Consider the following 252797-nt stretch of genomic DNA (forward strand, 5'->3'; position numbering starts at 1 on the left):
ATCAGTCTATTTATTTTGAGGCAGCTTTGGTCTAAGGGAAACAGAGCGGAGAGTTATGAAATGTATGACAGTCGACACAGTTAGGGCCGAGTTGTGAAATGAGAGCAGGCGAGGGGGGATGGGAAATCTACAGCTGAGCCTCTATAGGAAAAATTATCTGATCACGAGATAGCCAGACGAGGGTCACCTCACCTTGACCGGCCTATCCACTGAGCTGCACGCTAGTTACGTAACAGACATACTTAACCACTCCTGTTTGTGACACAGAGGCTACAAATCAACAGCCATGACCGCAGCTGAGGAAGACCGTGGGAGATGGGTGAGGAGGGCAGAGGAAGAGAGAGAGATGTAAGGAAAGATATAGGGGGAGGCTATTGTACAGGAAACAACATAATGGATTTTTATGGACAGCTTTGTGTGCCAATAACCTTGCTAGATTTAGCTCCATTTCCGCTCAAAGACACAAAGGTACAGTCATAGTCCTGTAGGCTGTCTGACATGAGCCTGTGCATTTTTTTAGGGTTTAAATTTGCTTTTTCTACATCAAATAAGACAAAGAGGCAGCTCAATTTCAGCAGTAAAGACAGCATAAATCCCAAGCTGTTACCGAACCTGAGCATATGCAACAGCATGACAGCAAGCATGTGACCACAGAGAAATCAGAGGAGCAGTGGACGAGTTGCAACCTGAAACAGATCCAAGGACCAATAAAGATTAAAGTATCCATTCAACATTCTTTGAATTTGCTGTCTTGCAAAGACTTAGATGAGAAAATGGATGCCACTCAGACTTAATATGAAAAATCTGTATTTTCTATTAATTTACTGCATACACAAACCCGGCAACTGCTTTGTGTGTTCTGCCATCTTGCAGCAGCACCATTATTACTGTGACTGCTGCTGTCTGCTGACATTGGCAGCAGCAGAGGTTGTTGATTTTATAAATTAGCTCAGCTAACTGATGACAAATTTTGGCTTAAAATGTAGACATTATGTTGTCTGCCAAATACCAGTTAAGTTTTCCATGGTAAAAAAAAAAGACCCACTCCTACTAAACAGAGCAGCTGGTGTTTGGTTTAATGAGTGACTATGTTAACTGGTGACTTTCAGCTGAACATGCCCGTAGTTGCTCCTACTACCCTTTATAAATGGTTGACGCAGATAATGCGAGATAATGAACAGATGAGTGTGTCTTTTGCAAGGACACCTACAAGTTCTGCTCCTGTTTTCACCAGCTGCCGTCACTGGGAACGACGACTTTTTGCTGAGTCACCAGGTAACACTCACTCAGTAAACCGAAACACAGCATTGAACTTGTTCTGTTTGTGATGCAGACGAAATGTTTACTTTGTAGTCACTGCCCTAGTTTGAGCAATAACAGTATTATTATTTCACAATAACATCAGTTCATCAGTTAGTTTTTGAGTAAACAAATGTGTGTAACCACCACAGCCCTTACACAATGTTGTTAGCCCACTGACGTTAGCTAAGCAGCGTTAGCTTATCTGACATTTCTTGTTCTACAATCATTTTCTCCCCCCAAAGTTGCAGTTTAACACACGTGAACTGCACATTCCTCCTAATGCTGTCAAAAGTAGCGCTACATATAAAGTAATTATAATAGTATTAAACTGGACAATTCTTAGAGTAGCTTGCATTCAAACATGCATTGTTGTAAGGAGACATCACAGCAGTCACTTTACTTCCTGTCCTTGCATGTTTTCATCTGTAAAAAGGACCACTCCAGCAATTATCATATTACACTTACAGAAAGTTAGGAGACTTGTGGGGGACAAATTAAAATATGAAGTTCTGGCTTTCAGTCCCTGGTATGGAGCAAAATCCTAAAACACTGAATCCTACATTTCCCATAATGCAACTGGATAGGATCTTTCACTAGAACCGTTGCTGGTGCCCAAGTCTTTAAAACTGCACACCAACAGATTTCAGGCATTTAGTCAAAAAAATATGAATTCACAAAATAGCCCTAATGACATCATCAGGGTCATTTTTTTTTCTAATTTTGGAACTCTCGCTTCAAGACAACATCATACAGCTGTCTCCACAGGTAAAGTAGTACTTCCCTGATGAGTGAGGTGTGAGAATAAAGGGCACGGCACCAGTTCGACAATTCTTCATGTGGAAAATTGGTAAAATGCCCCCCTTTAGTAATAAGGCTTAAATCTGATTACTATGGGCTACACTGTTGCTCCCACTTAAGCAATTCAATCATTAAAAACAACCACTCCTCTGATGATCAATGACAAAGTGACCCATCCACAACAGCACAGATATTGCTTTATATTTTATTTTATGTACAGTACATGTAAAAAAGAAAACAAAAAAAGTAGCCAATAACATTGACCAACGTGGGCAACAGTAGATAGCCATGTTGCTCACACATGGGAAAATTCTGATGACCCTCTCAGGCATACAGAACATTTAGACTCTCCCACTCCTCCTCGTCTTGTAAGGCTGCCTGGAAACTAGCCGAGCTTGACGGCAAACAGTCAAACCGCTGATTATCAGAATGGGAGAAGTGCATTATACCTGCTCCCCTAACAAACGCACTTCTCTCACTGACAACCAGGGAGCTAGTTTTCAGCCATGATCTGGACAAAGTGTTCCCAGACAGGCGGAAGGGAGACGGGCTGGTTGGCTGAGCGTGACTGTGTGCAATCTTCGGTATGTTTTTCATATGGACCGAGCTGTGCTCGACAGCCGTGGTCTCTTGCCTTAGCTGCCCCTGCCCTCCCCCCCAAATCCAACAGTGCCGCTTTCAACATAAAGGTCACTAAAGGTCAGTGTTGCAGTCTGCTTTAGCCTGATGACTCAATAACTGCAGGCTCTGACTAGTAACAAGCTTTTCTTCAGCACGCTCAGCAGTTGAATTCACAGTATTCTTACAGCATGTTATTTTTTTTTCTCTCCCAAAGTCACTCGTAAAGCTTTAACTGATAATGCATAGGGGGCTTTGACACATTTGTTCACCCATGTTTCTCCAGTGGAAATGTTTGGATTTTTGTAGTGTGTGTGTGTGTGTGTGTGTGTGTGTGTGTGTGTGTGAGTGTGTGTGTGGCAGATAAGCTGAGAGAGAAACGCACCTAAGTCAAATGCGAGAATACAGTGTACACAACCATCCGTGTCTGGTGTCCCCAAAAATCATACAATAAAATAAAATAAAAAAAGATTTTTTTTTTGTATCTCCAAGGCCATGGATAGTCAACCACAAAGACTTCTGAACTCCCCTGCTGCCTATCAGGGCTGTATCTCGCCATAGTGTTTCAGACAGTGAGCATACAGCAGGCCACCAAGGTACAGATAAAGTGCTTTTTTTTCTTAAACGTGACGCTTTAAATAATTAAAGTGATGTAAAAATGGTTCTCAAGAAAAAGAAGAGTTGGAGGGAAGGAGGGAAAGTTCGCTGACATGACACTCCTAAAAGTTAAAAATGAAATGGAAGAGAGACACAACATGATTCTGGAGAGGAATAGAGTTCAGTATAAATACATCCACAAATCCAACTAATGTCGCAGAAGGCTACGAGGATGGAACACTGATCGCTAGAAGAGCTGGAACACTCACTACTGTCTCTGGATGGAGCCGTTCACATTTTCAGAAGAGGATTCAGGGGTAAGACTTTTTAAACCGTGGTCAAACGGCTCGTGTCCGGGAGGATGAGGGGTGTGGGGGTGCCTTTGAAGATGCCACCGGCTTCCTCCGACTGAACCTCGCAGCAAACACATCAGCGGCGAGGACCACGATAATGACAGCAGCAGACTGGGAGGTTTCCTTTTTGCAAGATTGTAGTAGAAGGGTGGATCATAATAAACCGTTACAGATAATAAATACATTTGTATCCTTGTAGTGTTGTTATTCGGCTCTATTGAAATATGATTAAATCTAGAAAATAAAAAAAGGAGGAATAGTTTAGTTCATAGTAGACCATGAGATGCCTGGCCTTTTTTTTTGCTCCCTTATCCAGTCTCAACGACACTCCACCTTGGCGGCCATTTTTCAACCAGCCATGTGAAAAAGAAAAAAAAAACCCCAAAATAAAACAAAACAAAAAAAAAACGGCATATAAATAGTAGCCGTGGCAACCGCACGTACTCCCTCCTGGGTCTTGATGACACAGTCTGAGAATTCAGAAAAACCTCGGAGACCTCTCTTCAGTCCTCAGCCTCTACACAAGAGAAAAAGGAGGGGGGGGGGGAGAGCACAAAGTAAAGACGATGAGCAAACAAGGCAGGTCATATATCCGGTGCTGGGAATTCTTAACACAGTGTACAAGGCTCAGCACTAAGGGAGATGTGGTTCCTCCTCAATGTGTCATGTTAGTCATCTAAAGATTATGGAACACTCTGAAGTGAATGTCAGCTACTTTCCAGCCTGCTGAAAACCTCGGTGTAGCTGACAGAGCAAGAAAAACGCTTCCTTTATGAGCTCTGGAAAAAGCACCAAATATAGGCTCATCTTAACTCCTTAGTTTGTAGATTCTCAACCAAGCTCTTCTTGGCTACTGAGCCCATAACGGAGTAAACATAAGGGTTGGGAGCAGCCTGTCTGTCTCTCCTATCACTCAAAAGACAATATTTAATCTTTGAGTGTGTGTTAAGGACAGGCTGTTTGGCTACACAGGGAAAATGTAGTAGGAAACCAGTCTGGCATAGTCACTGTATGACAGTGTGCTTTTAAGGCATGAACCAAACCCTATTTTTATGCACTTGCAGTATTTAACAGTAGAATTATAATTATACCGTGTTTCCACTGCATGGTATGGCATGGCTCTACTCATCTCTGCTTTTTTTTTTTTGGTTTTCCACTTGCAAAAGTCGTGGATAGTACCTTGTACTTTTTTTAGTACCGCCTGGGTCGAGGTTGCAAGTAGGGATGTCCCAATCCCATCCTTGGATCGGGTATCAGCACCAATCACGTTATTTTTACAAAATTGGAATCGGTAATAAAAGATCAGAACAAAAATGGCCAGGTTTTTCATCTATGTTGTTCATTCTTGCCTCCGCTTTCCAGTGTATTGTAACTGAGCGTCCTGAGTTCGCCTAACTGAGTGCAGCTAATGAGCAATAAATGGACAGGAGTCGAGACAACAGGTTCAGCAGCCACCGCTTCTCTCTTTATTCCGAGCAACACAGCCACACCTAAGGCGGAACCTCGCCTACCACAGCCCTACGGCAACTCTGGAGGGACAATTTGTTTACAATTCAGAATATGTTTACATTTTGTGCTGCTGAACCACCGATAAGCTTTTTGGATACTGTTTATATAAAAAACAAACCTTATGGGACAACTTGGATGTATTCTTTTTCTTTCTTTCTTAATTCTTTGCAAAGTATTGGATCGGACTCGGTATCGGACTCGGTTTCAAAATAAAGGACTCGGTATCGGATCGGATGCAAAAAAAAAATGTGATCAGGACATCCCTAGTTGCAAGCAAGCTGAGCCGCTACAAGAGTTGAAACACTGAGCAACATTGCTTGGTCAGTGATAATTGTTACTTGCGAACACATCCGGGACGAACGTTCCATTTCTAAATAGCCAAGATACCATCAATCGTGACAGCTATTTTGTATTAGCTTGACCCAGATTTTTTAAAAAAACTATGCTGTACACTGTGCCATAGGACTCAACGATGCTTGAAGATGATGGAAGGGCAGTTTCATGTGGCATCACTATGGCGATCAGCTGAGAATCCCATCTAAACTGAGAGGGTAATATATGCTAAGGCTGCAACCAACAATTATTTTCTGTCAATTAATCTGTTGAGTATTTTCTCTATTAATCAATTCATCATTTGATCTTTAGTCAGAAAATGAAAAATGGGTTTCCCAAAGTCCAACATGACATTGTCAAATGTCTTGTTTTGTCCACAACCCAAAGATATATTTAGTTTACTGTGACAAAGGAGTAAAGAAACAAGAGCATATCGCACTCAAGAAAAATGAATCAATTATCAAATCAGTTGGCTATTAATTTAATAATTGACAACTAATCGATTCATCTTTGTAGCTCTACTATCCACAGTGGGAAACAAAACAGAAAAAGAACCTGGTACCAAAAGTGAGTTGAGTTGAATCATGCAGTGGAAATGAGGTATTAGTTTCATTGTGCTACTGTAGCTGTTGGGACTCACCAGCCATCTCACTAAGCTATTCCTGTTGACAGTAAGCAGTACAGCCTGTGCCAGCATTAAAGCTGGTATTAATGTTTGTTCTGCAGCTTTGTACACAGCAACTCCTTCATGACATAAATGTAGCTGATGCTCCAAAGGCTGGCATGGCAGTATTTTATGCAGACTCATGTTCACACAGCTCACATTTCCCCAAACTTTAACATGTACATCATCAAATTAGCTATTTTAAAAGACACATAAGGACAGGGCTGGGCAATGTGACCTGAAATGTAATCACAATTCACAGTAATGATGATGACACCTTCACACATACACACCTTTGTTCTAGTACTGAACGTCTTAGTAATTATGTGCGCTGAGGATTATGACTCTGCGTCGTTTAAATAGATGTGAATAACACCCAACCAATCTGCAGGATATTTTAGGGTGTAGAATGCTGTCAGGATATCTGGGCTCTACAGTGTGAACATTTCAAGTAAACATAGCTCTGACTTCTGACACTTCAGTGGCAAAATACAGATGTGCTTAACTCAAAACTTTTTTTTTTTTTTTTGTTTTCTTAGGTAGCAGCCTCAGATTTTTAGCCCACACTGACCCTCACTTTCACCAGTTAAGATGACAGACAGTGATAGCAACCGCTCACATCAGCTGTCGCTAATTAATGTTAATTCAGTGAGTAACATGATAAGAGGCCCAAATTAAACTCGTCTAATGTCTGGTTAGAGGGCTCTCTGCGAGCCGCTGTCAGTGTTAAGCCAAAGATTATTTGTGACGGAAGAGACTTTCAACAACACTGGCACATCTCCTGCAGTAAAACGATCTGACTAATGGCGTCCAATCAGTTTCAGGAGTCTCCCTGTTAAACTTTAATTCATCAATGTCAATAATTACAACTGCTCAGCTTCATAGTTATGAATCAGTTGCTTCATATTTGAATCAAGTAGACTGTTAAAGGTGTCAGCTGTTATTTCAATATGTCAGATAAATATTTAATCAAAAAGTCATATCCTCTGCTGACATTCATTTTTACTTATGTATACTGAGCTTATTTGGCAAAGTTTATTTTGGAATAAATTAATAAGACTGCCACTCAAAAACTGATATGACATATCAACTGAAACTCGTGAGTCATGACACTTTTGAATGCTAAATCTAAAAAAACACTCAATATGAGATATGAATGGAGTCAGATTCAAAAACTGAATGTGATCGGATAACATGCTATCAGATCTGAGCTCTAACTGCAAAGCCTCAACAAAATAAGCAGTACATCCTTAGTTTCATGACGCCTTAGTTACCTCTGTTAAGCCAATGTGACACCGTGTATGCATACTGTATGTATGAGATATTTTAATGTTATTTTCTTTTATAAAAATTACAACTTTGGGGCACGACTGCCCTTTAAAATAAACTGTAGAACCCTGCGAACACCTTTGTAGACTGCTGTATCTTCTTTTTCTTGGCCATACACTTTTCATATTGTATATCTATCATGTGATGGAACAAATTACTAGTGTTTCCTTTTGAAACCGCAGCTATTTTCCAACAGTATTTGCATTTCGCTTTGTTTTGCTCTGTGTCGTGTATGCTGAAGCCTAAGTGTGCTCACACCACTGACTTGGCATGTACATGTTGTGCCAGCTCATCAGTATCAGCCCTGTTGCTCCATTTTCTCTGAGTTAATGAATCAAACACACTGACATAATTAAATCAGGCGAGTGAGAGATAAATAATGTTGGTTTTGGCCAATTTTAATGTATTGCCCAGCCCTATTTTAAGTCTTGGAAAGCACAGGGACATGTTTATTTTAAACTGAAGATGTGAAGCAACCACATGTAAGATCCAACTGTTGTGAACTAACCTACGTGTCACAGTGGGTAAGCAGCGATGTAATCTCTGGGCCCATGTGGCCCACAGCCTTGGCTGCCTCCAGGATGGCTCTCCGGTACATCCCTTTCTTCTTGCGGTTGAAGCGGGACCTGAAGAGCTCCCTGAAGGGCGACAATTTGGCAACGGAGAGCTGGGAGGTGGTGGGCGAACCGAACCACGCCACCTTTGCCTGGGGCCACTGGGCCTCGCAACTGGCCGTCTCCTGTTTGCGGGTGCCGCTGATGCTGAGCACGCGCGCCGGCCACCAAGGGAAGCCATGAATCTTCCCCCACACAATGTCACCCACCGCCACAGCGTGACCCTCTTCTGTAACGCACTTTGTCATGCTGCGGGTGTGAAGCCGAACCGTGAGCGGCGGCACTGTCTTGCAGTCTTCCCGCGAGGGTACAGAAGATGAGGTTACGGACAGGTCTTCACCTGGGGCCAGATCGCACAGCTCTGGTGAGGTGCCATCAGAGCTGAAGGACTTGGACTCATCTAGACTATCGCTGCTGCAGACAGACAGGCTAGAAGAATCTGCTTTGCGCTTACGGAAATTGATGAGAAGCGTAAGGTCGCTGTGGCTGCGCTCTGCCTCCTCTCCCGAACTCCCCGACCACAACTCCAGAGAGTTTTTACCTTCCCCTGAGTCTTCAGAGTGCGGGAGGCAGGGACCAGGCACCCTGGGGCTTCGTCTCCTGGTGCCTCCTACAAGTTCTGCCTCATACTCGACCATACTCTCCTCACTCTCCCTCTGAGGGGGTCTCAAATGGATCTTTGGAGAAGGCAAGTCCTGACCCACTGTTGTAAAAGGCCTGGTGAGTTTGAGTTTGGGAATGGACACGGTGAGGCCAGACCTTGTGGCATCTAAAATGTGCCGTTGCTCCTTGGTGGGATCAGAAGGTGTCTTGCCATTTTCTCCCACACCATTCTGCACCAGCTGTTTGGGGCAGAATGGCTTGACTGAACCGTGGACTCTGGCAGGGATCTTCATGACCTCGCCCTTGCCCTGTGGAGTGCTGTAGGAGATCTTTATAACAGGACTGTGGGGGATAACGTCGCCCATGGGGAACTTCTCCCCTTCAGCGTCTCCCCTTTTGTCCTTCCTGAGGCGCTTGCTGTCAAGGCTGGTGCCATTTTCACGTCTTTTAGTGTCCTTGGTTGCAACTACATCCTCTTTTCTCGACAGCTTAGAGGGGATATCCTTGTCATCACCATCATCATCGCTGTGTAGTGCATTCTCTTTTCTAGAAGTCTTAGTGTTGCTCATGCCATCTTTGCTGTCCTCGTCACTATTCAGTGTGTTCTTGCACTTTTCACACAGTACCTGCCGTGGCCGAAGACGGATAGTGCTCATGGTCATGCGGCCAGGCTCTCGCGTCCGCCTCTTCTTTCTCTTGATTGGTCGCGGAGGGGGCTGAGGTACCCATTGGCTGTAGCTGTGGCGCACCCATAAGGGCTGAGGGAAGGGGGCTCCTTCAAAATAAGGAGGGTAAGGAGTCTGTCCAGCTGGCACTGGTGTGGGTACAGGGCAGGGGAGAGGTGCAGTAGGTATGCTGCTTTCTGGGAGGGTGTTTTCATCCTTTGGTCTGTGTGAAGCCTGGCTGGGAGATTTGGAAACCGGCTCCTCACTTAGAACTTCTGGGATTTCACAAGCCGGTGTAGGTATTGGGCACTCCCCGGGTTTTGCTGTGAATTCTGGTAGACAGAATAGCCCAGTCCTAAGATGAAGAGAAGAGAAGAAAAAAAGAAACAGTAAATGAATAACTGTGCGTCTCATTGAGATTCATCAGAGTGCAGTGACGTTCATGCAAGCCAACACAAACATTCTTGTTACACATGACAAGCATTTCTTGAATTTTTTAGTTAAGCAATTTCATCCACAAGAACAACATTGTAATGCCATGCTTGTATTTCACCATGTCAGATGACTAAAAGGGATAGTTTGGATTTTTTGAAGTGGGGTGGTATGATGTACTGATCCATAGGCAGTACATACAGTAGACCCCCCCAGGAGAAGTGGCAGGAGTACCACCACAGAAGCTAAGCAATGTACTGCTGTGAACTGGGGGGCAGCAGCAAACAAATTTAAGCCATCTAAAAAAACAAACAAAAAAAAAAAACAATATAAGATTAAGTGACCACTATATTTAGAAAATGTTCCTTTACCTTGTCAGACAGCCTTTTCCGACAGGGAACTAAAGCTGTTATCTATGCTGTCTTCAAAGCCACCAGACCCCTTTAACAAAAACAGTAATTTTACCTTTTATAACACACGAGGTGCTACTGCTGCCTTGCTCAGTTACTGTTATGTGTGGTTTGTGCTCACTGTAATGTCCCCAGAGCGTGCTTCATGTGTCAAAAGGACATATTCACACCTTTAGCATTGAGCGCAAAGGCTTCGAAAATTGTCATGGCGCTTAGTTGTACACCTCAGAATTTTTGGAACAAGGCACCCACTGTGTGTGCTGCGCTTTTCAGTTCAACAGGGACGCCTGTGAGGCAAGACTGGCTGAGCAGGTTCACCGGTAGAGACATCTGACTCTTCATTGTGAGACCACAGGGATATTTAAATGGCATTAAATTATTGGAAAGAAAGTGGCTTTTTGCTGCAGGGTGTGGGAGAACATGAGGGATGGCTGTAAAAGCTAAAAAATGCCATAATGGAAACAGTGGCAACCCAGGAGGTACAAAGCAGTATAATATAATTTTGACTTTGTCATAAGCAGCAGTTAGTTACAGTACACAAATGTGATGACTGGCGGTACGTCTGGGTTTACTACTGTTGCCAGGCAGCCTGCTTTTCCATTATATTCTTCTTTTTCATTCTTCTGATAACACTAGTTGACTTTTGTGGCTAAAACACATTTTGCCTCTGCCACTGTCCACAGCAGTGCATTGCTTAGCTTCCTTGGATTTAGTCCTGCCTGCTTCTCCAAACTGGGAAATTGGCAATGACCATCTACTGAAAATAATACACTAAATATGGATAAGTACCTCAAACAACCCCACGTAAAAGAATTCAAACTATCCCTTTAAGGCTAGTGGGAGAGCACAAATCAAATACCTTGCTGTTTCAATTAAGCCAAAAGAAAAAAAAAAGAGCACCCAAAGCTGCTCAAAGCTTTCCAACGAAGTGGCCTACAAAAAGCTATAAATAAGAAAACCTATTTCACCATTTTGTCTTACTTTGACTGGACACACTGACAAAACTCTCCATATCACCTGTATGCTGAAAATCCTTTACGTGTGGGGGTTGGGGTTCACAAGCAGCCAGGCGCTTATCCGTCCTACTGCCTTTAGGCCACAAAAATGAAGCAATAGTATCACTGACTCTCTCAGTGAATTCATGTGGTCTTTTCGGGGCTCTAGGACCAGCGAACATGTCCAAAGAAGGCCCAACTGCCAAGGAGTCTTTGAGAGGTGGCTGGCAGGCAACAGTAACATGGCTGTGCTGCTTTAGTCAGGAGACAGCAGACAAAGAGACTACAGGATGCCCAGGAACCCCCCCTCCCCAACATCTGACTGAACAAAAACAATCCCATGAATCACTCGGGATTCAGAGATGTAGGGAAGGAGCCAGGAGATTTCAGTTTGTTTTTGCATCCGTGTCTATATGGGGGCTTATGTGTGGTGAGATTATTAATTAGTGCACATTTGGGGAGCCCATTTTCCTCCCCAGGAGAAGCAACTGGCAGGCACCTCCGAATAATAGTCTCTCGTTGTGGTTTGTTCCTCTCACCTTTTTATATGTGCCCTAAAGCAGCTGAATATTAGCCTTCACAGTGATTGACACGGCACAAACAGGGCTGCCGGTGACAGGGAACAGGCAGTGCTAGCAGTTAAGCACAGTACAAGGACGCAGCATATGACCAGCCATGATTCACAGCACTGTTGCCATTTCACGTTGTGTACAGTGAAACTAGATGCAGAGATCTGGCTGAATGATAGGCCTAGACGATGACATTTAAAAAAAAAAAAAAATGTGGGAAACAATGACAGGAAATGTAATTCCATGAGCTGAAAAGGAAGAAGAAGTCAAATTTTGTCAGTGACAAGGCCTGAAATATAGGCCTATTTTAAGTTATTCCAAGGCCTGCCTTTTCCCATTTGGGTGGGTTATTTTCAGGACAGCTTGAGCTCTCACATGAAAAACCATCTAAGCATACTAAGGGGCAAAGCTAGTCAGATTGTGATTCTACTGCTCTATAAATAGTCTAAAGCCAGTGGCTTTTAAGGTGCACAGCACCAGGAGCAACACAAGGCTAATACATGTGACACGGGCAGATAAGACATGACACTGATACATGTCAAATTCTACCTTTGAGATTGTCTCATTTGAACAGGACTGTGTTGTTAACTGGCAACAGTGGGCCTTCTCTTGTCAAACACAAAACCTAAGATGGTCACTGGATCTTATCAGAACCAGGTTTGAAGAAAAAGCATTACAGTTGTGATTCATCAAACCCCACATGTATCTTTATTGCCATTTTCCATTGTTTATGCAGATCAAAAGTCACTGCTTATGAAGTGCCATCCCTCAAAACAGCAACTGTATTCCAGATTATTTGAATTGAAACATCACTCCAGAAAACTAGTACACAATACAGTGCTATCTGTATGTAGAATCACATTAACACATAAGTGATATACACAATATTGCTCAGCCAGGGCCTACCCCATTACTGAATACGTTTTAGCAGCTCTGTATTAGATTAGGCTAACAATAAGCTATAGATGAACCCACTGACATTACTTATTGTTTAAGAGAAGTCATCAACAATATCTGTAGACAGGGGCATTATCTTGCCATATAGTATTTCACCGTAGTTAAAAAAAGTATCTCACCACCTCATTATAGAGCTAAAATTAAATCAGTTTGGCATTAGCCGACAAGCTAGCAGATAGCAACCCTGTCAGCTACAATAACCTACGAGTCTTTTGTATGGGGGCCCAGTTAGCTCACAGCTAGCTAACAGCTAACTAGCTAGCTTTGACTCGTTAGCATCAAAGGTAGATTAGCCGTTACCTGAGTTTAGCAAATTAATTCCAAAGACAAATGTATAAAGATAATAGACGAAATAACACTCACTTTTTGTTGCAATCAAGTAATATCCCCGTGTAACTCCTTTCTCGGTAGGTCAGCGTCACCACCAGTGTATCGTTAACTATTTGATCGATAGTGACAGGTACCCGAGAGCCGGCCCGCAGCTCCTCGGCCACAGCCTCCATGTTTCCCGGCGTGAAGTGTCCGGCTCGGCGGTGCTCGATCCCGGCCAAGGGAGCCACGGTCGCGTCGGCTAAAGATCCGTCTCCCTTTCGCTATTGGAGCAGGAGGCTACACCAGGGCATAAAATGACGCCATCACCCCCACCAAGTCAATTACAACAGTACTGCCACCGCTGACATCACGCTCCCTGTGCTAGAGGAGCAAAAATCTCTCAAGACAAGGCCTACCCTCCCTCTGTCTTACTTTGACTTGTTTGATGCCATTCCTGAGTACGGACTTAAAGCTCAGGGATGCCCCCGTTTTCATTCCGGACTTACTCTACCATTATGCTGGAAAACGGATAAAGCATGGATGCATTTCTCATGTGTTTTAAACGTGAAACCTGACAAATGTTAGATAAATATGACCTCTACGTAACAGCCATCAATCTCAGATACAATTACTTACACTTTCACAACAGCATTAAAAGTGCTATTTGCTAAAACACCATTTAAATCCTTCAATCTGGCACAATACAAGAAATGTACTTCACTACAAATCCACCCACTATTAATTTGAATTCTATAATTTATGTCAGCCTAAAAAGGTGGGTCAATACTAATTTAAAAATAAATAATTTTAGTTCAGGTTCACCTTTATTTACTATTTCTAATTCATCCTGCTTATATTTTAAGCCTCATTTGATGGAAATTAAGTGATGGTAATTCAGGTTTTTATATATGATGCTATTATGTCTGGTGAGTCAGTGTAACATTTAACAACTGAATAGTTCATTTCACACAGTAAAAGCATGACATTACCAGAGAGACTTTGCGTATTTGATAAACTAAATGATGATAAGGTAAGTAAATGGGAAATATGAGTCATTTCTGTACTGGGTAAATGTCTTGTGTGGAGAGGTTGTCTCATGTAAGTCTAAGAACATTTCAAAACACTCACTTGCCCCGAAACAGCACTGTGATTTTTATTTTTATGACATGAGCATTACAATGGCCATCCATTGAAGTATTAGTCTTCACAGTGGATTCTGAGTATGAATTCAAAACCACACAACTCAAAGAGACGTCACAATCCCCGTCACTTGTCAAAGAAACTCGGCCAGGTGTCTGCAGAGAAGAGAGTAAAGCAATTTCCGATATCCCTTCCCCGATTTCTCGTCCTCTCTAAAAGCCGAGCCTGAAGCTTCCTTATCTGTCATTCAGAGTTGGGAGAAACACAGCCAAACAAAAAACAAATTCAGATCAATGACCAATAAAGTTTCATACAGATGAGTTGTGTGAATAATGAAGTAAAGGCCTGACCTCCTCCACATCTTGTTCTGCCGCTGCCATATGCTCACCAGTCGTGCCACTGGGATTCCTGCGATTCTCATGTATCTTTTCAACACGGGCACGAATCTTCCGCTCCAGCTCCCGGGCTGATCTGTACAGCCACACAGGTCAAAGGTCAAAATTTCATTTGGAAATACTGAATATTGAGATGCCTAACTATAGCCAGAGGTTTTACAGCCTTTATGTCTGGTCACCAGCTAATTAAAAATGCAAGCCTGTGTGTGTGTGTGTGTGTGTGTGTGTGTGTGTGTGTGGCTGTTTTTCCTCATTTAGGATTTAGTCTAACAATGAAAACAGAAAAGTCTAAGATGTATTATCTAATCTGGTGTTTATGATTTTGGGAATTATCTTGCTCAAGGAGAACAAAAGAAACTGCTGATGCTCTAAGGTGGCTGTGCAGTCTTTCTTTGTCCACTAGGTGTCTGTAGCTTTCCATCTGCACTGCTCACTGTTGGAGATAATGCAAAATGCCATTTGGTGGCTACTTGTTGTCTCTGTACTCCTATGGCTCAACATGTTCTGTATCTCTGTTTAAATTGTACACACCAAATGCCCAAAAATATAAGTACAAACCATTATGCCTTATTTATTTTCTTTTTTAAATCTGCATGCAGCACGAAGGAGGTAATGGAGACAAACAGAAGCATTTATGTTTAAGGGAGGGGTTTTTAAACTCTGATATGTTTGTTCAATCAAGGCTGCGACTGAATAGCAGGAAGATGTCCCAATTTTTTTGTACACACAGTGTCATTCAACAAAGAAAATAAAACATTCCTGGCAATGTAGTAGGTCTGATTCTGTTTATAACATTGGTTCATGTCTCAAGTTGTTGTGTTCTACCTATGTCGTCTTTGGTGGTCAGTATTTTGTTCAACCAGATTTACCTGGACGCCTCACAATCTGTGATGGACAAGCTGGACGTCTGACTCTGACGAGTGTCACTGCTGTCCTCCACACTAGGTTTTGAATCTGTTTCAGCTTCCTGTAACAGAGGGCAGGTTGTGTTGAGTATCTTGTTCTAGAGTGCAGAGCTTGTGTATATATAGGATGATACAGCTGCTGCAACACACCCTACAACCACAGCCCACAGCTGCAGCTGTACAGCAGCCTCATTGTGTCAAAGTACCCCAAATTTTACTGTATATTTCAGTAAATATTTGCCCTGATGTTGCGGCTTAAATGTAAATATTATAAGCTACAGTTCAGCTGTATGCGTGGAAATGCTGCTGAATTACTCAAAACCATCCATCTGCATCGTGCTTGCCTGCATGTATACATCTGCTTTGATGGTTATATGTTGCTGCTGCGCGATCATTGATGTGGCACACTCCATCTCCATCAGAAGCACTGCCATCTGTTGCTGCCTTCAACCGCACTGTCCCCCATAACATTATAAAGAATCACTAACTCTATTGATGCTACCACCTGAAAACTCATAAACTACCCTGAAAATGTTATATCATATTTATTGTTACAGTCCGCCACCCATTATGACAAAGGTGGTGCTCTACTGCCCCCTTGTGGTTGACAGGTTTTCAGGTGGTAATTTCAGTGATGTACTCCAACACATACCTGTTTTTTTTTTCTTTGTTCTGCACGCTTCTTCTGCTCAGACATCTTCTTCCCTTGTTTGATCATGGCTTGTGCGCGCCACTTCCGAAGAGCCTCTTGGTTTCTGTGGGAGAGCCGGATAACTATGTAATGATCTGTGTCAAGGAAAATAGTCCTTGGGCTATTGTTTTTAAATGGTTGCAAAGAGGGTTGTAAACATGGACTACTCTTTAAATCTTTACATGGTGGACATAGTATGGATTCCCTACTGTTGGTCACTTGGGCAAATGGCATGAAATAAAATTCCATCTTATCTGTGCTATTACCTGGCCTCAATATTCTATACAAGCCATCGAATATAATTTCATGCTCAAAATGTGGTGCAAATGGATAATAAACAGGGCATTTTTTAACACTGAACTCAAACTCTTATACTAGAAATTAACTTACATCTGTCTCTTCTCTTCTGGCATCTTCCAGTGCTGTGTCTCAAACAGGGGGAGCTCAGGAATTATGCCGGCCTTGGTAGTTGCCTTTTTTCTGACAAGTAAATTGAAACAAAATGCTTTAGTTTTATTGCTCTCCCGAGCTCTGAGTCCCAGTGGAGACAGCCTGGGAGATTTTTATCACTTGGTCTCCTCTGCAGAGAATGTCATTAAAAAGTGTTTTGCTATCCTTTTCCAAGGCACCATGCCATACACAACTCCAAACCTCAGCACAAAAGTTATCTATTGAAACAAAACAAATTCACCTTCTCTGTCCTCCCATTAGATAGCAAACAACACTTTCAAACTTCATAGCACAGTATACCTGAGCAGGTGAAAATGATTTATGCCCAATGGATATTTTCTGCCTGGATATATTGTATCACAACAATGGCAGGAGTTATTATGCTTATGCATATTTGCTTTCTGGCAGAGAGATGTGAGGATCAATACCAAACTCATTTCTGTCCGTTCAATATTAAACTAAAGCCTGCAGCCAGTTAGCTTAGCATGAAGACTGGATACAGCTAACCAAGCAATTTTCACAAGTAACAAAATCCCAATCACAGCACCTCTGAAGCTCACATGTTAAAGGAATTCTTCCCACACAAAATGACCCTTTGTACATCAATTACTTACTATGTGTTGCCTTGAATTTGTGGGGAGAACTTAGTTTTTCTGGCATGCCTTAACGGTGAACAAAGAATCCAAAAACAGCAAATATTCTTCATGAATAAAAGTGAACGGGGACCAGGATTAACGACAGAAAAACTACATCAAAACGTGCATTTACAAACCCTCACACAACTAGCGCAGAATAATCCAAGTCTCATTTATCCAGTCATGTGCTGTGTACTTCCAAAACACATGCATTTTCGCCAAAACGTTGCGAGTTAAAACATGTCAGTATAAAGTGTCATGCACGGCTGAGTAGCGTGCCTGGACACACGTGCGTTTAAACTCTCCTGCGGGGCTCATACATGTGTGTGTGCATGTTCAGGCACGTTACTCATAGGCAGAAGTGTTTGATATTGTAATGTTGTAGCAAAAATGCATGTGACTGGGAAGAACTGAGCATACGACTGGATAAATGAGACTTGGATATTACTGCGGAGGGGTATTCCAGAAAGCGGGTTTAGTGAAAACTCTGAGTATGTTAACCCTGAAATGAGGGAAACTCTGGGTTTTCAGTTCCAGAAAGAGAGGTAAATCAAACTTTGAGTCAATCACCATGGCAACTGAGTCTGTGAACCTAACCTGCTCGCTGGCAGGTTTTCTTCAATAAACCCTGAGTTTTTCTCTGTCTCCTCCCTCTTACACGCTGTTTCATTTCCTCATTCTTTCACTCCGTGTCAAAGCTTGTATCGAAACGCATTAATTAGCGGAGATTTACCGTCTGTCACAGTCTAAATCCTGCTGGATATTAGTTTGTTACTCAGGTCTGTCTTAAGTTACTGAATTTATGCACATCAATCATTTCTTTGGACCTCAGCTTTTGTCTTTAGAATTAAACCTCTGTCCTTTATATATTTATTATTTTTTATAACACTGTGCACAAGATCAGACTGTCAGTCTGTTAGAGCAGCTCCGAACACGTAGTATCAATGACTAATGATCTCTATCACTGATGTCATTGGTCGCACTGATGGAACATAATTCCTATAGCCTAATATTGGGGATTATATGTTAATATTTCTGAGTGAGCAATGGTGCAGCATTTCAGTGTCTTTAAATTTACTACATTTGTAGCTGAAATAAAGTCACTGAATGCTGTTGAGTCAAGATACAAATAGATGTCCAACATTTTAAAATCTACTGTATTTTAACCTCAACGTTTTTTCAAGTGCAAATCACCAAACATATTATTACTGGGTCAGACTGTGAGTTTACAGTCATGTCTTTATGTCTTTGATCTATAGCCTAGCCTATATGTTTTAAATCTTACTATTTTTCAGTTGCTGCCTTCTGTGTTTTTCCCCATCAGTCAGATTCCACCACTTTATCTTCATTAAGGAAATGTAAGTCTGATAAATGATGAATAAACAGACAACACTGAATAAAACTTTTTTATTAACTTTATGGTTAACTTATTTACACTTTCCTCGCTCTGACTCAGGCTCTTCTTTTAAAGATAAACGTGCACCGTCTGCTACACATGCATTAATATCTCTACATCCACTGGATTAAAATGGAGGCGCTGTCATTAATTACCTGTTGCCATGGTGAATCGTGGAGTCGGAACTCCATTGATGATGGCTTTTTATTGTCGGCTTAACTCAGAGTGAACATACTCAGAGTTGACTGAACTAACTCAGATCAGCTGTTCTGGAACCGGTAACTCAGAGTTTCCCATCTCAGGGTAAATCAACTCAGAGTTCAGGGTTAGACTCAGAGTTTGTTTAACCTCCTACCTGGAATACCCCTCAGGAGTTGTGTGAGAGTTTGTAAACAGATGTTTTGAAGTAGTTTTGCTGTAGTTAAACATGGACGCCTATGACTTCAATTCATGACGAATGTTCCCCTTTTTTGGATTCTCCGTTCACTATGGAGCCATGCAAGAAAATTCAAGGTAACATCCATGCATAAGTAATTGATATACAAATGGTCATTTTGCAGGTGAGGTATTCCTTTAACTTGTCATATCTCATTTGTCCAATCTGTCTATAAACAAAAGTGTAAAAATGACAATTTGTTGTCTTACAGGAGTGATATGTGACTATATCTCAGCCAGGACCAGTTGTCAGGCCACCAGCATGGACTCCAGATAGTTACTGGTCGCAGCCAAGAAATTGTCTGGCACATAAGATAAGAAATAAATAAATAAAACAAAATTGTGGATTGCCATTTTTACACTTATGTTTTTGTATGAAATAAACAAACAAGATATAATTAATTAATCAGTGAGCTTTAGAGGTGCTAGTACATCATGTTTCCAGTCTGTATGCTAAGCTAAGCTAACCATATCCTGGCTGTTGCTTTATATTTAATGCACACATACAAGACTGGCATCAATCTTCTCTGCTAACTCTTGGAAAAAAGCCAATAAGCATACATCCCAAAATGTCGAACTGTAACAGAGGAAAAGCAATGTCACTTAAAAAACATCTTATTCCTTTCACCCACACACAAAAGACTTACCTTTTAGTAACAGAAGGAAGACGTGACTTCGTGTTTCTGTCACCCTGCCCTGTGGAGCCCAGCTCAGCTTTGTCCAGCAGGCTCATCTTGTGTTTGAGTTCCCTAAACTTCTGCAGCTCGTCCTCATCCACCGACTCATCCTCCACACTGGACCCCATCAGCTCTGACAGCTGGAGCTTCTCCACCGCTGGCAACTCTACCAACAAAACAACCATGGCAGCTACAAGTATAATGTGGGGGCAGCCAGTGCTGGCAACAATCATTGTTGGCTACAGCTACGGTGGCTGATAAAAAGCACATGATGAATCAAGAATTAGTGATAGAATACGGAGTACTTTTCAAACTGCAGCAAAGATGTGCCAACATTTTACCAACAAATTCACATTACTAATAATACAAGGTGAAACGTTCACCTCTTACTGCAGAGCTGAAAATATGGCAAGTTTTTCAGAGTTATAAAAATAAGGAGCTGAATGTAACTTTTACCCACATGTAGGATAATAAGACTCAGGCTAAATATTCCATGTTATCGCAGCTGAAAAGGGCAGGTGACAATGCAGTATGTAAATGAATGGTGTATATCCAAATCTGCTAAACTTATACACTGCGCCAGTTAAAAGAAAGGAGATTTCCCCCTGGAGACTTGGAGCCCTGTCTTCATTATAACCTTGTAGGCAGGGAGATAAATGGTTTGATTGAGGGGTTTGGCTCTGCTCATTGTGCAGCAGCAGCCTCTCCTGTGGAGGGCTGTCTTGGGCTTCTCACAGTGATTACCTCCAGACAGTGCTTAGTGACAGAGAGCTCCTGTTTAGAGCCCACAGGTTATCGATCATTTTCATCCGGCTAAAAATATTACAGCGCTGGAACAGGGGGAGGAAAAGAGTCAGCCGAGTGGCACGTGCTGTCTCCAAGGGAACAGAAGTCACACCAGTGAAGTGGTACCAGGGCAAGGAGCTATTTTTGTGGCCAGCCGTCCTATCTTTGACAAAAAGAGCAGATGGCTGGAATGCACGTGCATACTGAACACCTTGCTGCTGCACTGTTCAAAGTTAAGGTGCCTTTGATTCACCTGGGGGGCTCTTTCCCATGCTAACTGGCCGCTTAGCCATCGCAGTCCTGAGGTACTGGAGGATGCTCTGCAGCCCCTGGCTCACAATGTCTTGTGGAGGGAAAATGATGGGGCAGTTCCTCAGGTTTAGGCCTTTGAGGGTAATTACATTTCCTGGGGAAAAAAAGACAAATAAAGAATCCCTTAGAACTATATTTACAGGCTATACTTTTTGCGTTTAGCAGACACTCACTGAAATTGATTTACAATAAGTGCATCCTACACACTGTACACTTCCTTAGTTACCAACGTAATTTACTGAGCAGGGAAGCAACAGTCTATGAGCAACAGTATGAGTGACAACAGCTAAAAGGAATGCAAAATATGCGACACCCTTTTGTGTGTTTTTTCTATTAATACCTTAGTTATTCAGTGCAAGTAATCCCATTCTAAATTGCTGCAAGTGAGGCTTAGTGAAACTGATGAAACAGGAAGACAGCTTGTTATCTGAAAGAACAGAGACATTGATCGTTGGTAAAGGTGACTGAGCTCAACTCACCCAACTCTGGTGGAAGTTCTGAGATTGGATTTCCTTCCAGAAGTACTGTTCTCAGAGATCTATATTAAAGAAAATCACAGATACATGATTGCAAGGGCTGTGTAGCAACACATGTTTAGTCCTGAAGTGTACACGAGGATATTGAACAAAAAGTGAGAAAGAATCTTTTTTTTTGACACACGTTGGAATCCTAAATTTAGTTTTTGGACCATATGCTACTAAACAAAACTCTAAAATAGAAAAATTCCTATCTAAAGCTGTTCTGAAATGTGACAAAGAGGAAACTACTCCCATGGTGGCCGAAAGGATTGGAATCATTCAGAATATATTTCAAAGAACAGTTGCATAAGTAACCTACCTGTGCAAGCCAATTTGGGCGGGTAGTGATGTAATTTGGTTATTTCTGAGGTCCAGCCACAGAAGGTTTGGCAAGCTGATGAACACTGAATCTGGGATACTGGATATCTGGTTGCCTTCAAGATATAAATACTGGAAACGATACAATGAGCAGTCAGAATTAATAGAACAAATGCAAAAGAACAAATTGTACTAAGATATAAAATTGTTGGAATAAAGTTTGTGATTTTTGTTGTTGTTGTTGCTTGAAAACCACAGCCGCATTAAGAAACTAGGTGGATAGAGGCTGACAAATGCACGTTGAGTCCAAACTGACCTTTAGTGAGCTATTTTTCAAAATACTTTCTGGAACACGTTTCAGCTGAGTTCTGCTCAGATATAATGTCTCTGCTGAATAAGATTCAGGGAGCTCCTGAGGCTCAGCATCTTCAGGCAGAATGTGGGGGGTCTGTGGTTTGTCAGCACTGTCCCCTAACACAAAACTCAGCTGCAGGTCAGGAACCTCCTCCCCCTCCTCTAGGGATGACATGGTAGAAGTGATGATGCTGAGATGTTTGGTGTCCACAGACCACTGCTCATGGTGTTCAAGTCCTTGTGTCTGAAAATGAGAAAGTGTGTATCACATTCAATGGGCAGGTTTCGTCGAAACATCAGAAGAGTATTTTTACTTGCTAGCTATTCATTCATTCATTGCTGCTGCCTAACTTTAGCTAGCATTAGCAAACAGTTCAATTATTGTACAACTTCCGTATTAACGTTACCTGGAATATGAATAAACATACTCGTAGTCTGTGAACTCGTCTCGGTGTCCTCTTCAAGTTAACACTTTATTTAAACGGTAAAAATATACCCTGGGAAAATGTCATGCTAACTTCTATATATCGCCTCACGAGTTATACGTCGTTACCATGGCAACGAGGTCAACACAAACTACGGCAACTGTCCACGTGCAAACAAGGCGAACTGCATCCATAATGTATCAACCAGGGATTTTTTTTAAAATACTGTGTAAATGTGAGCAGGTCACATGCCACATTCAACGCCTTTATATATTTTACACTTTTTAACATGCAGTGTTGTAACAGAGCTGATAAACCCAGTGAGCATGTGTATTGCAGACAAAGTGTTAAATCCTTTTTCCCTCTCAGTGGTTCGGCACCACCCATCCATCTCCTAATGAGATTGTAGAATAATTCACTGAGGTTCATGACTGACGGAAAGCAGCATCAGTTTCCTGCTGGTAACAAGCGACGAAAGCCCCCCCAGTTTCTCCCGAGCTATCCTGGCTTCACCTACAGAGGCTGGTCTTTATGTGTTGATATGCATGACAGTCTGTGATACAGGGCTACGTCGACTACAGTCACTGGCCAGCAACTGTCACACTACTCTCACAACTATCAAGGTAGTCAGAATACCAGCGGGCAACTTCCGGTTAAAAAGTTCACCATAAAAGTCCCCTGGGCAATAGTTGGAAGTAAAGGAACGCGGATTAGATGCACTGTAGAAATTGTGAAATATATAAAACCTTTTTTTTTTGTTCGACTAAAGGCTTTTATTTACACGCTTTATATGCTAGAGTCCATAGAGGAAAACAGTTATTTATTCTGAATCATAATCATTCACTTGCATGTATTGTTTGTAGGGCTGCAACTAATGATTATTTTCATTGTCTATTAATCAATCTGTGGATTATTTGCTTGATTAATCGATTAGTTGTTTGGTTGATAAAATGTCAGAAAATGGTGAAATGAAATGAAATGAAATGGTGAAAAAGGTCTATCAGTGTTTCCCAAAGCCCAAGAGGACGTCTGCAAGTGTCTTTTTTTTTGGTCCACATCCTGAAGATATTAAATTTACTGTCATAGAGGAGTTAAAAACAGAAAAAAAATGACATTTAAGAGGCTAAAATGAGAGAATTTTCCCCTTTAAAAGTTACTCACACCGATTAATTGATTATTAAATTAGTTGGAAATTGATTAAATAGATGACAACTAATCAAATAATTGTTGCAGCTCTAACAGTTTGTCAAACTGCTTATAATCACAGATACATTCATTTTTGTACATTAGATTGCTTGGTTATCGATATGAAGGAAATTGACTCAACTGGACTTAACTGTTTTAATGTAAATTAATGTAACAAATAAATTAATATATAATCACACTGTACCATTGAATTCATACGTAATGAATGTAAATTCTCCGACTGGGGCGATTTTAAGCGACTGCAGTGCCTCTGCAATATTTATAGGCTTTTATTTTTAAGGCACCGTTGCATGACTTCCTGTTTCCGTTCAGCTAACTATGGCTAACTCGACGCAGCATTTACTCTCAGCCCCGACAAAACAGAAGTCTCTCGGTTTGGCTGGCAGGCTACGGAAGACAACTGAACACTACCAGTACCGAGTGATTATATTAACCTCCAACTGTAACAAACCGACTAGTCTTTGTTTGAAAAATATTTCACAGTCCGTCGGGACTTGATACACTCGCTCCCGCCTGGTTTAGACAGACAAGTCGCGGCGCTCAAATTTCGGCTGAATAAATATCGGATAAAAAAAGCGAAATAACGGACACGGTTTGGGTGAGATGTACGGTTAGTATTACTGTGTTTTGAGGAGGGTGTCCAACACAGAGCTGTAGTTTCTCCTCAAGAGGCGAGGAATGCAATCTGAGCATCAATGTTTCACTGGGGCAAGTGGAAGAAGAGGATGGGAGCCAATAGTTCTTCAAAGAGACCAGTGTTCGATGAAAAGGAAGATGGTAAGTGGTGGAAAAGTAAAGCAAGGGTTCCCTTTAAACCCTGTCAAAAATAACACTACTTTGGAAGTACAGGTTTGTTTGTTAATAATCAATGTATAGTGTCAATTTAGTACTATTTCTCCAGTTAGCACTAGCCTGTAATGTTGCCAAAGAGTTGTGCTGTGATAGTGAAGCTAAGTTGTCAAAGTTTCTGACAGGAATTTAAATGTTGTCAGAAGAAAACTGTTGCTGTTGAGACTGCTGGGGTTGATCCTAAGCGACGAGGAAGAGTGTGTTGCCTACATTTAACAAAGGCTGCTTTTGTGCTTTGGGAAATGTTGGAGGCGATGATAACAGAAGCTAAGTAACCTTAAATTTGTATATTCATCACACACAATAACGCCCACACAACGTGCACTGACAGCACACAAAGTTTCCACTTCACATTAGCCCATGTACAGATCAAATGAGAGACACAAAGTGCAGCATTCCCACTCAGTCACAGCAGGAATATCTGCTGCTCACTGTGAGAAAATACGTTAATGCCTGAATGAACTCTTTGAAATGAGGACTATTTGAAGACAGATAGTTAATTGCATAATTAAGTCAAGATTAGTGTCATGCATGGAAGTAATGTTAATTCATGATATCTTGTCAGTGTATGGGAAATAAGCTTCTTGGAAGTGCACCCCAGTAAGCCCAGCACTGAATCACTGAATCTCAGAAATCCAGTGTTGGTACAGAGCTCTCATCAATGTGCTGGCCAAGTTACAAGCAAACTTGAGTAAATTAGGTCGTTTCACTGCAGGGATGTGGTCATATGGCCTCCGTGTGTGTGTGTATGTGTGTTTCTACATACAAAGAATAGCCTTGAGGAAAAGTGTCTAGCTCTAATTCAGATTGCTATCAAAGTGAGTAACTGTTGAAAAGAATAGGAGTGGCTCTACAGCCTTAAGTGGTATGGTCTCACCCTTACAGCACTTGATCAAAGCCCATATTGGTTAGAGAGATGTTCTTGGCCAAGCTGTACAAATTTCTGTTTTTATAGCTGCTCTGTGTAATTAAAGGAGAAGCCTTGAAGCACAGGGCTGAACCTCTCAAGGCTGAGATGGTGTGTTTCCCCGCTCTGTGCTGAATCTGAAGAGAGACGGCCTGTACCATGCTTATAATCAGACAGAAGTCAATTTCCATACGCTCCTATCATCAATATGAAGCAGGTGCCACTTATGCATGACCTACAAAAACTAATATCAGCTTCAATTTCAATTTCCATCCACTGTCAAGAGCCAGTGCAGTTGCATTATCAGCATGGCCTTCAGACCTGCCTCTATCATGCTGCATAGATGCATAGATTGACTGTTCCTTGGTGCAAAGGTGTGTTTGATGTATTTATGCAATGATGTTATTACAAGGATGTATTATTAAGCGTGTCCCTTTCTGCAGCAATGAAACTCTTTATTTCCTGCACACAGTGAACAGTAGGCATGGAGTAAAGCGAGTGGAGGGCACATGTATTCAAAAGAGACAACTGTTAATGTCAGGTGGATCACCTTGAACACTTGTGAAGCGCCGATTCTGCATAGTTTAAAGTCTTTGTAAAGCAGCTGCTTCTCTGTTACATTGTTCCATCTTTCAAAGCGCTGCCTACCGCTGATAACAGTCTGAGCAAACCACGGTGCTCTGCATAGTGGATGCTGACTTCGACTCTAGATATCTCTTGCTGCCTGTCAGGTCTCTTAGAAACAGTATCTGTTGGCTTCTTGGAAAACAGCATATGGCCTACATTAGGCAGTAATATTAGAGCAGCGTTTGGCTCAAAAGGCTGCAAACATAATCAAGTGGTCAGGTTGATGTCCAAGCGTAGCTGCCAAAAGGGCTTTTTTGGCAGATAGTTTGATTAGCAAAGGAAAGCTGTGGAATTGATTGAGGTGCACATCCTGCTAGTTTCTGCATTGCTTTTCTCACTGAAACTCTTTGACAACAGCATTCACGCCAGTCTGGTCTATTAGACACTTTAGCATGGCTGCTATCATCATTTGTGAGAAGTCTCTTCTTTTTCTCTTTTGGCTGCTAAATGGCTGCTGAGCAGAGCTTGTTAAATTTCAGAAGTGCTGGACTGTTTCTAAGCCAGACAGGCAACCAACGAAGACTGTATGAAGTCACTGCATCCAGCCAAGACATAGATCAACACAACATGGTCTTTTTATAATTCAGTTTTTGTATGGATCAAACAAATAAAATATATTGAGATATCTGTGAGCTTTAGAGGTACATGCAGGTCGATTTTGTTACCTTCGGACAGAGCCAGGTTAGTTGTTTCTCCCCGTTTGAGTGTTTGCTCTAAGTTTTGCTTACTCGACAATTTGAGGGGGAACGTAATCTTTCATGTCAGCAATATGACCATAATGCTTTCCCCTTGTTGACCTGCCATCCCTCTCCTACCCCTCAGTCAGCACCCAGATGCCTACTAAAACCCCGACCTATGACTAAAAAATTATTGAAAATGTATAACTGGTTTAGCAGACCAGAAAAATCACACACCAAGTGCATTTGTTAAATCATCTCACATAACGTTACTCAGCTAATCAAATCTGTGCATTACAATAAGCATTGGGACTTAAGTGTGTGAGAGACACACACAGGGTAGAGACAACAGTCGGGAAAATAGGAGAATCAAAGAAAAGTCATTTAACATGGCTTGTTCTAAAGAGCAAAACATAGAGCTTTGAATTGAGAATGGACAGACTCTTAAATGTTCATTTTTTCTCAAAGACAGTTCAAAACCAGTGTGTCTCATCACATGTTCTGGCTGTTATTAAAAGCGGCACTGTACAGAGCCACTTGGAGACAAAGCACAGAGCATTCTCTGAGCAAACACGCCCACTCAGATCCTAACTGAGGGCACAGAAAATGAAATCTGTTATCAATCAATCAATTTATTTGTCACTTGAAATTATTCGAGGTACAACTTCAGTTAAATGGCACTGAATCATAATGCAAGCTAGACAGTAGACAGGGGCTGGGGGTCCGTCCTCCCTTGTAGAAATTCACGAATAACCTGCTGGATTTCCTTATCGGCAGTTGCTGGTAGCTATACCACACAGACACGAGAATGAGATTGATTAAAATGAAGATATAAAGCAATGGATAGTTGGGCCCTTTTGCCAGTGGTTGCACTGTATAATGAACTAAAAAAAGTCTTAAAAGCAAAGAGTCAGATTGGTTAATTCGTATAATTCTTGTAGAAAAAATAAGGAAAAAATAAATGTAATCTTGTGCAACAATTTTTTTCTTTTCTTATGATTCATCATATGACCCCCTTGCTACCCACAATGGGGGTCCTGACAACTATTTTGGAAAGCACTGTTCTGTGCCATGTCCTTATTGACCAGTGATGAACTGTAAGCAGCTGTGTGTCAAGAATGCAACTGCAGCAGAATCAGCTGTGTGAATGATTAGTAAATTTAGCTAACAAAGAAACTAGTTATTAATTGCAGCCCTAATGTAAATGAGGTTTGTGCCAGTGGCTGTTGAGTTTAACTATTAACCAGGCTCCAGACAAAGGAGCGCTTCACTCTCTCCAAATCCTCATCTGAACTTGGAACAGCGCTAGTTTGTCGTTTTTTGAAAGAGGGCACTTGTTGTGAATGTGCCTCAGTGTTCAGGAGTGAGTGCAGAATTGACTAATGCCTGCTTTAATTGAGCATGGGCACAGATTTAGTGTACTTGTTATTTTTGCTCCGAAGGATTTACAAAGTATTGGAAGTGTGGGAGTGATTGTGTATGCAGAGGGTGCTGTTAATTGTGTTGTCTGTTTATGGTATTGTTACATTGTTGTGTGCATTTGATCATCCTTGTTAAGCCAAAGGCAAATTTCCACTTCTGTGGACGATAAACTTCTATCCTCCGTGTAGGCGTGTATGTGTGTGCCTGAATGTCTGAGTGTGTGCGTGACTGCTCTTCCCGTCAAGGATAAGTGTATGAGGCAATGAAAGCAGATTTGGTTGAGGATAAAGATAGACACAGAGAGAGATGGCTGATTACTTGCACTGAATACAGAGGCGCTCACTGTCTTTCATCTCTGTTACAGACTCTCACTTTCTTTCACTCTCTTTATTCAACTCAACTTCATGGCTGCCTGCAGCTACTGGCCACAGCGGAGGGCCGCCATAATTGGTCATAGCAGTAAAGTGCAAGAGGTGGGGAATACTGTCCTGGTCATATATAGCAGTATCATCTGATTGCAGAGGATAGCCACGGTTCAGACTGTTGAGCATTTCTCTTGTGGGAACTTGCTTGTGATGTCACTCTCAAAATAAACATGTAATGTAAAGCTCAATGATCTGAGGACAATATGTAAATGCAATTTTTTAGACCAATTTTCAGTCCATGCTTTGATTTATGTTGCGGTGATTTACTATAAATTAAACTACAGGTCTTTCTTTGTAGTCTGCATAGCAAAATTTTGTTTTTTTATGTTTGTTAAATCAGATAAAACTCTAAAAGGCAAAATTTTCAGAAGCAACTTTCCAGCTGAACAGTTGGAAATAGCTAAAATATGAAGTGGTATTTAAAATACCGTTACAGAACGAAGTTGAAAGGACACTGAAAAGAATAAAAACTGAAGTTTAAGTGTAATGACTGTATGAAGTTGAAGTGTCAGTTCAAATGTAAGCCCAAAGTTGAAACATCCGTTGAAGCTTAAATTTCTTTAGGCACACAAAACTGAAAGGAATTGAAGAGTGCTGTTCAAGCCTTGAAAGGAGCTGAAATGTCTGTCGAGGTGTAGTTGATAAAGTGATCTGAATGTGGCAGTTGAAGTGGAAAAACTGAAAAATATTCATTTCAGTTCAAGTGTGAAAACTGAAAGCAGATGTTAGTTTAAGTGGAAGCATAAATGTAAGCACTGAAAGTGGTTAGGGTGAATTTTGTGTGAACTGTGGAAGTTTTTTTAATTCAAAAGTGAAGACATGGGCCCTAAAAGGGTTTGAAGTGTCATTTTAAGTGCACGAAGTGGAATCGTTGAAAGCAGAGAAACTGTTAGTTGTTGATTTATAAATGAAAGCAGGTGAAGTATCAGCTGATGTGCTAATTACAGGGCGTTCACTTGATTCACTTAAGTATCACATTTTCTAAAGTGTTTTTTGATTTAAGTTTTTGATGCTTGAATTGGTAACATTCAAATGCGGAGGTGCAAAGAAGTTGCCGCTTTTATTTTGGAAATCTCTGAGTAATGTGACATCATATCTGTTTCAAGAAAACCAAAGCTGAAGCGAGAAAGCAGAAAATGGCAGAGGGTCTGAGGACACAGACCTTCAGTAGCGGCTGTAGCAGCTCAAACTCAGTTAGAGAAAACTCCCTACCAACTTGGCAAACTTTCTGTTGCTGCTGTTACACAGATTAGACCCAGCCTGCTGTGAATCCCAGTGCTGGGGCGCTGCTACAGCCACTACTGAGGGTCCGTCTCTGGAGCATCTGCTCTCTCTCCTCCTGGTGAATAGTCTCCTAGTGACGGGGAGGCAGAGAGGTTGCAGGGTGCACCAATTTGACCCATTTTAAATACAAAAAAAAAAATGTTGATATTGTGGTGGCTGCCACAAATAAATCAGTGTTTGGGAAACACTGGATAACTAGCTTGATGAGCAGGCCAGGTAAATGTAGCAGTTTAAGTTTAACTCAAAAAGTATTTTTTATTGAGTCTATTGTACATTTTAGCACCTTTTACAGAGCAAGGTCATAAAGAGCTGAACTGGACAAAAATGTTACAGAATAAGACCATAAAAACAGTCACTAGATTATTAAACACTTTTCTATACAGTATATGATGCTGCTGAACAGGGAGGTAAATCACAAGTTTCATCACAATACGGTGTCAAATCAGTTTTTTGGACAACGATATGATATTTTCTGATATCACATTGTCTGCCGCAATACGGTTTCGATTCAGTTTATTCAAGGGCCTGCGATCAATGTGAGACGATATGTGTAAATATCCTCATCGTCTTCTTCCTCCCTTCTTACCATTGTCTGCCTGGCACTAGGCCACCGTCACTGTTTAAATTAATTTAGGAAAAAGTTGTGCTTAGATGGAAATGGTGACACATACGTGCCATGGGAATTTCAAAAGAAAGGTGTATCTTGAAGATGGCGATATGTATTGGTGTTTTCCATTTGCATTTATAATATTTGATTGTTGATTATTACATATCGATCGAGATCAATGTATTGTTACGCCCCGACTGCTAAAATAGAAGGCAGAAAGACTGAATGATGTGTGATGTGCATTGTTTTTGGAAATATGTCTCACAGTATACAGTATTTAGAAGTGTATGATGCAACTTTTTCCCATTGTCTGGTGTTAAGAAAGTAAATACAATTTCAATACATATTGAATTGGCAACCAGGTAGTTTATTTTTGTAGAAACATTGATCACTTCAACTCACATTTATTAAGATATTACATCAGAGACATTCTAGACATTTTTCAATAATATTCCTAAATATTCATTACACTTAAAATTGGTGCTATATTTATATTGAACAGTTACATACTTGGCTACTTATGAGAAGAATGACAAACTGCTAGGCAGGTCTGACAGTGTTTTCACATCTGACTGACAGCACCTTCTGCTGCAGACAGCTTTGCGTAGGCTCTATTTCACAGCAGGCATTTTGACTTGTGATAGGAAAAACACAGGTGTTACTAATAACATTAATGATGGCTTCTATTCAGTTGTCCATCTGTAAGCCATTACAGTGTGACAACGAGCCAGCATGCACAAATTTTAGGACCCTGACACTGAAGCAGCTACAATGAATTCAACTATTATTCATTTTATTATTTACACCTGTGTTGTTTCTTCTGTGACATGACAGAGTGGCTTCTGTGAAGAAGGCCTTCGGTGCTATCGATCATATTTCAAGGGTAGATATCACTTTTTCCCAACATTTTTCCCCAGATACAACACTTCCTAAAAGCAGCTGACAGTGCCTCTCCGTTACTTTTTGTCCATCTCTCCAGTCTTATGTAACCTTGTTTGCTTCGGGTGATGTGCAGGTAATGACAGTTGTAACAGCTCTAGTGCCAGAGCGTCTTCAAAGAGATGAGCTCAGCTTGATGCTGTGGTGACAACAGAGGGAAGAAAGGTCGCCCTTCCTTGTAGAGGTGTGTGTGTGTCAGGGAGGAATGGATTAGGACAAGGGGAGTGCAGATGAAGTGGGCTTGGAGGAGCGTGTGTGGATTCTCTCACACTTGCTGATTGTGTTGTCTTCATTGTCTTCTGTTTTTGTTTCTGCATTTGCACTTTCCTGACCTTTAAAGAGGTTTATTGTTGACCATAAATCCCCTCATCTTTGTAATGGGAAATTAAAGACTGGAATTGATAAGAAGGGCATCTAATAAAGCAAACAAAGCTGTAACCTGTAGGCAGCCTCGCAGCAGTAGTCAGGTTAGTTCAATATTTGGCTCTCGGGTTGCACAGTTCTTTTATGGAGAAATATATGACTGCTTTCAGCCCACATTCAGTTAATTCCCCCTGCTTCGATTACTGAACTAGATTCATGACAGAGGGAAGAGAAGCAGCACTCTCACCTTGCCAGTTCCTGCAGGAAACGTGAATGCAACTGTAAGTACTTTTTCACTGTGCCCATGCTCAGGCAACCTCGTAGCAAATGAGGAGGATCGGAGAGGATAAAGACTCGGGTCGCAAATCACAAAGTCAACACAAGTTGCTGACAGACTGACAATTGTAAACTCTCAGTAGTTTGTAATCCCATTCATTACACAGGATGTGTGTGTGTGTGTGTGTAGTGTCTGACAGTGTTTGTGGTGAGACCTCTGTGCAGTGTAGTGAGACAAACTCAGGGCTCTTACTTTGCATGTAGCAGCCAGCCCAAACATTCTATCCCATGGAAACCAATTAAAACCAGTGTTCAGATAATCTCAGCATCCCTGCATTGTTTCCATGTCAAAACTGTTTTAATATTCAATGTTCTGTGGGTCCTCGATTTCAGAGGGAGGTAGACAATTTACCGGCTCACATGACAACTACCGATTTCACTAGCTGTGTCTCACTAACTAAGTAAGCTACGGTTAGCTACATGAATCTGGTGAATATGCTGCCTCTGATTGACTTTTTAATGTTTCAATCTAACTTGTTTTTAAATATTTTTAAAGGTCTTGTGGCCTTGATGACTATACATACATGATATTCTAAAAGACTGAGGTTGAAGCTGTATGTCCCAGGCAAATACTCAGAATAATCCTCAGTAAATGATCCATGTAAAAGACACTGAAATAAAGAAACACAGTTTAATCAGTTCCTTACACTGCTACTTTAGCTAGTTTGATTTTTTTTTGTTTTGTTTGATAAAGTCTAAAAAAAAACACAGCCCTCCAAACTCTTAATATATTAGGGAGGAATATTTTGGACCGGTTATGCATGTTAGACTATAACTTAATTTGCATACACAGAGAAACCCGCTTCCGGGTTACATTGGCAGCGACATAATGCAACTTCTGAAAGTGGACAACCCGGCACATCTCAGCCACTTGCCCTTTACTTTCCCCTAAGCCATCATCAACAGCTAGTGGTTATGGCTAACAACAGCAGTAACTGTTTTCAACACTGAAAAATTGATAAATAATCACAGAAGAAATTCAGTGCCAGATTCATCATTAAGGATTTATTTGACAAACTCTCCAAAAAGACACTAGGTTGTATTACAAAGCTTCTGAAAGAGATATGGTCACAGCAGTGCCCTCTTTGGAACAGCGCGGTATTTAGCATTAGATTCTGTGCTAAAAAAGTAGGTCTCTCTTGCATGTCGCAGATATTTAATGTTGTATATGATATTGTTGAAGACAGATTTAACTTCCATAGTGTCCAGTATGTCAGATTTTTCATCAGTCCTGTTCAGTCCGTGGTGAGACAAACTTGCACTTGAAGCTCAGTGATACATTAAGCCTATGCCTTTTTTCTTTTCTAGATAGCATTAACATTACATTTGACATCATGTTTATTTTTCACTTGTGCTATCAGACAACTGCATAAGGCATTACACTCAAATACAGAGTTACTTGTCGTGGGCAAGCATTCATTTCAAGTCCTGGTGCCTCCTCTAGGCCTTTTTCATATCATTTAATGTTTTTTCTTAAAACAAGTGGTTAGTTAAAAGTTAATGGGTGTCAGGCTGTTGAAAGCAAAATTGACAGAAACTAACATCCCTATCATATGCGGAGTTTCCTTACTCCAGCCCCCCATGCACTCTGCTTTAATATGTGGAGAAATCTTCATAGACCTGACGTGCCTAGTTACAGTTGCTAAGCTATGATTGGACGATCACTGTATGGGGTAGGCATTAAGCCAATAGTCAATTCTAAAGATTTATGATCTCTATGGTGATGTGGTGTAGCAGTATTTCCTTTCAGTCAATAAAATCCATAATAATGGATATAGATTCTTAACCTTAGAACAACAGTGTAATGTACTGTGACAAGATCTTAAATTTCTGTCTGTATGATTGCAAAAGTAGGCCAACTGTTAAACTTCTAATGAAAATATTGCTTTTTTAATAGCTGTGCGTCTGAGATATGATTTTTCCGGAGGCTATTTGTAACTGATAGAATAAGGTCAGAGGAAGGTGACTCTGCTCTTCTCAGTACTGCATGAGGACAGGGCAGAACTGCCGGCCTGTTGCCCAGCCTTTCTTATGTCAGAAAACCGCATCATCCACCACCACTGTACTTCTTTATGTAGAGCTCTGAGCTCACTTGTATTGCCTGAGGGTTTGTCACACTCATTATGTTTACATGCACACAAGAAACAAGGTTATTGGGAGAAATCAGGTTACGGCAGGATATCGGAGCGTTAACATCCGTGTTACTGTAAAACCCATGTTTACATGCAGTTGGTCAGTAATCTGATTTCTCCCCTACCCCCAACCATACTTTTTAACCACGGGCTTTGGATTTAATTATTTTGGACACTAGGATGCACCACTGCAAGTTATAATCTTCCTTTTCATCCAGCCGCATAAAGCAATACTTCCCCTCTCTGAAGTCTTTGTCATGCCTAAGTGCTTTTGTAAGTAGGAAACCAGTTACAGTTAAGTGTACACATGGCTTAATCCCTTACCCCAATTAAGGAAAGTGAATTTCTCATTTGTGTGACATTTAAAATTGCAGATTACTGCAGACAGACAACAGTAACCAGGTTACTTACGCACATGCAAACACACTGGCTCACTGGTGGCACACAAACACACACACACACACACACACACACACACACACGCATCCATATTCTCACTCTTGAAATGCTGTACAGTGAATGGCCACTGAAATGTGACACTATTAAATCTGACAGTTGCTCCTCCTTTCCAGCTGCCAGTTACCACCCCAGGGGGAGTGTGTATGCAAACAAACCTCTTTCACTTCGAAGATCAGAGGTTTATAAAAACAGTCACACAGCTCCTTACAGGTGTCGAAGGAGACGTGCCTCAGACGATTTCAAAGAGTCAGAAAAGAGTATTGTGTAACAATGTAGGGGTTTTGAAAAGTGGGTTTGGGCTAAGGCATCATGTGAGCGCACACCTGACTGGTGAACTGAATATACAGCTCTGGTGCTTGTCCTAAATACCTGTGAGGACTAACAGAAGTCAGGTGTATCTGGGCCAGAACACAATGTGTCCTGCCTTTGCTTCAAATTGGAGCTGCTAAGGAGAAAGAACTAGGCTGAAGTGCCCATTTCCTTTCACCTTAAACGCACTCTTAAAGGCCATGTCATACTTGCTATGCATCATCTTAAGCACAGTTCTATCTATTCTATCTCTTTCTTAAGGTTCAAAAACAAAGTCTTGCATCGCACTGTGATGTTCTGATAATAAAAGTCTTCTTTCCTCTGGTTTATAGATGCATACAACATTAAAAATTTCCCTGGAAATTATCTTAAATCGGGATGTTATAGTGAATAATTTGTGTTACATCAGCACCGTCCTGCTGAAGCACGTACTGCACTTCTGTGTTCTGTGTTCATTTGAGGACAGCTGGTGTTGGAAGTGAAGATGCATTATTTAGCCTTCAGTGTACTTTTCACCTCTCAGGGGCTGAAAATAAAGAGTTTCAGACCCTCAGTTTTTTTCCCAGACTTAATACCTGAGCAGTATAGAGCTGGACATTATGGAACTCTATTTACAGTATACCATCACAACCTGTCTTCTCTCTAAAATACTCTTTGTGACTGCTACTCCTCCTCCTCCTATCCCTCTACCGCATTCCCTCCCACCACCTCCCACTAGGCTCTAAATAGATCCCTAATGTATCTCCCTGTGAACAGTCGAAAGGTTACTATGGCATTTTAACCCCGTAGCGTGGTCTATTTCTCCACTGCAGTGTGTCACAGCCCAGTGGTTTGAGAAACCAGGTCCTACTGAAGATGCAAAAGAATGGTGGGGGTCAGAGAGTGTTGGGTGTTGAGATACAGTTCTTAATTGGAAGAACAGGGTTGAAACATTGGAAGCAGGAAGTCTGGACCCTCTGAACAGCTGTCTACATACAGTACAGGCCAAAAGTTTGGACACACCTTCTCATTCAATGCGTTTTCTTTATTTTCATGACTATTTACATTGTAGATTCTCACTGAAGGCATCAAAACTATGAATGAACACATGTGGAGTTATGTACTTAACAAAAAAAGGTGAAATAACTGAAAACATGTTTTATATTCTAGTTTCTTCAAAATAGCCACCCTTTGCTCTGATTACTGCTTTGCACACTCTTGGCATTCTCTCCATGAGCTTCAAGAGGTAGTCACCTGAAATGGTTTTCCAACAGTCTTGAAGGAGTTCCCAGAGGTGTTCAGCACTTGTTGGCCCCTTTGCCTTCACTCTGCGGTCCAGCTCACCCCAAACCATCTCGATTGGGTTCAGGTCCGGTGACTGTGGAGGCCAGGTCATCTGCCGCAGCACTCCATCACTCTCCTTCTTGGTCAAATAGCCCTTACACAGCCTGGAGGTGTGTTTGGGGTCATTGTCCTGTTGAAAAATAAATGATCGTCCAACTAAACGCAAACCGGATGGGATGGCATGTCGCTGCAGGATGCTGTGGTAGCCATGCTGGTTCAGTGTGCCTTCAATTTTGAATAAATCCCCAACAGTGTCACCAGCAAAACACCCCCACACCATCACACCTCCTCCTCCATGCTTCACAGTGGGAACCAGGCATGTGGAATCCATCCGTTCACCTTTTCTGCGTCTCACAAAGACACGGCGGTTGGAACCAAAGATCTCAAATTTGGACTCATCAGACCAAAGCACAGATTTCCACTGGTCTAATGTCCATTCCTTGTGTTTCTTGGCCCAAACAAATCTCTTCTGCTTGTTGCCTCTCCTTAGCAGTGGTTTCCTAGCAGCTATTTGACCATGAAGGCCTGATTGGCGCAGTCTCCTCTTAACAGTTGTTCTAGAGATGGGTCTGCTGCTAGAACTCTGTGTGGCATTCATCTGGTCTCTGATCTGAGCTGCTGTTAACTTGCGATTTCTGAGGCTGGTGACTCGGATGAACTTATCCTCAGAAGCAGAGGTGACTCTTGGTCTTCCTTTCCTGGGTCGGTCCTCATGTGTGCCAGTTTGGTTGTAGCGCTTGATGGTTTTTGCGACTCCACTTGGGGACACATTTAAAGTTTTTGCAATTTTCCGGACTGACTGACCTTCATTTCTTAAAGTAATGATGGCCACTCATTTTTCTTTAGTTAGCTGATTGGTTCTTGCCATAATATGAATTTTAACAGTTGTCCAATAGGGCTGTCGGCTGTGTATTAACCTGACTTCTGCACAACACAACTGATGGTCCCAACCCCATTGATAAAGCAAGAAATTCCACTAATTAACCCTGATAAGGCACACCTGTGAAGTGGAAACCATTTCAGGTGACTACCTCTTGAAGCTCATGGAGAGAATGCCAAGAGTGTGCAAAGCAGTAATCAGAGCAAAGGGTGGCTATTTTGAAGAAACTAGAATATAAAACATGTTTTCAGTTATTTCACCTTTTTTTGTTAAGTACATAACTCCACATGTGTTCATTCATAGTTTTGATGCCTTCAGTGAGAATCTACAATGTAAATAGTCATGAAAATAAAGAAAACGCATTGAATGAGAAGGTGTGTCCAAACTTTTGGCCTGTACTGTATGTAGGTGGATATGCATGAGTCATTGCATGTGTATAGTGTTAACAATATGGTGGAAGGTGCAGCACCGAATAAGAATCTGATGTCGATGAATGTCCCAGAATGAAGCTAGTGCGAGCATGTCTGACTTAATTAAAAACAAGCATCAAACAGGGAACATTCAACTTTTGCATGGTCATATAGAGACTTCTGATATTAACATATTTAAAAAGATGCAAAATACCCTATCAATAATGACAAGTGACAGGTTTATTTCTCCTTAAATCTGCTGGTCTCTTTGAATCCCAACCAGGATTTGATACAAACCAGGAACCAGCTTTGGCTGTCTACCTTCAGCGTTCATGATTATGTAGTGACTGACCTGGTTTCAAGGTGCTTGTTTGGGATGATGACCTTTGAGGAGTCAGGCGGGCTGTGCAATAAATCCACTGCTCACAGGAGGAACTTGCACCAACACTTGCTTGCAGTGTAGACAGACTCCATATATTGAATGACCTCAGATATGAGAATGAGCCATAGATAGTTCAAGTCCAGCACAATGCTTTCCCTATGTTTTATTAATGAGCCAAAACATGATGAATACACAATGTGTCGATGCTTGCCCAGGAGTTGTGAATCACAGTGAATTAATTATGCCAATGCAGGGACTGGGAGATGATGTGGCAGCACTGCAACGCAACATAGACAGAGAGAAACACACACACAAAGGGACACATTGCTATGGTAACCTCAGAAGTTTTCACACGGTCCAGATGATGTTTCTTTGTGGCAGTGCTGTGCATGCGAGAGTCCCCATGCTGCAGTGCAGAATTATCCTCTGAAGTGCTCTCGTCTTGCTCCCTCCTCATCTTGACAGCCTTTAGATGTACGATGCAGCCTCCCGTAGTGATTTCTCTGTGTGTAGAGGTCCAATTTCACATCTCCTCTTTCATTCTCAGCGACATGGCTCCCTGTTTGTGAAGATTTACTTGACATCTGGGCAGCTTTTTCATAACTCATTCAACTTTACAACTACACAATGCTGTGCATACTCACACATACTGTAGAAAAGTTTATGATTGATTTTACATTGTATTGCCCCAGCGTTACCACTGTGTATGTGTGTGTGTTTATCTAAATGCAGGGGAAGTACATTTGCAGGTGGGTGTCTTTTGTGAAACTGTAGGCCAGCCATTGGATGTAACTCTTCCCTCAGACAGTTAATTGGAAACATACAAAACACTCAATAATCCTTTACGCCCAGTTAAGACCAAAGAGTCATGATGAGAGGAGTTGAAACCTGCAACTAATAGCAATGCATCAGTCTGCCATATGATGAAAACCTGCCAGTTTACACCAATGCGATGAGACAAAACACTATCACAGCAAAGACTCTCTGTACTTTCGTTCTAACTTTCAACCTCTCAGGCTTTTTTGTAGCTAGATAAAATTTGTGGCAAAAACCAGTGGCGATTAATCAGTTAATGCTTATTTATTCAATTCTTTTCTTGTTTCAGTGAATTTTAAGGCTTGTGTCATACAGACACAGCTGCTCCACAACTTGAAGGGATGCTCCCTTAAAGTCGGAGATGCCTCAGTCAACTGAGATTCTTAAAGTCAAGCAGTCATTGTTTTGTTTTTGACAGTCAGTGCGCAGTTTACTTCTGGGAATGTTTCGGTCCCCAGAAGTAGCTGCCGAGTTAGTACTCCTTGTTTTCATGCTGCCCTCCAGTACAGGAAGCTTTGCGAACCCAGACCAGAGTGAGTCTGTGTGAGTTGGAGGTAGCTGCCCAGAAGAACAGAGGTTTTGCCTGGTCAGGTCAGATAACGTTCTCCTTTGCCTTCTGTTTATACATAAACAGACATAAACAACTGTTTATACATTTTCAGCTCACAACAGCTAAACATGATACATTTTCTGGCTGACATCTAGGGTTCTAGTTTCCTGGAGCAGCGCAGGGTGGCGCAGGGTGGCGAACCCCGCGCAGAGCTAGTTTCGAGCAGCGCAACCTGAGGCGCGCTCAGTTTAGTAGTTTGGCAGACCGAGGTGCGCTGAGATGGGTGTGTTGGCGCAGCAGGGGGAGGTGTCGACAGATCCAGCTTGGCACAGTGACAGTTTCGTGCCAAAAGGCTTCGCCAAAGGTGCGCTAAAAGCTCGCCAACTGAAACCACGTCTACTGTCAGCGCAGGTGGAGCGCAGCCGGTGTAAGCCGGAGTTTGGCTGACCGGCGGACAGTGCGCACACGTCACCAAAACCTCACAGGCAGGTTTCCAGAATGTCAGGCACATTAACGATGCAATAAATAGCCACAAAAACCACTATTCAATGCAACTATCTACAATCAGCACATAAATGTATCTCTATATCGACTGTCCCGTCACATCTGATGTCAGATCAAAGGGGATTGGCGCCGTTTGGCACGTTTGGCACGCGTAATGGAAACCCAACCTGATTTGATTAACACAGCTGCAAACTAATGTGTTCACATCCCTCTCAGCCAACCACAAGCAGCCACAGCATCAGATAGGGAGTATATATTCATCATCTGTCATCTTAGAAAAGTCAAAAGAAAAGAAACAGAGTGAGACTGTGAGAGAGAAAGAGAGAGTGCGCGCGCACGAGAGAAACGCAACATTGATTTACAATTGTGGTGACCTCCTCCCAGGCTACCTTTGCATCATCAGCCCGTGGAGGTCTGCTTGCAGTTCCGTATATTCGGACACTGCGAGTTTGGACCTCCCGGACCAAAACATCAGTTTCCTCCTGGGAGAAGTTTGGCCGTCTGACACTGCTGCTCTCTTCTGCCATGGCAAATTAATTAGTAAACTCTCATTACGCCTTCGCGCGGCGCATTTAAGCTTTGTCTCATCCCGAATCTTTGGTCTGAACCAGAGACCATAATAAAGATGGATGATATGGCAGCTCCCCAAAAGTGAAGCCAAAACATGTTGTCGCCCCCTGGTGGCTGACTGCAGTACATGTCATAAAGCCCGCCCCCTCCATGTTAGCGGAAGGGACATGAGCAAGGCTGAAAACTCAAAGTACACATCAAGTAAATTTTTCCCAAATATGGCTCTTGTCATTTTAGGCAGTTATGCTGCTGTTTGTTCAAGTGTTTGCTTTTCTGGTAAGTTTGGTTTTAATTAGTTATTTGGTACTATAGAAAGGGGGTTTGATGTCATGATTGACAGCCACGTGTGCCAATTGGTGTGCTTGCGGTGCTTCGTGTGATTGGTTGGACGGTTGTTCGGATGAGAACTCGACAGTGCTGGAGATTGCTACTATGCAGACTCCGTCTCCAAATGATGACACCAGTGCAAGATGGCAGTGGCTGAGAAATTTTGGCTTAATTTTTTTTACAGTGGGGGTAAGTGGAGCAGCGTTATCCATCCTTATATACAGTCTGTGGTCCGAACTGGGCTAAAGATCTCAGTCCTGCTTGATTCGGTGACACCTGTGATTATTTGATAACAGCAGTTGCGGTTTGAATGGCTACGTTAAAAGACTGTTGTTTAAAAATTGTAGTGTCAAAACAATGTTGTTTTCTATCATACATGCACAGATTTTTGAAGAAACACATTACCCAAGGGCCTTATGAGCAACACCTTCACAAAAGAATGAAAAGGTAAACTCTGAGAGCAGCTAAACAGGGAAAAGCAAGGAAAAGAGATATGGATAATCTAAAGAGACATGGCAAACAAGATTACTGGCCAGTGTTGCCATCCACCCAGGTCTGGGGAGAAGGGCCAGGTGAATGATGGATGTAGAAATAAACAGGCATGACTGTTCAGGGAAAAAATCAGTAGTTTCTTTCTGCTGGCAATGAAACATCCAATAAAATTTTGATAGCTGATGTGTGCATCCTTGATCTATACCCTCTATTGATCTTCTAGCACCAGCAGATCAAGTTCATTATAATTTAGAGAGTAACCTTAGCAACAAGGTACAGCGTATGAATCACACGCGCCACTAGTTGTTTATGAATAGAGGTTCATCACATTAGTGAAGCACACAAACACAACCAGGGGAGGAAAAAAAATGCCAGATCAAGCCCTAATGGCTGTTTTAATTTTCCAGCAGTATGACTCTTTTGTGTCATCATAAAAGCCATCCAGCAGATGAAGATCAAAAAAACAGTCTCAGGGTAATTAATGCACATGCAAGGAGACTCAAAGACAATATAAGCACATGACAGTCTGCCCGCAGGGATTGTGGACTCACCACTGGAATGGAATACGGAATTGTGCAGGCACACCCTCTCTGTGCATCTCCCTGTCCTTGTCCAACTATCAGTTGAGATCCATAGCTGAAATGGTCACGCCTGTAAAGACAATGAGCTCTGTAGCCTTCATGAATATTCATGAAATGCTGTGTTTAGAGAGACCGCAATTAGGCTGTATTAGCACTCTAGTGTACAAGGAGAAAATGATGATGATGGCTGCTCAGTGATAATAGTGATTTAAGTAAACAGATTCATCAAATGTGGCCTTCAGCGCGCTGCAGAGGCACGATGGTGATGGATTGAAACTGAAGACAGGGAGCATTTGCCCTTTGTCCCTCAGTTACCTTAGCTACAGACAAATCTCTTAGCTAAACAGGGAAGCACCTTGTTAAAATGGGTCAGTGGTTCTGTATTGTCATAAACAAGCAATGCATTACTGGAAGTTGAGCATTATAGTGTTGACTTTTTCACCTGATCCTCATTTTTTACACTCTTCAGCAAATACCCTCTGATATGTGCAAGAAGCACCTCCAAAAGCATGGTCTTAAAACTTCAAGTACTTGAAATGAGGCGTGCTGCTAACATGAGATAATTTAAGCTATCGTATTCTCATTATCACCATCCGTGGCACATGCAGCCCTCCCTGTGCTGATCAAAAGAACATGTGAGTCTTTTTCCCCTATATCTTGTACTGAAAGGCCCATCAATAAAGATCAAAGAAGATCAGTGCAAGGTCAAGATCAAGATAGCCCATAACCAGCGCTCGATCTCTGAGATAGCTTGAGGAATGGGGAATGCCAATAGAAGAATGTCTTGGATTTACAATGAGCTGAATTGTACAGTAAGTCTCCCTGCATCTGCATTTCAATTCTTTCGATTGGATGCTCAATATCAAAGACTCTGGTGTGCAGCAGCATGACTACTACAAACCGTGAAATATGGCTTACTACTGCAATAAAATATTCAGTAATCACGTGGGGGAAGAATCTGCTGTAAAGCAAACAGTTTTTTTTAGAGCAGTTCTTACTATGATCCTTGTGGCACTGTGTAGTGTCACATGCTCATTGAAGTGTCACATGCACGCTGACTCTGATCCTTCTGCCAGTGTCTGTGTAGAGATACTAAACTACCGCCACGAGAACTTGAGCAAAGTACATCGCTCTCATCATATCCAACATTGCCTGATGCTGATGCTATAAAGCTGCCAAGCACACAGCATAGTGGTTATTTGCACTGTGTATGCAAATGGAAACCTGTCAGCAAAATCTGAGAAATAGCTTGTACACAGGCTGATAATACAGTACAGAGGCAGACAGCATCGGATTGGATTAGAAGCAGAGGCGTATTCTCCAAAGACAGAACAGGAAGAGATCGATGCTAGGAGGTTTTTTGATCCCAGTCCAATGGGCTTATCCACACAGGGTGCATTCACTCAGTGTGATTTGATGGTTGGGTCCGACTCTAAATGTACTCTGCATTTTAGGGTTCAATTTCTGTGTCAAACTACTTTACATTTAGAGAGGATTGTGCCTTACTTAAATATTGATAAATGATTTACACTCTACCAATATTTCAATATTCACAAAGTCATTGTACCATCATTGAAATAATGATTCATTTGGTGCCAATAATGGTATCCATCTACCACATCGTAGGTTAAAAAAAAAAAAAAAAAAAAAAAGGAAAAAAGCACTGTTACAAAGCACACAGTCAATAATCATACCATGGGGCACCTAAATATTACCCCTGTTTATGTTTCTGGCCTTGTATACATTGTTTTCTGCCCCTTATTGATAACCTTTTTTGTTTATATTTTGTTTATTTGCACTCTATTTGCCCTCTTTCTCACTATCTACTGCAACTGCAAAACATGTTGCCTCATGATGATGAATACAGTTTTTTAAATTAATCTTATCTTAATCAGCTCTGTGTTGTTTGTCAGCTCTGTTACAAACTTTTAGTTAGTGGTTCATTGATGGTGATAAAGTTAATGAAAGCAGAAGTTGCCGAACAAAGTGATATCCACCATCTGCATGCACTGAAATAATTGTAGTCAGTCATAGCCATGGTCAACATTTACTCCTGAAATACAGCACTGTATCAACTCAACAAGCTCAATCCAGTAACATGTTAGCAAATATGTTACTCATGCATTAAGTATAAACAGAGCATTACATGACAAATGCATGTTTTCGCCCTGACTTGCTCCAAATTATCTTGAGAATATTGCGCTCTCCTTGCTTCATGCATTGTTCAGAGTTTCTTCACAGGCCTCCAGGAACAGTGCTGGGCTTTGAAGCCAATTTTGCATAGCGGTCAGACCTTGTAACCACAGTTTTTTAGGTCTGTCACGTGATGTCATTGAGCCCAAAGAGTTTTTCCCATGGACTTAGATTGTTCAAGAGATGTTTGTAAATCGGTGGGTACATTTTGTTGAGTGTCCAAAACTCTGTGAGATGACTCATCTCACTATCAGGAAACATTTGGTCCAGTAACATTTCAAAAGTCTAGAAGAGCCAAAAAATTGAATCACTTTATCCCCATTCAGGTTTGCAGAGGGCTGAACTGGAAGTTAGCCACTCAGCCGGCAGCGTCCTCCCAGAGGATCCAGGTTCTGTAGTAGAAGTTCAGCTTTTTTAGCTTCATGCTGTATCCACTTCTCTTTATACATCTATGGTTGAATTTTGCTTTCTGTCATTTCCCATTGACAGGAAGCTTTTGTGAACAACTGCATCAAGAGCAGTTTTTAAAGGGAGGGATGGTGAGAGAACTATTTGTGACTCCTGCATCTGTAGAGATTCTTTTACAAGTGTAAAATGTTCTGCTCATGTGCCTCAAAAAAATGGCTCTTTATATTAAAAAACAAATGTAGGCAGATATAGTATTATCAGATTTTTCATTCCTCAAATAGCAGTATTAATTAGTAGGGCTGTACTGCATGTCATTTTTTTCTTTACATTTGAAGCTTCTATCAAGGTTTTCGAATGAAGCTTCAAATACATCTTTTTTTATGACGTTGACACCCTAAAAGAAAATAACAAATCCTTGAACAAACTCCTCAGTTTCAACAAAGTGATTCATCAGATTAAATGAGTAAGTCTTTCTTTTGTTAAATCAGCTTTCTTTTATGAATAAAAGTAATTCATGGTGCTGTTAGATTGCTGCTAGACCATCCCGTGAATACATTTGCATGCCTCCCTTTGTGTATGGCGAGCAGAGGAGAAAACTTTTTGACAGCAGTGAAAACGTTGCTGTTGAAAGGCTAAATGCCAGCAGAGTGATTCAGTTGAGATTGAAGTAGAATATTTGTTGGATAAAAACATGTGAATTTTGGAAATTGTTACATCTATTGGTTTTTTTTTCAGTAACTTTTGACTTTTGGACTTTACAACACTCTGGAGTTGTTAGAAATGTTTGGATCACATGAGTTGGAAACAATCCTACGCAGCCACCACTGGAATCTAAGGGGGTGATCACACAGAAATGAGACGCTAGAGACGCTGGAAGCGCTTATTCAATGCATGCTAGCTACTGGCGTCTGACGCTCAAAAAGTTGAAAATATTTTAACTTTTCAGCATCTACGCGTGTCTAAAAACAAGTCTACAAAAACGCATGTCTAAAAAGACGCTGGAAAAACGCCCGTCTAAAAAGATGCTTGAATGCCGGTCAGACGCGTCATATCATAGGAAAACAATGGTTTTACTGGCGTCGCGTTTCTAGCGTTTCATCTCGGTGTGATCGCTCCCTAAGTCCCCCCCCATACAAAACTGCAGAGCTGACATCTACATTACAACCAACTCTTTTACATTATAACCCAAAAACGACGGCGTTTGGCCCTCTGACGCATCTGGGACTTCCAGAGGAGGTAAACAACAAAGCAGCGATGGTGGTTATCTTGCCATGGTCGTCAGTGACATCTTGACGCCCCGATGTCCAGTTGTTGATGCCGAGATGAAGGAGAAAATTATTATTGCGGTGTGCGGCTACCCGGAGCTATATGATACTACGTGTCTACTCTGCAGAGACCGCAACAAAAAGGAGCAGGCTTTGGTGAAAGTTGCCGAGGAGACTGGTCTACTTGGTAAGTTCTGTAAATATGTGTGTTTAATTAGTTTGCAGAATGGTTGTACTATGAACGTTAGCACTAGCTTAGCTCCGGTTAGCACAGCCGGCTTCCCCGCTACTCGTGCGAATGATGCGATGACGCGAATGAACAAAATGGTTAGGCGTCCAAACTCGGGCGTTACGGGTGGCGCGTTACTCGCATCACACGCATGCAATTCGCTTCACTCACGTCCGGTGTGAACGCACGGTAAGAGCTAAATAAAAAACGATGTAAAAAAATTTATGCGTAAATATTTTTTATGAAGCCTTAATCATATGAAGAAAGCCATTTATATTGGCACTCAAAATAAGAATTTATAGTATTTTAAATTATTAAAATATGCATTTTCAGTTTTCTACTTATGCTTGAGCATAAACATGTTAACCCAGCACAGGTGTGAGCGGGTCAGACAGTCAGGTTTTTAAAGGGGAGCATATTTACATGTAAAAGTGACAGGCCATCAATCTCTGGCTTCCCCAATTCAGCCCTCTCAGCACAAACCACGAGTCGAGTGTGGAATGAGCACGGTGAACCATGGCTCCATTGTATTAAGTGGTATCTCAAAGATCAATGTGCTCTGGCTCTACTGACATCAAAGGTATTAGGTTGCCCCCCCCCCCCCCCCGCCCATTAAGATAGTGTTTGCCTCCTTCTCGTGCCTTGGTAGCATCCTAGCTCAGCTCGATGCATCAGTTTCAGGTGGCAGTGGAACAGGATCATTGGCCCAGTTTATTGATCACGTGGTGATTCTCTTCCAGTTAGGTGTAGCCTCTTTGGGGAACCCAGGGTGAAATTGGAGGTGGCATAGTGGAGAATGTGATGTTGTGGGTGGTGTTTTGATTATGTGAGGAATGCATCAATACTTAATCTTCTGCTCTCCGAGTGGTTTTAAATTAAACCCAATTGAAGTTCAGATATTTTCTCTACTAGATAAGTGCGGTGTGTTCGCGAAGGTCAACGTTTTTGGGGAAAAATGATGTATCTCAGTACTCTAAAGATTTCCGAATAAAAATGAGGACACTACATCTGATGTTCAGTCATCCATTAAAATGACACCGATCAGCTCAAGATGGAGCTACAGTAAAAACTGAAAACACAAGGTGACATATGAGTGCACCTCTTTGGGAAATGTGTTTGCTTGCCCACATTGCAGCTGCTCTGTTGTATCATCATGTTGTGCAACGCCATAAAACAGTGAGTCCATCTAACTTTTCTCAGGCAAGTGACATTGCATAGATAACATAAACTCTCAACCTTGAAGCGCAGAGCATCTGTTTGTAGTGAATCATACCACAGCTTTCTAAACCGCAGGTACTTCTATGAGTTCAACTCATAATTCATCAGCATCTGCGCTCTTGATGAATTGCCACCCCTCCTCCCCTCACACGACCCTCTTTGTGCCGCGAGCAGCGACTGTGATGGTGATTAATAAAGAACGTCTCATGAAAATTACATTATCTTAGGATTTATAATTAATGCCTAAATATGACTATAGAAACTCTGCGCCACATACTAAATTCATATTAATTTTCAGACAGTTATTGTGTGTGTGTGTGTGTGTGTGTTTGTGTTTGTGTGTGTGTGCCAACATGTTCTGCCTCTTTGTTTGTGGTCCCAGCTGTTTGTTCCAATAATGACTCTGGCTTGTTATGCAGCAATTTCTTTTCATCTTTGAAGGATTGATAACACCCATTTGTTGACTGCTGTTGTGCGAGATGCAGATTTGTCTTACTCTCCAAAAGTTACCATGTTGAGGAGAATTGCTTTGAAAGGTTTTCTCTTCAGACCCCTCTGCAATTCAGTATTTCCCAGAGTGCAATTAGCAAGGTTAATGATCTCGATGCATAATGTATTCTCCATGGTCTTGAAGGTGTCCTCTAAGTGGTTCACCTCTTCTGCTCTCCTTTATTATCCACATCACGATTAATTGTATTTTTACCTTATACTTAGGGCAGGGCACAATATCAATATTACATTGATATTGTCGTAGATTTTGGATATCGTGATAATGTAAGTGTTGCCTTTTTCCTGGTTTAAAAGGCTGCTTTACTAGACTGTTCTAGCTCTACTATTATTTGCCTTTACCCATTAGCCATTATTTCCACATCACTGATGATTATTGATCAAAAATCTCATTGTGTAAATCATTACAGTATTGTTGCAATATCAATATCGAGATATTTGGTCAAAAATATTGTGATATTTGATTTTCTCCATATTGGCCAGCCCTACTTATACTATAGCTTATATTCCATACTACAATATGGTACTATATTATACTTAATTGCATTGTGTATTAGTCTTATATTAAAACATATATTAATGTTATCTTAATCTTATCTTATTAAATGAAGTCATTATAGAAAGGCTGTGCTTTTCATCAGTTATACAACTACCAAGGTTACTGGCTTGCTGTTGCTGTAGTTGTTAGGCCGCACCTGAGCTTACAGGTCCAGCTCCCTTTGTATCACCACTAGCGTTGGTAATTAACTTTTTGTCCACCTGCCACTTTGGATGGTGAAATCTAAAATCCACCAGCCACTCAATAGATTTCCATTATTTTTGTGGCTGGTGGGTGAAGCAAATCTAGCAGCCTGCATATTTTTACTAGCATTTGGCTGGTGGCCGGTGTTAATTTCCAATCCTGATCACCACACACTCATAGGCCCAAGTAATGCTGTGACTAGAGGTCGATTTGTAAATGATAGTACATTAATCAACAATTTTGATGTTCAATAGACAATAATATATATATAATTAATTAATTTAGCAGGAAAAATGCCAAACATTTGTAGACTAAGGATATTTTTTGATGAAAATGACAGTTAATTGCAGCTCTGTCCCTCTAGAAGATTGTGCAGCAGAGCTGTCTCTCATGCTTGTGACATCCAAAGCAGCCCTCACATTTGTTGTTATAATGCAGTTTGTCATAGGGAGGTGCTATCAACTCTGCCAGTAGTCAGAGGGAGCTGAGAGCAAGCTGATGCATGATTAGACGACGTAACTTGATGGAAATATAGACATTGTGAAGTGAGCAGTTGGAGTATTTTCACAGCTACGATGGTAGAAGCTTGTATACATTAAAACATAAGATAAGACATTACCAACGACTCTCAAGGTACATTTTGGCAAGAAACATCCATTAACAGAACTTTAAATAATTTTATGTGCAGCACTGAAGGTGGAAGCTAAAGTTTATGGTTTTGTGAAAAATGAAGCAGTTTAAATCCATTTGCCTTTGAATTCTGGGTAATTTTGGATGTATTCATAAACCATGGCACTGGGGCAGCTACAATCTCTCACAACTTGAGAATGTATTTATATAAATTTAGTTTCAGCCCTTAAAGTCCTCATCACTGCCTGGTTGTATACAGATGCACATCAAAACAACGTTTAGTCAGTCAGGGATTTCTCAGAAACAAAGTTGAAATGTTTAAAAACTGGATGGTATAGCATACCACTATAGCATATAGCACCATAACATTTGGAATGGGAATACAAAATGGGCTAAAAACTGTTCCCACTTTGCAACTCTACATTACAATCAGCTGACAGGAGTGTTTTGACTTCTTTTAGTGAGAGCTGAATTGTGACTTTGGCTCAGTTAGAGAGTTTAAGTGCATGAACACACTCACTCTCAGACCCTCTTAGACTCATACTCTCCATGCCCCTTGACATGGGCTTTGTGCCAGTATCAGCTCCTCCACTGAAGCCAATCACCCATCGAGGACCCCTGTGGAGCCTACTCAGCATATCATCCTGGTGTGTCAGCAGCTTCCAGACCCTAGAGGGAAAGATGTGGTCGTTCTCCCACTGTCTCCGTGGTATATCAGATTCACTCACACTACACGCTGCACTTGTCTGAAGGGTTCGGCCGTAGTCTTTTGTGCAGCATCCACTGAAACCTGAGAGCAGCTGATGGAGCCAGTGACTGCACAATAGACACTTTCCTTTCTATCCAACCTCCCTCACCATCATTGTGCTGGTTTTCATGAGAACCACTTGAAAGTGAAACGACACAAATTAGAAACACCATCAGCAGGGTTTGTTGACTGTAGTTTATAGAATGGGTGCCCCTTGTCCTTTAATCATCTGTCTCAACAACTACTGCAGCAACTGTGGAGAAAGCAACCACTTGAGGCTGGGAAAGAAAAGTGCTCATTGACAGCACTAGAAAAACATCTATTGAAATGCTCTAAGGCACACAGGATGTGTTAGTCCACAGGTAAAGGGACAGAGCTTGAGCTCTCACATGATAACCGTCAAGGTGGTACTGAACAATAAACCATTTGTGCTGCTGTTAACCCATTAATCGACTGAACTCCAGCACTTTACCTCTGCTTGACTTCACTGGTCAGCCAGTCCAGGGATGCTCGGCGTTGTGATTTAAGTCAGTGTAAAGCATGACATGAAAAACCTACACCGCCTCCCACATAATTCTTCCTTCCAGCATGTGGGAGCCAGCCTGGCACATCGGGGAGAGCCTCTGATGCTGAAGTCATGGTTACAGGAAATGTGTCTGCTTTAATTATCCCTTTAGAATGGAACAAGGCCCAAATCTCTTTAGCCCCTGAATCTTAAGAGCAGCATTTTTCACCAGGCCAGTTAAATGGAGGGGGCTTTTGTTTTGCTTCCCATTACCTGATGACTCATACTTCGAGGAAACACTGTGATACTGGGGACATCGATCGATGGGTTAAAAAAAAAAAAAAAAAGTGAAGATGGATGCTTAATTGTGCTAGAGTCATCCAAGTCTTTGATAGTCCATTTACATTTCTTTGGTTTCCTTTTTTAATTTACAAGTAGGCCTAGCTTTACACCATCTGACACATACCTACAGTGTAACTCAGCGCTGTGTGAAGATTGTCATATTGAAGTCAGCGGCAGGGTTTATTTAAGTCTCTGTAAAAAGTATTGACCCACCTTTGGAGAAACTGCCTGCAAGGTACTAAACCCAATCAGATATGTAACCATTGGGATATTTTATGAATATTATATACAGCCTGTTTATGTACTTGTTGATACTGCTTTAATTTTTTATGCAGCCTTACTGAATAATAAAAGATATTGCTGCTTACCTTGTGATATATATCAGGCTGAATCTATAACAAATTTCACTTTGGCTTGATATTGCAATGCACACAGCGGTGGTTAAATAAGAGGCTTACCAGAGTGTAGTGATAAGTGAGTACACATTTATCTGTGTCTGTGTCTGTATCTGTTGAACCATCTGGACTATTTGTGTCTGTATCTGTATTTGGAAAGGGCAGAGTTTAAACAGGATGTGGGTCGATTTTAAACAGAAAATGTTTGGGACCTAACAGGAAGTTGTCATTCATACCCAAAGTTGATTTGTGTTGAAGTTGCTATATTTATTATAAATTAGAAAACTATTTACTGAACAGCCTCAGAATTGAGCTTCAAATTATTTTTCATCACAGGAGTAAGAGATTGAACCCAGCCCAAATGAGGATTTTTCTTCATCACAAGTAGGATAATGACACATTTTACTCAGATGATACAAAAAAACGTGCATTATCTTTACTGGAGACTTGTTTCATCCGAGTATTCAGCTCAACCCCAATAAAATGGTGTGGGAATGAATCCTAAAATGTGGAAATGAATTATCATTTTGGCGCTCCCAGTCTCCTTGTCTTGAAGTCAGTTGGGTTTTTTTTTTTGACTGGGTTTTTGGTTAGATGCCTGAAATAAGGTCTGTAGTTAACACAAGCTTAAGAGATTTTCGTGTTTTTTCTATGACATGGAGGGTTCCCACGGTCATGTTACATTTTCCAGGCCTGGAAAAGGTTTTGGAAAAGTTATTAAATTTGTTGCTTGTAATAAAATTTTAAAGTACGGATAACCTTTAATGTAATGTAACATAACAGCAATTTTTTTTTTCTTAAACTGATGACATAACATAGCTCAAATATGTGTGGATGTGTGTCTTGTTTACCATCACGTACGTTCATTTTATTCCCCCCACGTTCCATCTCCCTTCATGTATGTGAGATATCTTAAATTATGCTTGAGTAGAGTTTGTATATGATATGTTTGAAAAATTCAGGACAAGTGGGGTATAATGGGTTCTTGAAAAGTCATGGAAAAGTTTTGAAGTCTTAAAAATGCGGTTGCTAACGAGTGAAACTACAGAACATCATCACGCCAAACAGCTATATAGTATCGTGGTGGCGATGTTTATGTCATGTGACTGTGTAGTTTGTTTATAGCCTAACATTAGCTTTTTACTGCTGGTGATTGCATTTATGCTTCAAACAGTGATGTACACTTGTGGAGATTTGCTTGCTTTACAAAACCTGTAATTATCTTAAACTTTTTTATTTTTCAGTTGGAACCACGATGATAATAGCTTCAGGGTTGGCCTACAAAACGAAACGTCATCCCTGTAGCATTCTGTGATGTGAGACACCATAGTGTACATATTTGCTTGTTTTTTACATAATGGATTTCTCAGATATCTGTCAGGAGTTGCAAATCATATTTGTATGTCCGGAGGATGTTGGGTAAACTGAGATTGACCAGATAAAGGTCTGTGAGCTCATCAGATTTATGACATCAGCGGCTGATTTGGCAGGAATGCAACACCTCACGCAGCTCATTGGTTTTATTATTAGCTCTAACTTTTCAGTCTTGTTAATGCTGACATTGCACACACTGCTGCTGGTCTTTCTGCCAGCACATACTGCCATCTCATCTGAAAGATGAACCACTGAATCTATGAACCCACTATTCCGTAGATACAATTTTCTTCACATTTTACTTTATCCTTCTTAATACCTTATGGATAGCAGTGTTCATGGTACAGTGCCTCTTTGTGTCGGCACCAGGGTGCAGTCAGAGCCATGCCATATGAGAGGATTAGCCATGTACAAAAGACTGAGCAGGGAGAATCCACACTGGATTAGTCTGTCTTCTAGACAAAACATGCAAACCACACCTTGTGTCTTTTGTATGGAGGCAAGAAGTAATGTGGGGTTTACCTCCTCATTCAGCCGGGGTGCATAGGTCAGCTGGCAGCGGGTCTGCCTGGAGGAGCCCAGCATGTGCTGTCATCTCTCATGATCGCTCCTTGTCTACACGGACAGGGGGCTGAGCAGATCAGGATGTGAGCTTCAGAAGCTGACTGACTTTTAAGGAGGAGCTGCATGAGTTAGCCTCGTGCCTGCTGTGCTCACATCTGCCTGCGGCACTGCCACAAACACACAGAGCAGAGGCAAGTCTCAATCAGTAACACAGATGACCAGGAGGAGGTCGGTCCAGTGGTAACCCACCAGCTCACAAGCCCACATTTGTACGTGCAGTACATAATAACATAGGGACTGATGTTTTTGGCTTAAATCAGTACCAAGGCACAAAAAAACATTTGGAGCATAAGTCGAAACCTTAGAAAATAACAGAAAACACCAACCACTGCAATTTTGATTGTAAATTATGTAATTGACAGTGTCTTAATAAGCTGTAGCAAGTGGAAGTTTAAACCAGCAACTGTTGATTTCACCAACTTTATTCAACTGAAGCTATAGTGTCTCTATGACTTTTTGTTGTTCGTTAAAGACCAGGTGTTTTTACAGAAACAATCTAGGTGTCCAAAACCATTCACTCATTCACTGCCTTCAAACTACAAACTCTGTTGAGTCGATATTAAAAAGCATGTTAAGATTTACTAAAGACTTAATAATCATCATCATTTTGCGTCATCATTGACAGTTGAGTCAGTCAAGTGTCATTTTTTGCACTGCCTTCTGGAATTGTTAGCAGACAGTAGTGCACATGCCATGGACACTGCATTTTCTTCCCATTAAGAAATTTTTAAGCACATCATAGTGGATGATTTTACACACACATTTAGAGTTTGGACCAAGACCCCAAGAACAGCACAGAGCTTAGAAGCCAAATTAACATAGTGGGGAAAATGTGTAATTACAATTTCTATGTGATGCCGTTGGGCCCAAAAAGACCTTCCCCAATAGACTTACATTGTGAAAGAGATGTCTAGTGGATACATTATTTTGAGTGACACAACCCTCACAGAATGAGTGTTTCAGTATCGGGATTCGATCCATTTGGTCCAGTAACATTTTGAAAGTCTAGAAGAGCTGCACAATTAAATCATCTTATGCATATTCGTGTTAATGGAGGGCTAAGTTGTAATTTAGCTGCACCACCAGCGAAGTTGCTAGTGCGTCTGCTCTATGGGCTCAAGTATAAGGAAGATGGGGGTAATTTAATACCCAGGAAGTCAAACTTTTTTGGCTTCATGCAGTACTGAGCAGCTTTCATAGGAAGCACCTCCAAAGCTGTATTCAATTCTCTTTATACATCCGTGGTTATTACGCAGATAAAATGGCGAAGAGTAAGTATGATGTAATAACAAGGGAGTGATTTCAGACTGGTAGCTAGCTGCTTATTAGCTCATTTAGCGTCTGTCAGAATGTTGCAGTTAAACTCTTACACACATCATTAACATAATTTTAGGTTTATAACCCCAAAATCTTTGACCCTGAGCATTCAGAGTTACCAAGCAGTCTGTCCTGTTAGTCTGTAAAGCTAATATTAATCTTAGCTTTAGCAGAATGGATCAAATCCAGATGTCTCTTTCACAATGTAGGAGGACTATGGGAAAAAGTTATTTTGGGCCCAGTGGCAGTTGTAGTTGCACAGTTTGGCCACTATGTCAAATTGACTTCAAAGTCTGGTGCACTTCCTGGGGGCCTGGTTAGGTGTTGTCAGTCTGACTTACCAGCTGTTATTAATACCATAACTGCCCATCAATGTAGCTGCTATCAATTTTGAATATAATGATTATAGTTACATATTATTTAGTAATATCAAGTATACAATTGGTTATACATGCAAAAATGAAATATAATGCAAAAGCATTATTTTATGTGAATATACAAGATAATAATGCAAAGTGAAATTAAACCTTGTTTAGTATTGTGCACAGCACAAAATACAGGTTTGTGTTTTTACTTTTTTATCTTTTAATATAAAAAAAATAATAGCACTTTATAGCAAGTGTAATTGCAGTATTAGTCATGGAAATCCCAGTTCGATATTTTCCTGAAATTGTTCAGCCCTAGCTCTCTGAGAATGTCTCAACAGAAATAAAAGATTATATAATCTGTTGCATTACATTATACAGGAGTTTGTGTTTCCCCTTTACAAGGCATTTCTCCTCCCATCCAACCACCCTTCCTCTCAGGACTGTGTTAAAACTCTGTACCATACACAGGACAACTCTATCAATCAGCAGAGCACACATCCATTGAAGAAGGCAATGAGCCAAAACATCTAACTGTGCCATTACACATATTGATATAACAAAATAAGATGAATGATTGCAGTGCTGTGAGCTGGGTGTTTTACTGAAATGAGACTCCTCTGTATTTGCCTCTGATGTTCCCACTAGATAAACTGAAAATCCAAAGTAAAGGCTTTCATTTAGAGATCATGGGCCTTTTTTTTTTTTATTTCTTCTCGTACATTTGCACAAATTAAAGCATGCAGTCGCTCATCTTGGTAACAATTTTCACGGCTTTGTTTAAAAGTGCCCAATTTTCTGTCACATGGGTATAACAAATTCTCATCATTTTCAATGCGCTGAATTATTTATGTGTTTTGTGTTTTAAGTTCTGGTGTTATGAAGAGACATCCTATAGAAAGTTTAAAAAAAATATCTTTATGAATGTAATTGGTTCAACAAAGCCTTTGTAAAGTTATGAGATGACAGAATCATGCAGCAGCTATGATCAGGGAAAATGTTTGCAGGATGTCATTATTTTGCAATTCCCTTGCTGATTCATGGTACTATTTTGAAGCTAAACTGTTTAGACCTTGTAAAGACATACATATTTCATGTTGTAATGGCTGTGCTCTGATTCAGAGTGTCATTGCTTTTCAATTTTCTAGACCTTTCATTGTTCAAATAACAGTTTTTCTCTCTCCCTCAGTGTTCGGATAAGCGGTTTTCATTCTGATGTAAAATGTCTTTTCCGTTCTTGTGATTGCAAAGCTACGACTTGACAGTACCAATCCAATGTACAGTACAGCCAGATTGTGTTAGGACAACAATATATTTTTATTGTTTTGGCTCTGTATTCCAGCCCGCTGGATTTGACATTAAGCAGTTAACATTAAGGCTGACTTTCAGATCCATTGTGGGTGAGCAGTGTAGCACACAGACAGCTTTTTAACCATGTTAGCAGTCCAAACTGAAACATCTGGATTGCCATGACATTTGTGCAGACATTCAAGGTCTTTGCTGATCTCCTGACTTTTCCTCTTGCCACCATGAGGTTCACATTTTGAGTTTTAAGCAAAATGTGTCGACTTTCAGATCCATTGTGGGTGAGCAGCGAGCGCTCGGACCGCTTTTTAACCATGTTAGCGGCAATGTCAGTCAGTCCAACACATAGGTCCAAAATGAAACATCTGGATTGCCATGAAATTTGTACAGACATTCGAGGTCTTTGTTGATCTCTTGACTTTTCCTCATGCCACCATGAGGTTCACATTTTGAGTTTTAAGCAAAATGTGTGGACATCTATTGGATGATTTGCCATGAAATTTGGTTCAGACATTCATGTTCCCCTGAGGATGAATCGTAATAACTTTGGTGATCCTTTTACTTTGCTTGATCTGGAGTCGCCAAATTTTAATGTTTGTCTGTTACTTGATGTTCATGACCAAAAGACTGGCTAAATTAATACCCTTCCAAACAGCTACAGCTAATTAGCAAATGTTAGCATTGCTAGTAAACAAACCATTACAATTGCATGTCTTCTTTGTCACCCTGAGCATTTCTGCATGCTAATGCTAGCATTTGTGTCTAATTACATGACTATTGTCTCTTAGGCTCAATCCCAATACACCCCCTCGCATGTACCACATCTCACCCCTCCATTTTATGTGTTCCCCTCTAGAGGTAGGGTCTTGTTGTGATATAGAAGTAGGGTGAAGTGTTATGGCTACATAATGTCAATATTGTGATATTTGACTAGATATCAACCTACAGACAAGACAACCAAGGACTTTGAGGCCACACAGAATGTTTTTTACTGGCCATGTTAGTCAGCCCTTGAAGCAAGCAGGAAGTGAAGATGCTTGCAATACAGTCTTGGCAGCACACCACCAAGGAATAGTCTGCTGATGTGTGTGGGTTGCAGACTTCAGACAGATATTGATTGCAAAGGATTTGCAAGTAACCATTAAATGTGATGATGACTTTGTGTTAACTTGTCCAATTACGATTCTGTCCCATAAAAGTGCGGGACTGTGTAAATAACAGAATGCAGTTCATCCTTTGTTCATCCTGTGTAGATGCAAACATCCTCTAATTCATGTCTTAAGTTAGAACTTTAACCTCATAGTCATTTTAAATCAAATGTGCTGGACTACAGAGACAAAACAACAGCAAAGGTTTCACTGTGCTATAGTTTATGATTACACTATATGTCCTGGCCTGTTTTGTAGCTGAACTCATGCTGACGGATTCTTTCTCTCTCTTCCTCTCTTTTTCTTCACAGTAAACTTTGACCACTTCCAGATATTGCGGGCCATTGGGAAAGGGAGCTTTGGAAAGGTAATGTAACCTCCATTTTTCACTCAGTGGAAATGTGTGTTCTCTATCTTCACTTACCCCGTACAGTCATTATCTCCACAGAAGAATCAGAGAAGGCCAGGCAGAGCGGGCTGTGAGAGATTACACCTTAGCTCTCACGATATTATGGTGCTTAAAAGAAAAATAATGTTTCTGTTTTAATAATAGTTATAAATATGACCTATGTAATTCTTTCTATAAAGTCACTTAGAGGAGAGCCAATTTACTTTTCCTCTCATGCCAGCCAAGGTGTTAGGAGTTTTGACCCCAAGTCTCCATTTAATTACAGAGCAGCACAATGATGTAGCTGTATTTGTCATCATGCTCAATGGTTGGGTAGAAGACTGCATTGTAGTCTGCAGTGAGTGTGTGAGTGTGTGTGTGTGTGTGAGTGTGTGTGTGTGTGTGTGTGTGCTGCATATTGTCAAACCAAATTACAGCAGTTCTTTTTTTAACTTTGTCTCAGGTGCCAATATCATCCTTGGTGGCCATTGTTGATAAAACAGACATTTTGGATTAACTTTGGGCCATTTGTTAGTTGAAGAACTCCTTTGTGTTCGTATTGAATGCCTGCATGAGACTTCAGTAATGAATTCAGGGCGTAGCGTGTGTGTCGACGCACAGTTAGGCTCCAGAGATTGGAATAGTTTATCTTCGTTTTGAATCCCAAATATCACAGCTAATATTTGTTCATTATACTCATGTCTGTGCACGCCTTTGCAAATTCTTTCTGCTTTGCTCCTCTCAAAACACAATCTTTTTTTCAAAAACATGTCCCTCTGTTATATGGGAAGTCATTGCCCAATGCTGAATACATTTCCATGTGAATTTATGTTAATTTTTACTTATTGCTTTGTTCCCTCAAGCTGCTGCCACTTCCCTCATGATACTGAAGGGAATCTGCAGTAAGCCAGGAAATACGCTGCATGCAGGCCTAGCTTTAGAGACAGAAGCAGGGCAACCCAGTTTTTTTTAGCACATTAGATTATTTACACTACATTTAACTTTTTTTTTTTGGAATGAATGTCACATTGAAATAAATGTTCATTCATGATTTGGGTTTTAATATTCAAACATAAAGAGCTTGAAATAAGCTGCTCTCCTGGTTGAGATAGATGTCACAAAAACTCCACAGATGTGACAACAGAGTTTCAATAGAAAGGTGTTATTTCTTTTTTGAGGCACGGTTCTTGTCTGAGAGCTGGCTTCCACACTTATGCAATATCTATAACACAGTCATGTTTGTGCACACTTTTATGGAGACACGTGCGTGCACACACAGACAGATTACACTCACACAGTCAGACAGACGCTCTCAGAGACATTCAGATAAAGTTTGTCCTTGTTGGAGGTCATCCTGTCTGTGTTTTTTGTATGCCCACTGTGGCCACACTCTGTGTTCCTGCTGTTTCTGAATATTTAACAGCATGAGTCTTAAGCTCTCCACTGAACACAGTGAGGCCTGTGTTGGTGTGTGTCAGTGGGCATGTAGTAAAGAAGATGGGTAAACCATGACCTTTGATTGGCATGAAGATAAGACAAAACTATCATTTGAAAGCAAAACACATAATATTTGAAGAATTTCTACACCAAGAAGTGTAGCATGAACTTGATACTATGCTATTTTTTACTGAGTGAAATTTGGCTATAGTAATTTACATTACACTAAAATGGTAAATTAATCATTATATGAAACAAAACCATAAACATAAAGACATTGGCGTGTGTGTTTGAGATAATAGTGTGAAAAGAGTGAAGGAAGTGTTTACTTCACATTGTCGCACTGTGAAATATGATCTGTATATTCTGGCTTGTGTAGGTGCACTAAGAAAATGGGCTCTGGTGTGCTGCACTGTAGATTTGTATGTGTGTGTGCGTGTCTGTGTGAATTTGTGAAGGTGAGAGAATGAGTGTAGCGGGGCTCGTTCTTGCACAGTGGGGACTAGTGAGGTAGGTTGGAGCTGAGAAAGAAGAAGCTGTCAGAAGGGAAGCGGAGGAAACCTCCTCTAAAAGCCATCTGCAAACATGGCTGACACTGATTTTACTCTGCTTTTCATCTCTCGCTTCTTTTTTCTCTTCATATCTCTCCTTTTTGATATATGTGCAGTATTAGGGTATGTATCTTTCTCTACCTCTCCTCTGGCTCTCGCTCTTTCAACACAAGAGCTTCCCACTATGTCCCCTGTCTGCAAGACTTTTAAAACCTCACCATCGCTGCACAGCTCAGAGTAGAAGACATTGTTTGTCCCAGGCTGTTATCATATTAACATGGGGATGCACTAAGTATACAGCTGATCTCAAGGTGCCTTATTACATTGTGCCATTTCAGGCTGTACCAAACAAAAGTTAATGGTTGTGTGGGATGTTTGTGAAACCTGAAAGTCGAACTGAAAAATGCCTTTTTAACCGTTTCAGTTCACATCCTCAGCCATATAATGTACCTATTTAACAATATTTGCCCCCAAAATACAAAAAATATTTTTTTCTGATTCTTTTATAAAAGTCCAATCGTGTTTTCTTCCTGTAAAACAAAATATGACATGTGCTTACGTAAGCTAGTACCTACCAATGTCGACCAATAATATCATGACATGACCCATCAATAAGTTTGCAACTTTTAGACACACAGAACTCAGATCAATTGCGTTAGCTAGCAACAGCATGCTACATTGTTGTGTTTTTGTATCCCTAAAATACCATGGTTACTGGCCTGCTGGCTAGAATTTTCTTTGTCACTTTAAGGAAAGTGGTACCTGTGACACCTCCAGATTAAGTTCAAGGCATTTTACAGTGGACTGCTTTAGCAACTACATTTTGTCTCTCTCCCTGACAGATACTGCTATTCTGTCGGCTAATGAGGCCTCACTTTTATGACACGCCCACTTTTCAATGATCAAATCAAATTGCTCTTAACGTTATATCCTGCCTGCTTATCCTGTTTCACTTGGAAATAGGTCACAATACTGAAGCTAGATACTCTTGAAATGCCATTGTATCTTGACTTGGTCAGTTTACACCAGTTACATTTCCAGGTCTTATTTCCAGATTACACTCTGTGCTTCTGCTATGATGTAGCACCATGTGAAAATCCGTGGCATTGTCTATCAGCCCAACACAAATGGATTGCAACCAACACTTCTTAGGCCTGTCTCATAGTGTGACATACAATAAACTTGTGAGATTGTTGTTATTACACAGTGTACAGGTGCATTAGAAAAATTATACTCATTACAGGATTATTCCAGTTGAAGGGTTGCCCCCAGTTTCCACTCCCATTACAGACAGCTCATCCCCTGTATCGGACTGCATCTTGTTTTTAGGGGTTATGAAATCAAACATGTCTGAAAACTGCAGTAGTGTCCGAGACAGCTCATGTCAAGGTCCGGACATGTCTTGTAACCACTTGAGCTGGATAGTCGGTCGACTAGCAGGGGCACAGATTTCATTTCAACTCAAGGATTTATATCTGAGAAATCAAAACTCTGTCTGCAAATCATGGTGAAAGTGGTGTATTCTGCACTAGGCTTTACACACTTTCTTTTGCCTAGAATCTCACTCTCTTTTGCCCTTGTCTTGGGGCAAATCTTTCCCACTGTTCATTTTCCCATGATATATCAGCACAGGTAACCCCCCCCCCTTGTCCTTCTCCTTTTAATATATCAGGCCTAGTTTCTCTCTCTATCCCCCACTGTTCTCTCGCAATTCATTTCAAGGGTGTAAAGAAATCTGTGTTGGACACATATTGCAAAGCAATATAGTATTATTAAGAATAAAATATGGCATTCATATTGTTTGAATTCGCACTCTAAGCTCAGCCTCACTTTACTTCTCCCTATAATGTTTTGGAGCATCTGTCCTCTGCCAGGTGGGGGTGAAAAGTGATGGTAGCTGGGTGTGATTATTTCCACAGCAGTGGAGGATATAGCTCATTTGTACCGTGCCTGCTAGAGGGCTGGATGGCCATATACAGCACCAGAGTCGGGATAATTGCTCGCTCCCCTGTTGCTCTCTCTCTCCTTTGCTACCTTTTTCCCCAGGAGCATCACACTTTTGCTCCCCCCTTGTCACTCTATCTTGTCGTTTCCGCCGCGGGGCTCATTAATGCCTGTGCCGAGAGAGCTTGGAGGGGGGGTTGACACTCGAGGGAGGCATGACAGTCATCGGCACTGACAGCAGTTTAGTGACAGCACCTTAATGCCAACAGTCAGATGGACAGGTAAACATCTAAACAGAGGGAGGAGAGAGACGATGGAGGTGGATAGAGAGAGACAAGAAAGGTCAGAGGTAGCACTGGAGCTCAGCTGGTGGTTTCTACATCCTCATACCCTGCACCACGCACACACTTCAGTGGAAATAAACCCTCATTAGGAGTATGATGGAAGAAGAAGGACAGACGAACAGAGACAGGCGCTGGAAGTAAGTGGGAGTGGAGGAGAGAAGGAAATAATAGAGCGAGGAGAAAGGACAGTAAGAGAGGATGTGACACCCTCATCATATCGTGGACGATACCAGTGTCTGCAGAAAGGTCAGAAGATGATGAAGCCTTTGTTACCTTTTTCTCTGTTAGCCCCGCAGGGCTCCCAGGCAGCATACTGAGAGTCCTCCTGCCTATAAATACTGACAGTTGAGCCTCATCCTGCTCATAAGGGCTTCTCCCCCCTCTTTACCTTCTAGCTGTAGGTGTAAAGAGCTCAGATGATAGTCAGCTTTGCAGCACAGCCCAGCTGCAGTGTAGCCCTCAGGCAACCTTTTAGCCTAGAAATGTATGCTCTTCCTTTATACTAAACCTCTATATGCATCACAATACAAAGCCCCACTGCATAGCCACTAAAAGAAAGGGCCATATGGATTAAATAGCTGCAGGACCTGAAAAGCTGTTTAAACACAACATCAGGTCGGAAAATCTTGAAATGCAACATGTTCATGTGGTTTGTCTTAATAATTTTACCCATCTCTCTTTGTAGATAAAATGCCTGGGCAAATTTAGAATCCAGAAACAAATAGGGCATTTGAAGGCGTTAATATTAACATTCCTGCCAACAAAAATGAAATGTACATGGAAGAAAATGAGAATGGCAGAAATGCTGTCAGCCAGAAAGCTGTCATGACCTCTCAAACTTTTCACCACAGTCTGCATCTTGTTTCATCATCGTCCAAGTATGCCAAAGCGTGTCTTTGTGCATAGACACAATGAGCTATGCACCATGAGTATTGTAGCTTTTCCACTAATAATAAGGTTAAATTCTTGCTTGTATTCATTATCAATCCAACCATTCTGCCCCAGAGAATACCACAGAATTTCAGTATTCACATGTACTGTATTATTATTTAACTTCACTGTCTGTGTTAGCCAGAAACAGGACAGAGAGTTTTGTTCCACCTCCACATTTTGATATGTGCTCAGCTCCATGGAGAATGAATTGCAAAAGTGTGACAGTATCCAGCATTTTTCTTAGGATATGGTTACATTTTTTGATGAAATCTGATACAGAATGATGATAAAATGACTCTCATTTAGCTTTTAAAGTTCAGATAAGACCCGCAAAGCCAGTGTCTTTTCTACATCAATGCAGCTGTCCTCAGCTGGATATCAGGATATATCAGAGACTTTAAGATTTTTTAAAGCCTTTGAACATACTGTGAATTAATAAGTTATGAATAAATTATATATATATTTTCCAAGGTACAAGTGGCTGTTTTTGGCCAGCATTAATTAACATAACAGCTCTTGAACAGAAAGGAGTCAGTTGTCTGTTGGCAACCTTCCCCAAACTGCGATTGTCCAACGACAGCTTACCTCACCTAAAACAACTTGCATGGGGTTGTAGTGAGAGCAGAACTCTTTTCAAGGGTAGTGTGTTTTCTTTTAGCTTTTCTAAAACCAATTCACAAGAGCAAAATGGTAAAGAATTGATTAAAAAGTGTGTTTCTCTAACCTAAACAACTTTTGCAATTGCATGTCTAGCTACCTACCTATAGCAGTGTAGTGTCCCTTTCAAGGCCAAGTAGCAGCATATCATAACAACTAACTACATTAGTTTTTGGATTATAGGTTACGTTACATGACTTTCACCAAAAACAACAGTCAGTCCTTATTCTTAGGGCCTGTTCTCTTGTAAAGTTAACAGGGAAACATATCATTTAAAAAAATACAAACAAGTATGTAAGCAGAGACATGCTAGATCAAAGTATTGAAGTCTTGAAGACCTTTCTCTGTTTTTCATCATAATTGGGTTAGATGGCTAAGGCAACTTGTTGTCCTTTGGGGTTGCAACTTTTAGTTCCTCTACTCTGTTTACGGGCGAATTACAGCCATTCATACAGTGTATCCTATACTGCCAACTTCTGACAGAACTCTGCTTTGCATAGCCTTTTTATGCACTCCAAACCAGTTGATGGAAACCAACTATATTGCATTTCTTTTTGTGACATTTAAAATGTTTGCTTAGAATTCACTTGGCAATTTAATGGAAACATGGCGACTGTGATCTCACATTTAACCTTATCATACTTATACTAATAATAATAATAATACTAAGACTAACTATCTCTACAATATAAGAATGATGCTGTCTCTGTAGCCCTTTTTAGATAGGAATTGTGCAAATTTGCAGGAAAGCCCAATCAGTCTTCTTTCAGCATTGGCGGTATAAAAACAAAATCGGGGAATGCGGCAAAATGCCGCCTACCTACTTTTGTTTATACAGAATGCGCCTTTTTTGGGGCAATGGGGGGCGTGAGCAAGTAACAAAACGTGTAGCTCAGCGTGTGACGTAAACAGTGATGTGGGAGGGAAGCTGCGGCTAGTCAGTCCTTAGGTGATTCTCTCGTAAGTCGGCCCGTTCTTTGCCGTCCCCGTCATCTGACGGTTAATGGTCTTTTCGTTTGCGAGGACAAGGAGGGTGCGCAGTTCCTTGTCTCCTCAGTTGCTCATCTTTACAGTGTCTGTCAGGTTTGCGTTTCCCTCTTGCTACCATGTGCTTGCTAATTCCTGCTATCAGCTGTTTCCTGTTTATCCACCACCAGTGGGTCGCACGTGCAGCATCATAAACAGCTCCTCCCACAAGTTTTCAACAGCCCCTCCCATTGCGGAAGGCCGCCTCGGTCTTTTTACACTAAAAGGGTTCCGCCAATATGACTACTACTACTACGCTAACTTTTTGCCTGCATGTAGCTTTAGCCTTGGTCCTTTAGCACAAGTTCAATAATGTACCCATCAGGTGCACATCTTAAGATATTTCTCATTTTTACATTTGAAACATTAAAATCAAGTTTGCTGATTGGTTTTTGATCAGCTCATGTAGCTAACCTTAGCTTAATTGCGTTGAGAGGTAGCTGATAAAATCTGCTAGTTACAGATGTCATGTCAAATGGCAAAACTGACAGTCGCCAACTAGAAATGATAGGCTGTTTTTGTCGACCTCTGTCTGAAGTCTAGGACCAAGGTTTAAAACGTGACTAAAATTTTGAATGGTAAATCTCCCTGCCTTAGTAAACTGCATACTGTGCGAGAACAGAAAGCTCAGCAGCAACTAACGGGTGCAGGGCTTAGCCAATCAGTCAATCAACTGTGAGAGCTTAAGTGCTCATACATTTAACTGAGCAAATATTTGCATGCCAGTGTTGTGGTCTGTCTCATGAGTACATAAACGGTGAGCTGATTGACATTTCTTCTAACAGAGAGCTCAGGGAATGGAACGACCAAACAGGAAAAGGAGCAAGCTGTCAGACACATGAACTTAAACACCATGTCAAATTCCTGTAGATAACAAGACCAAGGACCAAGGTAACAGACAGGGTGTCAATCATTTTAATGGTCAGTTTTATTCCTCAATGATTTCTACTGTGCTCTAATTTTAAAAGAGGACATGCTACATTATGCAGTATGAGTATCTCACCATCATGGTGATATAGAAAAAGGTATCTATCACGTCTGTCATGTTGAGTATGTATGAGACATCCCACCTTTGATGAATCATGCAGTTACACATCTAAGACCTTCAGTAAACCTAAAGAGAAAATGCTTGAGATAAGTCTTCAGGCTCTTTTTGTGAATCTTAAGTGTCCTTTACATTCTGTGATGCATGTAATCCTCATTATGCCGTCCTTATATTTTCCTACCTTCATACACGAGTGACTTCAAAGACTTTTTCTGCATTTTACGTAAACTGGAGGTAAGCACACACTCGAGGTAAGCTTGAACACTCTCCTGCAGTATGTGTCTTTTCCCAAGTGAGCATTTAAGGATTTTTATATCAATTAAATCATGTGTAAGTTTTTCTTAGGTTGTAGACTGCATCACAATATCGGCAAGTCTGCTTTACTTTCTTTTCACACCAATTTCTGACAGTTTTATGTAACTAGAACAAACAATAGTTACAACTGAAAGTCGGTTACTCATGTGAGGTTTTGCTGCAGTTTTTTGTCAAATATCACAGTTAACTGAATATCGCCAGGTTTTTGACTGTTGGTGTGACAAAACAAGACATTTGAAGACGTCATCTTGTTCTATGGGAAATAGCAATAGGCATTTAAATTATTTTCTGACTTTTTGTTGACAGTAAGATAAACTATTTTTTTAGAAAATGATTGGAAAATTAATAAATGATGAAAATCCAGTCACAGCAATACCTGGCCTCTTACATTATATGATGCCAATAAGTTCCATTCAGTGAGAATTCCAGATTATAATTTTAGTTAAGGTATTGGAACAGAAAAATTGCAATTGCTCCATCTTTACCATTATTTTTTTAATTTAAAATATTTGCTCAGGTTATTTTGGCTTTTCCATTAGTGACACCAATTCCCTGTATAATGTTCAGTGATTTTCGGTGGATGCTGCTTCAAACACTGAAGCACTCTCAGGCTTTTAGAGAAATGTCTTTGTGAGGTCCTGATGTGCTCGTATTGTGTGTCGGCATATAATGTAATGTAATTTGTATTTATCGCTACATGAGATTATTCTCACTCTTTTTCTAATGCGCTGCAAAGCTTCACTTTGCTCAGTCTCATAAGTCTGATCCATGGTGCTTATCAATGGTCATGCCTGCTGTAATAGTGCATCCTGAAGCTGTGCAAAGGGATGGCCAAGCTCAGCAAAACCCTTTCATTTCCTGCGGGCTGAGAGCAGCCGCTGTGGAGCAGAAGACATCCAGTGGAATGAACCAAATGAAAGAGCAAATTATTCCTTCTTCTCCCTGGATGACATGTTCATCAGACCCTGAAAGTGTGTTTGCTTCGCTTTGCCTCTCCCAAAGCACTCTTGCCCAAATGCAGCGTTGGCAAGAGTGTGTATGTGTGTGCGTGAACAAGTGTCAGTGTTGCATGTTTTTAGGTTATCCTTTACTTAAGCCTAGTCCACACGTACAAGGGTATTTTTGAAAGCAGGATTTTTCCTTTATCATTCTCCAAAAAAATAAAATAAAAAATCTTGTCCACACAAGCACTGTTATAGAAAAATCTCAGTCCAAATGAAAATGCAAAACACGATTTAAGTGCCATCATAATAGCTTTGATCAGGACCACAAAAATAAGGCCCAACCATACATGAAACCACATAGTTTCTATCCAATTCTGACCTGAGCCTGGACCGCAGCAGCAGTTTCGATCCAGAGTCTGATTAAAACCTGAATTTCCCTCCCTCTCCCTGCCTTTCTCTTGTTTTCCCTTCAGTCCAATGGATGAGAAGTGCCAGTTTCATGGGTCTCCTGTTCGTTACATTGGAGTTTGTGTTTTGGTATATGAGCAAGTGATGCTTTATGTCTAATGTTTTATTAGTTTAAATCTAATTTTTAATGTCAACATTATTATTAGTTTTCATGGGTTGATGGAAACACAACTCATACATTATTCATGACATTACACAGACTATGAGAAAACACCTCCAAGTTGATATGAACCCGACCTAATTCAAACCCAGGGTAATTTTTAGAAGTTACAGCCTGGTCCGAACCCGGTGGGTCAGGGTCAGGCCCAATCAGGTCTGGGCAGAGAATCAAAGCACTATGTCAAACCAACAGGCTGCAATATAACGCCACCCCCCTTTTAGCCATGTTGGCCACTCATGCAAAGGAGAAGATGTTGGCCAGTCAGAAGCCTTAAAAAAATAGCCATTACCAGAAGGATACCTGGAGCAGTGATCCCTTAATATAATGGAAGGGTAACTTTACATTTATGTGTTAACATGTAAAAAGTCCTGATAACAAGGTTAGAACCAGAACTGTTTTGTCTTCCTCTGCCATTGCACCAAATGTCGCCTCAATTGTGACACCTTACCAAGGAGATAAGGGAGCACACTTTGACATCACAAGCCAAAAATTCAGTTTTCCCTGTCTACAGGTTAATATTGAAAACAGAGTTTATGAACTTCTTCATACCGAAAGGAGTTTTGCAAAAGGTCAGTTTTCAGTGACCTAAAACACAGTTTGCATACCAGAGAGAGACACTATTTTTAGCCCAGAAGCTAACATTAACCATCCTGCCACTCCAACAAGGGCTCCGGTGTGATCGTATCCCTTTCAGAAGCTTTATAATCCATCCTTGTGTTGCAGTGTCTTTTTGGAGACTTCGTAAAATAAATCCATAGTGATAAAATCCGATACTTCTTATGTGATTATTTATCCATTTTTTCGATTAAAAATGAGTTTTGAAAAATGTTAAACTTAGGGTAAAACGCTGCACTCATCACTGTCACCAGCCATCCATTCACAGTGTAGAAGTGGTGGAACAAATTCCACAAAGACCAACTGTCACATTGGACATCTTCGAGTGCTAAATGGCAACAACTGCCGATTTCAGCTGGGAAAAGAAGTGCTGTAGTGGACACACGACCTTATTCAAGTAACACCAGAGATTGTCCGATCACTGAGAATTTGACCTGAGCAAGAGCATATCGACCAGCTGACCAGAGGATGACAGCCCATAATGTGGACAATGGACAAATTGCATAAAAAAAGCTACGTTTTCAAAAAAATATTTGCATACTTGTTGACTAGGCCTTATACAAGTCTTTTTCAGTCACTGCTGGCTGAGTGTTACCATCGTACCAAAAAGAAACACAAGCTGAAAGTTAATCTGAGGGAATTATTGATGTCTGCAATTGATGTACAGTATATTTGCGCTGAACTTAACAGGAGAGACACAAGCTGCCGTCCCTCTCTCCCTCTCTCTCCTCCCCTCAGGCAGTGGTCTTCTATCTGTTCGTGTTTCCCCATGTGTCTCAGTCAGAGGCTTCTGGCCGACTTGGCACTTACCTGACCTAGAAAACAGAAAATCTGCAGCTTCCTGACTGAGTCCACTAAATTTAACACCCCAACCCCTTTTCTCCTCTCTGCAAGCCTTGTTGTCCCAGGAGATTTAGACCTTCTGACAACAATTGATAGGACTGCTAACTATAGCAAAACAGTGGTGGGGACGAGGAGTAAGAAAGAAGGGGGTTGTAAAGGTAAACAACATGCAGCCATCTCTGGGATTTTAACAGTTATGCTCCACTTTGAGACACAATGTGAGAGAGCTTTTGTAGTGACCGGGTGATATGTTGAGCTAATAAGCATTTAAAACATGCATGTGTTCAAGGAGCGCGTAACATTGAGATTAACCAGAGGGTGGTCTGGGTAGATAGAGAAAAGCTGGAGGCTGAGGCAGTGGTCTGGGGCGCAGCCTAGATCTCTATGTCTAAACTTATGAAAGATTTAGAGCAGCAGAAAGGGAATTTGGGCTTTTATTTTTATTTGTTGAGATTCACCCACCGAGGGTCAGGGCACACAAAGACAGGATAGGAGTATGATTCCCAGAGAGATATATCAACATACTACCTGACACCACATGAAGGTGGCCGAGTGGTAAGAGAGTCTGACCCAAGATCTTGTGTCAACCTTTTCATTTCACAATTATTGTCTGATTGTGATGACTGATGCTTTGGTACTATAGTACTGTACGTAGGTGACTAAATTATGACTTTATAACAGGGATTATCTGAAGAACATTAGAGTTTGTGACTAATTGAGGTGTTTGGATAGAAGGCCTTTTTCACAGCAGACATTCTGACTTATAATGGTAGGAAAAACATAAGTGTTGCTAATAACATTAATATTGGCTCCCTTCTATTCAAGTGTCCCAGTAAGCCATGACAGAATGACAGCAAACCAGCATGCACAATAATAGGACCCTGATACTGAAGCAGTTAATGCCTACCCATACACCGGCAGACTTTATAAAACTCAGACTCATAAAAGACCGAAGTGCAACAGCCTGTTACATCTAAAGACAGTGTGAATTTTTAGTCACGCACTATGAGATTTTGCAAAGACTAGGAATCTTGCAGGGTCTTTGTGTGCAAGACTACAGCTAGATTCCTTCTGGGATTATTTCCCATCTTGCTCCTGGTGTAAAATATTATGCCAAACCCCCTTTAAGAAATATGGCATATTAATGATTTCCTGCAAAAACACATAATTCGAGAAACCCAAGATGGCCGTCATATGTTGACAGTATTCTTGTTGATTTGGCATCAGTATAATCCATAAAGATAAACTGTATTTGTGTACAACTTTACATTTTGGATTTTGCTATTTGTAACCAGCCTATGTTGTTTAGAAGTGCTGTTTTAGTGGGAGGACACTGTGGGAATGAGGAGAACTGTTTCATAAATTCAGATTTCTCAGTAAAATAAGTGCCTGTTGGTGGATCAGATGCAAGTCGAATTAAATGCGGACGTTTCGCTGCTTCCGTACCTGTTGGGCACTGTAGAGAGTGCAGCTATTGCTTGTTGATAATGTTCATGTCATTAACCTTAAGTATTTGCATGAGCCAAGACATAAATCTCAAGACAATATGAAAAATGTTTGATTTTGTGGGACATCAAGATGAGAAAAAGACTGACCTAAGACAGCTTGGATTGAGTTCTGTGGCCACCCCACACCAAACAATTGAGATCACGGGAGTACACACCAACTGAGCTAAAACTCTCATGATTTTATTCAGATGTTGGAAATTTGTCTTCTCCAGCGAAATTGTTAGAAAAGTTGTTTGGTGTGAGGCTGGCATAAGTGGAATCATGTGCAACTTTGCTTTTGCTACTGTGACATTTCAAACTGCCTTATTTGAAATTGGTCTACTTGACTTCAACAAAGTTTCAGACACTGAGGATGTTAACAAGAGCAGTCTCCAATAGATTTTCAGTTTAGTTTTATCTCTATAAGGATCTTCTTATAAACCAAGGTAATTAATTCATTCATTTAGGAGGAAGAGTTTCTTATTTGCATTTTGCACTGTCATCTTTAACAAATGGGGAAGCTTACAAACATAATCAGAAGGATAAATAAGGAATGTTCTCAAATTAAGTTTCAGTCCAACTTTCTCAAATTATCATATTTGTATAATGCAGATATATTTTTGGGTAGACTTGTGATAATTTCAGAGGATACAGTATTTAAACACAATAACACTTTGTGAAAATCATGAATAATGCCAGTATTAAAAAACAAAAAGGTTACAGTCAGGTAAACTAAACCAGTTAAAGAAGAGTCAGTCACCATTGTTTTTACTCTTATCTTTAATGCAGCTTTTCAGAATAGGAAACATAACTATATAATATGACAACCAAACCCATCCAAACTCTAGTCTCACATAACAATAATGTATTAGTATGTCACCAGGCTATGTTATTAGATAATATAAATGATCTAGTAATGCCCCTGAAATCATCATGAGCCCCTGAAGGTGCTGGTGCCATATGTTGGGTTCACGTGTCAAAGTGTCCTTCAACATGCACTGACCTGTTGCCTCATCATAGGATAAATGTCTACAATATATATATTGTAAAAGCCATCAGTGAGATCGTAGTGGTTGGTAGGATATAATGCCTTTTCTGTGATGGATTTAACACATTATTTAAGGCTTGTAATGAACTTCCTGGTTTCCTATTATGTGTGTAGTTTGAGGCTCTTTCTTGCCTATAGGCCTGTCAGTCTTACTCTGCTCCAATATTTTCTACACCTCTTCTTTCATAACCGTGGCAGCACAATACTCAGTTGTAATCCCTCAGTTAATAAAAGGGTACTGGAGGAGCTGTTTGTCTTTTTAATACCACAGAAGTTATTTTTGTATTAGGACTATTGGTGCCTCGAGTCCAGATAAAGTTTTAATGAAATTGAAGGAGGAAGCACCTCTTGGGTTTAATTAAGCCGAGCTAAAGAATTACCTGCGTGACCTAATAGACTTTTTTTTTAATCTGTACGCTTCAATTGTACTGGTGACCTTCACAAACAGCTTCTCTTACCCAGACTAAATAGGATTCTCCAATGTCTTCTGGAATCATTATCCAATGTTAACCTCATCCACCTATCCAGCAACAGGCTAAAAAGGCTAGAGCCTCTCAGAGAACGTCTCAGTGGAATATATAATTAGTCTCGTGATCTTCAGTAGATACTGTAGGTCATACTAGAGGGTCACATTGAGCCTTAACGGAATTTTCCAGCAAATTTAGGAAGACTCATGCTTTAAAACAGTTGTTTGAGATGTTAAATTATATACATAGACAGTATAAAATAATGGATGTAGCCACTGTGACTGACGTCAGCCATTGATTTGCGAAATCCAGTTATGAAGCTTCGAGTTTGGCATTTTGCACATCGCCATCGTGGATTTTTGAAGCCAAATGTGACCATATTTGGATGAGAGGTTGGAGATAGCTCTTATCTTGGTTAGGAAGGTGCATTTACAGCTTTGGTTAATTGTGATAATACTAATGCTAATTTGCGCTAGCAAAAACAGGCTTGAAACCATGAAAACGAAATGTACTTACTTGAAAAACTGAACCTCTGACTAGTTAGAGGGTCTTTTAGTACAAGCAAATGTTAAACAAGACTTTTTAGGCAACCAAAACAATTACATTTCATGGCCTGAAAACACACTACAACAGTGACAGCTACGGCTACTCTGAAACTGGGGTTACGCCATGGTTACCTTACATACACAACATGTTCGCTGTAGTAGCAACTTGTTAACCAGCAGCACCCACCTCTCACTCAAATTGGCTATGCCCTTAATTATGTACACCTTTTTGCCTTAATAACATTTAAAGTGGGGAGTTACATAAACCCCCATTCAGTTGTCATGAACGGGAAGTTTAGAGACTGTTTTTTTGCACCAGGCTGTAAACATGTTTATTTCTGCTTTAAAGTTCGGCAAAGTTAAAAGTTTAAAGTTTAAAGTTCGGGTCTATTGGGATTGACTCACCTTTAGAGCCAGCCTCAAATGGCCATTGGAGGAACTGCACTTTTTGGCAGTTCCACATTGGCTTCATTTTCTAGCCCCGGAGCTCACTGGTTGATTTTATATCTTTGTTTTATTTTCATTTCAAAACATTTGTACACTAATATAGCTCCTGTATTGCTCCTTTTTGCACCAAAATCAGTTACAGCATCTTTGAATAACTTTGAATCACATTTATTTAACTGACGCATTTATCCAAAGGAACTTATAATTAGCGCATTCAGCCAACCCCAATATGCAGAAATCATTCAAGTACATCAGCTTTATCAAATGCTCAACTACTTTGAGTGCTACAATTATAATCTTTACCCTTTCATTGCTGTATGCAACCTGCATGGTTTACCATGCAGTCTCTGATGGTCCGTTGAATATGAAATACTGAATTATTAATGGATTAGTGCTGCTTTTTATAAATGGGTTACTGTGTATTTCAAACCTGAGTTTACAAGTAGCTGCTCTCATCACGAGCCATGGAGGACCAGCCATTGTTATTCTGTAACTGCTGCTCGTGCTGCCTCATTAGAGATCTTCAAAAGTTTTTAGAACATATGGTTGAATAACTGTGGCAGCTTTATTTAGAATGGTGGATCTTTTAATGTGTTGTTCAATCGCGGGAACGTGTTTCTCTGGCTGCCAGGCGCCCCCAGCTGACCCTATAGAGATTAACTCCAGGAAATAGCCTGCCGAGCTCCTCGTTATTAGTGCCGTTCTCCTCTCTTAGCACTGATTAAATAATGATTGTGCTGCAGAAAACAAAGTTAGTTTCATGCTTCAGAGCTCAAAACTATTAAAAGTGAGCATCGGATGCAAAGGATGTGATTCAAAGGAGGTTTTCTTTGGGCGGCCTGTCTTTGAGGATGAGACGGACAGGTGCTCTCATCTGTAGCGTTCCTTCACGTGCGTTGTCGTCATCTTTGAATTCCTCCACATCAAATGACTCCACACTTCGCTGTCCACAGAGAAATCGATAGGTCCCGCCTATGTGTTTATTCTGTGTCTGTGCCTGGCCACCTCTAAAAAGCTCTCTTTAGGAGAGATAAACAGGTGCTATGTGCAGCTGGTGGTCAGAGATTACAGCCAACGTTGTGACAGCATCTCACTCGGGGCCAGCGCTGTCGTCTTTCCCGCTGCTTGGAGACGTGGAATCTGGAGCCAAGTATAAACTGGACATAGCCCGTGTGAATGGCCTGTTTTTTCTCCTTCAATTGTATTTGCTCATTAACCGCAGCACCATTCAACTTCCCTGTTGCATGGGACCAGAGCAGTGTGACAGCTGCAGTGCTGAATTCACTGTCACCTGGACCGTGACAGCAAGTTTAACTCACATGCTGAATGTAGAGCTGGTCAAAACATTGGTGTACATTCATTGTTTCTCCTCAGACAATGACCCCATTTAAATTCAAATGGTAAACAAGTGAATACAAGCAAAAGCAGCACAGTAAAAGGATAAATCTGGTAATGTGTTTTTCTCGTTGTCAACAAATCCCATGAAAATCTAAAACCAGTGAAAAAGTATTCTACTAACAAATATTTTCTGTGTATCCAAAAAAAATTTAACAAAGCGTTAAAGACCCACACAGTTATAGTGGGTGACATGTTGCTTCATTAAGATAAACACAGGCACAGAACTGTGTTTTGAGGCAGTACCACATACACTGTGTTGTTGCTGCAAATACTCACTTGCACATTGAATTAGCAGCTGAAAATAGTCCCCAACAAATGCACTATTTACTCCCATCTGGATGAAGCAGATTAGAGGGCTTTTTTGAGTGATAAACTCTTAATAAATAATACAAAAGATGTTTTGATTGCTGCTTATTTAGTCAGTGTTTTATGGTATAAAGAAATAGTTTATTTCACCATGAGTTCCTTTTGTTGGATGACTGGTGCTGGCTTGAGGCTTGAGGCTGGTCTGGTGAATGTGCCAATTTTTTTGCCAGCTCTTTCCCCAGATGCACAGTCAGCCAGCCAGCAGAGAAATTTGGCACCATCCTCGGTCTCGGCCTAGCTTCCACCCCTCCTGTTCGAAAACAAAATGACCTTTATCTGTGACAAATATTCAAAGGCAATCTAAATAGCAGGTGTTCCCAAATTAGAATTTCACAATGAAAACCTTGCCTGCAGTGAAATAGTAGGTTGGCTCATGCTGACCATTAGCATTTTGGAGATAATGTTACAGAATTAATTAGAAACAGTTTAGTGTCCATTAGTGCTGGGAGAGAATTGGTCTCACAAGCCATCACTCTGCCGGTGCCTCAGCCCTCAGCCTGCACGTCACAGAGAAAGCCGGAATCTTCCATCTCAACGGATTTCAGTCTAGGTGAAAATGTCTCCATTCATATGCAAATAGATTGCAAAACATTCTGCCTCGCACCTCTGGCCTCAAAATTGTTACTTTCTTCTGCTCCATACTAAACTGCTCTAATGCATTGAATTGCTAATATGCCCAATGAATATATGAATAAATCCTTTTTAAAAGTCATCATTTCACTCTGCTGACCGGCTCCTGAGGATTCCAGATAAGATGGGGCCGGTGGGAGATGACTGACAGTGGGATATCTGATTGGTTGAGAAACTGTGGGTTTTACATTCTACAGCTGCCACAATCATCGGTCTCCTTAATAAAGAAAATCTAGCAATAGCTGCACATAATGCAATGTCCTGAACTTAGAATAGCAACACAGAATATGAAAGGTTTAGGAAAACATGAATCCATTCAAAATAAACAGGAGTTTTAACGTATAAAGTTTTACAGTATACAGGAAACAACTTATTGAAGTGAACTCCAACTACCAGACCTGCACAGAGTTTTGAGAGGTAGTGGCAGTAATTCAAAACAGATTAATGCAATGTTTCAGTCATAAATATTCACATTATGGCTAGCCACCGGTTCATGTATAAAGCTATATTCATGTGTGTGGGACTATATTTTCACTGAGGGGTGCTGCACAGTATAACTGAGTGTGCATGATGTATGTGCACACACACGTGAGACAGCTGCCAGCTGCAGACCTCTGTTCAGGACCAACAACAACACTGGTTGTTTTTTAGACATCATTGGCATTCTCAGTGGTGATTTTGCCACCCAAAGCAGGTGTTTTAAGTTAAAATATGATCTTTTTTTACCCATAACCAAATGGTTTTATGCCTAAACATAACCACACCTTAGCTACAGCATTGTTGAAATGTAAAGAAATGTAAATTTTCAACTTTTAATTTTACATAATAACACACAAATATATATATCTGTGCTTTTGAGAAACAATTAGAAATTGCTTATAAACACACTGTAGTTGGTGGTTCCATTAATCTGACAGTGAAAGCTCCCTCGCCTTAGACACAATTTCTCTCTGGACTATATATGCCAAAATTTCTAATATTTCCTTTGGAATGGTGGCAGACACCCAGTTGTCTGTTCGCTGAGGCCACTCAAATTCCCCGGGCAGATCATAGCGCTACATTCACTCCTCTGCTTCTCCATCATTAGCTGCCATGAAACTTCATCTCGACTGTTTTGACCCCACAGTGGAAGTCCCTTGTGTCCAGCATATTTTATGGCTCTATAAAGCAGTTCCAAATCTGTCATGGTAATTTCCTGGTCTTTCTCAGCCTGTTCAGTCTGGCCACGCTACTAATTAGCTCCTTCTATCACAAATCTCTCCCCAAGTTCAGCTGCACCATGAGTTGACCCTGACCCTTGCATTTGACCTCTTTTTTCATTTATTTTGTGACATGCACCTTAAAATATGTAAAGAAATGGTCAGATAGCCCAAATAGGCAACTATGTCATTGCACACCATTGCTTACATTCATCTTGGGTAAACATAGTCAACAGTTAGCCTTTTACAGTGCTAAACAACAGGCTTGAAATCCAAAAATATCTAATGCTGCACCATCAAGTCAGAAACATGCAGCCTCCCTAGCATGGGCACCTGCAATAATCAAAATCTAAACTGAAAATGTCCTTTTAGCTCTTTCTTTCAGACAAACATGTAAACTAACAATAACTGCTGAGCAAACCACCTACATGAAGATCAAGAACTCAGTGGTCATTCACAAAGAATGAAAAAGAAAGATGTGGATTTCCCTCTCAATTTAATCTTCAAGAGAAAGTAAAGCAGAAAACAGTGAAGATGGTGACTTGTTGAATGAGATCTTGGGAGGCTCTCTCACAACAGTAAATATAAGAGTATCACCAGCAATAGAAGTTTAAAAGTTATTCTTTATTTGGTCCAGAGGGGCACATCAGACCAAAAAAAGGGCAACGGGGCAGCAGCCTGTATTTGAATGAAGCCACATAAATAATTCAAAGGATAAGAATGAAGGAAGCTGAAGGATGATGCTTAATGAATACTGCTGCATGCATATACTTTACATTATTATTAACTATGTCTAAATTAGACTACAAGATTTTAGATTTACTTGCTACCATTCATCTCAGTATGCTATGACTCGATGCTTGCTTTAAATAGATAATAGACCACAGTGAACATTTGGCTTCCTATATGCCATTGGTCATGAAGTAATGAAGTTTTAAGCAGGGACCAATTTTTGAGACACTCTTCATAGTGCTCTCAACCTCACGAATTATATCTCATAGAAAACTGTGTTCTGTCCCAATAATAGAAAATAAATGTAATGTCTAGGGAGTTCTGTACTGCATCTGTCACTCAAGGGCCTCATATAGAAAACCTCAGGTTCCCACACATCATGGCTGTTTCTCACGTACACAAGGTATTTTGATATTACATGTAATGCACACAGCAGAGGTCTCTTGTGATTGGCTCGCTGATTGTATGTAAGAGACCTTTGGCATGCTCTATCAGAGATTGTTACTGCTTTTGCTCCCAAAAGAGCCATAAATAAGATTTCCAAAATAGGTCTTTCTTGAGCCTGCGAGTGTCTCTAAAAATCGACTGTTTCTTGTTCCCAGATGATGCAGACATGGCAAATTGCTTCAACATAAATGGGATGAGGTGCATATGGGAGAGAGGCTTATTTGCCTTAACAGTAGGAGGATGAAAATGTGGAGATAACCTTTTGGGTTCCTGTTTGTAGGATTTAAAGAGAGTTCATTTAGTCTACCTTCTAGCACAGTGCAGATGGTACAGACTGGCCTGGCTAAGAGCAAAGAGAAACTGGGTCTGTGCTGAGCTCAACGAGGGAGATGGAAAAAGGGAGGGCCTGGAGCTGCGTGTTATCATGCTGAAGGCTAAAAAAAAAAAAGTCTAAAAAGGAGGTACGGGGTATGGTTGAATTGATAGGGAGACTTGAAATCCAATAGCAGGATTTTAAATTTAAAAAAAGCAATAAGCAATATTTTTTGCTGATATCCCACATTTTTAAATTGAAAAATGTGTGGTTTTTCCTCAAGTGCCCTGTCTTTTCATTATAGGGATATGGAAAGTCCTATCAGTATTTCAACCATCAGATATTAAAAATCTGCAGCGTCTGCTAATGACAATAATATTGATAACAATACCAATTCAGATTTATTGATACAAATACTTAAACAAGCAAAACTGTAAGGAAAAGATGAAAGAGTGTTTTTCTGCTCTAATGTAAGCAGCAATCGATTACTGAAGTCAGTGTGATGTATCCTTTCTGGTTTCTTTCACAACCTTAAGTTACATTTCAATTGAATAATACTGAGGCCAACATGGCGCTCAGTTATTTTGAAGCCCTTTTTGGTGATTCTTAGGCAAGATCTGAGAGAAGACTCGCCCTAGGTTGTCCTTCACCACTGCCTTTGCTCTAGCTTAAAAATGAGTTAGTTACAAGTATGAGTAAAATACTGTAAACTGGCCAAGCTTGGGCTTATGATGACTGGCAAAATGCAAAACTAAACACACTGGAGTATTATATGACTTATTAGTATGGGATTTGTTCAATATTCTTACCTGTTTGGAATAAGTAAGGCAGACATAAGCATGATTTGACTTGTGGGACTTGGGTCTGTTTTAGTCGGCATGTCCGTCAGTGTTTACGTGAGCCCTCCTGATGGTCACCAGCCATTTTGTCCTTCCTGATTCCCCAACTGTTATGATGTAAAACTCGAGACTTGGATTTGTCTAGCCTTGTAAGTTTTACAACCAGTCAGCCAGCAGCTCTTTAACATGTTGGCGTGTTGATGTCACGAAAATCTTAATTTGCTGCTTTTTCCAAGCAGTTCCCCACACTGTGATCCTTCCACCACATGATTGTGCAGCAACAACAAGCTGGAAGTTTAGTTTGAGAGTAGCATATCCAGCGAACTGGCTTAATACTAACAATAAGTAAACAAGTGTTACTTTCAAGTCGAAGGAGCATATCAGTAACTAACTACTTTGTAAAAGTCCTTTTTGGCTAGCACATCCACTGTGTAGTATATCTCAATTGTATGGAAGCCAGTCCTGAATGCTGTTAAAGTTTAGGTTAACAATAGCAGCTCTGCTCTTACCTTTCCATGGTAGCAACCCCAGCAATGTTAGAGGAGATAGTGTTAATGTGTGCCCAACACATAGCCTAGTCCTTATCCTAAAAGCCTTTTCTCTGGTAACATTATAAGTGAAATACATACTGCTAAAAAATACAAACAGTAAGTAAAAGCTACACAGCAAAGCAGTGTTTACAAAAAATTCATAGATACAGTCGGTAATTAGGAGAACGCCCACGAAACATCACATCCTTTTAAGCAAGGGGGAAAACAAGCATGATCTATTATGCTGAAGAGTTACTGCGTGGCTTTATGCATGTCAAATAAACTTATACATCCAGAGTTAAAAGGTATTTTCAACCTGGTCCCTATTTTCCTATGTTTTTGTCTCTAAGTGGCTAATGGGAACAACATTTGTTGAAATTGGTCCAGTATTGAGCGAGAGTAGCAGCAAGGCTGCAATGATAACACTCAGGGCATGTTTGCACCATCAATTTTTCCTCCACTAAAAGTGCTTGGTTTTGCCAGTGACATGCTTTGATTGTTATTCTAATTGTCTGAAGAAATTATGGAAAGGATCCCCACAGAGATAGATCTTTTTGTTAGTGTATGATTATTTTTGTTTTAACCCGTAACAACTCTGAAATCACTATTGTCAAACCCACCAGACTCCATGTAATGAACAGATGTTGTTATCATTGTAAAAAACACTTCATTTTCCATAATTTTAACAATCACCAACACTGGTTTGGTTGAAATAAAATAAACTTAATTTACCCAGTTAGATATGAAAATGTGCTGGCTCTATACACGCTCAAATTTCTGGAAGTACTGAGCATACAACTGGAAAAATTAGACTTGAATTGTAGATTTGTAGATCTGTAGTAAATCTAAGTTTTCCCCACAAATTCTAGGTCACACAGTATGACATATTAATGTAGAAATTATGAAGTTGTAGTCATTTTTTTGGGTTAAGTACTCCTCTATAAACTGCTTTATCCCAGCATTTACAGGCTGTGAGAAAGGACTGTTTTCCCCCTAACTCCGCCCTCACTACACCCCCCTACTAGTCACAGACTGTATCTTTGTAGATAATGTTAGCTTAATTAGATAGTTAACTGAAGCTGAAAAATCTAGTGACTGTTGCCAATTCAAACTGGACAGTTGCTGGCAAGAATTGAGAAGCTGATATAGTCCAACTGGTCAAAAAATTCTGATCACTACAAATTTCGAGCAGTCAATCTGCAGTTATCATTGTCAAACTGCATAGCTCATTGAAACTCTCTTCTTCAGTCTAATCTGACACCTCATAAAGAGGAGGAACAGGTCTGATGAATTTCAGCCGTGATGAGCTAATGAAAGTGACAGAAGTAGGGGGAATCATGTGCTTGGAGGAGATCCAGGCGGAGGAAACAGGAGAGACAGCCGAGTCAGACCTGGCACTCATTTGAGCTTGAGGGGAAACCATGAGCACAATTAAATAGATGGTGTTTTACACAGTAAAAGATTTCCTCTTGTCACCACATGGAAAATGTCCATTTTAACACCTCATTTACTTTGGTATTCATTCTTAAAATCTTTTTTTTCCCCCTCGTTCAATCAAGTGAATAAACTCCATCAGTGCTATGGGGAATCTATGTTACCGAAGCATTTTCAGATTTCATTAATCTTTATGATTTGTTTATAATGCAGAGATAATTTGAATAGAGCAGACAACTTCAGAGTAACTCATTTCATGATGAAAAATGATAAACTATTGCATCTGCATAGTAAACATCCATTGGCATGGGGGCAAGGGAGATTTTCTCTCCCCACTGGCATTTTTCCTGTCTTTTGTGAGACTTAAAGACCAAACAAATGAGTAAAGGACTAGCTTAGACGGGTGTTTTTTGCGGTGCATCAGGGCCAGAGTGCTGTGTAAAACAGCCATCTGTCTGGCTCCGACTGTAATGAGGAAACCTGTGCCTTGGTGGACAATTCAATCCAGCTAAGGCCTTCTGTCTGTAACAGAAATAGCAGGGGGCTGCTTAGCTTTTAATGCTTCACAGGATGGTCAAGTGCTACACTCAGGGCACTGGGGGACACTTTTTAGGGCCAAAACAGCTGCTTAGGATTTATTCCTCAAGTACTTGGACAGAGAATAATGATGTGAACTTCAGTCTTTTGTGAGGATTTTCACAGTCACTATGTTTACATGCACACAAGAAGCCAGGTTGCTGAGAGAAATTAAATCAGAGAGTGCATTTACTTGCAGGTGGTCGGTAATCAGATTCCAATCCGACCCCCTCCCAGAGCTTTTAACCAAGGCTGGCATATTTCAAGTGTATTACAAGGATGAGTAATGATGTTTCCTGCTGCACTGCTGCCACAGAGATACTTTCAAGTCTTTGTCATGCACACACACTGTTGTAAAAATCCACATAAATATTGCAGCCTAGTTGCCAGAAGAAGATGTTGCCAATGTACGTTTCTGCAAACCACGAAAATACTAGGCCCACAATTGCACATCTCATTTGTATCATATCATATTGTTTCTAAAGTAACAAAATATATAAGCTGACTTAATCATTGGGAGGTGGAGGGGATGGTGGAAATATGTCATTGAAGCAAGATGCCTGTCAAGTTGTAGACCACTTTGTTTTGTAGCAAACACTTGTGTTTCCATCTGCTTTTTAGGCTCCAAACGTGTGTGTTTAGTAACGATCAGTCTGTATTTTTCCAGCAGCTTTTAAGGCTCCAGATGTCGGTGTTTTGTAACGACCTGTTGGTGTGTTTCCATCGGCTTTTAGGCACAACCATGGTTGTGTTTATAGCAACCTGTGTTTTTTTCCCATGACTTTGTAGGCTTCAGACGTGGGTGTTTTGTAGCGACTCGTGTGTTTTTCTGGTGGCTTTTTAGGATCCAAACATGGCTGTTTTGTAGCAACCTGTCAGTGTGTTTCCCTCAGCTTTTTAAGCTCCAAACGTAGGGTTCTTTGTAGTGACCCGTTGGTGGGATAGTGCCAGGAAATGCAGTTGTTCTTTACCTAGACAAGGCTAAATTTCCTGCTGGGATAGTAAAACAAAAGGCGTTTTTTTTTTAACAAGACACTGCTGTGTTTCCTGCTGGGATTGTGCCTCAAAATCCCTGTATAATAAACCAAAACATGATTTATTGCTAAGCATAACCAAGTGGTTTTTGTGCCTAAAGCTAACCACACGTTAACCACAGCATTGTTGAAATGTAAGTAAGTTGGAACGTATCTGCTACATAACAACGTGTCAATGAAACCTATCTGTTGTTTGCAGAAACTTACCTAGGATGCCAACACTTTATCTGGTGATTGGGTTGAATATTAACAGGACAAAGAAATCCACTATCTCCATTAGAAATCTGAGCTGACCAGTTTTCTCTCAATCCCTTCCCCAGATTAAGGAAACCAGGGTTCTTATTTACATGATACTGAAGAAATTAGGTAAAAAAAAAAGAAAAAAAAAGAAGTAAGAATATTTTTGTGTATCTTGTTTGTCATTTTGTATTTGAAGCCACTGTAAATGTGCCTTTTCCCTCTGGCCCACTTAGGCATTTTACTGACAGCATTGAGCGTTGGTGGTATCCCTTCTCAACAGTCATGCAAATTAGATCTTACCACCCTTTGGAGACTGCTGTAAAGCCACATTAAAGAATAGATTCTTTTTTTTTTTTTTTCAAGTCTGTTTTATTACAGTACAGACATGCTATATGCGCTGAAGGCTGAAAGAGTTATTGGTTGCTTTCTTCCTCTCATTGCTGGCCATGAAGCAATCCCTTTGTAGTGCCACAACTCTCTCAATGTACATTTGGTGTATGAGTTTTGTACAAAGATAGACTGAGGAAAAAAACTAATTTCTTCAATGTCTCCATTGCATGTTAGCATCTATTGATTAAGAATGCCTAAGTATCTGGTTTTAAAGTAAGTCAAAAGAAAAAAAACAAAGAGTGAAGATTTATTACCTTATTTGTCTGCAAGGCAGGATTTGCAGCAGACACATGATCTTTTTAATGACCGTGGTTGCCACAGTAATGTTACTGTAATGACTCTGACCTCTCTGGAGTCCCGTCTTGCCTCTGACCTTTCACAGCCACTTCCTGACAAAACCCACAAAACTTGCGATAAATAAATAATGAGGTGATTTGTTTGGAAGTGGTTTCTGCCGCAAACTTCTGGGTTTGAAAATGAAGTTCATTAGAGTTGCTCAGCGTGTCAGCACTGCATAGAATAGGGCATCTATCTCAACAGTCGCATTAATCAACAGCTGATAGATGCTGTGGGCTATTTTGAAAACATATTTCATTTGCATAGCAGCGTGGCCGCATTTGTGAAGCTGAAACTTGGCTCCGACACCTTAGCGGTGATGTAATTCTCTTTCCCTGCCAATACAGTTCTGCAATTAGAACTGTTGTTATTTTATAAATTCACATGCACATATTGTATGCAAACTGTCTGAACACACATTTATCTTGTACTAATATCCTTAATTCTGTCTTCGTGTCTTCTCCCGTTCCTACTCCCCCCCCCCCCCCCCCCCCCCCACCCCCTCTTTCTCCCTTCTATCCTCACTTGCTGCAGGTCTGCATTGTACAAAAGAGGGACACGGAGAAGATGTACGCCATGAAGTACATGAACAAACAGCAGTGCATAGAGAGAGATGAGGTCCGAAACGTCTTTAGAGAGCTTGAGATCCTACAGGAAATTGAACATGTTTTTTTAGTAAATCTCTGGTGACTATCCTATGTTTTTACACTTTCAATGTGGTCTGCACTACCTGTGTCGGTCGCCTGCTTTGTCTGTCTGTGCATTTTGTATATTTACCCTCCCACTAGACAAGTGCATGTTCACTCTAAAATCTGTTGCAGCCCTAAAATAGATGTATTCTTTGTGAATATTATGCTCCTCGTGTTGCATGCACTTTCTTCTCTGCATTTGGCGAAATTGGAAAAAAAGTTTTGTTAGTTTCGTTAAGGCTTGAAACAAATTTTCCTCCAGAAACCAACAGCTATTAATTTAAAAAACAATTTAAACAGCAGAGATATTTTTGGGATATTAATTTTGACTCTGAGCCCATGAAGCACACATTTGATAATTACTGTGGTTTGAAATGACCTTACTCTTCCCTTGAGTCTGATATGTGGGTGAATGGAGGCTGCTTTCATTATTCAACGCTCATCTCCGAGCGGGACACATTTCTAAATGTAATTGGGGACCTGGCACGGCATTCACGGCATATTACACAAAGCACTTTACTTCTCTGTAATTGGTAGAATGATATTGCACGTGCAATCTTCTCTGAGCAATCGCCGGCAGAATATTTTGTTATTCACACATTCCGTGATGGATTGATTATGTGCAGGTAGTGAGCAGATGAACCAAGACAAAATCAAGCTTGTTCCCTCATCAAGTTGTAAATGATTTAAGTTTAATCTACGAGAAACTGAGGGCATTTTAATGAGCGTACAGTAGTAGGGCTGTGTATTTTTTATAGTATAATTCCCTGCAGGAGTGAATGGCTGCCAAAGCCTTCTGTGTTCTAGTTTTCCATGTGCTGTGTTGCTCTGCTGTCTCTCTCATACTCTGCATCCAACACTATTTCAAATGGCCATTGGTAACAAAGATGCTAAACTGTATTGTTGCGGCTACATGTGGATGAGAAGTTTCACACCTCCTCTTTGTGCTTTCTAAATCAGCTTCACAAAGATGCTCCACGAAGGGCCTGTCCATCTCACTGGGAGCATATAGAAAACATGAGCTCAGCCGGAGTCCCTCATACCAAAAATGTAACGGTCACACACATACTTAGTTGCTCTTGATAATACACATTTTCTCATTTACATCCATAAGTATACCAATGAGGATAGATAATATCATGAACATGGAGGGTCAGTTCACTCTGATTAGAAAAAACATACTATTTGATGTACCTTCAGTGATATCCAGCCATGCAGAGAGTTTTTGTTTTATATGCCATGGATTTGAGATTTCTGCATCCACCCTAAAATAATAGGTGGGAAATTCAATGCTGTGATCACTGGTGCTCACAGCATTGAAAATGGCATTGGCATCGATTATCCACAGGACAAGCTGACACTGGTTTACAATGACAATTCATTTGGTGGGAAGTAATTCATTGTTGGGACTGTGAATTATCCAAACTAACTTGGACATTGCTACTGGAAAGAAACAATGCTATTTGATTTTTTATGTAAATTCTGTTAATGCTTTGAGCACCACAAATACATTTACATTTACTTCCATTGTATCTGATGGTGACAGAAATCTCTGAGATCTCAAAACCTAGACAAATAAAATCAAAATTACCTGCAAGGCCAGATTCCACTAGAGATACAGTAAGGGCCAGTCACGCTGAGACGCATGGCTATGAGCCTGATTGCTTCAAAAACACCTTGGCAGAGTGTGTTGGTCAAAACAATGTGGTGTGCCTATGGAGCGGGGCTGCGTGTGCAACCGGGCAATCAAATGTGATTAAAGGAAAAACACATATAAACTGATCACCTGTAATCCTCCCCCCCACCCCCCCTTACATGCAGTCTGTCTCTGTCTAAAAGACATGCAGCCTACATGGAACTATCACAACTTGAGATATGAATCCCCCCTTCCCTCTCACATACTCTGTAGCTCTCTCTCAGTCCAAAAGCTAATTGGCTAGCGAGCCTATTTATCCACATTATAAACAGCATTATACTCACCAAAGAGATTCACCTGGCTGCTCATTCAACTTCACGCATGCGTTTGACAATTAGTACTTAATGTGAGGTGACCTTCATTGTAATTTGATACTGCAGACCTTACGTCTTCATTTTCCATTTTCGCACTGTTCCTACCTCTTGGGTGGTTTGACTGGCTGCCTGGGCCAAGTGTGGTATTGATGAGTCAAAGCACTAAAAAGTTGAGGATAATTTAACCTTTATGCACATCTAAAAACCTTTACAAAAATACAGCAGAAGAGAGGAGTGCGCACCAGGTGTGCCATAACAAAGGAAAACAATTGTTTTGCAACACGTCTTGGTGTGATCAGGGTTTAAGATTTTTTTTCTGCAGGTGGACATTTGAACCTGACCAAATGGAAGCAAATGTGCATTAAACTACCACCTTAAAACTGAAAGAGCTCCGCTGACTTATTCAGCAATTCTCTTGGCTTTCTGATCACTTAGTCGATAATTAAGTGAGTTGCTTAGACCCCCTTGTACCTTCAGGTAATTAGGATGAACCGACCTTTCAAAGGGCCTTTTGATGGCTTTTGTTAATAGTAGCGTCCCCCTCCCTCTTTTTGCCCAGAGCTTGGATTTGGCTTGCCTTCATGAAAAGCATAGGGAAGCTGTCAAATCTGCATAACAAATAAAGCATCACGGTGAGGGTTGCAGAGAGCAAAGGCACATCCTTAACAGGCTGTTTTTGCTGCCATCAGATTGTGTGATGAGGGATGCTTCATTAAAACAGCTGTGTGATAGTGTCTGGTTGGAGCTGTTACTATATGAGTCTGTCAATGTTGCATACACAGAACCTGAACTTGAGCAGCTGTGTTGATGTTGATGTTGGTAATAGTGTCATCAGAGCGGTCCCACGCAAAGCCACCAGAGAGAGTGACAATGTGTATCTACAATACCATTTTTGGTACCCTAATTATGCAAACCTACAGTCAGAAGCTGGCTGAAAATACAGTGTGGATTGTTTCTGTCCTCATCGAGTGAATGGACTCGTACAGTGCCACTGTAAAGACCATCTTCTGGGACTAAAGCCTTTCTGTGTTGAGCTTTCTCTGTGCACAAAATGTATAATTGAAGGAAAGTTGAGCATTTCCTTCTTATGCTGGAGAGAGGAGAACACAGTGAAACATAAAGGAAATCAATTTATAGCTTGAGTCTATGGTAAGTTTGTTATTTCTGCCCCAGTTTACGCAGATACTCTGTGAGCATCTGTGCCAGCATTGTTATGTGTTGCACCTGTATGCAGCACATAAACTGTCTGCTTCATTTAGTGGCTGCTTGAGACGGCATCTCAGCTGGACAGGTAATGAGATAGGACTGATGAGAACAGCGCTTCATCTTCCCATCCTCTACCGTACTGTATAACAACTAGGAACCTAATTGGTTCGCTGCATGGGTATGCTGTTTAACCAATTCCCTGCAGATCAGACAGTTGCCAGTATCCATAGGCTTGTCAAACAGAATGTTACAATTTTTGGTGCTTAGCAATTGGGCACCTCAGTGCATCATTAATGGATGCGCAATAGACCAGCTGGGGTTTTTGGGAAGTGCCTATTCTCAAAAGCAAACAAAAAAAAAAGATGCAATTCACGAGAAATGCCATCTTTGATAAAGCTTCATAGGAGTGTTTTTTTTTTTATTGATACAGTGCCAGGAGGGAGCCAAACAGACAGTCAGCAGAGTCGGCAGAGAATGCAGGCAAACACACCAAACAGCTGTCAGAGGAAGTAATGATTCCCGCAATCACAGAGAGGAGGGGGGCATCAAGTAGAGAGGAGGGGTGCACAAGACAGCACAAAAAAGTATTTGGCATTGATTTGTTTTGTCAAAAAAGAGATGTGCAGACTAAGAGGATTTGTAAGGTTTTCCTCCAGCTCTTACCTACACACAAAGACACACTCTCTGTCTCGAAGCGGGGTTTCGCTTTCATCGAGACATCCTGAATTTCTCAGTGCTTTTGAACAGCTTCGTCCATAGCTTCAGAGAAAATTCATTAGGAGGCAACCTTGTGAAAGCCCACACTGAATTCCGTCAGCTGGGTAAAGGCAGCCTTAAGCTGGGCGGATGTCAAGTTTGCAGCCCACAATAATTGCTGCGACCATTCCCTCGCTGCATAGATATGATGTGTAGGAGTCGAGGGTACGCTGAATGGATTACCTCGGAGGAGGAAAAATTAACTATCATCTACTGCACGCACCAAATCCACACAAATCCTTGTAAGGATTTGTGACACATGAGAAGACGCTGACTTTTACTTTCCCTTGCATGTGTTCGAAGCCTCAAAGTGCAGGGGTCACCTCTCCCCACCCAGGAGCAGAGAATAACCAGCATCGGAGCGTAGCAGTGAATTTGATCCCCTGGTCCACGAAGTATAGTACATCATTATAAAAGCAAGGTTTGGCCTTAAGCGTTACATCACAACAGATCACTCTCAAACAGCATCACCCGTCCTCCCTGAGGGCCCAGAGACGCAGCAGTGAATCATGACCAAATGGACGCTGCCACAGTGCTGTTGAAAAATCGCAGAGCGGCAAGGGTAGCTAGGGTTGTAGCCGTTGTCGTCAAAGAATTAGAGCTTTAAACACAGTCCCTTGGGATCGTCTTAAAGGATTTTAAAGGTTCAAAACCAAAACAGTGGTGAGTCATCTAAAGGAGCGGTATATGGCGCTTTCCTTTTACTATCCATCCCTTCATCAGAGTCAGAAAGCGAGCAAGAGGAGTGGTGAGGATGGATGTGCTGTGTCCTGTTCAGTATCCATTAGGAATATTGATTTCAGGCCTGTGTGGAACAAGGCCTTAGGAGACTGTGGAACAAATTAGCCTCTACACCCCCAGTCAGCAGATATAACAAGCCCTGTGAGGGGGCTTAGCCTTAAATCATCCTCATAAAAGGCAAAATATGGGATCATTTCCAAAAGCACAGGAGTCTGTGTCTTTAATATAGAATTGTGCATCCACAGATTATGTTGCCCTGGATTTGTGGCCTTGAAGGATTTAGGACTTTTACCTAAACTGCCCCTCACACTACTTTTAAAGAAGAACTTTTTTTGTAGGGCATGACTTTGAAAGTGCACCTTGTGAAAGCAGGCCAGTGAAGGTGTTGTGTCTTAAGGCGAGCGTTTGAAGGCCGCTGAAAGGAAAGGCAGCGTTCACTCACACCATTGTTGCTGGAGTCCTCAGAGGAGCATGCGAGTGTCTTGTGATTGAGACATGCAGCCAGTTCCAGCCAGCCCATCTCTATCATCAACTTTATGTAGGCCATTGAAACTTTGCAGACCAGCTCGAGCCAACAGAATCACAAGCTCTTGTTTCTCTGTCGCTTTTTCATCAAAACTCTCTCTCTCCTCTTCCGCTTCCCTCTTTTTCCCTCTCTCCTCCCTGCCTCCCTGGGCTCGTTTGTCATTGTGGCCTGATTATTTCAGCCTGTTCCTTGTACTCCTTCCAGCCGGCTAACCTTCCTCTCATAGTCGCTGTGACTGTCGCAGCCCAGTCCTGTCCTGGCCTTTCCACATGGCCTCCTCCTGGTTTTGGACAATAACTGCTCTCCCCAGACGCTAGATTACTGCCAGGCATTCACTCACACTCGAGGGTTTGACCCGCAACTCCTGTGTGCTCATTGTAAAGCACCACTCAATAAATTGTGCTCATTTTTCAGTGTGAGGAGCAACAGAGGGCACATTAAATGAGATTAGTGGTAAAACATTACATTGACCCATTACAGTGTCCCAGTGTGTGAAGCTCTCTGTACCATTTATATAAAATAGTTCAAGCTGCGCTAGTCGGTATTTTTATATTGACAGTGGATTAAATGGCTGTGTGTAATGTGAAAGGTGTCGTACATAGTGACAAATCCACTGAAAAAAATAACTGCAGTTCCCCTCAGCTCTACGGAGCGTAAAATCTTCTTCAGCGCGTTGTTTTGGTTTTACAGCCCACAGTTTTACCATTTGGTTCAGACTCACTGCTCTTATCAACCACGTTTCAACAAATAAGCTCTGTTAAACCAACTGTACACTTTCTGCCAAGCACCACACAGCAGATAGAGAAAGTTAGCAACTAGCTGGTGAATATAGTGGAGCATTTATCAGCTAAAAAGACATAATTCCTTCAATCAATTGTTGAAAACAAACATAAAAACTGAAAAGAGTAGTGAATATTGGCCTCTACTCAAGGCTGCATTTTGTATTTGGTAAGGCAAAACTAACGGGCAAGCAGATTGAGTGATGTATGTGACTAGTGCTAGTTAACTCCTCAGGAGATGCAAAACAAAAATTCTTCATCAGGGCTGTAGTACTGGAGTCCACTCTTGGTCTCAAGTCCAGTCTCAAGACCATTTGACTGAGTCTCGTGCCTTGTTGGACTCAAATTTTCTTTGTCTCAGGCTCAGCTATTGAAAATTGTTCAAGTTGTTCCTGGCTGCTGATTCAGGATCAGTTGTACAGAACGTTGCCTGATCCTACCAACATGATGTGTGGAAAAAAAAACCTCTCCCTCTGCCTATTGCTCTCTAGCACTGCACCAGTTTTGCAAGCAGCACTCGCTCTGAGCTCAGCACTCGCCATCACAGACCAGTAACAGCAACATCACTAACAGGAAGTCACTAGCTACATCCCTTAGCCAACGTGTGATGGCAAAATGGACGCAGATTCCACCATAATTAAAACTGGTTTCTTAAACAGGACGTGATTTGCTCTGGACTTAGTCTTGACTCGGACTCAACTGCACCTGGTCTTGGACCTGTCTTGGGCTTGATTGAGTTGTTCTTGGCTACAGCTTAGTTTTGTATCCATCAAACATCAGCACAACAGAGGAAGCCATATGTGATCTCTTCCTTTTCCATGCATGACGCAGATGATTGATGGAAATGCAAATATCTGTTTTATGCATTTGATCTTATTGTCTGCCAAATGCTGACAAAATCATCAGCTTACATTTAGATAACAACCTGTCACATTTCATCTCTCTTCCTCCATGTCATCCCCAGTGTATACCATTCCCTTAAAGTACATATGTCCTTGAATACCAGCGTCTGAAATCATCTTTCCTAACCCAGAGTGTAGCTGTTCCTTCATGTTAAAAGGAGCCAGTGGAGGTGGTTCTGGCATCTGAATAGAATTCTTCCTTGACACTTCCTTGTAAAGGTATTCCAGGCATGTACACCTGGAAGGAGACCCAGGGATAGACCATGAGCATGCTGGATGGATTGTATATCTTATCTGGTTAAGGAAAACCTTGGGATCCCCCAGGAACATGCTTGAGGAAGTGGCAAATTGACATAGTCAGACGACATGCTGTGCAAACAAGTTGGTTTCTAGCACACTCCGGCCTTAAGCAAAAGAGTCCAGGCTTCCTGCTAAAGGACAACAGAGATAATACTTGTTCTGAATCACGGGGTATAAAGCTTGCCATCTTGAGAAGGGATGAGACAGAATGACCCCTATAAATGGGGATAAGAGCATTTGCTTTATGGTTTTGTTCTTGGTTGTACACACGAAAAGCGAGAAGTTGTACAGAGAAAAAGGAAATAAAGGAGCTTGAGAGAAATGTTCAAACCTCTCACTTCCGGACATCTGGGCACTTACTAAGTGTGGGCATCAGATGTTGGCTTTCAGAAAGTCACAGAAATTGTCTGAAGCAAACTGACCTCTATAACCTTCTGCCATCAGAACCAAGACTTGAATAGCCAGAAAACGGATAGAGGGATTTCTTAAAATAATCTTTCCAAACAATTGTCCTTCAACTAAAACTGTATTTGTCACTTTTTCCTCTTTTATTGTTTAACCAGTATCTTTTCCACTCCCAGACTGCAGAGGAGTCCTTTATTTGATTCAAGGACTGTCAGATTGGTGGACTTTGCATTGTTTTTATTTGGAGCAAAGTGCTCCCAAAAAATGGGGAATAAAATAGCCTGTGTTTCTCCCCTGTCCCATCCTTGGCGAGAGTCTTAAAGGTGACAAGGCTTGTCAGCGCTGGAGCTTTCATATGCTCCAGTTGTCGGCCCATATCTGACATCTCCTTGTCACCTCAGCGAAAGCGGGGAAGGGAGTGACAACCAGAGCGAGCCGCTGCAATCTTTCTCTTAGGAGCGCAGATATTTCAGCAATGGAATGGGGAGACCGTTTTGTGGAACACTGAGATAGCGAGTGCTGCCTCAGAGGAAACTCATCTGTCAACTGGATACTGGGAATCAGACTGTGACAATGAGGTGATAAAAAGGTGACAGTGAGGAATCCCTGCCAACGGCAACAACATCCTGGGGCCAGCCATCTGCCGAGGCTGCTCTGTGTTTTAACAGTGTGGATGATCTTTGAAGGGTCGGGGCAGGTTAGTTTACTGTGTCTGACGTAGGTGGCTCGACTGTCATTTCCTATTGAGTGCATGCTACGGGACTGTCTCGTCGCAGTGGTGGCAGGGTGTGTAATGAGAAAGGGGAAATGTGGGAGTCTTGTTCAGAAAACTTTTTATTGTTTTTGTGTTCACTGAGTTAGTAGAGTGTGCTTTCCACCCATTATCTATCCCATCACATGAAAGTCAGGGCCATTTCATCAATTAATCTACGCTGTGTTTTAGGAGAAGAGAAAGAACCAGCACTACGGCAAATGGGTTTTTCTTCTGTGGCAGAACCACCAATCTGTGGACGAGATGGAATGGTTTTCCCACCGCAGCAAACACTGGACCCATTTCTCACTTATAGAGAGGCAGGAAATTGCACCTGAATAGGACCAATCAAAATGCCCCCCTGAGTGTTGAGGGCCAGGCCTTAAGATACAGAGGGAACCTGCAGCTATAAAAAGAAGTAATATCGGCACAGTATCAGAGCTTTAATGGGAAAATAAAGAATTGGCTCAGTAGCAACCACATTAAACTGAGTTCTGATAGAACAAACCACTAAGGCTTGGTTGGCTTCCCCTCCTTCTCTGTAAATTGACATAGGGGGCCTATTAAGATATTATTCTGTCTTTTCTTAGATGAGAAATTAGATTTTTGTTGTACAAAAACAGTTTGCTCACCCGCGTGGCTTAATGTTTTGTTCAGCGTCTGGGGTAAAAATTGTGGAGCGGAGTGTTACAAATCCCCACCCAGATCACTGAGAGGCTGTGTTTTAATTTGATGTGCATGATTAGTAAGCCTGATTGACAAAAATGTTTAGTGGACCACGAGCAGCCTTCAATTAAGTCACATCATGCAAAGATAGGCAGTTTTCAAGCATTAATCTCGACAACCACGTCCTCCCTATTTGCATTTCCTTCACATAAGTTGCATGTTATTAGAATAGCGATGAATGTTTTATACATAAATATGCATTATGCATTTAGGTTGCTGATTCATAAGTATTTTTTTAGGTACAAGACAGATGCATGAAAAGGGCATGTTTTCCTGCACATATTCAAGGTCTTTGACTGTGTTTGACCTTGTGTGGGTTTCTATAAACATTCATGTGTGTCTGCAGATGTTTAGCGTGTAACCTTTGCACACCTATTGTACTTTGTGTGCTGCTTGCAAGAGTATACCAGCCCCTGTGTATGTGTTTGTGTGCTCAGTCTTTGCTTTTGTTTGTATAGCATGTTTTATCTTTCTACACTGGACAGTGAGTGAGCACTGTGTCCTCCCCCGCTGGTCCCAGGTACTCCTTCCAGGACGAGGAGGACATGTTCATGGTGGTGGACCTCCTGCTGGGAGGAGATTTGCGCTACCATCTGCAGCAGAGCGTCCAGTTCAGCGAGGACGCTGTCAAACTCTACCTCTGTGAGATGACACTGGCGTTGGACTACCTGCAGAGCCAGCACATCATCCATAGGTACACATTAAACTTTTTCATTTCTTCAGTTCATGGCGTCCAGCAGCTTCCATTCCTTTTGTGGCTATTTATTAAGAAACACATTTTTCCTGTAGTCTTGCCTGTCTTCACTGTCAACTGCCTAGAGAGAAAAATGTCATTGTCACTTTTTAAAACTGTTGAACGGCTGCCTGCTGCATCTGGAAACGGCACAATAAGAGCAGTAAGACTGAACCAAAACAATAACATTACATCTGCAAAACTGAAATTTGCGAAAACGCTACACAGAGGTGAGGGAAACTGTAGAGTGAGGTGATCATTCTTGGACCCTGTGGCTTTGCTACTATAAGCAACTGCTTTTACATTATGTCAGTGATTCAGTTCCTCCAGAATGTTAACGCAAATTCAGTTAATCCCAGGGAATTCTGTGTGACTTTGTAACTTGTCCAATCACCACAACTTTACTCCAAATTTGACATCACAAATAGAACGTGAGTCTGTGGGAAACACTGAATGATTATTTTAATAGGTTCATAATCTGAGATGGAATCATACCTTTTTTTGCAATATTCACCTGCCCCCGTAATTTCATTTAAAAAAACAACAACTTAAAAATTTTGCAACGTGCATCGCAATTTTAAAGAAAAGCTGCCTTGAAATCGGGTATTTCAGGCTGCAACAGTCCCAAGAATAGGCCTTTTTAAAATAAAAAAAAATACAGAATTTGACCATGAATACCAACAATTCTGTCATGCTGATCTGTCTCATAGACACAAGTCATGGTAACATGAATTCTTTTAGGTCTCTGGTGTTCAAGTTCTACACTGAATAAAGTGACTCGCACATTAAATACAATGACAGTCCCAATGTGGGACCGGGCATATTTTCGGGGTTTTGATAAAATCGTCAGAAAAAGCAGATCAGAGAGAGGTAGACACATTACACTCCCAAATACACTTATTCAAGTGTTTTTTAGTGTCCATTATAAGCACCAGGGTCAGCCCATTACATTATATTTTGTTTCTTCAAACATACTGAACCTTCATTTCAGTTCAAAGCATAGAATTTTTCCTGCATTGAAAGAGCAACTCAAGGTTGTGTGTGTGACTTTTAGTATTCAAGAGTTGTCCTTCATTGTGTTCTGCTTCCATGGTCAGTGATGTATGAATGCAATAACTTACTCCTCCAGCTGGAACTCAAACTACCAAAATGAATTCAAGCAAAAGTAAAGTGTTTTTTCTTAATGTCATGACTTGTGAAAGTGCATCATCTCCTCTCTGTTCCAGAGGGAACTCAGCAATAAGCTTTTTCCTTTGTGTAAGCACTCATCAGAAGCACAAAGTCACAGTGCCTTTCCAACTAGCTTCATATGGACTTCTTTAGGCTGTAAACATGACTCAAGCGTCTCTCTATAGATATACATATTTACCCCCACCTTCGTCCTGTACTGTTGACTAATCTCACCTGCTTTCACTTTGACCTCACTGGTTAGAACCAGGTCCGCTCAGATGACAATACATTTTTCTTCCACAGGGGTGCATAGTGCCCTACGGCTCCCTAGAAAGGATAGTGGAAAGGGTTAGTAATGTTTTTTTTTTTGCACAGTGTGCCCTCTACATTGTCTCTCTTTTACAGGACTTTTTCCCTACTGTTGTATCCACGATCTCATGATCACAGTATAAGGAAGAATTTGTTCATCACCCTCTATTTAGAAGTCCAAAATCAGCTTGTACAGTAACAGTAATTGTAATATAATGGAACATAAAAGAAGAGATAAAAGAAAGTGTTAAGGTGAAAAATATGCCATACAAGTCTTGGTGTGGGCTGAAGGTATTACCTTATCTAGGCGTTTGGGTATCCCTGTTTTTATTTTCGCTTCCTCACACATATAAAGATAGCCCTAATGTTTGTTCTTGTAATTGTTACCATCCATCATCTTAAACCAGGGTGGGACTCGCTGTCCGCAGCTTTTTGTCCAAATATGCTGAGCACAGCAGTAAGTGTCTGTGCAGTCCGGTAAGTGAAAGAGCCGGATCCCTGCAGACTGCAGATTTAGTGCCACAGATGGCTGAAAAACTGTTTGAATCTTGTTCAAAACCTCATTTGGGCTCCATTTCTGCCTTCAAACAACTGTGTACTGTCAGTGTGTGAATGAGAGTGTGTGTTTCTGTCTGTGGACAGTGAAGCATCCTACACCTGTGTTTATGAATACCTACACATTTCAACCAACAGCAATATAAACATTACATATGAAGCATCTTGCCTGCAAATGTTTTGAACTGTTTTACAGAATAAAAACAAACAGAAGAAATAGAAACTACACAAAGAAGCATGATTGTAATTCTGTAGTTTGACATTTTGGGAAATTTACTTATTCACTGTTTTGCTGAGAGTTAAATTAGAGGATCAATACCACTCTCATGTCTGTGGGTTAACTATAAAGTTGGAGCCAGAAGACAATTATCTCAGCTTAGTTTAGCATAATGACAGGCAACAGGGGAATGACTTGCCTGGCTCTATCGAAAAGTAAAAAAAAAATACAACCACCAGCCACTCTGAAGCTCTCTGATTAGCATGTTATGTCTTCTTTGTTCAGTCTGGATAATAATCTGAATCAGTGCCTTTTCTGTCCCCAGGACATTACAAGCATAAATATGCATGAAAAGTATCTGTATAATGCATTATATTACCAAGCAAAGTGTCCTTCACTTTGTCCTGATTGTAATTTGAAGAAAAATTATGTGAAACCTTAATAAGAACTACCTACAAAACTGAAAAAAATGTATTTCAGCCTGTCCCCACTCTCAACGCTACACTTCACCGAAAATATAGATTAGAATCCTTCAGAAATCTAATTTTTGGTATTATTGTGTTACTATATCTCTGAATTAGATGAAAAAATCTATTTTTTTCAGTGGAATTTCAGTCATCAACCTCCATTGAAAACACGTTGAAGAACTACACAAATAAAATGGTCTGAGTTTGACCATTACATTTTTTAAATGGTTATTCATATGTTATTAGATACGGTGCTGAACAAAAGATTTTTAAAAGAAATTAAGTTTCATTTTTAGGATTTACAACATGTGAATGGCAACATTTTGGCAACAAAAGTGTAAAGACAACAACTTCAACTTGAACTATTGCTGCATTCAAAATTGCTATGCACAACATACCCAAAACATGTACCAATGTTCAGCATACTTTTGTGTTAGTTAATAGTAAATTATCATGTCACTTTCTGAGATCCTCCATGTCGCTTGGAGACACTCTCCACTCTAGCAGTAATTAAAACAATTTTAAAACCATGTAATACCTAGAAAAGTGAATTCTTACACTTCTTACATACTTGCACTTAAATTGATGTTGCAGAGCTGTCTTGTTCACTGTCTATTATGAACGTTGTAATATACCACACTGCATTGTGGGATATTTAAGCCAGTGTAGTGTCCAGTATGTGCATACTGTAATATTTCACTGGAAATAGTATGCAAGTCCCATACTGTCTGTTTCATACTAAGGGATTTTGGACTTGCTTAAAAAAATCTCACATACTATTTTAGCATACTAAATAGCATGGTGAATTTTAAACGCAGTCCTTTTCTTGGCTTTGAGCAATAACTTCTTGCAATCTTCACTGGTTGCCTGGCAACTTCATTGATAAGTTTGATAAGACTCCATCAAGACTCATTGATAGTTGTATCTATCTTCTCATCTAACAAGAAAGCCATAAGTGTATGTTTCAGAATGTACCAAAATGATTACTCTCATGAAAAGCAATATTCAAGCATTACTACGTAAGTAATAAACACATTAGTGTGTTAAATATAGATTTATTATATGCACATTTCCTTCCACACATGTATACCCACATAGGTGTATTTACAATAAGTTGTTTGTCTGTGTGCTCCTGCATGTATTACCACAAAGGTTTACATAGAATGTTATAATTGTCATGAATTCCATTATGAAGCCTAACATCACAAGCCTTTGTGATGCTAATTTCAAAGAGTCAGTCATTCATGACACATGACAGATGTGTCTTTTTTTCCCTCTAGTTGGCAAAGATGTCAGACTTCAGAACTGCCATTAGTGATAGGTGACAGATGCTGCTTATCTTTTTTTCAATGTTGTTTTTTTTTTTTTTCTTTTTCCCATCGTCTCCTTGACATCAACTGTTCTGCCTTTGACACAATTGTGTCTGCTCTCAGAGCTGTAATCCAATCCCTGGGTATCCATGGCCATCCCCAGCTCTACAATTTTGTTCCACCCTGTAAGTTTTTGACAGGAGAATACTATACAATTATTTTGTTGCACCAAGTGAAGGAAGAAGGGTCTCCGGTCTCCTAGCAACAGTAAGCTGCCACCATGCCCAAGGAGGTAAAATTGGTCCTATGAGATGACGGGAAGTAGAAGTGGAGAGTCCCTTTTCCTTTCTCCTCTCTTCTCTTGTGTTTCCTCTCTGCGCAGACCGCCGGGTTGCTTCATTTATCTTTATCATGCAGACAACATGTTAAAACTGCTCACATGGGGGTATTTTCTGTGCTTGCTGCAAAACGAATAAAATGTTAGGTGAATTTTGTACATCAAACAAAACGGCACAGTGCTGTAGCTGGCACTCGTATCAGGATTCCTCCTGTGAACATGTAAGTATTTCCCTCTAGCCTTGTACTGCTGGATCAGACCCCCCCCCCCCCCCAACACCACCTACACCACTCCCCTCAAGAATTTTGGCAGATGATATTAGCATCAGTTTAGCGTCGCATAGCCACAGCGAGCAGTTGCGTCCTAAGGGATGTGTGGATGCTCTCTGTGGACTGTGTGCATTCTCCACACCAGCGTGACGTGTGGCAAAATTAAATAAGCTGTGTGCGCTCCGTTAATTGCCTGTGGAGGGCTTGGAAGGACTGGGAAATGTTGAGATATGTGTGTGTGCATGTCTGTGAGTGTGTGTCTGTCTTGTGCAGGGGTGCCCAGTGTAATAAGCATGTGCAGACAAACCTGCAAGAGCCTTCAGGGGGATCGATGATGGTTATGTTCTCATGCATTCTGGCAATGTTTGAAATGCCGGAAATTAAAATATTCCTCCTCTCGTTCTTTCACTGACACACACACACTTAACATGTTGCACCAACATGTACAGTAATTCACACATGCATCAGCCTACAAACACCTCCTACAGACTTTCACATCCACATCTACTGTACACATCTAATACCAGTCTTCCCTACCTAACCGCCTGATTTAACTGAGAATTATAGGAACAAATTAGGCACTTAGCAAATGCCCTAAATCTGAAAGGCTTTACTAACTGCAACAATTCAATAAGTGTTTCCATCCACCTATTTTTAACTTGGGCATAAATATTCTGGCATTTAAAAAAAGTGGAAACGCTGCAAATTAGAAAAAAAGTTGAAATATCACAAATTATTTTTTGTTGGCTAAGGTGGAAAAGTTGATATATTGATTAAAACAAAGTGCAATGACAACAGCTTTAGTGAAGAAATCATCACAAACATGAAGCCTGCAACTTCAAGGTCGACTAAAGCCTCAGCTGGAGTGACAAAAAAATAGACACAAATGAAAACATCAAATCTGTGTGGACTAATTTCCATTTTTGACATTGTTTTTACCATTTTACATTTTACTGGCACTCTTTCAATTGTGTTATAACTCCTTACTGGGGAATTAGCACCACCAGCTGTACAGATCTTGACACGGCCAACTACTAATATGTTCATTACAGTAGTGTATGAAAATGTATATTACTTTGATTGCAATTTGCTCTGCATTTGGATGGAAACCTGATTTTTATTTGCAATGTCTGTAAGGGTTTCAAATGTATAAAATTAGGTTGTTTTTCTGAAGTAAGGTCTTTTTTGATATGTGTGTCTGTCATTGTCTCCTTTAGAGATGTCAAGCCAGACAATATCCTGTTGGATGAGCAAGGTAAGGATATGAACTGTTTGCTTTGTGTGTGTGTGTGTGTGTGTGTGTGTGTTTGTATGTGTGTGGAGCAGACCCAGGTTAAATAACACTCAGCATTTATTTTAGTCTACTTGGATAGGAAGGGAAAAAGGCTTTGTTTATACTGCAGGCAAATCAGACCACATTGTTATTTGCAAGTGATCAGATCAGATTTGTGTGTCTATACATCACTAACCTATCTGCACATGTTGCTGTGGCAACAACGTAATCTGTATAGCTACGCTGGTGACACAGCTTTTCAACACGAAAGCATGACAAATGGAGGTCCATAATTTTGCCCTCCAAACAATCATACTGTTGTTATTATTTATTTCAATTTAATTGCGCCTTCCCATGGACTGTTGTCCTCCGTGTCTTCCTCCATAGTGCGTTGCTAGTAGTAGCATGGATTCTGCTCAGCACTTTCGTCAATCTGGATTTGACGTCCACATTCTTAAGTTTAATTAGAATTGCATTTCAGTTGAGCACATGAGATTACATTTCATATGTTTGTTTTTGTTTGTTTGTTTGCTGCCCAGACTTTTTAAAATCAATCTGGATACAATCTGGATATGCTGAAAAACAGATTTGGGCTGGCAGTGTGAACAAGGCCTGAATATCTTTTTCAGTGTCAGGAATATTTGTCAGATAGAGGACAGCCAATCTATACAATACTGATAGTCTTATATAGAAACCTACCTTTTAATAACCAAGGGGTACCACAAGGTTCTTTACTCGGTCCATTATTATTTGCAGTCTACATGAACAGTATTACTACTCTAACATAGATTTATGATATTCATTTTTATGCAGATGATACAGTCTTGTTGGCACATGGCTCCTCTCCACCGTAAGCCATGTCTAGATTACAGAATGCTTTTAACGTTCTTCAGACATCCTCAGACTTGGACTGAATGCTGATGAGACAAAATGGTTTCATTCTCAAGAATTGCCACTGTGAGATGCTCATTCCAACTTCAACTTGATGCAGTTTACCACTGTGTCATTTCTGAATCACCATGAGTCTCTATCATTTTAGTTTATACGTGTTTTCTACAAAAGGTGCCACAGTATATTACATCTCTTCTACAACCCCAAACTGCTGTTCATCAGAGCAAATCCAAGGACTGAATTTTAACTTTTCATTTTGTTTTAGAAATGTCTGGTTTTGTTTCTGATGTTATTTGAATGTACTTGTGACTAACTGGCTGTGTATCTTATCGCTGTCCTGCTGTAATCAGATTTTCTTGCAAAAGAGATCTTGATCTAAATTACACTGAAGAAAGGTTATATATCCATACTGTATAATTTGTTCCCCTGAAACATCCTTTTAGTTTAAGTTTTGACATCTACCTGTACAGTAAGTGTGTAGTCATGTTTCTAAGTGTGTGGTAAGGGAAAAGTGGAACTCACCTAACAGCTGCAACCTTTTAAGTGCACAGTATACAGTCACCAGTGAGATTGAGTCAATTGTGACAAGTGGGACACAAAAATGACCCTGAAGACTGCTAATGGTTCACAACAGTAACAAGGTCAGAAGAGTCAGGGATTTGTGCCTGACATACAAAACCACTGAAATGTCAGATTTTTTTTGTCATTTATTTAATTTTCTTCTTACATATTGAAATATTTCTTCTGACATTTATTTATAAATACCAAAGTTTAGATGTATTTAGTTTTGATGGATTTTGTGGTTGCTTCTTTTCAGGTCACGCTCACCTGACAGACTTCAACATAGCAACAATAATAAAGGACGGAGAGAGAGCCACAGCCTTAGCTGGAACCAAGCCCTATATGGGTAATTTTGCTTCACACCTGCATCACATCCATCTTGTCAACCATGTCACAATGTGTGATTACTTGGTGCAAATAAATATCCTTACCGGATATACACTGTGTTCAAATAAGATACTTCTACTTGAAGGTGCTAGACTTCTAAACATATTTTTACTTGCTCATCATCACTAAAGAGGCACTTGTGTGAACTAAATGATAGAAATTACAGATCTTGTGTTCATCTGTGAAAAGCTGAGGGAGAAATTTCATGTTCCATCTAGTCTTGAGATTACACTGCACAGCTGTGGGAACGTGAACAGTTTCTGTTGACATTTTGCAATAAAAAAAAATAAAAAAGTGGCAAGTGTTGCTTTGCATAATGTCAACACATTCTGTAAAGCAACACTTAGGTTTTTACCACGTTTAGACAGTGGTTTGAAAAGCGCTTTTTCTGCTCCTAAAGTGATTCTCTGTGCTCTCAGCTCCAGAGATCTTCCAGTCTTTTGTAAGTGGAGGAACAGGCTACGCCTTTGAAGTAGACTGGTGGTCACTAGGGGTGACAATCTTCGAAGTGCTGCGTGGATGGGTAAGGCATCGTGGGGATTTGAGTTTATGTTATTAGGTTGCAAAACAACCTTCCTCCATTTATTCCCTCCTTTTTCTCTATCTCATCTGTCCATTTTTCCCTCTTTTTGTCATCCTGTTTCCATACCAGAGGCCCTATGACATCCACGCTAGTAACTCTGTGGAGTCCTTGCTTCAGCTCTTCAGTACAGTCAGTGTCCAGTATAGCCCGGCCTGGCCCAAGGACCTGGTTTCCCTCTTGAGGAAGGTGAGCCAGATACAATGGGGTATCATTTACATTCAGCTCTTTCATTTAAATAGCTGTACTTACCTCAGAATATGAAACCCTGAAACCTTTTCCCACTGATACCCCTTTTCCACGAATTTAGCTATAGTTTCTTTCAGGACTCCTGCAACCTTGGTGCTATCCAGTGAATCAGTCTACGTTTCCACCAGTGTCAATCAGGACTATAGTAATTAATTATGCATCATCGAATGCAGACATCACCTCGGACTTAAAGAAAATGTTATGAGCACTTTAGTGATATTTTATATGTAAAGCAATTAATCAAAGAAATAATCCTCAGAATAATTGATAATGAAAATAATCATGTTTTGCAGAGTCATAAATGTGGCTTGGTAAAATCTTGCGTGAATGAAAAATTATGAAATAATGGAGGAATGTGAATGCAAATTGCAGTATTTCCTAGTTTAATTGAATTCACATTACATTTTTGTTTAAATTAATTGAACCCTGACCCCTCTGCTTGGACATTGATGGTCTTCCCTGGAAAGAGGAGCAGGAGGGAGGGAGAGCAGGAATATAGATCTGATATTGGGTTACATATTGAGGTAAAAAGCACTGAAGCCACAGTAAGAGAGGATGCAGGTAGTGTTCGGGGAATGGAGCTGGAGGGAGGGAGGATGAGCCGAGACCCTTAGGGCAAAAGAGAAAGAAAACGACAGATGGGAATCTGAGGGATGAAAGCACAGATACGGAGCAAGTGGGTGAGAGAAGAGGCAGTGTGTGTCAAGCAGTGTAATGCTACTGCTAATATTCATCATTACAAATAGTTTAACCTCATATTCAGGCTCAAATCGTTCTTTTCTTACAAATGAAAATCTGCCTGTAGGATGAGATAATTCCCTTTGTGTTAAATGGAAATAAATCTGCTCAACACTTTCCTTGAATCAGACTATTTTTTTCTATAATTACAGTCTAACTTATTCTGCTTTGTGTCAACATGTTGTCATCTGAACAAGTGAAACTGTGCTGGAAACAAATTATCTCATCCCCTTTGGCAGTATTTCTTCAGTCATTTTACACAAGGTTTTAGAGTGAATATGAAAAACTGTGGCTTGTTAAGAGGAATATTTTTTGGCAGAGTATAAGTGTGAGCATGAGTGCGTGCATGTGTTCTGTGTCTGAATGGCTGAGTGTCCTGGACAGAGCATTGGTCTCTTCCGCTCTGCTGCTGATCGATTACCATGTCTGGACTCCACCGAGACAGACGTAACTGGCCCTGCAGGAGAAACTGAATCAACCTGTGACCAAAGGATGAAAATAAAGCACAGGAAGACAGTTAACATGACAACAGAAGCCACATAGCATTATTGTTTCCAGTGTTTACCCTGAGGAGAAAAATGAAACAGATGGTATTCCATTAAAAACACAACCAGTTTTCATTTCCTCTCTGGAGTAAATGACTCCGCTCATGTGTGGCGTTCAGCTGTCTTGATCGCTGCAACAATTTTGATTCAAACCTGATGAGTGGCTGATTTGATTAACACTGCCCCCTGTTGGATACTACATCAATATGGGTTTTAATTTAGCTGGCAACAAAACAACAGAGTGATGCAGATACTAAATATACAAGTTAATGTGGAATAAACAAATCACATTGAATAAATTGTATAAGATAAGTAAATGAACCAACAGTTTGAAAAATTATTAATGAAATTACCGAAACTCAGCTCATTGAATTAAAATGTTTTTCATCATATTGATTTTATAATAAAAAGGTTTACTGGACTTAATTATTTTTTCATTATGCAAAGTTTTATTCCAGAAATGACTCTTTCAAACCTCTGTTTTTATTTCATAATGGTGATTCTCCCTTTCATTTTATCTCACTTTTTATTTCATAATTTCACTTTTTATGAAAGTGTCTCCTGGCACTCAAACTAGCACGCTCAACAAGTGTTGCGAAATTTAGCCTGTTAGCTGGAGCGGCAACAATGTTAAAGTAATCATAAATTGTCCAATAGAGTGCTCCAGGAATGAGTCCTGAAACCAGGAAATGAGTGTAGAAGTGGCTACATGAGACTACAGAATGAGCACGACGGACACAGCTTTACAGCCTTGTTGTGATGGTGATATTAAGTCATGCCACCCTAGTGTTGTTGTGCAGAGCCTAACATTAGCTTTTTATATCTGGTGATGGCATTTCGGGTTCAGTAATCATAAGTGGTGTTCCTTTGTGAAATCTTGCTGAATAAAACGTAAAGTATCATGAACATTTGTTTGCTACAGAGTTTATTTTCTGCAATGATCCAAAATCCAATGGAAAAGTCTCACTGGCTTTGACCATGAATGTATTATACAGCATTGAACGCAGGGTAAGAGTTGTTTAGAGGCACATGAAGCCGAAATGCTTTAACCTATATTATTATATATTATATTGTGTATTATATGATATACCTGGATGATCCGAGGGTTATTAGCACTACTTCTGCACTTTGCAGCCCATAAAGCAAGTGTAGTGGAGTCTTAAAGTGGTCAAGCACAGCCGAGCGCAACCGAACAGCTAGCTTTCGCCAGCCGAACAGCTAACTTCCGGTTTATTGCACCTCTACACCTGACTTGAATAGGAATAAAATTATTTAATTGTGCAGCTCTTCCAGACTTTGCAGGCATTGTAACGCTCGAAAACATTTATCCACTGATTTACAGACGTCTCTTTCACCTTGCAAGTCAATAGGAAATTACTTTTTGGGCTGCAGGGCATCACTTGACAGCGTAATTACACTGTTTGGCCACAAAAATTGGCTTCAAAGCCTGGCGCACTTTCTGGGGGCCTGTTTGTGATGAAGGCACCAGCACTCTATTGGCTGCTTACAGAGCCCCTAAGGTCCTTGAAGATGTTTATCTCGGCAGAGTGTTTATTCAAAAGATGTTCTTCAGGGAAAGACAGTCAACTCTATGAAAACTCTGTGGTCGTTTTAGCCATCAGGAACTAGCTAACACAGCTAACACTGGCTCTTCACTGTGTTGGCGAGGAATAATTCAAGCTCACAATCCTGCCTGGCCAATGTCTTTTGTTTATTTATTTTAATATTGAACACTTAGGGCTCTATTGTGCATGCTTATAAACAATAAAAACACAAACTTCAGATGAATAACAATGAAAAGAATTGCCTATAAAAATATCTCCAAATCCAGAGGAAAATGTGGCAGTAATAATGGCAGCATAAAGTCAAGAGAGTTAAAAATCTTAAATATGGAGGTTTTAATGGCGAGACAGAATATTTTTGGCTCCTTGTTATGTTCACTTCACCTAGTCCAGCCACACACACACACACACACACACACACACACACACACACACACACACACACACAGGCTACATATCTTTTTTGAAACTGCTCCTTGAGAATGCACAATAAAACGCAAAGAAACAAACTGATATTTGTTTTTCACCCACAGTCTGGCTGTAAGTGAAGAGAGAAGTTGTGAAGGTGATATTACTACTCGAGAAGGTGACATGATGTAGGTGACATTGCTCTGTGTGTGTGTGTGTGTGTGTGTGTGTGTCCTTTCCGTGCAGCTACTGACAGTGAACCCAGAACATCGTTTCTCCAGCTTGTCTGACATGCAGACATCTCCCTACCTCGCTGACGTCAACTGGGACGCTGTGTATGAGAAGAAGATGGAGGCCGGATTTGTTCCTAATGTTAGTGTGAAGCGATCAGATATCAACACACAGACACGCACACACACACACACACACACACATACGATAAACACTTAGCAGTGCACACCGGCACTCCTTCGTGTTTGCAGATCGTAATGAGCATGTGTAGCAAATAAATAATGCAGAGGAAACTGAATGCAGCTTCTTCATGGTATTTCACTATAGTGTGTGGATTTACGGTACATTAGTGTGCACAGGCATGCATCCATGTGTGTTAATCAGTACATTCACTTCAGTGTGCACTATGCATTTGTGCACTCCTTGGCTGTGTGTATACTGCAGCTGATTTATGACACAGAGTGTGAGTGTTTTTGTTTCTAATTATCTCGGGTGCATCTCCCTCCCACAGAAAGGTCGCCTCCACTGCGACCCCACCTTTGAGCTGGAAGAGATGATTCTGGAGTCGCGCCCCCTTCACAAGAAAAAGAAGAGGCTGGCCAAGAACCGGTCTCGAGACAACAGCAAGGATTCACAGTCTGTGAGTGACATTGTCCTCTGCACACAGTTGCTGGTTGTACAGGAGTTGTCCGGATATAATAACAGAGCCTGCACAGAGCTAGACCTGAGAAATATTGGAAACAGTGAATAGGGAAAAGTGAATAAAAACTGTAAAATCAAATCAGACAGTCAATAAAAAAAGTAGGAACTACTCCGTCTTTAAAACCAAAACTACAGGAGCACTCTGTGTGTACATTCATTTGTGTCTCTTAAAAGATCATTCAAATAGAGAGGTCACATTCCTCAGATCAGCCAGTAATCTGCACCATCTTTCATATTTTAGTTTTAGATACAAGAGATAAACAAGTGAAATGCTGCATATTTCCAGCATTAAGAGTATTATGCTCTGTTGAGGAGGAGGACTTAGGAGCTGTGAGGATGAAGGTGGAATTCAAGATGTCACTGCATCTGTTAAATTGCCTTTATTCCCTCTGATGGTAGAGAGTGATATTTTTTTTAGCTTTTGTAACATTTAAAATGGTTATTTGCCATTATACAATACTATGATTTACCGATTCTCTGTTAATGTGATCTTTGTAGCCTTGTGTAGATTAGGTTAGTGTTATTTTCAGTGTGTAGGTGCTAAAAGCAAATGATTATGAAGAGGACACCAGTGCACGCACATGTGTCTGAGCAAATTATAACCTGCTGTATAGGAGTGTTCACATGGATACTGTACAAATGAAGAGGCAAGGCCAGTCTTGGATAACAATGCTGCTCAGGTTTACCTTGGTCTCCGGTCTGTCAGTTCTTGTCAAAACTGTGTATTTTTAGATTGGAGCTGAGCCAAATCCCAGCATCTTTCTTCCTCAGCTGTGGTGAATTACTTCAGCTCAGCAGAAAAAAAAGAAAAGCTAATTGTGGTGGTGAATACAAAAAGGGACTTACTGTACAGGCATACTAGCTGTAGGCATCCTGTACGAACACTGCTTCGTTACATCTTTTGAGATCATAAATATCTCCATACAGAAATAAATATGCAGGCTGTTCTCATTCACTGTTTGTACTTAACCCTAAGGAAAGTAAAGCACTATAATTCGTATACAGCCGAAGTAATCATGAGCCAGGAGGCTGTGATTACGTGACATATGTGTTGCAGGCTGTCCTCTGTTATATGACTGAAGTGAAAATATTAACAAAGTCTGTGTATGGAAATGGTCGGGGTGCTGGACAGGTCAAACAAACACAGGACTTTGACACAGGAGATGCATTAGTTTTCCGTGAGAAACCAAAAGTCAACAGCCCAACCATGATTCTTTTCCTAAAGCTACCCTAAGCAGTCAGAGCGCTAATTCATAAGATATACAAACCATGTGCATAACTTTTCATAAGATATCATACGAACCATTGTGAGGGTATGTTGGTATATTTTACTTGATCCTGAACAGGGGGAAATAAGAATAATATGGAAGGATATTATACAAGTCAAAATTATGATAACAAAACAAGAGGATTTTTAATTGAATTTTGAAATTCAAGAAATAGTACTACATTTTTGTGAAGTACATTTTTTCTGTGTCTTGTCTAGAGGTAGATAAGACGTTCAATACCACTCTCATGTCTGTCCATTTGGTATGCAGCTGCCTGTTTGCTTAGCTGAGCATAAAATTATGTTTTTCAAAGCCAGACAAAACTAAGTTTAGAAACAATAACTCACCCCTGTACAAGGCGTTATGTGCCAAACCATTGACTGTATATAAAGAGGGACATGAGAGCTCCCCAAAAGTGAAGCCAAAACATCTCAAACACCCCCTGGTAGCTGGCTGCAGTATATGTCATAAACCCTGCCACCTCCAAGTTAGTACATTGAACATTGGCTAAACTAAAAGATCAAAGTGCGCATCTAATAATTTTTTTCCACAGATGGTTCCTGTCATTTTAGGTAGTTCTTAGTGCGTTGCTAAATGTTCAAGTGTTGAATTAGTTATTTAATGCTATTAAAAGAGGTTTGACATCATGATTGATGGCAGATGAGAAGATGTCAGCGTCTGTATTGGCATATTTTGGCTTCATTTTTGTACTGACAGAGGAAGGGGAGACACCATCTTTATAGTGCCAGACTATGTCTTGGCTGAGAACCGTAAGTCCCCAGGATTCTCCATTGGTTGCTTAGCAACTCTCTTTGAATAAATGGTAAATTTAAGCAATACGCTATGAGAGGCCGTGGTTTTCAGTTTTCAGCTATGAGCAGTTGTAAGGCACAACTCAGAGCTGTTCTAAAATCACCATAAACCACGGCCTCCAGTGGCCCATTGCTTTTATAAGACTGTTATTACATATACCTGGCAATGTTTCATAAAAAACACACAGCAACAAAAAATGCAATAATTTAGTTATTAAAATAAGATAATAATTATAATCAAATTATTATTCTTCTGCTAGCAACATTTAGCAGAATGGTTGCCAAGCAACACACAGCTCAGTGCAAAGTGCTGGCTGCTTTACAAAACTGTGGCAACACGGAGCGAAAGAAGTTCACCCTCATGGGATCTAACAATGAAGAAAGGAAAAAAAATCTCTCATTATGGTACAGTCATATTTGTTACAATGTAGCCTGGTTATTTGCTGAGTAATCACGCTAACGTTACACCGTAACAAAAACGATACCGCCATCAATTGACAACATAGCCAGAGAAAAGTGAGCATAATAGGCTATAAATAAAAAATGTGCAAGCTAGCTAAAGTTACATCATTAACTTACCATAGATTGTCGGTGTAGTTTGTCTCCTATTCTTGGAGATAAAAGGCTGGCGGATTGGAAAACAACAGCTATTTATACGGTGAAGCCAGAGGATTCGTGGGTTCCCTGATTGCTGGAACATAAATCCCCGTAGGCTCTCTTGATTTCTTTTGCCAGCATCTTGATGTTTGTTTTTTTTTTGTGCATTCATTGAGTGACAATGTTGCATCCTGCTGATGGTTCTCATCCTGGCAGATGATGAATGATTCAAGCTTCAGCTGGCAGTTGCCCTTTCTAACTCTGCATCCCATGGGATAGTACATGACTAATTGGTGCAGTAAATACTGAAACTGTAACGTGGTCACATCTTTGTGTTTATAGAATATTTTACTATGGCTTTGAAAGTGGCTCAGCAAATTAAAAAAAAAAACTATAAAACTATCCGTTTTATGTGTCATGTCTTTAAATATGAGCTTTTTTATCTGTATCTGTTCAGCCAACTAAATTACCCATATCGGGATCAGTACTCAAAATGGGCATGGTTTAAAGCAAAAGTGGGTGGGACTTGGACAGGGAAAGGGTGGGGATTGGCCAGCCTAATCACAAAAGTAAGAGTTTGAACACAGCTGAGGATTTTCCTACATCACAAATACGGATATTGACTCATTTTACTCAGATGGCACTAATACTTGTAAAAAGTACATTATCTGTACCAGATACTCCAAGTTAAATCCAAGTATTTGGTTCAACCCTATCATTTTTACTAAGGATAGACCGATACATCGGCCGGCCGATATATCGGGCCGATATTTGAGTTTTTTACTTGTATCGGCATCGGCCGATATGCGCGTGGGTTCGCGGATTTATTTTTCCCTGGCACTTTTTTTCATTTGAAAGTATGTGGTTAAGTTGAACAAAGCTGTTGAATCCTACTGTGTACAGCAGTTGTTATTTTATTTATGCTTCAGCTTAAATATTTGTTTATTTTATAAAGACATTACTGGAAGATTTAAGAGCACTGAACTCTTTTTTTATTTGAATGTATAATAATAATAATAATAATATTCTACCTGTTCTACCTCAACTTTCCATCTTGTTTTAGTATTTTTAACTGTTCAATAAATGTTTCTTATTTTAAACTTGAGACCTGTAATATTTGTTATCATTGTGTCATTTTTTTATGTAAATTGAGGGAGCAAGAGCAGTATCGGCCCCAAATATCGGCTCAAGAAAATCGGCACTCCATAATCGGTCATCGGCTAAGGGTGATGGAAAAAAATTGGTATCGGCATCGGCCCTAAAAAATCCATATCGGTCTATCCCTAATTTTTACACTGGCAAAAAGATACCTAGTAGGAACTGATGAGCTTTAGAGGTTCATATTTGTTACCTTTAGACAGAGGCAGGCTAGCTGTTTTCTGTTGTTCTCAGACCTGCTAAGCTAACTGGCTACTGGGTCATTTCTACACAACATTTTTAATGTGAAGACGTCTTTAGTTCTTTTGTTTTAGAACATTTAAACTGCTGTGCCCTACTGTATTATTTTGTTCTCCTGTTATTTAGGATGGAAAAAACAAACAAAAAAAAGTAAACACTGTTAAGGCTGAAGCTAACCATTTCATTATTGATCAATCCTTTAGGCTATAAAATATCAGAAGCTAAAACCAGAAAACATTTTGTGCTTGATAACTAACTTAAAGGTTGCAATCTTTGAAAACACACATCTACTTTCTTGCTGAAAGTCAGATGAGAGGATTGATACCACGCTCACATATTGGGCCCAGCCTGATGTGCTCTGTGTATACTGAGAGCAGAACTGTACCGCAGTCTCTCTGTCTCGTCTGCCTTGTTATGTTTGATTGAGACATTATTTACCACAGACAGGAGATATCCTCTCTGTATTTATGAGAAACAGCCTGTTCCCATCAGACAGTCATCATGACATCAGTGTTATTAACGTCAGCCCGGTGTGCGCGTGTGTCACGTGTTATCACCGCTGATCAGCATGTGCAGGGAGTGTGTACCTCTAACAATAGCAGGGTTATGAGACTTGGTGTCTGTGTGAGTGTGCAGCACATACGTGTGCGTGCCTGCTTGTGTGTGCCCATACTCCGTTATTACCAGGATTATTAAATTATGAAGCCTTCACTGCTGTTGTCATGGCCTCAAGTGCTTTCGGAAATATGAGCTTCTATTTTTGTCTCGGGCCAAACATCCAATTTGAGGAGGGCTCACAAACAATTCATGACTTGTTTAAAAAGAGCAACGAAGGATAAAAAGGAAATGAGGAAAAAGACATTTTCAGCTCAGAGGTCATGCAGTTGACGGATTCAAGTTGACATCAAGTTTTGTCTGCAGTTCTTAATGATGATAACAAGGTTGATGTTGATGTGGAAGATGATGATGATGTGTTGCCTGTTGCCTGCCTGCAGGAGAATGACTACCTACAGGAGTGCCTTGAAGTGGTGCAGCAAGAGTTCATGATCTTCAACCGTGAGAAGTAAGAGAACACAAGAGCAGCAGACCATCTCTAACACGGGCTAAAAGCAGAGTTTTCTGTTTTGTCCTTCAGCAGTGATGCACTAACACAGAGAGATAGTTAGCATCCTGCTGGATGAAATGCTAAATATTATGAGAATTACACCAAAATATTTTTTCTTCCTTGCTAAACGTCAGGGAACACAATTTCTTCTTAAATGAAATCTAGGTAAATTTAAATTTTGTAGCTGTGGCCATCTGTTCTATCAGTTATACTAACACACTGTACTCATTACAGTGAGAGCTGAGATCTCATAATGTGGCAAAATCTCTAATAGATGAAACAGGGCAGGAAACTCAACTGTTGTAAATACTGTACGTGTTTGAAACAAACCAACAGTTTTGCCAGATTTGCTTTCACTTTATTTTTTACAAAGTCCGCACATCAGCAGTATCACTAATTATCCCTCCTTGCAAGGGAAAACTATTGCTATGTCCCAACTGCAACCTGCATACTAATAATGTGTAGTAGGCTATATTTTAATCCTTATAGTAAACTGTGTTTTTCAGTTAGTACGCAAGAAATTAACATGTTACTTTTTTAATACTAATAGGAAATGACACGCAGCCATGCAAAGGCAAGCAAACTGCGACTTCAGCATGCCACTGACAGTCAAAGAGACAGCAAACAAACAAATATTGTAACAGTTCTTTTTTTCTGAGATGTTCCTGGAGCTAGTTCACCACCATCCACTGTTTTTCCAGTTGTAAGACACTCCTCCATTCCTTTGAGCATTTCATTGTGAAAAAATTCTGTACAGCAGGGGACTCAAAAAACAGGGATTTTTCAATCGATCAGTTATTTTATTTGATACATGAAATGATATAAGGTACAATTTTAATTCAAATTCAATTTCAATTTGTATATCCACTGTTTTGAGTTCACTTTATTTTGTTAATTTTTCAGTGTAAACACAGTACTACAACTGTGTATTATAGCAGTTGAAAAAAAGAAAAATATAGACCCGAGGAAGGGGGATAAATTCATGAGAAAAAACATTTACGTGGAAAAACTTGAATATACTCTGAGATTTGAAAGTTATAAATGTACAAGAAAAGATTCTCCGGGGCCTAGTCCTAGTAGGAAGGAAGCTGTGGTGAACAAAAGGATCGAGCACAGAACTTTCAACCAAGAGACCAGGGTCTGTGTCTCATGTGAGTCAACCTACACTTATTACTTTTAGCCTTAGTTGACTTATTATTTTCAGTTTTTAGGATGTACACATTTGCTGATGGCGCACTGTGTACATACATTTTAGCAAAATAGCTGAATGGGTCCGTTTGCGTTTATGTCATATTTTGATGTTGCGAAGACGCCTCTCTGATCTCAGAGAACAATGAGGTTTGTTTTCTCCTAAATTTGTGAGTTTTTTCTTGTAAATTTACAACTTAAATCTCAGAAATTCAAAGTTTTTTCTTGGAAAAAAAAAATTTGCTCACAATTTAACTTTGAAACAGGGAGCAAAAAGTAGATTTTGACATTGAACAGTAAAGATAATAATATTATCGTCGTCATTCTTTTCTCTTCTGGATAAACTAGGGGATTGATTTCAACCCATGTAATCGTCTGACTGCTCAAGTTTTTTTGTCCCATCAGACTGTATTGACTTGAATGTATTGACATTGCCATGTTTCCAGACCTTAGCAGGTACTTTGGGAAGTACAAGATTATCATAACTGCTAGAAATAATGGTCAGATGTATTGAAAAAAATATATAATTTTCCTTAAAAGAAATCAACACCAAAGGTTCACATATAATGCTTTTATTGTAAGGAAGAGTTTGAAATAGACATCTCCCTCACTGCCATATGGATTTAAACCATGACTGTGGCTTGAAGCATTGGTGAATGTAAAGCTAGCACTGAACGTACCCAGAAGCATCACTGCTGTGCAAAATCTCTGAGGGAGTCAGGAGATGAGGAAGTTAAGAACTTGTATCAGCTGCCGCATGAGAAGAGGCACAGCAAAAACCAATTTATGTTCAATATAAAGCAAACCCATAGAGCGTGCAGTGTATCTGATATAGGAAGGCATTCAGCATACAGGAGTGGTTTGCATATTATTCCAAACCTGCATGGCAGCCAGCCTCTTTAATGAAATGACTCGGATATGTAAATCATAGATGACAGAAGGTTTTTCAGAACTCGCCCTGCTGTTACTAAACATTAAAACATTATGCATCTAATCCTTTGTATATGTAAGTGAAATATACTCAGTACATCATAAATATAGACTATGAGGTTCATATATCATTGAATATGTGTCCTCTCTGCGATGAAAAAGGAGGAATATTGGTTCAGTGCTGCTCTAAATTATTGCCTCATTTATTATTGACCGGGTCCTGCCACTGCAGTGTTACTGAAATCCTTCTGTTTCGCAAATGTCTTATTATATCCTTTTGCTCTAATTAATGGCAATCTATTTCTATTTATAATGGAGCACATGATATCTAGAATTATGCACAGCAGAGACAAGTACTATATAATAGACCCCAGGCCTTTTATTACATTCATTACATTCAACAACTTGCTGTTTCTTTCTGTGTGTCATTCTACCACTTTTCTGAGGACCAGATGTTCCTGCAAAGATAGAAGGACATAGAGTTTTACCAGTCTGTTCTTCAAGAAGTGGTTAAAAGTTAAACTTAGAATTAGATTAAGAGATTTCCATAATGGTTTATGGATGCATATACAGGTTGTATGATTCTATCTGCGTCTGTTTCTCAGGTTGAAAAGGCGTCAGGAGGAGGGTCAGTCAGAGGCCGGGGGCGATGATGCCAGTGGAGACGGGGACGGAGAAGCTGAAGCCGGGGCCACTGACGATGACGCACCTGAGCCAGAGCCCGACCCCGAGCCGGAGGCCGAGTCCTCCTCCAAGCTAAGCATGTGCGGCTCAGTCTGCTCCTCCCCCGGCAGCTGCTAGCGCCACATCGCCTCACAGTGACGATCGCAGGTGTCTCTCTGGCTGCTGCCGTGTTTGTGCCATGCCAATAGATACATTCTCACCTCTCTCCTCTGTTGTAGCCAGGAGTGGATGACATGCACAGCAGAGTGACTGAACGCACAGCAGGACCCAAAAATACGGCTCCCACCGTTTCCCCTCCTTGTTTTTTTTTTTCTGTAGCATCCTCCTGGTAGGGCATGAATGAAGCAGATCTCCAGAGAGTCCCCGCCTACTGTACCCATCTGCCCTAGAGTAAGCTCTAACTTCTATGCAACGTTACAGTATAGCATGACAAATAAGGCATCACTTACTAGGAGGTGTTGTTCACGAGCAGAAAGCTCCACGAGCATGATGACATCCCGAGCAATAGCAGTCCCTGGTTTTTGGGGGTCGGTGGTTTTGCTGGAGACGCCTTCCCTCTCAGCCTTCCTGTTGAAGATCTGATGGGGACGACTGAATTATTCAGCACATGCAGGCACTCAGTTTATGTTGTTGCCTGCATCTTCAGTTCACTCCCCCCAGCCTCTTTCATGTAATGTGTGCCCTAATTCAGAGTAGTTTTTTCTCCTGGAGCACCTTCCTCCTGTTGCAACACCTTCCTGAGACACATTTACACTAAGTGTTCATGGCTGGTTTCAGTCGGCCAAGACAGTGCGGCTGATTTCATGTTGTAAACCTGTTAAAAGTGGTGCCTGTTGACGATAATCAGTATTCATTAATCCCATTGTAGCCATGGATGCATTATAGGTCAGAATGTTAGTTCCCTCTTTAAGTGTTAGACACCTGTTCTTTTTCCGAGCTTTTTTAGGATGATAAGGTACTGTTATTAATGGGGAATCAGTACAGCAATCAGAATGAAAGGTTTTGCTTGTCACTGTGTCTGTAATGGTTACCAAGATGTAGTATTTTAGCCCTGCACCGTGCTCTGACTCATAGAGCACTCAGAAACTCTGCTCTGGGAATTACTGTTAATGCCAATCACCCAAAATCCCATCTTTTAAGAATCTATTAGAAAACTCTTTTTCCTTCACCACACATTATCATCTCTTTAAGTGCTTGGTTAGTATAAAGATCATCTCCCTGTAGAGCTTGTTTCGGGGCTGTACTTAATGTGTAGCTGTGCCCTGTTGGTACTTCAAATTGTATAGATGAGCTAGTCTATTACTGTCATAGCGATAGTGGTTCATTTAAGGTGGTGCCATTAATCTCAGTCTGAACACCTGGGAACATGTAGCAAAGGTTCACCTTAAAACCCTAAGGCCTAATAAAATGAAAACCATGTAAATAGCGTACAGTGTAGGTAATTAAACTCACCACAGTTTTATGTGGGACTGCGAACTCGACATATAAACTTAAGGAAGAGCTGCGTGAAGCCTCGTACTGCTTCGTTCCGCTCTTCTTTCCAAGTGTGCAGGCACAACTTGTAGGCAAAATATGCCAAAGCTTTTCTACCATTTGCATAACCATTTCTAAGGAACTTTGAATGTGTGTGTGTGTTTGTCTCTTTTTCCCAGTATAACATAAAGTCAGTGTTCCTTCTGCAAGTGAAAATACTATTATTTATACAGTCATATTGTGATTATGTATAAAAGTATCTATTTCAGGTAAGGGGGGGAACTTAAAGTAATATTTTTGGGGGAAGTACGCCTATTGGCTGGCTTTACAAGAATTATATGAGAAGACTAAAACCAATCTCATGTTGACCAAGCTTAACATAAAGACTGGAAGCAGGGTAAGCAGCTAGCCTGGCTCTGTCTGAGTCTAAATTTCTTACCCAGATCCCCTGATGCTCACTATGTAACAGGATCTTATGTGTTAAATCTACACTCAAACAGTAATGTAAAGATGTATTAATCAATTTTTAGCAGCCATGGTGCAATTCATTTCCAGGAAAAAGTTAATTCATTCTGTTAATTTGTGAGCTTTATGCAAAGACATCAGTATGCTACATTTGCATAAAATTGCCACCAGCCAGGCTACACGTATTGTGACACTTCACACTTGTCACAATGCGTGACCAAACCATGGTTAAAATGTAGTTTGATAGATGATTCAGATCAGTTTGATCAGTCTGCTTTCAGTTGGCAGACCACTACATTAGCTTAGCCAACAGTGATCTATTATGGACCCCACTGCTTTCCTTGGCAAGTCCTGCCCTACTGTGCTGTGGTTGGCTAGTACTTGTCACGTTGACATTTCAAGGTTGGAGATGCATAGGGTTAAGCATAGAGGTCATAGTTAGGTCTAGTTCTTGTCAATCACAGCACAGTAGGGTAGTACTCGCCACGAGAGACAGTGGAATGTGTAACAAGGCTCGGCTAGCAGTGAACATGCTAGCAGATTAGCCTGCTAACATCAGTGCTAGCTTGGTCTCTTCTGACCAAGCTAGCACGTCATCACGTTCTGACTCCCAACTTGTCAAATACAGAAGCTTGATCAGTGGCCCTGTGCTTCGAACTATGATTCTCTAGGTATGCCTCTAGAATCAGTTTTGGACGTCTCAGTTTCTATGTCAGCATTGGCTTGTTACATGCTACAGTGTCTTTTCAAAAAACTTTTTGGTTAAAACAACTAAATTTGTAACATAGCAGTAAATTAATAAGTATGTCATGTGATGTGCACCTGTATATCACATGACGTTTATTAGGTGTGGCTAAAAAAAACAACTTAGAAGTGACTTTTGGTTTCACACAGGACACAAACACCTGCCTCCTGGGTGACAGTCCCATACATGTTTAAAGCATCAAACCTACTTAGATGTTCTCACCCTTTCTACTACGTTATTGCTGCGGATGAGTTTACACTGAAAGTAGTTGAAAGCCTGTTGCATCTTCTACAGATGCTAAAGGGTGCCTGGTGCGTATCAGAAGCCAAGGGCCATTGACCAGGCTGCTGATTCGATGCCCTGGGAATGAGAACAGGTTGGCCATATGACCATTGTCTTGTAAGTTGCAGTGGCTCATCTGGTTACGGTCCTGTTGCTAAGCTAGGCTAATGTCCTCTGAGTTGTAGCTTCATACTTGACACACACACATGAGAGTGGTATTTATTTTCTCATGTCACTCTCAGAAGGTAAGCAAATAAGCATATCACCCAAAATGTTGAAGTATTTCTTGAACCATTATACATTATGATTAGAATAAGAAGCTTCTTTAAAGGGATATAAAGTGGCATCCTCCAAGTCTGCCAAAATATATGATGAATTTAATAGTCTCGAGCCCTGCGCTTTTTTTGCATGTACCTTTACAGTATAAGCCTGTTTTTGCCAAAGCCTGGAGCTTGAGCCTTACTGGCTGATTTGTGCATGCACAAGCTTTTGGTAATAGCTCACCTGATTATAGACACAGTCCAAATCAGAGTATAACTGGCCTGCGTGACTGTTTCTGGACAGTGACTTTTGTGAACTTTAAACTGTACAAAATCGTATAATCCCAGTGTTATATGGACGGCATGATATTTTTAGATGATATGCAGTACCTTTTGGCATCCTGTAGGTTGTCTTAATGCTTTGTTCAAGTATTCAGGCTCGTACCCTTGCTGGATGAGTGGAATGAGGTCAGCAGTCGTGTGTGATGCTCCGTTGTGGGTTAAGTGTTGCGTTATTGACTGTGCAACAAAGGAAGAATATTTGGAACTGGGGCAGGTTTTCACTTCAGCCCAACACAGAATTTGCTGCATTACTAAAACACTGAATGTCTCCATTTGTGGAAAAGGAAGCTCAGTTATTTCTAAGACTCATTAAATCAGTCTACACACCATCAGAATCAACATAGGCCTGAAGTGGATGTGTAATTATATGTTAATCATTTGTAAATGATAATAACTGGTTTTGACAGTTAATTTAAGTGTAGCTTCTCTCTAAGTTACAATACTAATCTACAGTTTTGGCATTTGTTCCTTGATATCGGTGATCATTCCTAATTGGACCGTGCTTGCAAACCCTCCCGACATGTTTTTTATGTGTTAATGTTCTGAATGCCGTTAGGTGTTTCAAAAAAAAAAAAAAGGCATTGTGCTAGTGTTTGACCAGCAACAGCATGTCTCCTATTCAGCCGTTTTCCGATGGATGCTCTCGAGGCGTACCATACTGTAGATGTCTTAACTCTGTGGTTACAGTCTGAAACTCAGTGCCCTGTTAAGAAAACAAATGAAGGAGAAAATGTGATTTATGCCACTGTTTTCCTCCTTGTGATCCTATTTTGCATAATGTTATTGTGCTGCGGGATTTTTACGGGGAGTCAGTGAAAAGCCTTGTTACTGTACCAACTGAAACTGCTCCATGTGTTTAAAAAATGCTGCTTTAACTGCTTTGATAAAGAAATAAATCTCCTTCCAGTATTTTGGTGCATCTGTGTCTTTTTCATTTCTACTCAAACACAGCATCAAAGGCCCAGTTTGTCTGCAGACAGTAGAGGGCGATGAAGAGCAGGGGTATAAATTGTAGTCACTCCCAAAGTGTATTAATGTCTTTGAGTAGTCTTGTAAACATGGGCTGTGCCAGTGGTGACTGCAGGTGGAGAATCTAAGATTGGAAAAGAGATGAGGCTTTCACTCTTATGAAGAGTAAATAATGCAGACAAGCATGGCCTTGTGCCTCTTTTAAGAAAACAACTTCATTTTGATATACAGATACAGCATATGCATACACACAGTTTTTAAAAAAAGTTTGCATAAAAGTCATGGAAACAGACTGAATTATTCAAAGTCCAAGTTTGAAAGGCGCCTTGAGTCCCTCTTCCATCGATGCCCTTAGTTTAAGACCTCTGCCCTGGATCTTCCAGGATATCCACTGTCGTCTTTCCTTCATTGTCCAACAGGGGGCGCCACTCTGGGGCTTCAATAGCATCCAGAAGAGCAGCCAGTTCAACCTCCAACTTGTCAACTGTGTCCTCCACTTTCTGCAGGAGACAGAAGACATAGTTGTGCGGTTGACATATAAATAATGCATTAATAAGTTGTAGTATGAATAATAGAATCATCACCCATGAATAATACAGTCACTTATTCATATGAATAAAACAGTTGCCCAAAACAGCTAGTAAGGTGAGGTCAAAGTCAGCATTTGGACTGGGGTTTGTCAGATGAATACCGACTAACTCATCAGCTTTTTGGGAACAATTTAGACGTCATGGTGTTTTTGCACAGTAAGTGGCTGTGGATGTGGCACTGAGCCACAGCTTTGTCAACATCTTATCCTTGAAAGGAAATGCTGAGGAGTTTTTTGGCAGCCTAAGATAGAGAGAAAGTTAACACTTAATAATGAAGTTGACAACACCAGGGGGCAACAACATCCCAAATCCTGATGGTTTCAAACCACTGAGGGCTGAATGTGAAGTTGGTTTGGAAACAGCACCTTCTCCACCACATCCAGGCGGTTGTGAAGGCTCATGTGCTCTTGACAGGCACTTGAACGCACCGCTCGAGGCCGCACGTCAGGCTCAGGTCCTGCAAACAGAAAAGATGCGTAAATCTGAGTGGATTCATGGTGTTTGATGGAAGCTTGAGGCAAACAAACAGCTTTCAACTTTAATCACACATGAAAGCTATTGATGGCATGCTTTACCACTGATTTCAAAATGAGCATTTCACTTTACCCCCATATTTTAACAGGCAGCAGTAGGAACGAGCTTAAGGAGAGCAATTATTTTTTAGGAGATAGGAGATAATAATAGGAGATAGTAAAGTCCAACCTTGACATTTCAACCACACAAAACAAACCTGGTTGCCCAGTTAAGGAGAATTACAAGGATGTACACTCTAATATTAGACAGTTTAAGAAATAGTTTGACATTTTGAGAATGAATCACAATTTTCGAGAGTTCAACTATTTCTTAATTTTGAGTCTTTGGTGCCATAATACAAGGCAAATGTCAGAAATAATAGCAATAACTGAAATGTTGTATTTCAGTGTGCTGAATTAATGTAACATTAAAGGGGTGTTTGGATTCTTCGAAGTGGGTTGTACAAGATATTCAGTACATTACCATCAGTGGGAGGCAGAGAAGTAGGCAGGAGAACAGAAGCTGAGCTATGTACTGCTGTGGATGGGGATTAGGAAAAATACATACTACAGCCACCTTAGAAAAGGCATACCTAAAATCAATATCAGTTGAAAGAGACACTATATTGAGAATGTTTTCACTGCTTTGCTGTCAGACAGTCCTTTCCTCTGGCACTACATTTTCTCATATGTAGAACTTCTGCATTCCTGTGCCAAAACACACTTATGCCGCATACTGTATTGTACCACAGGTCAGCTGTTAGGGTCAAGCTTTCAACAGTTTATGAAAGACACAGCAAATTAAAAAAAAGAAAAATCTGATTGATTATGACGGTGACAACAAAAGTGCTGTTTATTGTGGAGACAAGAGGATACTGTCATGAACGAGAGCATAAAGAACTCCTGCAGAGAGACTGAAGAGAGAGACTGAATGGGCTGAAAAGAGGGAGATGCATCGGAATACATTAGTTCCACAGTTGAGAAAATATATTGCCCAAGGAATGGTGAGGTAAAGCAGCGAAAATACTCTCAGTATAGCATTCACTTAAAGGTCCACTATGTAGATATAGTGTCATCTAGTGGCGAGGTTGCTGAAACTTCTCTTTGTGCCATTGTTTCGGAGAACTTCAGTGACGACAGGAAAAAGCAAAATCACAAATGCCTGTCTAGAGCCAGTGTTTGGTTTGTCCATTCTGGGCTACTGTAGAGCAACATAGTGGATTCCATGGGAGAGGACCTGGTCTGTATGTAGATATAAACCTCTCATTCTAAGGTAATTAAAACACTATTGTTAGATGTTATATTCCAATTCTGCCAATAGATGTCGCTAAATCCTACGAACTGGACCTTTAAACTGATATATACTTTTTAGATAGGCCTTTTTTGAAGTGGCTAAAATACATTTTGTTGCTGTCCCCATCCATAGCAGTACATACCTTAGCTTCTGTGATGGTACTCATGTCTGCTTTTCTGAAATGGGCGTGTGCTGACTGATGCTCACTGTACGTAATACACTGACTATAGATAATAAAGTAGATCACCCCCTTCAAAAAAATCCCTTTTAGTCGTAAAATCTACCATGACACTGTACTTTTTGGATCATTTGCTCCTTTCCATTTCAAATAACCATTTCATGTGTTGCGTTTTCTTCAGTCAAGCAACTTTTAACTCATAATTACAGTGAACTGTGTAACTCTGGTGGAGTCCAAGGTATAAACCAGTACAACAGTCAGGACAGAGAGGAACACCACGCTTGCTGAAAATTCACTTCAGCATGGTGCGGAGGGCCACATGCATTGTTCCATCCGTTTTCCCCTCACAGTCATGTTTCCAATTATCTGTGTCTCTTTGAAGTCAGTATATTTAAGGAGCAGGCTGCATTCTCTGGCAGGGCTCTGCTTCCATTTTCTAGCACCTTCTTAGTGGCTGCGGGCCAAGCTCCCATTGATAGCATTTATACTTTATAAATGACTGAACTTCTCATTCATTTACTGACTGCTGGCAGCGGTGCTGCCGCTGTTACTTCGATGAAACATTTGTATGCAGACAGCTGATGCCTGAGAGTGTGTGTTATTGAACATTAATGATACTAAGGCAGTGTTAGGTTGCCTCTGCAGAGCAGGTTTTGTCAATATCATTCCTCTCATACTGTGGCTGCTGGCCAGTGACCAAACAAGGATGTGCTTTCACCTTGTCTTCTGGAAAAATTTAGTTAGGAGCTCATCCCATAAAAAAAAAAAAAAAAAAACACTTCAGGTCCCATTTTGAAGTTTTCTTTTATAACCAACAGGCAATGAGCTGGTAGCCTCCAAAGAGCCCAAATATCTTGAGTTCTTTCAACTGTAAAAAACTTAAAACTCTACATCTTCAAACTTTGAGGTTTATTAGTCAGATTTAAAGCTTGGGTAAGCAGTTTTATTATGGTGTCATTTGGCAAAATTTCCACAATAAACTTTCAGCTTATTGGATTTCTCTCCATGAACAAAACCTAATGTATCAATATCAGTGAGGTGTTTAAAAGATGGTGAGAAAATGTTGCTAATAGTTTAGCCTTCTGTTAATCAAAGCCAAAGGCTTCCTGTGGGAAAAGAGCAGGCAGCAGCTCTGGAGACTGACCCCCAGTCAGCAGCCCCAGCAACCCAAATCCAGCCAATGCAACAACAGCTCCGGGGGACTGAACAGCCCCAACTCCCCACCAGATCAGCAAACTTTCTGTTGCTGCCATCACATAGGTTTAACCTGGCGCAGCCACTTTCCAACAGCCCACTGTGACACCTGGTGCTTAGGGGTTTTTCCTGGCTGAATTTAAACCACTATAGCTGCCAACCCAAAGTCTGTCCCCTGAACTGCTGCCTGCTCTCCTCCGGATCTCCTACCCCAGCTTTGATGTTGAACACTTGTTTGAGCACTATTAGAAAGATTGCTCAACTTTTAATCTTTCTGGATAAATAAACTTTGGTTGCCTGACTCAGCAGAGACGCAACATGAATAACGCCTCAGAATCGGGCCAAATAAGATGGCCCGATTCTGGCTGCCAGCACTGCCATCACTGGCCCCTAAACAAAAAATGCCCAGGCCCAGCATTGCCCCAAAATTTGGGATGCCGGTAAAAATAAGTCGGGCTGCATCCAGTTCCCCAACTTGGCTGAGATTTGAGATGAATGATGCCCCGGTATCAGGCACAATAACCTGGCCCGATTCGGGCTGCCAACACTACCCTCACTGGGATTACTCGTGTTGTCCTCTCTGTTTTACTATCCTCATTGGAAAACAGAGCTTCACATGTGCACACTTGGAAATATAAATTTTAGAACAAAAACACACAAAGTCTGCTGTCAGATAAACACAGACTGGGGCTTTGTTCAGGTTTCCGTCCTCTCAGCTCCTCAGCAGCAGCTGCAGCTGAAGACAAAATGTATCTGTTTGCTTTCATGAGCGGATAGTCAAAGTCCTTATTTTTCATCTTTGGCTAATGCAGAGATTGATACAGGAATTGTTTTTTTCTGCTTATCACTCATGCTGCAAACTGTATCCATCCTAGCAAGTCATTTAGTCCACCACTGACCCTGAAAATCTTTTATTCCTTTAAGCAATAAAGGCTTTGCCAGCAGAGTCGGCCAGAAATGATTCCCACATCTCATTCTGCACATTGTCTTCCCGTGTACAGCCGTGCCTTAGCATCAGGCTGCCTTGATTTTACAGAGATATCCCATGGAAACATTTTACAAGCTCCATTACGCCGACCGGAGGGGTGCCAAGTTCACTACATGCAGGAAGCAGGCCAAGAGAGAGCGATGGATGGAGGGAAGGTACAGTAAGCAGATTCTCTCACTGAGCAGACAAAGCAGATGTCTGCCCTCTTGTGTCTTCGATGACGGAGGTTTAGTTGATCTGACTCAGGGGGCATGAAGATTTGGCAAAGCTCAACTGCTTTGGTTTGACAGTGACAGATGAATTATCAGCAGTCTGCTAAAGACATAAAGATTTCCACCACGGCATCTGGAGGTAGAAGTTATTAAAGTGGTGTTTTTTTGTTGTTGTATTTCAAAACAACCACAGTCTTCAGCTGTAGCAGAGTGTGCTGCTGGTTTAGTGATCAGCAAAAAAAAATCCCCCCAAACTACAGCTGTGCCTCCATCTAAGTGTCAGTGCGTGTTTGTGTGATCAGTGTACACTGCACAGCCTGCTCCTTAGGAGGGGAAAACTTGCAACAGAGAGCAACATGCTGATGTTCATGATGAATGCTGTTATGAAGAGGAAGAAGTGTCTGTGTTGTATGCAATAAGCAGATGCAATTAATGTGGCTGATGTGAAATAGCTGATGGTACTGAGATGTTATAATATCACCAGTCCATGGTTCCAAACAGCAAGAAGGCATGCGTTCCTGTTTGTGTTGGCGTTTGCTTTTGTCCAGCTCATAAGAAGAAGTTTTTTTTCCCCCTGCCAGAACTGTTCCAGGAGGTTGTGAAATCATATAATAACCCCCTCCAAACACTCCAAGGAAACACACCACAGGAAAAGCAAACAGATATGATGATCTAACTCACTGACTCCACCCGAGGACAAAGGTGAATGACCGTGTGTGTGTGTCTGTGCACGGTGCTGTGTGTGTCAAGTGTCTGTGCCGGGTTGTCTTGCTCTGTGGGTTTGTGCACTGACATGGCTCTCTACAGGAGAGAGGGAGTTCAGCCAAGTGCAAAATTGAGAAGTCAGTGCAGGTCAGAGCGTCAGTTCACAACAACAGTGTTCACACAAACTGAGAGACGCCCATAGAAAACATGACAAACATTTACAAGCACGATCAATGAAGAACTAAATCCTGTCCTAAAATGTGTGTACTGCATACCAGCCTGTTTGAATATGTAAGATGAAAACACTGCATTTGGTGATGTGCAATAAGAAATGAGCCCTGACACTTCAAATGCTTTCCCCAGTACATTACCTGATATTTCAACTGCTTTCTCTTTAATTCTTTAACCTACAGCTGCCTTAAATGCTTATATTCAAGGTAGTGATGAAGCTGGGGATGGCTTCACCCAAATGTTTTCTCAAAAGCTCTGAATCCTTAAGGTTTTTATTATACCTTCAACTTTGGGACATTTCCCCTCAGTCTCTTTGACTGGATCTTCAAATCAAAGGAGCAAAAGCTCCTCTTATCCTATATCTCTTATACTAATGCTGGTGGTTACTCCAAAGTCTTAACCTTCCTGTGTTATGTCACTTAAAAGAAGTACATCAGACAATTTTGCCTCTTTTTATGAGGCAGGAGTTACGGTTGAAGAGTTACAGGTGAAAGCATTTGGAGAACAATTAGATACAAAATATGAAGTAGGCTCTACAGGATAATTTTTTCCTCTGCAACTATTGTGTTTTTCCCAAACGATGCACACATTTTTAGGCATTCTGTTATGTTAAATGGCTTGGAAAATAGTGCATATAGCTGCCCTACATTGGGGAAAAAAATCCACCCCAGGCAAGCAACCCCCCACAAACCCCCTTAGGTTTAGGCTAAGCCCTGAATGTTTACAGCATCTGGCTCTGCCTCTGTTTAAAGGGACATTTCAACTGCTGTCTGAGCTCCCATGCCAGCTATCACACTAGCTGCTTGAAGTGCGCACTTCAACTATCACCAGCACCTCGACTGACAATTCAACTGCTTTCAGTGCTGCTTTAGCCAGGCTGTTCTCATGCACTGTTCATACATTTTCCTACCAAAAGTAATGCAACAAAATGTGCACATATCCTATGTAATCATGAGCCAGTAATTTGTGTGTGATCTACAGGACTCCACTTACTTTCTATTAGATCAACTACTTTCAGCTTTTCACTCCCCCAAAAAACATTTTACCTGCAGTTAGTCCTCACATGTAAACTACACTTCATCTACTTAAAATGCACACACTACCACTGTCTGCAGCTCTTACAGTTCAACTGACATTTCAACTTTTTTCAGTGCTCGCACGCAACTGACATTTCAGCGGCTGTCATCTCAAACTCTTCAACTGACATTTCAACTGCTTAAATGCTTCCACCTCCACTGTAACTCTAAATTTCACAAGAAACAAATTAACATTTTGAAAAGACTGTACCCAGTTTCCAGCGACTGCACTTAGAAAATAGTCTCTGTAACAAAAACTATTCATGCTTACCTCTTTTTATATTTCAAATTTAAAGTGAAATTAAGCTTTTATGGTGTAATGTGAGATCAAAAGCTTTGTGCGTTTGTAAGTGAGTATTTGTGCTGGCTTGCTGCATATAGCAAGTGTTCATTTTGCTGCACGCTTCCTGCAGTTGGCCATTCTTACGGTATGAAGTCAGTGTAATTCACACTTGAGGCCGTCACTCACAGATTTAGCTCTGGAGGATTGGCCAACATTTTTGTGAATTTCCATTGGATTTTAGTAACACTGGTAAACAGAGCTAAACACACTGGTTAGAGGCAGGCAGATGGGCATGCTGGAAGAAGGAAAGAGGGATTGTTTGAAACTATGCTGACACAATATTAGATTAAGTGTAGCCAGAGCTACGGTGAAATTAGTAACAGATGTGCTGGCAGTGCCTGAACACACACAGGCTCACGTGTGTGTGTGTGTGTGTGTGTGTGTGTGTGTGTGTGTGAACACCCATGATGTTAGTTCAGCCTCATGTGTGTTCATCCAGCCATCGTCCACACACACTCACACACATCTGTGAAATATATAGAAGGTATCGTACCATGCAACAAAGACATAGCGTATGGAATAGACATGATCGGCATCACATAATGTATTTCCACTACACTCTATAAATCATCTGTTCTAGTAAACCCACACACCGAACTCTGATCTGCTCAGTTTAATTCACAGCTGTGTGTCCTCTGACACTTCCTGTCTGACCTGTGAACTCTCTCCCCACCCTCCTCCTAACTTCACCTAGCTACATCTCTTACCTGCAGCAACGTAGCCAATCAGAAGGAAGATGAGTCCAACTGAGGAGGTAGAGGGGCAGGTCATGGTGAAACCTGGCTCGCAGCTGGTGACGAAGTGTGAAGAGTGTTGTGGAAGAAAAGACACAAACAGCCCCAAAATCTCCTCCAATTCAGAACCGGACTGAAAACAAAAAGTTCTCTTCTCCTCCACAGCTATCCTCTTTTCCCTCTTTACCCTGTGCTTACTGTCTTGCTCTCCTACCCCTCCCTCGTTGACTTGGTTGCGCCCAGTTTCCTAATGAAAACATTAGATGCAGAACAAAAAGCTCAGTATCTGGGAAGGGGCGGGAGAAGATGTACTGGGGAGGGGACTCAGATCTCAGTTCAGCCACACACTGACTGACTTTTTAAGGGGAGAACTCTGGTTTTACTTAGTTTATCATGTGGTGTAAGATTTGTGTTACATTTGCGGTCACTGGCATTTTACTGGTTATATAAAAATCTGCATTTTTGTGCATAGTTTATGATGAAAACATGACATAAGTGGAGTTACACCTTTCCAAAAATAAGATTTCAGTGTTATATTGATACGCTTTTCTATGTATTACACATGCCATCTTTTCACTTACAGTTAACTGTAAAGAATTGCATCAAAGATGACTTATTCCTAGCTATACTCATTGTAAAACTGAAATAGACCAGCTCTTATTTGTTTTTGTTTCATAATTAAAACTGTATTTTCAGATAAAAATCAAGAGAGCTCTTTCTGGGAAAATCAGTCGGTGTTTATGTTCAGCAGGAAGTCAGAGAAATCAAAATCAATTCAGCAGCAGAGAATGCCCTTTATAATCGCATTGATTGGTTCCTGTTATTCTCACTAAATTGACTTCTCGCTCTGTGTGTGTCTATGTGACTCCCACACCTTCCTACATACACAAACACACGGCCAAGACTATTACGTAGTAAATGTGGTTATCTTCATTAAGCCAGGCTGCCTTCAGCCTCGTGCTCTGCTCTCTTGTCTGGCCTCTTAAGCAGATCTACAGGTTAAGAGGCACAAAACAAAACTGGAGGAAAAGTGAGTGAAGGGATCAGAGAGAGTCGGAAGACGTTTCTGTCCATCAGTGGATAACAAAACAGAGAAACAGAGCAAGGACACACGGAAAGAAGCAGTTACTGTATTTATTTTATTTATGACAAACCATCTGTGTCACTGATTTATTCTGTATTTTCATTGGAAACTCATATATCCTCTCAGGCATAGCCAGGAAAGATTACAAATTACATTTGAAGGGACACAACACCAGTAAAAGAATAATAATTTCATGCTGTCAGAATGAATTTGATACACTAAGCATCACAAAAGGAAGAAACCCTTTCCTAATGTGGCACATTCAGAAGTTTGAACAAAAATTTCACATTTTTACATTTAACAGAAAAATGAAGATGTTTGCTTTTCCTCAGCAGATCAGCTCAAAATGCAGATTTCACTCTTACATTTATTTTATGAATTATTCAGTAAACATTTACTTATTTATTTATTAGTTTACATAACAGGGACAGTGTGCATTAATAAACATGGCTGTAGCTGTGGCAGAGTTAGCCAAAATGCTATTTTTCATCTGAGGTCCGTGGGCAGACATTACAAAGTCTCCTTATACAAGAAGATAATTTAAGAAAAATGTGAAAAGTGATTCAAATAATTTATAAGCATGTCAAGCAATAATATAAAAGAAGTTATACATTAATAAATGAGATTTATATTTAGAAAATAACTAATTAAACATGCAGAACACAAGTGTACAATACACATGCAAAGCAATAAAACTGAGATGTAAATCTGGGGTATATTTGTTGTGATTTACAAGGTATAACATGCATAAAATGATCATATAATAAAATTGTATATGCTTTTCATAAGAATGTACCAAACACATATTAATATCATGTAGATGTGTAGCAGAAATGAAAGAGTATTCTGAACCTGTGTGATATGAAAAGTAAATGTATGTCAAAGTTCATGTTGTGACCCTTCTTTCAGGTAGTGGACACATGGTGCAGCACAGAGCGTCTTCACAAACACAGAGCCAAAGGATCATGGCATCCAGTGGGCCAGCGTCACGCTGATCTGTGGTGTGACAGACTGCCGCAGGCGGGGTCACCTTCTCTCTGTCTATTTCTGTCCAGTCTTCCTCTTTGTGCTGTCTATACGTCTGCTTGTTTTATTCAACGTAATGCATGCCGGCCGTTATGATGACCAGATGTCCTCACAAGCATGGAGAGCTGAAGATGAACCATCATCATTTCATCCAGTCAAATAGTTATCTTAACCTCAACATGGACACCACTAAACCTTGTTGTTGCCAAGAAGTGAGCTCAGCTCTCCACCTGCGTGGCCCCTGGCATCCACCCTCTTCCTGCCACTTTTTAAGGAGCTAAATCTGATTTGGGTGAGGTGTGTAGTTGTATGTGAAGTCTGTGACCCCATCGCAAGAAACAAAGCTCCACCCATTGCTTTAAAGACATTCGTTGACCTTTGGTTTCCCTTGACTGTGTCTTAATCCTATTGTAGATTTGCTGTACTTAAAGACACCATCAACAGCTTGAGTCAAAGACCTACTCCAAGTTTTTGGAGGCTTGTCATGTGGTCGGCTTAATCAATATATGATATCAGGCTGGAACCAAATCTTTTCTGCCTGCCTGGTAGAACTGTGCGACTGTGCCCAGTGGGCATTTCATCACTTAATGTTGTATATTAAGTTTCCAAAGTATGAATATAAATGTTTCAGATATTCAGAGTTGGTGGTAAATTTCTTTCCAGGATCTGTTCATTTTTAACTTCTGTAGACAAAACTATAGTCCTCATCTATAGCCCATTACTTGACATTTTCTATGCTATGATAACTTGAGCTGTCTGGTTCACTTCCTTTACGTCTGAGCAAAGAAGGTTATATTCAAAGTCATGCTGATCTCTTCTTCCACTTAAAGTTTTCATTGTCTAATTTTCTGATTATTTTATGTGTTTCCTTCCGACACAATTCAACCATTTGACAAGCTCTGCTGAAGAAACACACTGGCAGCTTTATTGTGTGTAGGTGTGTGTTCTAATGAGACACTCACAAGTGTCTTTTTGCCCTAATGTGCCAAAATATGCCACTCTGGTTGGCCCAGCAGCCACAACCTCCTAACACTGCGTTACATGGTGGTGGCATGTATTAAATTTATGTGCTGGCACCATGGAAACAATGCTGATAAAAAGTCAATTAGTATCCTTTGCTGTGGTGGACAAACGAATTCCCTGGTTCAACAACATCACCAATAGGTGGTGGTTAATGTTACGACCCCGGAGTATAAAGAGCAAGAAATTCGGTGTTGGGAAGAGATCAGGATGGAGAATGGGTCAATTAGACACAGGACTTTCACTCAGGAGCCTGCTGTTCATGTCCTGTGCAAAACTTAACGTACTTATGTCATGTTACATGATATACTTACATCACTTTTCTATGTATGTTCCATATGTAACAAGCATAGTTATTTTAACTGAAAACAATTTTCCTAAACCTAACCAAATAGTTTTGATGCCTAAATCCAACTGTACCGCCACCACATAATTTAACACATTACGTGCCACCACCACGTACTGAGGTCATGGTCTTTTCATGTATTTCTAAGACATTGCTTTGCTCTAAGCTTTGCATGCTTGAAATAAAGTGTAGGTTGTATGATGTGTGCAAGGGCAAAGTGTTTATACTACATGGCCACAGTCAAAGGTGGGGCAAAAATCATGCTGTCATTGTAGCAGAATCATACAAATGGGAATAACAATCCACACTTCCATGCAATCTCTGCTCGAAGGCTTTCACAGTGCTGCACTCACTTGTACAGCACATTTTAGACTCAACTTAAAAAAAAATCAAAAAAGACTTGCAACTCAACATGGATTTGAACCCCAATGACTCATGACTTTACTCTGACTTGAGCCTTTTGACTTGAAAATACTTGATACCTACCCTCAAGCCCAAATATTAAAAAATATGGTACTTAAGCATGTGCCATTAATCAATTAATTTCCCTTCATTTCCTGAATCTGTTAACGTTAATGCTATTCATTCCTATCAAGTCAACACTTAATGCTCCAGATCCAGTTTGTTTGAATCAATCAGAGAGCAGCCAATCAAGTTGCAGGAGAGAACCATGAAGAACTGATGTTGCGTTACTGAGGCTAATGCTTAACTAATGTTAAAGGCTAAGTAACTTTTTTAACAAACTTGTTTTAACAAATACAAAATTTAAAAAGCACTCAGGATTTTTTTAAATTCAAACTATTACGTATTATTCATGATGTAACATTTGGTGAAGAGCACATTATGACTTGTTTAGGACTCGAAACTCAAGTTTAGGATTTGGGACTTGTCAGCCTTGACTTGGGACTTGAGTGCAAATACTTGAGACTTAGTTATGACTTGAAAAACAATGACAGATACTGTTAGTAATATAAACATAATCAATGCTGTGACATATAAACCTCTTAATTTCCCTTTCTGTGACTGACACTTTACCGGACACTATCCGCGTTATGCTGAGTGTGTAAGCTCCACCCATCTCACACTCAATTCATTACGCGCTGATTTACCTGCAAATACAGTTTGAGCCATGTCTGCTAAAGGGATTATCTCTGATTATAAACATTCCTGTGGTGATCTGAGTTGGGGCACACTCATTATCTGGAGAGGCCGTCCAGTGAACGCTGGCACCCCTCTCGCTTCTCAGTTCCGATTCGAGGGACACTTTGTACATCAGATCAGAGCTGAATAGGATCTGGACTGCCTGCTGAGTGCTGGCAGCAGCCAATTTACCTCTTCTCCTCTTTCCTTAAAGTCTCTGTTATCTGTCTGGCTGGCAGTCTCTCTCTCTGCAGTTATACATGTACTGTTTATCCAGGGAAGCCTTGCTCTTCTGCAGCAACATCCTGCTTCAGTTTTCTTTCAGATGCAAGCACTGACATCTGACAGCTTGACAGGAAACTGTCTACTGTTGCCCTCTATGTACCTCATAGAGAGCAGTTTGAGGTAATGCGCAGTACACCTGGATTCTTGACATGGAAAATAGAGATATGAGAGTTTCTTATGGCTCCATTTTACTATTTTTTCCAGGTACAATTATCTCCTCAGTTCTCTCGGAACACACCTGCATCTCTACCTCTTCAGGCACCCACCACCCACTTTCTTTTATTTCTGATCCCCCATCCGTAGTTGTCTCCTCTGTGTGGTTGAGCCTCTAGATCACTGCTCCCTAGATAAATCTTAAGTCTACATCTATCTCCTTAGACTGTCTGATTAGCACTACGTCATAGAATGGGGTGGTAATCCCGGTCTGGGCCCAGGAATAGAGCCCTGGGAGGGGCCAGGCCAGTGGAGAGACGCTGCAGAGCCACCATGCATGTGTACCTGGGTAATCCCTTCTTAAATAGCCCCTGGGTAGGGAAAGAGGGAGGGAGCTGGGACAGGGGACGTTACAACGTGGGAGCAGCTCCAGTCAGTGTCCTCTTATCCCTCGGAGACACCACAGCAGGAGGAGGAGAGGGATTCAGATACAGAGACTTGTTGGACATTAGAAGGACAGTGCTTCGACCAGGATGAACTTTGCTGCCCAGTTATTCTACTCGAGCTACTTGAGCGAGCGACTTGAGCGTTTGTACTCACCCAGGCCTGCACTGAAAGACAGCGAGGAGAATGACCCCTTCTGGCAGAGGTGGGAAATTACAACAGGTAGTCCCCTGGATCCTCCAGACCCCTTCCCTAACCAGGTCAGCCCCGTAGTGACAGATTCACCCTCTGCCCAGAGTTTGGATATACCTTTCCCTTCAGTTATTTCCATTCCTCCTCCTGATCCGCTTTATCTGCAGCATGCCCTGACAAACACACCCTCAAATCTCCAAACTCTTCCTCTGCCGCCTCCTCCTCACCTTAATCACAAAAGGAAATCAACACAGCCACCTACTTGTCTTCCAAATCCATGTTTGGCTCCTGTGATCCCCAAATCAAGGATCCACAAACTCTCCTCAAGCAATCATTCTCTTCAGACTGTTCCCCCCAAACCTTCTCCTACTCCATTCAAGTCCCCAGTACAAATGGCTTCCTCCTCTTCAATCTCCCCATCTTCTCCTGCCTCCTCTTCCTCAGCCCCTGCTCCTTATAGAGAAAAACTATTCCCAACCTTCCAAGTCCTGGTAGACTTGCTCCTTCGCTTGGTCCTCTACCTTATTCTCCTCTTCATCCCCAGGTAATTCTCACAGATTTAGAGAAAGACAGAGAGAAATCAAATGGGATCAAAGATGCTGACTGTTAACAAATCCTTTAAGTACAGCAATGCTTTATGTAATATATAAATGACATCACATCTAGAATCTTAGCCAACATGGAACACCATTAGTTTCAGGATTTAATGCATCAGATCGATTTCAGACAGACATGTCTTTAATCATGAAACACAAATGAAAGAAATCCAACTTTCAAGTACTTTGGCGTGAGTATCTGAACCTTCTGGGGCTACAACTAGAAACCAAAACAAAGAATCCAAGGAAGTTGTTGAACCTGGGCCTGATTGACAGAAAGATGCAGAATTGCACTTACAACAATGCAACATCAACAATCAGGGTCATACAGTGCTAGGAGACATTTTCTCCTCCCAAGTGAACATTGTTCCAGTAGGAAAAGGAAGCTGTACAGCAGCCAGTTAGGGCATTTAGTCATTAAAGGGACATTAGGAAGCTGAGATAGTGCAATGATGAAAGCCTGGTGGGCTGAAATGTCTCCTTCACTTTTTGCTTTGTCCTTACATTTCATATTTTTGTACCAATTTGAAATAAAAGAACCTATTCTTACCATCTCAGCTCTTCATCTCCTTTGAGGAGGCTTTTTGAGGCTTGATTCTGGCTGCCGTGTTGCTCTTTTCCCCCTTTGATGTTGTTTTTGAACTCTGCTTTTGAACCAAAGCACCCTGATCACAGGTGCAGCCTCGGACTTTTCTATTCACAGTCATGTTAAGAGCGCACTGTGTGCTTTAATAATGGACTGAAAGTGACTGGCAAGTGGGGCAGAGGTAGGTAATGGACCCTGGGGATGAGGTGAAAGGTCACCATATTGTTTATTGAAGATCATTGTGATATAAATAGACCGGGATGTTCTCTGCAGAGTGCTGGCAGACTCAGAAGGTTGTTTGGGAGAACTGCTCCACCTGGTGGCCTCAGGGTATTTTAACACACTAAAAGGTCACACTTTTTTTTTTTTTTTTAACTTTTCTTCAGTTACCCAGCTCTACCTGGACTCATGACTCACCAAACACCTAACAAACAACTGTATACTCAAACTGTGGTGTGAACTCCACTGGCATGGCTTTACTGCTCAACCTTATTCAAACTTGGCTATTAACCATTTGTGATCTGCTTAATTGGCTAAGTGACAGGGTTAATCTCTAAAGGGTGTAATCCTATTATTATGTTTATACTGTGTAAAGGGCCTCCTGATTAACTACGTGGTTAGAGAAACGTCCAAAATCGAGTCTGAAGTCTAATCCAGTTTTATGCAATTTGTGAAATGAAAGTAGAGTCAGTAGATTTAGGAAGAAATCTAAATGAGTTGTACTGTTTGATTATATTTAATGCCCATTTACTGAGGTGTTATAAATCAAACTGCCCTGCCTTTGGCCCTAAATTGACACTTTAATCGTTTGTGCGTCTTCTAAAAAGAAGAGCTGAATGACCCAGTGAATCATAAGTTGATTTATAGACATAATCTGTCACAGTGAGTGGAAGCTGGGTTGACATGAAAGGTGAATCAATTCATCTTAGGCTCTGTTTGTATGGGGCTACTATTACCTGGGGACCGGTAATACTTTGTAATATTTGCATCTGTGATCCTCATCTTGTTCGAACCTGCTATGTTAGTAATTTGTCTAGAAAAAAATTCCACCACAAATTATCTGCTGTACCAAATTGGCATCTTGGTGATTTGGGGCTTTTTTGCAAGGTTTTTTCTTTTCTCCACGCCTTTTGTCTGCCTCTTGTCTGTTAGAAAGTTATGGAGGCTGCTCTAGCAGTTATAAATGAAAGTTTTGACAGCGCTTTCATGGCAAATTTAGGAAGCCCATCTTGCTACACAGCATGGAGACCCACCATACAAAGCAATTAAACTAGTGTCTCTTTGCACGCCCGAGGCCTCTTTCTCTTCTGAATAGACATTCCTGTTGTTGATTAGGAAGGGGATGTTGCACAGACTCTTGACACTTTTCAAGTAAAGCCATACTCGCACAGGACTAGTATTACCAGGGGACCTTATATGATTTAGTAATTACCCCCCATGTCTCTGTTTCATGTGGCACATTAGCACAGTATAAGCTAAGTCTGTATTTTACCAGAATTTACTGACATTATCCCTCGGATATGATGCACACAGCCATTAGTAAATCTACACGATACAGAAACATTACACAGCAATGCTAGTAGTGATATACAGTTTGAACCTTCTTTTATCTTTCATTTTTAAAAAAAATGTGGGTTAAACAAACAGAACAGATTCTGCCACACATTGTCACGATTTCCATCTCATCATTTTCAGAGATTTCGCACTTCTGATGGATTTGAGCTTGCTCTTTCTGCAAATAGGTCTCCATGCTGTGTAGCGAGATGAGCCTCCTGCACCTGTTGTCAAAACTTTCATTTATAATAACCATCAAAGCCTCTATAATTCATGACTGAGAAAGAGGCTGAAAAGAGGCACAGAGAAATCAAAAAAATCTAAATACCAGCCCAAATCACAGGGATGCCAGTTCTCGAGACTAATATACTCACATTTGGTGAAATGTAGCAGGTAATTTTATAGAATTTTTACATGACTAATTGCAAACATGGCAGAGTCGCATGGAATTAAGATCACAGGTGACCTACACAATTATCACAAAATACAACAGGTCCCCCTGTAATACTAGTCTGTGCAAATAGGGCTTTAAACTGAGGGAATGGGGGTATGTGTGTGTGGGTAAATTCACGTACACTACCTTCATGCCAGGGTCTGTTTGATTTTAGTTGAATTAGTTCAGAATTTTTTTCCAAAAAATGTCACTTACACCCAATCTCAAATGTTAATAATCTAGTGGCTCTAACAGTGATGTCAGAATCATAGTTTCAGTGTGTAATGTGAACTTGGTGAATAAAGTATATGTAGTGGGTATGCAAGTTAACCAAGGTTTCCTGTAGTTCTAAAACTGTATACTGATGACACCAGATGTTATCATTAACCTGTTTCCTTAGGAAATAATTTCAGTGATACTGGCTGCTGGAGGCCAAACATAGATATCAATACTGTCTATGTTTGGCTATTTACCAAGAGAGAATCTCATTTATAAATTTACAGACACAAACTCTGGTTGACAGTGCGCTTTCTCTTTCATCCTACCCTGCCTAAGGTCTATTATTACATCAATGTTTCTATTCCCACAGTACACTTTAAGTCACCAAATTTCTGTGAGTGAGAATGACATTACTGGAAGTTCAATATCTCTAAAATTATGGGTTCTAATTTGGTTTTTACCCTGATCTCATTTACTGGAGTTTTTCCCAATAGACCCTCTACTTGATGATGTTGATTTGGTTTAAAATCCAATACTGTAAATGCTCTCAGTACAAAAACACTGAGGATCAGAGAGCTTACATTCTCAAACTTTAGTCATTTCTGCTGAATCGAGTCTCTGCTCACTGCAAAGCAAATATAGTTTGTACATTGCTGCCAAATGAAGCATACTAGATTTCTTGCTGTTCTTCCTAAATTTCATTAATCAACGGTTTCCATTCCTACAGTTAGAGTTAGAGCTGAAAGCATGAATTGATTAGTAAAGTCTTCTAGTGTTGCATTCATGTGTTTTGAGGTTTCAACTTCATGGCTTGGAGCTGGCTGCTTAAAAACAACCCTTGAAATTCAAGGAGTTATCAAAGTCACTTCATTCTTTTGTTTGATTGTCGATCATCTGGGTTTGATTTCTGACTTGTTAAAGTGGCCCATGCATAGGTCTGACAAAATAAAACTACATGTCATTATAATATGAGATTTAAGTAGAAAAGGACTCACGCGTTACTTCCTACCTAGTCTAATCTGTGTGGTCAATCATTTTGCAGAAGTACACATCTGTTCTCTTTAATGCATGATAATCAATTTGAAAATTAACTATATTGCTGTCTGTTGTCTCCTTTCCCAGAGAGGAGCTGTGTCTGGGCCCCTGTCAGCCTGGCAGCTCTTACAAATCTGGCCCCATCAGTAACGGCACTGCATGCCGCAGACCCACCCTCATTGAACCAGAGCGGCTGAAGGACTTTGGTGAGGAGGACCTTCTCAATGGGGACGTGAAGGTATATGACACCAAGGTGGTGGGGGGTCCTGAGATCATGCTCATGGAGCCCCCCAAAACCAGACGCGTCAGCGAGTTCAGGATCCTCCCCAGACCTCTTATCCAGTATCTCCGCTTTGAGGACATCAGTGCCGCGGCCTTCAGGATCCAGTCAGGGATACAGAAGACACCCTGCACGGTATGCTAACATAGCATGACCTTAGAAAGTGTGAAGTGATGTGGTGGGAAAATAAAGTGGGGGGTCCAAAAATGTTTGAATGTCTCAGTAACCAGTAATTGGCAGTACACATCCTCTACATATTCAGATACTATGCTCAGAAGCCAACCTACGGTACACTTCAGTTCATTCATAACATCAAACACAGAGTTGCTGTTAAACTGCTGCTTCTTCTTTTGTGTGCAGTACTCCAGACTGTCCAAACAGTACGGTATGGAGATCTACCTGAAGAAGGAGCACCTGCACTACACAGGCTCTGTGAAGGAGAGAGGAGTCCTGTACCTGCTCACCTGCCTCACACAGGTTAGATCATGCAGGGAGAGAGAGAGGGAGGGAGGAAGATCCCTTCCTGTCCGTCAGGCCACAGCTAGTGTGACCTACTATGTATGTGTTCGTGCAGACACACATGTGTTAACTGACCATTACTGACCAGTAGTGACGGAAATAGTCTGAGTGCAGCTTTAATGGACAGTGGCTTAGCAGTATGTCCCTTTGCAGGTGTACAGCTACTCTATGTCTATGAGGCAGTGAGTCTGATTTCTCTTCTGAGTTTCAATCATTGTCAGCAGTGTGAATGAACGACCAGCAAAGCTTCTCTTCTGAGTTTCTTAGGTTTAAGCTATTTTAAGTTTCTGGCGAGGACAAGTGGTGATGGATTGAGTACACTGATGGAAAAATGACTTCCAACGTCTTTATCCTCCTCAGCAAAGCCATGCAAAGATCTTCTTTGTGACAGGAAGCATCAGGGATTATGGGAATTGTGGTCTACATTTTGGGAAGCACTGTCTTAAAGAGAGGCTAGCCTATATCAGGTGGTGTCAATTTTATTACATATGCATGTTTCATGTAGCAGATTTTAGGCCAGAAATCAACCTAATCAACGAAGTGCTTGTGTGGTTATGCAACATATGTGTTTACTCTTAAGCTTTTTAAAGGAATAGTTAGCCATTTGGGGAAATTTCTTATCACTTTTTATTGGAGAGTTAGATGGGAAGATTGATACCATTCTCATATGTCAGTTAAATATAAGGTTAGCTTAGCTTAGCATAAAGACTGGAAACGGCGGAAACAGCCTGGCTTTGTCTATAGATGTTTGTTCACTTTACATATTTATGATATATGTCAAGCATGTGTTTTCATCCCTTCAGGCGCAGCAGAGGAAGGGTGTGATCGTGGCCACTGACTGTAACTTCTCCATGGCCGTGGCTCACCATGCAGTGGAGCTGAGGATCCCTGTGTTTGTCATCATGCCGTCATGCTGCTCCTCGCCTCGCCTCAGGATCTACAGAGACTACGGCGCTATGGTCATCTCCTACGGCAGCACCGGCCAAGACTCCCAGAACCACGCCCGCCATCTGGCCACAGAAAACGGATACCTCTACTTGGAAGAGTTAGTCCCACTAATACTCATTTTAACATGTCACTGTGGTGTTAAAACTGGCAGTTTGACTTATCAGCGCAGGAAAAGCACAGGTGAAACTGGTATTATTGACTATGGCCCTGCTTCCAGCCAGAGAGACACTATGCACAACACAAGGACTTCGGTAAATGTCATTAATGTTATTAATTACATCCATGATTTTCCTGTAATGATGTTCCAAAATGTAGAGTAGGGGTGTCTGTACTGAGTTCACCTCCTTGCAAGGTGCATGGAGAGAATCTTAAAGAGTCAGAACTCCACCAACGTTATTGTGAGACTGACACACTGGTACAGCCTGAAACAGGTTAGTCATACAAGGTCTTATAATATAACCAAAATTCCTGCTGTGAATGTCTGTTCTTTTGTCCCAGCTGGAGAGTTACTGCACACTGTGAACACTAGACAGCAGACAGTGGGAGCCATTTCATGTGTTTGGGAAATGAAACTTCACTGATATTACACAGCCAGTTTACAGGTCTTGGAGAATACCACTCTCCAACCTGCATATGTGCAAAATAAAGTAGTTTAAAGCCTTCTGTCTCTCCAGAATGAGCCAGGCAAATCAGATCAATTGCCTAAAGTGATGTCATGTGAGTAAGTAAGCCTACCAGACCTCTGCAGCACGCTCTTCATCTCTGCTTGAGGCTAGTAGGGCATTAGCATAACACACCAGAATCTCCAACTGAACAGTGGGCAATTGAGTTGCATTGTGCGTAATGTACGTGCCTGGCTCTGATTACAGACTGTATAAAAGAGGTGGACGTAGCATCCAGGTCTGAAAAGTGAAACCAATGCTGAAGGGTGTGACTCCACTGGTTGCAAAAAGCATTCAGATTGTATAGAATTCTATAAGAAAATGAGCCTACTTCTCACTTGATTTATTACCTTGGTAAACATTTTCCTCATGAGTTTATGATCTCAATCACTAGTTTTAAGTTTTCTTCAATACAGCATTATGTTCATTTTTAAATCATGGTTCTATCTAGAGTGAAATAGATGATAAATCAGGGTATACTTTAAGGCGTGGCTACCTTGTGATTGACAGTGTGCTACCACTGCATCCTGTCAGTCAGGATAGAGGCATAGCGATGTGTATCCATGGCACCGGTTCTAAAAATAATGATAATAATAACACATTATACTCTAAGATGCTGTATAGAGAGCAACAACAGCAAAAATAAATAAATAAGAAATAAGAGTAAGGAGGAGTCTCTGATGTCTTTAGGGAGTGAGCTCCAGTGGGTGAGAGCAGCAATGGAAAAAGTCCTGTGCCCCCAGGTGCGGTGGTTAGTCCTGGCGGCAGGGCAGGAGGTTTGCACCAGCAGACCTGAGAGTGCGGGAGGGAATGTGCTGGTGGAGGAGCTCAGACAGGTGGTGGAGAGCTTTGAAAATGACGATGAGGAGTTTGAAGTGGATATGCCGGGGGATGGGGAGCCAGTGGAGGTTATGAAGGATGGGGTGATGTGATCATGGATGCAGGAGTGTGTGAGAAGACAAGCAGCCGAGTTCTGGATATACTGTAGTGTCTTGAGTATTTGGCTGACAAACTGTAGAGCAGACTTTTGCAGTATTTAGATAGCTGTGAACATGTGTTTGGGTGTTGTCTTTGAACTTTGACACTTTCAACAGTGTTTTCACTTGATGAAAATTAATTGTCAGGTTGCTGGTATAGGTGGGCATGCATAGTGTCCTCGAGTTCCCAGTCAGATCACCCTTTGCTTCTCTACAGCTCTGTCCTCCAATCCAAGTATGGTCACTTCTGGTTCCAAAAAGACAAAATGGCAACGACCAAAACGCCAAACTCAAGGTTTCAAAAAGACATCCACAAGTTGGTGGGTGACATCAAAGTGGCCACGTCCACATATTTTATACAGTCTATGGTTCTGACAAGGAAGAATTTGTAACTTTTTTTCTGTTGAAATAAAGTCTGCTATCTCTGTGCACAGTGCAGAGAAACACAGACAAGAATGGCATACCTTCTGAAACCTATGAAGTCAGGACACTGTGGAGGCCTTCACTAAATGCACTCTTTCTTTCTTGCTGTTTTCTTTTGCACAGAGATGAAAGTGCAGCGTACCTGGCAGGACTGGGCACTGTTGGCATGGAGATCTATGAGCAAGTGCCCAAACTCGATGCAGTGGTTATTCCTGCAGCTGGACAGTATGGTCTACTGGCTGGCACAGCTGCAGCCATCAAACACCTCGACTCACGAATTCTCGTCATAGTAAGTAAATGTTTAGAATTAGACTTCAGTGATTAAAGGAATATTCAGAATTTATGAACAGCCGTCGCAGCCTCTATCTCACCCCAGCACTACTCTTAGTGCTGTTTCTGAAATTGAGGTCACATTTTCCATAAACTCTTACTTCTTATTGCAAAGATAAGTCCCCCTCCTACATCTCCCTGCTGTATTTCTTATTCTGCTTGGATTTCCTTAACGCGATAAATGTATTTGAAGTGTTTCCCTTGTTCCACTATCTGCCCTCAGCTGAAACTCTGACAGCTTTAACTCTGTTTACACTCGAGGAACAGAACAGCCCTGTCCTTCTATTTTCAATCCTACAGAAATATCCCTGTGTATGAGGAAGCAATCAATCAAATGTACTGCCAAGTTTATCCCAGTAGTGAGCATTAGAAAATGCAACATGGAGGCTGATTAAGGCTGCCAATCATCCGCTCCTGTTTTCAGTCTAGTAGTCATACAATTTTTACCAGCCATGACAGCGTCGCGACAGCTGGCATTGTTCTCAGCTTGTGAGTTTGTGTGTGTGTTTGTTATCATGGTGAAATTTGGTCCTAGTGGCACTTATTGTAGCGGGAACTGCAACAGAAGCTGTTTTGAGTATTTTGACAGGTGTTTATATGTCTGTCTGTCTGTCTGTCTGGGTCTGTGGAGAGATTTTTATCAATGCAATAATGTTGTAACTGAGCAAGATGCAGTTGTGTAACTTAACTGGTTTGTAGTTAAAGGTTTGTAGTGTAAGTAAAATTATGGCCAAATTTGGAGATGGGTGTGTTCCAAACAAGGAGGTTAGAAGCAGGGGGGTAGGAAGAAGGAAAGGGGCCATTGCCTCTCCTCTTTATGCCCATGGCTGACATTCGCTTTAAGTTGTGGATTGCTGTATCACAAGACAGTCTCTTGTTTTATTTTGAAATGCAATCTGACCAGGTATGCAAAATTTCTGCACTAAATGCGAAGGTGCCAACAATAGGTGGCCAAGGAATAATAGAGAATAATTGGAGGCCTCCCTGTGGTGTTTTTAAACTTGAGGAGGTTTGTTCTCAGTAAATGTTTTGTTCCTTACAATCGATGTACTCCTTCAAATTACAGCTATATATTTGTCTTTATAAGGAAAAGGATAACCAGCATCTGAGAACAAAGATTCACCTAACATGTATAGATACATAACACATTAAAACAAGATTGTTGTCGAGCCTAAAATGTTGACTGTACCAGTATAAGTCTATGCACATCAGATAATTGATAATATTAATTGTAACATAAGAAACCAAAGTCTAACAGTATGCAACTTCTTAACTCTGCATATTGACATAGTTTTAAACTAGCCAATACTCTTCAACAGCATAAAAGAACTCTTGAAATTCAGGTTTTTTGATTTGGTGTGCCACCATAAATTTTCCGGGGCCATCACTGACAACATGTTCCACGTGAATTCAAGAGAAAATGTTTAAGTGGATTGGTCAATTAGTCCACAATCAGACTGAATATCTCAACAACTGTTGGATGAATGACCATGACATTTGGTACACACATTTACATCTCCTCAGGATGAATTGTAATAACTTTGGTGATCCTCTAACTTTTTATATAATGCCATCATCAGCTCAATTTTTTTTCCCCCAGTACTTTGGTTTATAGCCAAATATCTGCAAAACTAATGAGATTCCAACCAGCCTCAGCTGTACTTTGTGTTTAGTGCTCATTCGAAAAAAAAATAATGCTAACATGCTGCACTAAAATGGAGAACATTGGAAAACATTATACCTTATGTTAACCATTAGCATGCTAAAACTGTTTGTTTATGTTACCATTTGGCGCAAAGCACCTTTGTGTTGTACAGCCTCACAGAGCTGCTAGCATGGCTGAAGACTCATGGAATGGATTTTTTCAACAGGGCATTGAACCAGAAAGTTTCCCTCTGCTGCTACAATCTCTGAAAACAGACGGTCCAATCAAAGACATGCACAGCAACCCCAATAAGAAACTCTATGGAGGTAAATAAACATTAGCATATATTAGTTGGCTCTGGTTCCAGATATGTAGCACAGAATTGTAACCTAAACGTCGTCATTATCTGCACAGTTTTCTATTAGAGGCTCGTATGGCTTTTTGATTCCTCTCCAGCAGTAATTGAACATATGTTGATCTTCTGTCTCTTCTCAGATCTTATGGAGCGTTCGCTGGGTGTTAACACCTTCCAGCTGGCAAAGAAACTAGTAGATAAAGTCATCACTGTCAGGTACTGCACCTACATAGCATATTTACACTTTTAAGCTTCATTTGAGAGGTTTTATTCAGACATTAGATACTCACTGTGTGCAAAATACGGCCTACGTGTTAAAATTCAGATTAGATTTTACTGTTATGAGCCGTCATTACATTTCGCCATTTGAAATATTGACTGGCTGGAAATTCAGAATTTGAATGCATTTAATTTAATGCAGAAATTGATTATTTTGGATGAAATCTTTTCACAGCGAACCTAACTGTAAAAAGTAATGAACTGTGGAAAATCCTCTTTGTGGTTACTGATTGTGCTGAAACTTTCTTTCTGTCATTTCCTCTGCCTCAAAGTGAGGAGGACTCTCTGGTGGCGATGCTGCGGTTTCAGGAGTTTGAACGCTCCACTGTGGACACAGAGGGAGCCATGGGACTGGCTGCCATCTTGGCCGGACAACTACCGGAACTGAGAGGCAAAAAGTGGGTCAGACTTGTTAATATTGTTGAACCTGACTGAGGCCTACTGGGAAATTCTCTGACAGAAGTCAGAAACAGAGAGCAGCATTCATTTACTGCTTTTAATAGGTGAACACCTTGTAAGTGAAGCTCTCCTCTTCATGTTTATATAGGAACCATGTGTGTATGAGGCCTAAAAACCTTCGTATCATATTGAATATAGTTCTGACTGAGGCCTGAGGTATTTTTCTTCATGCCTGAGAAGCGACGTTTTGGCAATACAGTGATTTCATCAGAGCTAATCCTTTTGGCTGCGAATAAAACAAAGCTCTTTCTCTCTGTGTGTCTGTGCTGCAGGGTTGCTGTGGTGGTGAGCAGCGCTAACATGGAGCTGGAGCTGGTGAGGCAGTGTGTAGACCGAGCCCTGGTGTTGGATGATCGGGTCAGTAAGTTTGCTGTGCAGCTGGGAGAATGGCCAGGAGACATGGCTAAGCTGCTGGACGTCCTGTCCAGAGAGGACGTCAGGTAGGGGTCAACAGCCGACCATTTAAAGATCTTTTACTCTGTCGTTTCATGCTGAGGTCCAATCTGTTTCATGTTTAATGCTCCTTGATGCCGCCTTTAATTCTTTGCTCTCTCTGTCTTTTTCCTCCCAGGTTGTTGGACGTCTGCCATCGGAGACAAAGTGACAAGTCAGACCTCTTCAAGGCGAAGGTAGGCGACTAATCTCTCCTCCTCACCTCATTCTTCTTCCTCCTCCTCTGCAATCCGCTCATCTACTTTTCCGTCACTGCCATGGAACTATGGCTTTGAGTTGGCAGGAAAAAAATTGTGTGACTCAGAGAGACAAAAATAAAAATAAAGTAAAATAAGGATATATTAATGCTCTTTTCTCTGGAATGTGTATCCAAGAAAAGCCTATGCTTACACTGCAAGAAATATCTCATAAAGTTGTAATTAATGGCTTTGTTAATAATTTTTAAAAAGTCATAGATAAGTTACAGTCCATCAAAAAACAGCACATTTTGGGTTGCCAGGTAGTAAAAAATCCCTGACTTACTGGAGCTGGATCTGAAAAAAGGCTGCAAATGATATGGACCGAAATCCATTTATCAGCATTTTACATCTGCATATTTTATGGTTCAATATAACATTTATAAATGCTGAGTCGATGGCCTACTTGAAAGTGAACCCATGAGAATTAATAATGGATTACCAATATTCATAAGTGCATTAATGCCCAATAGAAAACATAAACACCATCAAAAAATTACTACTATTACTGAAGACATTAGTTACAGTTCATAACACCTTTATAAAAGGTATAGTATTGTAGTTCATTATACCAAAACATCTGAATAATTTTGCCTTGAATAAGGTCTAAAAGCAAGAAAACTATAGGGCCGCTACGGAGTCACTTCCCTCTGCCGCCCTTGCGTTTCTACACAGAACTCAGAATGGCAGCATAATGCTGTTCCAGTGTGTGATTTTAAGGCCCAGACACCAAACCAAGAGACCAAACCAACTTTTCAAAGATGATGTTGAAAGAACAGAGCATCTTTACCGTGCACCAATGAATAGTAACACAAACCATCACAAAATTTTTCTGCTAAAGAGCATGTGGCTAAAGAATAATAATCTTACCTTGTGTAATAAGTGTGTTTTGGTCTCACTCCCTCTTGATTTAGCTCTTTGTTTACTTTCCTCACTTCTGTTTCTCTTCTCGTGCACTGAGCTGAACTGCCAATCAGTGTATTCCTTTTACAGACAGGCTCCACCGCTGATTCAACATGCTGAATCAGCTGACGGGCCGACTAGCACTGACTAGGGCCAATGGCGTGGGACATACCGCACCAATGAGGCCGGCAGACACTCACCAACAGCCCAATTTTAGACAGCACTGTGGAAGCAAAAAAGGCCTGACAGGTGTAACATGTAACACAACAGCATCTGCCTCTATTTTGACATATTACATACGTGTCGGCAGTCCTTCAAAAAGTAACAACAATATAACATAGTAATAAAAATGATCTACACTCTCTGCTCAGAGGGTAAGGAGCTCCTGAACCGCATTGTTTTCCCAATTCGCGGACATTTTCGGCCACTGTCCTTTCTCTAACTGCTACCAGCTGCTTTTTAAGTATTCTGGGGGTGGGTTGCATACATAATATGTTGTCAAAACATCACACCTGTGCTACGCATGATCCTGTCTTGCCAGCTGTCCTATTTACACGGGTGCTGTTACTTCCTCTGCTGCCACCTTAAAAGCGAGACAACTGTGTCCCCTCATTCCGCAATTACCTTATACACAGAACAGTGAGGCAGCATAACGGTGTGAAATTCCAGCCTTGAAGAGGCAGTGTACAAGGAACAATTGTTACAGCCTTACTTGACCAGTGGCCATATGTTGGGTTATGTTAGCTAGTGTTAGCAATCAATTGATACAGACTTGCTGTCTAACTGGCAGAGTCCATTTGCAGACATTATGACTCCACCTGTGCTACTGTAAAGGTTTAGCATCAGCATTTTAGCTTTGACCTCTGTTGAATGATACAAACTTTGTAATTTAGCATGATACAGATGCTGTTTGCTACCATTTTAGCAATACCATTACCAGTATTGGTCTTTTCTTTAATAGGTATGTGATTTTCAAAATAATTGTCATTTTAAAAAAAGAGAGAGAAAAAAAAGGCATATAATACATATCGGCCATTAATAATGAATTCATATTTATTTATTGCTGCTGTGTAGCACTGTCCTGTTACAAACAGTGCAGTGTGCAGCTACACACTAGGCTCCAATGTCATACAGTAGGTTTTTGCAGTCATGTGACATGAGACAGCTAAATGTGTAAGGGCTGTTTTGACACAAAAATTATACAAAAGTACTGAAAATGTTCAGAAGTGATGCAGCCACCCATGTTTTGTATCTACTGGTATTTTTCAAAGGAACTTATACTAAATGAATAGTCTCACTTTAAATTCTTGTTTTACTCAAACAAATGAAAAAAAAGCTGTGGCTGGAGAGGGATGAACTCCAATGAAAAGAATAACGATTCATTAATCTTCTTGAACCAATTGTTTGTCTCTTGATACGAGAATTGCCTTGCTCTATCTTGCTTTAAAAAAAAGTTAATGAAACTGTTCAATTGCTTTGGAAAGAGGCTGAATTGTCTCATCATTTCCTGGCTCTTCATTATAGCCTCTGCAGTCTACTCTGACAAATTGCCACCATGCTGTTAATTTACCAGCCGTGTCAAAAGGTGAAAGGTGTTGCATAATTAACCGGCAACCCGCTCACTGCCCTGATTCTGCTGTGTGTGATGTCAGAGGGCTGACTGTATGCGGTTGTGTGTTGACAGGTGGAGTGTGTGGTGGAAACCAGAGATAAGACACAGAGCGCTCAGCTGCGCAAGACGCTGAGTGAGCGCTACCCCTCAATATGCTGGCTGGACCGGTGATCACAACATCAACACAAACTATATTCACACTAGACAACCAAGAAAAACCAATAAAGGAAACGACACATTCATAACATGTGCAAATACATCCTGTGACATACACTACTATGATATATGAACTCTGTTATAGGAATCTAATTAAGACAATGGCTGTTATGCAAACCTAAGTGTATACAGAAAAGCCTTGAGATTATATAGCTTATACTATTCATTGTACAACCATTATGTATGCTGCTATTGTTCTTTAATCATGGCACCCTCTAATTACAGAATAGTGGCTGGGCTGCACTCAGAGGATGAATGTAGTTCTTATAGTTTAATCACAGAGCATGAATCATGCACTGTAGCCACTGTAGATGTAGGCTTATTCCTCTAGTGAGCAAGTACACTGTATACACCTCCTTTAACCACCTGCATAAAAGATGTATTTTTCAATCCATATTATTTTTAAACTGTTGTATATATTTCTGTGTTTCTACTGTCCACGATGGTAGAGTCAAATCCAATAAATGTTCTCCAAATAAAAATGGATTCATTCTATAACTTGTGCTGATGGTTTCTGCCTGGGGGTGGAGTAGAGAAAAAAAGAGTATCTATTTCATCAAATCCTTTCCTCCACTTGTTTCTCTCGATGGTTGGTGTAATTTCTCAAGAGTAAAAGTGAAGCAGGATGTGAAAGTGAGATGTTTCTACGCCACCCATTCCTGATTAATGTCTGGAGACAGCTCAAGTGGAGACTGGGCTGTTTAAGACGGGCTAATGCTCTTAAGTTCATAAGCAGAGGACATCATGACCCTGAGCGACTACTTCAGCCTCATTTGGACAACGTCACACTGTTTACCTGCTTGTCAGGTTGATTCAAACATGACTTCAAATGAATGCTAATGTCGCTCTGTGTCTGCTGGATGTATAAATGCCATTTAGCAACATGTTTAGCATTTACTAGCATACCTGCCATATCAGCATAAAAGGTATAACAGGTTGTTCCTGTTGGTCCTGACTCAAACGGCCAAACATCAGTTGACGCAGGTTTGAGTCAGATGCCCAGGAATTTCTGAAATACATGGTGTTTTTGTGTTTTTAATTGAGATGCAGGGATGGAAATGTCCATCTGTTGGTTGGTGCACCACTTTGGTTTGGAGTAAAATATCCCCAAAAAAACTACTGGATATAATTGTATTAAATTTTCATGTTCCCAGAAGATGAATCCTGAAGACAAAAGTGATCCTCTGGCTTTTCTGCTGGTACCATCATGAGGATGACATTTGTGGTTTTGACTAAACTATATCAACAATTGGATGAACTGCTTTGAAATTTGGTGCACATATTAAAGCAGTGGCGTCAGGAGATTACGACGGGCCCCAGTGCACACTATTATGACGGGCCTGAGTGTATGCTAGCATACATGTATTGTCTTGACACAAAGAGAGACTTGACATTGGACAACATCAATATACATGTAACCCAGCAATCATCATTGGACATGTAAAACAAAGCACATAATTTGTGTAGCTAGATAGCTAATGACTATTTATAAAAGGGAGTAAGCTATGACGTAGATAGGTTTGCCTTTTTGAGGACAAATATAGCAAATGGCACCACTTTTAAATTAGGAACATTCTTTTATTTTTAATTCATTCCTCTTTGAACACAGGTATATATTCAAGGTGGCAATCTGAATCACTTGCAAGGGCCCACTCTCTCTACGGGTGCTGGTGCAATTGCACTACCTGCACTATCTATATTTAAGCCCCTGTATTCAAGTTCCCTACAGGATAAATTACAATCACTTTGGTGTTCCCTCAACTTTTTATCCAGCATTTTATTTAGCATAGCTGTAGTTTTTGGTTAATGACCAAAAACCTGCAAAACTAATTAAATTCCCATCAGCCTCAGCTGTACTTTGTGTTCAGTGCAAATAGATTGCTGCAGGGATGATGTTTTTTTTGTAGGCTGACCCAGAAGTTAGTGTCGCCCTGGTTTCCTGACAAAAAGCTGACAAGATTTTTTAAAGCAAATGCAAGTTTATGAACCTTACCAGTTTTGTTTAACGAGGTAATCTTTACAACTGAGCACCATTCATGTAAACACCATTGCATTTATGCTTTAAATGTCATATAAGCATTTTATGATTTATTAAGGTGTAAATGCAATCACCAGAAGTAAAAAAAAGTAACATTAGGGCTATGTGAAATGAGTACTGAAGCACAGAAATGAGTTTGCAAACCCAGTTTCCACATCTTGAAGTCAATGGATTTTTAGTTTTGGGTTTTTGCCAACAAAGGTTTGTTAGATGCCTGAAAATAAAGTCTGTGGTTAACACAAGACTTACATCTTAAGAGAAGTTCATATTTTGTTTAATGACAAAAAATACGTCAGCAAATCAAACTGTAAATTTTGAAGCTTTTATGTGTTTTTAAAGTGTTGGCCTATAAATAAACATCATCCCTGCAGCACTCTTTTAATGCACCACACCATGGTCTCATGTCTTCTACGTCACCACCACAACAAGACAATAAAGCTATGATGACGTTCTGTGGTCTCATTTAGCCACTTGTTGGCAACCACATTTTTTGAGACATGTAAAAGCTTCAAAATTTACTATTTAAGTATTTACTGATGTTTTTTTAAGCTGTAAAATGCCACATTCTCTTAAGCTTGTGTAAACCACTGACCCTATTTCAGGCATCCAACCAAAACCCATTCAAAACTTTGAGATGAGGGAACCAGACGTGCAAAAATGCTAACTCATTTCCAGGTGTAAGGACTCAGTCCTGCACCGCTCTATTAGCAAATGTTGGCATGCTAACATGCTAAACTACAAGGGTAAACATGGTAAACAGTATACCATGTTAGCACTAAACTTATCTGCATGCTGATGTATGCAGTTAGCTTAAGCCCTGCTGTGCCTGCTGCAGCACAGCTTCAGAGATGCTGGTGTGGCTGTACACTCCTAATTTTTGTTCATTAATTCTTCATTAAAATTTAATAAAATATGGGAAGCATTTTGAACATTTGAAGAGGAATAAAAATGATGCAGCGACACACATTCCATGCAGTTTGTAAGTCACTCTTTAATTTGCATTGTTAACGTTAAAAACATCCAGTCTGTAGTTTAAAAAGTTGATCCCAAAGCACTTCAGTATACAGTATTAAAGACAAATGTGAATTTTGATATGCATACAGCAGCCCTCTTTATTTTTATCCTAGCGAACTTCTGAGGCTGTTGGCTGTGTGTACCATCTGTAGCAAACCAGTCTTCATCACAGCAGCTGAGAAAATATCCATCCTGCCTTCACCCAGGCTGAATGTAAACATCATGAGAGTACAAAATAATTTCATAAAAGATTCCCCTTGTATTGCACTAAATATACAGGTTCATCGAGAGAATGATGCTGAACACATATCTGTTAACAGTATTATCAATAAAAACTTAATATTATTATTAATATTATGTATTAATAGATACTCTGTGGTATGAAATCGAGCTGCGTGTCCATCACATGAACACAGTAAGTACTATAAACTATGTAAGAAAAACTGTAATCTCTACCAAGGATATGTCCTCACTTCAGTTACTTTTATGTTAAAAGTAAAAATAACAGCAAAGGCTCAGGTGCCTTCCTTCACTTTCATATCAAAGAGAAAACCAGTGGAGTAAGAAGAGGCACAAGGAGGTGATTGATGCTCTGGATTCAGCTTATGCACTGTTGTTCTGTGGGCTCCTCCTGCTGGAGTCAGTGCTGTTTGGGGCGCTCTGGGTCGTATTTCAGGAGCAGACCGAGGGAGGCGAAGCCAAACAGAAAGGTCTGGACGAACCATAGGCAGCGAGTGACCATGTTGGTGATGCCTTTGTTACTGCGGGGGTACAGAGAAGAAACAATGAACTACAGTTGAGCTGGCAGCTTTTTTGCAGCTTTTGTGTCCAAATTCCAACAGTGGTTGCTCATCCCCATGGCCTTTAATTTGATTTAATTTGCCATTCAAACTTTGAAACCTCAATTCCTATTAACGAATGTGTCAGTAAGTGATGAATAAAAAAATACAGTTACTTAAAATGTGAGGAACGCTCATCACGACAGGTTGCCTGATGTGTCTTTTGTGTACACTGGCCCTCTGTTATTTGAATTTACTCTCTGCATGATAACAATACAACATCAAAATTGGACAAATATCATTTGACTATAGCTCATTTATTGTTGTCACACAATAATAATGTCCAAACTGAAGCACGAGGTAAAACCACATGATAAAGGCAGCGTTTGGATGTTTGTTTATAATGACAAATGGTGCGTTTGAGATGAGTTTTGAGGCTTTTCGGGGAGATAAAACATTTGAGGAAGCCCAATTTTAAACAAGAAGTTGAGAGGAACAGGTTTTTAAAAAAATGTGATTACAGCACCATCTAGTGGACAACCAGGGTGTTGTCATTCTTACCCGCACACTCTCAATGCAACACAGGCCTCAAAAACATGGACAGCCCAGGCGGCCCACCACCTGTGACAGAAAGAAATGCATCAAACTCCTTTAGATTCAATTCAACATCAATCATTTACACACTATCCTTGAGACATACAGCTCTGCTCATACCCTTACATACCTGGGCAGACTCTGAGAGATGTGTTTGATTCTTTGAAGAAGACATGAGCGATCAGGCAAAACACATTTTCTTAAATAAAGAAGTTACTAAGATGGCCCCTGTTCAAAAGTTTGCATACCCTTAGTTCTTCATAGTGTGTATTGTCCCCTGTAGCATCAATGGCAGCTTGCAGCCTTATGTAATAGTTGTGGTCAAGGCCATTTCCTGTTCTTCTTGGCAAAAAACACCAGATTCTGTAAATTCCTGGATATTCTTGCATGAGCTGCAAGTTTGAGATTTCCCCAAAGTGGCTCAGTGGTCAGAGGATTACGATGGCAACTCCTGAACCTTCCTTTTTTGTTGCTGCAGCCACTGAAGGTTCAAGTTGGCCTTTTGGTTTTGGATCTTTGTCATGTTGGAAAGTCCAAGTGCATCTCATGCACAGCTTCCAGACTGAAGAATGCAAACTGTCCTGTAGTGTTTTCTGATAACATGCTGCATTCATTCATTCTGCCACCGATTTTGTTGAAATTCCCTGTGCTGTAGGTCACACAACCCCTAGAACATCAGAGATCCACCCCCATGAAACACAGCAGGATGGTGTATTTCATCATAGGCCTTGTTGACTCCTCTCGAAACACAGCATTTATAGTCGTGACCAAAAAGTTCAATTTTGGTCTCATCACTTAAACTGGCTTTATTCCAGAAGTTTTGAGGGTTTGTCATATTGTAAGTGGGCTGCACCATCAGTCACATTATCAAAAAGAAAAAGTCCAGTTTTCACAAATTCTGACAGGGGTATGTAAATGTATGAGGACAGCTGTAATTACAGTCTTCTGTGATAAATTCAGACAGCAGTGCTCTATGGGAACATGGTGAAACTGCACATCACATTTAGTTTCCCTTTATGTAAAGATGAGTAACACCCAGCTGCCACTACATCACTGAGTGCTGAATGAACAGGAGTCACATGACAACCTAAAACCCACTTCACAAATGCAAACAACAAAGACTGAATGGTGGCTTCCAGTAAAGCCCTCAATGTCTTGCGTGTCACATGACTTCACCAACAACAAGACATTATCATTTGATTGCTGCCTTAATACTCTACTGCTGCTACAGCTGTCATGTGACTTCAACGACTAATTGGCAGAGTGCGCTACAGGCAGCGGAGGTGGTGGCAACGATCTGTAAATGGGGGAAAAGCACTAAGGTTGTAATTGATTAAACAGTGTATTTGAGCCCCCTTACTGTAGGGTACTTTGCACATCATTTGATTGTCATGAGCCTCCATGACAATCAAATGATGTGCAAAGCAGAGCAGCCTCGCTCTGCTGTAAAGAAAATCCGGTGATTGCCTTTCAACACTTCTTTACTGGAACATGTGAGAACTGTTGAGACTGTAGGTATAGTAACCACATTTCCATGTATGTTTTATTTACTCTGAGAGAGTGATCAACCAGAATATTTCTCATGTTAACAGTGTTAGCTTCTTATCACTCACCCTTTGTACATAATGCCAGCATGGTTATCCACAAGGTATTTACAGAAGGTGCCATATGGACCGAGGTACTCAAATGGGATTTTCTCTGGAGCAAACACAATGCACTGCAAAACACAGATGGAGCACTTCAACATTAAGCCATACAAACTATATAAATGCTGTGTATTTTGAGAAATGCTTCAAAAATAAATAAATGGGTCTTTTGTAAGCATCTCTAACATTTCCAACATGACTTTTCATAACTTTCTTAGACAATTACGCACCATTCAGAATTTCCAAGATCGCTAAACATAGTCATTAAGTCAAAGGACTGATTGTGTTCATAATGACTGTAATAATCTGCCAACCATTTCATGTCACAGAGCTAATCAAAAGAAGCATGATTGGATTTTCCTCTCAAAAATTACTTATCCCAAATGTTTTGGTTCATTTTTTTCTGGAAATTCCAGGGCTGGTTTACATCATCTGTCTGCTCTTAGGCAGTGAGTTGCTATTTTGGATACACAGTTACAAACATGAACTGTATGATATCAGATTTCCTGTTTGTGGAATGGCACCATGAATGACCCTCTGCAGCAGTTGTGACAGTAACAGCTGTATGTACTGTACCACAAAGAGCACCCTTGTAGAGAGATACACCACTGATATTAAATGTGACACAGTTCTAGGGAAGGATCAGTTCTGCATCATGATGTTTTTTTTTTTGGTGGGTTGTCATGTGAAAGTGCATGAGCCGATGTATTTGTGGGCTTTGAAGCTCTTCTGTGTGACTGTCTGAATAAGTTTTACACAAATTAAAATCTGCTTACAACCATTTAACCTGATTACATCTGTACAGATAGAAACTGAATAGGAGATAGGGAGCAATCACTGCATCCTGTTTATGGCCATCCAAACATTTGTTCAGTTATTATTTTCAAAAGCTAAAAAATTCCACAATAATAGTTAATTACCTTTGTCATATCGGTAAATACAACAGAATAATGAAGCTCCAATTTGTTAATCAGGCCTATATACTTTGTCACATCTGTGTGTTGAACCAAAAGTAAAGGGTGACATGACTAAAATCTATATTTCTAAGCCACACTTACTAGCTTTATTTTTGCCTGATTACAAAACTATAACCCTAAATCCAACCAAATATCATACGAAGGAACACGTGAGCTGAGTATGAAAACACAGACTCACACAAGAGACTACAAATCCCAGTGAAATCTAAATGACATAATGTAGCATTGTGCCATGCTGCCATTGTCCTCTTCTGTCCGCCTGACACGTGTCAGGTATGTGTCCATATGGACTATGAAAACACAAAGGGATATTGTTGGACAGGCCCCTCTGCCCGGAGACTGCAGTTCATTTATGGTTTGGATGTCAGACACGCAACTTAAGGCAGAACTATGTTTCTTCAGCATTACTGATTATGAAATAACTTATAAACAGTGTAACTTGATGTAGCCATATTTGTCATTTACTTAGGAACTGTTCTTTACCTAAAAGAGGGGACGGAGTGGCGCAAAATGGAGGAGGCATGTTAAATCATTTTTTAAGCACTGGGGAGGGAATTTTAGCTTAGGAGGGACACACAACTTTAAATGGCTGTATTTTGTATTTATTATAAATACCATTTTTGTTTGTTTGTGAGTAGGATTGCATTTTGCTTAGGAAATAAGGTGTCTTTTGGTGATAACTCACAAAACCAGTACTGTCTGCTCATTGCATTGGCTCCAATACCTTAATGTGATCTAAATGTATATATTAAAAAAGATTAGGGCTTCTTCATGGTTCCCTCAGTTACTAAGAAAGGCTCAAGGAAAATATTTGTAGCTCTGGGGAGGGTCAAGATTAAAAAACAAATAAACAAACACAAACTCACACCTCAGCCACCCCCCTCCAGTGATAAGTACAGAACAGTCCCTTACTACAGTGAGGTCTACGTTACTGTGTACGTGGCAAGTGGTGAGAAATGCACGCTAACGTTATATGAACCTGTCTACGATACGTGACCATCTGTAGCTATGGAGCGTAACACCGAAGTCCATTTAAAAGATAACGTGTTAGAGCATGTTACGTCTCTGCACAGCACAGCGGATGATAACACTGTTCTCAAGTTACATGTCAAAAATATTTTGGTTCATTGGTCAATTCGGCATATATTTCATACACCCATCACTATAACCTACATCAACTACACCGAAATCTACTGACTATCATTACCTGTTAGCTTTAATGTGTATTTCGAGTATGTGCCAGTGAATATAGGAGCGTTAAGCTAAAATTACCACATTTTGAATGGAGTTTGTCATGTTACCTACTTTTAAAGGCAACCTACTTTTAAGGGGCGAGTTTAGCTAGAGATGGCTGCTACAGTGGTCAGCTAAGTTGTTCAGTGGACTTTAGACAAAAGGTTGTACGACCTGTGCTCTGAATGATAAGATAAGCTATCAACTGAATGGTAACTTGGCAGTGACATCGCAGGCTTTTTGTCAACGTGTTTATCAGATATCAAGTCTTAAATGGGAATACAGAAAACATGATATCAAACTGAATATCCCCGGCGTTCACCAAAGTACGGCTTGGATATTGAAAAAAATACGATAAACGACCCGGAGGACATTTTACGCAACACAACACGGTGGTATTTACAGTGCGGGGAGAAAATATGTCAAACACCTACCTTTATTCTATTTATTTTCGTTAAAACTAATATAACGAACTCACTGTGTAATATCCCATCCCGAGTGTCACGGCGACAATCCAGAACAGGCTGGTTCTTTTAAAGTAATCGCATCCATCACTTTTAGCCATAGCTGCTGCTGCTCTGCGTTGGTCCCGCTGTCAAATAAGACCGTGCAGTTACAGAGGCGAGGCGAGATCTGACGGGAGGCAGAACAGGGTAGTGTGGTTTTCATTTTCACGGTTGGTATTATATGTAAAAGTGTAATGAAAAAATACATAGTGAATCCTCCTTTATATATGAACTGATTATATATTTCTCACTATGGAGTTTTCTAGCTGCCATATATACATTTAAAACACATATTAACCTGTACTAAACACATTAATAACAACATTACACCGCAATGTTGCCCCCTTGTGGCCAGTTTTTGAAATCTTTTACCATGTAGCTGTGTTTGTGCAAGGGTTCTTTGAGACGAAAAGGGAAAAAGATTCATTTATATTTATATTTAATTAATTAAAATAGATAGAGAGTCTTATTTTTGTATTTTGAAACAATAAAAAATAGCGCAGTCGGTTTGAGTGAACATTCATGTAGTGTTTTTGTAGCTGTGTCCCAGTTCCTCACTAGCTATATAATACAGGTTACAACTGTATATAATACCACTATATAAACTATAAAATACTGTAATCCTATAAAGTATATACTATCTACTAGTCTTCATGGCATACTGTTAAGACAATAACTTTTCCATATTGTATGTAATAAGGAATATGTGTGTATAGGTATATATACATATAAGATGGGGATTTTAGAAACCTATTGCTATTTTTTCAGACTTAAAGAGAAAGCAAAATGCTTTTCTGTGTATTTAATTCTTTATTGTCTGTCTCAAATCTGTAAACTTTTTTTTTAATGGCCTCCAGCTGTGAGTAGCTCCTCTATTCCTCTTGTGGGACACTTGTGATCACCATCACCATACTCAAAAATGAAGCAAATTTAGTAGAAATACTAACATATGTTTATACTTAATTCTGTCACTTTTCCCCCAGAGTGAACCCACTACTGTGAGGAGATGCATCAAGTAACAAACCCCTGTCTTTTAAGACTTTGTCCTATTATCCCTATAAAGAGCTAATAACTGTAAGACAGCCTGATGCAGAACAGACATTATACCGGGGCAGCATCCAATGCTTCACTTATTTCTTAGAAACTGAATAATGAAACAGCAGACATTCAATAATGATTTTGACTATTTCTCAGTGTTATTCTACTCCTAAACAAATAATGACAACAATCTCATTTTGGATAAGGAGGTATGCAGCTGCACAAACAAAGATCAAGAATGTGGATCTGTAAAAAGGACTTACCTTCCTCTCACCTTGTAATTTTGCATGATCTCTTACTACTACCAAATCACAAAGCAACAAATTCTTATATAACATTTATATTTTATATGCACGTCCTAATTCAGCGCTGAGATCCAAGTGCTACTTAATCAAACTATGTGACTGCTTCTAAACTGTTTTGTTTATACATGCACTGGCAGCACAGCATTTCTCCTGTTTAAAGGATTATGCTTCATAATTTACATGAAGAGATAAGCTGATCAGATGAGTTTGGGCTTTTTTCAAATATGCAGATCTCTAAACTAAACAAAGCTCTTTATAGTGATTTTTGCATTAGCTCAATGCCTATATTCTGAACCAGTGGCAGCGCTGAGTTATCTTTAATCATTCGATCATTGTATGTAAACCTGGCTATGGCAAGTGTTTAATCTGCTGAAATGGTTTATTGATAAGACTCTTTCCCATTTTATTATTTTATCAGACTGATTTTAGATAATGAACTACATGGTAAGCTCTGTTTAACATGAATATCCAGAATTCATTGAAATCATTATTTATGTGAGTGAGTTTGGCGGCTTCCACAGTTGGCAAAGTGTTGTATAACGTCTGATAGGATTTGGATAAAGCACAGAGAGAGAGTTGGTGGGACTTTCAGGAGCCGTCTCCACACATGGAGACATTGATTCTGCAAGTTTTTCAGATAAAGATGAAAAGAAATGTTCTTTGTTTGTTTTGTTGCATTAGATAACTCTGGTAGACTTCAAGCTGCATTGTTGTCTACAGTTACTGTAAGTCTGTTTCTGCACTTTGCCCCTCTACACTGTTTGACTCAGTTTGTAAGCATTTACATTTTCAATGCATTTCACATGTTGCAGCTCAGAAATTATTGAATGCAGCCACAGAGGTCAGGACTATAACTGAATAACTGCAGAATGGACATATACAGTATAGCAAATATATATAAAACACAACATTTCATTAGAGTAATCACAAGGTTGTTTTCTTTTTTTCCAGCAGCATGTCAGAGCACAGCAGACAGACTTAACAAAATGTTCAAGGTCACAGCATCTGCATCCAGCTCGGTCAAGGCCTGGACATGTTAAACCATTTCCCACTCACTTTGATGCACCTAGTCAGTGTGCTGAGGCTGCTGTGTAACTGTCCAATTCATCAGCGAATAATTACCCAGCTTTGTTTGTCCTCTTGTGATAGCAGGGAGCTGCTCTGCATATGAAAAGAAAACAGGAGGCGCTGATAAGCTTCAGCTCAGAATGCTGTTTTGGATTTTGCTAAGGTCTGCGAGTTAAATATTTCTTCAAGACTGTTGTTGGTTGATCAGTGTTCAACAGTTTGCAAAGCTGCTGATGTTTGTGTTTAACACTAATCAGGTGACTCCTGGGTGCTACATTTGAATTAAAGGGCAGCTTCTTGGGAAAGACATGATTATTATTCTTTAAATTAGAGCTTTGAGTTTGACATTTGTGCTTGGTGTCTGTGCTGTGAAAATACTGGGATTATATATTTGTATGCATTATAATAATATACATTAATGACAAATCATTTACTCTAACTGTGCAAAATTGACTTAACAATACAATAATGTGTGCAATATTTCAACTGCTGCAATATTCTTTTTAAACTGATATTATTTGATTCTTGCTTTATAGTATGGTGCATGTATTTGTGCATATTAACTATTTTTTTAATAACGTATTTATGGTAAATGTACATTTTTGCATTTTTTACGTTCTTCTTATTTTCTATTTTTTATCATCTTTCTATGCTTACATATAAGAGCAACTATAGCATGTCCCAGTTTACCCCTAGGATCAGTAGCACACTTCTGATTTTTATTGTTAACCACAAAACTCCACGATGCATTTGAATTTTCTTTATGTCATCATTAAAATAGTGTACCAAAAAATACCAACTATATATAAAAATGATACAACCACAGCTTGTGTCCTTGGGTCTTCCTCTGTATGTGGACTATTGATATGTCATATATTCAGCAGCACAAAACACCACAACAACACAGTCACATGTAAGTCGTCTTCTCTTAGTTAAGTGGTATCGATGAGGCTAACAATCACAGGAAGACTTTCTTTTGTCTCTCCTGAGATCATTCTGCCATGTCCCATATTTGCCATTGACCTTGCTGCTTCTGTGATAGGGATTAGGTGATAACGGGGTCGCTCTGGTCAGAGTCTTAACCACCCATCCTCAAAGTAAAACCACGCCCTACCCCAACACTCCTCTGGCTCTACCATAGTCTTGTGGGGTCTTAGGTGGTCAATATAAAAGGTACCCTGACACAAGCAGGAGACACAGTCAGAGTCTCTCTGTGAAGGAGCACAGTGTCATACTGAACCCTGTCACATCAGAAATCCATTTGTTTCCCAGAGATTCATTCATTTAACTGCTGCTATGTGGAAGGACTCAAGCAATGGTAAGAGATGCTTTATAATCTAACAGTCTGTTATCTTCATGTATTCATAATCTGCAGGCATGTCTTAGTTTTTGTAAACGTTTTGTATGATCTAGTCTTGGATTAAACAGTTCAGCATTTGTTTAGCTGGCCTGCAGTGCCAGGTGAATGGGTGTACCAGACTCAGACAGGCAGTGTCAGACAATAACAGAGAAGCCACCGCAACTATTTTATGCATAAATTTGGCACTCATTGCATATACTATAAGGCAACTCAATAACCTACTACCTCCAGTAGGGAGGCTAATAACTAAAAGATGCCAATGTTGGAACCAGGTTTGGTCTCCCTGCTGGAAAAAACTCAGTGATAATAGGAATGATGGATAACCAGGACTGATAACTTTCTGTGTAAGATAAAAACAAATGTGTACTGTACTCTAACAGATAATTGGCTGGATACCAACACAATCCTTGTTCATTCCTTATCCGCAAACCTCAGTTTTACTGAGTGTATTTGTTCAGATCGTCTAGTATCAGAACCATGCAACAAGAAAAGGCAAAGGAGTTAATTATCTGCATCTACTGTTCATATTCAGCATTCTGTATCTGTGCATTGAATTAAATATATCTACTGTACAGTCCCTGGTTCAGAGCACAACAAGGCATCAGTGCAGATCCTCTAGAGAAATATGAAAAGAACAACTATTATGGACCCTGTCTGATGTGGAACCTGCTCTCTCCTCCCCCAGATGATGCCAGACCCGCAGCCTCCAGCGGCGGCTCCTCTCGCAGCGCCAGCCGCAGGAAGAGAACCAGTTTCTCCAAAGAGCACGTGGAGCTCCTGCGTGCCACCTTTGAGACCGACCCATACCCTGGCATCAGCCTCAGAGAGAGCCTGTCCCAGACCACAGGCCTGCCGGAGTCACGCATTCAGGTAACTATCGCTCAGGCTGCCTTATTTAGCAGAATCCTTGTATCTGGGGAGTTGATATGGTGATGAAATAAATTAAACTGAGCTGTTAAGAGTCAGTGAAATTGTCAGCTCAATAGGTTTAGGAATTATCTTTATTTGGGGAGTTAGAAACTGGTGTTGTTCCAAGGTTAAATGCACATATGCTTTTCACATAGTAGGTACAAACACACACACACACACACACACACAGATTTAGAGCTGTGTTGAATAAGGCTTTTTTCCCTTATCATAAAAGAGCTCTGTTTTCAAATGCATTCTGCATTGGATTGTAGATACTGCTATCCCTCTATCACTTCATTTCTTTATCTTTAAAGACGACAGCAGCTGTTTTTATCAGGACCTTGTTTGAGCTGACAGATAGACTGTACATCATGGCTCTGACAGCTGACCACCACTAGATCTGCTGTCCCCTTACTCCATTGGTGCCTGTTTACCCCGGAGATGATTAACAGGACAGAATGTGTTGTTTTATTTGTACTGATTTTAATCTTAGCTCCTTTCTTCATTCTTTCCTGTCCAGGTGTGGTTTCAGAACAGAAGAGCTCGCACCCTGAAGTGCAAAGGAGCCAAGAAAGCTTTATGGCAGTCCGATAGCCCCGTCCACGATGGCAGGGGCATGCAGGTTGGTTCAGTCCATCTGCCGCCTCAAGGTCCTCCACCAGCCTACCCCACCCAGGTGAAGGAGGAGCTGAAGGAAGCTTGCTACTATGGACAGCATCCTCCAGCCTACTCCACCATTGAGGAGCATGGACACTATGGCTCTGTGTATGGGCTCCAGCAGGGCAGACCGCTGGGAGGCAGCTCCAGCCCACCTTTGAGGGGCTTCTGGTCCCAGCCCGGCAACCAAGCCTCCCCTGCTCTGCCTCAGTGGTGCCACTCTCCCCTGGAGATGAGAAGCTACAGTTTAAACTCCAGCTATGCAGCCCTCAAGTATCCAGGATCAGCAGAGCAGCAGATGTACATGCCCTGTTCCACCTCCCACTCCTCAAGTCCAACCACCCCTGATTCTGGATACTGGGATGCCAATCTGGAGAACAGCCCACCATCAGAGGGTCAGTACTCTCAGCTGGATGATTCATGGAGCGGGGCTCCTCTGGGAGGATGTGGGGAGTCTGGACACCCAGCGCTAGTCCAGCACACCCCCCTGCCGGAGCTGTCCCTGCAGGAGATTCTTGGGGAGCTGGATGAGGACTGGTTGGGAGGAGAGGCACTGGACAGCCATGCCTCTGGGGAAAAAATGGCTTTCTGCTAATGATTCTGTCATAAAGATTTACAATGGACAATTAGAAATCATTTGTATTACTTTGATTCAAGTCATTTATGTATTGCTTCTGAGATGTGTATATAGAACAAGTCCAAAAACTCTGCCAACGACTGGAAATTTTTACACATTTTTCACATTTTAAAAATCCCACATGATTTTTATTTATTCCACACCGACCAAAGCTTCTACTGGTTAACATATTTATTCATTTATTATCTTTTATTTATACCCTATTGTGATTTTCTGCACTTTTATACAAATAAATCAGTAGTAATAAACCATCAAGTGATTTTCTTTCTTTCTCTCTTTTTTTTTATTCAAGAAATTACCTTGGGTTTATTTACAACAAATAAGATTAGGCTATTTTAATGTCAATGGGTTCTAGATGCATTGTATGGATTCCTCTGCTATCCAGATGTGACAGATTTGCTATGAGGCTGAGAGGAAAAGTAGGTCATGCAATACAAACAGCAGATGGCGCCTGTGAGTTGAGAAAGGGCTTAGATCTGACCGAAACCTCCTCTGTGGCACGGATTGATTACTGAACAGGCCAACCGGGCAGGGGCCCAAAGTGTTAGGGGCCCCTCTGGCCTTCAACTGCAAGATTTTCCAGGAGGAGTCTCAAAATGACCACAAAAAGATGCAAATGAACTGGGGAAGGTTCAGGGTCTAAAATCATAACTGAAAGTGATAACACAGGTCTCTGTCTAAATATAGTGTCTCTTTCTGTTTGCAGGAGAGTACCAAACAGCCCAAGAAATTGAACTATTACAAACAAGAGTAAATAACATAAAAAAAACTATCCTAACTAAAAAAAGTAATGTAAAAGAGGTCAAAGATCAGGTTTAATTCCCATTTCGAAAAAGGCTAACTACTCCCATTGCCAAACAGGTTAAGGTTTAGAAAAATGACCTGGTGAGGGGGTTCAAAACCTTCTCACATAATCTTACTAGTCAATTTTAGTCTAACACTGTAATCTAGAGTATTTATGGCTCTTTGTCTGATATGGTTTTGTTTTTTTTACTGATATGCAGAGTAAACAAAAGCTGTTTTAAGGGAATGACAAGAAAGCATGTACACAATGGCTGATGTATGTAAACAGAATTCAGGAACTTAGGACCCTGGGAACATATATATGCTCCCCTTTATGCTCTGACAAGACAAGTCAGTTAAAAAAAAGCTAAATAAGTAAATTATGGTTCTTGAAAAGCACGGACATGATGTCTGTGAACTTCCAAGTAGTGTTATCTAGCTATCCTTGTTCACGTTAGCTTGCCGGCTACAATGCTTTAGCTAGGGCTGCTGTTACAAGAGTTTAGTGAGTGCTGCTACAGCAGTGCAAACTGTGATTAACATTACTTGCCGGAGCTAATGCAGTGTTGTGATAAAGATTTTAGCTTCAGCTAGGTGAGGAAGTTGGTTAAGCTAGCTACACAGTCGGAAGTCATTGATTTTTACCCACCATTTTGGGGTCCATGTCATTGGTTCGACAGCCCATTGGTTCGACATCCCATTAGTCCGACTGTCCGCGGTGCTGAACGGCTCGTGGCGGGAGTATGGTGCGCCGCGACCGGCTTCAGGCGGAGCAGGCTCACGGCTTATGAGTTTGTCACTTTCTTTTTCATTTTAACCCACACCATGATCTTTTCCTAACCCTAACCAAGTGGTTTTTGTGCCTAAACCTAACCAGACCTTAACCACAGGGCATCATGATGATTTCGGAACAGACTTCGGAACAATGAGTTTAATATGGTCGGAACAATGGGCTGTCGAACCAATGGGCAGTTTCCCCATTTTGAATATCATTTACAGTATCATTTATTGATGTATTTCATTTTTTTATACCTTCTACTACATTTTGCCAGCATCAGAGCTCCATTATGCTAGTGCTTTATTTCAATGACCTAAGAGCCATTTTGTAATTTTACACTTCAGCCTATAAATGGTCTGTCTGTTTATACTTTACCCTAACTGAACCTCAGTCAGTCCCCCATCAGGTAGGCCTACTGGGGGTTAAAATTTCAGATCAAGATGAAAGAAATCTCATCTTTTTACCAACAAACAGCCCACAGTGTGCAGCAGCCGTGTGTTCCAATGACCTTATGACCACATCATATTTCTTTATCAAACATGGAATGGAAAAAGCTTAAGACAGTACACAGGATGTTCCTCAACAATGAAATGTGCTTATGTTGTTAAGACTCTTTTGACCTCCTGCCTTCATCCTCAAGATGAAAGGAAGGGTGTAGTCCTTTTGTTAGTGTTTGGCAATGGTTCCTGTTCCCAGAGAAAACACACTACGGTCCGGGAAGCAGGGGGGAACGTGGCTCTTGCCTCCTGTACTAACTAAAGATAGATCAGCAGAGGAAGTGTCGCAGACTGGCGGCGTCTGACGTGTGTCGGGCAGGTGTTCGTCAGCATGTGATTTTCAGTAAACAAGATGACGACAGCTGGGTGTAAAGAATACTTACAGCAAACAAAGTAGAAATTGATTAAATATATCTAGGGACTAAAACTGTCATTTTGGACTAAAGATGCCAATAGTTAACTGGTTCATGTGACCATTGTCTTACTTGCACACAATGTGGGACTGCCTTGAAGTGTACAGTGATGGAAAGTAACTAGGCCTGAGTACTTTACTTAAGTACAATTTTAGGTACTTGTGGCCTACTCTACTTGAGTATTTCCATTAACTGCCACTTTAAACTTTTGCTCCACTACACTTCAGGCAAATATTGTACTTTTCGACTCCACTACAAATTTTTGACAACTTAAGTTACTAGTTTATTTGCATATCAAGATTAATAATACAAAACATGGTCAACAAATAAATGATAATGATGTATTATTATAGGTTAAGATAAGGGTACAGTGTTTTTGGTCTCTGAGGGAATTTTACAAGCTACCTATCAATGTAGATTCTAAGCAAAACCAGCTCCACCTTTGACCCAGAGGTAGAGCAGGTCATCCACCAATCGAAGATCAGCAGTTCAACCCTCAGCTCCTTCAGTCTGCATGTCGAAGTATCCTTGAGCAAGTTACTGAACCCCAAATTGCTCCCGATGATGCTTCCATCGGCGTGTGAGTGTGTGTTAAAAACTGAGTAACAGGTGGCACCTTGTATGGTAGCCTTGGGCACCAGTGTATGAATGTGTGTGTGAATGTGAGTCGTAGTGTAAGGAGCGCTTTGAGTGGTCGGATGACTAGAATTGCCCTATACAAGTGCAGATCCATTTACCAGCTGCCAGTCTACATCATTAGTACTTTTACTTTTGGCACTATATTTTCATACTTTATTTACTACTTATTTTCTACTTTAACTACTTAATTAACTACTGCCAAAACTTAATGCAGTCTTTTGTGTTATATTCCTGTACCTAAACTGAATGGGAAAAAGTTGGTCACAAAAAAGTAACCATTGTGAGTTCAACAACTTAGTACTCATTGCTAAAATGTTGCCGTTTGGAAAAGCCTCCTGATTCAGGCCATTTATGATAATAAATGAATGAAGTATGAACAGTGCTCAACGGTAAAAGAATATGTGTAATAGCCTACTGTAAGTGATCAGAGATGGATGAGACAGTAATGCCAAAATAAATTTGTCATTCATCAGTATGCCTAGATCAGCATTCAGGATATCATCTCGATTAAATCTACAGTTGTTAACTTCTATGAAAATAAGTTTCTGTCATATTTGTTAAAATTTCTCTACAAACACAAGTATTTTTTGAGATTTTTAAGATTCTGTTACTGCATTGCTTGTTTCTTGCCTCAAATGTTTTCAAAAACATATTTTAGTGTACTGTTTAGCTGTAAAATGAGAACATTTGTGACCGAGCTGAAGTGTCAAGTAAAGCACCAAGCTCCGCCCACTGGCCAGAGCAAACGTCCTGATTTTACAGCTAAACAGTACACTAAAATATATTTCTGAAAACATCTGACATGAGCAATAGGCAATGTAATAACAGAATCTTGATTTATACCGGATCAGCGCTGCCTAGTTTGACAGTTTGACTGCAGTTCGTTAACACTGACTGGCATAAGTGACCGCTGCGTCAGTTGTTTTCATTTACTTGTGAAAAGGCCATTCAAGAAGGCTGAGAAACTTTTTTTTCCCCCTATAGATTATCCTTCTCATGTACAACTGTGTGGTTATAGTGACAGCAAAAATGACAGCAAAAAGTTATTTTAAAAAAATGACCAGCTACAGTTTTAAAGTCAATATTTTATTTTAACAGTGGACCACATGGCTGCTTACCTGCCCAGCACCAAACAGAAACATTAGGTAGTTAGGTTTTTGGTGAGCATATAAGAGACCAAGGAAGAGCTCAAAGGAGAGTGATTAAAAGCCAGAATATTAATAAAGTCATTAGGGACTGTGTACACCTGTACCAAATTTCGTGGAGATCCATTTCACAGTTTGTGTCTAAAAGGTCATTTCCATTATGTCACAGTACAGATGACCATTTCTAGCACTGATCTGTTTTCACTTTCAGGCACTTTGGAGTGGTTTAAATCAAAGACAGTGGAAGACAGGCTTTAATTAATTTACATACACACACACACACACACACACGATTAAAACTAAAGCAGATGACTTGGAGTCAACGGGTTTACTGTGATCTGTTTCATAATTCCTCTTCAAACTGTCAATAACTTGAAATAATGTTGCCTGTGAACAATCTTTCCCAGAATTTAAAATATGTAAAGTCTGCCAGAGGTGTAGATTTCCGGGGGAACGTGGGGGACATGTCCTCTTCAGTATTTAAAACGTGCATTTGCCCCCTCCCACCCCCCAGTAAAAACATAATGGTAACACAGGACTTTTATTTTGATGAATTTAATGACATGAGCACGATAAACTGATGCAGAGAAATTCACCAGAATGCAGGACATTACTAAAAGGTCCTAGGGGAGAACCCCCCCCCCCCATGTCATATGTGTTCTCCCAATGTTGAAACATTACCTACACTCTTAATGTCTGCGGACATGTTCATTTTACAAGTTGGAAATGTTATTGCTTGTTTACCTGAAAACCAAGCTAAATATGATGTGATCTTTTGACAGCTCTTACGCTGATCTGAAGTGTGTATGAGTCAGCTGTGAAAAATCTAATTATCCATTGGACCTTTAGGTGTTGGTGTAAATGGGACCTTTCCCACCACACAGGCTTGAAAGAAATATTTATGTTACTAATCAGCCGTCTCTGTTTGCTGTAAATGTCTCCTCATCTCGCCCTTGTTACGGTCAGCAGTGATTGCATAACAGAAACATTTCCTCTGAAAGTACACTCACTTACTGCAAATCCAACATTCGACGTGCAGTGTGTAACACCATGTGGTTTATCATGTGTTCCAGGGTTACTAAATAATACAAAGGTCCAGCCTCTTCACCCATTAGCCTACTTCCAGACATGTTGTCGTCCACTTGTAATCAGCTGATCTGGTTTTGTGTGTGTTGTTGGAGGTGTCTAGTGATGTTTTTGCATGACCAACATGTCTGACATGAGGCACCAACAATGTCTATACACTCACCTTTTCTGCTTATCAGCTCATCTGTGTCTGTCACACACACACACACACACACACACACACACACACACACGGTCTGAGGAACGAGTATCAAACTCCTCAGCCAAAACATTTGAGTTGAATTATTACTGGTAATTACATACAGACACACTGAAACACACACACACAAAGCAATAAACCAGTAAACTGTTTCTAGGAAACAGTTTCGTGATACTCCTGCTCACCAGCTGCACACATACACACACGCACATACACAAGTGTTAACAGCTCTAGTGTTGAACAAACTGGGGGCAGACAGGCGTGTGAGTGATGGTCCTCAGCTGCTGGCAGTTCCAGGGATGAAGCCTAGCCTTCACTAAAAATATGGTCTGTAATTTAACCAAACCCTCCCAGGGAGTCCATGCTGGCCACACGCTCTAATTTAGGAGCTCATCTGAGCGCTTTGTGATTGCACTGCGCCACTCTCACCCGTCTACAGCCTCATCCTCACTTTGCACGTCCACACTGTGATTGATGTTGTTCAGTGACAGGGAGGAAGTCTTGTGTGTGTGTGTGTGTGTGTGTGTGTGTGTGTGTGTGTGTGTGTGCACATCCCTGTCTGCATGATCATACATGCCTACTATAGAAGATAGTATCTGGAAACTGGATAGGAGACATGGGAGTGAAGAACTCTTGCATTTGTTTGCCTTTCCTAAAATAGAACAGCAAACCACTTGCTGGCCAGACTGCAGTCCTCTGCAAATAGACTGATGTAATACTATACCATTGAATATGTTTATTTTCATTCATATTCATTCAGCGTGCACGATATACACATAAACACAATTTAATTTCAGTCACCGTCGATGTTAAGAATACACAAGGTGACAACCGGGCGTGACTGGTGTTTACGTTTGTTTACAGGCGAATATGCTGAGATGCAGAATGTTGCAGACGAATATATTTTATTGAAGCCTCAACCTTTAAACTTAGCTCCATACAGAAATAGACAGTTGATATTAAATATCATCCACACGGGAAATAAGGTCAGCAGCTCACTAATGAACTCCTGGGCAGCAACATCTTCTAGTACCTGCCAACGCTAACCTACACTAATAAACCAGATACGCGGCATGAACACAATATATGCCCTTCAAAGAATGTCCTTGAAATAACTGAAGTTCTACATGGACAACTCCCTACAGAAATATAACAGGAATGTTGCTGTGATAGCTAACATATGGATTGGTAAGGCAGAAACTCATTAAGCACCACAGACACTATATGAAACATACAGTATTGACACAGGGAGATAAAAAACATGATGGGATCGCTACTATAACCATATTGTCTTGTTAAAAGCAGCTACAGTATAGAGCCTTAGGTGAAGCAGAATTTAACTGAAGGTCAAAAAGATCTCTGTGTGCACACAACACAGTTACATTTCAGTCCACAGCTGCTAGAAACAAGAAGGTTTAATGGTCTCCCTAAAGAAAGAAGGCTCTTTTGTTATGTGATTTAGGTGTGACTGAAGACAAAGTTCATGGTCTGTTATTGCTCATTATTTAACGATATAAGCAATTCACCTTTTCATAAAATGTGTGTGTGTGTGTGTGTGGGGGGGGGGGGGGGCATAACAATTTATGTTATGCATATTTAAAGGGCGGTGCTTTAAGGGGCAGGCTGTCTACATAACTAAAGAAAGTGTCCTCCTCAGGTTCCCTTTCCAAACTTAATATATTCTTTCAATTAGCATCACTTACCCACCTTTTACATCCTAATATTTTCTTTATAAGTCGCTCCACGGACATTTTTCTATCCAGTTTGACCAATCGAGAAGCTTCAGCAACATTATATCACAGTGAGTGAAATATTCAAACCCTAGATACATTTTTAATGGATGGATCCTCACATCAGATGACAAAATCTGGAAGACGTATCATTATGAAAACAGGAATATCAGATGTCTCTATGGAATCGTTATATAACTTCCTGATCTTTCAGAATTCAGAATTTAAAGGGCCAGTGTGTAAAATGGGTTGAAAACAGTGACATCAGTGGTCAAATTCTAGATTGCAGGGCTCACTCGCTCACCCCTCCTGTCGGGTAAATGACGGTGGCCTCGTAGGGACAAAAAGCCTTGCGCACGAGTTTTTCAGGAGTAGGTCTATCTAGTGACGAGGTGAATGTTTATTTAGAAATCTAAACCATGTTACGATATTGTAATGAATCCCTCACGAGCAGGAGACCAGAGGAGCGTTCAGGAAAAAGGCCCGTTTATTTGAGCACTCCAGAAACTCCGGTAACACTCCACTCCGTCCCAAACTCTGACTCTTCTAGCGTGACAGACACACTTCATAACTTTACACACATACTCGTTTACCATACTGAGTGGGGACCCCCCTCCCCTCTCTGCTCTGCCAATCTCCAGCCCGCACACTGACTGACAGCGTAGCCTGTAAACACAGCTCAGCTGTGCTAGCAATATCTCCGGACTATAGTAGCTGCAATGGACGACTTTAAACGTGATTTTGGAGAGTTTCTTGTAGCGGACACAGACCCAGAGCCATACCTGTTTGAGCCGGAGCACACAGATGAGGAATTCCATGTGTTTGATGCTGAGCGGGTGAGAAGAGAGGCTGAATGCACAGAATGGGATTCGGTGCTACTGCTGCCATTGTTGGGGAGATATATCATCAGGAGGAAAAGCGCCGCAGAGAGTGCATCACAAGGAGTGATGTTGCGTCTTCTTTTCCTCGCAGATGACGGTTCAGGTTCATTCTCTCCTGTTGCGTGGTAAGTGTGGTCCATTCACAAACTTAATAACTAAAAAAACTTTTCACTACTCTCTATCGACGAACTACTAACACTCTGCTGTTTCTTCCTCCTTCTTCCTTCCTTCCGCTGTCTTCGTTGGTTCATTTATACACGCGAAACGCGTTCTCTGGCTGGCTGGATTGTCCACTCGGTCTGCCGTACATACATGGCGGCGCAAGATGGCGATCTCTCTAAAGCAAGGCCCTTGCTATATATATATGTATAAAAGCATAATTATAAGGCTACGAAAACTAAACGAATTTTATTTTATAGCGATCATATACTTGTATAAACATATTAATGGGTAGAATATTCAGATTCAGATTCAGATTGACAATAAACCATGTCAAATATTCCACACTGGCCCTTTAAAATAAAGCTGTTTAGGTCTGCACACCTTTTCACACAGCATAGGTACAGTAATGGGCACACCAAATGTAATGACACAGAAAGATGAAAGACGTCAGAGTAAACAGTATCAAACTTATGTGCATGTTATGATGGGCAGTAAAATAGTTGTAAAGTGTGATTTTGTGAGGATATACAGCAGACTGGTGGCTGTTTGCCTCATGATCAGCACTAACTGCAAGTGATAGCTCATCCACCTTTTTATTCAACGACAGAGCACTTGCTATGGGAATAAAGTAATATCACATGGATGTTAGGAGTCTTATAGTGGGCTATCAGTGTAAGGAGCATCCATCAGAGATCATCCCAGCAGGCTGGCTTTTGTCATTTGAGCTGAGAGCCCCCTTGTTGCTCGCCTGCCCAACCCAGTGCAGGGAGCGCTGTCTCCAATGCAACACCTTCAGCAGGAGTACTACATGTATGAGGTAATTGTTGTTTGGTCATGTGAGCTGCTGCAGCAGCTGTCAAATGTGATGATAGCAGGAGAATCCTCAGCCCCGCCCCCTGCGGCTGATTGGACAACTCACATCCGACTAGGGACCATCAACCAAGAGATCAGCCTATAGATGCACTCAGAGATGAGTTTCAACCAGGGAATGCAGAGAAGAGTGAAAAGGAGAAGCAGAATATTAGTAATGTGACTGTGCTGAAAGCTGACAGTAAACTACTATTTCAGATAAGATAAGATAGATAAGACACGATACACCTTTATTGATCCCACAATTGAGAAATTCCAGTGTTACAGCAGTCAAGGGGAAAGAGTCAGATTAAAGATTTCAAAATTTAAACTTAAAAACTTAAAACTTAAAAACTAGGCATGCAAAATAAAGTACAAAAATACAAGAAACAGCGATAAATAACAATAATAATAATAATAATAATAATAATAATGATGAAAAGTGGATAATAATGAACAGTGAATAAAAATGAGCAGTGGATTAAAGAGAGCACATCTAGTGCTAACACACACACACACACACACACACACACACGATAGCACTGCTCTTATTTCACTGTCTTTAACATGCACTTATTTGCGGTTACCGGTTTCTTTTTATCTCAAAGAATCAGTTATCAGTAACCAGAGGAAGCTCAGTTTCCTGTCAACTGCGACTCACTTGATTATCCTTGTGACATTATACAAGTTGTCTTCAATATATTGTGCTGATTCAGACAGCTGTATTATGAAAACATAGTGGTAATAGTGATTCTCTAAGATATTTGTGATGCCAAAAAGACAAAGCAGATGCAAATTAATAAGCAAATGATTTTTGAACTTATTTATAACGATGAGAAGCCAAAATCTCCATAACAGGGTGGCATTTGTCTGCATAGGAGTCATGTAAACTAGCTTCCAATGCCATGTTAAGACAAGACAAGTGGATTTTAATGGTGATGCATTTGTTTCTCAAATGAAACAATACTGTGTGTGCTAATGTTGTATTAGGTGAGGTATAACTGAAACAGGCATGTGGTGAGTGAGTATTGGTGATACTATGTTAGATCATATGGTTAGAAAGAGGTCTCTTGCACAATATTGTGCATTTTATGTGAAAGATATGACAAGAGAAGCTGGCTCATTCCTGTGAAATGCCATCTTACTTTGCATGTTTCTGGACCTCTGGAGTTCAAGGCCCTCACTATAGGAACATTTGGCCTAGAGAGCAGAGAGATCGAGACAGAAAACTGATATGAGCGTGTGTGTGGGTGTGTGTGTGCATGCTCATCCTTTCCATTTGTAGAGAGCCAAGCTTTATGAAGATAGTTGTGGGTGCACTAATTTAAGGAGACAGCCCACACCTGGTCAACTGCAACACAGAGGTCAAATCTCTGTACCTCCCCTCCTTCTCTCACAACCACATCCCTCCTCCTGTGGCGTCTCCATCTGCAGCTCCCCGGTTCCGTCTCACATATCTCATCCATCCTTAACACACACATACACACACACAAACACACGATAGCACAGTAGGGCTATGTATGTTTCTATGTCTATCTATTTATCTCAACCACAAAGGCATGTGCAAAGTAGACAGACACTCCCCTAAATTTAGAAATATTTAAGAGTCAGACTTAAGTTACATTGTAGTGTCTAAACAAACAGGTGGGGTATACTCTTACATGTTAATCTGGACTGTCTGGTGGGACAGATGCATGTCTAGCCAAAGTGAAATCAATATTCTATTGTCTTTATTTAGGGACAGAGTGATGGGCTCCTTATGGTGTGTTTAGGGTGATGTTAAAGTCATGTTTTGAATATGACACCCTTATAATGTTCCCAGCATAGTCCTGTATGGATTTATTGTATCTTGCCTACAGGCTGTTGAATTTGTAGCACTATCAGTATATATAGGCTAATAGTCCCACAGAGCCCGATGGTGTGTGTGGTAGTCCTACTCATTGGCATTTTACAGGCTGCCTCAGGGTATCGTTTTACTTCCTGTGGGGTCACATAGTGTGCTTCTTATATTTTCATATAGCGACTAAAAGAATGTGATTTTGCATAAAATCTTCCTCACATTTATGATGTCATTTCTTACAGTCTTTGGTCCACACATCCCCACCAGGCGGAGTGTACTTTATCCAGAGCCCCTTGGTTTCAAAACCAAGCTCCGCCTCTCCAGCAAGCGCACCCACCTTGTCCACCAGCAGCACAGTGCGCCAGGCAGCGAGAGCACAGGCGTGGAGCACACCGGGGAGCGGGCACGACGGAGCGCCAGTAGCACGGACTTGTAGTGGCGGTACTTCACGGAGAAAAGACGGCCGGTTCTCGGTTAGGGAAACTCCGCATTAACATCTGTTAGGACTAGAAGAGGGGTCTTTTTCATATATTCAGCTGTGGAAAAGGGAACTCCTTCACGGCCAAATTTGGGAGTACTGTAACCGGTGGTGTGGAGAGAAAGATGCGGTTCCACTCCGACTCGGTGCGCCGCGCAGTCCGCCTCCGACGCTGGTGATGCCCGCCGTGCGGGGATCACCGCCCAGCAGCAGCAGCAGCGGCAGCAGCAGCAGGAGGAGGAGGGGGTCAGGACAACAGTGCGTCGGGGGGCCGGTGATGATGATGGTAAGGTCGGGATCATGGCTAACGGAACCGGTACCATCATGTTAAAATGCGTCGTGGTCGGGGACGGTGCAGTGGGAAAAACGTGTCTTCTGATGAGCTATGCCAATGACGCCTTTCCAGAGGAGTATGTGCCCACAGTCTTTGATCATTATGCAGGTATGGATACACATTTTCTATTATTCTGTCTATCATGAGCGTCTAATAATAACATCACGACACGTTGAACTGCTGCTATTGTGTGTTTTATAATCCTTCCTCAGATTAAAATCTAATAGGAGAGAATATAATGTTGCCTGAGAGAAATCCCTGTTTCCTCTGCCTCCACTCTTTCTCCAACTGCATTGGCTTGCATCTGTTGCTATAATCAAAACCACTTGTTTGCCTTCCTCATAGCAGAGAGGGGTTGGGGACCCTGAGCACCCCCCCTCCCTTACTCCCTCCCTCCGTTTCTGCTCCCCACCCTCACCCTCTCTCCTTCCTCCTCTCAACTGCTCTTTGTCATTTCCTTGCAGTGAGTGTCAACGTTGGTGGGAAGCAGTACTTGCTGGGACTGTATGACACAGCTGGTCAGGTACAGTTTATTTTTTCCTCTGGCCAAGTGCCAAGCATGTCAAGGACACACACTCACATAGACTCTCTGGGTCTCTCACTCCATCTCTATCTCGGCCTCCCCATGCGCTCCTGGGACCAATAACTATCCAACGGTGCCTCCAACACGCCCACAGGCTTCATATTCAGGCCAGACACTAAGCTGCAACAGGTGATGGTTATTCGCACATGGGTTTACTGCCAGAGTCTGGTGTGCCATGGACAGTGATGGCAGTGAAGGGGTTTCAATAGTTCTATTATGTGGAGAACAGGGCTCCTATGTCCAGTAGTGATGTCACAGGTTTGTTAATAGGGCCGCCTAATGCCTGGGCTTTTTCTTTACAATGTGCCATTCAGCGGGCAAGAGTTAAAACTGAAAATGCACTGGCCTACACACACAATAATGCTTCCACTCAGCAGAAGAGCCAGTGTAAACACACATAGAGAGAGGAAATCATGTTAACACAGGCTCACTGAGGGCATCAGCGCAGGATATAGTGCATTTATTGCCACCGGAACTTCCAGACTGAAGTTTAGAGCAAAAATGATTAATCACTTGGTCTCTGTGATAACTTAGATAATTACACTACAGCTGTTATGATTAGTCAAGTAAGTGATTAGTCGACACAAATGAATTAATCAACAGTTTTGATAATCAATAAACTGTTCGTTGAAAAATTTGGATTAACTGACAGTGAAAATAATTGTTAGTGGCAGGCACAGATCATTAATGTCAGGGTAAAGCAAAAATGAATATGCGTAATATGTCACGCCACAGAAAAATGTGTCACTAATCACCCAGCCGAATTTAAATGTTACAAAAATCAGCAGTTGTATGAAATTAGGTTTCAAAATTGTGAAAAAAATAAGCAGTATTCTCTGCTCTGAGACACCAGGGGCCAGTCCACTGAAGGAGCTAAAACGAAGAATGATCAGCTGCCAAGTGACAGACTCCCGTTAGCAGCTAGACTGAGTGTCAAACTGAAGCTCCCAGAACCTTCAGTCTGACATGGCTTCCAGTGAAGGCGATTTACAAGGGGGAGGGAATTTGATTTTTCCCTAACCAATCAGTAGAGATCAAGGACTCACCCAGAATCTGACGTCATTAGTATCCATGCCTCGGGGGTGCCGAAAACAAGCGAGCATTGCCCGTTTAAAATGTCTCCATCGTCGTGCACGCCCAGCTGCATCGCCGTTAAATTCAGTTTAGAAGCTTCCTTAATTTGGTCCTCCATTAACGCGAGTAGTGGCGAAATACCTCGATAGCATTGTTAATGTGGTCTGTAGGATCTGTAGCGGTCCCCATTGTTGCTATCCTTACCAGTTACCCACCGGCGTACAGCTTGACATCAGCGTGGCGCTGATTGGCTAATCGCTAGACCCCCGGCGTTCATTGGTCCGTCCATCGTTTGGACGAGATAAATCGCAAATTCATTGAAGTATGCCAGACCAGAGATGCAAGCCTGCTCAGTTGAGTGGGCGGGGTCTATGGTCTGGAACCAGGCTAGTTAGCAGCTAACCCAGTAGCACATACACAGCCCCCTGAGCCAAACAGCGAGCCTTCATGCAGCTACAGACCCTCATTAGCAGCTAACCCAGTAGCACAAACAGTCTATGGTTGCACAGCACACATATCCCAAACTGAAGAATGAGAACTGCTAGGTGGCAATAGCCTCTTGGTCAGTAGCTAACAGCAGCTAATATTAGCAGTAAGCACACACCTACAGCAGCGAGCAGTAGGGGTGGGAATTGCCAGAAGACCAAGATACGATATTATCACGATACTTCACAATACAATATTACTGCGATTTTAAACGTGTTGCGATATGCTGAATATTGCGCTAAAATATATTACGATACATTGGGATGTATTACTTTTTGTCAACTTCAAATTATGTCCCAGAAGGAAAACTACGTCCACATCTTTATAATCTAATAAGATAAAGTTTTCAGTCTGTTCATCTCACTTCAATCTTTCTTTTTTTTTTTTTTTTTTGCAGCAAAATGTATGGAATGGTTTTTAAAAGCAACTGATTTTTTTTTACGTAAGTAGGCTACCTAAAGTTTAATTTGTATTTGTACTATTAATAATTCATATAATAAAGAAATCAATACTTGGCACTGTGTGACAGTTCGATATTGCCACACAAAAATATCGAGATACAATGCTGTATCGGTTTTTTTCCCAGCTTTTTTTTTTTTTTTTTTTTTTTTTTTTTAGGTCTGGGCCGAGCTGGGTAGCCAATTTGGGCTGAAAGACTTAAAGTTACGCTAGTTACGTCTATTAAGCTTGTGTTTATATAATTGTGGCATTTAGTAGAGATGTTATTCATGTATTTGCAAAACTGGAAGCGCTAAGACAGCTGCTGAACGTGGCAAACTCCCAGGGGGTGAACTGAATGACATTGATGCTATACAATCTAACATTAGTAGTAATGTAGTATTGTTGTGGTCGTGACAGGGTTTGTTAAAGATGGCTCCAATACATCATTGAGGCATGGTTTCAGGCCCTCCAAGAAAATCTTGGACATAGAAACAGTGAAAAAAGGCTTAGCGGTCTGTTGAATACTACCCAGTTCACAGTCTTTTCACATTTTCAATAAGTGTTTCCTGACATGTAATATTTTTAGAATTTTATTGTTAAGAGCAGAAACGTTTAAAGGTGCTCTGTGGAGTTTTTGACCACTAGAAGTGCCATGGAGCAATGTTCTTTACAAGTGGGCCCCGATTTGTTTGTATAGTGCACATGCTCAGCCGTTGGGGCAGGTTTTGAAGCAATTCCATTGATTGACAGTTGGCAACAGTATACAGTACTGGCAGCAGTGCTCACACACATACACAGTGTGTTTCACTGAGACATACTGATTATAAACACAACTTCTGTTTGTTTACAAGACACTCCACAGAGCACCTTTAAGTTTGAACTCCCTTCAGCTACACTGCAAGACCCCATAACCTTTAACCTCCTGTCTTTCCGGCAGCCTAGAACTGTCCTCATGTCAAATGTTGAATAGTTAACACTTTCCTCAGGGCCAGATTTAACTGCGTCAAGTCAGAATGAGTCACAATCTGTAATCTGATCCGTTCATCGGAAAGACAAAAACTAGGCGCTGAAAGGTCACCCGAGGAATACTCAGCCATTTCTCTCTTCTGTTCATTCATGAATGCCAAAATGCACAAGTCCATGAATAGTAAATCTCATTCATCCTCCCTCCTTCAGCTACCTGTGACTGTGTTATATTTCTCAGAGAAAACAGATGGTAGAGGTGTTACGACTCGGTTGTAAAAAGGGGAACACAATCTTATTGTCTATTCTGGCGTGTTTGATATGGTGTGTGTGTGTGTCAGAGGAGGGTTTGTTTTTAGCTGATTCAGAGTGTCTCTGAAATGGAGAAGTTCTCCCAGATGTCTGCCGTGGGTGCTGCCGGCCACCGAGAGTAGAGTTACTGCTCTTCAAAACGCAGCCCCCTCCGCCCCCGACTCTGCTGACCTCTTTATGTGGAGCACAAGGCCAGCTGGTAATGTTTATAGCGTCAGCCTCTGATCAAAGACCCAGCGCCCCAAAGAGAGACGGAGAGAGAGAGAGTGAAAGAAAGACAAAAAGAGGAAGAGAGAGAGACACACATGAGGGGAGGAGGAACTGCTCAGAAAGTGGATAAATTCAGTCCTGTCAGTTTCATTTTCCTTTCTCTTACTTCTGTCACTCTGTCACTTAAACTGTCCCCTCATCATCTCCACCTCTGGCTTGTGCTACACATGTTCAACTGGCCTCAAGCTCCCTGTAATATTTATATTCCTGGCGTGGCTAGAGCTCCCACAATGCTTTGCTGTTCTGCGAGGGTATCAGCAGCATTACATGCCCTCATCAGATGCGATTTCATGCTGTCACATTGGTGTTACATGTCAGGGTCGCATAATCACGGCTCGGCATTGAGCAGAGTGCCACTGTGATCTGTCTGCTTGTTGATACTGCTGCCCTGCCTGCTATTGTCTGCGTGCTGCCACGTCGCTCCCCCAGCCGCTGCCTATTGAATTATTCCATATGGAAGGTCTGCGAAGTCTGTTTTGCTGAATGTGACGAGGGAACAGAGGGGAAAGTCTTTACTTATTCATTCATTCTCCTGCTGCTGCTGCTGCTGCTGCACTCAAGAAAATCTAGCATCACTGCCTGAGGAGGAGCAGGAGGAAACAGGAAGTGGATGCTAAGTGCTGTGGTACCCATGGAAACGCTTTAGGGAGAGGAACTCAAGAGTTGTGACCCCGTGGGATCTGTGCCCCGGTGCCCTAATAACCCCCACTTTGGTGTTGGTCTGTTCCTCATTTACTCAGCCTGTCAACTGCTCTCACACTTAACTGCACATCCTGTGATCACTTTTACCACTTGACTTCACCCATTCGCCCTCTCTCCTTACTGTCTGGTACAGTCTGATGAGTCTCTTTTGACTCAGCAAGCCAAAATGGCCCAGTGACCTCCAGACGTCCCAGTGGGGGTGGCAGGTGGGGATGGGGGTGAGGTCTGGAAGGGGAATACTGGAAATGGTTTCACCCAGCCGGGAGCCTGTCACCACTCAGCTGCTTGGACACTGACAAACAAGAATTCTGTAAACATGCCTCAGCTGACACTTTCAACTGGAGATGGCACTCTTTAGACTAGGGGTGGGCGACATGGCCAAAATCTGTTGTCATAGAGTATGCAATTTTATGTAACAGTAAATGAAAAATTTCACAACACAGTAATTGTTCAGTATATTGAATCAAGGAGTGGTTTGAATTAACCATTCTGCACTTCAATTACATTTGATTATTTTCTTCTTTAGTTTGGAACGTTGATACAAAAAAAAAAAAAAACGCCTTACACGAAAGCAAGACTCAAAACTGTAAAACTGAAATTCTTTCTAAATGGAAGCTTTAATGGGAACAATATTTTCAGGTGTCTGCCCAAATCACAGTACCTTTTGAGGCAGCTGTATTCACAAAATCAGGAGATAACATGAGGATCCAGCGCTGGCTTGCTACATGGCCTGCCCCGATTGGCTCCTGCTGTAGAAATATTTCGCCAGATCTGTATTAGTGAACACATTTCTACCATTCCATACTATATACCATCATATTGCCCAACCTTATTTACAGTACCCTCACTGCTTGCTATTCCTTGTAGGGAGGGAACGTCCACTCTTTTTAGGGAAACAATGAAAGGCAACAACTGTTTTGTTCATCAATGCAGTTTTCAATTAATATATTAATCTGTCTATGTTGGGAAATAGTGAAAAAAAGTGGCACTCCAGCAATTTACTGCTGCATTTCAGATAGATTTTAAAAAAGAGTGATCAAAATTGACACAACAACACAGAGATAATCTGACTTTTAGGTTGCATTCACGCCAAATTAGGTGTTACAGGGTTGTGCGGCGATGTGGGCATGTCACTTAAAAAGCCTATGTTGGAGACCAGCTATAGAAAGCTAATCTCCCCATCTCAGTGACTGAGTATTTGTCTTTGGTAAGTTTGTTTATGTTGGCTTTAAAGGTCTCTATAATTACTTTTGATTATCATCATTGTAGGATCTTTACTGCCACAAAAGACACAAGTGTGACACATAGACACAGCAAATTCTCTCCTTTGTAGGGTAGTACACATAAGCTGTTATCAGATACCTTGTACTTCTTTATTTATCTTACTCACTATAATATTAAATGATAGAAAGAGACTGTATTACTTGTTTCCTTGGACTGTGGGTGTGAAGTCGGGTGCGAAATCGGGTGTGAAGTCGGGTTGCGTTTCTCTAAAAGTTGATTTTGTGTCAACTGTCCATCTTAGGCTGCTGACTTTTTTTTTTTTTTTTGGCATGCCTTGCAACCCCACCACCGCAGCCTAGACGCACTAATCAAATGAACGGTCACTTTCACAGCAAAACCTGATTCGGTTTGAATGCAGCCTTAGTACCTAGTATGGGTCGAGGTCCAAAACCACTGAATCCTCCATCTCCCTTGATGCAACCAATTCCTGATTGGTAAATGTACATTTTTAAAACTCCTCGTCCCCGATTGTAACACAAGTGTAACACAAGCTGTATTTTTCTTATTGTAAACAAAATCCTGTGAAAAAGATCAAACCAACAATGCGCTTCTCCGTCGGCCAATACCTTCCAACTTTACCCCCTTGTCTATGGCTCTGAGCTCCAAGTGCACTGGTTCTCTCTGAAAACTTATTAAAATTTTTTTAAAAATGCTTATTTATTTTCAGAAATAGCTGGGCGCTGTAGTTTTTAGCAAATTAGTAAACAGGAGTAAACAATGTATTTGTTGGAACTATTTTCAGCTGCGGATTCATACACAATTGGTCCTCTAGTGAGTGGGATTGAGTCAAAATAAACTACAGTGTGTGTGTGTTTATGGTAATGAAGGAACATGTTACTCAGTGTAACAGTGTGGCTCATTGATGTGTTTTTAATAGCTTAGGACAACAATGGAGCTCCATGACACAGAGGAAGACGATATATCAAGCTTCGGATACACAAACAAAACTTGTCAGTAGAATTAAGGTATTGTTAGTTTCAGTCTTGTTATGAGAAAAATATTGTGTATTATCAGTCTTAACCTTTAACAATTTTGTAATCTCCAAGCTGAGACTAAGATAAGGTCTGATGACCTCATAAGGGACTCAACAAAGCTCCTCTGGAGTCACAGAGGACATTATGCGGCAGTTTCCATAGGCAGAGTAGTAGTGACTGTAGTGAGGAAAGCAACAATTTATTGGTAAAATCAGTGGAATTCCCCTTTAAATATTTCTCAAAGATTTAGTGATTGATTGACAATCAATCAACTAATCAATTGAATAAGTTATCATTTCAGCAATACAATCTTTTGAAATTTCCTGGATCATCTTTTCCACCTGAAGTAGTATATTCAGATTTAGAAGGGCCTATATGAAGAGTCCCCTCAAATGAGTCATAGAAGGCCTTAATTTTTGTTGAACCATGCACAGTTTATGTGCCACTGCCATTAAAGGCATCATAAATCTGTCAGATCTGTGACTGGAGTATGGCAGGATGTTCTCACTATAGAGGCATGAATAGACAGAGTGCATCAGAGCTGGAGCTCTGATTAACGATCATTAATCACCATTAAAGGACCAGTAAAACAGAAATGAGCATTAATAGCTTATTCCTGGGGTTAAATCCAGTTCTGCCAAATGTGCAGATTTACAGATCAGAGACAGAACTTTGTGAATAGAAGCGTCTTGTGTTTGGGCTTGCGTTCCCACCCAGCGGCCATGTTAGAGCAGGCGTCTCTGACTCTGTTGACACTGCCAGTTTATAGAGCCCCGAGGAGGCGATGGGAGTAGAAGAGGAGAAAGATAGAAAAGAGAGAGCAGTAGGAGGAGGGAATGACTCACTGATATCATTGCACTCATATGTCACTGAGTCAACAGAGCACAGTCACACAGCAGAGCTGACACGCTGGCCAAATGAAGATGCAGAGTCGTGCCCTGATAGAAATGTATGGACATGTATGGAGAGAAGTTCGAGTTAATAGATCATCCACACACTAAGCCACTCTCATTTTTTTTCTGTCATGCCTTTCTTTTACTGATCATAATATTTACTGCACTACCTTGGAAAGACTGTTATGAAATTTCTCAGTGATGTGCTCATGAACTGTTGAACTGCACTAATAAAACTGTGTGACATACTTCTGCTGGAAACTTTTATCGAAGGCACCTTAACAGCAGCATGAGTGTAAACATTTCTGGACCCAGCGCTGATCAAACATAAGATTGAGCATCAGAGCTACGTAGGAGTACACACTCTGTCTGTGCCTTGCTATATACACTCGGAGTGGCTAGCGGGCATACTGTCTTTGGTAATGTGTCAGGGGTGTACTGAGGAAACAGAGTGAGAGGCAGAGATGGGTCTCAGAGAAGCTCTGGGCCTGTTTACAGTAAACTGCTGAGTGGCTTACATTGTGTTCCTTTATGTCTGTGGCTCACAGGGGGATCGGAGGGTTCACTTGTGCAAGCAAAGGTCACACATACTAACACACACACATGCATCACACACACAGTGCATTTGATCCCATGTGACAGATATACTGTATCTTTGGTGGCAGAGCAAAGCACATAATGTATGAATGCAAAAACAGTATGTGCAGCTACACAAGAGGGTTAAGGCAGATAGAATTGGGAACTATGTCATAATAAACATTTCTTTACTACAGATTTTGCTTTAATGTAGCTATTGCTTCAGTATTTTTGGTTGTATGGAATGACATTACAGGGAAAATTGCACAACAGGGAGCAGGACTGCTTAATGGCAACATTGGAATCATAGGATTGTTGAATCAGTGTGATTTATCTTATTTTTCAGGTATTTAATTTGCTTGATGAGCCCAAAACAGACAGTCTTATCTAGTTATATTATCTAGAACAACTCTCTAGTGAGCTTCAAAGTTCATTATTGACCTTGGAAACTGTAGTTTGACCATAAATTTAACTTAATGATGCGTTGAACTTTAAGAATAAACAGTAACAGAATCAACAATAAATCTAGCATCTCTGTGAGGTTGTATTTAGGCACAGCAATGCTATAAGCTAAATGCTAATGTCAGCACAATAACATGCCCACAGTAACAATCCTAACACGCTGCTGTTTAACAAGAATGGTTACCATGTTCATGTTCACCTTTATATGGTGCATTCCATTTGCACTGGGAAACTATTATATATATTATATATATATATATATATATATATATATATATATATATATATATATATATATATACATATATATATATTATATCAGGATATATGTATATTTACATTATGCACATATACCACTGGTTAGTTTTTTATTGAGGGGTGGTCAGTATAAATAAGGTTCAGGTTCAGATTCAGGTTACTTTATTGATACCCAAGGGTAAACTAGTTTTGCAGTGAGAGTCAGAACATCCATCACAGTTTGAACAGTCAGAACAAAACATAGAACGTAGAATACAAGAAAGAAATTTAAAACGACAGAAAGTGCTGCAGTCCATAAAATAAAAGCATGAAAATAAAACTTTCTATCAGGGTGTGTACATTCACACATCATAATAAAGTACATTTTATGGAAAATCTATGGAGTAATTGTTAACGGATGTAAAAATTACATCGAATAAAAATTTAAAAGTAACACTTATTATATACTTATATACTATATTCACAGGTTTAAGTTAAAGATCTAAGACTTTTCTGAAGCACTTAAAGCTCTCGGTATATTTCTCTCAAATTTTGGTCACAAATTTGTTCAAATCTGTGTTAGTGAGCATTCACACATCATCACTACACAGGTATGCCTTGGGAAGGTAACAATAAAAGGCCACGCTAAAATGTGCAGTTTGATCACACAACACAATGACACTGATGTCACAAGATCTGAGGGGGCGTGCCATTGGCATGTTGACTTCAAGATTGTCCACCACAGTTGTTGCCCGTGTATTGAATGTTTATTTCACTGCCATGAACTGTCTCCGGTGTCATTTCCGAGATGTTGGCAGTACATTCAACTGGCACACACTTGCTCAGGACCTCCACATCCAGTGTCTTCACCTGCGAGATTGTCTGCGAGCAGCCACCCAGACAGCTGATACATTGATTGGTTTGCAGACCAGAAGAATTTCTGCACAAACCATCAGAAACTGTCTCAGGGAAGTTCATCTGCATGCTCATCGCCCTCATTAGGGTCTTGACCTGACAGCAATTTGTTGTTGTAACTGACTTTAGTGGGCCATTGCTCACCTTCGATGGAATCTGGCACTTTGGAGAAGATGAATCCCAGTTTACACTGTACAAGACAAATATGTGTGTATGGCATTGTGTGGGCAAGCCGTTTGCTAACATTGATAACAGAGTGCCCCATAATGAAGGTGGGGTTATAGTATTGGTTGGCATAAGCTAAAGTCAACGAACACAGATGCATTTTACTGATGGCAATTTGAATGCACAGAGATACCGTGATGAAATCCTGAATCCATTGTCATGCCATTTATCTGCCGCAGTGACCTCATGTTGTAGCATGATAATGCATGGCCCCATGTTGCAAGGATCTGTACACAATTACTGGAAGCTGGAAACATCCCAGTTCTTGTATGGCCTGCATATTTATTAGACATGTCACACAGTGAGCATGTTTGGGAGGCTCTGGATTGGTGTGTACAGCACACTAAAATGTGCATTTTGATCACATAACACATTGCTACAGATGTCGCAAGTTTTAGAGAGCGTGCCATTGACTTCTTAACTGCAGGAATGTCCACCAAAGCTGTTGTCCGTGAACGTAACGTTCATTTCAGTACCATAAGAAGTCTCCAAAGTCATTTCCCTGAATTCGGCAGTACATCCAACCAGCCTCACAAACACACAAAGCGGTTATTGTGACAAGCTGCTGTTAGGTCAAGACCCTGGTTAGGATGTTGAGCATCCAGACAAGCTTCCCTGAGACAGTTCCTGACGATTTGGGCAGAAATTCTTTGGTTGTGCAAACCAGTTAAAGCATCAGCCGTACAGATCTTACAGGTGGATGTGGTTGCCTGAGCAAATGTGGTTACATGTGGTCTGTGGTTTTGAGGCAGGTTGGATTTACTGCCAAATTAACAGAATCAACATTGGAGATTTGGTCGCAAATTTTAACACATTCGGGAGAAATGTGTCTATTGAGTGCATGACAGTGTCTTAGATCTTTAACTTAAACCTATGAAAAATGGGAGCAAAAACAAAAGTTTTGGCATTTAAATTTTTGTTCAGCATAGATAAGACTGCCTGTTTTTGCCTGTTCCAGTGAATTAAATTCCTTCATCACATTGATGCAAGAATCTGGTACAAACCAGATATTTAGATAAAGCAGTCCTGCATTGATCATTGCCCACAATGCCCAACACACCTGCCATAATTAAAGGATAGACACCATGCCTAATTTTAACCAAATCATACAGCCCACAACTTCAGGGCTTTGTGTTGGTCTGTCAGCATATTTTAAACTATACAACTAAAAACATACAGTCATGACATATTTTTTCAGCTTTCCCTGATCACCAGATGGCTTGCGTTCATAACTGATTTATCAAAAAGGGATAATCAAATATTGAATGACTGTGATTGTCAAAACACTCAATCTTCTCCTGTTATGAACCCCAACCTGCTGCCACTCAAGGGAGTTCAATTATCTGAAATTCCTGCAGGAGCCAGGTCTGTGAAAACCTGTACTCATTTGGAAGTAAGAGAATGGACAGCTCATACATTTTTGAATCATAACCACTTGACCCACTCCAGTGGAGCGTACTTGAGTCATCTACAATACGAGCACAGACGTGATGATTTATACTACTACTACTCCAATGGAATATAAAGTCGGTATATCTTAAATCCATTACATGGGCGACAAAAGATGACATACTCTCTTGGCTTTTCTACTGATATTTGGAGAATCTTCAGACTTTTAGCTCATGTGCATAACCATTCCCCTTGATGCATTTGCGTGAGGACTCGTTTCTGGGGTTGTGGCAGTGTGATTGTGTTGGACTCTGCCGTGTGTGTTTGGCAGAGAATGGGTCTCGCTGAAGGCATCAGAATGAAAGACTGTCATGCCAGCGCTGTGTTGTCCCACTGCAACTATCTCTGGCACAGTGGGACGTGGCATACAGTTTGCTTTGATTTCAGGCATCTGAACGATACATTTCCCCAGACAAGAGAGTGAGATTGATTCACTTGGTACGAGTTGGTCTGGTTGAGTCATATCTAATTACTGGAGATCCATTGATCGCCTGTGTCACTGAGCAGAAAACCATCCTGATGTATGCCATCAAAAGAAGAAGTGAGATGGGTCATGAATATTCATATGTGTGCAAGTCGGACACTCTGTCAAAAGGGTTTATCTTTGGTGAGAACAAGAGGGCGCTTGAGCCGACACACAAAGGACAGTCTTGCGTCTGTGAATTAGCCATTTACACCACACATACAATATGGGAGATGGCAGGGTGTCTGGTTTTCAGTGTCTTGTGGCGATGCCTTGTGCTCAGCTCGCGTTAAAGGACTGCAAATGTGAAATAATCCCTTTGTCAACCCTCATGTGAAGGTCATCCCCCTTACAGTCTCTTCTCTTCAATTCCAAGTGCAGTTCTTTATGCACATCATTCCTGTCATAATATTCCACATCACTCCTATAAAACAGCCAAGGAGCTAGCAAGCTAAGCACAGTGTAAAGTTAGATCTCCTGGCTTCGTAGAGGAGTAAAAGTCTATCTGTGTTTCAGAGCTCATTTTTCACACACTTTAATAATTCATGAGTGATAATTTCTCAGACGTTAAGAAACGGAAATGAATCATGTCTGCTCACCGTCCTGACCTCTCATCCTCCCCTGACCCCAAATGTTAACTATTCCTGTCCTGTCTCCTTCCAGGAGGACTACGACCGCCTGAGACCGTTGTCCTACCCGATGACAGATGTCTTCCTCATATGCTTCTCTGTGGTAAACCCTGCCAGTTTCCAGAATGTGCGTGAGGAATGGGTGCCTGAGTTGCAGGAGTATGCGCCCAGTGTCCCCTACCTGCTCATTGGTACCCAGGTCAGTCCATGATGCCAGAGGTCTTCACACTCTGCTTCAAATTACTCCATACATTAGATTTTTATTAACATATATGCCTAGATATTCTGGTCTACAATAAGAACATCTGTACCCACAATATATGAACATTATATGATAGAAACTATCAGGTTCTGGCCTACATTTTACATCCAGATTTTTAAAGGAAAATATAAGACTCTGTTGTGTTTTTGCTATTGTCTCTGTTGAGGGACACACACTTCAGCTACAATGTGAAGACAATGAGGCCACAAAGGCCAACAGAGCAGTCTCTTATTCAGAGACAAATATGCATTGAATGCACCTTGGTTGTGTTGCCATGGTCATGTTTCCAAACCCTGAAGGGGGACTGCATAATGTGCAGTAGATATAAATGGAGTATAACACAACCTCACAAAAGAAAAGAGCAGTTTCTCACTGTATAGACCGCAAACTGTTAGTTGTCAGAACATTGTCAGACCTTTTATCATTTCAGTCAATTTTCAAGCAAAATCATTATAAAAAGAATATCTTTGGGTTTTGGACTGTTGTTCTTTACAAAATAACACATTTAATATGTCTTCTGAGCTTTGGCAAATATAATTGGCCTTTTATTCAAATTTCTAATACTTTGGATGGTGACTCTCAGTAACGTTATTTGAGGTTTCATGGCACCAAACATCATATAAACACAACAAAACTGAAGACACAGATTGAGCCTTAAGAGCAAAAAACACAAAATAAATAAAACTCCATACAGGCAACAGGCAGTAAATTCACCAATTAATTCAACAAAACTTTCTGTAAACACTGATGAAGTGGCTCACTATCTATGCTACACTTGGGATGGTGCTCTAAAAATCTGCCCAGCAACACCAGAAGTAAATGTCTTGCCACTCTCAGCCACCTGATGGTGTATGTTACACCACCACCTTAGATGTTGGCATTATGTTGTGTAAGTAACATTTGAGACTAGGTTTAGGTTACCTTTTTTGCTGAATGTACTATATGCATTCGTTTGGTTACGTCAGCCATATGAAAAACAGCAATGTGAACTACTATTTATAATAATAATACAATAGTATAAGTATTACTCCTGATATTATTACGGCAATAGACTGTGTATGTAATTCATACTTAAATGTGCATTCATTCATTTTTTGGCTCCTTTGGACCAGTGGAACAGACTTTAAATTTTATCACCTTACAGAATTGTTATGGCTAACATGTTGGCAAAAAGTTACTGCTATTTAGCCATCCAGCAGACACGCAGCAGCATTCATTTGGAGTAGCATTCTGTACCACCTGATGAATGTAAATCTGATATTCACTTTCCCTTTAGCTCTTTTTTTTATGTTTTAATATCTGTCTTTTTAGCCTATAAGTGCTCAATAATGTCTACCAGCTAGTCTCTAACTTTGTCTATGTGTTAATTTTGCTGGAAAAAGAGAGTTTGATGAGACCAAGGATACTGAACTAGAACAGTCAAGTTCTAGGCCTTAAAGCCAAAACAATGAGCTGAAAGGTGCTAAAATGTTTTGTAAAGCTGAGGGGCTTACGACTATAAATGAACCTTTGCAACACTGTAGTGGTCCCCAGTGACATCAATTAATAAACAATGTTTACCTTTTTTCTCCGTTTACTGTGGAGGTGTGTGAGAAAAATTAGTTTTCTTCACGCATCCAAGATAACTCAGCTAGTAACTGTTATACAAATGATCATTTTGCAGGTGAAGTATTCCTTTAAGTAGAAGTGATAAAAAAAAATAATTCAGCCACCACTTATCACAGTCTGAGTTCCCTGAATATGAGCCTTGGCAAAGAAGAGTTATTCATTCAAAAAAAAAAAAAAAAAAGGGACAGTCAGTACAAACCTGGCTGGGGACCTCAAGCTGATCTGGCTCACATAAAGGTGAGGTCTGTGGCTTAGTACAGGAGTCCTCACTGGCTGAAAGGCAATAATTAAATCAGATATGTTTAAAGCAGCAATTAACTTAGGCAAAGATGCTAAAGCTAGGCTTATGTCTTTTGATCTTCAATAGAGGCATCACTACATGGTGTTGATATTAAGAGACGACACTAATCCAAAGCATTAGCTAATTTCTAAAGCCTTAAAACCCATTGCCAATACCATATGTCCTCTTGAAAATGAGCGCTGACTTGTGGGTGATTTTTGGTGTTCCCTGGCAACCAAATGCCAGTGCAGCCAAGGCCCAGCGGTGATGAGGAGGATGGAGTGGGTGTCTGATTTATCTCGTGTCAGCTGATGTTTACTGCCCTTTTATCAGTTCCCATCATAACTCACTCGCTGCTCTTTGGCCGGATGCTGATATGTACACGAGCTTCATAACAGTGAGCTACGCTGACACAAATCACACCAATTGAGAAAAGAGTTAATGAAGGTTGCTCCCAGTGAGATTGTGCAGGTGGATGCATTTATCATAACTGGTTATTACTAAGCTGGGGATGAGTTGTGTGTGCTGAGCATTGCAATGAATAAAAGAAGAGTGAGGAACCTTGTGGTTGGCTGTGAAATGGCTTTGCACAAGAGCAGGAAGTGTGGGCCAACATGGCTTTGTTTCAAAATGAGAAAACACACTGTCAGTTATGCAGCTCTCGTGGCTATGTTTAGAAGCATGGAGAAAAGTGCTGTAATGCCTGAGTTGATGTTGACCAATCGGTAAAGTGAATATAAAACTATGAACAAAGTATTTAATGGACATTCATACTAGTATTAATATCCACGTTGTGAGAGTGACTTAGCTCAGAGGAAGTGTCCCTTATCTCTTTCAGATTGATCTTCGTGATGACCCCAAGACCATTGCCAAACTGAATGACATGAAGGAGAAGCCCATACCCACTGAGCAAGGACAAAAGCTAGCAAAAGAGGTTTGTATTTGTTCCTACTGAAGAAGTGAAGTAACAAGTAACTAGCCAAAGACACTAGAGGCTTATATTTCCACTTTAAGTGTTGTAGAAGTTAGCTGTCAGGTCCAGTTAGATTCCTCTGTCTTGATTTGACCCAGGATCGTCTCTGTAGGAATGTCATTTCCTCAGTGAAATGCCTGGAATCAGACCTCTGTACATTCTTCGCCTTGAAATGAATCCAGGAATACATTCTGGGTCAACATGGATGTCCAGAGGAGTTCCAGGCTGTAGGACGTAGATACCAAATGTGGTCTGTGATTAATTGCTCCTGTCAGGCAGAAACGCAGAATAAAAGTCAAATGTTCAAAACTGACAACCCAGCCTCCTTTAAAAGTTAATATTCATGCAAATTGGCAACATTAGATAGGATTTAGGTGGGATTCATGTCTCATGGAAGTCATTAAGTTTTCTTAAGATACGTTTAAGACAACTGACAATCCCCTAAATTAGAGTCATTTCGTTTAGTGTGAGCAGTATTTTACCTTGGACATTATTACCTACAACTTTGTTGTCACCATAGATGACTTGTTTTTCTTAACATCCCTGTTGAAATTTTGATACATTTACAAGACTTCAATGATGAAATGTAACTAGCCCCAGTTTTTAGCCTTTTGTGTATAACCATTATGTTGGCATGACAGAGCCAAGCATCCATTTTTACGAAACCTGAATACTTGGCAGTATCATTATCATAGCTGTTTGCTAAATATTTAGCTGGAGCCAGTAAGCTTAGCTTAGCATAAACGCTGGAAAAAGGGGGAAACAGCTAGCCTGGCTCTGTTCAAAGGTTGCAAAATAGCCTACCAGCACCTTGAGGCTCACTAATTAATACATTCTGTCTTATTTGTTCAATTTGTAAAACAAATAAATAAGTAAAAATGACTGCCAGGACGTCATTGCTCTGGCCAAGAAATAGTCCCTGCTTCTAGTTTTTATGCAGGGAAACTTTAGATTTGTGCCAAAATGGAAGGGTTGCAGAAATATAATAGGTCGGAGGGACTTGAGTCAGACTCAAGTCACAAATTCGATGACTGTTGACTCAGCTATAGAAAAAACTTGAACCTCAACTTTGACTTTAATTCCAATTACTCGTTACATCAGTCAGACATGAGCCTTTTGACTTGAAAATACCTGATACCTTCCCTAAGCCTAAAGATTTAAAAGTATGTCAAGGTCAGTGATGCTGTATACAACTTCAGCCTACTCTATTACTATTTTACAGCACTTACATTATATGAGACATGACAGAAACATACAAAATTCATTCTGTTTTGATTTAGGTTAATAATGCTAAAATGCAATGTCAGCAAAAAAATTCATGATAAAGTTCAGTTGCAATTGTTTTAACAGATAAATACTATTCTTGAAAAGCAGTCATATTTTTGTGAATATATTATTACGCTGTTGTTAAAAATGGCATTATATTTGGCAGTTTAGAGTGCACTTAAAAAAAATTAACTTGGTTCCACCTCAGATAATATGATTGCCATTGTGACACAAAAGTGACCCGGGCGCTTATTCAGAAACGAGATCACAACATAAGATTGCCATCATGCTTATGTAATAAAGGGAGTGTCTGAAAAGGGCTATAGGAACACATAAGGTCACTTCTTACTGGCTGCAGATACATAAGAGGCATTTCATATACAACTGAACAAAGGCCAAGCTGCCAAATAGAGTACTTTGGCAAGTAGTCTAAAGCTCGCTAACACATTATTTATTGTTTGTTTCATCTATACAAAAAAAGGTTGTTTGCCATTTTACAGGATGTTCGTGAAATATTATGGCATATAACCTCCATAAAATGGCAAATAGATGTATTTACACTTCAGTTTTGTATGGCTTGAACAAATGGGAGATAATATGTTAATTAGTGAGCTTTACAGATGCTGGTAGGCAGATGCTCTTACCTTTAGATGTTAGCCAGGCTAACTGTTCCCCCCTGTTAACAGTCTTTATGCTAAGCTAAGCTAACCAGCTGCTGGCTGTGTTTACATTTACTACAGAAATGCTATTGATCGTCTCATATAACTCTTGGCAGGAAAGACAATCTTTTCCTTTACCTTAACCTATAATAACTGCTAGTTGACCGTTGTATTGTGCTGGATTTTTTTTTTTTTTTTTTTGGTCTGACTGTCTTCTCTTCTCATCAGATTGGTGCATGTTGCTATGTGGAATGTTCAGCTTTGACGCAGAAGGGCCTGAAGACGGTGTTTGACGAGGCCATCATCGCAATCCTGACTCCCAAGAAAAAAAAGGGAGCTCTGAAGAGAAGACTGGGACCCCGCTGCATCAACTGCTGTCTGATCACGTGATACATAAAACCGGAGATCATTCAGCAACAAACCATAAACCAAACCTCGACTGGAGGCAAAAGACAGACAAAAGGAAAAAAATGCACAGACAGCAGAGTGAGACAAAAGAGAGGACTGAAAAGGACAAAACAAGAGCCACTTTTAAGCTGCAGGGCTCTTGAAAGGCCATAACTCTCTCCTGCTGTCCAACACAGGTTGAGGATGCAGTTTACTACCAAAGGAGCACAAAACCCAAGTCAGTCTCTTCTTCTAAAAGACTTTTTGCCTCAAAAGTACCATCTTTTATAACCATTTTTAATCATTTTCCTGTACAAAATTGTTGTAAGCTGTCATGCGAAAAAAAAAAATAGACATTTTAAGAGAGATGCTACATTTAAAGAATTCATATCATTTCTCTGGTTTTCAAAGCTAGATTATTGATTTGTGCATTTCTCCATACAAGAGCAGAGAAAGTTTGCAGCTGATAAATAATGAGGGGCTGACTTAAGTGACACTGTGACAGTGGCCAGGATACATTTCTGGACATAAGGGCCCAGTTTTTTTTCTGATTTAAAACTTGTGCTACAAAGGCTCTATTGGCCCACAAAGTCTGGCTCCAATTATTTGTCAATTGAAAATCTGCAAATGAAACCACACAAGGTGCTTTGCGTTGTGTGGGGGACAGCACAAATCAACAATGAGAGTAATGCTGTTCAGACAACATATTTTGGACCTAGAACTGTATTATTTTAAAGTTTTACAGTCTTGTTTTTGCCTTACGAAAACCCTATTATTTTATAGTGTGGCATGCCAAAACATACTGTAAGTTAGGGGCGGAGGTCTTTATCAGGAACTGGAGAGGTCTATTATCCATTTCTAAAATATATATTATCCAGAGTTTATAATTCTATATCTCTAAAATAGAGATGACTTAGTCCATGCGAATATTATTTTGTCAGCTGATGGCTTACTTTTTTTGCTTTTCTGCAATAATGTGTTATCCTTTCATCACCTAAAAGAAGGTTTAGAAGAACAGAAGCCGAGATCCAATCATTTTTTAAATTCCATTATCTCGAGATCACGAGTGAATTGTTATTACAAGATTACGAAATAATCAACCTGTTATCATGAGTAAACAAAAGGTTGTTTCCTCTTATTACTTACAGGTTTATCAGTGCCATGCCAAATTATCTTGTTATCGAGAAATCTGTCTTTTGTTTTCTCAAGATAATGAGTTAATTATCTCATGATCTCGAGATAACAAAGCTCATTTCCTCAAAATAATTAACTCTTGATCTTAAATGAATGGAATAAAAAAAAAAAAATAAGGCCGCTCTTGGCTTCCATACGGAAGAGAGAAGAAAAGGGATCTCATTTCAGAAATGAAACTCTGATTCATATCCAGCATCCAAAGAATCAAATGCACACTTTCATCAAATGCACACTTTCATCAAAATCAGGTGGCTAAGGTGACCCAATACTGTACATCTAATGCACAACATGAAGCACATGTCTGCGCCACTTCATTTGCCGGCACAACAAAGCACATTCCTCTGCTTTTAAACACAGTCCCTTTCCCAGAAATGGCTGATTGAAGCACAGAAGATGCACACTGTTCCATCAGGCACAAGTATGAGCATAAGACACTATCTTAACATGCACAATCATAGTCCATCAAGTCAAATCAGATTTTCACAAAATATTGGAAAGACACTAATTCAAACTGTTTTGAAAGGGGTTGCAGCAGCTGTTCGTATGTTCAAACTTGGCCTAGTTTTAATTAAAGCGTTAAGTAAGTGGAAATCTACACATCACTAAATTAAATTGGGTTACACCACACAACATAGGTCTTACTTTGAGTTTAGTTTCTACTATTTACACCCAGTAACTGTCAGGAGTAGCTGTTTTATAGCATTAGCCAACTGAACCACCTAACGTTAGCTTGCTAACGTTGCCTCGTTTTGAATGAAGAATAAAAGAGGTAGAACATCTGATTTGACACTTCTAAAATCTGTTTAATATTGATGTAAAGTGTCCATTAGAAAGTCTGTTTTACCAAAACAACACCATATACCTCAAATTACAACATATTGTGCTAAAATGTTAGACTAAATGACTAGCTAACATTAAATAAAATTGGTTAGGTTAGCATAATGCAATATTTCCCACTCATTATACATTGTACTAATAACTGATAATTGATGATGTTTCACTTCTGTATGCTTACATTTAAAAAGTATCAGCTCTAACGTTTGATATAGGCTATCACTTGGTCACCTAAACCTGTCATTTTTGGCAGTTTAGTTATAGCCTTGATGCTACAGTGAATTTGCAAATTTCCCTCATGGATAAATAAAGTACTTAGCTACCAACCAATTACTAGTTAAGATATTTCTTAAGTTTTAATACAAATCCCTAATTTGAAACTAGCAACTATTCACTAAAAATTTATACAGGACTTTACACACAAACTTAGTGATGGATTTATGAATAGCTTGTGCAACCCAGTTGTAGAAGTCGGTCTTTCCAGTCCAATTCAATAGAGTTTGAATCAAAAATAATTACCAAATTCAAGTTATTCGGTCCTCTCACGTGACAGCTGTGAGAGGTTTTATATAATCTATGGAAAAAAACATTAGTTCAACCACCACCCATAATCCCATCTTTATAGCACCACTGTAGAAACAGGTTATCCCCTGACAATTCATTGATCCGTGTAATAAAGTCACATTCTATAACATTTCAAATAGAAATCAAGATGATATATGACGTTTACCAGGATTTAGAGAATAGTTAAAATATCTATGAGCTCCAAAAACAATTGTATGCAACAAAGGTATCCAGCCTACATGTCTGTAATACTGTAGGTAATAACGTCAAGGTTGTGATTGAACTTTATTGCAAACCAAACATCAGAAATATCAGCTCTTCTTATTTTTATGCATTTGTTATTGGCTTTTTCTAACCTTTTTTTGAAGATATTAATCAAAGGTGCCAACTCTTGCTAAATGACTTCTGTTAATTTTGTGTTGAGAGTCAGATATGATGATTGATTAAAGCTTTAATGTAAATGGTGCTCCTCCTCTCTGTCCCAGCCTGCGTTGTATAACTGTCTTTCTGAGCAGCAGAGTGGATTTCGGGGTGAACAGCCTTCTCACTCGGACAGTCTTGCTTGCTTACGTTGTGTGAAGGTCCACCCTCAGGATCCAGGACCTAAGTGCCGCAGCCACCAATGCATTCTCCTGTTGATGCTCCTCTCTTCTCAATAAATGTGTTTACTGTGTTAATAAGCTGGCTTGGAGGGTTTAACTTTAAAGCGTCAGATGTGTTGCGAAATGCATTTGTAAAATTAACTTTTGTGGTGTTTATTCATGGAATCAAGGGCATTCATGTTCATTATGGGTCAGACATCACTGGGTTGACTTGACAAATAGGTCAATGGAATTAAACTCTGACTTGTGTTTGAATGAATACACACAAATCCTTTATGTTTATCTAGATATGCTTTAATACGCTTTGTTTAAAAAGTTTACTTTGTCTTGTCAACCTCTTAAAGTTGGTGACATTTCATCAATTTACTCCTAATGCTGTTGCTTGGTCTGAACAAGAATGAGTTGCGTTGATATTTGCAGCATGAGCGCCACTTGCTGGCTACTCTTATAATAACCTCCTTTACTGCAGGAATCTAGTATTGGATCAGGAGGCACCTAAACATGCACACTACTCTTGAGAGGAGTTTCCAGTCTGAGAGATACATCAACCAAACATCCACTGTTACTACTGCGGGTTAGTCAGCTGCCCTTGTTTTACAGTTTAATTACTGTCAGGGCAGATAGCCGCCCACCCAGAGCCTTGTTCTGTTCAAGGTTTCTAACTGTTCAAAGGAAGTTTTTCCTCACTGCCTTCACCAGGTCCTTGCTCATGGGGGAACTGTTTGGTCTCTGTAAATGAAAGCGTTTGGTCTGGACCTGCTCAATATGAAAAGTGTCATCAAATAACTTTTGTTGGAATTTGGCGCTATATTAATAAAAGTTATTCAGTAATCTAACTAGTATTAGGGATAGCAATACCATGAAATTTGGTTTCGTTCTGATACCAAGTTGTTTTTTTTGTTTTGTTTTACTATCCTTGTGCTAATGCTATCTAACCAGATGCATGTTAAAATATATGTTCTTTGTAAAATTTAAATCAGCATACAATGACACAGCATATTTTGGAAGAAAAATAAAAGGTAACAAAATGGGTATCTGCTGAAGAAAGACCACAACCATCCCCAAGTGGAGAAACCACATTTCTCTGATGTAAATGGCAGATACACACATATAAAGACGCAAGGATAATACATATTTCAAAAAGAGTGGATGTTTCCATTGTCTGTCTGCCTGATCGGGCACGCATTATGTCGAGGGATAAGTGGAAGCCCTGGATAGACATAGATGGATTACTGAATGAGCCTACTGGGCACAGGCTCAGGGGCTTAAAGTGTCAAGTGCAAAATGTCACTTAACACGTACTGACCAGGAAGAAACTCAAAACGAGAGATGCAAAGGAACTGCAAAGAGACACAAACTGACCCCCACAAAGCTATACAAAACCAAAAAAATACGTGTTATGACTACAAAGACACACACACACACACACACACACACAAAAGAGGCACCACCACCAAGTCTGTGTTTCTCGCTCCTGTGTAGAAAAGGTGGCGGGGCCTTTTGCATTTGTGCACCCAGGGACCCATTGTCTTATAATCTGCCCATGCTGGTAGATAATGTGCTCCAGGACATGCTATAAAAGTCTGTTTTGTATATTTGGATGACATTCTGATCTTTTCCAGGCCCAGCAGGAAAATACGCAACACGTATCCTCTAAACCCATGACTCGTGATGTGTGATATGCTGAACCGTCCTGTGCATTTGGAACTTACTTTCTGGCTTATTAGACATAAAAGAAGCATTGGACCACACAATCTGTTTGAGCTGAATCCCAATTTGGGCTCTGACTTACAGAGGCTAAACAATGTTAACTACTTGTTAATGTTATGTAAGTGCTGTAATTGTGTGAGATGTCCAGTTCAAGAAAAATAAATAAATAAAAACAGTTTTCTTCAGCCAGCCTGGAATGAGGCCAGCTCTATATTTATCCCGTCTAGATTTACACTTACTGGACCTCTTCAACATATGGCAGAGCCACTACCAGAACAGTATCAGGACATTATCAAAGTAGGAGGGCAGCAATAAGTCTCCTAAAGTGAAATTAAATGATATGACCACTAAGCTTGTTTAAAGTGTGTTATAGGAAAAGGAAACATTAAAGTCACTGTGTACATCACTGGTCTTGTGTAGTTATCAGTATCACCTTGTTCTGACACTGACAATCATATCTGTGTCCAGTGAATACAGTCAGATGGTGTTTCTGATCAGTATGCTGCTGGTCACCCGCTCTGCTCAGACTTTCTATATGCTGCTGTTATTGTATTGATTGATTTCTCCTCCGCAGCCTCACCTTCTCTTGGTCTCGTTTCTTATTACCATATATGGTGATAGCTTCTCTCGCTTATTGCACATTTTGTGTATCTCAGTAATATGTGTCTGTTGCATTCTGAAGCCCTGCTGGGTTTATTGTGTGCTGAATTCTGTACTGCTTCTTGGATATACTGAGGACCACCCTTATGGGCAGAGCTGATTCTGCTAAATAAAAGCATATAGCTATTTGTTGAGATACATGGTCCTATATCATTTGATATAAATGTCTCTGACAGACATAAAACACACAGAGACACTCCCTGGCTCTGGCAGTACAGCTGTGACACTGCCCTTAGTATATTGTAAAGCACGTATATCTATGAAATTTACAATATAAATGGCTTACAGGATTATTTTTGAGTTTTAACAAGCAAGACACCGTAATTTAAAGGTCCAGTTTGCAGGATCTACGAGGATATAACTATGTTTTCATTAGTGTATAATTATCTGTAACAAGAATCATTTTGTTTTTGTTACCTTAAAATGAGTAATTTATATCTACATATGTAGCAGATCCTTTTCCACGAAGTCCACCATGTTCTACAGTAGCCCAGAATGGACAAACCAAACACTGGCTCCAGACCACTGGTGTGCTGTGAGATTTTATGATAACCACACATTATTATTGCGGTATTCAAATGAACCTATACAAAAAGTTGAATTAATTTTTAATTGACTGTATCGGTATGTTGTGTGCACCCTTTTCCCAATAAACAGGCAAACTCTAGCTAAAAAAAAAAAACAAAGTAATTTAATTTCATTCAATTTTTAAAAAAAACCTTCACGGGGAACCTATTTGTCGCCATTCATGCATGGGAATTATAAGTGTGTGACACATCAAAAGCCCTGATTGGCAGCCAGTGTGAGGGATGATAACAGTTAAAAGGAGAAAGCCGTTGGTGGGACAATGGCTCGCTTTATGTACACAGCAAATTACAACAAAGCACCAGCAAAGATGACCTACCACCGAAAGAAAAGAGAAAAAACGGTCAGTAGACAGTATCATGAAAGCTACCTATCTTCTTTTTCTTATTTTTATTGTGTTTTGTCATGATAAGGGTGATAACACATACAGAAGCTATTGCGTACATACATGTGTGCCCTGAGATTTTGCCCTTTGGTGTGCCTTGAGCACAAAAAGTTTGAAAACCACAACTCTAGACTGGGTTGTTTGTGTTAACATGTTTTCATGATTTCATGTTTCCCATTTCTCCTACATGCTTAGCACACAGGAGAAGTTTCAGTTGGTTGCAATTTGTCACCTCACTGCTAGATGGCACTAAAACCTAGACAATAGACCTTTAAGAGATAATAGTGGCCAGGCTGAGCACATGGGAGAAGTTTTCCTTGTAGGCTTTCTCCAAGAAAGTCCTTCATCGTCCCTTTCTGGTAGAAAGCCCCAGAGGAAAATTTCTCCCAACTGCCTAGGCTGGTTTTCTAGGTGACATTCAGTTTGTTCTTAAAAACTGACTTCATAAAATAACCTATACAGGATCTGTTTTAATCCTATCCAGGGAAGCTTTGCTGAGACAGATGTTCAGGCATATTTTAAACAATTGAAAGCTGTTGACCACCAGTGTGTTAACAATGCAATTATGACATGTAAGACAGTACAAAATGTCTCTTTTTAAAAGGAAACTGTTCCAAATGGACAATGGGAAAAAAATCTTAAGGGAATACAGATGAGGATTTGAAATGACATTCACAGACTTGGTGTAAAGTGACTCTTTAACGTACGATGCTGTGGCTATCTCCGCATTCAAAGCCATGACTGCTTGCATGGTGGCCTCCATTGGTGACTGCTGTTTTCATGCCTGCATGTCTTATGCATGAGTGTAATTCTGCTCTCTAAACTTAATGGTAAAACATTTGCTTACTGGAAACAAACTTATAAATTTAATAAGTAATCTAAGAAAATGGCTCCTAAGAGTTTCAACTATACTTCATCCAGAGTATTCTCTACCCTTTCTGTTGTCCTCTAGCTTTGCTAAATGTTTTTTTAATGTCAGCTCAGCATGTATGGTCATTACTGTTCAAACATCAAGTATTTGCAATTATCATGAAAAACAGTAACATAAATTACACTGGAAAATGCGAAGTTAAACACTTTACAGTTTCTTTGACAAAGAGCAGCCAGCTGACCAAAGACCTTTCTGTCAGTCAGTATAATCCCTTACTCTATTTGCCCCATGATATCAATGGGAGAATCACTTATTCATGTCTTGTGGACAGGATGGATTAATTTGCTCATTTTCATTTGGGTTGGGCAGTATGATTCAATATAGACTCACTGGAGCTGCACTGGAGAAAGTTAGCACATGACTGGGATAAGCTGACCATTCTTCACGCTAACATCTAGTGTCATTAGCTTTTTATCACCTCCCACAGGTCAGAGTAACTGCAACTGGTACGACATTAATTTGGTGTGCTTGATTTGCTAAATGAAGAGCACCAGAGGTCAGTTATTGTAAAACTGATAAACTCCCTTTAAACGCATAACTGCTGCATGATGCTAGACACGCAGCTTTGTGTGTATATATGTTTACCTGATAATTAACATCCCTTTATTTAATAATAATAATAAGGGTCACCTTACAGAACAAGTAACAGACAGTTAAATTTATAAGGGGTAAAAGACATCAAACATCAACACAGTAAAAATGTGAAATCTGCAGCAGAGCAATGGCAATTAAATGGAATAGGCCTGTTTATTTGCTGTAATGAGTGTTACTTGGCTTTTTCAGTCTTCAGCTTTAGAGAATGAAAACCAGTGCATCAAATTTAGACTATGTATCCTGTTCAACATGAGATCAAACCTCACCCTGCTGACTGTCATGTGCTTCAAAGGGAAGCTGGTATCTACCGGTCGCATCATGTCTGTGTTCACTTACAGTGAACTTCTGAAGATGTACTTGACTATGAAAAGTAGACCATTTCTCTAAATTGCCATGGTTTTAGACAAAGCTTTTCATAAATGTGTCTTGAGAGGCATGACTGTGTAGCTATTAAGGTAAGCTATTCTTTATTTTACTAATAATATTTCAGAGTTGGTCTAAAATGGATAACTGAGCTATTTGTATGATAATTTAAAAAAGTGCTAAATCCTTACTGTGTTGATTATTGTTGAAATTTAAGTGCTGCAGCAAAACAAGCACACAGGCATGGGTATAAAGTGGGGACACGCACACACACAAAGACTCCCTAGGCTGCGGCTGGTAATAAAGACAACAACAATTATTTAAAAAATAAATAAATAAATAATAATAATAATTATAATAATAATAAACTGTAGTCACTTACCTGAGATCTGTAAATCATATTTAAATGTTGATGCAATATATTGTTTCTACCTTGCTGCCACAAGATGGCAACCTTGCCTTAATCACTACCTGAATAACGCCTCGACACTGTCGAGACTGTATATATTCATACAATATGTTCAAAATATTTAGATTTTTACATCTTTTTTTATATGTATTGTGAATATAAGATGTTGCTTTCTACTGTAATTCCTGAATACCAGTATTATTGGGATGAAACTGAACAGCAGTTTTGTCCTGAATTTGTTGAATTTATATTTTTTAGAGGCCCAAATGTATGTCTACTATCCAAACAGAGTGATAAAATAAGAAAACATGGCAAACTGAATATGAACATCTAACTTGCTGTAAAAAATGAAAGCTTACTATGTACTTTAAACATATTTTCTCACTTGAAACTTTCAAAAGGATCCTGGTAAAATAAACTCCATCACTTGCTGCTCATTTTCAAATTAGAAGTCTTAGTAGTCTAATTGTATCAACATGTAAATACTTATTACTTACTTATTATAAATGAAGTCTAAGACATTGTACTCTCTTTAGCTAAAAACGTGTTTCTCATTTGAAGCAGAACTAACGTGATACTGTGGTATTGTCATCAGGCCTTTGTTTTTCAGAGCCAAGTGAATCACACTCAGTCACCCTGGACACAGTAGTAAGTTATCATATCCTCACTGTGGATTGTTTGCAGATGACACAGCATCGACCTGGTAGGAGAGGTCCATGTTGACTAAAATAGTGTGAATCACTCCTGGCAGAAGAATCAGTGCTAATGCAATTCTCTTTCATTTCCTCTCATAAGCACAAATTAGATCAGTGTCTCGGAGATGTAAAAGCTAATGTGTTCGGACTGCTGGTGATTTCCCCCTGAACTCGCCCTCAGCCCCAGCTAACTACTACATTACTCACACCACTTCCACTTCCCATTACGCCCCGTGTCATGTGCTTATGAATGATCCGACTCCAGGAGATGACCTCATCTGTGGGTGCGAGTGACTTTGAATGCTCCTCTGAGACATTTTAATTGTTCTAAGATTTACTTTGGTACAAGCTGTGACACATATTCACTGGTCTGGGCTCTACAATGCCACATGTAATTCCATGGTAGTTGAGGCCTTAAGAGGGTGTCTGACTGTATTAAGTGTTTTACTTTGTTTCATTTAGGGGGCACTACAACATCTTGCCATTGCCACAAGTAAGTTTGGTCTGCACTCGGACAAGACTTAGTTGAAATTGCAAGAAAAGTTTACAGGTATGATCATGGCCAGATTAACCTGACCCCCTTTTCTCCGAGTGTTTGTGCAGTTTGCTAAGTTTTTCTGAGTTGGAATATTGCTTGGCCCTATGGGCAGATAAGGAGACAGTGGGCCCCTGGGCACAGATATGCCAAGAGCCCCACTGCCTCTCCTACAGAAACACAGAGATTTTGTGGTGGTTTTGCATATCTCATGTCATGATGCATCTTTTTGTGGTTCTGAGTCAGTGGTCAGTTTGTGCCTCCTTATGGTTCCTTTGTGTCTTTTTAAGGTAATTTTGTGTCTTTTGTGGTCATTTTTGTTGCATTTTTGTGTCTCCTTGTGGTTCGTATGTGTCTTTTTGTAGTTATTTGTGTCTTTTTGAGGTAATTTTTGTCTTATTGGAGTCATTTTATGTGGTCATCTTTTGTGGTCATTTTTGTTGCTTTGTAGTCCTTTTTTGTCTCCTTGTGGTTGTTCTATTTGTTGTAGTTTGTGTCTCTTCCTAGCTGGTTGGTGTTAATTTGAAATCTGACATTTTGCAGGTGAGGGCCAGGGGGCCCACTGACACTTTGGGCCCCTGGGCCACCCTGGTAGGCCTGCTTGTTAGGCTGTTGGAGCACCAATATACACTGTCATGTCTTCCCCCCCAAAAAGGAAAGCTGGGTTCCAAAAAAAAAAGATTCTTAAGGGAGACACAGATCAAGAGAGGTAGTTAGGGGGGCCCTCAGAGACTGCTTATACATAGGGCCCAGAATTTGGTGCTACAGCCCTGGTTAATATATATTATACAGTCTTTACTTTTGAATCTATAAAAAAAAAAAAAAAAAAAAAAGCCCCCTCACTTCTGATGCAGAGCCTTGCTCCTGGTTCTCTTACCTGGATGACATCAGTGAGTCAGTGGCCCTGCTGTAACACCACCAGCATCACTTCACCTCTCCACGTTTCCAAGTAGCTGCCTGTGGAGAGCATCATCCTCCTCTCTCGCTCATTGGTGACACGAGACGCCCATCACGGGGAGCCAGCTGCAGGGCATTCCCTATCCGCGTGCTCGGTCGGAAATGGCCCTCTTTTCCCTTTCCTCCATTGGACTGAGCTGCTGTCAGTTGGTTTCCCTCACGCTCAACACCGTCCGCCTCTCCGGTTCTCTGTCTGCTGAGACCGCCGTCATATTGGCTGCTAGGAGCAGCAGCGACCACGGCAGAGAAGAAGACCCCCACCATGATGAAGAACGGGTTGTCGCGGCGCTTAAAGAATAATTTAGCTTTTTAATAATTTTGATTAGTATTTAACGAATGAAATTGAAAATATTCGGGATGATACCATCAAGTATCCGCGTACGTTTAGTGCTTTCATCCGACACCGTGGTCCGCAAGGGGGATGTATGCCTGACTTCTCTTAATAGCCATTTTTTGCAGACAAAGAGAGCTGTTGAATAGGGCTTTCAAAAGGCACACGGGTAAGATATGATTTCGAGAAACACACCACTACTTGTCACGCATGTCACATTTATCTGCTCGCCATCTTTAAGCAGCACTGCACCTCTTGATTTATTTGTGTAATTTTTTGTGTCGCTTTTTCATAAGCTAACACGCTAACCCCGCTAGCTGCCTGGTTAGCTGCGGCTAGCTAAAACGCTAGAAACTCCCATTCTAGGAAATGCTAACAGTTAGCATTTTTGACAGCTCGTAAGCCTGAACCGCAAGTTAGCGAAGCAGTCTGTATTTAGCTCCAAGCTAGCTCATATGTTGCCAGCCAACAGAGGACAGTTTCAAATTTGTCTCTGAAAAATATTACACTGCTGACTAAAGTCAATAAGCTAAGTTTATAAATCTGAACTCCGCTAACGTTATCTCCTTAGCTGTAACGTTAGCAACATTTAGCGGTGTACTGGGACTGGCTGTGGATGGTGAACATTAACGTGTTAGCAAGTCAGCTAACTTGGCTGGGACCAGTGAAAAGTGGGGCCTCCAGAAACGTTAAGGCCTCCCAACCATTGCTGAAACCAGCTATAATAACGTTATAGCTCGATAGGTGTGTGTTTTCTATTGACATTGAAGTTAGCGGTAAGTTATATAATCGGTTATGGTAGTAAGCGTTAGTGTAGTGAAACTGTACTGTCCACGTCAATCTGAATTTCAAGATCACATTCAAACGAAGGCAGGTTTTGTATTGTAGTTAATGTAGTTAACTTTAACTCTGAAGAGGGTTTGTCTTAAAATGCTGGTCAGGGTATGTTTTTTCACTTAATTTAACTTGACTGAACTAAACTGAGATACTTATTGGTCTGACTTGAGTGTTTTTTTGATTGAATGTTGAGCACAAACCACTAACAACGAGCATAATAAATGATATTCAAACAATATTGTAGTGTTAATACACTGCTGAACAGCAATGTAATGTTGCATTGTAGGGGTATGTATTTTGTGCATATTCTGCTTCTATTAGAAAAGTTTATATTTCAGCCAGGGAGGAAAAACCTGGATAGTTTGCCATATCAACATCACTAGTAAAAGTTTAAATATTGCTAAGATTTGAAGGACAGGAAGAATCAGAGCGATTTATGAGTCATTTACAGACCCTGTGTGGCTTCTTGCCAACCCACATATCTTTCAGAATGCAAAACGCTGCAAATATCTCATTAACTCTGGTCTGGTCTGAGCAGAGAAGGCGTCCTCCCTTAATCTTGTCTTCTCTACAGCCCTCTCTAGATCAGTATGATCCCAGGAGAATGGGTGTGTTGGGCTGCCGGAGAGCATAAGTAGCCTAGTTCTGTTTCAGGGCGGCTTTGAATGGTGGTGGACTGGATTGCGCTATTGGTGTGGCTATTGTTATCAATGGCAGCAGTCATAGAGAATTATATAGGACGATTACAGTTTTAAATAATTGAATTAGCTTAACAAAGGTCATTCTAGACGGAAATCTGCAATGTGTGATGCCTTAGTGTCGTGTGTCCTGTTGTAGGCATAAAATTGAACTTTTAGGTTATAATGTTGCATAAATAATTAGAGCAAGAATTAGACTTTATTATAATTTAGCTATTTTGCGGTGGATCACCAAAAAAGTACAACTATTCATGTAGTGACAAATCTCATCACCACTATGCTATTATTGTTGTCTGTTTTTGAATAGCTCCTTAAGTTTATTATACATGTAATCAGAATGAAGCCAAGTTATCAAGGACACAGGGCAGATTAGCTAATTAACACACAGTCAGTTTTTGGTTTTCAGTGGTCATTCCTTCACATTTATAGTATTTCATTTATCTTCATGGTACCACTCCTAGCATTCTGTCTCTTTGTTTGTAACGTTAATTTTCTGAGTTCTTGGTAAGTGAATATTACTAAAATGAATAGTCGAACAAATAACACATGTATATTTTTTCTAATGTATGCATAATTTTGTGGTGATCGAGCATGTGGTGGATAGGAGTACACTAGCTAGCATGTTTTATTTCCTGTCAAGGGACTTCCATTATTGCCTATACTTTTTTGTTAAATTGTGGCAACAGTCATTGAGTCAAGTTATAGACATGTTTTTATCATACTTGGGCAAACTTAACACAGTTTTGGAGATCATGGCCTCTTCAAGCCATGTGTCTTAGTCACTGGAACTTTTCATTGTTTGTGTTTTTGAGGCATTTAGCAAGCTGAGGGATAAAACACACCAACCCGGATGGAAAAATCCAGCCTCTCAAGATGTAGCTGATATAACATTAGCCTCACAATTCCAGTTCATCTTGGAGGGAAAACAGCAGGGTGTGAACATGCAGTTTTAGTTCATAGATCAGTGTTTTCATGTTGGCAGTACAATTCCAGAATCAAGAAAAATGGCAAATTTAGGTTGTGGCTGGTAAGACTTTGTGCTCCAACAAAAACTTTGACGAGTGAGAGACGGTTGTTTGCATGTTTTGCTTTCTAAAATCGAATTGGCTGTACAAATGGTTCAAGTACATTTTGAGCCATGTTGCTGCTTTGGTGAAACCTTTGAGTGCCTGTCCAAGTTAGACAGTTTGAACCCCAAAAGTTTTTATAAGGAATTGTCAAGAAGACTGTTGGTATGCCATTGAGCCACCATACTGAAATCATACTCAAATAACAAAACGGTAGTAAATATGCATCATGCGGTATTGTAGTAGATATCTATTGTAGTAGACATATTTACAATAACAATGTGTAAGAAGTGTATTGTACTTATTTAACTTATAAGTATCTTTTCTTTAAATCGTCAGTCACACTGTCAGATAGTTGTAGTAAGAATTTTTAAACCAAATGGTTAAAATAATTTATAACTTGAAGGAGTTTACCGTAAATGGTAACTGTTAAGAATGGGACAGCAAGTAGCCTAATAATTATTTTCATCATTGATTCATTTTCAGATTATTTTTGCATTAATTGTTTGATTTATAAAACATAAGTATATGATTTAAAAAAATAACACTACCACATCCTACAGCACTAGTGTTGTCACAATTCTAGAAATTTGAACTTAATACAATGCCTTGGAAAATAGTATCTGATACCATTTTCAATACCACAGGGAAAAAATTGACATTGGGAACATTCAAGTTATTTTTTTACTAAGAGATAAATATAACAAGGCTATACTATGACAAGAACTTTTTTTGGTTAGTGGCAGAGAACAGCAGAACGACTGTAGTAAACATTGATAAGAGAGAGAAAGAAAGCAGAGCTGGTACTGGTGTATCGATACTGCAGGAAATGAGTATTGGAAGTTTCAGATATTTAGAATTGATATGTGATGATAAATTGATATATTTGACAACACTGTTACAGCACAAAGTGGATGTCATTATATACAATAATACAGTGTTATATTATACAATTGTACCAAGAAGAGCAGCAAATTCTCAATATGAGAACAATCAAATGGTGTTTTTTTTTCCATTATCAAAATAGTTGGCAATTAATTTTTTCTTTATCATCTGATTAATTGACTACTTGTTGCAGCTCTCATTAAGTTACATTTTCAATAACAGCTCATTCAAGATTTACTTAGTTGGCACAACATACTTTGTGCATGCCAAGGACAGCTGAAGTTAGGTACACTGTGGAGAGTTTCCTTAACATGAGGAACTAAGATCAGAGCCTGTGGTGCTGGCACAGTGCCAGTTGTTTTCTATACAACAGGAATGACCAAAAAAAAAAAGGTGTTGCTTACCTTGATGGCATGTTGCAGGTTTGAGTTCAGCCAAACTAGTTTTACCTCCTCTTACCTATAGCATGTAATCAAAACAGTTTACAATGAGTGCTGCTTTCTCTGTTGCGCAGTATCCCACAATTTTTTATTGCGTCGTGGTCTTGTCAGGCCTTAAAGGCACCCCTTTTTCTTTACCTGAATAAATGCATTTAAAGGAGCAGTGTGAAGGATTTAGTGGCATCTAGCGGTGAGATTATGGATGGCAACTAGGCATTGGACGATATGAAAGTTTTACATTAGGATTGTCCTGGCCACGATAAATGTCCAGATAACTGCCAAAACATGCTTAATACTCCTTAAATATCACTAAAACATACTGGAATTACTTAACCTTATTATTACTTGTATTCACTTTATTGTGAATGTTTTTTGTTTTGATTTGCAGTAAAATCGTTTATCATCCCATCCCTAATTGCAGCCAGCTGAATACCCCTTCCCTCACCTCTCCCTATGGTGGCCTTCAGGTAACGTAAAAATGTGAAAGGTCCTCTGTAGTGCCAGTGTTTGGTTCGTCTCTTCTGGGCTACTGTAGAAAACTACAGACTTTGTGAAAAAAGACCCATTCCCTAGATATGAAGGGCTCATTCTAAGCTAACCAAAACACAATTCTTAGTTTCACTGAGATTACACACTAATGAAAACATTGTTAGGAATATTATATTCCATTTCTGCCAATCAATCCTTGAATCCTTCACACTGCTTAAAGGCTATGGTCCTTTAAATGCACCAATGCAGGACTGATCAGTTGACAGTAATCTTTTTCTTTTTTTTAATTTAGTAAGGCCACATGTAAAATGAATATTGTGTCATTCATGGAATTAATATGTTTTGGTATTTAAATCGTAAATTCAATTATTTAATTGTGCATGCCCATGCCACAAGTTCAATTGAGACTTCAGTAATAAAAACAAATATTGGTAATGATTAATTACGAATATGCTCACCAATTAGATAATAAGCCTTTGCAAGTTTTTATTATGAAAGCTCTGTGACATCACACCAACAATTTTTGCCTGAAATTGCAGACCTTGGAAATAACATTCACAGTTAACCCCAAAATTAAAAACACATTTTTCCTCTCACCTGTAGTGCCATTTATCAATCTATTGGCGTACGTTGCCGAGTGTTGGAGTTATTGGCCGTAGAGATGTCTGTCTTCTCTCCAATATAATGGAACTAGATGGCACTCGGCTTGTGGTGCTCAAAGTGCCAAAAAATACATTAAAAAAAAAACACAACAGTAATGTATTTTTCTAGGAATCAAGACCACTTTTCTCAAAATAATCCACAGACCTTTATTTCTATCGAACTGCACCTGCTGACTGGATCACTGTGCAGAAGGAATCATGCATCTGCTGCTAGCTCACCTGTTGCCACTAAGCTGGCTAATATTATAGCTCAGCCAAGGAGGACGCCATAAATGTTTACATCTCGTGCTGTTTTGAGAAAAAGCCTCTCTTTTATGAGTAGATGCACGCTTCCTTCTGTGCCGTGATACAGTTGGTGGGTGTAGTTTTTAAGAGAAAAAGTAGTTCCTACATGAAACTGCTCACAACAAGGTCTGTGGATTATCTTGAGTAACCAGGGCATGATTCTTGGAAAAAGACATTGCTGTTGAGTTTTTCAAATGTATGTTTGTTGGGGCTTTGAACACCAGAATCCAAGTGTCATCTAGCTCCATTACAATGGAGAGAAGGCAGACATCTCTACAGCTGATATCTCCAAAACTCACGCCAAAACAATCTAGACTGATGATTAGCACTACATATAAGAGGACAAATGTGTTTTTGATTTTGGGTGAAATGTCCATTAAAATAATACAATCTAAAATGTAATGAAATTCATCTGACATTTTTTCATGCAGGAGATGAAAATCAAATTCCTATGCATCAAAAATTATGATAATTTGGTAATCAAATCTAGTTGCAGAATAACTCCCAGCCACAGCTTGGAGCACTTAACAACTTGCTAAGGAGTATTCTGAAACAATGTGTGCAGCAGTGATGATACTGGGCTCATTGTTTATAGCAGGGAGGAAATTTTAAACACAGTTTAAAGCAAGTTTAGTTATTGTAATTTGTACCAGACATATTGTTTTAAGTGTAATTAACTTTAAATAAAGGCATACAGATGTTACTACTATCCAGTCCATGAGGAAAATGATTTCTGACACTTACAAGTTTGCTGAATTGTCATTGAGTGTTGAAAAGCATTTGGGTGCTTTGCTTTGGATGTTGTTCATTTGAAGTATAGTTTATGACTGGAGCTCCAGCTCAAGTCAGGGGGAAATCAGATTGGGAGTATAGTCAGTTACTGTGAATTTTTGTACTGACACTACCCCTTGAGAAAATAAAAGGAAGACATCTAACAGACCAGACAATGCCCAACACTTACTCAGGCTTATTGTGCAGATACACATGGAGCGCAGAACAGGAGATGAACCACAGCAAGTGAGTCATTTGGTGATGCATCTTAACTGTGTGGATAAGAGAGAATTTTTTCATTGCAACAAAATTATTGCAGGCTGTTTTGTAGGCTTATGTATTGCAAACATGGAAAGACAGTCAAGCAGAGAGACGTCATCTTTTGTAAGTACACAGCAGGTCAATAAGGGGGATGACACTGATGTCATTTGTTAGTGATAGCCTTGGAACTGCCCTCAGCAAATCAACTTAATCAGTTGTGTGCTGTGGACCAGTCTGGTTTCCTGTGCATCACAGAACCCTTGTCTGTCACAGATGACTGTGCAAAGCCATAATGTTTATACCAATGTTAAGAGGCAAACTTAAATCTGTAGGCAGGTCGACACGATGCCTGGTAGTCAGATAGCAGCTTTTGGCCCAGAGGCAGACAGAAAAGAAAAGAAGTGGGTGGGAAGGAGAGAGACAAGCTACAGTGGGTCCAACGTCCTTCATTGTGTGCCTCTAGCTTAGTAAATCGCACGTGCAATTAAATTTTCAACAAGAACACCCATAATAGGAGTGCATGTTCTTGTAAGTATTGTAAAATGCACTGCCTGCAGCTTGTACTCATGGGTAAAGTCAATGTTAGATGATTTAATCGGGTACATTACACTTTAGTTTCCTTCAAAATTTGAATAAAACTTGTTTCAGAGATAAATGTCCAAACAGTGAGTGTTGTAATTTACTTGAAGGTCTAAAGAACTAAAACACCATTGTGAAGATTTGCATATGTGTTTGGGTTTGGATATTTTGTAGATTGGTAAATTAATCAAGTATCTGACTTAGAGTTTTAGTGGTATTCTGGTTTCACGGCATACCTTGATATGAAAAGCAGCTGTCATCATGCCATGTACAGTTGCTTATCTATGATATGAAGGAAAAAGTGCAACCAGACGAAGAATCTCCCTTCCTTCTTGACTGCCTGTCAGACTTTTTACACATACTTTTATTTAAAAAATGGTTTCAAGACTCACTTAAAGGAGAGTTCAACCAACAAAAAAAAGTATATTTTCATTCCACTCAGGGTCAAATAATTGTGTTATACCGCATACGTGATACCAGGAAACCTTGATATTTCCTGAGACAGTTATTGTACTGTGAAAATCCTATACCGTTGCAATCCTAACCTTGTCTGCTGCAGTGATTTGGATTCACTGGCAACACCAGAATGTATACCCTCAAAAATCCATGAAATCCAGTGTTTGAAACTGCTGCATTTTGGAATCCTTCCATGATTTGTGTTTGGCAAGCCACCTACCTGTGGTGACTGCTAACTGTAAAATTTGCACCATTCACCTGCAATTTGGTGCTGCTACCTCCAAATCCCTGTCAAATTCTAGTAGAGTGATAAATCAATGGCATATGTGAGTGTGTATATGCATGTCCATGTGCCTTGTCTGCTGCTGTTACAGGGAAAGTTTTTGGTCAGGTCTAGACTGGCTCTGTAATACAGTACATACCAGCAGATCAGCTGTGAGCAGATCCTGGGTTCATTTATAGCTGTGGCCTTGTGTCCCTGCACGTCTGCCTGGCAACTCCTAACTCTGCTGTTCCAACTACTCAAGCTCACCCACCTCTCAGACACTTTGGCCCCGTTATACTCGCACCATGTCTAATTACTAGATACACAGCAGTCTGGGGAATTTAAATGTAGGGCATTCTTTATGCAGCTTGTGCCTCAGTGTTAAATGTAGGCGCCATTGCTGTTGCAAGATTTCTCCACCTGTGACTTAATCAGTTTTGTCTCCTGTTATCTGCAGGTCCCAGGGGCTCCTATTGATGAAGAAAGTGGGCAACATGTGGAGCAACCTGAAGAGCAAATGCCAGACACTCTTTCACAACAGCAGTTCAGGACCCAGTGAAAGCAGGGTTGAGGCCGATGCCGTCCACTGTGTGGTGGATATTGGCCAAGGCAGCTCAGGTGAACCTCAGGCATCAGGAGCCTCTAGTCCAACTCGGAGCCTTCTGCCAGTGCCAATGGTAACAGCAGGACGCCGCCATCATAACTGTGTGTCGGATATCCCACAGATTGTAGAGATTACAATTGACAAGGACACTGAGGATGTGCGGGGGGGATCAGGTGGTGTTCCCCTGGCCCGGAGAGACTCCTATTCCCGTCATGCTCCTTGGGGGGGCAAGAAAAAACACTCATGTTCCACTAAAACCCAGAGCTCTCTGGAAGCAGATAGGCGGTCTGGGCGCTTACGGGGGAGTGGGAACCGTAGGGACAGGCGCTATGGAGTCAGCTCCATCCAGGAGATGAGTGACTCTGTATCTGGAGGACGCAGTCTGAATGCTCGGTCTTTGCGTCAGCGGCTAAGTGATACAGTAGGGCTGTGCTTACCCCTGCCCGCTCGCAGACGCTCCCGCTCATCTAAGAACCCGGTCACCTCCAAACGTAAGATTCACCTGACAGAGCTCATGCTGGAGACCTGCCCCTTCCCACCAGGCTCAGACCTTGCTCACAAGTGGCACTTGATCAAGCAACACACAGCACCGGTCAGCCCGCATTCCTCCACTGCCCTGCTGGATGCCTTTGACCCGGCCCACCCCTCTCCTGAGGATGAGGAGGAACGTCTGCGTGAGCGTCGCAGACTAAGCATCGAGGAAGGTGTGGACCCACCACCTAATGCACAGATCCACACCCTGGAGGCCTCAGTGCCGGGCTCCTCTCTCTACAAACTGGGACCAAAGATGGCTCCCGGCATGGGAGAGGCCTCTGGGGATGGCCGGGCCTCAGGCGCTGGCAGCTCTGTGGGTGCTGGATTATCAGGGGCCTGTGCGCAGGTGTTGGGGGCTGCAGCATCAGCTCAGGACTGTGACTCTGAGGAGGATTCGACCACCCTCTGTCTGCAGGCCAGGAGGCCCAAGCAGAGGCACGCCTCTGGGGAAGGTCACCTGAGCAGGCAGCAACCTGGGCCCTGGAAGGTTCACACCCAGATAGACTACATCCACTGCCTGGTGCCAGACCTATTGCAGATCACAGCTCTGCCCTGCTACTGGGGCGTGATGGACCGCTATGAGGCTGAGGCACTGCTGGATGGACGGCCAGAGGGCACCTTCCTGCTCCGTGACTCAGCCCAGGAGGACTACCTCTTCTCTGTCAGCTTCCGCCGTTACAACCGCTCACTGCACGCCCGCATTGAGCAGTGGAACCACAACTTCAGCTTTGACGCTCATGACCCTTGTGTTTTCCACTCTTCCACCGTGACAGGACTGCTGGAGCACTACAAGGATCCCAGCGCCTGCATGTTTTTTGAACCGCTGCTTACGGCGCCTCTCCATCGGACCTTTCCCTTCGGCCTGCAGCACCTGGCACGAGCCGCCATCTGCCGCTGGACCACTTACGATGGTATAGGCTCTCTGCCGCTGCCCCCTGCCTTGCAGGACTTCCTCAAGGAGTATCACTATAAACAGAAAGTACGAGTTCGCTGGCTGGAGAGGGAACCGCCACTCAAGGTCAAATAGGGTGGGCTTCTCCATTGCCTGTACACACACTGCAGGAGGATTACAGAACTTAAGAAATTCCTCATTAGCCAATTAGAGGCTATACTGACATGGCTCTCTGTCTGGTGGGGGAAGGAATTTAAATGTAACAAGCTATACAAGATTCATTCTAATCTTTGTTTTAGTTATTACTTACATCACAGAAAATACATATGATTATATTCAGTATAACGCTGTCTGGCAAGCACATGTTTTTGTGTTGAACAGGTTGTTTTGACAGGGAGGGAAGGCACAAATATCAGTGCTTTGTGTCTTTTCTCTCCTGCTTTGTGCTAAATGTCTGCCTGATCCCACAACATCACCCTGCCTGTAGACCTGCCTGCATGCCTCCCTTATTCATCCCAAATTGCTATTTAGGCCCACATGGCTACATTGTACAGTTCACTTAGTGCTTTCTCTATTTTTTTTCTTCCTTGGCTTGTCAAAGCACCTAGTGGAGCACCTTCCCAAGAGGGTTTTAATATGTGTGTGGGTTGAGAGGGCATCTGGAGATGCTATTGTTATATTGCAGTCAGAGCTTGTCCCATGGATTGAGCTACATAAGGCACATTCTTTGCCATCTCTTTGCACGCGTGAGCATCAGCTAAGCCAGGGACAGATTCTGAGAGGGTCCATAGAGTTCAGGACAGCACATCAGGGAAATGAAGTGCTTTCTAAGGACCATTGTTACAGTTGTCACAGCAGTCAGTTAGTTCTTCATTGGCCATAGACTCTTGAGCTAATTGCACACTTTTGTGCATGTATGCACACAGCTCATTACACCCTGTATGAAATTAAGATACTAGGGTAACATTTTGAACAATCTGGTGTCTTTATGGAATTCTGTTATGATTTTATAATGTTTAGTTTTACACCTGTTCCCTTCAGTTAGCATCTTTTGGTGGCATCTAGCACACAGAAAGCTTCGGCCCTGCGTATCCTGGTTGGTTATTTTTCTTCACCAGACTCTTGTAACATTGAAGCAGATAGCTTTGCACTTTGGTTACTGTAAGGGAAGCTAACAAGTCTTCTCAAAGGAATTGTGGGCACGTATGACAAGCTGTAGGTGAAGACAAAAGCTGAAAATTCAAAATGCCAGCGCCCCTTTAAACATGACAAGGCTGGATTCTAAATGGGCAGGAGAGCTAGCCTCTAATGATACTTAAAAGACTTAACAAGAATCTGCTTGTTAAAATTGTAAATGGCAACTCACAGGATTAGATTACAGCACCCTTTTCCTCCATAATTTAGATTTCTTTCAAAAAATCATGTCAAAATGTGATGAGCTGTTTTTAAGAAAAGCATTATATCACCATCAGGAAAGAGGTGATATAGCCTTTTCTTTGGTGTTGATGTCGTCCATCTTACAACTATATAACTATAAGGTCTCAACCCCAAGATATCCCCTCATTGCCTGGTTGCATTTATAGTCAAAGTGAAAGCATTGAGTGCAGGCAACACTCAACTCTCGAGAGGTTGGCATATCTTTGAGAGCTTTAGTTATGTAATCTCAATGATTTCAGTTTTGTTGCATGGGACAAAAGCACTGCTGGCTAGCCGGTCATTTCTGTTTTGTTCTCATTGTGAAGAGAAAATAAGTGTAACCTATGTGCCTTTTTATAGAAATTGTTCCATAATCAGTTGCTTTGTAGTCCAAACCTGCAACAGGAGGTGCTTCAACACAGTCCACTTAGACACCATCAAATGAGACTAAAGAGGATAATAACACAGAGGTGCATGAGCTGTAAGCTCTCTTACTCATGGTGCACGTTAAAATTTTTCTAACGGATAAAATTTCAGTGGTGCTATGTTGGTTAAGCTATGACAGATTATTGAAGTGATGAGTTGTACATTAGTTACATCTGTTCTCACTCACTAATGCATGCATTAGTCTCTCGCCACATTATGGCCTGTATGATAGTATTAGGTTGTTAGTGGGTCCAATGCCAGCCCTACTGTAGCATATTTCAGTTAAATATATTGATGTCCAGCCCTCACATGTCTGGGTTGTAGTCTGCAGCTTGACATACAGATCCTAATGAGAGGGCATGAAGGTTAACTCTTTACAGTGAGAGTTTTGATCCATCCTCCAATGGCATTGCCCCAAGTTGGACATCAGCAGCAGTGTATAATCTAACTCATCAGCAACAGCGTTTGTTCTGTCTCTTAGTAATAATACACATTACCTGACTTTAAAAAGAAAAAGAAAAAAAAAAGACTGGAAAGTATGTGATGAAAACCCAACCGATAATGTGTAAAACTAAAATAAGCTGAAACACACAAGATCATGATCAATGGAAAGCTTAATTTATAAAGGTGTCAAACTAGTTCATATTTTAGTTAGTGTGCATGTGCGCTCATGTGTCTGTCAGCCCACACGTGTTAAAGGTTATTGTAGTTCTCATTAGTAAGGATGAATCATGAACAAATGTCAGTGTGTTTCTTTGCCCCTGAATATCTGAGCCTGTGACCAAAGCTCTTGTACACACCTATGTGTAATAACTAGTAGGCTAAAGCTTGTTTATGTGCTCAGTGGTGTTAGAATTACACTAAATTATATTTTCGATTTACAAACTAGTGAAAGCTAGTTCCATACTACAGTATGTTAGACTGCTCTTCTTTGTTAATATATTCATGGGGGTGAACATGGCCCTGTCGAGCTCACACCTACACCCTGAAATTTAACGCTGAACACCCTCTCTCTGCCAAACTATTATCATATTTTCACTTATTCATCAGGCAGGAAACAATACATTTCTTATGCAGGTGGTTAAACATAATTGGTATAGGTATAAGGATTAAAGATTCTCATATCTCAATGACCAATTTTTACTTTCTCTACTGCATTGTGAACTGATCAGAATATAGCAGACATTTCTTCACATAAAAATCCCAAACATTTTCAACTGCCCTGCACTTTGTTCTCAGAAAGCTTGAATATGGCATGTTAAATCACCTTTATGTGTTAGAGTGGCAGGAGTGTGTGTTAAGTGGAGGGGAATAAGGTTGACATTTGAGTTGCTTGTATGTGCACTTTGATGTTTCAGGATTTTTAGCATCCACACTGTCAAATAGAAGAAATATATGTCTATTTGAAAACCTACACACATCATACTATCTTGCTCACTGTCACCTGTCTACCATGCTGCTGCCAGTGCCTAGCAATAGCATACAACTCCTTACAGTGCCCCACCCCACTCGCAGGCACTAATCACAGGCTAATTTTACCATGTTGGGATATAAATTTACTGGGAACTAAAAGGGCCACTCTGTGTTGCCTTATGGCTGCTGTGTGGCTGAGGGAGGCCTTTTTTATTATTGTATCCAACTGCTCTCTCTCCATCTGGCCACATCCCTAACATCACTGTGCTGATGTGGAGGTGACTGTGGTGGAGGGTGAACTAAGGCCTGTTTGTCCTCCCCTCTACTCTCTATCCAACCCTGTTAGGGCAATGTTAGCCTGAAGTTAACTTTAAGGAGCCAGGAGGTGGAGAGATGGAGCTGGCTTCCTGTTGTGGCAACAGCTTGCTCACAGAGAGGGCTAGGGATTTGTTGAAGTAAATAGCACTTTAATTGTGTATTTGTGTTCTACAGTGTAGTCTGCAAGTATAAGGACAGGGACAGGTTTTTCGCTGTGTTGGCTCTTTACTCCAGCATATTGGATTTAAAATGACAGTTGGGCTAAGTGACAACTTAAGGCTTTGATTTGCAGACATATTGGGTGAACATGGTGGGAATTGTACTGCTTATGTACAAAGGCCCCCACTTTTAAAAACTTAAAAACTTTAATCAACCTAAATCATTCATCAGGGGTGGGTGATATGACCAAAATCTTGTATTACGGTATATGTAATATTATGTTACGAATACAGTCTCGTTTTTTAATTGGCCTCACTTACTTAGCCCTAACTTTTTTTTGTCCACCTGCCACTGTGGCTGATTGATTCCAAAACCTACTAGCTTCTCAGTAGATTATCGTTGATTTTTTGGCTCTTATTTTAACACCATTTAGCTGGGGGCTGGTGCTTATTTTCAATGCTGGTAACAGTATATATATCATGAGACAGCTATTGTTCCATAGATTTGATGTAGAAATGGTTTAAAATGACTATACTTCATTACATTTGATTTTTTTTTTATTTGGAACTTACATACAAGCAAAATAAAACTGCCTAACATGAGACAACATAACTCAAGAGAAAAACTAATTATTTTTTTGCAAATGAATGCTTTAAGGTTCTTGAACAGTTAAGTTTTCTCTATTGACAACTTCACTCTCTTCGTCCATGTCTGCCCAAATCACATTTCCTAGCGAGGCAGCTAAATTTGCAAAATCCAGCCCTGATTTGTTACATGGCCTGATAGCTCCCGTGGTAGAAACGGTATTGCCAAATCTTTGGACGCATTTCTACCGTCACAAAGTATACCATATCGCCAAACCCTGAGATTTAGTATTTGGTTAAACATCTTTTGCAATCATAGCTGAATTCTGTGCAGCACATCCCCATGAGCTGACACTATGGTGATGTTGTGCAAGGCATGTCAGTGCCGTCATCTCTATTCTTGCTTGTTTTGGTAATTTTTGGCCAATCTGGTCTTAAGCAAGTAGGAACGCTCAGTCGCACTGAGGTCAGGCCAGTCAAGCTAATTCTGTCTTGGCCCTCACTGATTGACTTGTCTGTATGTTACAGATTATTGTTTGTCTGCTTTAACTAAAGTTTGCATATTAAAAGAGCTGTGATTGTCACTCTGTACATCCAACATGGATTTAAATGCTCAAATTAAAAGCTGTGAGTTGGTACTTGAACCTTATCGTAATCATTTCACAATCAATATGCTGCACTATAGAGCCAAAACTGAAAAGTTCCTGCTGTCCAAATACTGATGGACAGCACTGTTTGTGTTTTAGCTCAAAATGGTGAGACTTGTGTGAGTGTTAACAAAAAGCCGGCGGTCCTGAAATATTTCACTTATATTCAGATGTTGTAAGCTGTGTCGATGGAGTTGCGTTCTCCTCCATGCTGCAGACTCGGTGCATGCATGTGTGTTGTGCGGGAGTATATTAGTGTATGGACAGAGCCACACGGAGGGTTCCAGTGGAGGGGATGCAGAGTCGACTCGACTGTGAGGGGTGATGACAGTGACTCCTATGAACAATGCTTCTCTGCCCCCACCCCCAACCCCAACCCCTTATTCTCAGGCAGGCCCATTGCAAGGAGAGTCCCAGGACCCTCTCAACCCAGTTTTCCCCATGGGAAATATCTGACATTAACCGTAGCACATGTTTGCCATATAACCCGTAGATTTAGGAGAGGAAAAAAAAAAACATTGTATGTATGATGAATGATGGAGTTATGTAATAGGAGCCTGATGAAAAGATGTTTTATTCTTCTGTGGTGCATTAACTGTCTGGAACACATACATTTGCACACACTTGCTATCACACTTCTTCTGACACCTGCACTACCCCAGGTATTGACACACATCCACACCCTCCCACCACCACCCCATCCTAAGCCAGGGATGTGTAAACATGGACCACATTTAGCCAGCACCACCTTTCTGTGTTACTCCCCCAAAAAAGGGAACGCAAAGATGGGTGTTTATGTGTACATTCTATGTTCTTAAGAAAAACAAAATGCCATGAATTGAACTATTTTGACCTTATATTGTCATTAGTATGACACTATTTAGCTGCACTATGAGAGCCTCGTTTGTGGCAAGAAACCACTGGGTCTGATCTGGATGAGAGAGAGGCTTGTTGTGTCGCTAGCTGTCCCACTAAACTACAGCAACACCTGGATGAAGGACATCTATCCCCCCCACCTCGGTACGACTCATGGTTTCAGCTCTTAGAGGATAAACAAAAGAAAAGATATTTTAAACTTTTTTTTTCATGTTCCCATATATATTTTAGAAAGCTGGGTTAAGTGCTATATGCAAACAGAAAAAGATGTATGAAAGAATTATTTTCCATTATTACTTCTCCCTAATATGCAATGGAGTGTAGTGTAACAATGGTTGCAATCCTCTGTCACTTTAATGCTGTATGTGCACATTGGTTGCTGTGTGGATGTGGGTGCCGAGGCAACAGGACTTGACAATGATGGGAACTAATGGTTGTCACTCTGCAGCACCGCCTGTGTTCCCAGACTGCCTTATTCGTTCTGACCAATCACAAGAGCCCCCCTTTAAGTCCCGGGCCGCAGCCACTGCCACAGGCTGACCAAGCTGCCGTCAGACGAATATCGCTGTTCCATTTTCTTCTGCTTTTCCTCGCTTTTCCTTTTTTCTTTTCTTTTTTTTTTTTTTTTCTTCTTAATTTCTTCCGGTCAGGTTGGAGCGTGTAAATGGCATAATCATGTTCACATTTCACTGTCTGTTCTGTGTATCTGCTTCACCATTCAAGAGAAAAAAAACAGTTGTTTTCCAGTATAACCTGTTCATTTTTAAGAGCCGTATGATGCGACACTTGTAGCTGTCACTCTTGGTGCTTGGCTTATGCTTCATTGTCTTAATATTCCAAATAAAACTGTTAAGTGTAATCCACACTGGCCCATGATATAATATTGAGTTTGTTTTTTCTTTATCATCCTGTAATATACGCCTTGTAGTGTTCTAGCAGTGAGTCAGGGTGTGATTTGGTCAGAGTTTAGGGAGGGATATGTGGGTGTTTGATTTCAGTTAATGTTCAAGAGACAATGGTGGCTCAGCATTCAGTACATAACGAATATCTTTTTCTAAATGGTACTGGGAGTGTATTCAAGTTGCCCACCTAACATGTCTATTATCACACCTAAATCATAATTTGACTAGTGGCAGCAAAACATGGATGCAACAACACAAACTTCTGTTCCCTTTGGCTGTTTGCAAAAAACTTTAGAAAGTCAAATATGACTATAGGTTAACATGCAAATTTAAAGCATTTAGTAATGGGTTCATACACACCAGAGTACATTCAATCTGCAGCGGAAGTAAAGACTATTTGTTTTGATGTGAAACACACAGCTGCAGGCCTGAGTCGGGGCTTGGAAGCTATCAGGCCACTTACCTTAAGCAAATTACCAAAATAAAACTTGAGGATCTCAGTCTGTGAATCTCAGAACATCTTCACCAGTGGGCAGCTTCAAGATGTTTAGCGGATAAAGCCCTTATGGCCAGCCTGTAAGGTGCTGACCCAGAGGATGGTGGGATGACACCGCGCCTCCTGCCTGAATCAGGGCCGTGGGCAGCACCAGAAAAATGCTTGCAAAAAAATGTAACTCCACTGCCTATGATTTAGAGTCAAAGAAATCAACTGCAAATGGGCAAAAGTACTGAAATTAACTCCATCATTGTCGCTCTTGTATTATTTCGGTTTACAAATTATTTTAAGGCTTCACATCACTAACGGGAAACGGAAAACAAATGTGTGAATAAAGAACGTATAAAACAACAGCTTTCATTTAGAGCAATGCAATTAATTTATAGAAAGACAAGCACAGAAGAGAATTAAAATCTCTGGAGTCACAGGTGGTACAGTATCTCCTGAGTTCTGCCTTATAGTCTCACCTACAGTGTGCAGCTGCTGGCTCAGCCTTTCTCCCCAATGGACAGATGACCCCCCGCTCCTCCTGACCGCCCGCTCAGCCATACCCACAGTCTAACTCCCTCACTGTGCCCAGCAGCAGCAGCTATGCAGACAGACACGACCAAGCTGCCTGGAACTTCACAGTTAAGTATTTGTTCATTTGAAATGAAGTATAAATAGCATGTGGGTTATCGGTTTCAAGTTAGCTACCCAAGGCTTATGAATAATTGACGCTCACCCAGGAGGAGGGAGAGGGTGAGGGTAAGCTACCATACAGGGCAGGAAACTTTCTGTGGGCTCAAAGAGAGGACGAGAAACCAGCAAAACTGAGGAACTACAGCACGCTTGTGTCCATGCTCTCAAAACATAGCCTCAAGTCTCCTGTTAAATCCTCTGGCACACCATAATAGAAAGCAAGCAGTAACTCTCCAGCAATAAGTTGTGGAATCTAGAGTTGGATGTGGGTCACTGATGATAGGAGGAGGGGGAGGAGGATGAAAGTACAGATGATGAAGTTCTTGTCAGTTTATCAGCAGGCCAAACCCACCAGATTTCATCTCAGTGTGGCCCAGTCAGCTCTGTCTGAGACGCCTCCTTATCAGCCCTGCGCGCTGGCCTCCACTGTACACTCTGCTCTATCTCTAGTTGGCACATTGAGCCGCAATAAGCAGTTGTTGTTGGCAGCAGCATCAAAAGACACGGCAAGGGTGAGAACTATCACACCGCTATCAAGATATGAGTTTTTTTGTCTGCTCTTCCTTGCCAAGAACATTATTTTGTGTTATGTGTCATTTGATAATGAGGGTTCGCACAATAAATACACCGCTTTTTGGTAAGACACACATAATACACACTCAGATAGCCTTGTTCCAGTTAAGTGTTCTCACATGCAATGTACCCTCTTTGATTTTTTTTTTTTTTTTGCTTTGGTGTGTGAAAAGTGCACCCCTTTGATAAAATAAAATGTTTCATGAATGTCCCAAAAGTGACATTTTGGGAAATACAATCATTCACTGATACCACTCTCATATCTGTCTGCTAAATATACACTGCTCAAAAAAATAAAGGGAACACTAAAATAACACATCCCAGATCTGAATGAATGAAAAATTCTTATTAAATACTTTGTTCTTTACATAGTTGAATGTGCTGACAACAAAATCACACAAAAATTATCAATGGAAATCAAATTTATTAACCCATGGAGGTCTGGATTTGGAGTCACACTCAAAATTAAAGTGGAAAAACACACTACAGGCTGATCCAACTTTGATGTAATGTCCTTAAAACAAGTCAAAATGAGGCTCAGTAGTGTGTGTGGCCTCCACGTGCCTGTATGACCTCCCTACAACGCCTGGGCATGCTCCTGATGAGGTGGCGGATGGTCTCCTGAGGGATCTCCTCCCAGACCTGGACTAAAGCATCCGCCAACTCCTGGACAGTCTGTGGTGCAACGTGGCGTTGGTGGATGGAGCGAGACATGATGTCCCAGATGTGCTCAATTGGATTCAGGTCTGGGGAACGGGCGGGCCAGTCCATAGCATCAATCCCTTCGTCTTGCAGGAACTGCTGACACACTCCAGCCACATGAGGTCTAGCATTGTCTTGCATTAGGAGGAACCCAGGGCCAACCGCACCAGCATATGGTCTGACAATGGGTCTGAGGATCTCATCTCGGTACCTAATGGCAGTCAGGCTACCTCTGGCGAGCACATGGAGGGCTGTGCGGCCCCCCAAAGAAATGCCACCCCACACCATTACTGACCCACTGCCAAACCGGTCACGCTGGAGGATGTTGCAGGCAGCAGAACGTTCTCCGCGGCGTCTCCAGACTCTGTCACGTCTGTCACATGTGCTCAGTGTGAACCTGCTTTCATCTGTGAAGAGCACAGGGCGCCAGTGGCGAATTTGCCAATCTTGGTGTTCTCTGGCAAATGCCAAATGTCCTGCACGGTGTTGGGCTGTAAGCACAACCTCCACCTGTGGACGTCGGGCCCTCATACCACCCTCATGGAGTCTGTTTCTGACCGTTTGAGCAGACACATGCACATTTGTGGCCTGCTGGAGGTCATTTTGCAGGGCTCTGGCAGTGCTCCTCCTGTTCCTCCTTGCACAAAGGCGGAGGTAGCGGTCCTGCTGCTGGGTTGTTGCCCTCCTACGGCCTCCTCCACGTCTCCTGATGTACTGGCCTGTCTCCTGGTAGCGCCTCCATGCTCTGGACACTACGCTGACAGACACAGCAAACCTTCTTGCCACAGCTCGCATTGATGTGCCATCCTGGATGAGCTGCACTACCTGAGCCACTTGTGTGGGTTGTAGACTCCGTCTCATGCTACCACTAGAGTGAAAGCACCGCCAGCATTCAAAAGTGACCAAAACATCAGCCAGAAAGCATAGGAACTGAGAAGTGGTCTGTGGTCACCACCTGCAGAACCACTCCTTTATTGGGGGTGTCTTGCTAATTGCCTATAATTTCCACCTGTTGTCTATTCCATTTGCACAACAGCATGTGAAAATGATTGTCAATCAGTGTTGCTTCTTAAGTGGACAGTTTGATTTCACAGAAGTGTGATTGACTTGGAGTTACATTGTGTTGTTTAAGTGTTCCCTTTATTTTTTTGAGCAGTGTATATAGACAGTTAGCAGCCTTTTAGCTTAGCGACCTGAAATTAGGAAACAGCTACAGAGGTAACAGAATCTGCCTACATGCACCTTTATAGCTCACTAATAGGTAGTAAAGAGCTTCCAGGATCTGTTCCAGAAATGATAAAACCTCATTAAAAATCTAAGTGACGTTTGTTTCAATAACTATAACTCCAGCCTTGGAACGGAGCCTCTCTCAACAGTATGGAGGAGTCGTCTGGTTCACTCCATGTATGTCAAGATAAGGATGGTAACTTTTTAAAAAAACAATGGTTGTTTAGCCAAGACATGACAAAAGAGGCGTGTCCATCGTCGAGTTTGGGACTGCAGGTAGGTGAGACGTGTCTAACAGCAGGACAGAGAGGGCTGTTAGAAGGTTAGAAACTTCAGAGGAGAGTGTTGGATATTACGAACAGAACTAATTTACAATGACATACCCATGTACCCATGCTGCCGGTAAACTTTCATGGGAGCTGCAGTGCTTTTAGAATACTTACAAATAAATTATTGTTTAATCAAGTTGTAAAATCACTTCATCTTTTGTCACTTAAATTTTTCCAGAAGAAAAGAAGAAAGAAAAATGCTCAATGAGAAATTACGTTACGGAAGCTAAAGGGAACAAAGGTATGAGGAGATGTGAAGTCATAACTTTGACCCTCTGTATAAAGATAGAGCCAGCAGCTGGTTAGCAGTGTTGTATGAGGAATGGAAGCAACAACTATTGATTGATTTAATTGATTTAAAAAATAGAAAAATAGAGCAGTAAACATTTATTGAAAAAGAAAAATATAATGATTAATTATGAAGTGATTTGATTAATTTATAGCCAACTGATTAAAACAGTCATGATATGATATCACATACATTTAATCACGTCCATCATTAATTTGTTAGCATTTCCATTATTTGTTTCAATAATTTCTTGTTACTTCCATCCTTGAGGCCACTTTCTTATATTATAAATAGTAATTTTTTTGTGTTGAATGAATGATGAATGTAAGAAGGGGAAAATGACGCATGGCTCTGTTTTCATCATATCAGTATTGGTATAATCATATTTGCTTTAAACTGATGGAATCCCTTGATAATGTATCATTCATGTGCATTTTCCTCATCTCCATTTTAAACAGTTAAGTTTTGTTACTTACACCCCTCATAGGAATGTGCACGTTCACACTTCACAAGGCCTAGCTCAGAGTTCAGCTCACAGAGATTATAAATGAACTAGTTCACATTCATAGTTCACAAGTTCATAGTCACAAAAAAATTTTTTCTCTTCAGTGAATTAGATAAAATCTTGTGATCATTATTCCCTTGCAGATATTTCCCAAGACTGGTCAGAAGATTGAACTCAGTGTATTGTTTCAAATTTACTGCAGATGTGGCTGATGTTCAGACCATGGCCACAGTTTGTATAAAAATGTGAGATTTTTTCCCATTGGAATCTGCACTGATTTGCTCATAAATCTCCAATATGAACTGTCTTCAGCAGAATCGGTAGCTGCATTGTCTGAATTGCCAGTTGCACTTGCCATGCAGGTGATGGTCCCATGTCAAAAAGTATTTCCCTACTGTAAAAATGTGCAGCCTCTGTGGTAAGGTGAAAGCACAGGTTTGGTTCAGATCCTGGAAAACATATCAGCAGGCAAACTGTCTTCAACACAACCACGACATGCCAGGTGCCATAACCCTCGGGTACTGTAAAACAAAGTGTGTGTTCATGTTCATTAGTTCCAGATACGCTCAGTTCACCGCTCACCAAAAACATGAGCACGTTCAGTGAATGCACTCCTGCACATCAGTGCTGCGTAGCTTAGCTTAGTGCAAAGACAGGAAACACTGTGTAACAGCTACCCAAGCTCCGTCAGAGATAACAACACGCAGCCACCAGCATCTCTGAAGCTCACTAATCAACATGTTTTATTACATTGTTTGTTTAATCTGTACAATAACTGAAGTGACAGCTGATTTCACAGGGGGTTATGTGCCAAATTACTTTGTGCAGGTTTTGTACAGATTTAATAAAGAACATTCAAGGTGTTAAAGAGTGAGTGTTATCAGGTGCTGGTTGTACCTTTGGACAGAGCCAGGCTAACTTTTCTAATCTGAAAGCTAAGCTAAGCTAAGCTAACCAGCTGCTGGCTAAAGCTTCATGTTTAGTGCACAGATGAAAGAGTGGTAATGATTTATCTAACTCTCTGCAAGAAAACAAATATACATATTTCTATTATTTTTACTATTTTTTTTAAATTGCAAGTAATCGGCTCAGTATTATGTTGTGTTTTTAGCATACAGGCTTTACAGCTCCGTTTTCTGAAACAGCAGCGTGTGTGGGGCAAACTTTCCTCCCGTTAGATTTTCTTGGGCTCATCTGACTCCTGTCTCACTTGTGAACTAGTTAGGCTTTTCATTTCCTTCACTTCTCCTGCTCTGAGCCCACATTTCTCCCCACACCCACGGTGCTAAGCCCAGAGCTCAGCGCAGATACACACCACATGGCTCCCTGCATGTTATCTGCACGCAAACTCCAGTAACACTGGAGAGAAGAGGAGGAAGAGCAGAGAGAGAGGGACAGGACAGAGTGCGAGTAAGAGACACTGCCGCTGCTTTTCCAGCATTGGAGTGCCGCCAAGTCTGTGGCGGCAAAGTGAGCGTTGACCTCCAGTTAACCTTACGCGGATGCACGTACAAAGCTGGGCGCGCGCTCACACAACACTTACATCCATATTTCATTGCAGAAATATATCCGCCCCACAGTATTTTACACCCACTGTGGAGCTCACCTCCCAGTGGCTGAAAGGGCCGTCAAGGGCCGGGCCTGGAGGCTGCTCCTCTTCCACCGACTGAGCCAAGAGCAACACGGCCAATCATCTGAACAGAAGAGTCAAGGCAGCTTCAGAGGCTTAAAGAGAAAGATCCATGAGTCCATTCTCCAGCTTTGTCTTGCCTTGCTACTTGTCAAATTAATTGATCAATAACTCAGCTCTGACTGGACCTGATACAGCTGGATCTTCATCATGAAAGCTTCTCAACAGGCTACAGTAAGCGGTAGCTTCACCTCGCGACCTTGGCTTCGCCCCCAACAGACCTCCTGCAAAGTTGACTCCCCACCTGTCCAACATCTGCTCGCCAAATGAAGTCCAGGTTCTGCTTCACATAATCTGATTAAAGTCAAACCGCCATTTATAACCCAACCCCCCGTCTCAACCACGCTTAACCTCCTCCTTCGACACCCCTCTTCTTCGCAAATCTCTCCACCCCTCCGCTCCAGGGAAGTTGGACCACATGTGAACAGTCAGTGAACGGCATCTGGACTGACCTCTCTTTTTTTGTTGTTCTCTGGCAGAGACACTGGAAAATTTCAGTGGGCATGTCTTTTTAATTCCTCTGCTTCCCCCCCTCCTTCGATCTTTCTCATTCTCCATTACTGTCTCCCTCCCTGATCCTATCTCAGTCTATTTCTAGATGTATGTACTACATATGTACGTACATACATACATACCAGGGGGATGTTTTGACCGTGGACCTATTCAGCTCAGATTGCAGGGTTTTAATGTGTCCTATCTATCGTCTTCTTTCCCTTTCATTCTGGTTCTCTGCTCTCATTTCTACCACTTTTCTTCTCTCCCATTCCCCTGTGTCCTTCTCCTCCAGTGCAGTGTATCATTGCTGCTTGGCTGGCCTCTGCGTAAACCCTGGGCTCGTTCAGCAGCCCTGCTTACTCTCACCCTCGGCCTCCCCGTCGCTCAGCGAGCCTCCGGAAAGTTCTCCTTGCTCCGAGCGCTGGCATCGGGAGCCGAATCCATGTATGTGTTTATGGAGTTCTGACAAATTCCTTCCTCCTCACTCCCTCTCTTGCATTGCAGACTTGACATGCGAGCATTATATTTAATCCCTCATTCCCCGTGCAGGCAGAGGCAGTGTGGTGGAGGAGCTATGGGGCCTGGAGCTGGAGCTATGGCCTCTGCGGTGGCTGGTGCACCATTATGGAGGCAGCAGGACAGGCGAGCGATGGGTTTAGATAGGCCTTGTGGTAGAACTATGGGATGTGTGGTGAAGCTGTATTTTCTTATGGCGGGGTACTGCCTGGGGCATTGGCATTGGGAATACTGGTCACTCTTTAATTAATTGAATTATGAATAAGCGCCACAGAGTATTAGGTTCTCCAGCAGATACTGAAAAAACAACAGGGGCTGTTTTGCTTTTGTGTTAACTAGACCCAGTGGTACCAAGCCACATTACGGCTAAAGTAAAACATAAAAATGCACAGTAAAGTTACCACACATAACCGCATATAATGCTATAAGTATAACTCACTGTTCACAGACAGTTTTGTGATTACTGTTGCAGACAAAACATTTTGAGCACTTCATCTGTAGTTTAACAGACTGGGTTGATTCAGAGATGTCACATGACCTCTGAAAAGCAGTGAAATAAATTTACTTTTAAATGTCTGAAACAAGAGTGTGAGCATCAGTAAGCTTCAAACAAAGTACCTGCTGGATTCAGTGGCTGTATATAAAGATGGATGACACATATTCACTTCACCAGATATGGCTGCTGCCATCTGTGCTGTTGATGTCCCTTGGAGCCATTGTCTGCGCAGGAGCAATCTCCTCGTTATCGAGTTCCCATATGCCCATCCAACCAATCACGAGCAGCAATATTGAGCACAATGATTGGCACACACAGCTGTCAATCATGATATCAAACTCCTTCTTGTAGCAACAAATAACTACTTATTGCCAAACTTGTCAGAAAAATGAACCCCTGAACATACATCAGGGTGAGAAGAACTACCTGAATTTTATTTAACGTGTTCTTTGAGTTGAATTAACATGGAGGGGGTGGAGTTTATGACCTATACTGCAGCTAGCTACCAGGGGGCAATCAAGATTAATTGGCTTCATTTTTGAGGAGCAGTCATGTCGTCCATCTTGCTATATAGTCTATGAGGGGATCATCTACCAGCATTTGAAACCCAATTTCGGAAGGCTGGATGGGTGGTCCAGATGTATGCTTGTTCGGCATGCATGATGATATTGGCATGTGATCGGTATCGGCTGATGTTGGCTTTCAAGTGAAATACCAGAATTAGCCAACATGCTTTTTCTTATTTTAAGCAATGAATGAATATTACATACATTGAAAAGCATAGTATTTCATGTTGCCATCTGCTGGTGGGCTATCATGATAAGATTGTGCATGCATAATATGATGTTAATTGCACTGCAAAAAGGACTTGATGATCACTAAAACTAGGTATCGGTTATCGGCCAAATAAGTTGTTATATATCAATATACTGGATATTGACAAAAAATCCAACATTGTGTGTTACTTCCCTAGCACATGCATTTCTGCTAAATCTTTACTATTTAAAACTTTTTACATAAACAGTCTCATGCACAGACAAGTATTGCAACTGGGCAATGCCTACGTGTCAAATTCAATTAATCAAGAATCTTCACCTTTTTTGGATTCACCTTTCACCATAGAGGCATGCGAGAACAGCAAAGTTTTCCTCATAAATACAATGAAACTCGGGGTGAGTAATGGGTATCCACAAGGTCATTTTATGGGTTAAGTATTCATTTAAGGAATGAGTGACCAGATGTGCAGAGGTGTGAAAGTTTACAGAGTTTGCATTTCTTTCTCTTGAAGTCTCTTTTAATTTCTCTCATAACTACTCCCATACTACGTGCAACAACATGAAGGCTTTCATGGAGAGTCTGTGTGAAAGCGTGCGGTGTTATCCTCATTCATAATTCATCACATCCAGACTACATACATAAAAAAAGAAGGAATGTGATGCAGCTAGATGCTGATGAGAGCAATGAGAGTGAATCAAAACATTAAAGTGATAGGGCGTAAAACCAAAACAATGTGCTGAAAGACTCTAAAAAGCTCTGTAGAGCTGAGAGTAACTACAGCTTGGTAATAACTCACTGTACGTTTATTACTGTGAGTGAGACCTTTTACATTACTCATCGTCATCTGACCCATTAAATACTATAAACATATTGATTAGAGCAGCTTTAAACTGACTGAATAACCACACAACTGCTGCTTAAAGCCTTGCTTCTGTGGCAGTGCTTAAAAATGCAATAATAACTTGTTAATAACTGTAGCACAGGGATAAAAAAGAACCTGTACACCCTGAACAATAAAAAACCACAGCAGCTCTGTCCCTTAACTGTCATGGTGCCTGCAAGGCGTGAAGCTAAACAACAAGAAAGAAGAAGACACAAAGGAATGAGAGGGGGTCAACACAAGACATTGAGCAACGAGGCTGTTCTGAGGTTTCCTGTCCAAGCCGGCTTTCCCAGAAGAGTGAATCAGCTTCGGGTGACCACAAAGGAGCCCAGAGGCTCTTCTTTAGGCCCCAAGGGTCTCTTCCAGGATGAGCAAGGGGGGAGAACTGTCACACTGGTCCTTCTCTCTTTGTTCCCCGGTGACTCACACAGCTGTTGTCACACCACCGGGTACCAGCTATATGACCACAACCCACCCAGGTGGTGGAAGGCTCACTTGTTTTGTTAATGTGTTGACATATATTCTCTGGCAGATCTGGTCCTGAGTCCCTATACGCCGGTTACATGCTGCTGACATGTTTTATTTTGTCTGGCAACTATGACACGTGTAACTCTGCTCCAGGGATAGAAACATTATATATGAGCGTCTGTGGTGATGAATGATCTTCTTTGACATACTATAAATGTTGAAGGGATGTTGTAAGGGAATGCTTACATTACTCTAAGTCAAGCACTGTGCCAACCTGCAGTTTCATGCTACTTTTAGCGAATATTTTCACTCTGACTCCACAATGTCCACCGTATTCTGTGGAAGAGCCTTTATTATCAAGAATGGCAATAGTTTCAGCTTCAGTGGAAATTTGAACTGAGTAATTTTAGACGCTTTTTCTTGTAATCTTTGTTGCCCTAGAAAAGGTTCTTGGAGCTCCTTTCTCTTTTCTCAGCAAGGCTCGGCTTCACATCCTGCATGGGAGCTGCCCAAATCAACCACAGGTCATTGAGCAACTCCACTGGAGCTGTTGCTTGTTGGGTAACTTGCTCGAGGGCATCTGCAGATTTGAACCTGTGGTCTCTGGTCACAACTATTCCATCTACCCACCCAGTTATACCAAGATAATCTGACTCAAGCTTTTGTTTTGTCCGATGATGTGAGCAAATTTCCAGACTTCATGCTATTTATTTCAAGCTTTTAAATTTAAAGCACTGCTGCTAAAAGTGTGGCCTGCGGGCCAGCGGCGGCCATCAGAAACATTTTGTTCATCCACTGAACATGACATGAAATGCATGCATTACAATTTAATCATTTGAAGTCCATTTCAGTACTTTAACCTTCAGTAGCTCCACATCTATGCTAGTGCTGTCAGCTGTCGTTAGCTATTTTGATGGACAACATACAACTGCACTTTTCCTGTGCAAATTCTCGATCATATGCTGGCTCCCTAAATTGCACTCAGTCATCAAAATTTTGTGCACCCCGAATTCAAAGGAATTCTTGGTTATTGCAACCAGTGGCACCGCCAAGGGGTGGCCAGGGGGGCCCACCCTGATACAATCGCTGGCCCCCTTCATAAAATAATTGAAATTACTTGTTTTCCTCCATCTGTTTTTTTTAAACTTGAGAAGCCCAACCAGGACTACCAGCCTATTTGAAGAACAATGAAATGTTTAACATGTCTATACAGACACATAACACATTAAAACAGGATGGTTGTGAAACTCAAAATGTTAACTGTACTAGTATGAGTCTATGCACATCAGATAATACGTAACATTAACTTTTGGAGGAACTGAAGTATATCAGTATTCTTAACTCTCATATTGACATGGTTTTCAATTAGCCTGTATATTTTAACAGCATATTCAAATTCCTGAAATTCAGTTATGGCTTTTGGTTTTGGTGTACCACCCTAAGATTTCCAGTAGCCCCATCTGGCCACCCCTCTGAAAAAAATTCTGGGGGTGCCACTGATTGCAGCTTGGGTCTTTTCTGTAGTTTTAGCCATTTATATAATACTATTGTTATTATTCACATAATAAAACTTGGTAGACACTAAGTTACTGTAATTACTGAGATTTTGGAACATGTTGATGTCCCTAAAAAGAAGTGGGGCAAGAAACAGAAGCAGTCAGGTGATCGGGGAGGTTTTTAAGGATAAATCTGGTGATATTCATTTTTTTATTCTTGTTACCAGTGATCCATGAATGTCTTCTACTAACATGTACTGTCTGTGCGCCTAAAGCCTGTGTGATCCACATTGTTGCACTTGGTGACATGTTTCTTGATCACCATGAACACACACACACACTGTAGATTATTTTGAGCCAATCCCACATTTACACCATCCTGCTGCCCCAAAATACTCACCAGAGTGCCAAATGTGTAATAATACACAGATGAAAATAGTCCTCAACAAATGCAGTATTTACTGCTATTTAAGTAATGTGTGCTAAAAACTACAGGGGCCAGCTGTTTTAGGAAATGATTTAGTCTTCTTAAACATGAAATTATATAGCTGTGTGATTTGAGTTTTTAAAGATTTGTGTCTTCAGTAGGAATGAATGTGGGGTCTGAGAGCCATGAATAGGCTTAGAAGGTCTATTGACACATGGACTAACATGTCATTGTTTTGGGTATTTTTATAGGTTCTGTTGGAAGTAACAAAAATGACACCAGCCTTACAAAGCCCCAAATAGCCTGTTTGGCTAAATCTGTGTTCATTTAGGTCACACACAATAAAACTATTGCCCTAACTGTCCATTCTAAACATCCATTACGGTTTACAGACTGACTTTTTATTTTAAATCCAACCATTTGTCCATAATCGACTTACAGTTTTCCTGTGCAATGCATGGACTGTGGCCAGGTCCATGTTCACCGTGACTGTGAAAGTCCCGTTTGACGTTCAGTTTTACCTTCAAATAAAGTTATTGACATAATCTGGCTAAACTATTGGCTTGTCAGCACTGCCTGACCTCATTGTGGCGACGTCACTGTGCTCCCAGATCTCAGCAGTTACTTTGATGGGTACACTGTCATATCAACTGAAACAAATGATGGCCCAAACTACGAAAACAGGACCACTGTGCCTCATTATTGTTAACTACTCATTACTTATGCTATTTCCAAAATTTTTAAACATTAAAAGCAACACTTCCTGCGGGATTTACCTACCCGAAGAGTGCTAAATGTACACTTCTAACACACTTACTGTAGTAGTGCTGTCAGATGACGTGTATATGAATGAACATGAACTAAGATGCTCTAGCTCTCACTACAGTGTTCCTTCTCATATCATAACCATGGATACAGTATACTTCAGGTGTATCCCTTCACATGAATGTGGAACACTCACCATGTATTTTACTGTATTGTCTTTAGTCTCTGATGACTGATGGATCTGTCCACAGGTCTGTCAGTCATTGCACTTTGTTCTGCAGCTGCAGCTGTGCTGTGAGCCACACTGCTTGAATGCACGCAGCCATTCTGCTGCCTGTTGAATGTATATTATTGGAGTGATCTGTATAGTCTACTGTCCAAACTTTGTCTTGCACTGTCTCTTTGCACTGCATGTGAGGTCCTCGTGTCTTTGTACCACCTGAATATTGTACCATACATTCTGCCTCTGTACCTGAAGGATTTCTGTGCATTAATGAATTGATTCTGAATCAAAATGAAGGCAATGGAGTGTGTAATTTTCTTTAATGGTTGTTAGACTTTCAAGAGCACAGCAAAATTCATTGTTAAAAACAGTGTTGCTTTGTAAGTTGAAGTGCTGATTTGCATAAGGTACATGTAAATTATTTTACCAGCTTTCTGCACTTGTTTGAAGATTTTAGGTGTCAGACCTAAATCAAATGCAGTGCTGAATCACAGCCCAAGCGTATCATGGTTCATCTCCGTGGTGGATGTGAAGACACAGACAGTTCACTGGGGACCCGCTGTGCTCGGGTGTGTGAGCGATGGTGTGATGGTGGAAGCAAAGCACACAGCGTTTGAGTCTGCTTGTGGTCGAAAGCAGCAGCGAGCCCTGCAACAGGAAATGACAGAACTCGGCGCGGAGGCTAAAAATAATGCCCGTTGTTAAGGGAGAATAGAGCCGGGGAGGCAGCGGAGTACAGCAAATATTATTTCAATTAAACCGCAGGCCCAAAACCACGGCCTTCTTTTCAGAGAAAAACCCAGGTGGCTGCCAGTGGAAAAAAATAAAGTGAGGAGAGGGTGAGGTGAGGAGGTGAAGCTCTCACAAAGGGAGTCAAAGGTTGGGTGTTGGTGAGGGTGATGATGGGTGGGGTGAAAGGGGTTTCTGAGTAAAATTCCTGTGAAGTTATGCCACGGTGCACTGACTCAGAGAGGACAACATGCTTTTTTTTTGGAGTCTTTTTGCAATGACTTCCAGCAGCTCCTTCCCTGACTTCACTATTGTTACCAAGAGAGGGAGGAGGAAGGAGGAGGGGGCATCGAGGGCTGTAATGTTGGCATCAACTGACACTAACGCCACTCCAATTCACCTCCCCCTTTCCTAACCCCACTCACACACACATACACACTGGCAAGCTCAACACACCCTGGCACTCAGCGGTGCCGAGCTAAGAATGGAGCACTCCTTCGGCTCACGCAATGTGGTGTGCTGAAATTTCCTGCAATAAAAACGTGATTGGGAAGATACCCATTAAAATGTGTGAGGAAAGAGGCGAGAGCCTGCCAGCCAACAAAGAATGAGAAAGCAAAGAGGAGGAGGAGGAGGAGGAGGAGGAGGAGAAGGAGAGGTTGATGAAGAGGGGGGAGTCTTGTAGAGAAAAGTTAGAGGAAGAGAAGGATCAGGGAGGGGAGGTTAAGGGATATACTCCTTGTTGACCACTGGATACCCTGCCACCTCTCTGCAAGAAAAAAAAAAAATACTTCTTTTGTGTTCTTCTCTCTTTCTCCTTTTTTTTTTTTTAAATCCTGTTTTCATTTAGCACATGGCAGCGCTCCCTCAAACTCTTGAGTTTCCCAAACCAAAAGCTATTTCCTGATTCACTCCCTCTCTCATATAATTATTCTGCTGGACCGTGTTCATCACTTCTTTTTTCAGGGCTTCTTTTCCAGCACTGCCTGTTCTGTACTCGGGGTGACATCACAGCCTCAATAGGGCAAAGGCGGCCCAGCTTGTACTCTGTAGGTCAGAGGTCAGGGCTGCTCCCACTCCTTCACACATACTCAATCCCTGTTTGTGCTAGCAATAGACCTGATGTAATTTTATGAAACACTTTTGCACAGGATTAAATTGGCTGTATGTCATTGAATTGCTGCAGTCATTTAAAGGGATAGTTCACATTTTTTGAAGTGGGGTCGTATGGGGTACTTATCCATAGACTGTATATTATATTCCGTAGATGTCAGTCGGTGCAACCCCAGTTTGGAGAAGCAGGCTGGAGTTTGACATGGAAGCTAAGCAATCTACTACTGTGGAGGGGCCACAAAACAAACTAGCAACAAAACATATAGCCGCCTAAAAAAAAAGTCACAACAAAAAAAATCTATATCACTTTAAGTCTACACTGCATTTAGAATATTTTCACCACTTAACCTTACGGTCAGACAGTGATTTCCAACAGGAAAATGAAACCTTCATAGCATAGCTTTCTTCAATGCCAGACTCCATTGAAAAAAACAGTAATTTAACACTGCTGAACACAGGAGCTGCTGGTCTATCACTGCCTCGATGAGTCATTTTGTTGTGTCATTTTGGTATTTAAGAGGGTTAGTTAAAATTCACCAAAGTCACACAACAGCACAAACAAACTAACTTATCAAAGCAGCAGTAGCCCTGCAGCTCCTGTGTTCAGCGAGCTTAAATGACTGATTTTGTTAATGGAGTCTGGTGGCTTTGACAGGAGGATAGGTGGGGAAGATGAGGCCCTTAACGGCTTTACTGTTCGAACGCGCTGTCTGACGAAAAGCTAAAGCAATAAAATACTCTTAATATAGTGTACACTTAAACTGATACTGACTTTTTTAGGTGGTTAAAATAAGTTTTTTTCGCTGACCCTATCCATAGCAGTAAATTGCTTAGCTTCCGTTTTGGACTCCAGCATGCCTCTCCAATCTGGGGGGGCGCCGACTGACATCTACCATATGTTATACACTGACTGCTAATAACTATCTCATAGGACCCCACTTCAAAAAACCCAGACAACCCCTTCAAGGTTAAGAACTTGACTTTAGGGATGAATAACTTGCAGTGGAAAAATCACTGAAACATGCAGTACTGTATTAACTGTACTTTTGTATCTTTTTGGGTGTAGGGGTGTATGAAGGGAGCTGGGGCTCTCAAGACATTTTCTGAGCTCAAGCGGGTCACATGGTTAATATGTTAAGGGCCCTTGTTAAAGGCTGCGGTATTCACCTCATAAATGGCCTCATTGTTCCCGTTCACACACACACTTGCGCTTACACTGAGGCTTTTTATGCAATAACTATTCTGAATCACTCATAATGTGCCCTCAAATCTGCTGTTAAAAGTGCACACTCAGTGGCACGGGGCATTAGTGGTGCATTTTAACTCAACCTGTGTACTGTATGTTTTTCAGCCCCTCTCTGTGTGTTTCTGCTGTCGGTGTTAGCAGTGTCAAACTGCACTGACACTCATCTCTTTCTCACTCTCTCCCTCCCAGCTGTGTGCCTCTGTCCTCGTTCCAGCTGTTCGGGTGTGGCTGCTGCTGGCACCACGAGAAACCTCCACAAACTCGGGGAAGTTGTGCTCATTAATTGACTGCTGGAGACGAGGCCGGGAGAGGAGAGGAAGGTTGCAGATAGACATGCAGGCCACATGCTCGTATGTCTGTGTTATTGTGTGAACGGTATCACAATGATTAGTTCACAGAACCCATGTGTGCTTTAGATTGTTATCTACCGCTGCAAGGTAGAGGGTGATAACATGCAACAATTAAAGTTCAGCTAAGTACCAACAAATTTAAACACCATGTGTCAAACTGCTGACAGTGAACTAAGGATAATGGTATTTCAAGCTGCACTTATCAGGGTCAAATGACTGTGTAATGTGAAAAGTGTTGTTCGTAGTGATGAACTCACAGAGCATTATCACCCAACTTGGTAGTTCTCTTTTGCATCTTTCAGCTCATTGCTTTGGTTTTGGTTCACACTGTGCGCTCTCATCAGCCTCGTTTGCAGCAGCAGCAGGAAGCTGTTTTCAGCTATAACCCAACCATGCAAAAAAACACTCAGCAAACAGCAGACAGACAAAATTAGCAAATAGGTGGTGAAAATAATGAGGCGATAAGCAGTTAAAGAGTAAGGTACATTTCTTAAGACCTGTTTGGGTATAAAACAGAGCTAAAATGAGAGTGAATATGGGACTAACATGCATCATGTGGACACAGAAGTGACCTCAAATAAATGTGCCTGCTGGATGTGTTTTTAGGCTTTTTTTTTTTTTTTTTAATTTTGTTTTGTTTTCGTTATTCTTTGCTGATTTGCTTGCAGAGAACCCCATGGAACAACAACAACAACAACAACAACAACAACAACAAAAAGAACTCCAAAACACATTCTTTGCCTCTGAATTTGCTGAAATAAAATGGTCTAAAATGAGCAAAATGATTATTTAAAAAACTAAACATTTAATCAAAGAATGATTTTGATTTTATTTTTTAATTCATTCATTTTAGTTGATGAGAGCAGGACGGTAAAATTAGGTGAGACCAGTGAAAAATACCAGTGACGGTAATGGGAGATGTCACTACCATCCAGATTTTGCAGTCCTTTGCGACAAAACTACAAGCAGATGTTATCCAGCTCCCTCACACTAGAAAAACATTGGCCATCTGGTCATTACTAGAATATTACATCAAATAATCATCACAGAATAATTATATTTGATATGTTTTATTCCATTTTTTTGTAAATAATACAACATTTGCATCACAACATATCGTCATGCATGTTCGTCTTACCTCCTGCCATTCCGTCAGGCTGTTTGTTTGTTTTTCCTGTGCCATCCACAATGTGCCGTCCATCTGCCATCTACCATCTGCCTGATTCCATCTGACAATGCCAACTTTTGGTACTTGACAGTTTTTGAAATTTTGGTCAGTGTCCAAAAACGATTGAAGTTTGATACCCAGCCTTTCATATGTGATTCATCGACGTGAACGCTACGGCAGATTATATTTAGGACCCATCGTACCATTATTTACGACAGCAATATTTGACACTGGATTCCGTTATTTGAATGGAATCGTAGTATTGCTTTCATGTCGAGTCCAACTCTGCTCAACGTTTTGCATGCAAATGTATGAGCGATAGCAAAGCTGCTTTGTTAACCACATAATGGGTGTTCAAACTGAGTCCAAAATGCTAGAAGCTATCCAGCTTACTTGGTTTTATATGATTCTCCTCTGGCAGAGTAAAGTTACAAGAGAGTCGTGGCATGGTTTGCAGTCAGATTTGATACAGGGTCAGATAAATGGCATTAATGGGTGTTCTTTTTTTACTGTGTTCTTTTTATTTTTATTTTTGGAGTTTCCCCTATGAGTCCCAGCTTGTAAATGGCCAGTTCCCCTCATACCGCACGCTCCACTCCTCCCTTCCATGGCCACTACTTTTGCATCCTGGATGTGCAACCCTGGGTTTTTTTAATTGTGGTTTGATATGTGTGATGTAGCTAGTTTGTGAGATATAGCCTCTAGAGCTATAATACCAGTAAAGGAGGCTAGTATACAGTGTTGGAAACAAAGTTATATCTTCATTTGACTTGGAATTTCTTCAGTCAACAGCTGCCAGCAGTGTCTTTGACAAAAACAAGCGGAAACGGAGTAAGACAGCATATGAATATGTCTGTCCTGGTCCATCATATGTTTAAGTTGATGTTGAAGTATGCAGCATATATCGAGCTCATGTTTTCACTTATGGCGGTGCTAAGAATAGCTTGCAGACGAGACTACAATCTGCACTGTAACAGCAGTAGAAATCCTATAGCCCACCAGCCTAGAGGTCATAAAAGTAACTGCTGATGATCTGACTTGAGTGAGCACATATGAGTTTGCGAGGCAAAATATAGTCTACATGTGTGTTAAGTCGGTAAGCATGCATGTCTACATGAGTCTAAGTGTGTGCGTGTGTGGCTTTGCAGTATATGATTGGCTGCTGATGAACGGGCATCTGCTCAGTGGGGTTAGTGTAGCGTGCCGGGGGTCAGAACAAGACTTAGCACAGATGACCATGGTATAATGGCAAGAGTGTAGTACAGACATGCAGGAGAGGCAGCAAGCAGCGTTTTTAGACCAGCTGCCATCACCATGGTTACGACCACCAAGATGCTGACACACCCTATGAAAAGCAAGTTGTTGCACAAGAGGAAGTGCTTAACAATCAATGCAAATAGATGCTCATAAACAAGGTTGCACAAGCAAAAACAACATAACTAGAGCATTGTGGAGGAATGTTTGGGATGCAGTGAGTTCAACGTGATCTTCTAAGTAAGTTCTCCTTAACAGGTCATTTTAGCTGCTAGTTTTTGAACTACCATTTGCTAAACCCTCACCTGAGTTCGAGGTTTGGATTTCTTTATATGTTGAACGCAGTGCAAGTATGACGCATGAGACTGTAGATACAGAAATAGTCCATGTAGAGAGGTCAGAGGGTGAGAGAGTGTAAGAAATTGATGAAACAGTCTGCTCTGCTCCTAGTGTAAGCTGCAAACCGTTATCATATGCAGCTAACTATAGATTTGTGGGGTTTTTTTCTGTCCTCTGAGTGTTATGTTCACCAAACCAATTAGTCCTGAAAGTCTTCTCACTTGAAACTGTGTCTCTATTAGTTGGGTGAGTTTGAGTATTTACTACAGTATTGTCTGTTATGTCTGATGTCCTGGGTCCCCTACTACAAGAATTCCTTGCTTTTTTGGGGTTCTCTTTCATGTCCCTTATGCGGTGTAATGTATTCTGCTAATTATCACTACGTTCCTTGATGCATGAATAAAATACATCTGAATCACATCAGCAGATTCATTTTCGAAATCATTGTGCTATGCATGCATGTCACAAAGCAGTTTGGATGATGGAAACACTAACCTTAGCAGCTGGAAATATTGCTATTGCTTTGATTTTGTTAGGGGTAAAGGTGACAAGAACTTCTTTGTTCCAAGTAGTTGCACTAAGATGCTCTACACCCTCTTCGGCTGAGGAGGATGGCTGTAGGCCTACAATTGCTAAACAACCAAAACTAGATTTTAATCATGGACAGCTGCAGGCTACAAAAAAGTACTGAAGCTTGTGGCTGGATATGTGGTGGATGAATTGTTACCTATCTCCATGATTCATTCTCCATCTCTCAGGCAGATCCTTGGCAGTCACAGGCAACAACCCCAGGTGAAAAAAGAAAGAAACATTAGCAAGCTATCTAGCCTTATCTACACACTGGCGATTACTTTGACATTCACACAGAGGCGCACAAGCAAAGTCTGAATTTTGAGGAGAAGGCATGCAGTTTCTACTAATTACAACAGAAAAGTAATGCATCAAGTAGCTTCACGAATTACTGTTGGCAGGGAGTGATAAGTAAAGTGGTATTATTACTTTTAAAAAGAGTAACAAGCAATGAGTAAATAAATTGGCGGCTTTTGCAGTGATGCGGGCGCTGCGCCGGTCCATCGTGGTGAAGAGGGAGCTGAGCCAGAAAGCAAAGCTTTTAATTTACTGGTCCATCCACGTCCCAACCCTCACCTATGGTCATGAACTCTGGGTAGTGACTGAAAGAATGAGATCGCGGATACAAGCATTGGAAATGAGTTTTCTCCAAGGGGGCGCTGGGCTCAGCCTTAGAGATAGGGTGAGGAGCTCGGACATCCGGAGGGAGCTCGGAGTAGAGCCACTGCTCCTTTGCGTCGAAAGGGGTCAGTTGAGGTGGCTCGGGCATCTGATCAGGAGGCCTCCTGGGCGCCTCCCGCTGGAGGTGTTCCGGGCACGTCCCACTGGTAGGAGGCCCCAGGGCAGATCCAGAACATGCTGGAGGGATTACATATCTCGTCTGGCCTGGGAACACCTTGGGGTCCCCCAGGAGGAGCTGGAAAGTGTTGCCGGGGAGAGGGATGTCTGGGGTGCTTTGCTTGGCCTGCTGCCTCCGCGACCTGGCCCCGGATAAGTGGATGAAAATGGATGGATGGATGGAGTAAATAAATTGCATTTTTACTGTAGGGAGACCAACACTGCAAAGGGCATTTTCCTTTTTCAAACTTACAATAAATTCCAACTAAATAAACTAAACTGCAACACAAGAACTTTATTTGAATAGCATATTTACTACATACGTACTATCAGCTGGTGAGGAAGCTAACGTTTTGCCTGGGATGTTACATGAAGCTTTAGCTTCAGTTGTCTTGCATGATATCATGCACATAGCTATCAAGTGTATCTAAGATCACTTAACAGGGTTCTCATTTCAAGTGGCAACTCTGTTTTTAACAAACTCGTGGAGCTAACGTTAGCTTAAAGCTCTGTATACAACATTTAGAGCATTGATACAGCACCAAACCACTATTTGCTATGTAAATATAGTGGAGTGATGCCGTCCTGAGCAGAGAATGAAGTCACACTACTTCTGTGTATGTTGTAATCCAAGCTTCTCTGTGGTTTGTTGTGGTAAGCTTGTCTGGACAAGTGTACATGTTAGCGCAGGTGTGTGTACACTCGCTAGCTCATTGCTGTCACTTTGCACCACGCTCATATGGCGGTTACCGCTGATATTGGGAGGACGTTGTTGCGAAAGCATAGTGCCCACCCTGCTGTCCCCCCAGTTTACACCACTGGCTTATAGGTTCTTAATTTCGCATTGAGACCTTTTAAATAGTTAGCCAGCCACAGCTGACAGTCTGTTGGCAACAGTTGTCATGTCATTCCACAAAACCAATCTACAAAGGGTCCATTATCCCAAAAAATACCACAAATTTTGAGTGGTTATGGAAGTATGGCAGGTGTAGCAACTGTAGCTATGGCTCAGTAAATAATATTACATTATAACAGCAGCTAAGTAATATCCTATCAATCAGTTATTGCTTTAATTTGTCTCTGGATAATTGGGTATAAGCAGCTTTTGGTAGCAGCAGTAAATTATACTTCATCTTTGCCACAGCTTAGAGTTTATTGAGTTGACGCCTGTGGTAAGTATACTGACCCTGTAAGGTGCACAGTTGAGCCATAGAGGTATCATGGGAGGTGTTGTGAGGAAACCAAGGTGAAGAAAGAGATGTAGATAGATAATTATACCATGCCACTCTCTAGCTCCTCCAGGCCATTTCCTCCCCTGTGGCAGCAGATAAGGGCAGGGTTGGGGAAAGAGTATCATGCATGAGTTTAGGGAGTGCCTTTGAGGACCACAGGAGGCCTGAGGAGCCAATAAAAGGCTGTCGGAGGGGGGGAAAGAGGACACCACTGAGGGAGTCTGGAGCAGGAGGAGGCATCCAGACAACAGCTCTGCAAATCCACCGGCCCTCCCTGCCAAACAGCTGAACCTCGAAAACCTCATGCAGGGCAAGCTGCCACACGCCACCATTATCTCAATCACTCTTCAAAAAAACTGACATTTTCATGGAAGTGTGACCAAAACAACCAAAAAAAATATTCATAGAATTACATTTAAAGCTGCAGGCAAAAAACTATTTCACGTTTACAATATTTGAGGCTGTAGGAATCAAAGCTGCATTGTGTAACATGCTGAATGGGACGTCTTTGCAGTGCCCAGGACAACCTGTCCAGTTCAAACCTGGCATTCTTGGCTTTATATCTGGAGCTGGGAAAGATGAGATTCCCACGGCGCAGGGTAATATGACGGCCTAGATGAGTTAAATGTCATGCACAGAGCACTGCTGCAGGCACATGGGCACTGAGGGTGGTGCTGCATACCGCACTGTCTGCTGAGTCATAATGGGCGCAGTGGTTCCCACTTCACACTGCAGACTGACCCAGTGTTCAAAAAGACAGCTCTATATGCAGAATGATCCAGGTTATAACTGCATTGGGATGAACAGAAATACTTTGCTGCAGAAACCATGTGTAGTGTCCAAGTGTAATAAACTGTAAATATGTCTGAGTAAAATGGAAAGTAAAGATGATTTAAGCTGAAAGGCTTTTAAAGAACAAAACTTAATGTACTTAAAAGCGCAAACTAATGAGGCCGTAATGATCAGAAAATAAAACTGAGATAAAACTTTTCTATACTTAGATTCCACTTGGCAAACAGACTAAAGTTTGGCCTAATGGTGGCGCCAGAAAGACAATGTTAACTAAATATCTTAATCAAATCAGTGTTTTGTCAGGCTCATGGTTCTTATGCTGCATATATTTAATTTGGGGTGATGGATGATGATTAGAAAGATTCCAATGGAAAGCATTCATGCCACTGGACACCTCAAGGTTGCCTTTGTTAGGCATGAGTAACACACTCAATGATTATCTGTGGTTGTGACACATTGAAAATATGCATTTCAGCCTGAATTAATTTTAAACAATCATGACTATATAATGACTATGACTAAAAACAAAAACTATTAATCTGCTTCATGAGGACTGTGTAAGTGTAATCTGACTACATTATACTGACAATGTCTGAACAACTTACTAACTGTCATCATCACTGGTGCACAGAGGTTAAAGCTGCAGTGACTAACTATTTATGGTTTTGTTTACGTATTACGTATGACAACTGTCACCTTATACATAGTCATTTCATCCACTGTGTATATTTAAGTATTGATTAGTGCAGCAACATTAAAGATCCCCCTCCACTCAGAAATGTGTTTTTCTTCTGTTTATGACCCCCTAAAATATCATGTGACCTTGACTATACTGATTTGTATCCGTGCAAAGTTTGTCAGTAGAGAGGTGTCAGAAAGGGCTGGACCCCTGAAAAGGTCCAGAGCATTTTTTTAAATAGTTTTTTTTCCCGCAACAATTGTGTACAAAATAAATGAATAAGAATAAAACATTTGAATTAATGCTTTCCCCTTTTAACCTCTTTATCAGGAGCCCTGTCTGACATTCAAATATATCCCAGGCAAGCTAGATTAGGTACGTCACTAATTTGAAAGCCAATCACTGTGCAAATTGAAACCTTCAACACAGAGCCGACTTAGTACACGTAATATAAAATCTTAGCCAGATGGAATATATCTTTCTGCAACCTTTGATTGGGCCTCTGGTACACAGCTATGTAATAACAGTAGGACCATGTGAACACATTGTAACATCCTAGCAGATGTTATTACATGTTTCACAGCCACTAATGCTGTATTAGCCACTGCCAGTTACAAGCTAACAGACAACATGAACAAATAAAAGATGCTAACTACACATACCATTCTGATGATAGCCGATTTTGGTGCACAACGGATTCCTTATCTGAGTCTGGATCTGACTCAAACATGTATGACTGAATCCCTCTGGTGTTTCCTCTCACACTAACACTAGCCATCCTGATGCACAGTGCTCTTTCATTGGTCAACCAAACGACAGTCTCGCAGTCAAGCAGCTGTGGTGGGCCGGGTTGAGGCCAGATCCAGAATCTCTCAACAGAGTGCTGCAGGAATAAATCCTAAAACTTGGAACCAATTTAGCATTTTAGCACCTCCAGTTCCCTTGTTTTGAAGTCAATGGATTTTTGAAGGTTTTTTGGATAGATGCCTAAACATAAGGTCTGTGGTTAACACAAGCTCAAAAGAGTCTCACATTTTGGTGAATGACATAAAAATTGTCAGTACATACCCCAGTCATCAACATTAAAGCTTTCACGTCTTAAAAATTAGTTGCTAGCAAGTCGCTTAATGATACTTTAGACTGTCATCACAACAAACACGGCTTTGAAGCCACAGAGCTTCTATTCAGCAGTTATTCAAAATCCAATGGAAAATCCCATTGGCTCTCTGTGGAGGGACGGTGTTGTAGGTGAGGCTAATATCCAGGTCAGCCTACAAATAAATGTCATCCATGCAGCACGTTTTTAGCTTTTTATTTGGGAAAACCATGATGACCGAAAATAATAATCATTATTTATTAGTATTTGCATTGCAGTTTACTTTTTACATAGGCCTACTTTAAAACATGTCTAGAGGGGAACTTTAATTTAATTTCAGTTGTGAATAAATATAGGTATTTATATCTATTCACAAGTTAATTGCTCAGAGTCATGAGCTGGTCTGGGAGCAGCCTGAGATGCTTTGCTCTCTGCTGTCACAACCAGTTGACATTGGCACACCAGGTATGGCAGTGGATCATCTCTGCTGCCATGACGGGGCTGGAACATGACACAGCCCTGGTTGTGGATTTTGGGGGTAAGACACTTGAGGAATAGTGTTCACAGACAAATATAGTGGGTTATATATTGGTAGAAATAGTGTCCATTTACCAAATTAGCTTCAAATGAGAGCATTGGTACCTCAATATAGCTCATTCAAGCTATATTTCCCATCATAATTACCACTTGGATGATGATACGAGCTGTAAATGGTTTAAAACTTTCATGACGTTAACACGACATTAACATTAGCTCTGTTTTGAGCTTAGTGCTAAACTTAACATGCTATTCTTGTTACTGTTTCCATTGTTGTATTGGTGTTTGGAGTTATAAATGATTATGTGGTGGCTTTTGTTTCTTTGTTTTTGCTGGTTTTATTGTGGAGTTTCTTTTCCTGCACCGTGTAATGGCTTACTATGTTTTATCCTTTTAAACTATTGCTGCTGCTTTCCTGCATTGTTCCTGTTGCAGCTGTTGCTACTCTTTTCTGAGTTGCATAAGAAAGAATAAAACATATGCATTGGACTGTCTGTTGGCACTTCAGTGACGCCCAGAGACCTGATGTCAAACAGAGATGGATCTTTTACACAATGAACACTTGCCAGACTCCACAATGATGAATATTCACCATAGTATTGTGAGGAGTTTCATGAACTGGTAGGAGATGAAAGACGTCCTTCTCACCCTACAGTGCGTTATGTTTCTCTCTCTGTCCGCACACAGCTGGGCCAGCAGACTGCTGGATGGATGAGGGGGGTGCTGAGGGTGAGGCGGGGGGAGTTGAGTTACATTCCTTCCATCGGGGCTGTGTGTCTGCCAACCAGGTCACTCCCAGTTCAGTCCCGGGAAATTGGGAGGGAAGAATTTCCTCTATGTGTCCATACTGGACACGGCCACAACCACACAGAGGCCCGTGTGCACCCAGGGCACATGTGTGTATGTATGCTTGAAACTTAGCACCCAGTGTAATATGACTTGCATGTTATTTTCTTACGAGTACATTGTAAGAGAGGTGCCGTGCATATGTGTGTGTGTACTGTATTGTGCAGGCATGTGTGTCTACATGCGTGTGTGTAAAACAGAAAGGGAAGCTGAGTTAGAGAGAGATAAGAAAGTTCTTCTCTCCAAATCTACAATATTTTTCACATTTTACTGATTCTAATGCAGGTTGAATTACACTGTGCAAGAAGATATCAGTTCACAGGTCAATGACAATTCTATCGGACATACTGGCTGCTGCATTGATCAAGCCTGTGACCTTTAATGATCTCTGTAATGAGACGGTTTCATTGTCACTGATGAAAGCAAGATCAATTGCTGCATATTTATTGCACTTTCCTATGAAAAGAAATCAGACCCACATACTGGAGCAATGCTTTCACCTCCCTCCAGACATCCTCCTATCCTGTTCATCACTTACAGACCATGCACAACAGACAGATGATAGATGCTTCCAGAAGATTCCAGGTCCTCTCGCCCTCGCTGCAGACTAATAATAGAAAGATGGAAACTTGCAGGAACAGAAATGGACTGAAGTTTATTCATGTGCTGTTGGTTTGTGCTGCATTACACTCATTATATAGATCATGGTGGGATGGCCCAGTGTACATTGGTAGGGCTGAGATGGTAGCGTGTTTTCTGTGTACTCATGTATCATGTAGTGCATGCAAACAACAAGGACATGTTTGCAGATAAGGCGTACATTAGCCTCCAAAGTGTGCCTGGCTAACTAAAACAGACAAATCATTTCATAAACATGCCTGCAATTCCTTATTATCTGCTCCTGCTGTACAGTGTAACATGACTGTGATGCCTTTAAGTGCCATCACTTCCTTTTTCAATTTATAGCCCCTGTTTGCATCTCCATGAACAACTCAGTGCAGTCGAACATTTGACCGACTACCTATAAAACTGATGACATTCCCATCGACCTCATGCATACTTTGAGGTTAGTGCTAATTAGCAAAAATAGTATGCTAAGCTAAGATAGTGCTAATGGTCAACCTACTTTCAAAATATCAGCATGTTGACATTGTCAATGTTAGTATGGCGACATTAGCCTTGAGCTAAGCCCGACTGTATAAAAACAATGGGTCTCATTCATGAAAAGTGAGTAAATCTGTGTGTAGATTTGCACATAAAAGCCTACTCTACTAAAAACCTACTCCGGATTCAGGAACGCTGCGGGAAACTCAGATTTGATCGTAAACACGTGTGTATGATCATGAATGCCAATCCATCGTAAAGTGACAGCGCACTCTCAGTAATCAGCAATTAGCATAAATCCCCGCCCATGAATAGCCAATGACCACCATATAAGGAGGTGTAGGTGCATCCAGTCGACCTGTCAGTCATGGCGCAAACAAAGAAAGAGAGTGAAAGAAAAAAGAATTTTTCCGAAGCGGAGATCGAAATAATTTTGGGTGAAGTGGACTTAAGAAAAAAACATTTTATTTTCTTCAGTTAGTAGTGGTGTGACAGGGACAGACAAAGCAAAGGCCTGGAGAGTGGTAACAGATGCTGTTAATGTTGTCTCCATAGTACAAAGAACCATGTCAGAGGTGAAGCATAAATGGTTTGATATGAAACTGGAGGCAAAAAAACGCATAAGCACACACAAAAAAAACAAAAGAAGATTCATTTGTGGGGTTTTGAATGAAGTGGGAACGGGAAACCAGAGATGTTTTGTGCGTAATGGATAAACTCTAAATCAGTAATGGCTGTCAGAATGTAGAGCTATTTAACATTTATTTTAACAAATGATACGGATAACATATAGCCTACAGCAGTTTTGTATGCATCGTCTTAAAATTATTTGAATCCTAATAGCCTAAAGCTCTGTATTATACAACGTAAATTAAACATTTTTCAAATCAGATTTATTCATTCAAATGATCAAAAGCCACAAAAAACAAAAAACATGTTGTCTCAAATAATTCTTTCAGCTGGCGCGTGCTCCTTCGTGGCTCCACCACCTGCTGCTCCTGCTGCCCCTGCTGATCCCAGGCACCGAGGCCGAAGAGGCTGTGATCCGGCTGTCCTTACGGATATTTTTATTATCATCATTCAACATGTAGAAAGAACGTGTAATCTGTTGAGTCGATTTACATAGATAATTCACAATCATGAACCTAATCTGGATCTTAAACCTGCTAATTGCCAACTAATTTAACTAAATGTGTTATATTTTTAATATTTTGTCATGTTAAGATTACGTGATTCAAAGGCATCTGTGTATTGTGTACATAACAGAGCGCAATATGAATTAAAATTGTAATTTCCAATAGTGAAAAGCAATATTTATGTGCTTTACTAAATTTACACAAGCACTACGAGTGGTCAGGAGCAGGAGTAGATTTTGTTAGTAGCTACGAAAAGATTGGAGCTACTAAAATATTGATGAATGCAGACATGCACGTAAATTTCCGTCTGCGAACAGTTTACACACAAATTCCTTCTGCTCACGTTTCATGAATGAGACCCAATGGATGTAGCCACTGTGATGTCACCCACTGATTGTGTACTTTCATTTTGTTCTTTGATTTTGACCGTTGCCATCTTGGATTATTTGGAGCCAGAACTGAACAAATTCACACAAGAGGCTGGAGGTGTGGAAGAGTGGGGAGTAGATCTGACTCAGACGTGACGCCTCGCAGACAGCCTGTCACTCCAAGTGGCCAAGCCTCTTCATTATGTATAATTTTAAGCCTTGATAAATTATAAACAGATTATCTACCAATGTCTACAGACAATTTTCATTCCAACCAAAATTTATTGTCTGTCCATGTGTGACCCATGTGTCACACATGATTAAAAGCTTGGGACTCCACACCAGTCAATTAGCTCTGAAGAAGCCTCTTGGATGTGATGTGAAACATCTTCAAGAAACTCAAGCAAGTCCAGTTCCATGCGAAATAGCACCTAAGATAACCATGACCTGGATGACTGAGAATTTTCACCAACTTGTCAGCAGTCAAGTTTTTTTTTTCCAGATTCAACAGACTCAGAGCAGCTTAGAATTTATTTAAAGTCATGTCTCTGATTCCTTGATAGATGTAAGTCCAACATTCACCCTCCTTTTAGCTCTGTTTTTAGTCTCCACCACCTCTTGAAGGAAATATCTTGCTCTTTAGCTGCTAAATGCTTCACTATGTTCACTAGCTAATCACTAACTTTGTCTGTTGTTGCTTGTTGTTGCTGGGCTGATTTCGCTAACACAAACATAGGGCTGAGGGAAAGTGCTGTCAAGGAATAGTTACTCATGTTGGTATATTATTATACAGTGATTATAGCAGCTTTAAAGGTTCTGTATGTATCACAGAGGCCATTAATGTAGCAGCAAACCACTAGCCTATTTGCTATGTAAAGCTATAGTGACATAGCGTCTTGGGCAGAGAATGTAACACTACCTCTGTTAGTGTTGTAATTCGAGTTTCTCTGTGGTTTGTTGTGGTAAGCTGGTCTGGCTGCACGTGCATCTTAGTGAATGTGTGTATCCCACTGGCTAGCTCATTGCTGCCACGTTTGGCAGTTTGGCGTTGTCACAGAGGTGTAGCATCCACTCTAGCATCCACAGGAAAAACTGCTGTAGTGCTTTGTAGCACAAAGAAGAATCACTTTATGGCAGCTACCAATCCAAATTTTACTTCAGTTCCACTACTCTAATGCCAAATGTTACCCTCATGCTTTGTGTGCTTTCAACCAAATTCCTGTAGACCCACATCTGGGATAAAAAAGAAGACATATGGTAACATCCTCTCTGAGACAGGAAATCTGGGGTTTCTGCAAAATATGGTCCTGATTTTGAAATATAAAAATTCTATACATTGATCCAACTTAGTAGCTGTTTTTTCCTCAATGAAGAGCTAAAATCTCTCAGTAAGGAGAGGCAACTCCTCAAAACATTTATCCTAATAACAAATATAAAAAGATTTTAAGAATTTTAAGAGTGGTGACTTTTGCTGTATATGGTATTTATTAGGGTATAAACAGAAGTGGAGTCACAGACAGAAAACACAGACAGGCTCAGTGTGCTTTGCTGGGGGGGTTATGACACACACACACACAAGCGCACACACACAAACACATACACACACACACACACACACACACAAGCGCACACACACAAACACACAAACACACACACACACACACACGCACAGTGCTGGAAAGATGGAAGCTCTTCCAGGACACACAGGACTGACTTGGCCCTCGGAGACGACATGTCACAAGGAATCAAATTAGATGTTGCCGTGCAGAGCGGCCAGAACAAGGCCAGGGATTTTCTCCTGGAATCTACCGTAAAGTTGGTTCAGTCTCAAGGATAATTTGTCAACAAGAGCTCTCATATGTTAAAGATGCTATACAGCAGGACTGCGTCTAACTCAGGTCTTTCAATCACGGCATTTTGTCTATTACACTTTCCTGGCAAGGATCTTTGGCCTGGGGGGGAGGGACAATCTACTGTATCAGTGTGACACATATCCAGTCCGTGTTTGAACTTATGATTTACTGGTTCTTGGGAGTCGCATGAATCGCTGAGGTCAAATGGCTTATGATATGTTACACAAGACGGAGAGCAGCTACTTAGACTCAAACACAGCCTACTGTTAGAAATTAGATCAAATTAGAAATCTGATCTACCAACTAGCCTCTTTGGATAAGCTGCGTTTGCCCAACACACATTAGTAGAGTTTTCAAGTACACATTGCTGCCACTTTCTAGATATATACACATATACACACAGAGGCAAATAGCATTGTTTAATAAATATAGTCCTGGATGAATTACTGTCCTGTTTGAGCCCTGATAAAAAGGCCAGCTGCTGCTCGCTAACTATGTGAGCTGCTTTCCATGCTGTCCTGTCATGACTCAGTGCTGAGTGGGACATTAATGGGTCTCTTCCTAGTATCCAGCCCAGTGTGAGAGGGCCATTCCTCTGTGCATCAGCCCTGGACTGAGTTTAGCATCATGGGAACCACTGATAGCAGCCGGGGTCCTGAGAGGTCACGCAGGAGTTCAGCTGAGTTAATCCAGCCATCCTGCCCTGTCAGTCAAGGTACGGTGGACCGAACGCTTGGACGGACCTGAGAGAGGTTGTGTTTGTAGAAGACTGGGGAGTGTACTCAGCTGGGGAGGTCTCCACGCTCACCCTTCTGTGTCAAAATAGAGACAGATGAGGATTCAGCCTTTTGCTTATGTAAGATTTTGCCAGTCAGTTTACAGTTCATCTCTGCCTGGAATCACAGAGCCATCTGGTGGCCACATAGGGAGCTACATCTCACCAGAAACAACCCATGAAGTGAACAGTGTTCTTTCATACTCATGTATGAAGATGCAATATACAAACAAACACTTCTACACCTATGTGTCAGTCTAAATGCAGACATAAGCACCAGTGGAAAGAGGCTATTATGGTCCTTTAATCACATAGTAATCAATGTTAGGAAGGCACTTTTGAAATATAATATAATATAATAGTGTATAGATTACTATTTACCCTGTTATAATACAATATAATAAGTTTTGGAAATATTTGAATCACCTCATCAAAGTAATGTAACTAATTATATTTGATTACTTTACTGACAAATGTTTTAAACTGAGCTTTAAAGCTGAAACAGTACAGTAAAAAGATGCAAAGCAACAAAATGAATATATTCCACATATACAGTAAAGAATATATTAAGAGGTAACCTTTTTGTAATCACATTTTGATTATTAGTGTAATTTAATTACATGCTGTTTTTCTCAGTAACTGTAATTGATTACAATTACATCTATTTGTAATTTAATTACATGTAACTAGTTACCCCCCCAAGTTATACCACAATGTAAAAATACTTAATTACAACTAAAAGTCCTGCACTTAAAATCTTACTTAAGTGAAAGTACATAAGTCCTGTCAGCAAAATGTACTAAAAGTACCAAAAAGTACTCAATATGCAACAGAATGTTTCCTGTTACTGATATATTATCAGGTATTATATTATTGTTTAATCATTACTAAAGCTCTGATGTACAGTATATACAGGACACACATAGGCACATACATGTAAATTTACAGGCTTTTTTGTCTGATCAGATTTGTTTTGTTTTTTAGCCTCATTTATTCAATATTTCTTTCAGGCTAAATTATAAAGCCATAACCAAGGACAGGGGATGCAAATGTATTTCTGTGGAATAGAGAAAACAAAGGAATAAATAAGATTTGTATTTCTGTATCTCCATAATTAAACAGAAAAAGTCTACACAACACATTTTTAAAATAGCAGCTATTTGCTCTACTTTGTTATACATGACGGCCATTTAATATGGAAAATGGATGCAACAAAGACCCTGGACAAATATAGATATCTTAAACATCTAAATAAAATCCCTTGGTGACATTTCCACCTGCAGGAGAAGAAATTAGACCTGTATGAAATGCATGGTGAAGTTTGCAGCAGAGACTCAGATTCAGATTTCTTTATTGTCATTGTAAGTAATAGATAATGTAATAAA

The 252797-nt window shown here is 40.8% G+C and overlaps 8 protein-coding genes across 11 annotated transcripts; 4 read left to right on the forward strand and 4 right to left on the reverse strand.

The window, feature by feature from the left end:
• Positions 1–2291: 2291 nt before the first annotated feature.
• Positions 2292–13540, reverse strand: pwwp2b (PWWP domain containing 2B). Of its 2 annotated transcripts, none has more exons than XM_033613881.2 (3): positions 13112–13540; positions 8016–9740; positions 2292–4185 (listed from the first exon to the last, which is right to left on the reverse strand). In XM_033613881.2, the coding sequence occupies exons 1-3, from the start codon at positions 13249–13251 to the stop codon at positions 4179–4181; spliced, it is 1872 nt and encodes a 623-aa protein (XP_033469772.1). In that variant the 5' UTR covers positions 13252–13540; the 3' UTR covers positions 2292–4178. The 2 variants fall into 2 exon arrangements, with proteins under 2 accessions (XP_033469772.1, XP_033469773.1); XM_033613882.2 differs by having other exon boundaries at positions 8012–9740; positions 13112–13538.
• A 657-nt stretch (positions 13541–14197) lies between these two features.
• LOC117248732 (uncharacterized) lies at positions 14198–23032 on the reverse strand. The gene is made up of 11 exons (XM_033613968.2): positions 22480–23032; positions 22035–22316; positions 21720–21850; positions 21362–21420; positions 20824–20976; positions 19755–19950; positions 16582–16671; positions 16153–16255; positions 15465–15562; positions 14551–14671; positions 14198–14440 (listed from the first exon to the last, which is right to left on the reverse strand). Exons 2-11 carry the CDS (start codon positions 22245–22247, stop codon positions 14327–14329), a joined length of 1278 nt encoding a protein of 425 aa, XP_033469859.1. The 5' UTR covers positions 22248–22316; positions 22480–23032; the 3' UTR covers positions 14198–14326.
• Positions 23033–24025: 993 nt separating this feature from the next.
• Positions 24026–119058, forward strand: stk32c (serine/threonine kinase 32C). The gene is made up of 12 exons (XM_033613588.2): positions 24026–24480; positions 57501–57556; positions 83852–84003; positions 93629–93802; positions 99693–99730; positions 101457–101546; positions 102007–102110; positions 102240–102356; positions 105916–106041; positions 106412–106540; positions 111673–111740; positions 114506–119058. Exons 1-12 carry the CDS (start codon positions 24399–24401, stop codon positions 114699–114701), a joined length of 1332 nt encoding a protein of 443 aa, XP_033469479.1. The 5' UTR covers positions 24026–24398; the 3' UTR covers positions 114702–119058.
• A 258-nt stretch (positions 119059–119316) lies between these two features.
• Positions 119317–127437, reverse strand: LOC117248689 (placenta-specific protein 9-like). Its single transcript, XM_033613909.2, has 3 exons — positions 127151–127437; positions 120076–120167; positions 119317–119620 (listed from the first exon to the last, which is right to left on the reverse strand). The coding sequence occupies exons 1-3, from the start codon at positions 127212–127214 to the stop codon at positions 119477–119479; spliced, it is 300 nt and encodes a 99-aa protein (XP_033469800.1). The 5' UTR covers positions 127215–127437; the 3' UTR covers positions 119317–119476.
• A 5177-nt stretch (positions 127438–132614) lies between these two features.
• Positions 132615–148073, forward strand: LOC117248039 (L-threonine ammonia-lyase). Of its 2 annotated transcripts, none has more exons than XM_033612759.2 (11): positions 132615–132880; positions 137378–137705; positions 137931–138047; positions 138893–139134; positions 141223–141388; positions 143301–143400; positions 143570–143645; positions 143981–144106; positions 144440–144607; positions 144739–144796; positions 147444–148073. In XM_033612759.2, the coding sequence occupies exons 1-11, from the start codon at positions 132765–132767 to the stop codon at positions 147540–147542; spliced, it is 1596 nt and encodes a 531-aa protein (XP_033468650.2). In that variant the 5' UTR covers positions 132615–132764; the 3' UTR covers positions 147543–148073. The 2 variants fall into 2 exon arrangements, with proteins under 2 accessions (XP_033468650.2, XP_078016964.1); XM_078160838.1 differs by lacking the exon at positions 132615–132880 and adding an exon at positions 132921–133411.
• A 2523-nt stretch (positions 148074–150596) lies between these two features.
• Positions 150597–156500, reverse strand: tmem254 (transmembrane protein 254). Its single transcript, XM_033612605.2, has 4 exons — positions 156347–156500; positions 153626–153729; positions 151980–152039; positions 150597–151400 (listed from the first exon to the last, which is right to left on the reverse strand). The coding sequence occupies exons 1-4, from the start codon at positions 156431–156433 to the stop codon at positions 151280–151282; spliced, it is 372 nt and encodes a 123-aa protein (XP_033468496.1). The 5' UTR covers positions 156434–156500; the 3' UTR covers positions 150597–151279.
• A 17205-nt stretch (positions 156501–173705) lies between these two features.
• Positions 173706–192581, forward strand: rhoq (ras homolog family member Q). Its single transcript, XM_033613141.2, has 5 exons — positions 173706–174270; positions 174627–174685; positions 187135–187299; positions 190089–190184; positions 192377–192581. The coding sequence occupies exons 1-5, from the start codon at positions 174129–174131 to the stop codon at positions 192536–192538; spliced, it is 624 nt and encodes a 207-aa protein (XP_033469032.1). The 5' UTR covers positions 173706–174128; the 3' UTR covers positions 192539–192581.
• Positions 192582–203751: 11170 nt separating this feature from the next.
• socs5b (suppressor of cytokine signaling 5b) lies at positions 203752–215974 on the forward strand. Of its 2 annotated transcripts, XM_078160633.1 has the most exons (3): positions 203919–204053; positions 208200–208278; positions 212037–215974. In XM_078160633.1, the coding sequence occupies exons 2-3, from the start codon at positions 208265–208267 to the stop codon at positions 213742–213744; spliced, it is 1722 nt and encodes a 573-aa protein (XP_078016759.1). In that variant the 5' UTR covers positions 203919–204053; positions 208200–208264; the 3' UTR covers positions 213745–215974. The 2 variants fall into 2 exon arrangements, with proteins under 2 accessions (XP_033468725.1, XP_078016759.1); XM_033612834.2 differs by lacking the exon at positions 208200–208278 and having other exon boundaries at positions 203752–204053.
• The last annotated feature ends 36823 nt before the right edge of the window (positions 215975–252797 follow it).

This window comes from Epinephelus lanceolatus, chromosome 17, assembly GCF_041903045.1.
Source record: "Epinephelus lanceolatus isolate andai-2023 chromosome 17, ASM4190304v1, whole genome shotgun sequence".
Classification (NCBI taxonomy): Eukaryota; Metazoa; Chordata; class Actinopteri; order Perciformes; family Serranidae; genus Epinephelus; species Epinephelus lanceolatus.

Coding starts and splice junctions, on each gene's coding strand:
- LOC117248039 (XM_078160838.1), top strand. CDS start 133,260: ATGGCTTCCTCCTCTTCAATCTCCCCATCTTCTCCTGCCTCCTCTTCC. Junction 139,135..141,222: donor GGATACCTCTACTTGGAAGA/GTTAGTCCCACT, acceptor TCTTTTGCACAG/AGATGAAAGTGCAGCGTACC. Junction 144,608..144,738: donor CTGTCCAGAGAGGACGTCAG/GTAGGGGTCAAC, acceptor TTTTCCTCCCAG/GTTGTTGGACGTCTGCCATC.
- tmem254 (XM_033612605.2), bottom strand. CDS start 156,433: ATGGCTAAAAGTGATGGATGCGATTACTTTAAAAGAACCAGCCTGTTC. Junction 153,730..156,346: donor TCGGGATGGGATATTACACA/GTGAGTTCGTTA, acceptor TGTGTTTTGCAG/TGCATTGTGTTTGCTCCAGA. Junction 152,040..153,625: donor GCTGGCATTATGTACAAAGG/GTGAGTGATAAG, acceptor TTTCTGTCACAG/GTGGTGGGCCGCCTGGGCTG.
- pwwp2b (XM_033613881.2), bottom strand. CDS start 13,251: ATGGAGGCTGTGGCCGAGGAGCTGCGGGCCGGCTCTCGGGTACCTGTC. Junction 9,741..13,111: donor TTACTTGATTGCAACAAAAA/GTGAGTGTTATT, acceptor TCTTCATCTTAG/GACTGGGCTATTCTGTCTAC.
- rhoq (XM_033613141.2), top strand. CDS start 174,129: ATGGCTAACGGAACCGGTACCATCATGTTAAAATGCGTCGTGGTCGGG. Junction 187,300..190,088: donor ACCTGCTCATTGGTACCCAG/GTCAGTCCATGA, acceptor TATCTCTTTCAG/ATTGATCTTCGTGATGACCC. Junction 190,185..192,376: donor GACAAAAGCTAGCAAAAGAG/GTTTGTATTTGT, acceptor TCTTCTCATCAG/ATTGGTGCATGTTGCTATGT.
- stk32c (XM_033613588.2), top strand. CDS start 24,399: ATGTTTCACTGGGGCAAGTGGAAGAAGAGGATGGGAGCCAATAGTTCT. Junction 101,547..102,006: donor TGGAACCAAGCCCTATATGG/GTAATTTTGCTT, acceptor CTGTGCTCTCAG/CTCCAGAGATCTTCCAGTCT. Junction 102,357..105,915: donor TGGTTTCCCTCTTGAGGAAG/GTGAGCCAGATA, acceptor CTTTCCGTGCAG/CTACTGACAGTGAACCCAGA.
- LOC117248732 (XM_033613968.2), bottom strand. CDS start 22,247: ATGTCATCCCTAGAGGAGGGGGAGGAGGTTCCTGACCTGCAGCTGAGT. Junction 16,672..19,754: donor CTTCCTTCTGTTACTAAAAG/GTAAGTCTTTTG, acceptor TTTACTTGTCAG/AAAAAAGGCAACTACCAAGG. Junction 16,256..16,581: donor CCAGAAGAGAAGAGACAGAT/GTAAGTTAATTT, acceptor GCTCTCCCACAG/AAACCAAGAGGCTCTTCGGA.
- LOC117248689 (XM_033613909.2), bottom strand. CDS start 127,214: ATGACCTGCCCCTCTACCTCCTCAGTTGGACTCATCTTCCTTCTGATT. Junction 120,168..127,150: donor GATTGGCTACGTTGCTGCAG/GTAAGAGATGTA, acceptor TTCTGTTTGCAG/GACCTGAGCCTGACGTGCGG. Junction 119,621..120,075: donor GCCTGGATGTGGTGGAGAAG/GTGCTGTTTCCA, acceptor TGTCTCCTGCAG/AAAGTGGAGGACACAGTTGA.